The 288,358-nt window shown below is 42.3% G+C and overlaps 1 protein-coding gene across 3 annotated transcripts; it reads right to left on the bottom strand.

The window, feature by feature from the left end:
* Positions 1-78,791: 78,791 nt before the first annotated feature.
* On the bottom strand, positions 78,792-287,839 carry PHLPP1 (PH domain and leucine rich repeat protein phosphatase 1). 3 transcript variants are annotated; one of them, XM_059706271.1, is made up of 17 exons: positions 286,073-287,837; positions 192,849-193,045; positions 181,098-181,223; positions 157,980-158,146; positions 129,196-129,342; positions 128,350-128,580; positions 123,293-123,495; positions 121,508-121,568; positions 118,880-118,975; positions 114,918-115,073; positions 103,020-103,220; positions 100,138-100,300; positions 96,420-96,550; positions 89,504-89,608; positions 86,641-86,835; positions 83,698-83,926; positions 78,792-80,924 (listed from the first exon to the last, which is right to left on the bottom strand). In XM_059706271.1, exons 1-17 carry the CDS (start codon positions 287,577-287,579, stop codon positions 79,773-79,775), a joined length of 5,067 nt encoding a protein of 1,688 aa, XP_059562254.1. In that variant the 5' UTR covers positions 287,580-287,837; the 3' UTR covers positions 78,792-79,772. The 3 variants fall into 3 exon arrangements, with proteins under 3 accessions (XP_059562254.1, XP_059562256.1, XP_059562255.1); XM_059706273.1 differs by lacking the exon at positions 181,098-181,223 and having other exon boundaries at positions 286,073-287,839; XM_059706272.1 differs by lacking the exon at positions 118,880-118,975 and having other exon boundaries at positions 286,073-287,838.
* Positions 287,840-288,358: the final 519 nt, after the last annotated feature.

The following is a 288,358-nucleotide window of genomic DNA, read 5'->3' as shown; positions in this document are numbered from 1 at the left end:
CCCTGGCTGGCAGACTCCGGAAGCTGTCACCTGCTTGTGCTGATGTGGGCCTGGGTTTGTCCCAACTCAGAGAAGCTCCTGATTCTTCTCTCTCTTTTCCCTCAAAAGGATTTTTTCTCCAATTTCTATTTTAAAGGACCAGGACTTGTCTAATACAATGGGGGTCCTAAGGAATCCAAAAGGTGCATCTTGAACCAGGTTCTAGTCAAGACAGAGGTTTTCTGGTTTCTTTCTTGTGCTCAGCCCTCCACACCTGCACAACAGGACTTTGTCCCCTTCCCTTCTCTCCTGGCTCCACCTGACCACTAACCAAGGGCTTCTGAAATACTTTACTCAGCCCTCTCCAATCATGTTTAATTGTCCCCCTCTTCCTTGAATATTCACACACACATACACATGCACATACAGAAACATACATGCATGCACACACCTACATGCACACACACGGACGCACCTACAGAAACACACACACACACACAGTCTCCCATCATTCCAATCTGTGACACCGTCCTCCTTCCAACCTTTATCTAGGTGCAGACAACTTGGCACAGTCTAAGTAGGAATGCGGGTGAAAAAGGTAGGGATTTCTTTATCTATCTGTCAGCGCCTCTTCATTACGGACGAGCTCATTTAAAATGTGGAGACTTTGCCTCCCACCGGCCGTACCCCAGGAAGATCTTTATTCCCTGCAGATGCTCATGTACTTGCCCACATCACGGTGACAAGAGGCCGCCCCTCCCAGGTGGGCACAGATGGGAAGTGCCTGTCGGTGCCTGTGCACCAGGAGTGAGGATGAGAGGTGGAGAAGCAGAGGAGGCCGTGAGGAGCCAGAGCCCCGATAGGGAAAAGACACCGTGAGGATAAAGGAACCCAGACCCAGGAAGACGTGGGTTCTTTCCCTATCCCAGGTGAAGAGTGGGTTTCCAGGAACCCTTTCACAGGTTCACAGTGAACGCTCCCTTGTCAACACTCTCCCTTGACCGTTTTGTTCTCTTTAGTCTTGGCATCATGCACAGCAGGTAAACTGCTGACACTTATTTTCTCTGTCACAAAACACAGCTTCGAATTATTGGTGAGCAACTGGTGGTCCCACAGGAGGGGGAGAGGAAGCCAGAGGAGATCCACTGTGGCAGTTGTGGGGGTTAAGGCTTAGATATGGATGGCAGAGCGGGGGTTGGGGGGTGGGGAGGGGGTCAGCCTGGGGACCCACCATTCTTGACCACATCTGTTTAAATTCAGTGACGGTAAAACATGAGCCCATGGGAAGACGGTGACCTTCCCTCCCCCTCCCCCCAGCTCCAGGCCCAGCCCAGAACAGGAATCAGATCCATGGAGACAGGAGCCAGAACCAGGCAGTCAGGGTCTCTGGCTGGCTCCCCTGTGCCCCCTGGGTGAGAAGTGGGAGCAGTGTGAGTGCAATGTTTACTGCACCCCTGCATCCCCCCATGAGGCTTGATCCAAAGCACTGTGTGGCCACCACAGCCTTTATTCCCTTTGGAGTTTCAATACCCTTGGCTGTGCCACAGGACCGGTCTGAGCCCATTTTGTTAGAAACTTGGAGCTTCGCCGAGCCGCCTCCCCTTGATGTCCGGGGACAGGGAGATGACGATGGGCTCGGGCCCCAAAGTCCCCCTTGCCCTGCTGGCAGGGAGCCGGGCTGTAGGTCCCTCACACCTGAGCCCAGAGGAGCAAAGATCAAGGAACAAAGGGCCATCTGAGCTGGTCATTCCTCTCCAGACAGTCCTGGGGCAGCGCCAGCGGTACCCCAGGCAGGGACCCAGAGGAGGAGTGGCCTTGGTGGGAGGGCCGTGCCCGGCCGTCTGGCTCTCCTGGCCTCAGGGTCTGGCTGCATTGGAACACGGGCTGCAGCAGCATTGGGTCCAACAAGCCCGGGGCTGAAGTTTGTGCAAACTGCGGGTGGCACCTCCCATACTCCCCTCACCCGTCTTCCCTCTCCTGCTTTCTCTCCGGGTCTCACTCTTTTGTGGGTTGTTTGCCTCTCCTAGTCTTTGACTTCTTCCTTGAGCATTGGTGCCTATCATTGCAATCGCAGCTGTGGCTTATCCTCCCTTTGAGTTTTAAAAGCCCCCCTGCTGTGGATGGTCCATGGGACACGCAGTTCCTCCCCAGCAAGACTGAAGCACCAGAGGGCCCCCATCGCCCAAGAGTGCGCGGCTGAATTAGCTAATAACCAGGTAAAACCACGCACTTTCTCTGTCTTCGCTGCCTCCGTGAAGTCTTGCACCTGCTCAGACAGACGGCTGTGATGGGGATGCAGCAAATGAGCAGCCGTCGCCTGGGAGGCTGTGCAGATGGTGTGGGAGCACAGGGTGCTGGCCCAGTTCATCAAAGGGAAGGCGACTCGCTCTCCGCTCTGTGGCAGCATGAGGGCCCGACTGGCTGGCGAGCAGCTGGGTGTGAGCCTGGGGATGCAGCTGCCAACGAGAACGTCCTTCTTGGGCAAGCAGAAGGCTTCGTGATTCCGCTGGCCACGCCGCAGCACCGAAGTCACTGTTTGCCACACGGCTCAGCTTATCCGCTCCTCCCACGTGAGGCCTGAGATCTGGCCCCCGCGGGCACCCAGCCCTGGGCCACAGTGCACAGCAGCCCCGGGCACATCTTGAGGTGGGAAAAGGAGCAGGAGGCCGAGGCAAATACCAGGCCGGAGCTTGAAGGAGGGAAAGGAATATCTCCCTCCACTCTCCCCACCCCCCAAAACCCCACACCCAGCTAAGACCAACTTGAAAACTGAAAATAGGAGCAGAGGGGAGATGTGGAGAGAACAGCCCTGAAGGAAAGTCGTTTTTGACCAGAGGGGTGGGAAAAGGTCCTCTCTTCCCTCAGTTGGCAAAGTGGTTGATTGTGCAACCTGTGAGCCCAGTGCGGCACCTCTTATCTGCGCCTTCTCGTCCGTTAAACTGACAAAGGGGAACTGTCCCCACATGGAGCCCACAGTTAGCTCCAACTCACGCTGGGGCAGGTCTGGGGTCGGCCCCTTCCAGGTGCTGGCTCTTTGCTCACCAGGGACATCTTCCCGCCCAGCTCTGCTCCCTGAGAGACTGCACAACAGGAGGCCACATGTGTGGAGTGAGGGTGGCACTCAGTCTTGGCTTCCCAGAGAGAATCAAAGCCGGGTTAGTAAGTTAACCATTTACAGGCCACCTGGGACCCTTGAATGATAGGGAGAGCCTTACCCTGGTGAAAACATTGTTCGGGGTCAGAAGTCTCTGGGGAGATGTCTTTGAGTCCTGAGGTGGGAGCAGCCAGGCCCTCCGGGAAGGAGGCACCAGGGCAGGTCCCGAGCATGCACTGGGCCTTGGCGGGCTGTGGCCACACGCGCTGGGCACACCGGCCATGCAGGCTGGCCCTGGACCCTTTTCCTGGGTCTGGCTCCCTCTCAGCCCTGCCTCAAGCCCTGGTTCTTCCCTTACTTTGCCCAGTTTCCTGTGAGCATTGGAGAGATTGTGGTGTCTGCCATCATGCTCCAAATGATTCCAAACCATCAGTTTACAAATTTCGGAGTTCTAATATTCTCATCATTAATAGTAATGCTGCTTCTCCTCCTCATTCTTTTCTTCTTCAAGCATCAAATGATTTCAAAACATTTATTTTATTTGGTGTCTCGAGGATGGGCTTAACTTTAAGTCAGTTCCATTCTGGCTCTTGGCAAACAGTGTCCAGTTGGGACATGTGCCGCTCAGCCACGGGGACCCCATCCACCCACCAGGATGAATTCACCAGTCCAGTGACGCCCCTGGTCCTGGAACTGCAGCGATGGGCGCCCCTGGTCTCCTTAGATTGAACTTGAGCCAGGAACCGCCAGACCCAGGTACCATTCCAGGCTTCAAACTGACTACAGCATTGCCAAAGTCCTTTCCAACTACTGCAGTCTATGCCTTCGCCACGCAGCCCTTTCATGGTGGCACCTCCATCACCCCTGCCTCCTGCTTCGTTTTTATCTAGAAACCAGTAAGAGTAGAGAGTGAGAGAAGGCTGAGTAGCAATTCACTCGTGAAATCAGGGGTTCAGATCAAGTTGGGGGCAGGGTGAGCATGATGCCCAGACCTGACATGCTGACCGCTGGGTGAATTATTTTCACTTCTGAAAAAGGCCTCTCATGTTGCTTTGCCCAAAGCCTGCCGCATCTTAAAACCACCGGTGTCACGAGCTGTCTTATGGAAAGTGGAAATGGGCAGGATGTGGTTTGAACTGACAAAAAAAAAAAAAAAGAAACAAAAAGAAAAAAAGGAGGCAGCTCATTTCTCTTTAGGGAGTTCGAAATGATGGCAAGGGTCAGAACAGAGACTGACATGGAGCCAACAGGCCAGTCAGGTCTGGATCAGCCAAACCAGTTGCCGATCAAACAAAGGTGGTAAAGCAACAACAGAACACATATGCACACAACAACCAAAACACAAAAACAAATCAACTAAACATATTTCTGGTTTCCAGGAGTAAAACTTTGGAATTATATAGCAACTTGCACATGGCAAGAAACACTCGCCTACACCGATGCTCGAGACAGCCGGCAGAGAATGCAGAACTGGGCCGCTATTCCTGCTTCTGGAGAAGAGCACTGAAATAGGGTGTGGTTATGAGGAGGCGAGTTACAAAGAGGGTGCGGGGATCCAGGACTCCTGAGGCCCAATCCAGAGGTATGTTTGGTTCTCCTGAATCCATGTAAACAGAGACCCTTTTCAGAGGAAGAAGCAGGTCCCCAAGGTAGAGACCCCTTGAGTCACCATGCTGCCTTGGCCAGGGAGCCACGTCCCAGCCTGACCGTGCACCCTGGTGCCTGTCACCTTACCGGCCCATTGAGACACTCAGTAAAAAGTCTGTTAACAATTGATTATAAATAATGAAAGCACCCAGAGGCCACTAATTTCCAAAGGTTTATATTCAGAATTCTCTGAGCTACCAAATGATCTTGTGGTGAGTGTTCCATGCTGCCCTCCTGAATTGGGGAGACAAAGGAAAAGCCCTTCTTAGCTTTCCTGGGAAGGAGAAGAGTGGATATGAAAACAACAGGAGTGGATGAGTACCTAGAAACCGAAGGTGGCCCATGTTTCTCAGAAAGAGAGAATCACCTGGCTCCATCACTTTCTATCCCAGGTCCATTTCCATCAGACAAGTCCCACCTGCTGGACCTTTCTCCACGTGTCTGTTAACACATGTGTCTTTGATGTGGGGAACTGTGTGGAAGAAGGTAATTATCCCAGCACCTTTATTGATTGGCTGGTGTAGGTTGTTGTCCTTCTAAATGACTTTGGGGGAAGTGGCATGATGTCTCTGGGTGTTCGTTTCCTCATCTCTAAAATCTGGGTGATGATAACAGCACCCACATTGTGGGTGGTCATGAGGATGTAGTGATGTCATCTGTGGAAATGCTCAGAACAGTGCCAGGCATGGAGTGAGCGCCCAGGACATGGCAGGGACTGTCCCCCGCAGGGTGCTTGACACAGGGTAATCGTTTTTAAATTATAAAACCTCAGCCTGCATTTTTTTTTCCTGCACAGACATTATCCAGAGCAGCAGAGCTGTTTAATGTTGCCCTGGCTTCCTTCCCTCTGTTCTGGGGAGGAAGGGGGGAGGGCAGAGGGAAAAGGAAGGACACGCACGTGTGGCAAACACCATCCTGCACACACCTCTGAGACATTCATGCACTCATACACACCGAAATCACACTTTATTTTTAGCTCACAAAAGTGCTTAATACATGATAAAGGTTACACTTCACATCCGTGAGGAAAGAAAGGAGGGCTCAATAAACGAAGCTGGAACAATTACTCCTAATTATTTAGGAAAATGAGTCTATTTTTATTCTTTAACCACACACCAATTTTACAGATGGATCAGAAATTAATGCCCTCCCCAATCCAAAGTCAAATCGATGCATTTCAGAATGAAGGATGCCTTACTAAGCATAAAGGGGACAGAACAAGAGGAAAAAAGTACAGATGTGACCACATAAAACACCAAGCCTGTGGAAATCACAAAAGTAATAAAATCAAAGGGGAAATGTCACACCAGATGAAAATAGTTGTCATATATGTGAGAGCCCATTATTCCATTGGGTGACTTATATTTTTATTCACCTTTAAGAGCTCTTTGTTTATTAAGGAAGTCAGCACTTGTGTCTCATACGTGTCATGTGCCATTATCCACATGTTTGTGGTAGTGCCTGTCTCCTGAGAATATTTAACCCCTATGCTGTTAAATTTGTAATTCTAACAGAAATTAATTATAAGCTGACTTCATATATATATGTATGGCCACCTCTGATGCCACCTGAGATATGAATTGCCAAGAATAACAGAAGCTGAGCGATAGAACTGTTCGTTGTTAGAGCTTTAGTTGAGAGGGAATACACTGAATTTTAGATCTAGGCTCTTCTGCTGCCTTAAAAAAAAAATCCCTGGTAACTATTTTTGTTGGAATTTTGACATAAAGCTGCCATTCTTAAAGCCTTAGAGCCCTGTCTGTTTTCAATCCATGCCCTCATTTCTTTGTCTGAAACACCAGCCACGTCACCAACTTTCACTGAATGTTTTTAGAGGCAGAAGCCAGGAAAATTATCACACCCACGAGTGACTGGCTCTATGTTGAGTGGCAGGCACTGGACGTTCTATGATGTTATTCTTCATACCTTTCAAAGTCTCCTTGATCTGTGTAGGCTACATAACAATATGCCCAATTCCTTGACTGCATTCCATTTTATTTTCAAGCTGGGCATGTGGTATTTCCAAACAAGATCTAGAACAGGTAGGCATGAAATCCAACCCTCATGATTTCATTAGGTGTCTTTAAATCTCCATGAAGTTTTTATTAGTTCTGGTAACCAAGAAAGAAAGAAAAACAAAACAAAACAAAAACACAGCAAGTCATTTGTTAAAGTCATAAAGCTGAACTAAAAGGATAAGGTCCTCTAATTGACCTCGAGGAAGCTCAGGGACACTGTAGATCAGCTGTTAAATGACTTGTGATGTCTCGATTTAGAGTAGATGTCTGGCTCCCTAGCAGATTTGTCTGCCCATAAATTTCTTGATTAGGCTAAAGGCCTCTGCCAACATAGCCAGATCTTCAATTCAGTATGTCCTTCATTTGAGCTAATATCATGACTGAAAGCACATTCGCTCTGGGTGACACAATATTTAAATTTAAAATTGTGTTCACAGTTCATTTCCAAGACATCAATTTATTAGTGTAGGTGGGAGATGGAAACCACCAAGGTTGTAGCTATGATGCTCTAGGAGGTTTATTAATTGAAACTGCGGGCTAAAGCCAGAAGCTCTGTCTGACTTCATACTGCCTGCCAAAGATGCCTGGTTTTCAGTGCATTAGTGCCCCTTGTGGGAAATACTGTTCAACATTTATTTATTTTTTATGGTACGGTTCAGGCTCCACAAGACATCACTGAAATGTCCAAAGTAAATTCTTAGTATAAGTCACTGGCATTGAACATAAGCCAAGAGCTTCTTGCTATATCTCACTTGCCTGTTCAAAAGAGAACAACTGGTTAAAGAAGCTGCATGGAATTTTGGACTGATTTACCAACTTTTCTACTTGTCAACTATTGGAAGAAGAGATATATGGGCAACATATTCCATTTTAAATGGTTAAATTTTCTCTTTGTTGTCGTTGTTAGCTCCTAATACTCTTTCATATGAAGAAAAACAGGCTAATAATAGGAATGTGAAAATCCTGCTTAGGAATGCTAAAACAACAACAACAACAACAACAACAACAACAACAACACACACACACACACACACACACACACACACACACACACACACACCTTAATTTTGGTTTTCTGGAACTTTCTTTTCCCAAGCAAGCAGCCCATTTTCTTGTGGGTAGAAAGTTTCCTCCTAACACATATAAGTAAAGAGGTCTCTCAAGCAGGAAGAGTCAGGAAGGATAAAAAAAGAATAGGTAAAACTATGGATAATGCCAAACCAGATTGCGTTTGGATAAATTACTTCTTCCACCTTAACAACGGTAAAGCAAAGCCATTGACATTGGATTAAATATCCCAAGAATTAATTGAACATTAAAGAAATGAGGCTACTTGTGTTCTACTTTTGTTTTTAAGCAGGAAATGGAATATTCAGACTCTCTCTTCCAGCTTCCTGTGGAACAGAGCTACTCCCAGGGTGGGTGGTGGAAGTAGTGTTCCCAGGTAGCCTACAATTTGCACATCAGTTGATATTTTTATCTTCTTATCATCTTATTCATTTCCTTCCTATTCCTTGTCCTCCCATCAACTTTACAATTCCCTAAATACCAGAAACAAAGGAAAGGCTGGGGCCTCTAGCAGCCAACTCATAGAAGATCTAGAATTTCTTTTCTGTGGGGCAAGCACACCCTATTTCTGCATAGAAAGAGCCAGGACATAGTGGTTCATCTCTCAGGGGTTCTCCCCTGGTATAAATGGGGGAAATCCTTTAAAATCCCCTGAGGTATAGCGATTACTTGTGTAGTGTATATGACACTCATTCCACAAACTCAGATATGTCATAAATAACATATCTTTATTTTATTTAAATCAAATTAAATAAGATTCTAAACCTGCCTTCCACTGGGCTGGTAGAAGATTTAATTTCATTCTTGATTGGCAAGTGGAATTCCCCCTTTTCCTAGGACAGAAGAGTCCAGAGGTCCTTGCCTAGGAATGGAGGGGAACCAAGACTCCAGTTTATCATGGCCAACACTTCTGTCAGGTCCCAGAGCCAAGGTGATCTCCTGAAGGCAGGTAACCCTATTGCTTTGGGGCCAAGCTTGAGCAGGGATCTCTGACAAGTCTGGGAGCCCCATGGTCCAACACTGAGCCTCATCAGGTACCCCACAAGCCATCTCTTCAGACGTTCTTCCCCAGCACCAGGCACTGCCAGGGAGCAAGGATTGAGATCTACTTCTCTCTCTCTTGGAGGAGGTTGCCATATTGCCCACATAAGACACACTAAGCTTCCTTCCCTATTTTGGAGTTGGATCCCTCTCCCCACAACTCTCTCTGCATTTCCCATATGGTCTGTCTTTTCAGCATCTCTCCAATCATATCCATCTGGGGATACCTCATAGTCAGGTAGTATTACCTGCTTATGCTCTCCAAAGAAGCAGATCCCCAACCCCCTAAAAAACTGGTCTTTAACTCAGGCCCTTCTAGAAACTCTGGTTTCTCTGAACACTAAGGGTCTGAAGGCAACTTCTGCTTTCCCTTTACACTTGAAATCTCTTAGACAAGGCCTAGTCATTGTTGATGGTCTTTTGTTTCTTCTTTATATTTTAATGCACATTTATGTACTTAAACACATTAAGCACACCAATTTCACATTTGGTCTCTAATCATTGTATTACCTGCTGTCTTTGTGACTCTTATTCTGTGGTTGTGGTTTCTGTTGACTCTCACTTATGGTGACTTGTTTCCTAGTGTGTTTGCTGATTTCTGTTGGGACTTCATGTTCCCTGGAACTTTACCTGTGGTACATCTGGGTTTGAAGTGTGTTCCCTCAGAGTGGTTTCCTGTTTGCTCCTGCCTGCCACCTGGGACACTACCAGCCTGGAACCTTCTTACAAAATTATGGGCTTAGGATTTGGGGGGGCCTCTTGAGAACTATGAATCCTGGCCACAGACCACATGAGTGTAGACTTGTGGTTAGGAACTTTCATGGGAGACATTTTGGGGAGTCTTTTCATGGGAGACTTTGGTTTTTGTTTTTCACTATGCCCAGAGCCAAGATTTAGATAAACAAGTGTTCTTACTGCTCCTGTCTGGTGTTTTTTCTAGTTCTAAAGTGGCACTCATTAACAGGCTGCCTCTGGATAGGTAGCTGTGGTCTGACATCCCCGCCTGTGTGGCTGTAGGCTCTCTCCACTGCCCCCAGGGACATGGCTCCTTAGAGCCCAAGGTCTAGGCCACCAATGGAGAATGCCTGTGGGTTGAATGGTGGCTTTGGTCTTCTCTCTCATCATTTCAAGGCTTTAATGATTTCCCTTTCTTTCTCTTTACCTTAGCCAAACATTTGTAAAGTTATAGAAGGACTGTTTCTCCAAAGACCTAGGCTGCCATATTGTCCAACATAATTTCCTACCATAGTTTCTCTTTTTCTGTTCTTACGGTAGTTTCTCTCCCCACCCCACCCCTACCTCTTTCTCTTGTTCCTTTAGTCCTTTCAACACATCTATAACCAAATTCCTGTATTAAATGATCTCTGTTAGAAAAACTTAGTATGATTCCTGACTGGACCTCTGGTAGAGACACAATCCCTCAGTCTGATTCAGCTCCCAGCCCTGACCGTCAGGGACCATCCAGCCAAACCTTCTACTGAGCAGATCAGCCTGGCTGAAATGAAAGTCAAATGGGGGTGTGGCTAAAATTACAAAGCTAAAATGAACCTGAGTAACTCACACACATCAATTAATGCAATTACATAAATTTGTATATAGGGGAAAAAAGAGTTTGGGAATCAGTACAGGGTTCAATTTTTTTCTGTACCTGCAAGCAGTGTTACCTTTAGGCAAGAGACTTTGCTTATGTGTTATGGAATGCATTTTGTTCCCCTAAAGATATGCTGAAGTTGAAGATCTAACCCCCAGTACATCAGAATGTGACCTTATTTGGAAAAAGGGTCATTGAGATGTAATTAGTTATGTTGAGAAAAGGTCTTACTAGAATAGGGTGGGACCTTAATCCAATGTAACTGGTGTTCTTATAAACAAAGGAGAAGGTCAGACACCAAGACACAGAGAAGGGAGGATGCCATGGGAGGACAGAGGCAGAGATGGGACTGATGGAGCTGTAAACTAAAGGTCCCCAAGGGTGGACAGCCACCTGATGAGCAGGAAGAGGCAAGGAAGGATCCTTCCAGATTCTCAGGGGGATCATGGCTGCTGTCACGTTGAATTCAGAACACTCGCTTCCAGGACTGTGAGAGAATAAATTTCTGCTGTTTTAAGCCATTATGGCATCCCCTGCAAACGAATACATTAGCTGAGTCTCAGTTTCTTCATCTATAAAAGTAGGGTAGTAGCACTTGATAGAGTTGCTTTGAAGATTAAACTAAGGCACTGTAAGCAAACCATTTGGCTCTTAGAAGACAACCACGACATAGTAACTGTTATCATGATTTTGCAATAGTGAGCTAGCTGGCTGCCAGCATAGTGCCTTTCCTGTCAACAGGGCCTACCTACCCAAACACACACACACACACACACACACACACACACACACACACACACTGTTCTATGTGTAACCTAGTGCTGTTATATAGCCAAGTCTGATGTGCTTTTGCCCCTTTCAAAACTTCCAGGACTTTCATTTCAGCTAGGCTGATCTGTGTGGTAGAAGGTTTGGCTGGATGTGAAGAGATCCGAATCCAGCGATGGCCCTGGAGATAGGACAGCTGGAGAACATCATGTTCTCAGCTCGGCTCCTGCCCCACCTGGAAACATTGCTCCCTGTGACTTTCACATTTGTGGCCTGAACTTACAACCACAAAGAGCTGCCAGTTGTAAACAGCTGAACGGAAAGTGCTTTTGTTTTACATGTGCCAAGGTGTTTGCCCATGATTAATAAAAATGACCACAACTTCTGTTCTTTGGATGTGCCTTCTTTTTAAAAAAAAGTTGATTGCTGGTGACACCCCAAACTCAGATAGAGGGAGACAGCACAGGTTTGATTTGAATCTATGTGGGGGTCCTAGGAAGAGGGGAGCCTGCAGCACCCCATTCCTTCCCGGGTTCTCAAGGGAGCTGTCTATCATTCTTACTACTATGTAGGGACACTCAGAAACAACTTTTCCAAATAAACCGGTCTGAGAAAGACAAGTATCACATGATCTCACTCATATGTGGAATCTAACGAACAAAATAAACTGATGAACAAAATAGATCCAGAGACATAGAAGCGTGGAATGGACTGCAGAATCTTGAGGGAAGGCAGGGAGGGTGGGTGGATGGGAAGAGATCAACCAAAGAATTGTATGCATATATGCATAACCCATGGACACAGACAGTAGGATGATAAAGGCCTGGGGCGGGGGTGGGAAGTAGAGGGGCTGAGTGGGGAGGAGTCAGGGGTTGGCTAGAAGAGGTCTATGGGGGGGGGGGAGAAGGGGGACATATGTAATACTTTCAACAATCAAGATTTAAAAAATAATAATTTTCCAAGGCAGTAGGTAACTTTCCAAAACGTCCACAGTGTGAGTGAGAAACAGCCAGGCTGCAGCCTCCCACGCATGTGCAAGGAGAACCCAGCTGCAGAGAGAACACGGGTGTGCCTGCCTGGGACGTCCCCTTGCTTCTGGCTACCAGCTGCTCAGAGCTGAAATTGGAGCAGCCACAGACCAAAGTTGCTGCCTGCAAACATGTGCCCTTGACCACTGACAGTGCTGCCCCTCTCCAACTGCTGCACCAATCAGGACTCCAGAAACAAGCCGAACTCAGGACTAACCTGCTCCCTGTCTGAGTCCTCTCACCTTTGAGCCACAGCTGCACGGGGCGTCAGAGCCATTCCTGGTGCCCCTCTCCCAGGACACAGGACTGCCTGAGGAGAAACTGTCCCTGGGAACTCTAAATAGCAATTAGGCAAATCCTAAATTACAGAGTTCTCACTCCGCAGAGACATGCAAATGATAATTTTGCCTCCTCCAAAAGCCCACAGCCTGACTTTGCTCTCCATCTGCAAACTGCTGCCATCCTGCAAAGCAGGCCCCCAGCGGGGCTTTCCTGGACAAGCCACCAAAAGGGCTCACTCCAGGCTGGGTCAGCGCTCCTCCTGCTGAGATGCAGGAAAGGACGGGAGGGAGGGAGGGGGGAGAGAGAGAGAGAGAGAGAGAGAGAGAGAGAGAGAGAGAGAGAGAGAACCCCTTTGCATTGTTTTTACCAACCACAGATATGTGTTGGGCACTGACTCTGTGCTAAGTATTGTTGGGGATAAAACAAAGTATGAGATATAACCCTTATGGCTCAAGTAGTTTCCAATGTAGTCAGAAGTGGGGGAAAACCCACACAACAATTTCTTTAAGCACTTAATTCTATACCACAGGTAACTTACGGCTGTAGAAATTCAGAGAAGGGGGGTGGTGCTGGAAACTGGAGGAGAAAATGCTTCATGCGGGAGATGGAGCCTGGGGTAGACCCTGAAAGATCAGGAGGGACCGGAGAAGAACCAGCCCAGGGCGGGGCGACAGCAAAGTCCCACCTGTGGCCGCCCTCCTCCCTGGACCTGGAGCAGCCCTCCTCAATTCACCGTCATCTCCTGTGTTCCTGAGGATGGTTCGGTGGGCTCTCGCTGTGGGTGGCCACATCAGGAGCCAGAGACCTGTCAGCAGGGAAGCCGACCCTGCCTGTTCCTCTGTTCCTCCGAGGTGGGGAGGTTCCCTGCCGATTGGGTTGTCGGCCCCTGCCTCTTCAGTCCCATCGCAGCTGCTTCTGCAGAATTGGCTCCAGGACCAGTGAGCCCTCTACCGAGCAGGATCTGGGGTTTCCTTCCCCACTCTGCAGGATTTGGAGACACCCCTATGATGTGACTGTGGCTCCACAGAGCCCGGGGGTAACGGTGGGGCGCTGGCTCCTCCTCCAGGTCCCCCGCCCAGGGCCAAGGCCTCAGGGAGCCTGCTCTTCCCCTCAGGGCTCCCCTCACCTGTTCCTAATGTTCTGGGTCCCAGGACTCCCGGGCTGTGGCCTGTGTGGGCCTGCTGCTCTCCGCCCAGCCTCTGTCTGGGAGAGGGGCTCCCTGGGCAGCACATCTGAGCTGGGCCTGCTCTTGGGCAGGGAAGGAGGGCCAGGCAGGAGGGTATTGGGAGTTTTCTGGAATGTGTGCATGCAGGGCCTGCTGGGGGAGCGGCGGGTAGGGGTCAATGCGTGGAGCGCCTTGAGCACAGCGTTGAGGATTCTCCCTGTGGGAACAAGGGGCCTTTAATGTTTTCAGCAGAGAAGACACATGGTTAGGCCTGTGTTTGGGAAAGATAACCCCCAGCTTTGATATTTTTAGCTATAAAAGGTTGCCTGGGTTAATGAATCACTTTTTTACAGGTCTTGTCTCATATGGCCTCATCCATCAATACCCATCTCTAATTCATTATCCAGACACAACACCAGGCACTCAGATTTATGGGGATGTGGGAGATAGTGGAGTGAACAGTGGGAGTGGGGGGAGAATTCCGAGCAGGGGCCATGCAGTTCCCTCTGACCTGAATGAGCCATCACCCCACATCCCGGGTGAAGTCTAATTCCTCCGCAGGTCATTTGGATTTTTAAGGTCTCTCTGTTTCATAACACAGCAGAACTAGGATGCTATGGACTTGTTCCAACAGGAGAGGATGTGTGTAAGTCATTTGATTACGTTATTGCTGGGTAAATCTAGAGCATCCGCGTGGGTGAGAGCGTCTGGGGTCTGATGCTGGCGATTTGCAGCACTAATAACAATATCTGCACTTGGGCAGCGTCACAGAGCCAGGAGGCTTCCACCAGCTTCCGCTCGAGTCCTGTGACCACCAGGGCATGGGCTCCAGGGTCACACTGCCTGGATAGACCCCAGCCCTGCCATTTACATGCTGTGCAACCTCGGGTAAAACAGCCTCTCTGTGCTTCAGTGGCCTCATTTATAAAAGAGAAATGATAACAGAATCTGCATAATGGGGATGTTGGAAGGACTGGATGAATCAATACATGCAAAGCGTTTAGGTTAGTGTCAGGCACGGTGGGAGCAGATTCTAATAGAATGTTACCTATTCTCCTTCTTACTATCTCCCTGGCTACTGAGACATGGCCAGAATTGGACTTAAGCTTGTCACTTTCCCATGGTCTCACCATTCATCCTTGACCCTTCCATGTCCAAGAAAAGAGCCCCTATTGTGTTCCAGCATCTGTGAAGTTCCCAGAATGCTTGCTCCTTGAAGTGTATCAATCCCCAATCTAATTAGTAATTAACATATGTGTAGGGATTTAGGGTTGGGTACCTGGCAGTGAATTACTCTACATAATTGTCTGTTGTGAATTAAACCAGGGCATTTGTATTCCAAGTTTCCAGAATATTCTAGGCAATAATGTTTGGTAGGTGAATAAGTGCCATGAAGGGCAACAATAGAAGGAACCATCTGGGCCAATGTCGATTCATTATTCCATCGTGTACATCACACACTGAGTCAGCCCAGGGCTGTGAGTAGTTATAAAATGATCTCATTTAATTTACTAAGTGTGAGCCTTAAATCATAAAGCTGAACACCTCATGAAATCACATCAATTACTTCTGGTCAACTGACCGGATCCTTTGCTACTTGATAAACTTTAGAAAGCAGTGTTTATTGATTTAGATGAACCCTGATTTAAGAAAACAAAATGTACAGACTTACAATATTGGCAAATTAGAGATTATGGGACTTCCAAAAGCACTTTTCAACTTTATAGAAAAAGACCCTTTGGAAGAACCTATAAATTTCAAGATCCCCAGGGGTGTTAAAAATATAATTCTACTTACTGAAAATTTATTTTCTCAGGAATACAGTGAATGTACAAATAAATCCAGCTTTAGGATAGTGCTATTTAATTAAATCAAATGGTCCAAGAGCAGATGTTGGTGCTAATGAGTATATAGAACTTATAAAAAACTAAACTATAGAAATGTATGAAAGATGAAAAATAGGACAAAGAACCAAGGATGACTAGGAAAGGAAGGGAGGAAGGGGAAGAAGAATGTTAGGAAGGTCTAAAGCCCCAAAGAAATCAAGGCTTGTGGGATATCCCAAAGACAACAAAAAGACTTTGTTTCCCTCCCTCCTTTAGAAGAACAAAGAAAGGCTAAACCTTGCTGGGTGGAAGCACAGTAGTAGAGGTAACAGAGAGAAAGAAACAATCTTCTTAACTCTCCACTGTCAGGAACAGGACCACTGTCTACTCAGGCAGGACATTGATGCTAAAGGTGAAGCCAGATGCCACAGGACTTTGACTCAAGACCCAGCTGCCACCGCTCATGACATCAACTATCTGTCCTGACCTCAATGCTTGGGCTCTCCTGGATCTTAGCTGGTAAATTGGCTCAACCTTTGATTTTATCTTTGTCTCTCATTTACCTAATATTTTGGCAACTTCAAGATCTGGGGTGTCACATCTCTGAAGGCTCCCAGACAACACGCACCGTCTTTACTCTTCACCCCTTTGGCTCAGCTCTTAACTTGCTCTCCTCATTTCCTCCTTTGACAGGGCTAACCGATGGCAAGAACAGAAGCATGCTGTGGGCAGAGTGCATCTTGATCATAGTGGAGCCCTTGCTCGAACCTCTCATTTGAATCTCAGTAGAAACGACAGGAAGCTTGCAGGCTGCATGATAATAAAATGAAGCCAGCAGTGTTTCCCAAAAGCGTTTTATGGAATTCCACACTCAGACACACAGAACAGAGGCTTCCATGCTCTTCACGATTCACCTAGCACAATAACAGAGGCTCTGAGAACATTTTCTTTTAAAGTAAATCTTATCTATACTTAGAGAAACCATTCCTCTACCAGCCACATTCTAAAAAGCCCTGCTCTTGGGCTGATTCCCAGTGGGTTGAAGAACTGGACTTAAAGACCACTGTTCAGTGCCCATCTGTGTAGATATTTCTAGGCCAGATCAAAGCTGTGGGTCTGGTCCTGGTCAGCACTACTTTTTTTTTTAAAAATCAATGACTTGATGTAAAGATAAAATTCATACCCATCAATTGGTGGTGGGAAGACAGTTAATATAATGAAAGGCAGGGTCAAAAATCCAAATAATCTAAACAATGACTTTTCATTGTTCCTTTTTTACTTGAACTCTATCCCATCCGCATTTATGTGGAAAGAATCAAGGGCACAAGCGTCTCAGGGGAGAGTTGGCTCAGCAACCATTTACATGTGGCCACAGCACACGTAAATCTGACAACACAGTCATGCTGATACAATCCAAAGCCACATTACTAGAAGCTTATTGTCCAGAAGTTCCTGTCTGGAGTATGCATTCCATTCTAGGAGGGCCACTTGAGACTAAATAATGTGTGGAAGAGGTGGGATAGGGCAGACAAGTCCTTTATGCTCATGGCTCCAACTGTATCGTAGAATAAGAGGAAACTCTAAGAGGGTGGAACATTGATTTGTTTTCAACATAGAAAGGATTATCGCCTGTACGTTGTGTAAAACTTGCTCTGCGTGTCCAAAGTCTAGAAAGTGAACCAAAGGGTGGAAGTCGGATTTCACTTCAACATAAGACCTTTGTATATTTCATGATGGAATATGTTGTCCTTAAAGTAGTAAGTGTCCTGCCATGGGGAGTGTTCAAACAGGTGCTGAATGCCCAAGGGTCCAGGTTCAAAGAGGAGGGGTGACATCAAAGGACACTTTCATCTCAGATTCTCAGATTTTTCTGGTCAATTTAAATATTGAACTACCTCATTGAGGGGGTAACAATCGCTGGGATAACCTAGCCTGTCCTCTCCACATTTCATAGAATCCTGTCCAAGACCTCATCATCTATACAGTGGTTCTCAACCTTCTGGCCCTTTAAATACAGTTCCTCATGTTGTGACCCAACCATAAAATTATTTTCGTTGCTACTTCATAACTGTAATGTTGCTACTGTTATGAATCATAATGTAAATATCTGATATGCAGGATGGTCTTAGGCGACCCCTGTGAAAGGGTCGTCCCACCACCAAAGGGGTCGCGACCCACAGGTTGAGAACCGCTGCTCTATGACATTTCTGCCTTTCATTCTCAGTTCAGTCTGAAAATGAGAACACTAGGAGTTTAGCCACCGAGGCCCGGAGCTGCCCGGCACTGGCTCCTGGCCGTCCTAAGGCTTGTATCCAGCTCATCCTTTAATCCTGCAACGTGCCTCCATAGCTTTCCAACAAATTCCTCTCTTTTTTCAACCTGGCATGAGTTGATTTCTATTCCTGGAAAATTGAAGAACTTAAACTATGACCCCAGTCTAATACCTTTTACAACATTATCTCAACAGAGGATAGTTCAAGTCCATTTAAGTAAGAATTTTTGTCACAATTTGATAATATAGATATTCCCCACCCCTACACTTTGGGCATTGAACTCCATAAACATTAGAGCAATAGAACAGAGAATCCAATATGCGTCTCATAGTAATTCACCCTCAAGTGGATATGGAATTTCGAAGGACCCAAAGAAAGTGTCTGTGAACAGATTGATTGACATTTTAATTCTTAAAAACTTCATGTCCTGCAATGCACACGTTATTTGGAAAGCAGCTCTTCATTATGCATATACCAATCTCCCTCTGAAATGTCTCACTAATGGTGTAAGTTTTATACTTATCGTTTCTGGCCTGGAACCAAGAAAATGGCACGGCCACTAAAAGTTCACTTGTTACCCAGCTGGCCTGACAGTTAATTAATGGGCTTTATTAGGCTGGAGGGCGGGAGGCCTCCCTGAGCCAAGTTTAGGACCCAGCTGGGTCTCAAAGGTCGGCGAGCCTCGAGTGAAGCTCGAACGTCACGCTGTGAAGTCCCCGAGCTCTTGGCAGAGCACAGCTTTCTGTTCTGAAAGTAATGGCCTCATGTCTCTCGTGAACAAGTCCTGTTAGAGATCAAAGCAACCTTTCAGAACCTGGTTTTGATGAGTTAAGGGAAAATGAACCAGAAACATGAGGATTAAATGTCCCTTAAAACTCCCCTTGGGATGTAAATGCTGAGAAAAATGTGCTGGGCCATACCGGGCATGGGATTTGAGCAGACCCCAACCATGTGGGGAAACAGAGTGAGGCTTCTGACAAATTGACGCCCATCTGGCTCTGCCTCTACCTAATTGGTCTGTATTATGGTCCTTAAGGGGGTCTCGTAAAGGAAAGGGCACCTGTGCTCTCCTGGGGGCCTACTCCCACCTATGGGGCTTAATCTCTTCAAATGGACCAATAGTAACCATCCACAGTTTAGGTTGTTACTTTTGCTTTAAATCACTCACTACATGAAGTGATTCTGCACAGGTATAGGTGTCTTCTAGGGCAGTGGTGGCGAACCTATGACACGCGTGTCAGAGGTGACACGCGAACTCATTTTTTTGGTTGATTTTCCTTTGTTAAATGGCATTTAAATATATAAAATAAATATAAAAAATATGTCTTTGTTTTACTATGGTTGCAAATATAAAAAAATTTCTATATGTGACACGGTACCAGAGTTAAGTTAGGGTTTTTCAAAATGCTGACACGCCAAGCTCAAAAGGTTCGCCATCATTGTTCTAGGGTGTCAGATGTACAAGAGAAAATGGTTTTGTTAATTTCTCACTAAAAACATAGCTCTCTCAAAGGGGTTTCTATGACATCAAAGAGGAGTGCTAAGTCAATCTGTCTCTTAAGTGTGCAACGAATGAATGGAAGACTCTAGAAGGTTCCATTTGTTTGTTTTTATTGAGGTGACATTCACATAACAGAAAATTAACCATTTTAGTAAATAATTCATTGGCATTTAGTACATTCACAATGTTGTGCAACTAACTCTGTCTATTTGCACATTTTCATTACCCCAAAAGAAAACCCAAACCTATTAAGCAGTTGCTCCTTAATCCTTCCTCTCCTCTCCTCATGGCAACCACAAATCTGGTTTCTGTTTCTGTGTACTTACCTATTCTGGATATGTCATATCAATGGCATACAACAAATAACCTTTTGTGTCTAGCTTCTTTCACTTAGCATAATATGTTTGAGGTTCATCCACACTGCAACAGTATCAATACTTCATTTCTTTTTATAGCTGAACTAGACCTGGTGCACAAAATTCATGCTGGGGGCAGGGGGGGTCCCTCAGCCCGGCCTGCACCCTCTTCAGTCTGGGACCCCACAGGGATCGGGCCTAAACCGGCAGTCGGACATCCCTCTCACAATCTGGGACTACTGGCTCCTAACCCCTCACCTTCCTGCCTGCCTGATCACCCCTAACTGCCCTGCCCTGCCAGCCTGATCACCCCTAACTGCCCTCCCCTGCTGGCCTGATTGCTCCTAACTGCTTTCCCCTGCTGGCCTGATTGCCCCTAACTGCTCTCCCCTGTCAGCCTGATCGCCCCTAACTGCTCTCCCCTGCCCCTGCCACTGTGGCTTTGTCTGGAAGGATGTCTGGTCTAATTAGCATATTAATCTTTTATTAATATGTATAGATAATATTCCATTATATGTCCATACCTCATTTATTTACCCATTCACCCATTGATAGAAATTTGGGCTGTTTCCACATTTTGACTATTGTAAATAGTGTAGCTATGAATATGTGTGTACATATGTATGTGTATTTATGTGTGTGTGTTGTGTGTGTGTGTGTGTGTGTGTGTGTGTGTGTGTATTTATCTGAACACCTGTTTTCCATTCTTTGGGGCATAAACATAGGAGTGGAATTGTTAGGAGAGTCATTTGATGCTGGAAAGAGCATGTACATTTTCCCCAACACCATCACACACAGGAGTAACAATACTCATAGATTCTCTTGCTTTCCCACCAGTGAACTCATCACCAGTTGCCCTGACTGGAATTAAAACCGCTACTTGGCATTCCAATGTCCTGAGGCCATGAAGGGAATAAGAAAAAGGGAGATCACAGTGATGGCTGGAGGGTTGGTGCTGACTGTCAGGAGAGCTAGGAAACTACTAGTCCATGGGAGCCAGAACAGTGTCCGTGGAACCTGGGCTTTCCCTTGAGGGTGTCTGCTTATACCTCCTGCCCCATGGTCAAGGTTACAAAGGACTACATCAACTCCACATGGGCAGAATCACCAAGGATTCACACTCCTCGAGACTAAAAGTTTGGGTCACCTGATCAAGAAAAAACTCTCAACCAACTGAGACAAGAGAAATGTGGGGTAGTTTGGGTAGTTATTCAACCACCCTTAATCTCATGACCAGCTGCAGAAAACCAGACTGAGATCTCCACCAGTATTTCCCTGTATGTTGCTAGTGTATAACAATTTCCTCCCTTTTTAGTGTTTAAGTAGAAGCTACACCCCTCAGTACATGCTCCCCAAAATGAAAACATATGTCTATAAAACCCTATATGCTTATGTTCATAGCAGCATTGCTCATAATAGCCAAAAATGGAAACAGCCCAAGTATCCTCTACTGATAATTAGATAAATAAACTGTGGCTATCCATACACCAGAATATTATTCAGCAATCAAAATGAATGAAGTACATTAGCAATAGAAAAATATGCTGTATCCCAGATGCTATATAAATGAATAAAATCAATCATAAGGGAACTGCTGCATGATTTTATGTCAATAAATTTTGAAATATAGATGAAGTTTCGACTTTTATTGGAAAAATTATAACTTTCTGAAACGGACTGAAGAGGATATAGAAAAGCTGAATAAAACAATTTTAGCACAAAAAAAAATTGATTTGACAATCAAATGTCAACATCTCCCAGAAAAGACATTAGTCTTAGATGATTTTAGCAGTGAATTTTACCAAACCTTCAAAGGAAAGATCATCTCTATCTTCTATGAATTTGTAGATAATAGAAAAGAACAGTAGGCCTCTTACTTTGTAAAGCTACTACAGTCTTGATACAAACATGAAATAAGGACTGTATGAGAGAGAAAAAAAATATAGCATAATCTCACTTATAAATGAAGGATTTTTACTTAAATCAGATGAAGGATTTTTAGCAAAAACCTAGAGCAATCATATCACTTCCTTCTGGAATATTCCCATTAAAAGCAAAAACAAGGCAAGGAGGCAACTATTGTGGCCACAATTCAGCATTACACAGGAAATGCTAGCAAATGCATTTAAAAAAAGAAATGGAGAGAAAGAAAAAAATGTGTGAGGTTTGGAAAGAAAATGAAAAAATGATCTAGGCATAGAAAACGCAGCAATATCAATAGGATTCATCAAGGTTGCTGATTATAAACTCAACACATAAAATTCAATGTATCTGCTTATATGTCAAAAACAACAATTTAGGAAATAAAATTGAAAAAATTTAGCCAATTCACAATAGCAGCAAAATCTGTAAAGAACCTAAAAACATTTAAGAGCTTTATGGAAAAATTATAAAACCTTATTAAAGAACATAAAAGAAGATCTGACTAATAGGTAAGAAGACTCAAAAGCATACTAATGTCAATTCTGCTTAAATTATCTGTAAGTTTAACTAAATTCCAAACAAAATCCTTGCAGAATTTTTTTGGGTTTTAGATATTTGCAGGATCTATAACAAAGAATTTGGTAAATATATGTCTTATCAGAGAATTTATATTTAATGGAGAAAGAACATAAGTCAATCAATAAACAAATAAAAGAATGGATGCACCCTGATAGAAAAGTGGGGGAAAATGAAAATAGGTAATTTTCAAAAGTAGAAATTCAAATGAATACAGGGATGGGCAAAAGCAAGTTTATATTTGTGTGTGCTCAAAACAGAGCAGCATAGCAAGTAGACTATGGGAATGTGTAAAAAGTGAAGACGGCAATTTGAACACTTATGAAATTGTACTTAAGTGCAATTAATAAAGCTATTGTAATAATCATAAACTGCATGTCTTTTCCTATGCAAACTGCAAACCTACTTTGCCTACCCCTGTAGATATATATATGTGATATATATATGTGTGTGTATATATATATATATATATACATATATATATATATATATTTAATTACATAAATAGAATTATGGTATTCTTAGTCTATAAATTTTTTCACTCAAGGTGAATATTTATGAGCGTCCAATTGCCTCTTGAGTGCAAAAATTAATAGAATAATAACAGCATAATTATATTTTTATATAACATTTCTAAATAAGATAAATCAATACTATCTATAATAATAAAATCATACTATGTTAATTAGACCGGATGTCCTTCCAGACGTCCTTCCTTCTGGACAAAGCTGCAGCAGGCGGGGGCCGCGGCAGAGGCGGCAGAGGCCCCCAGCCACGGTGGTGCCAGGAGGGGGTGGGGCCAAGGACCTTGCACGAATTTCATGCATCGGACCTCTAGTGTTATTCATAAAGATATTAAAAATGAAAATGAAGAGCTAAAAAGCTGAAAACTTTCACAATAAGCTATGACAGTGATGTCCTTCAAGGTTAGAGAGAAAGGCAAAGAGTACCAAAGATTTAGTTGCATTGTAGAGTTGGCCCTGGCCAGGTGGCTCAGTTGGTTGGAGTGTTGTCCTGAACATAAAAAGTGGTGGGTTCAATTCCCAGTCAGGGTGCCTATGGGAGGTAACCAATTGAGATTTCTCTCTTCTCTCTCTCTCTCTCTCTCTCTCTCTCTCTCTTCCTCTTTCTCTAAAAATCAATAAAAACATATCCTCAGGGATCTGTGCATTTTTTAATTAAAAAATAAAAGATTAAAACCCTAGCTGGCTTGGCTCAGTGGATAGAGCGTCAGCCTGCGGACTGAAGGGACCCAGGTTCGGTTCCGGCCAAGGGCACATGCCTGGGTTGCGGGCTCGATCCCCAGTGTGGGGCATGCTGGAGGCAGCCAATCAATGATTCTCTCTCATTATTGATGTTTCTATCTCTTTCTCTCCTTCTCCCTTCCTCTCTGAAATCAATAAAGAAATATATTTTAGAAAAAAAGATTAAAGGTTGGCAGTTGTTAATGGTTTGTTATGGATTCTTCTACTCTATTTCCCACACTTCCATAAGAATTACAATTTTAAAATGTTCCCCTCATTTCTCTCTTTCTCTTTTATAAAATACTAGAGGCCCGGTGCACAAAAATTTGTGCACTCAGGGGGGAGGGGTGTCCCTCAGCCCGGACTGTGCCCTCTCGCAGTCTGGGACCCCTCAGGAGATAACGACCTGCTGGCTTAGGCCTGCTTCCGGGTGGCAGAGGGCAGGCACAATCCCTAGGTGCAGCCCCTGGTCGGGCTCAGAGCAGGGCCGATTGGGGAGTTGAGGCGCTGCCCCCTGTCATGCACAGAGCAGGGCAGATTGGGAGGTTGCGATGCCACCCTCAGTCATGCTCAGGGTAGGGCTGATTGGGAGGTTGGGGCACCGCCCCCTGTTACACTCAAGGCAGGGTCGATGGGGAGGTTGTGGCGCCACCCCCTGTCACGCACACAGCAGGGCCCATCAGGGGGGTTGGGGCTCCGTACCCTGTCATGCACAGAGCAGGGCCCATCAAGGGGTTGGGGAGCTCCCCCCTGTCATGCACAGAGCAGGGTAGATCAGCGGGTTGGGGAGCTCCCCCCTGTCACACACAGAGTAGGGCCGATAGGGGAGTTGGGGCACCGCCCCCTATCACACACAGAGCAGTGCGGATCAGCGGGTTGGGGCGCTGCCCTCTATCACCCACAGAGCAGGGCCAATCAGGGGGTTGGGGCGCCGCCACTCTCACACTCAGGGCAGGGCCAATGGGGAGGTTATGGCTCTACCCCGTCACACACAGAGCAGGGCCCATGGCGGGGGGGAAGGGGGGGTTGGGGTGCCGCACCCTGTCACACACAGAGCAGGGCCGATCAGGGGGTTTGGGTGCTGCCCCCTGTCAGGCTGATCTCAGTGCCGGGAGGCCTCGCGGCTCCGCTGATCCCGGTGCTGGGAGGCATATTACCCTTTTACTATATAGGATAGAGGCCTGGTGCACGGGTGGGGCCGGCTGGTTTGCCCTGAAGGGTGTCCTGGATCAGGGTGGGGGTCCCCACTGGGGTGCCTGGCCCGCCTGGGTGAGGAGCTGAGGGCTGTTTTCAGGCTGGGGGTGACTGAAGTTCCCAACCGCTCCTTTTTTTCTTTTTTAATTCTGGGCCAGCTTTACCTTGAGGCTTGGCTCCAGCTCTTAGGCCTCCGCTGCTGAAAGTAGGTTTCTGGCCTTTGCATATAACGTTGCGATTCTGCTGGCTGAAGTCCGGCAGTATTCGTTACAATGTTTCTTAAACTGCAGGCTCAGAGGCCTGCAGCCACAGGCAGGGAACGTTGGTTTCCTCCGTCACTGAGGCAAGCAAGCCTCATGTTAGTTTCAAGCTGCCTGGCTGCCGGCCGCCATCTTGGCTGACAGTTAATTTGCATATCTCGCTAATTAGCCAATGAAAAGGGTAGCAGTTGTAGGCCAATTAGCATGTTTCTCTTTTATTAGATAGGATGAGAAAGACAAAACTCACCATTTAATCTATACCTTATAGGATAGCATTGTGAGAGAAATAATGGCATTGTCTCTGTATAAAAATAGAGGGGAAACACCATATTGGGTCCCACAAAAATAACTTCCTGCAACTTTATGTTCAACTCAATTGTAAAGGCTACATACACTTCATTAAAAGGACCATGCAGATTCACTGATAATGATTTTAGGTCTTAAAAATATAACGAGTGGTTGCATTTTCTGCTCTCATTGCCACATTCTCCCAACGGTTCTGTGTCTCTGTGTCGCATTGACTCCCAGCACCCCCAGACCATAGTTGTGACACACACCTGTCATTCACAGGCCAAGCCACCGGATGCCACTATTGCATTTGTGCTATAACTGAGTTTACTTGAGCTGAGGTGAATGAAGAAAGAAAAAAAAAAACAACAGAAAATCTCTCTTCTATAAACAGAGGCATGACAAGTATTTAAGGTTTATCTTTAATAACCTTAAAACCTTATCTTTCAAGTTCTGACTACTTTTAAAAATCCCTTTAAATTGGATTCTAAACATCGTGTAATGAAGTTATCTGAGTCTTTAATTAATTACATTCCAGAATCAAACCAAAACAAATTATTTTAGAACAGTTAAAAAAATGTAAGCACCCACTAATGCTTAGAACAAAGCCCTCTGACAGTTAAATTCTCAAAAGTGGTTTTGATGCCAGACTCATGGGATCTGGAATGTATTATTGCTATAACTGACAAGTAATATATTCACCAGTATTTAAACCTATTTAAATTTTGTTTTTTAATGGGGCCAATGTAGTTTTGAAATCAAAGTGGTGGGTAAATCAAATTATGGTTTTCCTTTGACTTACCCAAAAATACTTTATTTGCATTTCTGATTGAATCACAACTGATAGTTACACTGGCTCTTTGAAAGTTCTTTCTGACCTTGTCACAGACTCAAGCAAGTAATTAAAGGTTTATAAATTAACAGTTACAGGTCCAGAGAAGCTGACTTGGAGGGAAGCATCCCTTATGTGTCATGAGTAAATAAAATGTACAGAAAGGTGTTCCTAAAGTAGAATATGTCCTATTTAAAAATGACTATAGTTATGAACATCTGGACTATGCATGTAGGAAATAAACTGTAGTCTCTCAAAGACACTGTGGTCGAATTAGGGACACATGACACATCCATGTAAAAGACCAATGCCATTAAGAATATGAAGTGTCAACATATTTTCAAGTGCCCAGTTCAGAAGGGAAGAGCCCCCGAGGACTGGAGCAGCTGTGAAAGGCTTTGGAGGAGGTGAGCCTGCAGGCACAATGTCACCCCCTAGAGAGTTTCACCTGCCCTCTACTTGACCCAGCCCGGCAAGTCCCTTTCCTTGCAGACTCAGTTAGTCCCTGTCTTCTGAAGAATTCCCTAACTCTTGGAACATGTGTTTAGTTATAACTCTCACATATTGCTCATTTACTTATTTGAACAAATACTAGGCACAAAGAATGCAACCAACATGGTCCCTATCCCTGGAACTTATGTTCTAATTGCATTGCAACTATTTGCTCGCTCATCTCTGTCTTCTATGGGACTGTGAGATATGCAGTGTCCCCAGCGTGGAGGACAAGATGAATACGTGTTGGCTGAATGAATGGCACACCAGGATGAGGTAGAAGCAGGAAGATCATAAGTGAGCACAGTTGTCCAGCGAAAGGGTGCTGGGAGCTCAGATCAGAGTAATAGCAAGCAGGGACAGTTAACTAAGAAGATGAAAGAGCAAAAGGATTTAGTGTTTCCACAAGCAATGAAGGAGGGGACAAAGCCAAAACCTATCCCAAGGATGGCTTTAGGAGGTAGGTTTGTTTGTCTGCTTGTTTTCTCCACTAACCCTTCACACTGGCCGCCCTCCCATGTAACTGAATTAACCATGGGCCAGCCCAGTTATTGTGAATGAAGCTGCCCTGTCCTGCAGTGACTTTCAATCCTACAATAAAGGGCAGACTCCTTGAAAGATCAGTGTGGAGTGTCCCAGGTCCATTCTCTTTGGAGGATTCAGCAAAATCACTCTGAGCATATGAGACTGAGCAGGTTCCTCTGGGCATATGAGTCATGGTGCATTTGTAACAACTCTTCACATGCACCCGAGCCACAGGTCTCAGTTAATTTAGAGTTAGAGGCAACTCTTAGGGGGTCAGCGTGACTCAGAGGAGTAGGATAAGAGCAAAGCGATGGGCTGAGTGGTTGTAAGGTAATAAATTTTTAAACTTAACTAAAATAGCCCAAGTCTGAATTCAGAATACTGGTTGCCTCAGCAACAGAGAGATTAAAGCAGCAATAAATTATGGCTGGTCTTATCAAATTTAGCCATTATCATTTTACATGGCACCAGTGCCCTTGATGTGATACTGCCACACACAATTCAGCATGCAAAAATTATCAGCAGGTCCATGTCAAAGGAAAACAGAAGACCACGACCAAAGTCAAGGTCCAAGCAGGCTTGTGTCCTCCTCTCAGACAGTTAATCATGTGACCTGTTCCGTGGCTCACCTTGCCTCTGGCGACCTCAGATCACCCTCCTAAAAGGAGAGATGTAAGGCTCCAGGAAACTGAAGTTCATAAAACACTCTAAAAACAGCCCAAGTCTGTAGGAAAATTCTCTGGGGGGGGAAAAAAGGTATCTCTTAAAAACTAAAAAAATAAAAAAGAAAGAGCAACAATAAAACTGTAGTATTTTAATAAGAAATACCTGTCAGCCAGCAATTAGATGTGTGAGGTTATCTGAACAAAAGACCTCGCATCTTTAACAACTGTAAAATATCATTTTATGTTAATGCTCATCCATGACCTTCAGAGAGCTGGTGTTCTAGGTTAGGTTAGATGTTTTTGGCCAGGTCCTAGGTGGAGACTCACAGTAACATAAGTCCATATAGGCTGCTCTGACTCCTTTTTCCTCAGAGGCATCGCAAGTCCCGAGTATGGAAGTGGGGATCTTATGTTTTTGCCTGCCCAATATATTTCTCCTTCTTCCAGCAACAGCACTTCAATTTCTTTTTGAGAAAGCACCCCTCCCCACCAGAATATGCAATTGACTGAGCTCATGACCTAAGTTGGAAGCCAATCTGAAGCAATAAAAGTCAGTGCCTGGGATTCCCCTCTGGGATTCTGTCTGCTGCGCTTTATCTTGCTCTGCTAGACTCCATACTTAGTGGGATCATCTTACACAGAGAGCATCTGACTAAGAATGAAGCCAGCTCAGTGGGCAATGGAGCCACAAGAGATCAAAAGAGACCAAGTCCGTCTGTGCAATTGGCCATGCCTGAAGCTAGCTCCACAATTATGTGAGCCATTAAGCTCTTGTCAGCCTATTTCAATTGGGTCCAACAACCTCTGCCCTTCCCAAACCAGGGGTATTCGTCTTCTTTCCCTCACAGCTTCTACTTGTGCTTCTCACTTCCAGCACAAACCCCTCAAGAAGAACACAAGCTGGGAAGGGGCTGCGTTGAAGGAATTGCCACTTTCCCAGCTGTCATGCTGGCTCCTTCTTGGAATAGGATGAAGAAAAGTCACAGTGATGATAAACACTAATTAATATCTCAGTATTTCAAACCACCTCATAGATCTCTCCTGCCTCCTTATTATTGATAAATTTTCTCTCTTTCCTTCCAGATGCATTTACTCCTCTTCCCCAACAGTCTTGTTTTTCAGCCAACTTAATGCACAAATCACGTATTCTGGGCCCAATACTGTTCAGAATCATAAAACATGGTCTCTTCCCTGGGAGGGCTCTTCTCAGGAAGAGAATTTGAAGGTAGAAGGGAGGAAGTGAGAGAGCCTAGATTCAGAGGACAATAGGCAAGAAAAGTCAACATTTTGAATTTGAAGAAATTGATAATGTTACTCAGGGAAGAGGAGGGTCAGGTCAACCCATAGGAGGGGTTTAGATGCTGGTGGGTCAATCAGAGGAGAGACCTTTAAGCATCATTCTGAAGGATGAGATTTAAGAGTCCACTAAATTATAGAATGTTTCATTAAATAGGGCCTGAAAGATGAACTGGGCTCCAGCATCCAAAACTTGCTTGGTACATAAGAGAAATAGAGAGCCATTCTGAGCATAATTGTTTCCTCCTGCTCTGATTTGAAGGCTTTCACCTTTAAAATAATAAAAGGATGCTTGATAGTTTTCAAATGGAAGTAGTCACAGCAGCCAGGGGCCATTATCAAACATCTCCAATGTTGGTCTTGACTCTGACCAGCCTTAACCTGTCTTCATCTTCTGAGACAGGGCCGGTCTCAGTTTAGACTGAGAAATCGCAAGACTGAGCAGCATATTTGTCCATAAAGACACAATTAGGATTCTAATTTCCAAGGCGGGCTCATTCACTCTGGCACCTAAAGTTGCTTAGCTGGTTTGTTAGCATTGCAGCATTAAATTCATGCCCAGGTATGAATCAAACCATCAAGCATTCTTTATCTGTACTGCCAGGACCAAAAGTGAGGACCCAGCCCAGGTGAGTTCCTTGGAATATAATCCATGCTACAAGGAAACCGCAGCCTGCTTTACCTCGTTCGCTGGATAGCATATTCTTTTAATTCCATATAAGATTCCTTTGCTGAGCCATTTGAAAGTAAGTTTTAGACATCATGACACTCACCCTAAGCACTGGGCAAGCATCTACCACCATCTGCCCCTCTGACTCAACCACAACACCATTATCACACTAAAGCAGTGGTTCTCAACCTTCCTAATGCCGCGACCCTTTAATACAGTTCCTCATGTTGTGGTGACCCCCAATTTCATTGTTACAAATTGAACATAATTAAAGCATAGTGATTAATCACAAAAACAATATGTAATTATATATGTGTTTTCTAATGGTCTTAGGCGACCCCTGTGAAAGGGTCGTTCGACCCCCAAAGGGGTCGCGACCCACAGGTTGAGAACCACTCACTAAAGCAAATTAGCATTAATAATATCTAATGTAGAGTTCATAACTCAAATTCCACAAGAGACTTTAAATGGCATTTGTAGTTTTAAAATTTTTCATCAGACACTGCCTATGGCTTCCTGTTTCTCTTATTAACTTAGAAGAGTCCCTGCCTTTTTCTAAGTCCACACCAAAGGTCTTGTCAACTCTCCCGCATCCTAGATTGTCTGGTGATTAGCTTCAGATTAACCTTTTGGGCAGAATGCTGTACAACTCATTACATCTTATCAGAAAGCAGGCAATGTTAGGCTGTCTTGATGCCAAGTGTGATCACTTTATTTTAAAAAATAAAGTTAATAACCTGCACAGTGAACAAACTACGTTTTCTAATTGCCTCTGTGTGCCATGCAAACCCACTGTGTCTTACAAAACAATCTTCGTGAGCAGCAGCTTTGTGATTTTTTAATTCCACCATAAGAGACAAGCCTTCTCTGTCACTGGGGTGTTTCAATACCTGTGCACTAATATTAGTTCCCTTTTATAGAATCTGGAATTCCTTCTATCAAGACCAAAACCAAACCAAACCCAACAATACCATGCAAGCAGGAAAGCCCAAGCTTCACAGGCTGTGAGTGTAAGCTGAATTCCAAACAGAAACAGGTTACTAAGGACAGGGAGCAGCAGATGTGGCCTCTGTCCCTTCCGGGATGGATGATCACTGGTCACCTGGCCCAGGCTGCGCAGATTTGGGAAGTCATAGTAACAAACGTCACTCCCCCAGCTGAGGAACAGGCAGCTCTGCCCCAAAGCCAGTGGTGGGCTGGCACAGAGTTTCACTTGCCTAGGCATTCCCGGAGCAGGGCAAATCACCTGGCACAGCCCCAGGTCTTGAGAAGAATTTCTTGTGACTCCTCAATCACCCCAACTTGACCCTTGTCCCTGGTGTGATTTCTGGGGTTGGAAATGGCTCTACAGATCTTTCCTGCCACTGAAATTGCAGAAAACTCTGATTTTGTGCTCCCTCTTCATTGAGAGCCCTGTGACAATGTGGGTGCCCCTGAAAAGCCTTTTACCTGATGCGCCAGGTTATCAGAGCAGCATGTGGGGGCCTTGAGTGGGACTTGGGACCATAAGTTTCACGTTGGGCACCCTTCTTGATAGCATCCCCCAGGCTGTTTTGTGGCCCTTGAGCCATCTTCAAGGGCAAGTTAAGCACCTACTCAATGCTAGGCACCTTGCTAACCCCAGCACCCTCAAATCTGCCAGCAGGAAAGACCGGCTGGGCAGGGTATCCTCAGCAGCACCTCTAGGTCCAGTGGCTAGGGACCAGGGCAGGAGCTGTGGAGGCCAGAGTGGTTGGCGTGCACACACTGGGCTGCAGGGCCAGCTGCAGGTGTCTGTGCACTGGCAGGGGCTGGTCCCAGACACACATGTGGCGGTGGGGGCCAGGGCCAGCTGTGGACACAATGGCAGCTGTGAGGGCCCTGTCTGTCAGCGTGCCCTCCTGTGGCTGCCACAGGTGTGTGCACAGCAGTGGAGGCTGGTGCTGGCAGCCAGGCCAGCGTGGTGCAGGTACACCGCTGGAAAGTCCAGCCATGCAGATCAGTGACAGAACACAGGTTTGAGCTGGCCCACCAACAGCTGCGGGGACACTGCCTGTTGGCATGTATGCCTGTGGCTGCAGGGTCTTCCCCACGGTGCATGATGGTGGATGCCAGTGACAGGGGTTGGACAAGGGGCATGCAAATGCACAGCTGGGGGGGGGGGGCTAGCTGCTGGTGAGTCAGTGGTGCAGGCCAGTGACAGGAGACAGGGACAGAGCTGGGCCCCCAAGAAGTTGTGGGGACTCGATGCCATCCTGTGGCTACAGGGTCTTCACACAGTATGTGCAGGGCAGTGGAGGCCAGTGATGGGGCGGCATGGTGCGGTGCAGTGCACAGCTAGAGGGTACACATTATGGTGGGGGCCACACTATGGTGGGGGCCAGCCGCTGGGTCGAGGCTGGTGTCTTGCACGCACGCAGCACAGAGGCCCGGGCTGGCTGCTGATGCTGATCCCAAGCTCAGGCAGGGCAAGGTGGGAAGGGGGCAGGGAGGGACTCAGGTATCTGCAAATGCAAATACCTGTGGGACCAAAAGGAGTGACATCTGCAGAGGGTCCTCCATAACTATGCACACATGGTTTCTTCGGTGACAAAATCTATGGGTCCCTCCCTTGATCCTTGTCGTCTCTGTAGTCAGCTCTGCTGGTTCCTGGATGGCAGAAACTGAAGCAGAACATATATGCAGTTCCTTGGATGGCGGGGGAGCCTGGTCCCTCACCCACTCCCCTGCCCCAGCGAGGGGACTCTTTCCAGTGGGGAGTTTCCTCTGGCTCAGAGCACTGGCGGCCCCCGGGGATGGATGACTCAGGCACCAGGAAGCGGTTCCCCCTCCCATCTTGTGTGGTTACTCGCTTGCTGAAGTTTCTGAAGTGGAGCCCTGAGCTCCCCCAGACTTGTCCTTGCCTTGTCCTTGGGGAGCTGTCCTATTGATTATTTTTGCGCAGGACAGAGGCTGAGGTCTCCTACCTCACCATCTTGGTCTTGCTGGGGTTTCATCTTTGTATTAGAAAGAATTGGGGGTGGGGGAGGAAAGGAGATTTCAAAAATATACTTTTAAATGACTAGCATCCTTTCCTTGCTGACATTTCAGACTTAAAACACACACAACGATTTTCAGGAAGAGCAGTAATTGTCTTATGATCTGGGGTTTGATCAGAGTTTATCATGATTGACTAGATAGAGGAGATGTTCTCTGTTTGGGCAGCCGTGCCCAGCCTCCCAGCATCTTTTCCTAAACGCAGACCAGTCATGCCACACGTCATGGATATTCCAGTCCTCACGGCTTCTGATCAACCCTTCTCATTTGGGGGACATGATCTGCTGATAGGAAATGGGCTGAACATTCCATCAATAATAGTTACATAGATATTCTCAGGTTGCATAAATAAAACTGCTCTTAAGTGACTATATTTCCAGCTTCTGGCAGCAGCAACTTCAGCAAAAGCTCTTTTGGGAAATGCCCTCAATAAATATATACTTGAAAAGAGTTTGGTGAACTCGGCCAAGAAGTCACAGAAGACAGACCTTATTTAAAACCTGCTTTCAGCTGTCACATCCCTTTTCAAGGTATTAAACTGTCCTAGTCCTCGAACTTGAGAATCATCCTTCAATGGTGAATCAAGTTGCAGAACCAAAGGACAGGATGGGAAAAGGGAAACGCTGAATGGTCATGTTGAAAGTCGGCCGTACTTGGTTCTGTCATTTGTGGGCAAAGGCGCTTCCCGTCCTTTGTAGAGAATACACAGGTCTCAGAGTCTCCGGATTGTGGCTAGAGAGGGGGACAGAGGAGACAGGAAGGAGGGGGGGAGGCTGATTATTTTTGAACTGTTTCCCATTTTCTTATACCACATGAGAAAGTGGTCTTCACATGACAGAATGAATTGAAGAGGCCCGAGTTTATCCCCCTCAGGACTGACGCAGGGAAACTGAATGGAGTGGAGAGAAGTAACTCTCCAATGGGAATCGCCATGCTTTGTTCTACCTCAGGAGTGGCTTGTTGAGTCGACTTCAGATTTACTGAGACAGATGGCAGCCCTGTGTGTAAATCACTTTCTAAACCGGGCAGTTTTCGGCCATTTCTTTAGGTCTCTAGGGTACAGTTGAATACACTAAAGCAATAATTTACTATTAAGTGGGACCCAGGGGGTGACGTGTTCCTGGGGAATGGTCTCCTCACTGGGAGATGCCTTCATGATGCGGTGATGAACAAGCTTCCTTATTTTCTGTCTGTTCTTGGCACTTTCTGTTCCAAGTCCAAAAGGGGATGTTCAGGCTCCAGGTTTGGGAGGCAGAGTCGGGACTTGTGTTTCTGGTATAAGGAGGCATTATCCATTCGAGGGACGCCATCTGACTGGACACGGGATCCTCAGGATTTGCCCCATGAAAGCATCCGGGCTTCATTTGTCAATTCCCCCAAGGGCCAGACTAGAACCTGAGCACTCAGGGTCATTATGACGTTGTGAACATCAAACATCATCTCTCGAAGGCCTTTGATTGGCATTTAGGGTGTGGCTGTATTTTAAATGTTTTAAATCTTATTTCTGATGTGCAAAAAGAATAATAACCGATTGGTCATTTAACCCTCAACTTCGAAAACAAAGAAATAGAACTGGGGAGGGTAACAGTCACATATTTATAAAGTTGCGCATTGGAATGAAGAAGACCCATTTAAGAGTTGGTGGCTTTCGTTTCCTTAAGATGGGATTACTTTCGGCCTTTGTGATTTTGTTCCTCTTTCTGGACCAAGACAAGAATTCCACAAACAATGCCAGTCAGTGGGACCTAGTATTCAGGAGGGGGCTGGATGGTTTAGGATGAAACTGAATCACATGCTCAGGAGACGGCATTGTAAGCCAGCTCTGGGCTGCAGGTCAGACTGTCCAGTTTCTAGCTTCCTTCTGCAGCACCGGTAGCCAGGGTGTCGTTGCCACTCTGATGACCGATCCCCTGAAAGCTCAGCCCTGTAATGCTTCCCCACCTACGTCTTTCTATTTCATTCTTAAATCAATGGGATTAAGACAACCTTGCCTTTCTCCTGTGCCCTTTTCTCTTCTCACGGCTCTACTATTTTACTTTGGAAATTTAATTTCTCCTTTTCTAACTCACATGCACATAGATATTCTATCTTAGGAAGAACTAAATGTAGTTTACCTTTAAAACGAAGCATGGAATAACTCTAGACCTATCACTCATGTGCCTGGAAATCTTTTAGATGAGACAGCGGTCCAGGCAGGAAGGCGCCTGCCAGCCCCAGAGCCCCGGTCTCCGGGTGCTGCGAAGAGCCACCGGCTGTTAAGGGCAGTGCAACCCCACTGGGCCCAGACGCAGACCTCCCATCTGACTTTCCTCCCCTCAGTTCTTGGGAAACATGAGAAGATGCTATGACAAAAGTTTGTCCAAAAGCCAGCGAAGCAATGAAAAAGCCCAACCTTGGTGGCTTCTCACAAACGCCGTTGCCTTTAGTATTGCTGTCCCCGGCTCACAGGCTGTAGCAACCACATGGATATGCCTGAAGCCCAAGATGACAATCTCACATGATGGAAATCCTGCCAGGGTTTAGGAAACACAGACGTGGAAGATCAGGAAGTTCCCGACAGCCCTCAGAAGGCCTTCAGCATCTGGGCGATGTGTGAAGGTCAAACCCCGCTGCTGGACTCTTCCCCGCAGAGGCACGCTCTTCATATAAGCCCTCATGGATATGCTTGGGGTGCTCCAAATAATCCCAGAAGCGAGTCGATTATATTTCCTTCTGGCTCCGCATGGGTGTGGAACCAGCACCAACAGGGCTTCCGCGGGCTGGACACGCCGGTGACATCATTCATCAGTGTCAGCAGAGACTTTAGCTGGAGTCTGCTGGTGTCGCTGCAAATAGAACAGGACTTTCCGACCCAGGGTGAACAGATCCGTGGAAGTCTGAATTGCTTTTAAAGCTTTGCAATAGTGATCGCAAGCCTGGGATTTTTCAAATGCCTAATAATACAGTAGTGCTTTACATAATTGCCTTCCCTAACATTCGTAGAAAACTATAAATAGTCCTCTTAATATGCACAGAAGTACTTCTATTCCAGATGTTCCCATGGTGAAGGCACCGAGCTGTAATTTCCACCTATTTCAGAAGCGCTGAGACACAGAAACTTGACAAGCAAGTTCTTTTTTTCTGCCGCCTACAGATTCCTCATGCCTCCCGCAGCCCCACCTTCAAGACAACCTGGTCGCCTTTGCTGACTCCTGGACAATTCCAGGGCCTTCTTACTGCCTCAGAAATAAACCTCAGGCAAAATCTTCCTGGGGGAAGTGCCCTAACCTTCCCTCTAGGAAAGATGTGTGTGTTGTGGGTCCTTTTTCCCTTGTTTCTGTTTTTAAAGATGGTTGGAGGGGGACTGAGCCAATGTTACTTCATTGGGGCTCACTTTTCTTGATTAATGAGTTTTCCTGTCTAGTTACAAAACCACTGACTGTGAATCAAGCAAAGAGATTTCCCCCACAATTTGAATTAGAACCTTGACCAGTAATTATTTTGATCTTTTTAAAGGCTGAACAAAATTTGCAGTACTATTTCAGTAGACGCATTGTCTTTTAGATCAGAAGCTACTTGAAATCATTTGGCTCCAACTTGCAGCCCTATTCTAGTCTGGTCTTCAAAGGCATCACAAACCTGATTGTTCCCAGCCCCAACCTGTGGTTGGAGAGGATGCAGGGCCAGAGCCTGGGCCTCATCCAGGAGCATAGTAGGGTGTCAGGAGCATAGTAGGATGATAGATAGGCCACTGTCTAACTTTCTGGATGATGTCAGGAACTCTGGTAGGCAGATAAGTATGGGAAAGACTCCCAAGAAAGTTAGGGGCCTGGGATGTACTTCTGTTCACCCAGGTCTTCCTACCATCCCTGGAAGTCTCTGCAGCACTAGACATTTCAGACCTCAGCAAACACAAATATATTCCCAGGTCCCTAACTTCCTCTGGAAGTTGGCTGGCACTGATCTGCCCGGGCACTGATCTGCCCTGGCACTCCTCGCCCTCTGTCATTTACAGAAGAAAAGCGAGCATCCAAGGGTGCCCCCGAATGTAAACTGGAGTGCCAAGCCAAGGGTAATCAGACACACTCGTATTTCATCAGGCATCCTACACTAGTTGTCTCCACGTATTTCTTTAAGGGGGAGCATAGCTTCAGAGCTGGGGTTGTTAGCCAAGTTCGCTGTTCAGACTATTTTAACCATCTCTCTCTCTTTTATTCTCTAACTGCTGACATGCCGGGAGCCGGTCCATCCTTGCTGTTTCAAGGGACCTGGCATATATGGCATACTGTTCTTAATATGTTTGCTCACCTTCTTGGCGCTGTGTTTTAACCAAGGTCACCTCTCTGAGAAAGGTTGAATCCCCAGGTAGGGATTTTCCCCTGAAGTTAGGGAGGGAATAAAACCCCTCAACTAAGTGCCAGGCGGGTAATTAATCCCTTTAACTACGAACAATCATGCTTAAACTACATAATCTTTTCTCCCTGGAATGGAGATAAGAAACGCCCTAACCTTTGTAATAGAGATTGATAGGATTAAATCAACTGGTATAAATACAGTTGTAACAAGACAGAAAGACACAGAACTCAGGAGACAGAATTCAGAAGACAGAACCTACACAGAGCCTAGAGACAGAAGAACTTCGCTGGCGAGAGCATGCCAGAGGATCCTGGACCGGGACTGGCCTCGGAGCCTAGAGACAGAGCCTAGCGGGAGAACATGGCAAGGGATCCTGGACTGAACCTGACTACAGAGATTGGCAGGAGAACCTGACTGGAACCTGGACACTGAACCTGACTGGAGAGCCTGGACAGAACCTGGCTGGAGAACCTAGCGAGGGAACATGGCTACAGAACCTCGCTGGAGATCCGAAGCAGAACCTCTCTGGAGATCCAGACCAGAACTTGGCTGGAGACCCTGACAAGCGAACCCGGCTATGATGATCAACTGAACGCTATCTCTGTATCGTTCCTTCTTCGCCGACTCCGTCTACACCTTTGGGGAACCCCTGGACCCGCTGGGGCAGGACCCCGGCACTGACAGAGCTCTGGCTTGAGGAGGGAACTTGGGCGGGGGCAGAGGGGGTGTTAGTGGGGGTAGGGTGGGAGGTGCAAAAACCTGGCGGCTTCTTCCCATTGCTCCCTGAGAAGTGAGATGTCCTCCTGGAGACACATCTCAACGTACTCATTTGAATTGAAAAAAGAAGACGGATTCTTTCTAACAGAAAGCCAATTGATTGGATGAATCTGAGGACTGATTTTGTCAGTTCATTTTCTATACATTAGATGTGCTAAATGGTTGCTATGATGTCTTGGATAAAATAGATTGAAAGCCCTTGATAAGGTGAATGCATTTTATCGAAAACATTCTATTAGGAAGGCATATTGAAATGAACAGTTATTAGAATTTCCTAAATCTTTCTGGCAATATAGGATGATATAAAATGCCAAAGGGATAGATTTTATGTACTTAATTACAATTTGCCAAATCTTAGAGTTCGTTTGGTTATATTTTCCCCCAAATTAAGAAACTAAATGATTCTGGTGACTGAATAACAAATCTTTTTGTAAAGCAGATGGTCCCCCCTCCCCCACCTTTTTGGCTTTTAATATAATTGAAGGAGGACCTAATTGTTAGTCAGCTGACAGATTAATAAAAATAATTTTTGAAGATGGATTAGTATGTGATTTTTGAAATATCCCTTGGAAGGAGTTCAAAGAACTGAGTGCCATTACTGTAACAAATGCCTGCTATTTATTTCTGGGACCAGAGCTTGTGGAGCTTACACACATGTGAATGAGAACTTGGAAGAGAATTGAAGCAGAACCCTGTGTTCCTCTAGCAGTCAGCACCGCTCACCTACGATGAATCCATCTCTTTAGGAGAGGCATTCCCAATGACATTTTACTTGCATGTGCAATCACTATATATCAACATTTGAAATATATGTATGTTGATTTGATCAGTTGCAAACAAGTAATAATTGTAGCAATAACTCAATCTGGATTAAAAAGGAATGCTTAGGGTCTTATGGTCACTGAAAATATAAACAGTTTAAAATTTGAATTTCTGTGAGAAACAAATTTCCATTGTTTATAAGCCAAAGTTTGTTTTTTTAATTTCTATGCACAAATATGTGGCAGGAGGCAGGGTGGTGATAGTTATTATTTTCGAGCATAAAGATATAGCATTAGAATACAATTCTGTGGGAAAAGCAGAATGGAAATGGGTGTTCAGGAAGAAAAAGGAATGATTTAAATGTTCTGAGAGTTCAACAAGAGTGGTTCCCATCTTTTAAGTGAATAATGGTCATTTCCAACTCTCGTGGTATTTAGACTTCATTATATATATTTCAAAGAATTCTGTAACTGTTTTTTAAATGCTAGTATTTACAGCACATTGGAACATATAACTTTTGTGACTATTGTGACTGACAATGAAAAATTTAAATGTTAACTAAAAAAATGTATGAGGGGGTATCCAGGTTTGTTTTCATTATTATATAAGTTACAACAATAATTTTGAAATCATTGCCCCAGCAAAATCAGGCTTCTGGATATCACACAGGACAGTTTTCCTCTCTCCTTCCCTGTGCTTCTGCGAATGAGCCACAGGGTTGATGAAACACCCCCTTTTCTGCTACCTGGGTGTGTGTAAGTTTGAGCTACTTGCAAACCCTTTAAAAGGGAAAATGTTGTGTGGATCCCCATTGCTGGCTTAAATTATTTCTATAGTAATTTTACTTCCAAATACAAAACTCCATATTTAAACCATATTTATGTTTATAGTCCTTATCATTGAATTATAAAAAACAAGTTGACAAATTAAAAATAAACCACAAAACCAACATAATTAAAATTTTAGCACAACTACTGGCATTGTTTGCTACAGCTAAATGGCTGCTGTTGTTTGGCAGGATTTGGGGCACACTGTTTTTGCTTTCATGTTGACATTCCCATGTTCTCAGGCCACAGAACAGCTCACTGACTGGGACAGTCAGCACGGGTGACGTCACTGGGTGCTGTCACAGTGCTTCACCTGGTGAGAACCCTTCTTTACCAGATTCCACTGTTCTTGTCTCAATAGCTCAGGATGATTATATGCTCCTCAGTGACAAAAAAAGATTGTAAATATGGACACGGCCACCTCACTCATGGAGTGGATTTAGTTTTAAAGTGCTTATTAGGTGACCCGGAATTCACTTCCATTAAGGTTTTTAAAAGTTAACAACAAATGAAAATAGGAAATTCTGAACATGTCTACTATAGAAAACCTACAGTGCCCCGGCGCATCTTCTGGCCCTTGGAGTTCATAGATTCCAGCTTGCGACCCCAACACCACAGTCTCAGCTACTACCTACAACTGGAATCGGCGCAGATCTTACCAGTGTGGACAAGTTCAAGAAGACACGTTGGAAAGAAATCACGGAAATTTCTTTCCCTTGAATCCACTATAAGAAACTCAGAGCCAAAGCATCTCTGAGTGGCTCGCTGTGCCTGGCACAGTGCCCGGCACTTGTGGTAAGCACGTGATCGTTTATTTAAGTGACTTGGATAAAGGATCCAAGTTTTTTTAAGTCACCCAGGGTGGGCCTCTGATGATGGCCTTTGTTTCTAAATACCCCGAGAACAGGCTACCTGGGCTTACGGTCTTTGTCGATTCCAACTGGATGCTCTACAAGCAGATTGCTGTGGTTCCCAGGTGCCTCCTAGGTATCTATATATGAAAATAAATATAAAATAATAGGAATAGTATATATGAGTTATACAGAACATATGTTACATATTATACAGTATATAAAGTTATATTAAATATAACTGTAAATATAAAATTAAAATATAGAGAAACATTGGGGAGGGGTGGGGCTCTGGTAAGCTCATTGTGAAGGCTCTAAGCTAGCAGGCACACTTAGATTGTGGTCTGGTTTTGTTTTTTTTAGATTGTGGGTTTCTGTAGTGTGGTTTCAAGGGAGCCAGTGGAGATTTGAGCCACCATTCCTAATCCTGGTGGGATTCTAAGTCTTTGGATGTTTTGCACATTATTCCTGCAAGTAACACAGCAGCCATGACCAGGTTTTCCATGGAGAAAGGTGAACCTCTCAGGCCCTTCTCCATCTTTACCCCAAGCCTTTGATTAATATACATTTTTCTTGTTAACTGAGGATTTTCTCTTAAAGATGTATGATGCCATCTAATTGAAGGTAAAATCTAATCAGCACCTTTTTAAGTAAAGTCATGTCTGCCCTACAATTTTTCAGCCCTTAGTAGATTTTAAACCATCAATATTCCAACGCCCTTAGTTATTCTTCCAGCTACATTATCAAACTCTAGGTCATGTGCATTAGCAACAAGCTTTCTTCTCTGCCACATGGTCTAAGGATAAACACACGGACCTTAGAACTACATTACCTGGGCTCAAATCTCACCCTTGCAACTTATTTACTCTCTGGTTTCCTTGGGAAGGTCACCTAACCTTTCTGAGCCTTAGCCTTCTCTTTTTAAAAATGGTTGTTCAAGGGATTGAGTAAGCTATTGTGTAAGATTTAGCACAATGCCTTGCATAAAAGCAGCACACAATGAATAAGAGTTATATTTTCTACTATAACATAAATTCACTCATGGCTTTGAATGGGATTTCCAAAGCCTTTATACGATGTAATCCCCTTTCTATAACTTCTTCCTGAGTGCTTCCAGAAGGCAGCATGGTATTACATACCCACGTGCATAGTCTCCTGAAAGCAGAGTAGCAGGCTCACCATGCTATATTAATTCACCAAGCAGTCACAGTGGCCATCAGTTCTGCTCTTAAAAAATAAGAGATGGACACATCACATAATAAGACAGAACATTGTGTTGGATTCAAGAGCTATCCTAGCTCATTAGGGCCTCAGGACTTTCTGATATGCAAAATCTTGAATTCTTTCATGCTTGATTAGTTCTTTTTTCACTTTTAAGTACAGACTTCTAAAAGACTCTGAATTGAAATCTCTGAACCCAGTAGGGACAATAGGGCTATCTTATAGGAAGGAGCAACAAACTCAGGAAACATAAGTGCCTGACTCAACACTGCACTGCCTGGCTATGTCACCATGGGCAGCCCACTGTCCCACTCTGGGCCTCAGTTTCCTCTTATATCAAGTGAGAAGAAGGATCTCATAAACTCCAAGGTTTTAAGTTCCCATTCATTCTAAAAGTAATAGGCAAAGTCTACTCATAACTCCCAGGATAAAGTAAGTTGTTAATACAGTTCTGCAGTTTACAAAGCTCCATTGGTTCCTATGACATTGTGATGAGGTATTATCACTAGTCCCATTTTACAAATGAGACTTTTGTAATATTGAGAAATAAAGTTAAAACCAAGGCTATGCAGTTACTGAGCTAAGAGACAATCCAGGAATCTTCTGTCTGGGATGTTGGATTTCTAAATTTTCTCTAAACTTGTTGCAATTTGATGAGAGGAGAAATTACTTTATACTTTAAATCCAAAAAAACAAAAATGCTCTTTGTCCTCATGACTACTTTTGTATTCACATGGCTGTGGATTCTACAGGTTATATTGTTCATCCATTCATTAACTCATCTAAGCAGGGTTGATTGCCCATATCAATACAGCATTATTTAACATGCTATGTGGGCTATAAGAACACATGAGTGTAGTAGTTCACTTATACTTTTCACTACACTGGCATGAACTCTCCAGGTTCCTTTATTCACTGCTACTGGTCCAAGACTTAGAACAGTGTGTGGAGCATGGCATGAAGCAGGGGGTCCCTCGGGGGTGAGGACGACGGAGCCCCAACGCGCTAGGGCATCTGCATGCACGACTCCGGAGACCAGGTTCGGTGACGCAGATCCATTTTATTGTGGAACTACAGGGGTATATATAGCATGAGGGGACCAATCAGAGGGAGACACATTGCTACAGGTGACCAATGGCTGAAAGGCTGGGGTACTGTGCACGTGGCTCTAGGAGTTCGTTCAGGCGGGCGTTGCTACTTCCTGGTGTGCCGAGGAAGCATGTCATGGTGGAGTGTGCTCACACCATTGCATCAGCTGCAGTGTTGAGACATACTTCCCGAGCTCTACGTACAATGGCAGATGAGTGAACAAATGAATGAAACAGGTGGGTTCAAGTCTGGCCTCCCATAAGTGTAACCAACCTCTTCCAGGAAGGTTTCCATCTGATATACCACTCAAGACTCAGAGCATCTTCTGCCTCACACCAGGCCTGTAGCATTTACCACAGTGTGCTTGTTTTCCTTTAGTTTTAATTTTTTATCAAAGTCATAGATACATAGAGTTAAAAATCAAATAGTGCCCAAAGGCTGGTAATAAATCAAGCAGTCCTTGCCCCCTCCCCTACACTCGAGTTTTAATACTTGGAGGTAATCACTTTGAACTCTGAGCTATTGCTTCTAGCAACGGCCTTCACATTGCTATGTGATGTGCTTATCTGGCCAGTTCCTGATTTATCTGTTTTCGATGGTATCTAGTATCTGTTATGATGGATCACTATTTTAAATTAAATCATGTAAGTATGACTATGTGAGTATGACTTATTTTGTTTCCAATGCTCCATCAGATCTGCCATGCATCTGTTTTTTATCTTGCCCTAGTGACCTGCCTTCTCTATTCTAGGTATTCCCCCTTTTTTCCAAAACCTTCTCTCACTGGGACCTCTGTCTTCCTGCTCCAGGTCAGCCCCAGGCTCTTCTGTCTCTCTGAAACATCTCTTCACCCATTTCTTGGAACATCACTCTCTCCAGGATCCCAAGTTCTCTCTCTTTCTTGGTTTATGCCTTCATCTTTCCAGAGCATAAACTCCACTCGCCTCCTCTGACAATGAATAGAAAGTAGAGATTCTGAGTCCTAGCATGTCTGAAATCGATTTTGCCTCACATTGGAGTGAGCTTATCAGAGAGCTAAGTTCTAGGTTGAATTCATTTTTCTCAGGATTTAGAAGACACTGCTTCCCCATCTTTTGCATCTAATGTTGAGCAGTTGTATGACAAACTTTTTTCCTCTCCTCTGAAAGCTTCTAGGGATAAATTCCATTATGTCTGTTGCCCACAGCAGTGTAGATAATTTCCTGTTGTTGTGCTGGCTATTTGGGTACACTGTTTCAATGTGGAGTCCTAGAAAAGGCTCAATGATTCTTTTCTGTCCATTTTCCCTTTTCTCATTTCTGAAACTCCTATTAGTCAGATGTTGGACCTTTAGGGCTAACTTTCCATGTCTCTTTTCTTTTCTTTCATATTTTACATCTTTTTGTCATTTGTATTAATTTATTCAACTTTACTAACCCCCATGTTAATTTTTTAAAAATTTTGGCTGTTGTGTATGTTTTAAATTATTCTTAATTCCTAATTCTTACCACTTTATAGCACTTTAAAGCTGCAAAGTTTTCTTGCTTTTATTATATTATTTGGGGTTATTTAAACAATTTCTCATCCCTGATTAGTTCCATTTCTTCCCGTTTCCTTTTTGCAGCTCTTTACTCGGGGCTTCTTCGTGTTAGAGGTTCTCCTCATGTGTCTGAGGATCCTTGGTTATTCAGTATGAAGAGCCCTGAAAAAGCTGGTTGGAACCTCTGTGTACAAGGATGGGATTTGTTGATGGTTCCTCAAAAGAAACAACCCTGCAAGGCCTTGACCTTGAATGCCTAGCCTCAAGAACTATGAGATAAGAATTTCTGTTGCTTTAAGCCACTCAGTTTGTGATACATTATAAAAACATCCCAAGGAAAATAATATAGTGACTATACATTTTAATTTTAAATATGAATATTCTATTATATAAAACTAGGGGCCCGGTGCACGAAATTCGTGCACTGGGTGTTGGGGGGGGGTGTCCCTTAGCCCAGCCTGCCCCTCTCACATACTGGGAGCCCTCAGGCGTTGACCCCCATCACCCTCCAATCGCAGGATCGGCCCTTTGCCCAGGCCTGACGCCTCCGCCAGAGGTGTCAGGCCTGAGCAGGGGACCCTCATTTCCCCCCATCACTGGCTCTGGCCCCCACCCAGGCCTGAGGCCTCTGGCCCAGGAATCATGCCTGGGCAGGGGGCCCCCATCTCCCTCTGATCGCTTGCTCCACCTCCCGCCCAAGCCTGACGCCTCTGACCCAGGCTTCAGGCCTGGGCAAGGGGACCATCATATCCCCCCAATCCCCGGCTCCGCCCCCCACTCAGGCCTGATGCCTTGGCCAGAGGAGTTGACCCTCATCACTCTCCGATCACCAATCACCGGATCTACCCCTTGACCAGGCCTGAGGCCTCCGGCAGAGGCGTCAGGCCTGGGCAGGGGACCCCCAGCTCCCCGCGGTTGCAGGCTCCGCCCCTGCCCAGGCCTAATGCCTCTGGCCTAGGCGTCCGGCCCGGGCAGCGGGGACCCGCAGCTGCAGCGGCCCCGCAATCGTGGGCTTCGCTTTAGGCCCAGGCAAGGGACCCCTAGCTCCCGGGACTGCCAGCTTCGACCGTGCCCAGCTCCCATCGCTGGCTCCACCCCTACTTCCTGCTATCACTGGCCAGGGCGGAAAAGGCACCTGATTCTCCGATCATGGCTGGGGGGCAGGGCAAAGGCGGCCCCAGGGCTGCCTTTGCCCTGCCCCCCAGCTCTTAGCTCCCCCCTGGGTTTCCAATCACTGTCAGTGGCAGGGGCCTTCTTCCTGCTTTCCCTTTCGCCTCCCTGCATTGTGCCTACATATGCAAATTAACCACCATCTTGTTGGCAGTTAACTGCCAATCTTAGTTGGCAGTTAATTTGCATATAGCCCTGATTAGCCAATGAAAAGGGTAGCTCGTACGCCAATTACCATTTTTCTCTTTTATTAGTGTTGATATTCAGAATAAGCAATCTAAGAATTAGGCTTATATCATAGTCCAGATCCTTTGAATGACCTCATAGCTGACCTTTCTGACCCTTCCCTAAACTCCTGTTTATTCACTCATTAATGAACACTTCCAGCAGCTTTCTTAAACAATTAATCACAGATATCTGTTGAGCACAAACTATGTGTCAGAAATTGCCTGGCCATGGGATTTAGCTGTGACCAAGAAAGATAGGTTCTTCTCTCTCATGGGCCTTGGAAAGAGTCACAAATGATTATGTCTAAAAGGCTTCAGTGACTAGATTGTTAAACACATAAAGACCATAACTCCGGGTGAAAACAGACTTATTCCCTAGGTGTGGTCAACCAGAGCAGCTCATTAAATGTATGATTTTGTGACTTTATTCAGAGATAACTGGCAATCATCAGGGACAAATCCATCTCTGAGTCGCTGTGCTACTAGTGCAAGATGGGCAGCATAGTGGAGCAGAAAGGTCATGAGCTCTGGAGTTCAAAGGACCCAGGGAGAATGGAGGGGCTGACCAATCCCTGGGCCGTGGTCTGTCGCCTAACTTATCTGGGACTCGGGGTGCTCACTGGTAAAAGGGTGGGAGCAACCCTACCTCCCAGAGAGCCAGGAGGCTCGTGAGGGGACACTTTCACATGCCATTTTTCTGGGCCACTATTCTTAAACCAGATATAAGATAAATCCCTGTTATTCAATATTCTATTAGATTTCCTTGATAAAGCTTATTGAAGTCTGAAACCTGTACTAAGGTTTTAAAAACACAGCCTTGAGAAATGATTTGTCTCATTCCCTTTTTCCATGGAAAACGGTTTCCCACTTACCCTGTGTGTAGCCAGGCCTTGATGACCAAGGTCTGTGCTGTAGTCCCATGAACAACCAGGAGGCTTCCACAAAACTGCTGTCAGTGGCTAGGGGCTTTGTGGTCTAGGCCATGGGTCTCTCACACAGATTATCTAGTACTTGGTATCTTAGAATCATGCATAACTTGCTTACCTTGGGTAAATGGCCTACTTGGATCTAGGTCAAGTTTTATGTTGAGGTGCCACTAATTAGAACTGAGCTGAAGATGGCATGAATGACACCCATTGCTTGTAATGTTGCAGTGAGGTCCGGACCTCTATCCAAGGTCTCCTCCTGCTCCCTCAGCCCTGACAAGCAGCAACAAGAGGAGAGGTGCCCAGGGTGGCAGTCACACCAGTGACTGTCATACTTTAGTAAAAAGCTTACACACTTTCTGGGATAGTCAGAACAACTTCCTTCCTTCCTTCCTTCCTTCCTTCCTTCCTTCCTTCCTTCCTTCCTTCCTTCCTTCCTTCCTTCCTTCCTTCCTTCTCTCTCTCTCTCTCTCTCTCTCTCTCTCTCTCTCTCTCTCTCTCTCTCTTTCTACTTGGTTCCAGGTATTTGGGGACAGGCTGTACATACTAATATTTGCCAGGTTGTACATATATGTGCATAAATATCTTTTCCCCTCCAAATGTGAGCTTAAATATTAAAGCTGACAACCCATATTATTGTTAGAAACTCTAAGTTTAAAAAAAAATCTCATTTTGTGTACTCAAGCAAAATGACTTAATCAGTTTCTCCTTGACTTACACAAAGGGAATTTGAAGTTAAAGTTCATGCTTTAGAAGGCATTACAGAGGAGACTTTTTTCTCCCATAGTGCACATCAAACTGACTTTTGATCCAACCATGGATGATATTGGGATAACGAAGATAAGCCTCTGAAACATTGCAGAAAGACAAACAGAAATTCCGCTTACATAGTTAAAAGAGAAGTTGTTATAGTGTTTATTGTCAATGAATGCATTATGCAATTGCATGTCATCATGTGGTAAATTATTGGTAGACATTATGCCTACATAGCACTTTTCACCCATTTCCCATAATATAGAGGAAATTGGCTTATCTAAACAGAACAAAACAAAAAAAAACAGACGACAGGGGAAAAAAAGGGAGCCTAATTGTGGGTGTTCTCTTTTAGAATTGATGTCCTTTTAGTTGCAACTTATAGTTGTTTTTATGGTTTTTTTTTTCCTGCTTCTTTAAGGATTATTTCAGGTTTTGACTTGGTTGAATATCAGCTTCACTATATCTGGGTGGCACGGGAAGGATCAGGGAGTTGGGGAGTGCGTGCTGAAAAAAAGATAGCTCAGAGGGCAGAACAGACTCTGTCTAAAAAGATGGTGACATCAGCGTGTGGGATGACAATGTCTTAAGGCCTTGGCTGCTCAAATTTGGACCAGCACATCTACAGCACTTAGGGGGTGCCACCCAGACATACTGAGTCAGAATCTTCATTTTTATGAAATCCCTGTTAATTTGTGAGAATCACTGCTTTATGGGATATTTGAGATCAGCTCATTTAAGCATTTCATGGGAGAACTTATCCAAAGTCACTGATTCGCAACATGACCACTCACTTGCTTACATCCTCTGGTTATCTGTTGAACCTCTGCAGCAGCTGTACTTAGAATTCCCTTTTAAGTTCCTATTGCTGTTCATTTGTGTTTCTTTTATTTATTTATTTTTTCCCTTATTTAATATTGCTAGATTTTTTTCCCCCAAAAGCAAAGCAAAACAAAACCAAACCTTTTGGCTTTATCAATCCTCTTTAATATTTATTTTCTGTTTCACTAATTTCTGCTTTTTCTTTGATTATTTTTCTTCTTTCTTTAGACTTATGCTGCTATTTGTTTTATATTTCTTAAGATGGCTCTTTAGCTTATGTATTTTTAGATTTAAACACCTAAATCTAAAATTGTTATCTAAGTACCCCTTTAGCTGACAAATTTTGCTACATAATTTTTAGTTACTATTTAGTTTTGAATATTTTCTCATTTTGATTGTGATTTTGTTTTAATATGTGAATAAATTTTAAATGTTTTATATATGTTTCCAAATGCATGGGGGTTTTTAGTTATCTTTTTTATTTCTAATTTAATTCAATTATGATTAAAGATTATGGTCTATATAATATCAATCTTTTGAAATAGTTACCAAAATAGGTACATTAAAATTTCTCAGGGATGTGGTGAATTTGGCAGTTTCTCCTGTAGAGGTGTCAATTTTCGTTTTATGTATGTTTGAGGTTCTATTATTAGTTGTATTCAAATTTAGAACCATTATATATTTCTGGAAAATTAGACCTTTTAAAATTCATTAAGTCATGACCTTTATCTTTAGTAATGCTTTTTATCTTAAAGTTTACTTAGGCTAATGTTAATATTCCTACTTGATTTCTCTTTTAGTTAGTATTTCCTTAGCATATAATTTTTTCATCCTTTGACTTTTAATCTTATTGTAATCTTATGTTTAAGAAGTATCTCTTTTATGCCCTAGACAGTTTGGTTCAGTGGATAGAGCATCAGCCTGTAGACTAAAGGGTCTTGGGTTCAATTCCGGTCAAGGGCACATGCCCGGGATGCAGGCTCAATCCCCAGTAGGGGCATGCAGGAAGCAGCCGATCAATGATTCTCTCTCATCATTGATGTTTCGATCTCTCTTTCCCTCTCCCTTCCTCTCTGAAATCAATAAAAATATCTTTTTTTTAAAAAAAAAAAGAAAGAAAGAAATGGCAATGATTCTTCAAAAAAAAAAAAAACAGTATCCCTTTTAAACAGCATATATTTGGGCCTTATTATATTTTATCCAGTCTGACAATCTTTGTCTTTTCATTGAAGTGTTTAGTCCTTTTACATTTATAATAATTACTGACATATTTGGATCATAATATATGCTTTTTATTTTTTCTACTATTTTCTTTTTTGTTGTTATTGTTCTTTCTCTCTTTAAAATCTTTTCTTTTCTTTTCTGTTTTTGGTAATTTCATTTCTCCCCCCTCCACTTATTTGGAAATTATGTGCAATACCCTCTTTTCTTTGTTCAGTAGTTTTTCTAGTGCTGGCATACTTGCTTAACAAAACTTAATCACTTTATGCTCCTGTGGAGAACCTTAGAAAGCTTCAACTCCAGTTATGCCCCTCCCTACTGTGTGCTACGATGTCTATTATTTAATCCTAATCTTTCCCCCACAAATTAGATGTTACTGTTACTATCAATCAAGTGGAATCATTTACCTATGGGTGGGTGGGGATGGGGAGGGGAGAGGGGCAAATGAAGAAACTTGATAGAAAATAGAGATGAAGACCAGTTGAGACTTAAGGGCTTTGGACTTTACCTTAAAATTAGGGAAGCCTGAAGGTTTGCCATTGTTCATGTGGTCACATTTGATTCCAAGAAAGCTTACTCTGGCTGGAATATGAAGAATTGAAAGTGAAGAACTGAAGAAAGTAAACTAAAGTGTCGCTGTCACCTCTGGGATGAGTTAGAGGTCATGGTGACATCTGGGTGGAGAGAAGTGACAGCTTCCAGAAACCCCTGGCTGACAAATGGGTTGGATTTGATGAGTGTCAGCCTCTGGTGGGTGAATGGAAGGGGAATGCAAGGATGGCACGAGATATCCTATTCAAGTGGAGTCATGAACTGTGGTGAGAAGATGAAGAGTTAACTGATAATCATCTAATACGTAGAAACTTGTGCTAAGCCCTTTAAAAAATAGTAGCTTCCTTCTGAAGGCCTGTACATTCAGAATCCTAAGCCTGAAAGCAAAGCTATGGCTCCTTGCTCAGAGATCCCTTTGCCTTCAAGGTGAGGATCAAGCAGAGCTGGACTCGGGGTTCTGTGTTTACTCCCAGCCGCAGCTTCTGCACACTCTGACCATTGCACGTTTTTCTGTGACTCAGGGCTTTTCCAGAGAAATCGAACACAGCTGGTGGGACTGTGCCTCCAGCTGTCTGCTCAGAGCACTGGGCAGCACTCCAGCCTTGGAGGTGGGAGCTGAGCTGGCCTGGACCAAGCAGCAGGGACAGCGTGCGTGGCCTTCCTGCCCCTCCTCAGCCCCCTACACAGTCCCTCCCACCGCACCCAGCTGCCACCCGCACCCTGGCCCTCAGAGCTGCCATGGCATAGTCTGCCAGTGCAATTTTTGTTCATCTTTCTTATGAAAACCCACATCCAGGAAGGAGATGAGACAGTAACAGAACTGAGTTTTATAGAAAAGGTTGCCCTTAGAAGTTTTTAAATACACTGGAAACTCCAAGTACCAGGATATTCATTGAATGGAATTGTCAACATGAAAAGCTTGAAGTAATTCTCAATATCAAACGATAGGGGAATGTGAGAAAGATACGGGCACTACAATGACATGATGAGTTGTTTTCAACTCTATTGTGCACAACACCACTGCTGTATAGTAATAAACATTTTGTACTAACCCCCTTTTCATCCCAAAGTTATATTTATAGATAATATATCTACTCAAGTGCATAATTTTTAAAATTGAGGCATAATTGACACATAACATTAAATTAGTTTCAGGTGTACAACATAATGACCTGATATTTGCATATATTGAGGATGATCACTACAATAAGCCTAGCTAACTATCACCACGCATAGTTACAAAAATTTTTTTCTTCTGATGAGAACTTTTAAGATCTACTCCCTTAGCAACTTTCAAATATGTGATACTATTCAGCCAATCATTGAATAAAGTACTTTCCTTCAATACCATTGTGCTATATCATTGATGAGATGCCATAGACACTTATCTCTTGTTTATATCAATTAGCTTGTGGGAAAACTGACCATTATACTTCGTTTCACCGAAGTTCCATGAACCTATAGATCAGGGGTCCTCAAACTTTTTAAAGAGGGGGCCAGTTCACTGTCCCTCAGACCGTTGGAGGGCCGGACTATAGTTTAAAAAAAAAAACTATGAACAAATTCCTATGCACACTGCACATATCTTATTTTGAAGTAAAAAAACAAAACGGGAACAAATATAATATTTGTATTTGCATGTGGCCCACGGGCCATAGTTTGAGGACCCCTGCTATAGATGATGTTAAGTGGGAACTTACTATATTATTAACTACTAGTGGCCCGGTGCACAAAATTCATGCACATTAAAAGGGAATTAGAGGAAATATTTTAATATTGCTATTTGCCCTTTCTCTATAATAGAAGTGTCAGAGATGAAAGAAAATTAGTAAAATGTATATGAAAATCTTCCTCCTGTCAGAGTCTGGGGCACACCGTGGGATCCAGAGTCAAGTCCCTACCCAGCCATGTGCACCTCGAAATCGTGTGAGACCCAGACCTGGCTGGCCCCACCCCCATTGGGCAAGATCCAGATCCAGTCAGCCCCACCCCCGTCAAGCCCTGCTGGGCGGCCTCAGGTCCCCCATCAAGCCCCACTGGGCGGGGGGCACAACCTCAGGTCCCCCAGTGCACCCTCAGGTCCCCCGCCCAGCACTGGGGCGGGGGGTGCGGCCTGAGGTCCTCCATCAAGTCCCGCCAGGTGGGGGGGGGCACGGCGTGAGGTCCCCCATCAAGCCCCACCGGGGGTGGGGGAGGCACAGCCTCAGGTCCCCTGCCCCGACCAGCGCCACGCAGCCTCAGGTCCCTGCTGATCGTTCATTATGGCTCATTATGGGAACCCCGCCTCTGCTGTGGACGCAGCCATCTTGTGTTACGGGAACCCTGCCTTCATTGTGGGTGCAGCCATCTTGTGATGGTGTGGTGGTGTGAGGGTAAATTTGCATATTACCTCTTTATTATATAGGATAGTCACTTTACTGTACATTACATTCCCATGACATATATTTTATAACCAGACATTTGTACCTTTTGACCCTCCAAATACATATTTTTTTAAAAGGATATAATGCCTTGACTATATAAACAAGTCCAATAGAACAAAATTCTAGCATTTTTTAAAATCCATTCCTTCCTAATCAGGAAAACAAACCACTCTAGGTGTTTCAAACAAAGGTAAGTTAATCTCAGGAATTGGTTAAAAAGGTCTGGGAAGGGCTGAATTAGTAAAAACAGGGAAGCAACAACCTCTAATGTCCAGGCTTCTGCCAATGCCTCCACTCACACCTCACACTGTACACACCTCGCACTGTGCACACTATGCACTGTGCACACCATGCACTGTGCACACCACACACTGTGCACACCTCACACTGTGCACACCAAGCACTGTGCACACCTCACACTGTGCACACCATGCACTGTGCACACCACACACTGTGCACACCTCACACTGTGCACACCTCACACTGCACACCTCACACTGTGCAAACCTTATACTGTGCACACGATGCACTGTGCACACCTCACACTGTGCACACCATGCACTGTGTACATCACACACGTGCACACCTCGCACTTTGCACACTATGCACTGTGCACACCTCGCACTGTGCACACCATGCACTGTGCACACCATACACTGTGCACACCACACACTGTGCACACCTCACACTGCACACCTCACACTGTGCATACCTTATACTGTGCACACGACGCACTGTGCACACCTCACTCTTTGCACCCTACACAACCCAAAGCCAGCAGGAAATGCTGTCTCCCTGACCTCTTCCAACCTCCCCAGGGCCTCCCATTGGCAAACCCTCGGGGAAGTCAAACGGGAAGAAATCTGGAAGCTGTAACTTGGAGGTTTCCAGCCCCAAAGGTGGTGAGCAGGGCTTAGAAGAGGTGTACATAGCTGAGAGATAAGTTTCAATTTGCATATTTGTAGGCACAACTACATTTGAGGAAATACTAAAGAAGCCAGATGCTTGAATCTACTTTTAAATAAATTTGGACTTAATACAAGTAAGACAGTGTTTCACTAAAGGTCTGTAGACACTTTCTGTCTCTGACATTTGGAAACAAACACGTTCCCACGTATGTGCTGTGAGCGCCAAGGCTCCGGCACAGACCATCCAGGTGGCTGGGAGCGGCTGTGCCGTGGCTGAGGAGATTTTCCAAATGGTTGAGCTGACAATTCATAGTCGAGAGTGTAAACAATACAAAACTCATTAGTTGCATTGTTATAAAACGCAGTGTACACTAGAACCATGCCAAAAAGCTTTGTGTTTATGTGTAAAGCCGAGTTGGGTTTTGGGCTAAAATCATTCTAAACAGGTTTTTTTCACTTCCATGAATATCCATCAGGACATTCAAAATCTGAGCTAGACTAAACATTGCAGAACACCTAACTTCCTGGTCCCTTGCCTTTAAATGTCACTTGCTCGCTCCCACCCAGCCTGCCCCACGCCCTGCACCTGACAACCAGAAGCACCTCCGACGACCTTCTGGCTCTCCTGAGCAGCAGCCCCGCTCCCTGAGGCCACTGGGGTGAATGTCCGTTTCTGACCTGGAAATGTTAGGAGATATTGGATGACAAGCAGGTGATAGAATGGCATTCAAGAATGACGGTCTTTCACTATTTAGAAAGTATTTACACACACATATGAGAGAAGGTTCAGTGGTCTATAAACCAAAGCAGTAACAGTGGCTACCTCTGATATTGAGTTTTGAGAAATAACTTTTTTGTTTTGTTTTATTTGTATTTTTAAACGTTTCCACTCAGGAAATTATATTTTAAGCTTTATTATTTCATTATAGTTTCAGGTGTAAGGACTGCAGATAGATATTCATATAGGTTACAAAGTGTTCCCTCCGATCCACTCAAGAAATGTTTAAAATGCAGTCAAGGAATTAGGAAACAAACAAACAATAGGTCAGCCAGGTAAGCACATAGCAAGGATCCTTCGTGGCTCAAATCAGTTATAGCAGCCCACCGCTCGGCACAAGAGCCCAACACAAGCATTTGCTCAAACTCTGGATGTACCAGAAATGCCACCTTCCTTCCTGCACACAGACCACTCAGTGGTGCTCACTGCTCCTTGGGGTGGTGGGCAGTGCTCTCTCATCCTTGGGTAGATGCCACTGGTCCAGATGGGTCATGCGGTACTTCCAACACAGCGTTTTCCCTAAGAATAGGAGCCCCCTCTGAGTTAAGCATTTGGTGATGTAGAAATAACACACCCTCATATCTGCACTATAAACCTCAGGTATAAATCCCCAAACTTGGAGACCCAGTCCCAGGTGTGGACAACCATTTCCACTCGAGTGCCAAGCCAAGTGGAGGCATCAGCGAGACGCAGTGACATGCTCGGCTGGATGCTCGAGGCAGGCCTGGCACGGGGGCCCTGCTGAGAAACCCAAGGAAGGACCATGGGAAGGGACACAGATGTGCCGCGGTTAGGATCTCACCCACACACTGTCTCCTCACCAGGCCACCAGCCCCGAGACCTCTGCCCCGCACAGGGCCTTGTGTGGGATGGCCAGGCGGGGTGTGGCTGTACCTGACGCACACACGTCTCCTGAGCCTGAACGCCTGGGCCAAGACCAGGGATCGTTTCCAGATGTGGGCCTCACATCTGGGCCAGCCATCGGGAGGCTGCTTATTTGAACAAAGACTGCAAGCACTCAAAGAGCCCCAAGGTCCAGAGAAGGCTGCCAAGACCTGGCGAGCAGATGAGTGCAAAACAGACGTAATTTATGCTTCCAGGAGAGGAAGAGAGCCCCGCTCTGTGGCCCACGTGATCGTGTGGAGGGAGGCACGTCACTCTCGCACGAGGCAACGGCTTCGTTCGCAGGACTAAGGTGAGGGCCTTCAACTTCAGGATAAGCAGAGTTCGGGACTGAGGTCTGGCTTCCGTTTCCGTCACCCCATCTCTTGACCCTCCCCCCTTTCCGCATCATCTCAAAACTTGTATTTCCTGGACATACTTTTGAAATACAGAATTTCACAGCTTTACAGCTCGGCGGGCCCTTTCAGCCAGTCAGCCCCAGCAGACACACACCATCTTTTGCACATGACCACGTGGCTACAGTTTTTCCCCACTTGGTAGGAGACGCTGACCTGAACAGGCCCATGGGCAGTCACCTTCACAAGAGGTCAAGGACATAGCTGTGAGTTGGAGGGAAAGCTTATACTCCCAGGTCTGAGGAGACACACGCTCCTCTGGCTGCGTTGCTGTGGGCTGAACTGTGTCCCGCCCGAATCTATATTTGAAATCCTAACCCCGGTACCTCAGAATAGGACGACATTTGGAAATGGGGTCTCTAAAGAGGCGGTCAAGTTAAAATGAGGCGATTGGGATGGGCCCTGATCTAATCTGACGAGGGTCCTCATAAGAAGAGATCAGGACACGGGCCAAGATGGAGAGCATGTGGGGCACAGAGAGAAGACACTGCTGCTGGCCAAGGAGAGGGGCCTTGGGATGGCACTGGCTGTGCTGGCGTCTTGACCCCCGACTTCCAGTCTCTAGGAACATAACAGTCACGTTCCATTTTTGAAGCCACCCAGTCTGCGATGATGTGTTAGGGCAGCTGAGCAAACCGAGTTTGGGGGTTTGGGGTGGGGGGCCTGGAGACTCGGAAGAACTGTTTGACATTTTTTCCCATCTTCCCTTTAAATCATATTTTCTCTTCACTAGGTTTAGGTTTGAGGCCTCTCTGTGTACTGGTTAGGAGCAGGTGTCCTGGGTTCAAATCCCCACTCTACCACTTACAAGGGGGTGGTCTCAGGCAAGTTTGTAAACTCTGTCTGTCTGCTTTCCAGCTGTGAGAAGGGGTGACAGCAGTGTCTACCTGGCGGGTGGTTGGGAGGTAAGTGAGGTGACACGTGGCAAGTGCTTGGAGCAGAGCCTGGAAACCAAGTGCTGGGGGTGGGCGTGCCCTTGTTCACACTCCAGGGCTGAGAGAGCTACCTGAGAGGGAGGCTCTACGCTAGCATTCAACCTTGCTGAACTCTTAGAACCCTTTTTGCATGTTAATTACAGCCCAGGACTCTTCTGGAAAGTTGCATCAGTGGCGGGGAAAACAGCAAAGATACATGGGAACCGAGCTGCCTGCAGGCCTTTCCTCAGACAGCAATGTCGGAGCATCTCAGCCTCTGCTGGACGTGCTTATAAATGCCGGGGGGCGGGGCGTCATCAGTGCAGTCTGAACACACGGGCAGAGTGCCCCTCTGGCCTCACACCTAATCTAAGCACATCTCTTGCTTAGTGGGGCCGCCCAAGGCACCCACCAGGGGAAACTGGGGGAGACATGCAGAGGCCTGCCTGAACCTCGTCCCCCTGACATAGCTCGCTTCTCATTCTGTGCCCTCTGCTCTCTCTAAACGGATCTGGGAGACACTGCTGGCGCTCCTGTGCCCATGAACTGAGGCTAAGGAAAAAGGGAGCCAGCCTGCCATAACCCAAGGAGCCGCCCCGCTCACCTGCGGCTGGGGGCAGGCCGCGGGGCCCACGGAATTGGGCTCCTCCAGGCCTAGGGTCTGCTCTCTCCTCAACAGTGTCCCTACTCCCACACTTTTGAGCCAATAACTCAAAATCCAGAGGCATAAAAGATGAGACGAGTATATTTTTAAAACCTTTTGCACGGGAAGGAAAAACAACCACCATATGCTAAGTTTTTAAAAGTGACAAATGGAAAAAAGTGGTTTTGCTATCCATATGACAAAATGGCCTAAATCTTTCTAATTATAAAGAGCTCCTAGAAAGAGAAAATAAAAGAGGGAGGGGGAGAAAAGGAGAGAGGGTAGCATTGTTATTTTACAGATGAAGCACCTAACTGAACCCCTTGCAAATCATGAGTGCTCGAGCTGTTAGAGACCTTTTAAAATGCCAGGCACCTAAAATAAAGTTGTAGACCATAGAAATGAACAAAAGAAGAGAAAGAATGAGGTCATTAAAGCCAGTCAGTGGGATGGGGCAGATCACCCACGCGGGGGCCGCCAAGGCTAAATTGCAGTGTGTTGTGCCCTGGCGTTCTCCCTGTCCCTCCAGAAAGCTTTTTATCCCACTTATTTAAGGAGTGGCACAGGGGTGCTTCCAACTCCTCTCTAGCTCTTTTTATAGTACTCAACCCTGGGCAAATACCAGTCCTGCACAAGTGCATCCTCTTCTGTATCAGAGCTCTGTCAGCGGTGAGGCATCCCGGGCGGAGGTCAGGCATCCTGGCGACCTGCTCCTTCGGCCGGTGTTCCCAGCACAGGCCTACCTGCCAGGCGATCTGCCAGCAAAGCCACCAGCAAAGCCAGTGGACGAACTGCACACTTGGGCGTGCTTAGGTTCTGTCACGTGATGACGGCGAAAGACTCTAGGCTGCCACAAACCCTCCCAATGTTTTCGAGAGAACTGGGAGCTGGAGGCCGGGTTCATTTCGAAAATGCCAGTGAGCCACAGGAAGTTCAAAGGGACCTTTGACCTCTGAGGAAGGCAGCCAGTCATGGTCCTGAGTTTGTTGGGGTCTTTTAATTTTCACTCCCCCACGCCCAAAAAAGTGCATTCTCCCAAAGGCATTGAACGAAGGTGTTACGGCAGGTGCTGACTGAGCCCTGCCCACACCCTTGTCTTCCCCCTCAGCTGACAGGCTCAGATGCCCACTGCCAGCACCTCATTCCAAGGACATTCTCTTGACCTGAAGCCCCTTTGCCATCTGGACAGCAGGCCAAGGTGCCAGGGGCTTGAGCACCTCCCGGCAATGGTGGGCAGGGTTGGTGTGCAAAGACCCCAGCTCCCCGGTCCCCTGGGCAGGACAACTCTGAGATGTGTCTTCTACACTCTGTTTTCCAGACAGAGCTAAACTTCGGCTTCCCACGGTGGTAGCTAGCTTGATACCACCCATGCCCCTGCCAGCATCTCCTACGATCATTTCCCAACTCAACTATGCTACCTGGATTCTTTGTCAGAGAGAACCCAAGCAAAGACCAACAGACGCTGTTGCAAGGGAACAGTTACTGGACACCTGGAAGCTTCCCTCACAAAATTGCAAAGTGTGGCCACCTCTTTTTGTTGTCATTGTTAATCCTCACCCAAAGATATTTTTTTCCATTGATTTTTAGAGACAGTAGAAAGGGATGAAGGGTTGGGGGCGGGGAGAGAGAGGAAAAGAGAGAGGGAGGAATATCGATGTGAAAGAAACATCTCGATTGGTTGCCTCCCCCATGCGCCCTGACCAGGACTGGGGATTGAGTCTGCAACCAAGGTACATGGCCTTGACCGGGAATGAAACCCACCACTCTTCAGTGCACTGGCTGACACTCTATCCACTGAACCACGATGGTAAGGTGTGGTTCAGTGGATAGAGTGTGGCCATTTCTATAGCCTAAGCTATGGTATACAGTTTGGGGCGCCCCTGATGAGCTTTGCGGGGGGGTCCCTCTGGCCACCATCTCCTGTTGCAGGAGTGGTAAGCTGATAGGGAAGCCCAGCCAGGGCATTCAGGACACCTGTGTGGGTGGACAGCGATTCATGCAATATCGGACCGTGTTGGAATGGAAGGACCCACTGTGTTCTCCCACCATCACTGTCTATGGGCGTCCTCCTCACTGGCCCCTCCTGGCTGTGAGGTGGGAGGTGAGAGGCAGCAGAGAGGGGACTCAGAATAGAGAAGATGGACAGGAAAGGCGGTCTCCCTGCACCCCACTCGTTCCCTTTAGGTTCAACTTCTTCCCCCCCTCTGATATATATGTTTAAATATTTCTTCCATGAAGGGTCGGCCAGGGGTAAGCTCTTCCTAGTCACTTGACTGAAGCTGCCTTTGCTTTGCCTCGTCCTTGAATGACAGTTTAGCTAGGTCTGAAGTCGACACTGGAAATCCTCCTCTGTCGGCATGAGCATTGTCTTCTGTTTTCTCTTGTTGAGACAGAGGCTTCTGTGGGTCAGCTGCTGTTGTTTTGCAGGTAACCTGTTTGCCTGTTGTTGTTTTAATCTCTGGTCTCTTCATCCAGGGGTGTTTAACCCCCCTCCCCTCTCTGGTGGCCTGCAGCCCTATTTTCTTCTGTCTTGGTGTGCTTCTATTTTTATTTATATTGCTCGGGATTCCCTGCACCTTGAATCTGAAGAATCATGTCTTCTATTAACTGGGGAAAAAAATCTCAACCGTTACCTCTTTGAAGACCATCACCCTCTTATTCTTTCTATTCTCACCTGAAAGCCATTTTTGGTTTGTGCTACACGTTTTCTTTTTTGACTCGAGCGTTTTGTGGTGGGGGAAACCGGAATTGCCATGGGTCTTAGTGGCTCCAAATAGCTGTCTTCCCCTGCCCCCTAGTGGCCTCATGGCAAATTGTCAGAATCCCATTTCTCCATTTTCCTCAGCTTCCACTCTTGCTGTTTTTATTATTATTCATCAAAAAAGATGTTCTTAAACTTGTCACAACCTCAAAGTTCCCCATACTAAAAATGATAAAGCATACTTTTACTAGAAAATATGTGTGCAGAGGCATCATCCTACACAGAGAGAAGCTAGAATTTAGGAAGTGATTGCCTCTCATTCTCCTATAGGCGCCATCGTGGTCATCCACCCTCTATGCAGACACTTCCTGGGACAGCCGTCCACCACCTGGGACCCCTTGCTTGACAGCTCCCTCTGACTCAACATGGGAAATGGCCACTGCCTCCCCCGCTGCATTCTGTCACCTGGAGCTTCTCAAATCAGACCAAGGTCTGCCTTCATGTGGCCTGGCCATCCAGTTCTCAGTCTCCTGGCCAGACCTGGAACAGCCCCTCCCTCCTATGCCACGGCTCCTAGCCCCCTCCTGAACCTGAGCTCTCGACACAACACAGGTGTGATGGACCCGAGAGAACTGGATCCTAGACTTGGACGTGGTGCTCACAGTGCGGTCTCACCAACACCAACCAGAGACTATGCAAGCCACGTCTCTATTTATGCCACTGAGTCTGCAGTCAGTTCCCTCATCAAACACACGGTCGGATTGGCTCCTGCCGAGTTTGCTGCCTCTGGGCACTCCCGGTCTCTTCACACCTGCAGTGGCTGAGCCAGGCCTCTCTCGTTCTGTCCTCACGACAGTGGTTTCTTTTCTCGTTAGTGTCATGGGCACTTTATTTCCATCCCTGCTTTTTGCCAGGAGACTGGATCACAATTTGACCGTAAAGATAAATTCCAACCTGAAGGGTTTTACCACAGAGGAGAGAACTTCCTGGCAGCAAAGAGTAAGGGGACGTCCCTGGGGCCAACCACCAACAGTCGTGACCTTCCCTGGTGCCAGGCTCCTCACCGTGCTGTGGAATTGAGGATTAAAGGAGGGGAAGGGCCCTCCAGGGGGGAGGAAGCCTCCTCTATAACCTTGTAACCTGAGTGGACAACTGAAGGATACGATTCAACTTTAGAAACTTCCTGGAAACCACGCTGACCTGCAGGCAGTCAGCTCTCCTGTCACTAGCTAATGGGCACTTCGGTTCACAAGTTCTGGTGTGTAAGGGACATTGCATGTGTTACTTTTGTTGTTGTTGTTGTTAATCCTCACCCGAGGATATTTTTCCATTAATTTTTAGGGAGAGTGGAAGAGAGAGAGAAAGACAGAGAAACATCGATCTGAGAGAAACACTTCAATTGGTTGCCTCCTGCACAAGCCCCGACCAGGGCCCAGGCCAAGAAGGAGCCTGCAACCAACGTGTGTGCCCTTGACCAGAATCGAACAGGGTACCCTTTGGTCTGCAGGCTGACGCTCTATCCACTGAGCCAAACCGGCCAGGGGCATGTGTTACTTTTAAAAGTCTTACTACTCCTGATCATTTTTCAGGAGAACTTTCACATAGTTCACCTCATTTATTTTCCTTCGTTTGTTTTTAAGGCTCACACTACAAGTTAGCTACAGGGGATCAACTGACATAAAACTTACCATTTTAACCATTTGTATCCAGCTCAGTGACATTAAGTACATTCTCATTGTTATGCACCCATCAGCATCATCCCCAGAACTTTTTGCATCTTCCCCAACTGAAATCCTGTCACCACTAAAAACTAACTTCCCATTCCCCTCCTCCAGGCCCTAGCGACCTGCATTCTACTTAAGGTTTAATTCTAAGATTTAAAACAAAGTGAATCTCAGTGAGTTAACTTTTTGGGTACCTATTCTTACGCACTAGCGTTCCGTTGCAGGAATATTCATCATTTTCTATGGGAATTCCAAGAGGGATAATCTGTGCTAATCCTGCTGTGGGTGGGTGGGTGGAGCGGGCACCCGTCCCAAAGGGGCATCGCTGCTCCTTCATTTCTGTGGCCAGACGATGGTGGTGTTCAGGGTGAGTGTCCAAGGGTATGACACAGCGGAGTGTGGAGATCTGAGATGAGGGAGTGAGTCGCTCTGCACTGATGAATGGCAAGTGGCAGGGCACAGTTGTGCCTGTAGCCGGGGCATTCATTCGTTGCCGTAATTTCCGTGGGACTGTTTCCCCAAGAGATATCTCTGCCCAGAGATCTCAAGTCCAGAATATACTGACCACAGACGTCTCTTCCATCAGTGATGCTCGGCTGGGTGAATGCTGGTTGGAGCTTTTTGTGGCTCTGTGCCCTTCCTCCCTGAAAAGATCCATGAGCAGCCACTGAGGACATCACCCTTGGTTAGAGCCCCTGGTGGGAGAGCCGTGCCCCTCAGCATGGTGGGACCACGTGGGTGTTCCCAGTCACTTCCAGAATGCATAGGCATGTGGCTTACCCACGCTCCAGAAGGATTAGCGCCCCAGTAAGCCTGGGAGTGGTATCCACGGAACCCACAGATGGACACCCCTCCCGCCAAGGAATTCCCCTGCTGTCCTGGCCAGGACGTGGACTAGGAATGTTTGGCTCCATTCCCAAATGAAGGAATTGGGCTGGAGCAGGGCTGGGTTCCTGCTCCCTGCTGTCATTCCTGACAAGATCTCTGCTGGGTGTGAGCCTTCCGAAACGACGGGACAGTATTGCTCATCCCAAGATGCTAAGTTCAAGACTATTAAAGAATCTGTAGGTTGCCAACATTGTTATTGTCCTACATGTATTTTTCAAAATATTTTATCTCCCCTCATAACATCTTTGGTACTAACTTCTAGGCAAACGACTCCGAAGGGCTACAGAGAGGGCTTCTCACACTCTCACGGGATGTGGAGCGATTGGGGATCTTGTTAAAATGCAGGTTCTGGTTTAGAGGGTGCAGAGCAGGGCCTGAGATTCTGCAGGCAGGACCAGCTACCAATTTACAAGGCTCCGTACAAAATGAAAATGCAAGGCCCCTTGTTTAAACATGATTAAGAATTCTGAGCTGACAAGAGTAGAGCATTGAGACGGTGGGTCATCTTCTAAGTACAGAGTCCTGAGCACAGGGACCCGTAGGACTGCTCAGGTCACAGGCCCTCAGAGCTGGTATGGCTCCCAGGTGACACTGGCGCTACCAAGGGGCAAGGCAAGGTGAGACGATAAGTGTGACAGGCCGTGGTAAACCTCAGGGCGCTGCATAAACGTTAGCACCTCTGTCAGGCATCCTGGACGTCCAACGTGGTGAGAGGGACTAGCGTGAATAAGCGCACCAGCGCCTTCCTGCTGTCGGTCTCTACATTCAGGCCGGCCCTGCCCTCGCAGAGAGCTGACGTTTAACTTAAGGGAACACAAAATCGTGCCTGAAGGGAAGAGTGCAGACAGAAAGGAACCGGCGGGCGAGGAGACCGTGATGAGGGGCCTCGGTGCTTCTTGGAGGCACTGGGGTGTAAAAGCCTTGGAGGGGACTAGTATCTTCCCACCCTGACGCTGAGAGGTGAATGTTTGCCCTGGAAGTAGGAGCCAGGCCTAGGACTGGGAGTGCTGGCAGGATGCTCCATCTTCTTACCTCTGAGCAAGAGATGAATAGGGGATCTCTCTTCGTGGGGGTCCATGGGGGTCAGCCCCGCACAGGGCAGAGCTTGGAGAAAGGCTCCTGTTAGACTGCTCACCCCATCCTCTGCCTTCACCTCTACGTCACCCCCAAAAGCCCACCCAAGGCATCTCTGTGATGTCTGCCAGGGCACCTCTGGACCCTGCCCTGGGGCCAATCTGTCCTCCTGCTGGTGACGTGGCTGGGCCACTCTGGGCTGCTATCCTTCCTGCCTGTGGCTCTGACAGACACTCTTGAGTCCAGCAACCTGGTCACCAGTGACGTAGCCTCGCCTCCAGGCCAGCGGGCTCAGTGGCGTGGCCGTGCCAGGACATCCTCTCTCCACAGGAGCTTCGGGAGGCGAGCCAACCTGCCGGAACTTGTTCAGTGAGTCCGAGTGCTCTGGTTTTCAGTTTCGTGTCAAACAGGGAGGGAACTTGGGCCCTTCCTCACCCAGAGACGGAAAAAGAATTCCCCGTTTTCTCCTCTTGGCCTTCAACAGCTAGGATTGTCTACCCCGGCTGCACAATAGACCCGCCTAATGTACGCCCACCAAATTCATATGCTCAAGTCCTCACCCTCAGTACTTCAGAATGTGAGCTTACATGGAAGCTGGGTCATTGCAGAGGCAAGTAATTAAGATGAGATCATAGTGAATTAGATGGGTCCTAAATCCAAAAGGGCAGGTGTCCTTATAAAAAGAGGGATATTTGGACTCACGGACACAGGCACACAGGGATCGTGCCCTGTGACAGCAGAGGCAGGGAGAGGAGTGATGTGGCTGCAAGGAATGCCACGACTTGCCAGGAGCCGCAGAAGCTAGAAGAGGCAGGAGGGATTCTCCCTTACAGTTTTCACAGAGAGTGTGGCCCTGCCCACATCTGATTTCAGACTTGTAGGCTCCAGAACTATGAGAGAACAAATTCTGTTTCAAGCCGGTTGGTGGTGCTTTGCTATGGCAGCCCTAGGAAAGTGTGAGTGTGAGAGACAGTTTAATACGCCTTTGGTTGAGTACTATGGACTTTTCCCCTCGAACAGTAATTCTTTCATTCTTTTTCTGATTTATTTCTTGAGCATTGTCACCAAGATCTGTCCAGGGAGGAAGGTAGCTGGAGTCAGAGCATTCCTCAATGTTATTTTACCACAGAGCCATAAAATGGCATATTCCCATAAGGGCAGACACCTGATTTCCCAGCCTTGCGCACGGGTGCCATTGGAGAGAGAACCACAGACTCTTGCTAGAGTTCCCCGCTGGGTACAAAAGGCTCAGACTCCTGGATGCTTAGCTCAAGTCCTATGGGCATGTGCTAAATGATGCCTTTGCAACCCAGGAGTGTGCTCTTTTGAACAGTTGCATGTCTATAGGAAATAATAAAGTGATTCATTGTTATGTTGAAAACTTCAATATTCGACAGACAGTCCATCAATATTGCCTTTGGTCCCCAGCTCCTGCCTCTAACGTTTAATTGTAATGTATTGTAGTCGCAACCAGTTGAATCAATTGAGATTGAAAAATGAAATGTTAAAAAAAAAAAGTGGAGAAACATATCCTTTGTGGTCAATATTAATCTTGCAAAGGAGTTTAGTTTCTTCTTTAAGGAAGCCTGCCAAGAGCAAAGAAGACAATGAGGATAGAAAGTGATTCACTGAATCAGCAGCTTCAGAAAGGTCAGAAGAGACAGACTGGCCCCTGTACTTGGCAATGAGAAGAGAGTCAAGAGGTTGGCTGGAGGCCCCTGGAAATGCATCCTGTGTGACCACAGGGTGGTCAGGAGGATGGGGTTGGGCGCCATGCTGCTTAGGGAGGAGGGGTGTGCCCAGCCCCCTCCTCCCACACCTTGGCTCCCAGCAGGGCGCCTTCCCTTTCCTGGAGTAGCTTCTTATCCCGGACATAACAGTCAAGGTTCCCTTTAAGCCAATAACCTCTCTGAGACCTGACTGTCCTTGACCTTCTATGCTTCTGCTGGGGTTGTCCCAAAGTGACCTCTGTCAGAGCCAGGAAGACGGTGTGGAGCCTCTTCAGCAAGAAGCCTGGATCTGTGGGATCACTCACCTGGGACCCCGGCACTCAGTTCCCCACACTGAGAAAGCTGAGTCTGGAAGATGCTGCCAAACCATCTCCACACACTTTCTCAGTCACATCCTGGAATTATCCCAAGTGACTCTAATTCTCTCCTGCCACTGCTCCTTGACCTTCCAAAACTCTCAGTAAAGGAGCAGGACGTCATTTATGTGTCATTTGACACTTGCTTTTGTCACATGCCTGCTGTAGGCCTGGTCCTGTTGGTCATATCAGGGACACTTCATGAAGACAGACAGGTTTCTACTCTGATAAAGCTGAAACCTAATGAGGGAATGGCGAACAGAGAAATCAGATCATTTCAGATACTGACAAAGGACATGAAGAAATTAAACTTCAGGGATGTAGTCCCTGGGACTTTGAAGGGCCACTTTAGCTTGGGTGGGCAAGAAGACCCTTCTGAGGAGGTGATGTCTGAGCAGAGACAGAACAGAAGGAGGCAGACAAGACATCGCCTAAGAAAGCGCATTAGGTGGGGCAACAGCTGCTGCAATGGGTCTAAATCAGGATGCACGGGGCTTGCTCTGTGGGAAGGAAGCCAGTGTGATGGGACTAGTGAGTCTCAATAGTGCTCCCTGGGGGATACTTGGCAATGTCTGGAGACACGTTTGTTGCCCAGGTGTGGGAGGGTGCTAGTGGCAGCTAGTGGGTATGGTTAGAGATGACTCTACACGTCCTACAATGTAGAGAACAGCTGCCCGTAAGAAAGAATTCTCTGGACCAAAATGTCACAGGTGCTGAGGTTGAGAAGTCTGAACTAGAGGGTGTGCGTGTGGGTGGGAGTGGAGAGGCTTTGGGTCAGACCAAACTGGGGAGGTACCCTAAGAAGCTCCCACGGGAGACTTCTCCCAGGAGCCTGGTGGGTCCTCTACATTTTGAAATAACGGTTTTGATGGGAAGCTGATGGGCGGTACCACAGTGGAACCTGTGGATAATGGTCACCTGGACAAGCAGGGGAGATGGACTAAGTGATGGTTGGGGCATGTGTTCAGGATGAAGGGGACAGAACAGTTGATGAACTGGTGTGTGGAGTGGTGAGGGGAAGAGGGATCAAGGATGACTCCTGGCATTTTGGCTGGAGCATTTGGAGGGTCTCTTGTGACATTTTGTCATGAGAAAGACTGAGAGATTAGGATTCATTCTGGTAGGAAACCAGAAGTTCTGCTGTGGATGGGATGAGTTTGTCACACATAACAAATACTTACAGATAGATACACAGCAGACAGCAGGCTGTCACAGTAGACATGGTACTTAAAGTAGATGAGAGACGCTAAAACCCACCAACGATGTGCCTCTTTATATCAGAGGACTCACACAGCAATACCAAATTCAACACCATTCTGTTTGCATAGAAAAGGCTGGTTACGCTGGGCTGGCGTGGCTCAGTGGTTGAGTGTGGACCTGTGAGCCAGGAGGTCATGGTTTGATTCCCAGTCAGGGCACATGCCCGGGTTGTGGGCTCGATCCCCAGTGTGGGGTGTGCAGGAGGCAGCCGATCAATGATTCTCGTCATTGTTGTTTCTATCTCTCTCTCCCTCTTTTCCTTCTTCTCTGAAACCTAAAAGCTGGTTATGCTCTAGTGACCCATGATTTCTAGAAGATTAATTTCAAAGAGGTAAGAGAACAATTAATCTAAGGAGATATGGACAAATAAAGAACGCTGCAGCAGAAACAGGGAGTACCAGAGCTCAGAGAACTTAAACTTCTTGCTGGTGCTCCAACATGACACAGGTGAAGCAATGGCTCTCCTGGCAGGGGGGCTGTTACCCCACTTTTCCATGGGCCGAGCATCCCCCAAGGACCACTGCAGAAAGCACCCCTCTGTGACGTCGCCTTTTCTCCTGACCTGGTGGCTGCCCTTTTCTGTGCATTCGAGACCCTTGAAGTTAAGCCCTTCTCACGAGCTAGTGCCTGACGTCACCAAATCCTCTTGTTGAATCTTATGACCGTGTACTGTGAACGCCCCTTTTCAAACCAAGTGACTAACGCTCTGGGCGATTAAATTGCCAAGGTCACCCCGCTGATCAGAGGCAGAGCCAGGATCTGAACTCAGGGCTGTCTGCACCGGAACTCCTGCTCCTATTCTTCTTCCAATGACTTTCTCCTCCACTAGCCTGTGAAGTGCTTGCGGGACAAGATATGCCAGGCTGGTGAGCGCCACGTGTCGCGGGTTTGTTTGCAAAGCACCACACATCTGGAACTAGTCTTGACATGTAAAATCTGACCAGGAACTCACAGGTGCTGGATTTCAGTCTCTAGGAATTCAAAACACATGCCGTTGAAATCTGCTGTCAACTGCTAGCCACTTAAAGGAATATTTTGCAGAGAGGAAAAATAAAATCTTCATTTCCTTTCTCAAAGTTGAGATGTTTAACTGTTTAAGAATCAGCCCAAAGTGCTATTAGAATGTTTTCTTTACTGAACTTCTTTTCTTTTTCCAGAAAGAAACAAAACAACAACTTAGCGTACTTTTCCCTGTTGTGGCTGAGGCTTTGGGCTTTGACCCTGCTACTCTCCCTCAGGTAACATGGCCCGCCAGCGACCCTTCACCACTGTTACCGGCTGCTTCCTTTTGTGTGAAATCAATATATATATTGATTTCACAGAGGAAAGAAGAGGGAAAGAGAGTTAGAAACATCAATGATGAGAGAGAATCATTGATCATCTGCCTCCTGCACACTTCCCACTAGGGATCGAGCCCACAACCCAGGCATGTGCCCTTGACTGAAATCAAACCCAGGACCCTTCAGTCCGCAGGTTGACGCTCTGTCCACTGAGCCAAACCAGCTAGGGCACCAGCTGCTTCTGCTCAACTTCTGGGAACCAAGGACACACCCTCCCCCATCGCTTAGCTCCCTACCTCTTGCTCCAACTGTTCATAAATTTTAATCAATGTATTGATTAAATTAATGTTTGCAATTATGTAATCAATGGTAGCAAAGAATTTCACTGCAGTGTTATTTGCAATAGCAAACAGCTAGAAACCATACCAATGGCAACCATTATTGATCTATTTTTATCACATTATGGTACATTCTCCTGACAGAATATTACCATCTTTTAAAAATGTTTACTAAGAATTTTTAGTAACCAGGGAAGATGCTCAAAACTTAATGGGGAAAATGATATTGAATATAGCATAATCCCAATTATGTATTAAAAAGGGTGCTTAGAAAAAAGACTGGAAGGGACTGTTAATGTGTCAATGAGATCATGGGTCATCTTTTTGCTTCATTAACGTTTCTTTGTTTTCCAACTTTTGAGTGCGCATTATTTTATAGTCAGAAAAACAATACTGAGTGTATTTGAGAATGTCGTGGCTTCCGGAGCAAGAGGAGGCTTTCTTCCAGGTCTCGCACCTTTGTGAAGATGGTCAGTCATGTCGAACGCTAAGTAAGAATGGGACCAATTAAAAAGCCAACAGGATCGTGGCGCTTACAAAGTTGGTGCATTCTATAATCGAAAAAATAGGTTGGAAGCTTATCATGTGCCAGGCTCAGGGCTAGACCCTGAGATGCAATATCACTGAGGCAAGGTCTCTGCTTCGAGGAGCTTACCGAATGAGAGGTGCCCATTTAAAATCTTGAAATAATTCCCTTTACTCCGCATCCTCACCAACACTTGTGGTTTGTTGATTTATTGATGATAGCCATTCTGACAGGTGAGAGGTAGTATCTCATTGCGGTTTTAATTTGCATTTCTCTGATGATTAGTGACATTAAGCATCTTTTCATATGTCTTTTGGCCACCATATGTCCTCTTTGGAGAATTGTCTATTCAGGTCTTTTGTCCTTTTTTTAAACTGGGTTGTTTGTTTGTTTGTTTGGTGTTGAGTTTTATAAGTTCTTTATAAATTTTGGATATTAACCCCTTATCTGATGGATCATTGGCAAATATGTTCTCACATTCAATAGGTTGTTTTTTTCATTTTGTTGATGATTTCCTTTGCTGTGCAAAAACTCTTTAGTTCAATGTAGTCCCGTTTGTTTATTTTTTATTTTGTTTTCCTTGCCTGAGGAAATATGTCAGAAAAAATACTGCTATGAGAAATGCCCGAGATTTTGCTGCCAATGTTTGCTTCTAGGATTTTTATGGTTTCCAGTCTAACATTTAAGACTTTAATCCATTTTGAGTTCATTGTTGTCTGCAGTATAAGAAGGTGGTCTTGTTTCATTTTTTTTGCACATGTCTGTCCAATTTTCCCAACACCATTTATTGAATAGACTATCTTTAGTCCATTGTATGTTTTGCTTCCTTTGTCAAATATTAATTTATTATAAAGGCATGGATTTATTTCTGGGCTCTCTATTCTGTTCCATCGATCTGTGTGGAATTTAATGAACAAACTGAACTACCAAGCAAAATAGGAACAGATTCATAGACAGAGAGCAGGCAGACAGCTCTGGTGGGGGTTGGGGTGGGGGGATTGAGTAAAAAAGAAAAAAAGAGAGAGAACTCATGGACATGGACAACAGTGTGTTGATTACAGGGGGGTGGAAGGTGGGTGGAGGTTGTATTAACATTTAATATTATAAGATATGACAAAGCTGTGTTATATAGAATAATTCAATCTTACTCTCATTAGTCCACTGTTAAAAAATAAATGTGAGGTCTACTTGTGGTTAAAAAATAAAAATTTAAAAACCTAAAAAATTTTTAAAAAATCAAAATCTTGAAATGAGAAAATAATGTGTAAACAAGGGTGGGCCCACACCCTTAAAGATGAATACTTCCCTCTTACCACCATTTTAAATCTTTCTCAGGAATAAACAATCAGCCGATTATAGAAGAGTAATAACCTAAGTGGGTCCCAACTTTTTGGCAAAGCTGTCCCCTACCTCGGAAGGTCTGGCTGCAATCCCCCGTTCCCTCCACGGAAGGTCAGGGGATATGCCCGGACTTTCCCCAAATGGCTTGTGCTGGAGCCTTGCCTCGGAGTTAGATTTAACTGCTGTAAAGAAAAGCAGCTCCCTAGCCACAGATTGCATGGTATCGGACAGGTCTTTTCTCTGCAGCCAGGAGGCCTCCGCAGGGCGCTGTAGTCTGCTTGTGACACCCAGGCTCCTCCCCAAGTACAGACGGACCCCTACACACTTGTGGTCCTGGGAGGCTCCCCGTCCCTGGACTTCACAGGGCCAGTGAGGCCACAGGCCTGTCACCAGCGCTAGATCCACAGATGCCAAAACAACAGCCACAAAATCCCAAATTGCATCTAGAATGAAAAGGTCCCAAACTCTCTGAGGTGCTGACTTAATCCCTGCAGCACCCTGTGCTGGTGACACAGGCACTTAGATGCCAACTCACCCTAAACTCAAGCTCTGTCTGAGTGGGGATTAGTCAGGGGGGTTATCTCCTACCACGGGGCTGTGCTGGAAGCATGAGAGCTGGAACCTACCCAGGGTTGCTAATTCCTAGGGCTCAAGGGACCCTCGGGGGGCAGGGGGCTGGCATTGACCTGCTCCTGTTCTCAGGGAGGGCTCTGTCCCAGGGTCTCAAACCTCTATCCTCAGTGGAAAACAAAGCTGGGATCTGCAGTGTGTGTGTGTGTGTGTGTGTGTGTGTGTGTGTGTGTGTTGCGTGAATTAATGCATTACACACGTGTTCCACATGTGAAGATTTAAAGATTGTCATCACAGAATGATTCATAAAGGGTGATAAGGGACCCGGAGCCACCCATCTGGGCTCAAATCCCTGCTCTGACACTCCTGGCAGTGACCTTGGGCTGATCATTGGAACCCTCTGAGCCTCAGCTTTTTCTTGTGTGAATCAGGATGATAAGTCCTCAGCTCCATGCTATTGTTAAGATTAAGGGACTCACTGCTAGAGGTGAGCATTCAGGGCCTCGTCTGAACTCTCACTCAAAGCAGTGCGCATATAAATGCTAACTCTTAGAACTTTCAGAATGCAGACAAAAGTAAAGGGAAGTCTGATGTTCTCCTTCCACGCCCTATGGCTCCTGTGGTGTGGCCTATGGGCTGAACACAGGACCCGGGAGACCACAGTGTTCTCCACTCCTCCCGGGCCAGCAGGGGCCAGCACGGGCCTTCACATGAGGCTCTGTGTGGTGGCGCCAGCTTTGTCCACTCACCTTCCCCTGGGGTCCTGCAGCAGGTCTTTGTGGAAATTCATTCCATCAGGACACGTCCATTTCATTTGCTGAGAAGAGTCCTCCTGGCAGAGAAAACCCCTGTAGGGTGCCTGTTCCAATTTGTCTTTGGCTCCGTGAAGAATGAGATGAAAGCAGCGAGCTCCCGGAGCCTGGCCACAACAGAGACAACGGCACAGATTCAGTCAAAGCATAACTCAGCTACTTATCTGGACCGCATTTTCCACTTGTTGGATATTTCTGGGGAGGATCAGAATGAGTCACCCTGCCGAAACCGGTTTGGCTCAGTGGATAGAGCGTCGGCCTGCAGATTGAAAGGTCCCAGGTTCGATTCCGGTCAAGGGCATGTACCTGGGTTGCGGTCACATCCCCAGTAGGAGATGTGCAGGAGGCAGCTGATCGATGTTTCTAACTCTCTATCTCTCTCCCTTCCTCTCTGTAAAAAATCAATAAAAAATATATTAAAAAAAAAAAAGAATGAGTCACCCAAGATGTACCCTGTGCTATGCAGATGATTTTGAGTTAAAGGCAACGGAGACCTCATGGGCTCAAAAGAAACCACCCACAACCCCCACACAACTACCTAGAAGAACTTGAATTAGGGGTCTTACCTATAATAAGAATCATCAGAGATAACCTTTTTGGACTTAACTCTATGGCAGGGCAAAGTTTTACTTACTAAACACCTGCTATCATCGTGTGTAACTGAATTTGGCTATAGTCTCTTGTCAATCAGTCTCCTGCAGATGTGATGATGAGACCAGCCAAAGGCACTTTGAAGGTAGAGAAAAGTCTCTTCCTCCCCCACATGTACTTGATACTCATTGATCATGGAGTCCATGAAATGATGGCCTGTCCTGGGGCCCATACTCAATTTTTAAAAAATATGTATTTTTATTGATTTCAGAGAAGAAGAGAGAGAGAACTATCAATGATGAGAAGAAATCATTGATCAGCTGCCTCCTGCACGCCTCACACTGAGGATCAAGACTGCATCCAGGCATATGCCCTGACTGGGAATCGAACTGTGACCTCCTAGTTCATAGGTCAATGCTCAACCACTGAGCCATGCCGGCTGGGCCTCATACACGATTTGAAAGAGGGATGCCTGAAGTGCCTAACCACAGTCAAAGTCATTCACAGTAATTAGCGTATCCTGGAGTACAAGGTGGGCTAGTTTAATAGGATATTTTCCACAGCTCCAAATAACTACCTTTATTAAGTTGAGGCAGAGGAAATTGTGAATATGCAACCAATTTTTAGTCTACCTAAACACCTGGAAATGACTCAGTCTCCTACCTGTTCCCATGTTGTATGGCGTTCAACAGCAGGACTCAAACAGCAAGGGAAGGTAATTTGCACACAGAGGGAAGGTCGTCTCTGCAGACATATGACACCAGAGTTCTCCATGCTGTCTTTCAGCCACTGCCAATAACTGAATTAAAACAAGTCCTATTAATCACTCCAGGGAGGAAAATGATATTTTGTTGAATATGAGACATTTGAAAACGAATAGCTCTGGTTATTACTCTGTCAGAGAGAACTGCACATCAGTTAGCACATGGCTGGCTTAAATTTCTTGTACTAATCTCGCTGGGAAAACCACTGCAAAATGGAAAGAGGGGAAGGAAATAAATAAATGAGTTCACATGTCAAAAGACTCCCTGAGGAAGCCTTGATTTCAGTCCTGTCTTCAAAACCTTTTTCCCTTGTCCAGGTCAGGAAGTGGAAGATGCACACACCTCATAGGATGAGCTGACAATGACTGACACAGGGCATGGCCAATCCATGGTTAGTCTCTTGGAAGGTGTCAATGATAATCTTACCCAGTAAGAACCACTTCCCACCCCTGCTGACAGTCCTTAGTCTTAGGAGCTTGGGGGAGAGTGACTACCTGAACATTAAACACAGGAGTCCATATGCTGCTCAAAAGTCACCTAGCCAGTCCTACCTCAGGCACAGACAATTCCTCCAATCTCTGTCACAGTCATAAACTCCGAATAAAAAAACCTGGACACCAAGTTTGACAAGTGTGAAAGGACTTACGGAGACAGGGTTTCCAAATATTTGAAATCGGGCTGGATTGGTGTTTGCATACATTGTTGGGTAGATATTTGTGGTGCATTTATTGTATGATTACAATCAGGCCCACCTCTCACCCCCCAAATGAATGAACAGGACACAGATGTCATGGTGAGAGCCACAGAGCTGTGTGTTCAGGGGCTAGGGGACTCAGAGGGGAGAGGAAACATGAAAAACCATTTAGTAAGCACCTGCCTTGCCCCAGCCTGTGCCAGCTGGCCTTGGTCTACATCTGTGGCATCATTTCACACCCTCTTGTCGGGGGTCACTGAGCTCTCACCACACAGACCTCTGTGAGCTGGCCAAGCTTGCAGCGGGAGGATGTCCTTCCAGCTGTGGACCCGCCCCTGGGAGAGAAAAGATACACTTGCATAGCCTTGCACCTCCCCTTTCTCTCGGAAACCCATTTTCAGCTGCACCTTCAGGGAGTGCTCTCTGCTCCAGAGCAAGGAGGTCTACCTCAGGCGCTTGCTGCAGGGCGAGTCTGGCTGATGATGGGGTTCAATAATGGGAAGCCCACTTACCATTCTCCCCTGTCAGCTTTAAGTTATAAAGGTGACTTTTCGGCCCCTGCTGCTAGTCTCTGTCTTATTTCCTCATTGGCTCAGAACCAGGGGCAAGAGGAGGGATGTCCCCCTCCCCCCTCCCCCGTATCCCCTCCCTTGGGGGGGCTGTGCGCTTGCAGGTCCTCTGCTTGAGATTCTCTTCCTCTAGGCAAACTTTTTGACTCGAGGGCCACAATGGGTTCTTAAACTGGACCGGAGGGCTGGAACAAAAGCATGGATGGAGTGTTTGTGTGAACTAATATAAATTCAAAGTAAACATCATTACATAAAAGGGTATGGTCTTTTTTTTTTTTTTTAGCTTTATTCATTTCAAATGGGCCAGATCCGGCCCGCGGGCCGTAGTTTGCCCACGGCTGCTCTAGGATCTGTCTTCTTAAATATCACTCTTGATCCCATAACCCTCCTTCTATTTTCTGAAGTAATCATGTTCATCTAAAAAAATGTCTATTCATTGTCTCTCTCCTCCATTAGGAAGGTTCAGGAAGCAGAACTGACAGGACTTGGTGACAGATGACAGGTTCTGCCAGCGTCAGGCTTGCAGGAGTCCTGGGAGGGAGGTGTCCAGGAGGCAGCGGGGAGTGGTCAACATGGGAGGGGGGAAGCCAGTCTTCATTGGAGGTGGGAAGCCGGTGTTGTCCCTCAGGAAGTCATAGACAAATTTGAAGGCCACTGGGTGACAGGAAGAACTTCACACAACACTGATTCTCAATGACCACACACAGGGCTGGGAGTTAGAGAATTCTGAACTTGGGGTTGGCCCATTGGCCATCTCAGGCTGGGTGCAAGTCTACATCCTGAGCCTTCCCCCAGCCCCCTGCATTCTTAGTTATATGTGTCTCCATGGTGGATTGTCACATGTTTTTTTATTCATCTCACTGCACTCTGCCCACCCCAGCACTTCTGCACAGAGTGGATACTCAACTTGTTCATGCAGGTGCTGGGCGGTTTATGAAGGAAGTTAAGGAGCCTCTATTTTTGGAGCTCCAGGAGGAAGAAACAAAAAACCACTCAGCAGAGCGATACAGCTTGGATTCCATCTAGAAGCAGGCACTCGGTAACCTCTCGAGGTCATTTCCACCCTCTGATGCTCAGCCTAGATTGAGGGGGCAGCAAAGGCAGAGTGCTCCGGTAACACTGGTAGGTTCACCGTTCCCGCCCGTTGCCCACCAGCTCATCCCTTCGAGTGATGGAGAAAGAATAGGACAAAACCCAATACAATGCAATTCAAGTAATATCCTAGAGTGTTTGAAGAGTGGAGTCGTCATAGAATGTTGATGTAAAAATTATATGCAAATGATATGCAGGCAGCATTGTAATGCATGCCTAATAAAGTTTCTAGGAAAAAACATCCTAATGGGTTTACCTGTGAGAGATGGTGGTTTCAGTGTCACTGCTCCTAAGGAAAAGGTATGGCTGGTTGTGCTTAGGGAGGCAGGAACGTGACACACATTCCAATGAGCTCTTTTTAACCCACTGACATGTTCTAGGAAAAGGAATATTCAAGTAGTTCTTAAAAAATATGTTATAGATCATAAAACAAAATTTTTCGTGTGCATGATCTATCCCTGGCTTGCAGGGCAATTTCTAGTGATTTAAGAACCTCCATATGCTAATTGTGGAAGTTTTCTTAAGACTCAGAAAAGCAAATGACCTCCAAGTGAGCGCAAGAAAAGTCAACATCTGGAGGTGCAACATTTGGAAAATTTACCTTAGTTGCTATTTCAATGCTTTCAATAGATAAGATTAGTAATTAGGGGAAAGTACAAGTCCATTAGACTAAGATCTAAGAAATCATAATGAGTAGAAAGTACTTGAATTTTCAGTTTGAAATGTTTTACTGCCACGTCTTTAGAGAAAGAGAGGTATGATAATGGAGGAGTTATAGTCATAAGCAGATGGGAGAAAATTCTCCAAGTGTTTTGCTGTTCCCCCTTTGAACAGGATAGAACATTGTGTTTCTAGTCTGGAATAAAAGGAAGGCACTAATGAACCGGAGCCCAACAAAAGCAGTGCTTGTTTTGGGCACTTCAATTCAGGGCAGGGAAACGGCATTATTTTTATGACACAGCCCCGAAGATGGAAGGCATTCTCGGGGATCCATTGCCCATCTCCTCCTGTCAAGGGTTCAACCTTAGTTTTCTAGAAGGCAGGGGATAATATGTAGGGTTCTTCCCCATCCCCCGTCACCCTCAGGACCTTTCATTTAGTGATCAGGACTTGGGCTTTCCAAATTAAGGCCTTGGTTGCAACTTTGGTATTTTGGTGGTGGGGAATAAAAAAACTTTAAAGTCATCTTTCAAATGAATGACAATAGTGAAAGAGAACAAAGTTTGCAGAGATCCATTTGCACAAAAGCTATGTTGGGGCTGAATTGAAAAATAAAACTCAATGGCAAGAAATGGGAAAAAGCTATTTTCTCTACTATTACTGTCTCTCTCTCTCTCTCTCTCATAAGAATTCAATAGCTATTTCTCTAAGAGTTTTTAATTTAAAAAGGTACTTTTGTTGTGTTCCCAGTTATTTTCTTTCTAGCCATCCTTAATGCTTCACTTACAACAATGACAAAAAGACTTCCACTTAAGTAAGGCTTTGTTATCCACAGATTACCTCCAAGGCATGACCTGGTTTATCACTGGGGAGGTAGGTAGGGTAGATACCACAACCCCCACACTTCACAAGAATTCTATCTCCTGGTGGTTGGGAATAATTCACAATGCCTATGAGTGTCTGCATGGGAGTCACATGACCAAACAGGAAATGTTCACTGGGCAGTGCCAGCACATTACGGATTTTTATGTATTTCTCACCCTGGGGCATGGGGAATTGGATGAATGTTGGGGATACTGACTCCCAGGTCAATGCTATGATGCTAGTTACACCTCTTTACATGTTTGCATGTCAATTTCCCATGGGGAAACAGTGGTCATCCATTGTTCCGCCTAACAAAGCAGACTTCCACAGGTGCAAAAACAATAGTTTAATTAGAATTTTCTACCTCCTTAATAGTGCTGGATTTGCTTTCATGTGTCTAGGAAAGTAAGTAACATAAATGTTCCTTCTGGAAGCCTGGAGGATGAAGAAGGAACAAGCATTAAGGCCATTTCCATCCACAGTCTAACTTCACCAGCAGGTGGTGCTGTGACAAAAGCAGTTGAGAGAAACCAGGGGATTGAAGACCAGACTATAGACTTCAGACAGGTTGGGAGTCCTGGCTCCCAGGCTGATCCTAGTGCCCTCTTCAAAGTTACAATTCTGTGGACACACATGGTTGATGTGACACCTAAGAACTTCTAGGTTCTTCAATTGGGGCTGAGTCTACTAGCAAAGCTGCAAACCTTCTCAGAGCTTCTAAAAGCTTCTGCTCCAACCTCTTCCTTCTCCTCCCAGCAGGCAGAGATGCCCTTCTGCCTCATATTCACTCTGGAGATTCCTTGGCTTTGGGGACCTTTAAGTAGTAAGTACTTCACAGTTTATATGTATTATCAGATGCCACCGTGATGAGAAGTGAAAAGAAACTCTTTGTCAGAAAATGCCTGGGAGGCTCCCAGGCAAGAGCAAGGAGACTATTAGTATGGCTCTGACTCTTTGGCCACTTAACAGGCTCCTGTTGTCTCTTCATCCACATGCCTATTTACTCCAAGCTCCAAAGGGCAAAGTTTTGTCCTTTACCTCCACAGTACATTACATGTAGTTGTGCTTACTGTGACTTAATGATACAATAAACAGAAGCAAGCACCGACTGAACTGGTGGGCTGTGGGAAAAACCAGCACAAGCTGTGCCCCGTCTTCCATGTCAGCCCAGAAAGTAGGAAATGAGGGGGGTCTCCACAGGACACCTGATGGTCCCATTTGCTGCTGCCTCAGTTGAGCACAATCAGGGCAGCAAATGCTGACCCCTCTGGAAGGGAGTTGCAGAGAAATCCACAGATGGTCTGGGTCACCTAAGGCAACAATGAACCTGGGCAAAGGGGGTTTCAGAACTGTGGATCTCAGACACCAGCCCAGGTCTTCACCGGTATGAAACTCAGCGCCTCCCAAGCCTGCTCCTATCCGCCTGGAGCAGGGCAAAGACCGAGGAAGGCAAGGTGCAGGTAACGGCCAGCCTAAGACGGTTTGGCTGACAGTCTAGAAGAGCAAAGAGCTCAGCCTGGGCCTGAACCGTTTACAGTCTAGTCCATTGGTCACTGTCCCTTACTGGGATGAAATTACCTTCTTTCATGGCCTTAGCAGTTTTCAAAGAGCATGACATGCACGTATCCTGACACGTAATAAAGTATGGACAGTACCAAGACACGGCCAGGTCACAGATCTGATCACCAAGCAAAGGGACAGACAGCCCACCACCAAGTCCACAAGTTGAGAAATACTAATTGTCCTGTTACTAAACTATCCAGGTTTCACTTAAGGGCAGAACTGAAGAAGGAACCTCTGGGAAGCTGGTTCACGTGAGACAGAGAAGACCAACACGTGGTCCACAAGGTGCAGGGGTGGGGGCTACAGTCTGTAAATGGGGCCAGTGGTCAGCTAGGAATACTGGATTTCCCACTGGACTCTACTTCACTCAGGTGATTTGTCCTAGTGCTAGAGAGTGAGCCCACCAGCTTCTGATTTTCACTATTCAAATAAAGGTATATTAACCTGTTCTTATGCTTAAGGGCCCCTGAAAGAATTGAAAATGGGTGTGGCTTTGTGGGAGGTTTTCCAGGGATATCCTCTATGCAACCTCGATCTACTTCTTTTATAACACCTAGCCTTCGTAATAACAAGAAATAGAAGGGCTGCAAGATCAACTATTTCTGTTGTTAGTCACAAGGTCCATGTCCCGTTGGGTGTTTTTCCCTTCCAAAAAACAAACAAAACCCCAAAGGCAGAAATATCTGGTAACTCCAAATCCAAGCTATTATGACTGTCTGCAAGACACATCTGGCTGCTGAGACAAAAGCAGATGAGTGCAATACTTGTAAATTTTGCATTTATTATAACAAAAATTATGACATGTTCATCTGTGCATTCGGCTTTAATGTAACTGCTGGTATGTCAATGGTCTAACTGGACTCTACAATCATGCTGACTGTGGCAGCAGAAAGGAACACAATTAGAAAGTGCCTGCAAAGTGAAGAGGCTGGGTAGGCAAGAGCGGACGGGAAAGGCTCAGAGGCCCCTGGGTGCAGGCTCCTTTCCAGTGGCCTAAGAGGCACCTTGTTTGAATGGAAATGCTCTTCGTTGCTCAGCCTCATCATCGAATGAACTAATGTGGATTAGGAGGTGAGTGTGGGCGGGAAGGCTCCTCAGAAGGGGAGGGAGGGAAAAGTCAGTTGTTTAGGCTGTGTCCTTATGCCAAAACTACAAAACATCTTGAAGCATCACTATACAACACGGAGCTATTTACAATAGAAATTTCTCAATCAACTGTTCTCTCAGAGAAAATTAGTGAATCCCAGTGACTAAGTCACCTGACAGAGTAAAGCAACTCCTAGGAGTTAGTCTCCATATTCTACAAATGTCTATCATTTTCAAGACAAAAAAAAAAAAAAAGCCTTTCCCCCCAGAATTACAATATTATTAAATCATTGAGCACTGGCAACCTGCCCTGCCTTCCAAACAAACAAAACAATAAAAAGCCATTTTAAAAAATATTACATTATCATTAACTGTTTCTCTGTAATATATTAAACCTTTTGTTCTTTGTCTTTACACATCTGATATGTTAGGAAAAGAAGTTAACAAATTTAAATCATATTGGTAAAGCATCACTAGAAGAAAAGTGGTAATTATTTTAAAAATCACCAACAGGAAGAACCTACAGACTAGCTGCAAAGACAGGTTGGGAGAGAGTCTGGGAGAAGGGCGTGGAGTAAACCCCTGGTTTAATGCGAGCCTGGGAGACTCTTGCAACTCCGTCTTTCTTGGTTAGTTTATTAAGCGGCGCCGGCGGGTCATAGCGGTGTGTCGCAGTAGTCCGGCAGCGGGTCGGCCAGGCACTGCCGCGGCGGCTGCAGGGGGAGCTGCGCGGGCGGCTGCTGCTGCTGGTGGTGCTTCATGATCTCCTTGACCTCCTCCTCCAGCTCGGGCGGTATGATGAACTGATCCTCGGGATCTGGCTGGGCCGGGGCCGCAAAGTAGCCTCCAGGCTTGCGGAGAGGCGCTTCCGTGGCCACTTCTATCACGTTGTGGCTCCTTTCCTGGGGCGCCACGGAGCCGTTAGCCCTCCGGCGCCCAATGGTCCCCATGCTGGCAAAGTCCGCCTTCCTGGGCAGCCCAGGCTCGTCCTCGTTGGCGCTGATGACGATGCCCTCGTCACTGGCCTCGGCTGGCACCTGCAGCAGGTGCTGCTGCTTGTCCCTGTCCTTGGCGCGACCGCAGTGGATGTCCACCTCCACCTCCACCCGGCTGCCGTTGCTGAAGACGCCCTCGATGGGCTCTTCGTCGTCGCTGTCCAGACCATTGTCAGAGAAGGCGCTGGAGAAGGTGGCGCTGGACAGTTGGCGCTGGAAGGCGCTGGACAGGCAGGCGGGGTGCAGCAGGCAGCGCTGCTCGCCGGGGTAGGCGGGGCCGCTCTCGCTCAAGGCCCCGGGCGGGGGCTCGTCCGAGGCTGTGGAGCCCACCTCGCTGCTCATCTCGGAGGTGGACAGCTCACTGCTGATCTCGGAGGCCATGCCGCTGCTGGACGATGGCACGCCCAGTCCGTCCGACGGCCGGTCCTTGATCACCATGCTGACCGAGGGCGGGAAGATGCCCGGGCTGGGCGGTGGGCCGGCTCCGCCCGCGCCCAGGTCGCAGCAGCAGAAGCTGTCCTCAGTGACGCTGAGCTGCACCACCACGGCGCTGAGGCTGTCGCGGCAGCCGTAGCTCTGGGCCAGGGTGCACAGCTTCTTGGCGGCAGCCAGGGCATCGGGCACGTTGCGCACGGCCCCCACGGCCTCCTCGATGGACAGGCTGTCCCATAGCCCCTTGCTGCCCAGGATGAAGAACTCGTCCTGGGGCGTCAGGGCCACGGACTGCACGTGGGGCCGCGGCACCACGCTGGGGTGGAGGAAGGTGTAGCCCAGGATGCGCGTGGACTCGGTCACTCCGTTCACCTTGCCGTCCTGGAAGAAGGGTTTCCAAGCAGACATTAACACGGAGCCCACGTGGCAACTTCCCTGGGTCTCCTGCCTGGAGACCCCAGAGAGAGCACTGTGTACCCAAGGGAAGGACTGCTCTCCCTATGATGAGTGGCCAGTATCCATCTCTCATCAGAAACCAGGGCAGTGGCCTGGGCAGGGCAGAAACAGGAGGGGCAAGAGGGACCACGTTCACACTGGGTTCTAGCAAACCGCGATCTAGCCTGTCACAGCACCTTGGGATGCTTCTGTAGCCACAGGAAAGGGCTTTCTGAAACAAGCCAGTCCTGAGCAGACACAGCAGGTCTGGTCAAAATAATGCCCCACGCCCTACATTCCTCTCCAGCAGTCCAGCAACCACAGGGCCCCAGGAGACACTGCTTTACACTTACGAAGGTAAAAAAACAACTGGGGGGAGAATCTCGGTGTGCCTCACTAGGTCGGAATGCCCACACCGGAGAGAGGCAGATGCCGAGGGAGAGGGGCCAGTTCCCATCACTTCCGAGAACTCACTCTGCTGAAGGCAAAGGGAGAAGACAGTCCCTCGGCGTCAGATCACCTGGGTTCATGCCATTTAAATCATGAGCCAAAGTGTCAGACCATTTGCCGGTTAAAGACCTTTACTCTGAAACTAGAGGGGAGGAAGGGGTGACCCCGGGGCACAACTTAGTTCTTTATTAACGTTGGAGGGTCTCAGGTCCACAGGGTGCCTCTCCATGACCCTATTTTTAACGTTGCCAGGGAAGCTTCATGATGACAAATACAACTTCAGCAGTGTGTGCGTCTAGGACCAGGGAGCAGAGATGGTCCCCGAAAGCTGCTGTTTCTTCCAAAGAACGGCCGTTTCCTTCCCAACCCTACCTCCTTCCTTTGTGTGGGATTTGTGAGGTGTTTGATTGGTGTTCTAGGGGTGCCTTCTGCGACTCCACACACAATCCCACCACGATACTCTCATGAGCAGGCAGAGTTCTTAGAAGGAAAATTACCAAAATGAGGCTTCAAGCACAATTTTCAGCTCCCTCGCCTCTATTGATATAATTCTTTGCTCCCTGAAGTGTGGAATTGGCCAGAAATCACCCTTGCTGTTCTGCCCAATCCTTTAGATCAGGGGTCCTCAAAATACGGCCCGCGGGCCACATGCAAATACAAATATTGTATTTGTTCCCGTTTTGTTTTTTTTTACTTCAAAATAAGATATGTGCCGTGTGCATAGGAATTTGTTCATAGTTTGTTTTTTTAAACTATAGTCCGGCCCTCCAACGGTCTGAGGGACAGTGAACTGGCCCCCTGTTTAAAAAGTTTGAGGACCCCTGCTTTAGATCTTGCCCCCATCAGGACCAATGGTCTTGTGTCTGTGTGCGCCTGTGTGTGCATGTGTGTGTTTGGTGAGTGTGCCTCAAGGTAGAGAAGTAACAAAATCAGCAATGCAGACAAAAGTGAGGAGGAAATAGGGTGGTGAAGACCTGGGGGATGCGGGGTGAGTAGGGGCTGGGAGGAGAAGGGTGGGAAAATGGGAGGCATCTGTAATACTATCAGCAATAAAAAAATATATGTATCTTTTTTAAAAAGTGAGAAGAGGCAGGGAAAATAAAAGTTCTGAAGCACAAACTACGGAGCATTTATGCAGCAGAAATTGTTAATCTTTGCATGGTGTAATGTAGAGTGTTTAATTCAATTACATCTGTCCCATCTTAGACTGTCTCTGCTGCCTGAGAGAGTGTCTATGAACTACTTTAATTCTCTCTGCTCCCAGACAGGCAGACAGGAAACTAAAACCAACCCACAGACTCATTTCTAGAGTCTAACAGTGGATCCCAAATCTTTTCTATCTTCCTCATGGTTCTTATCAGAGCCTGTCCGGACCCAACAGACTCATCTCTACTGAATTGTCTACCCGGTTAAACAAGGCCTGTGGGTTTTTCAACAATACAGACTGGACACCTCCTGTGGCAGATGGGTATCTGCAGGGTCACGTCTGTATCCCCGTCATATGTCAGGCCCACCAGGTGATAATACTGTTATGATGAGTGGGTGAGTGGAGCTGGGCTGCTAATGCCCATGTGGAAGTTGTGCGGTAACAAATCTTGCTATAATGCAGCCTGACTTATGTTAACCTTTCTCAACAGGGGTACTACTGACATGTTGGGCCAAGCAATTCTTTGTTGCAGTGCTGCCTTGTATACTGTAGAATGTTTAGCAGCATCCCTGCCTCTACTTGCCCAAAGCACTCTCTGACTCAGTTGTGACAACAAAAATGTGTCCAGGCATTGCGAAATGTCCCATTGGGGAAAAAAAGTCCCTGGCTGAAAAGCACTCACTGCCTTCCTCAGATGGAACAGGAGGTATGACCCAAAGTACCAGTGAGTTCATTTCCACAGATACAGTAGCCTACAGGACAGATATACTACTGTTCCCACTTTACAGATGAGGAAACCGAGGCTTTGATGAAGGTCTGAAGGTCACCGCCACCAGCCCCAAAGCGAGGACAGGGATACCAACAGTGTGATCTCAGGGGTGGAGCCCTCAACACCAAGCAAACCAGTATCTCCCATGAGGACCAGATGGGACAGCGCCACGGAGCACCTGGCACAGCCCGACACAGAGGCCAACAATAAACGGTTTATTATTCTATACAGGATAATGTCTTCACACCTATCCTACAAAAGAACTTGCTATGTGACACCAGGGTTTCGGGATTGGCTTCTGCAGACCCCGGCCCTGTCTTCCCACCACCCGAGGAAAGTGGCTCTCTCCTCACCTCCGTGATAATGGCCTTGTGCTGCTTAATTCTCCTCAGCTCTTCCTCACAGCTCATGACATATGACCTGGACAGAGGCAGCGGCTTCCCGTTCCGACAGAGGACCGTCTGGCACTTGCCCACATTGGCAGAGGTCAAGGTGAAGGATCCTCCTGGGTCCACAGGGTCATGCTTGATGTGACAAAGGACAGCAGCACCTCCAAGTTTCTGGCCAGCAGTTCCAAGTTTCCTGGAATCCAAAAAGAGGGCGTAAAAACCCAACACAGCCTGTCTGTGTCAATCTTGCTAATTCAACAGGGCAAGGAGGAAACAGAACCTGGGGGCTCAAGTCAGGCTCTCACCAAAGCAGGCACCGCCCAACTCCTCAGAGGAAAAGAGCCTGTGGAGTCGGCATACACACTCACATAGAGGGGTCTGCTCACAACTGGGGCAAAGCGTCCCTTTGCACTAAAGCCCCAAAGCTAATGTGCAAGTAAAGGGCCCTTGTGTGGCTGTGTCCAGTCTGCTACCCCCATGTCAGCACACTCCAGAGATAGCGGCCAATGACCACTGAAAACCCTCCCACCCCTCTCTAAACCCCCTCTGCTCACAGGAGGGGAACTCTGCAGGGACCACTTCAATAGGAGCAAGTGCAAACACCACACCCACTGACACAAAAACCTCAAAAGCACCTGACCACCTTCTCCCCCTGCAATACAGATGTTTACTTGGAGGAGCTCTGACATATTGGGCCGTCCATGTTCTTGCTCTAGATGGTGTAGACTTGCTGCCAATTCTAGAACATTCACAGAAAGTACTTTCTAGTAATTAGGCTCCACAGCACTTTTATTCTTGACCATCAATCCACTGACTTATGCAAAGCATCAAGTCCCAACAATCAAGGGGTCTTGAACTCCTGTTTCGAGCCCCATAGATGGCGGTGCCACCCAGGCCCCACTGATGCCTGTTTACAAGGGCAGATCCTCAGGTACCACCAGCTCCTTCTCCTCTGGGTTAGCAAGTGGCAACACTAGCCACGGAAGCCAGGGCTGCCTACAAGCACGCACTAGCTTGTTACACACAAAGAACAACAATTCTCCCAAGAACTGAAAAGGCCACACAGCCCAAATCCTATTAACAAACAGGGAAAATGAGAGGCCTACGAATGACCCTAAAGGTGGGCCAGTGGTTTGGGTCTCAAACCCCAAGTCCTGGATATCCACGGCAGATTTGGCACTAGGCCCTGCCAATGCAGCACTACTTTCATACTTTCAAAGGCACATGATTGATCTGAGCAAGGCCAGAAATAGGGTGGCATCTGTGGGAAGTACAGCTGGTAACCCAAGTTCAAGGTTCTTACATTTTTAATTCTTATTCAGTGGTGGAGGGTCTATAACAAGCAGACTCTTAGGGGTGTGCGAACAGTATGTGTGTGTGTGTGTGTGGGGGGGTGTTGGTGTGCATGTACGTCTATGTTATCTATTTGCTTTTTTGCAAGAACAAGCTGGGGTAAAAACAGAAAAGTAGATATATGTCCCTGGTAGTTAGAACATTCTCTAGAGTCTTACTGCCCAAGGTTGAATTCTGGCTGCACCCTCTACTAGCTTTTAGAGCAATGCACTTCACCTTTCTTCCCCTAAGTTCCAGCCAGTAAAATAAGAACAGTAATACTACCTATCCCACTGGGTACAATTTATGGCACTGAGGTATTTGGAATAACGACTAGTACAAAGAAAGACTCATTGGTATTAGTTATGAGCAGAATTTAACTGTACATGCCCAATGAAAAATCTGAGAGACAGAGGTGAGTGTAGCAGCAAAGAGCCTCCCTGGGCTGCCTCTGCTGAGTTCCTCAAGAGGAAACAATTATTCACGACTTAGGGAAACTCTACAGCCTTCTCCAACCCACTATTCCTCAGCAGATACTTTTTCTACCCCTATTACAAAGATGCTTCCTCTGGCAGATTACCAAGGGAGAGAAATAATAGTCATTGTTCCCATGACCTTTAGAGCACTCTTCACTTCCTGGTCCCACATAGGCAAGTGTTTGAGTACAATATTAATAGATAGGCAATGTCTTTACAATGTACAAAGCCAGTAAAGAATGAGCAATCCTCTGAATGAAGGAATTCTTATACCATTTAACCCTAAGAGTTACAATTATTCTAAAATTTCTATGGTGACCATAAGCTCCGGAGTAGGATTCTGCTAGTAACACTGACTTAAACATTTAATAAGGGGGAAAAACAACATATGAAGAATGATTTAACTTTTGGCCTAAATTTCGAACATCTCGTTTACAAAGGACTGCACCGTCTCGAACCAGTCATAGTATTTCATAAAGGTGAACAACCTGAGACAGGAACAGTCCCTTTCAAAGAGAAGTCCACACATCAAAAGGTCTAAGGAGCCTCTGGAGCTCACGTGACTTGGGGAAAGTGGGAAATGTGTCGTAAGCAAGTGTGAAAACCTGGAATCATGGCATGCCTGTGAGGTCATTCTAAGAGAAACTAAATTCCTGTCATTGATGTGACCTCTTACAAAGTTGTTGAAACATCCATATGTCTCAGGGGGAGCACAGTCCATTCCTGATGCTTGGGCAAAACCAAATTGCCTGAATGCATCTTTTTAAATATATAGTTTTATTGATTTCAAAGAGGAAGGGAGAGGGAGAGAGAGAAATATCAATGATGAGAGAGAATCATTGATTGGCTGCCTCTTGCACGCCCCTCACAGGGGATTGAGCCTGAAACCCAGGCATGTGCCCTGACTGGGAATCAAACCATGGCCTCCTGGTTTATAGGTCAATGATCAACCACTGAGAAACACTGGTCGGGCACCTGAATGCATCTTGTACTCCCATATTCAACATCAGTGCTTTGAGGTTACTGGACATGTTTTTTCTAACCTGAGGCTAAACACTCAAAGAACAAGAAAACATACAGTAGAGACTCTTAATTTTACCTTTGCATGACAACGAATGTATTGACCATGTACTCTTCTTCATTTTTTGTTTTCTGCAGCTCTTCCGCCAAAATGTCACTCATAGTACACTGGAGAAGGTAGGGCACCTCCACATTCCGGTCTCCATCAAATACACCATACAGAGCCTCCCGGTTGTCACAGAAGTTATTCACCGACAGGGCTGCCACACACAACCTGCAAGGCAAGAATGCTTTTGTGCTAAGTCCAATCTTTCCTTCTCCATGCCCAACCCGACTCTATAACAAGCAGACTTGTCTACCCCAGTCTCTTTCTTCATGACTCCATACAGATTAAGAATAGGTCAATGAACCCCAGCTAATTTTTATCAACTAATGTCTGTAAGCAAAGAAGAATGATTGATATATGCTCATGCTTCACACATGGCTTCCTGGACCCTTATCTCCTGATGAATTATTTTAAATGGTAGTGAAAAGAGAATAAGAGACATGAGAAATAACATGATTACAAATCCATATGATCATATTCATTCACATAAAGTTATTAAGAGAAATTCCACATCAGGCAAAAATGGAGTAACAACAAAACACTGAAGAAATATGAACATAGGAAAAGTACATAAAAATATATGAATGGTCTCAAATTCTGAGACCTTCACTAAGTAACTCAGGCCATCCTGACATCAACCCTATGAGCACAGGTAGTATTTTTAGTGCCATTTTACAGGTGAGGAAATTAAGCCAAAAAGAGGTTGAGTAACTGCCCAAAGTCATACAGCAAATAAGCACAGAGCCCCGATGCAGGGACTGTAGCCCAACTCTAATCTCAGCACTGTCCGACTCCTGCCTTCATTTATTCAGAAGAGTAAGTCATTCCAAGTAATATGGCAATTAGAGGCAAAGTAAAACTCAATAATATATTAAATCATCTTCTAATTCTGTCTTTCCTCTATAAGCTCTCCTTGCTAGTCAAAATGGGGGGGGGGGGCAATGAAAACGATGTTTTTAAAAAAGTACAGTAATTTTTCTTTTTTGAAGTTTCCCATTTGTTGTTTAGTTTGAGGAAGAACCTAACTTATCCAATTGAAGCTCCCAGCTTGGGTTTCCTGGAGGATCTGCAGTGACCCAGTAGGGAGAGACAACCACAGTTCTCACCTCCCCTCAAGATAGCAAGCAGCAAGCTCCTTGTTCACATAACCCTCTATCTACAAATCTAAAACAAAACACTCGAGAAGCTTCCACTGGCAAAACCAAAGGTAAAAAGGTGAAGGGACATAAGTGAGGGCCGGGCGACGCGGAACTTCTGAGGTGCTGGTGACCGTCCAGTTGTTGGTCGAGGTGGTCATTTGCAGGTGGTTCACTTTAGGATGATTCCTAGAGCTGTACACTTATCACTTTTGTACTTTTCTGTACCTACACTAGTTACACTTTAACATAAAAATTTTCAAAAAAGTAATTGTGGAAGGAGAGATTATGTAAAAAGGAGATTAACTGATCATTGCTTTATTAATATATATGAATGGATAATACATTTTAATATCTAGAGATGTTTAAAAACCAATCTTGGATTTCACATTGGTGTTTGTGAATTCAAAAGCAGTTTCACATATCTGTGTTTGCAAGCAAGATGTAAAGTCTTTTAATTTAAAAAGAAAGATCTCTAAGAAGGAACTTCAAGTGCTCCACAGAATGTATAATTTCTTCTCCTCTTCCCCAAACACAGTGACATAAGTGCAAAGCACACAGAAACAATGCACCAGAGCCCAGGCACCACTGTGGGCACATGGAACAGGGTGCTGAAGTCAGAACCCCTCTCCTTTTGCCAGCACAATGCCAAATCACATTCTTAAAGAGGAAAGGACCGTATGTCAGACCCAGAACTTGAGCTGATTCTGTTTTCCATTCCAAAGAAAAGCAGTCAGTAACAACCACAATTCCACCTTTTATTTTCCACAGAAGGTATTCCGCTATACAATGGTTATCAAACCTGGGTACACATTAGGATCACCTGGGAAATTTTCAAGCATTCTGATTTAATGGGCTGTTGGTTGGAGACTTTTTTTTAAAGTTTGTCATCTGATTGATTCGCATGTGCAGCCAGGGTTGACTATTAATGTTAGCTACTATTGGATCATCCTCCACTTCTGTTCTTCCAATACTCTCAATATGCTGTGTCCTTGTACCTCAGCTAATTAAATTGTGACTATTCTAATTTATAGGATTCTTTACTTTTCTAGTACTAGTTATTATATTAGCGCCTCTCAATAAAAAGCAAGCAAACCTGAAGAGCTAGATTACAATTCTCAGGAAAATCAACATTTACATACAAAACAGGGAAGCTTGGTGAGAATAAGGAAGAAAAAGAAATTCAGATGGACACGTCCTGATGGCAAGATAAGAAGTTGACATTATAGAAAACAGACATCAAACTCCTGCCAAGCTCATTTCAAAGGTAGAAATAGCTCAACAGAACCACTCACTGGTCAATAACATAAATGTTATCAAATGTGGACAATCAAGGGTACTTCTTTAACACGATCCATTGTGCTGGAAAAACAGGCTTCAGAGAAAGAGAAAGGGGCTTTTAAAATGCGCAAAGATGCATTTCAATACTTATGCCTTCTCTAAACACTGGAGTCTCACGTAGATATAATGTGTCAGTTACACTGTATCCCAGCAACATCTCTCACAAAGAGAAAGTATGTGATGCTGAGTAGGGCTTAGCTTAATGTTCAAATGTAAGTCAGGAGCTGCTCTCACGTTGGGGAAACATGTTCAGAGAAACCTCACGTGAGGCCAGTGTGTGATGGCACTGGATTTCTTTCTGCCGCATGAAAGAAGGAAGGGGAGCAGGAGGGTTTCATTCCTAAGCTTCACCCACTCACTTGTTTTTTACTCCTGAAGCTTCGGTGTAGCCATGGCTCCACACAGCTGGGGCTCCAGATGCATCTCCTGCCGAGGGCTGATCAATCTTGAAACAGCGGATATTACTAACAAGAGAAACAGAAGGGAAAGGAACCAGTAAAACCAAACATGTGCTTGTTGCTCCCTTTATGGGAGAAATGAAAAACACTTGCTAAGCACTCTGTACTTACCATTTCTTACTGTGTTTAGTGTCTGAAATATATTTTTAAATATTTTATTTATTGATTTTTTTTTTAGATAGAGTGAGAGAGCAAGAGTGAGAGATTGGTTGTTCCTCAAATCTGTATGCTTTCATTGGTTGACTCTTGTATGTGGCCTGAGTGGGGATCAAGTCCGCAATCTTGGCATATCGGAAAGGTGCTCTAAGCAACTGAGCTACCTGGCCAGGGCCTAAAGTGTCTCAAATATTTGTCAGCAACAAGAACCAGCTACTATTCATAATAAAAACAAAGGGTTAAATATCCAGAGCATGAAAATTAGTTTTTATCAGCATTTTATGTCAATTATCAGAGAATGTTGCATACACTGCATTAAGTGGCTGCTCCCTCCTGGGAATAAAAAGAACAGCTCTGAACCTTCGTGCGAGAAAAGGAAATTAAACTATCATATTAAACATGAACACCCAGATTTGAAAAGATGGAAACCCAAGTCACAATTATATTGTGTTTGGATGATGTGAGAGAATTCTGCAACATTCATCCTCAACACCAATTTCTGCTCACATCATGCCTTAAAATATTTCACAAAGATTATTGAGGACTTGCCATACCCTGAAACTTCCAATTCTTTCCTCACTAGCACAGCCATCCATACTAAGACTAATATAATAAAACGAGTGGCCCTGTACACGAAATCTGTACACATTAAAAGGGAATTAGAGGAAATATTTTAATATTGCTATTTGCCCTTTCTTTATAATAAAAGTGTCAGAGATGAAAGAAAATTAGTTAAATGTATATGAAAATCTCCCTCCTGTCAGAGTTTGGGGCACGCTGCAGGACTCAGAGTCAAGTCCCTGCCCACCACCCGCATGCACTTCAAAAACGCCGAAGACCCAGACCCGGCCAGCACAACCCCCATTGGGTGAGACCCAGACCTGGCCAACCCCATCTTGTCAAGCCCCTCTAGGCAGGGGGGTACAGCCTCAAGTCCCCTGGCCCAGCACCAGGTGGGGATGCAGCCTCAGGTCCCCTAGCCTGGCGGCAGGGTGGAGGGTACAGCCTGAGGTTCCCTGTCAAGCCCCGCCGGGCAGAGCCCACGGCCTAAGATCCCCTGTCAAGTTCCACCAGGCGAGGGGCACGGCCTGAGGTCTCTATCAAGCCCCACTGGGCGGGCTTGTGTGTGGCCTGAGATCCCCCGTCAAACCTTGCTGGGCGAGGGGCGCAGCCTGAGGACCTCCAGCCTGGCGCTGGGGCGGGGGTGCAGCCTGAGGTTCCTGTCAAGCCCTGCCAGGCATGGGGCATGGCATGAGGTCGCCTAACAAGCCCTGCTAGGCAGGGGGCACAGCCTGAGGTCCCTCGCCCTGCCAGGCGCCTTGCAGCCTCAGGTCCCTGCTGTTTGGTCGTGACTTTATGGCGTCCCAGCTAATTTGCATATTCCTCTATTGTTAGATTACAAAGTAAATGAGTATTTCAATAAATTAGATGTTAACTACATATACTTAAATGGGAGACAAGCTGTTCCCTCACCTCCACTCTAATAGGCCATAATTGGTTCAACAGGACTCACACAGAAATACTAAAAGGGTAAACTCTCAAGTGGGGTTTATTAATAACCAGCCTACTGAAAGCAGTCAGTGCCCCCAAACAGGAAGTCACACAGATGTGAAGCAGGTTTTTGAAAAGCTGGTTGCCACATGGCAAAATAAATCCTTCCTACTTGTAAATTACCCATCCCCCCTTACTTAAACAGTATGTATAATCTCTTAACTTAAATAGCACCTAAACACTTGACTCCAAAATTTTTAGTTATCTGTTGGCTCTCACTACACCTCTGCTACTTTTCTGAATTCTAGAGGAAAACTGAAGGCTCATTTCTAAAGACATTGTACTTTTTACAGATGGAATACAGAGCCTTCAAAGAAATAATTCCATTTCCTAGCCTGATTATTAAAGAATACATAATCCTTAAACTCCCCCATAATCCTTTCCCGGGGAGCAGTGATTTCTCATTCTCCACCTAGCTGAACACAGTGTGGCTGAGCAGCTGTATGAAGTGACCTGAATGTTGACTCTCGTAGATCTTTAAGTGAGTGTGAGACTACAGACTAGGAGCTGGAGTGCAGTCATACAGGAGAGTCACCAGAGGCACACCCTGGCTCATGTAGAACAAACACGCCAACCCACTAAAAGTACAAGTAATACATTAGTTATGGAGACTCTCCCAAGTTACTAAAAGGCCACCATCTTCTAGCTGTTAGAGAAGGTAACGTTTTTACATAAGAGTATTATGATTTCATTGTTATTTACTTAATACTAGTGGCCCTGTGCACGAAATTCGTGCGGGGGGGGGGGGGTGTGTTTCCCTCAGCCCAGCCTGCACCCTTTCCAATTAGGGACCCCTTAGGGAATGTCCGACTGCCAGTTTAGGGATCGGGCCTAAACCAGCAGTCGGATATCCCTCTTGCAATCTGGGACCGCTGGCTCCTAACCGCTCACCTGCCTGCCGGCCTGATCTTCCTAACTGCTCTCCCCTGCCAGCCTGATCATCCTAACTGCTCTCCCCTGCTGGCCTGATCACCCCTAACCACCTCTGCCTCAGCCCTGCCACCATGGCTTTGTCCGAAAGGACATCCGGAAAGTTGTCCGGAAGTTGTTCGGTCTAATTAGCATATTACCCTTTTATTAGTATAGATTTTTAAAAGATTATTATTTTGCTTTAACTTAGATGTTTAGAATATTTTAAAAATATATTTTTATTTATTTTGGAGAGGAAGGGAGAGGGATAAATAGAAACATCAATGATGAGAGAATCATTGATCTGTTGCCTCCTGCACACTCCCCACCAGGGATTGAGCACACAGCCCTGGCATGTGCCCTGACCGGGAATCGAACTGTGACCCACTGGTTCTTAGGTTGACGCTCAACCACTGAGCCATACAGGTCAGGCCCATATTTTATTATTTTTTTATTTTATTATTTTTAAATCTTAGAGCACACATGTGCTTCCCTACATGGCCCCTCCAGTGACATGCTCATTGTAGAGAACTTTAACAAGTAGGTTTTCTCTCATCCTAATATGTAAAAAGCCAGGGGCCGTCAACGACCGAAACAACTGGACGGACAACCAAACCACAGGCTGTGTGGGGTGAAAGGCTGGCTGGGGGTTAGTGAGGAACAACCAAATGACTGAACAGCAGGCTGTGTGGGACGACCAGGCCGGCAGGCGGGTTAGTGAGAGATGACTAAATGACTAAACAGCAGGCTGCATGGGGCGACCAGGCCGGCAGGATGGGTGTTGGGGGTGACCAGGCTGGTGGTGGTGGGGCAGTGAGGGGCGACCAGGCTGACAAGCAGGGGCAGTTGAGGATGACCAGGCCGGCCCAGGGGGGCATTTGGGGGCGACTAGACTGGCAAAGGGGGACAGTTGGGGGCAATCAGGCAGGTGAGCAGTTAGGAGCCAGTGGTCCAGGATTGTGAGAGGGATGTCCGACTGCCAATTTAGGCCTGATACCCCCACCCCCCAAACCAGCAGTCAGACATCCCCTAAGGGGTCCCGGATTGGAGAGGGTGCAGGCTGGGCTGAAGGGGACCCTCTGTCCCCCATGCACAAATTTCGTGCACTGAGCCGCTAGTCTATATATATATATATATATATATATATATATATATATATAAAAGCCTAAGTAACTGTTAGGACCAGACGACCGGCCAGTAGCTATGACGCACATTGACCACCAGGGGGCAGAAGCTCAATGCAGGAGCTGCCTCCTGGTGGTCAGTGCACTCCCATGGCCAACCTCCCGTGGTCCCTCCCCGCAGCCAGCCAGGTGGTCAGTGTGCTTCCACAGCCAACCTCCCGCAGCTGGCCAACCTCCTGTGGTCCCGCCCCCTGACCAGCGAGCTGGCCCCTATTGGCCCGATTGGGACTGGGCGAGATGCCCCAATCGACCCCAATCACCAGCCAGGCTGAGGGACCCCACCCGTGCACGAATTCGTACACCAGACCTCTAGTGTATATATAATAGCATGTCATCTGTCTGTCTACCTATCTACCTATCTACCTACCTACCTACATTCCTACCTATCTATAGCTTTGCATCTTTTTTTCTGATTAAATCATGGACATTTTTCATTATTTTACATTGATGATAAATATAATTAGAAATATCTTGATGACTATTCTGCACCCAAAAATAAACACATTTCTGATTATTTGTTAGAATAATTTTTTTCCAGATTAAAACCTTGGTCTCAGTATGGGAATATTTTGAGAAGCTTGATACACAGGGCCAGGAGATTTTAGGAAAAGTTATATCCATTTATAGTCACAATGAAGCACCAATTAGAGGGAGAAAATCATTATCCTTTAAATATTTAATATTTCCTTGATGTACTAGTAATGTTGAACATGATCTTTTCATGTAACTGTCTGTATTTCTTTTGTTAAACGTTTATGTCCTTCACTTATTTTTTTTAGTGCTTTTCTTACTGACTTATAAGAACATTTTCTATTAAATATTAATTCTTTGCCAATGTCCTTAGTTTGTCATTCCTTTTAGATTTAATCACGATAGCTTTTAGAATAGACATTTAAACCTTTTATGCATAGAAAGTATTATATATAAACTAGAGGACCAGTGTACGAAAATTCATGCACAGGGGTAGGGGGGATCCCTCAGCCCTCTCACAGTCCTGGAGTCCTCAGGGGATGTCCTACTGATGGCAGTCTGGCCTCCCTTTGCGGGAGGCGACCGGGCCTACCGATTAGGAGATGGCACTCCCCCCATCACCCTGCTGCTGTCGCCCAGCCTCCCTCTGCAGGACGCAACTGGACGGGCCAATCAGGGGATGGTACCAGACCCCCATTGCCCCTCCACTGCTGCTGCTGGTCGCTGCCACCCCACATCACCAATCCCTCCCTCTGCCAGCTGGCATGCGCCTTGGCTGGCCTGGCGCTGCCTGCTCACCGGCCCCGCCCCCTGCTGACTGGTTGTTCTGCTGTTTGGTTGATTTGCATATTATGCTTTTATTATATAGGATATACATAACATAAACATAAAATCCAATCTACATATATTATAGATTTCTCTTCCTGTGTTCCCCCTCTCCCCCCTTTTTGGCTAAAAAGTCCTTTTCTGGCTTGTGAATATATTCATATAATTTCTTCTTACTTCAAAAAATTATTTTATTTTATAGGTTTAATTTAGCTGGAATTTATTTTGGTATAAGAATTCAACTTTTATTTTTCTCCAAACAGCTAGTTGCAGTTATTAGCAAATTTTGATGCAATTATTTTTAATACAAAATATCATATTATATGGACTCTCATTCTGAGAAGTCCTTGGAGAGCGTGTCGGCCATCCTCCCCATCCTAGAGAGGAGAAAACCAAGGTCTGGACAGACTGAGGGATTTGGGCCAAGGCTTCCCATACTGTTTAATGAACGTAGAGAGAGTCTAGGTCTCTGCGGCTTCCTGAGGACACTACGTAGGCAGTACTCTTCAATTATATATTGAAATCAATGTGCTCATTCAGGTCTTAAAATATCAACAAACAGGCATTGATTAGGCCAATGCATCTAGGAATCACCTTAAATGCTTTTCAAATTTTAGTCTGCACTAAAGGTTAGGATAGATTAGTGGAACAAAATTCTACTTTCAAAATTCTACCCTTTTTTTTGTTTTTTCCTAAGATAACAGAGGATGACTTTCAGCAACAGATGTTACAACAGGGTTTAAGCATATAAGGCATACATAATGACTGATAGCTGTCACTGTCTAAGACTGTTATTTTAAGATACATAGCAAAAAAGTCCAAAAATTCAGAAAAGTTTAAAGAAGAAAATTAAGACCACCCATAATCCTATTATCCCAAGAATAACACTATTTTAACATTTTTTTCTACCCTTTGAGGCATTTTTCTAGGTGTGCCTGAGCACACACATGACCACCCAATGCACAGAGATTTATTTTTACAAAAAGAGGAATTATATTATACAAACTTCTTCTTTAACTTTCTTTTCCCTTAACATTATACTGTGGAGACCTCGCAAATTAGTAATATAACTGCACATAATTTTTAATGGCTGTATAATATTTAACTGTGGAGCATAATTCATTTAATTTATTGATATTTAGAGCTCTGCGATAACATTCCTATAAAGACATCTTTTCTAATGAGGTTACCTTTTTAGTATTTTACATAGCAAGCTTGAACCTATGATTCTCCATCAACTTCAAGAATGAGACAGTAGCTATGAACTCTTTCCCAAAACACGAATAGAACGTCACAGGATCTAATTATCCCACACTCCCAGTTTTGTTTAAATAATCTAAATTGTAATTTTCCCACATGATTCCTCTCTCAAAATCCTACAGAAACATCTGCACTACACGTCACCCATGTTGTCAGTAACCAAGATGGAAGTTCATGTCTTGGTCATTTGTTGTTCTCACCTTTGTCTTTATTTACCATTTTCTTCTTTGTATTCAGTGTTCTTGTTCCTTTTTGTTTGGGGTGGGATTTGTTTGTTTTTAAATTTCTGGAAGGACACTTGTGTGTCCAACTATTAGAATTTTTTGGCCCTCCATTTTGGTGAACTACAGACTTTCAAATGACTTCAAATGAGTGAAGATACCACTAGGATGTGAGTAGATGCTAGACTGATGTTCTTACTCGGGTATAAACCTGTTGTCAGTGCTTCATGAAACACTTACTTCAGCAGTTCTAGGGTTTTGTGATCGAGAGCCAGCCGGGGGTTTCCAGTCAGGTCTAGTTCTTGCAATTTTGGAGGCAGGTTTTCTGGTAAAGTGACTTCGCTTAGCTCGTTACAGCTCAGGTCCACACACTGAAGAAATAAGTGGGAACAAGGAGAGGGTCAGGTGGTTCGGAGCTCCTGTGCCTCCCAGCGGAATCAGCCTAACCATTTGCTACACTCGCTGCTCAAATGCAGAAAAGTTTGGTGGTCACTCTGCCACAGACATTGGAAACAGGTTTTGTTAAATGCAGTTTACATTTTTACTCTCTTTGAATAATGCAAAAAAAATCCATGCTCTTTCTTCTCCCCATCTTTATCCTTCAAAGTTTTCTGTACATTTAAAAATTAAGAGTTAACTGAAATATCCTCAGGATACTTTTTCTTATTGCGGTCAAAAATCTCTGCACCTGTTGTGAACATGAGGTAGTTACAACATCAAAATGGAACTTCTTAAAACAAACAAAAAACCATGCAAATGGGGGAAAAGCAGGGAACAAATACTCAGAATGATAAGATCTTCAAAAGAAGCATAGTAAGATATCAGTAAAAGACAGACTAGCACATGGGCCTGTCTACTATATGCAATAGAAAAGGGCAGGAATTAAATATGGATCCTGCCCTTCGGGCACTGAACACCTGGACCCTCCCAGCAACTCCCGCCTAATCTCATCAGAAAACAAGCAGAAGGATCAGCATATTGATTAGAGTAGAAATTCTGTGTTATCTGTGAATGGGAATAATGCCTCCTTTCTCATACAGTCAGTGGAAGGCTTAAATGAGGTGAGCCCTAACACCAGGGGCTGTGCTTCTGCTCCGGGAGCAGGGAACCAGGGCAGAAGGCTTTCATGCACAGGCCAGAATGAGAGTAACTGGTAAGTTTTCTGGATAAGAGAATGTGGACCCAAATTCAGCAGGATGAAGTGGAAAGCATTCAGTTATCTGGCTCGAGCTGGCACCTGACGATAATTTTATTTTTAAATCTTTATTTTAGAAAGTATTACATATGTACCCCATTTCCCCCCATTGACTCCTTCTAGCCGGCCCCCACCCCACGCCTTCCCCACACTATTGTTTTCCTGTGTCCATGGGTTATGCATATATAGTATATCCATACGAGTTCTTTGGTTGATCTCTTCCCAGCCACAACCCACACCTGCCTTTTCTCTGAGATTTGTAAGTCTGTCCCATGCTTCTATGTCTCTAGACCTATTTTGTTTATCAGTTTATTTTGTTCATTAGGTTACACATATAAGTGAAATCATGGTATTTGTCTTTCTCTGACAGGATTATTTTGCTTAGCATAATACTCTCCAGGTCCCTCCATGTTATCTTAAAGAGTAAGAGATCCTTCTTTTTCACTGCTGCATAATATTCCCTGGTGTAAATGTACCTCAGCCTATTAAAAAACCTTAAGATAGTTTGAAAGCAAATTGTATTCAAGAATTTCAGAATCCTCAAGAGTGGACAAAATCATCGTTATTTGGAAAAATTCTTAAAAGAACTTAAATCTATAATGGATTGGGGAGAGCTATAGGCTAGGTAAAATAAGAACCTATATTTTTGAAGAAATGTGTTTTTAACTGATAATACAATGTTTCACACAAATTGTTTCATACTCTTGCTCCCAAACTGCAGCAATGCTATAAAATTATATTATATTCTTAAGTAATTACTTTTTAATACAAGAGCTTTATGACCCCATTACAAAAGGTTGGACAAACAGAAAAGCTTAGAAAACTTGCCTGTACATTTACCACCTTAACATTACCAGTGTTAGCATTCTATTTTTTTTCTTATTGGCTTATTATTAATATAAAAAACTTTAAAATATCATAAATGTAGGTACAATTTCATTACATTTCAATTATTCCATATTTTCACTCCCAACACCTTTAACAGCCTTAATAATTTCAGTTAAGTACAATATTTCACATAATCAAAACATTCATAATAGAAAAATGGTCATCTCCTTTTTGTTTTATTTTCCAATTATAAATAATGGTTGCATGAATAGTCAACTGGACTTTAATGAAAAATTTATAATACTGGTTAATAATGGTTTATTCTGCCAGTAGAGTCGGAATACATCACAGATAAGACAACAAATGGTATAAATATAATCTGCTGGGTAATTCTGAAACCTGAGCTTAAGGGCTGGCAGGTGTGGGTAGCTCACAACATATGTGGTTGACAGAAATAAATTCAGAGGTCAGGGCATGGATTATGGGAAAAGATTCCCATAATCTAAAAAGGCATTTTAGAACATTACTAAACTTTATAAAATTGGTTAGCAATGTTTTATAATGTGATCTAAGGTTTTAAACTTTCAGAGTTCTGTCAATGTAAAATTGCTCATTCTTATATTACCAAATTATAAAATGAGTTCACTAGAGTATTTATTTACAAAGATAATAACTGGCTGTGGAAAGCAGACCTTCTTAGAGATGTTACTTATATAACCCTGCCCAGGCCCATTTGGTCACCAAGTCTTTAATTCACTGCAGCCAGTTCCCTTCTGAGTCCTTTATTATCCTGTCCATCACATTCCCCTGGAGGACTATGACCCTCCCTAGCTTTGCTTTCAGTTTCCCTTCCCTCTGACCCTCTCTCCCCACAATGCTGTCATAAGGGTGATACTCTGATGACATTTATTCCATCTGGTCACACTCCAGTTTCACATTCCTCCTGCCCTTCAATCTGCCACCAAACTCCTCAGGATGTCAAAGAAGGCACACGTCAACCAGGTAAATGTATAAAAACCACTGTCGTAAAAAAATTATGCATGTTATTTATAGTATCTTCAAATGTCTGTTATATCAAGTTCATATTGGGAAGTGCCTGAAAAGTGAGGAATGGCTAAGTAGGACAGCTTTTGTTCCTTATCAGGAGACTAGAATATGCTCCAAAGTCTATAACCACTGAGTTTTTATTAAGCATAAAACTGAGGATAAGCAGAAATTCTAAGATGCAAATGAAAAGCTACATTTTATATCTATAAGGAATTCCTACTTTTGCACCAACGCACATACAAACACACACACACACACAAATAAAAACCTGTTAGATGACTCATCCCAGTGAACAGATTTCACCCCATTAAGTCTACCTGACTCAGGAATCACACCAATTGCTGCCTTCATTTACATATATCAGTTCCTGTTTCAGCACCTCAGTTTCCTAACCTATCAAATGGGAATATCTGTTCTATCCCATTTCATTAAACTGAAATGAATATTTGGTGACCTATACAGGGAATGATTATGAGGTGGGTGCTGTGGTGGTGAATGCTACTTAATTAGGGGAGCTGCTGGGGAGGGGTACACTGGCACCATTAAGTTTCTCAGACTGCTATCACACCCCATTCAGTCTCTGAGCCTGGAAATAAGTAGGAAAATAGATTAGGCAGATGGGAAACCTTCAGTGGCTATGTGGCTAGCCTCATGCCATGCAGTTGGTAAGGGCTGGAATACAATTTCCCAATCCCAGTCCAGCGGTTTGGTTTCTGCTTATTTTTCCCTTCCGCTGGCTCAATAGTTTAGCTCAGTGGTTAGAAAGGATGGGGCAAAGACAACTGAGTCTCCATGCTGAGGAAGTCAATGGTGCAAATGCCCGAATGAGTGAATGAGAGACACAATTCTCTCTTTGGACACCACAGTAGATGGGCTGAAACCACACACCTTGATTTCTGGGAGCTGCATAACTTCGGGAAAGACCTCGATGCAGTTGGAGTGGGCGATCACGGTGTGCATGCGCCGGCAGTTTGTGATGGTTGTTGGGATGGCTTTCAGTTTGTTCCCACTGATATCAACTTCTTCAAGTTCCTCCAGTTTCGCCATTTTACTAAAACAAGAAAAAATATAAGTCATAATTATAGGGCAAGCTAAAAAGAAAATAATACATAATGAAAATCAAAGGTGGAATTTACTATGACTTTAAAGATTCACTTGTAATAGTCATTTTAACAAATAAGACTATCTTTTCACTATTGTTTTTTGAGTATCAAATTATTTTAACATCTCCTTTCCTACTATAAAACAAAACTACTAACTGAAACTCTTCAAATTAGCAACAAGAAGGAAAACAGATATTCTTTTCCTCTGAAAACTGTGTGTGAATTAAGTTATCCTGACAACAATCACCTTGCTATGCAGTTTAGTCTAAAAGCTAATGAAAATCCTGCTCAAATAGGTCAAAAGTTAGCATTAATCCCATATAAGTACTTTCAAAGAGCTTAGTTGGAGAGTCTGATTTCCTTTGTATCGGCACTGAAAATGCAAGGGGTGCAAGGAAAAAGAGGATTATAACTCCTATGAAAGTATGTTTTCTCCTAAAACCAAACTCCCCAATTCCCGACATCACCCTGAAGACAGGTGCTGGTGAGGTGTGGGTGGGGGGTGGGGGATGCTGAAAGATCATCTGCATCATCTCTCCACTTGCTGGCAGGACCCAAACTTAAACTGTGCCCCAAAGAAATTTTTCTCAACTCCTCCCAAGCACTCACAAAGAATGACTCTCTCTGATCTTACCTTAATAACGTGTCCTAATGTAATCTAACACTTTTGTTTAACTATATCTTTTATTGTTCAATCTTAATCTATAATTAATCTTAATAATACTAATAAATAATTACAGTAACCAAATAAAGAAAAATTTCTGAGTTAGTAGGTCCTGCAGTTTCTGTAAATGAGGAGGAAAAACCCCCCCACCTCCACAGTCTTATGATACACAGGCCACCTGACACTCAGCCATTCCTCCCCTTTTCTACCACTGGTGATACTGGTTTCCAAGAAGCTCAGGATTCCCAGTGAGTGGAACTCAGATCTGTAATGTGAATCATTTAGTTTACAGCTATTGGTATCTTCTCTGCTTGCTGTGGTTTTATTTGTCACAATAAACCTTTAAAAATTTTAGCAAGAAACCCATTATTACTTTTCTTTCTGTCATCTCTCACATATAAAAGTTATCTTATCTGCTAACCTTGAAAAAAAAAATACATGCCTAAGATACATAAGAACTAAGTTTTTGTCTACTGAAACCCAATCTTTCAATCTCATCAATACCCAACTGGATATGCTACAAACAACATTACAGATGCAGACTGAGAAGTAATCCCCTTACATTAGCCCGAATTTGGAAGACTATTATTTGGATATGCTATCATCATATTTTGAAAAGCAATGTGGAGAAATCAATGGGTAACGGGCATGAAAAATGACTCAAAAGTTAGCAATCGGGCCCGAGAAAGGAGAAGTTACAGAAGTTAACATGGAAAGAAGGTGGTCATGAACGCCTTGACCATGGAGTACGTTCTTTAATTCAGCATCCATCCGTGGAGTCTACCCTAGGCCAGACCTCGTGCGAGACAGGAGGCTCAAGGAGACGGGTAAGTCCCAGTCCTGTCTTGTAGAGCAGCTGCTGTGCCACATCACAAGCCCCAGGGAGACAGAAATGATGCCAAGGTGCATTTTGATGGAATGCATAAAAAATTCTCTGTACTCTGGCTGATTACAACTGACATGGCTCCCTGGGGAACACCCGCAGAATCTGAGTTTGCTAATCATTTCTCAGGCAGGGCTTGGATATTCACCAACTGAAATAGGACGATAAGCCCTTTCAGATGTATTATCTTATGTGATTACTATGTTTTCATCCCAAAATATCATCTCCTCATTCCACAGTAAAGTACAGAGAAGTTAAAAAAAAATTGAATCATTAATATCAAGTGAAGGGAAAAACTACAGAAATAAATATATACTACAAAAACAAAACACAGAGCAATACTTAAAGTCCATGCCTATTTGGGCCTTCCTCCTTCAGTAGGGTTTACACAAACAGGTAGTCCTGAGGGCAGCAGAGGGAAGTTGTGCCAGTATTTTGCTTTGGCACAGGCTCAGTGGCAGTTAGCAGAATACCAGAGAGGTTAATGTTTGCTCCTTTGATGTGTGGGTATGTGTTCTAAGTCTCAACTTGTGTGATGGATGGATGCCAATGAAGTGGACATGGATGGGGAATGAATCCCTCAGGGCAGGCTCAGCGTGTGGATTCCCACAGAGCTAGACACAATGCCATTGCTCATAAAACAGAAATCAACACCAAAATATTATTAGAAACGGAATCTTCTGAGGGCCAGACATCCTTCGTAATCTCCCACAGTTGCTATGGTTGCACAAGCCACCACGGCTACCTATACCATAAGCAAAAACACAAAAACTGGTAGCTAATTGATGTCCAAATTACCAACCACCATATTAGGTTAAGTTTTCCAAGATTTGGTTAAAAAGAAGCTAAAGAAAAAAATACATATGCTAAATAACATATCGTATTTCAAAACCGTAAGAATGTTCTAGTGATTGGGTCTGTGGATATATTCATGTTAGAAAAACCGACACATTTCTCTTTAGGAGAATGCTGATCGTGGCTTATATAAAAGACAACGGTGAAGATGAATCAGGGAGAAACAAGCTTTACGTCATCTGGGAAATGACTGCTTTCGCCTTTCCATCTGTGACTTGATTTTCAGAAACACAGTGAAAAGCATCCCTCGTTGGGCTTCTCTTACCTTGCTGGGAAGCTCTGAAGGCGGTTGTAGGCCATGTGCAGGATCTTCAGGTGGGGGTGTCCTGTTAACAAGGGCACACACTTGTCTGTGAGGTTGTTGTTTGTCAAATACAACTCCTGTAAGATGCTGCTCGTCTCTTCGGAAAACGTGGCTGCAGGAAGGGTTTCCAGTTTGTTGGCAGATGCATTCAGGAATCTCAGGCTATAAGGACAAAATGCAACAAAATCCCAATGATAAGCCAGAGTTCTAGTCTGGAATCCTCAAAAAGCCCAATTTTCTGATGGATACCTCGCATATTAGAAACTGGGTTTAGAAATGGGAATTTAAAGACAGGACCTGGAATTAGCAGGCATCTGGATACCTGACTCCCCTGTCTATGATGAACACAACATCTATCTATGTGTCTTAAATACAAAGAGAGAGAAATTGATTCTTATGGGAGCACAAAAGGTGACCGAAGTGACTAATTTTATAGCTGATTGGGGAGTGGGAGAGTGATAAATATTTTGTCTTTAGGAAGAGAAAAATAATTGCCTTTTTAAAAAAGAGTTCTTATAGTAATAAAACAATTGGATATTAGATCACAACCCAACTAAAGCACATAGTGACTAAGCCCTGTCAGTATGTTGTCAAAACCACATTTTACTGACAGATTCACAACTGCAGGAGCTGGTTTGCTCTGATGAAGGGACACTATAAAGCTGGAGAAATGGAGAACTACAACTTCATGATCAACAGGACAAATCTCGCAAAAGTAATGTGGAGTGAAAGAAGCCAGAGAACAGAGGATACACCGTGCGAGTCCCTAACAACAGGCAGGTATCAGAAGTCAGGGAAAAGGAAGCAGTGTCTAGGAGAAGACTGGTTTTTCCAACAGGATGACTTCTGGTTCTCGATCGGGGTGCTGGTTACAGGAGTGCACTCACTTTGATAAAATTCATCGTGTGGTACACTTATGATCTGTCCTCTTTTCTGTAATTATCTTATTATTCAAAAATTTTTACATTAAGAACAAATAAATAATATCTAAATATGCAACTGGTTATCCAAATAACAGAGTGAACAATGGTTAAAATATGAAGAATGTTTTTATACCTAAGATAACTAATATTGTCAAACAGTAACCCTAGAGTTATTGTGAGACATAGGTAAATGCAAAATGCCAAGCTGCAGAACTGAGACAGAATCCTTGCTGTGACAAGGTTCCAAACCATTTGGCAGGGAAGGACAGGACAGAGCAGGAACTATGTGCAGCTCACGAGTCAGACAAACCCTTGCTTCACTTCATAATGGAGCTCCATGATGCATGCTCCATGGTGAAGCTGCAGCCACCGGAACATGGAGCGTGTTCAGCCCACAGGACTCACCTGCTATAGTGCAAGGTCAAAGCTGCCCTGCCTCCACGTAGAACTACTGTGTTAGTGAACCTCCATTTTCTCATTTCAAAATCACTTGGGTCTGAAACAGTCAGCACTCAATTCAGGACTATTCTACCATATCTTTGGAAAAAAGAATAAAATCTTCCTTAAAATAAAAAGAAGAAAAGAAAAGAAAAATGGAATACCAGGTACAGTTATTTTTAATCTTGGATAAAAAGAAGGCTTTGCATTCAGGAGTCATCACCAGGATTGTCATTCCAAACTCTCAACCCACTAATTTAATACTCCCCAATTTTGCAACCCCACATGCTTACACACACACACACACACACATACACACACACCCAACTCCACTACTTATCTGAGGAAAAGCAGCTTCCCCAAAATAGAACATTTTCCATTAAAGAAACACGTATTCTGTTGACTTTTTTTTTTAAAGGGAAGTTAGAAAAGGGCTGTAGAGACCATAAATAGTCATGGGAAATTATAGTCATGTGTGCTGCAGAGAGGAAAATAAAGGTCATTCATGCCGCTTCTGAAATGGTTTTGAACTAGGAAGGAAATCAGTGTCAGCACCATAGTTCTTTAAAGCATCTATGAGTATCTCTTTTTTTATTTTATTTAGTTATTTTTTTAGTATCTCCTTAGGTCCCATTTGTATCACCTGACTTAAATGCCCTGTTAGTAATTTCTTCAGTGCAGAATTAGGAAAAATTAAAATGCACTGCTCTAAAATAACATGGACTGAGGTTGGCCAGGAAACTATCTGACAATCTCACTAAAACACAATTCTCCAGGAAATATGTAGTTATAGATGCAGGTAAAGAAAAGAGAGAAATTAATTCATAAAAATGTTCGCACACATTTAGACCAAAAGAAGAGGGAACATCGTTTGAAAGGAAAAAAATTGACAAGTGAATGCTCATTTAGAAAGCTGCACAGGGGACTTGGGAAACTGTTCGTGCCATCTGAAAGAAGGCGAGACAGTGATTTCCAAAAACGTGTTCTCTCATCTTCTGAAATCCGCCTGTACTGAAGGAGCTATATACTCTTTACGGGAAATTAAGAGGGGAGGGAATTAAATCCCACACCCTACCCCTCCAGGAAATAAAACTAAGTTGAAACTACACTGGCCGGTTCCAAAGAATTTCATTTGTGTGAATAAAGCCAGACTGAGTCACCTTGTTAGTCAATGGGCAGAGAGCAAACAATTGGATTAAAAAGACGTCTTATTATAATGGTCTCAGGAAATTAAATTCAGTACCCACCCTCTTAAATATAAAAAACTTGTCCTACAACCTCACAACGTTTTAGGATACAAATTAAATTGGTTTAATGTAGGTGTTGTATTTCCACCAGAATGAGCAACTACTTTAATTTTGCAAAATTTAACAGTTTTACTCAGTAAAGATGGTATATAACCCCACCCCCTGCTTTCTGCTAAATTCCTAAAGCACTGAGTTTGGCCTCAACCTCAATAGGATGGGACAACCTCATCAAGCTTCTTCCTTATAGATTTCTGCATAAAATATTGTTTAATGTGCCAACAGATGTTTCACCCATTCAACCTTCCTTACTATGCAACCCTCCTCTACTAATTAGAAAAAAAGCAGTAACATCACTGCTTTCTTTTCATTTGTAAGGTGCTTTGTAGAGACTACAGCTGGTTCCTATTTTCTATTTCATTCGATTCTCCCATCATCCTAGAGATGCCCCCCTCATATTTCACAGAAGACAGAAACTGAAGCTGAGAAAAGTCAAATTACTTGGCAATGGTTAAATAGTAATTAGTGGCAGAGCCAGAAATAAAACACAGATCTCGTCAATCTTAAGAGTCCACTATTCCCTAACAGATCTCTCTAAATTTCAAAACAAAAATAATAATAAAAAAACATTTTTCCTGAGGACATTTTCATAGGCCCTTCTCTCCAAAAAAAGCTGGAGGTCAAGCTGGGCACCTGCTGGACAGCAGGAAGACCACATGTACACAGCACTTTAAACTGAATGCTTAAAATAACTCAATAACTAGCACAGTACTCAAAAACTTTCCTTAGCAGAAATGCAAAAGTTGTAGGAAAAAGACACCATGTATGGCCCCTACCCTAAAGTATTTGGAAAGCTGCCCACAACAGCAGTGAAATGAGTCCACTTCCTGCTTCTTGAGCAATTGCTATGTTCTTCTTCTGCACATTCTGTCCATCTTTCTGGCTCATCTAATTTTTGCTTTGTTTTGTTTTAAATTGCTTTTCAGTATTTTCCAGCGTACCCTTAAACATTACAGCCAAGCTGTTCTTGAGATAAAGCACAGGATTTGGAATCACAACAGATTTACCTATTTGTAGGCATACCAGACAGTCTGCATTTAAATATTTTTCCTGGATATCAGTACTGGGACTTGTAGTCTATTAAAAATGCAAAAGGTTAAGACTCTAAGCCCAGCAAACGTCTCCTACTTTTAGACAACCCCCTGACTTTTGGCCCCAAAATGTTCCAAAAGTGTCAAACAAAACAATCTATATTCCTTGTCATCTTTACAACACAGTACTTTTGACTATTTCATACATCTTCATAAGGCTGGTAGCTCATAAAAGGCTTTCAAATTTTTTATGATGGTGACCAAGCGTACAAAATTTTACATGACCATCCAGCACAGTACACATGCAAAATACATATGTGTAACTGAAACAAAAGTTTCATGAAGCCATATTTAATCTTACTTTTACACTAGTATTTTCTATCCTATTTAATTTTTAAGTGCTGATAGAAATTCACTAAATCAATGCTATACCCCGCTAATCAGTTTGAAAAAAAACAACCGCACAATTATTAATTGCCTAGCAACATCACCTAATAGTGGGGATTGCAAGTGAAGGAAAAGTGCATACAAGTCCAATGGAATTCACACACTTATTTTGGAAGGTCTGAAAATCTGCCTGGCTTGGGTAATAAAGATCATAAGCCTATAAGATAAAGGAACAAAAGTTATATAGATATAAAAATTGTTAAATAAGAACTCGAAACGAATTTTAAAAATTAAATATAATTAATTACTTCACACTGATGCAATACTTTAAATTAATGTACAGACCTTATCCTAATTTCATTAATGATCCCACTGATGTGCTCTATCTGGACCGGGATCCAATCCAGAATCCCACTTGCATTTCATTATCATGCCCTCTTAGTCTCCTCCTCTAATCAATCTTATCTGTCTCAAATGACCTTAACATTTTTGAAAAGTATCAGACAATTATTTTGTAGAATATCTTTCCATTTAGGTTTTCTCTTCATTAGTATACAGGGATGCACTTTGGCAAAAGCACACAGAAGTTATATTGTGCCCTCCTATCAGAAGGTACATGATTCTCAACTTCAGCCCCCAGATATTCTTAAGTAGGTTAGAGGAAGGCCTCGAAATCTACAGAATTAAAAATTCTGATGAGTGGCCAGTTGAGTCCGGGGAACTGAGATAAGGGCCAGGAACCTGCATGTTTAATAAGTACTTAAGGGGACTCTAAAGACACACTTTGAGAAATACTGTTTTATTTCACTATGGCTCTTAAAACAGAACTTCACAAGACAGTTCTCCTCACTTAAAAAAATAAGTGTAGGCAACCTAGCTCTTCAAAATGCCAGAAGTATCAGTCTTTGCCAAAAGGCACCAGTTGTCATGGTCAATCGATAGGCCCCTTGATATTTACACATGTTCTGTCTGAGTCACTAAAACTTATGGTCTGTAATGTGACTAATACTCTGGAGATATTTATTAATTACCATGTTCTTCATTTGTACATACACTCCCCCCATTCCTACCCCCGAAAATGCCTTATACTGTTCTAACCAGGGATACAAACAGACCCTAATGTCCAACCACAACAGGAATCTATAACTTGCCTTTAAAGGGTCCATTGTGGCTTTGTTAATTTGAGTGATCTCATCAGGAGCAGCTCTCTGGCTATTAAATGAGTGTGCAGATTCAAGATGGACAGGAAGCCAGGCATGGCAAGATTTCAGGAAGAACAGAAGGATGGCAATACCTCATCCATCCACTCTAGTGACCTATGGGGAATATCAACCCCCACTTTTGCTCATCTGTTGATGAAAACTATTTGTAATTCTTTTGGGGGTTTCCATCAAGAAAATCCTCAACTCTAAGCAAAAAGAGGTAAGAAGAGAGCTTTAGGCCAGTAAAATCCAGATTAGAATATTTACCAGTTCACCCATAAAACTAAAGCCCGATCTATCCTAGAATCAAAATCACCATCAATTTTTTAAAAACATGGTCCATCATATTTCCAATCTATCTATAGTTTTTAAGCTGCCAGTGAAAAGCAAATAAAAATAAACAAAACTCAAAAATGAACATGGAGAGAAAACGTATAAGCTGAATTCCTGATTCAATTCATAGGAATTTAAATAAAATTGGTCTAAAGTTTTTGGAGGAGCTAGAGATGTGAGTAAATGTCATCTAATTTAGAGTAGAGTCCCCTTTCCTATTTGGTTACCAAACACCTTCCTGCTACCAGGTAAAGCGCATTAACATACTAGTGTACCATTCTAAACGTGTAGTATTCAACAAACATGCCATGGAATTAAACCAATATATTAGTGTTAGCAGCCAAGATTTGGAGTAAAGAAAAACTTCCAAGAGTCTTTTGCTGTGTCCAACAATGCATGTTTCTCTGACAGTTCTCTTGAGATTTCCAAACATAACTTCTACTTAGAACACAAACGAAGACTTGTATTTGGGTCCTTTCTTCAGTTACATAACCCAACAAAATTGGTAATGCTAATTTAGTACCACAAGAAATATATAAAAAAAGGTTGCCAATACATTTTAAAGATTAGTATTATGAAGCAAAAGGAATGGAAGAATGGAAGCAGTTGCATTACTGCCTGACGCTATTTACCAAGCACACAGCTATGTATGATACAAGAAAGTCTTCACACCAGGAGCCAAATTAAAACCACTTGTATCATTCCTTCTCTTTAACCCTCTCAAACCCATCTCGTATTATTGTTTATTGTGTAGTTATTTTAAACTCTGTATTAGATTGTAAGCTCCTAGAGGGTAATGCCTATGTTAGTCATTTCAACCCCTACGTCACTCAGCACAGTGACTTAAACATACTTGGTCAGTAAGATGCTGGCTGCCCTGAACTCTGTGAACAAAACAAATCATAGCTGAAACCACCTGCAAGAAACTGGCCACAGAGATTCTCTCCTGAAAAACCCTCTTCAATATTTTACACTTCATGGTTCTGGGTGGACCTGCTCCTACAACTGTCAGTACTAGTTTATTCCTTCCCCCAAATTCATCAAACCAAATATACAGCATCTCTACATTTTCCACAATGCAAATTATGTCTCTCCTTCTTTCTCTCACACTCCCCATATATATATATATATATATATATATATATATATATATATATATATATATATATATATAGAGAGAGAGAGAGAGAGAGAGAGAGAGAGAGAGAGAGAGAGAGAGAGAATATGCATATTGACCACAACTCCGCTATGCCCAAGCCATGCCCACCAGTCAATCAGAGCGACTAGATGCAAATTAGCCCAACCAAGATGGCGGTCGGCAGCCATGGAGCTGGAGCAAGCAGGAGGCTTGGTTGCCCCGGCTATGGAGGAAGCCAAGCTTCCCACCTGCCCTGGCTGGCTGTGGCCTCCGCTCAAGGCAACAAAGTTTCAATTACAGAAGATAAATAAATCTCAGATACCTGCTTCCAGCTGGCTTCCACTGGGAACTTGGGTGGCTGGGGGCTGTGGCCAGCCTGCAAACAGCCATCAGCCCCTCACCCAGGCTGGCCAGGCACCCCAGCAGGAGCCCCCTCCCTGTAGGGGCTGTGGCCAGCCTGCAAACAGCCATCAGCCACTCACCCAGGCTGGCCAGGCACTCCAGCGGGACCCCCACCCTGAAGGGGGTGTGGCCAATCTGAAAACGGCCCTCAGCCCCTCATCCAGGCTGGCCAGGCACCCCAGTGGGACCCCCACCCTGATCCAGGACACCCTTCAGGGCAAACCAGCCAGCCCCCACCCATGCACCAGGCCTCTATCCTATATAATAAAAGGGTAATATACAAATTGACCCTAACAGCAGAACGACTGGGAATGACTGGTCACTATGTCACACACTGACCACCAGGGGGCAGACACTCAATGCAGGAGCTGCCCCGGGTGGTCAGTGCACTCCCACAGGGGGAGCTCTGCTCAGCTACAAGCCAGGCGGACGGTTGCCAGTACAGTGGTGGTGGTGGGAGCCTCTCCCGCCTCCTAAGCAGCACTAAGGATGTCCGACTGCAGCTTAGGCCTGCTCCCCGCTGGCAAGTGGACATCCCCCGAGGGCTCCTGGGCTGCCAGAGGGATGTCTGACTGCCTGCTTAGGCCCAATCCCCTGGGGAGCGGGCCTAAGCCTGCAGGTGTCATCCCCCGAGGGGTCACAGACTGCAAGAGGTCACAGGCCGGGCTGAGGGACCCCCCTGGGTGCACAAATTTTTGTGCAGTGGGCCTCTAGTGTGTACACACACACACACACACACACACACACACACTAGAGGCCCGGTGCACGAAATTCATGAGGGGGGGGGGGTCCTCTCAGCCCAGCCTGCACCCTCTCCAATCCGGGACCCCTCGGGGGACATCCCTCTCACAATCCGGGACCACTGGCTCCTAACTGCTCACCTGCCTGCTTGCCTGATCACCCCTAACTGCCCCCACTGATGGCCTGGTCACCCCCAACTGCCCCCCCTGCTGGCCTGGTCGCCCCTCACTGCCCCCCCTTGCTGGACTGATCTCCCCTACCTGCCCCTCCTGCCGGCCTAGTCCCCCCACACAGCCTGCTGTTCAGTCGTTTGGTCGTCTCTCACTAACACCCCTGCTGGGCTGGTCGCCCCACACAACTCACTGCTCAGTCGTTTAGTCGTCCCTCACTAACCACCCTGCCGGGCTGTTCACCCCATGCAGCCCACTGCTCAGTCATTTGGTCATCCCTCACTAACCACCCTGCCGGGCTGTTCACCCCATGCAGCCCACTGCTCAGTCGTTTGGTCGTTCCTCACTAACCCCCCTGCCAGCCTGGTCGCCCCACGCAGCCTGCTGTTCAATCATTTGGTCACCCCTCACTGCCCCCCCCCCCCCCGCCGGCCTGGTTGCCCCAACTGCCCCCCTGCCAGCCTGGTTGCCCCACGTAGCCTGCTGCTCAGTCATTTGGTCGGCCCTCACTAACCTCCCTGCCGGCCTGGTCAACCCATGCAGCCTGTTCGGTCGTCTGTTCGGTTGCAATGGTTGCTTAGGCTTTTATATATATACTAGAGGCCCGGTGCACAAAAATTTGTGCGCTCAGGGGGAGGGGGGTCACTCAGCCCGGCCTGTGCCCTCTCGCAGTCTGGGACCCCTCGGGAGATAACGACCTGCTGGCTTAGGCCTGCTCCCGGGTGGCAGAGGGCAGGCCCAATCCCTAGGTGCAGCCCCTGGTCGGGCTCAGAGTAGGGCCGATTGGGGAGTTGGGGCGCCGCCCCATCATGCACAGAGCAGGGCGGATCCGGAGGTTGCGATGCCACCCTCAGTCACGCTCAGGGTAGGGCCGATTGGGGGGTTGGGGCACCGCCCCCTGTCACACTCAAGGCAGGGTCGATGGGGAGGTTGCGGCACCACCCCCTGTCACTCACAGAGCAGGGCCCATCAGGGGGATGGGGCTCCGTACCCTGTCACGCACAGAGCAGGGCTGATCAGGGGGTTGGGAAGCTGCCCCCTGTCATGCACAGAGCAGGGCCAATCAGGGGGTTGAGGAGCTCCCCCGTCACTCACAGAGTAGGGCCGATTGGGGGACTGGGGCACCGCCCACGTCACACTCAAGGCAGGGTCGATAGGGAGGTTGTGGCGCCACCCTCTGTCATGCACAGAGCAGGGCCAATCAGGGGGTTGTGGCCCCGCCCCCTGTCACACACAGAGCCGCAGGACGACCAAGGGGTTTGGGCGCTGCCCCCTGTACGCTGATCCCGGTGCCGGAAGGCCTCGCGGCTCCGCTGATCCCGGTGCTGGGAGGCATATTACCCTTTTACTATATAGGATAGAGGCCTGGTGCACGGGTGGGGGCCGGCTGGTTTGCCCTGAAGGGTGTCCTGGATCAGGGTGGGGGTCCCCACTGGGGTGCCTGGCCAGCCTGGGTGAGGGGATGATGGCTGTTTGCAGCTGGTCACACACCCTTCAGGGTGGGGGTCCCCACTGGGGTGCCTGGCCAGTCTGGGTGAGGGGCTGAGTGCTGTTTTCAGGCTGGCGGGTGACTGAAGCTCTCAACCGCTCCTTTTTTTCTTTTTTCTTTTTTATTCTGGGCCAGCTTTAGCTCTGAGGCTTGGCTCCAGCTCTTAGGCCTCCACTGCTGAAAGCAGGTATCTGGTTTGTTTGGGTTCTATAATCGAAACACTGTTTCAACTCCAGCTCTGAGATCCCAGCTGGCTGAAAGCAGGTTTCTGGGGTTTTGTTTAGCTTCTATATTTGTAACAATGTTTCAAACTGCAAGCTCAGAGGCCTGCAGCGGCAGGCGGGGAACGTTGGAGTCCTCCGTCACTGAAGCAAACAAGCCTCATGTTCGCTTCAAGCTGCCTGGCTGCCGGCCGCCATCTTGGCTGGCAGTTAATTTGCATATCGCCCTGATTAGCCAATGAGAAGGGTAGCGGAGGTACGGCTAATTACCATGTTTCTCTTTTATTAGAAAGGATATAGATATTTAGGTAGATAAAATCTCAGTTACTTAGGTTTTGAAAAGGGGATAAGTAGAAGAAGTATTAACCCTTTAAGAAGCCATGAACAGTTTGGTGAGAATCATTATAAGATGTTGTTTAAAAAAAGAGGTAATCAGTTTATCCCACCCTCTTCATACCCTATCTGCCTGTTAAGAGAAGCAACCTCTTTAACTTTTCTGAGTCCTGACTGATAAGATCAATTGCTACACTGGGATGGAGATGAGGCTATTATACTGGTTGGAAAATAAATGCACCTCAATGTCTCCTTGAAAAAGTTCCTATTTCAGCCTTTTTTGGGGGGGTTTGGGGGGGGGGAGGTGGGCGGGGAAGTCATTTGCTTTATTCTCATAAAATAAAAGCAGGAGGATGATTGCTTTCTCTAATTACAGACCCCTTACTCCAGACCTTCTGTACTAGAGAGGCACTTAGCACAGCCAGCCCTCTTCCCAAGACCAACAGAGGCCAGCTAGTTCCCCCACATTAGCACCTATTTCCAAAACACAGCTGGCTCTGCATAGGACTGACTATCTAGACTATGGGAATGTCTGCCTAAATACCTTTAGCTTACACTGCAGCTCAGCTCTTCAGCTCCCCATGACAGCAATGGTCCTCTTCCAGTGGCCAATTCAGGTCCTGGATTTTCTATGTTGCATTACTAGGACTACTCCAGTTCACACAACCCTCCCTTTGCCAACTTATAGATTCCATTTGGGAACTATGAAATAGGCAACGTGGGAAAACAGAGACTCAGAGTGGCCTGCACAGGGTCACAAGTCAGTTCACACAATGGTTTTAAGACCTGGGGAATCAAAATCACCTGTAGAACAATGTAAATTAGTGTTGCTCCACTCAATGCCTTGTTTAAACACATCAAACATGAAAACGGTCTCCTTGACTACACTAAGAGCCCTCAAGGTCGTGTTTTCAGACCCGCCCTGGCACTCAAGACTGCTTACTGACTGCTTCTATAGAATAAAAAATACATAGCTCTGTCCTTTTCCAAACAAATCCTCATAAATAAATAAGGGACGATTAATATTTATTGGAGAGTTTCAGTGCTGTGTACCTACTCTATTAGCCATGAACTTAGCAGACTTAGCCAGATTCAGAAATGATATTCTCTCACTCAAAGAAACCTAAAACTTGAATCCATTACCTACTTGCTTCTACAGATTGAGTGTATTTTCATTATTAAGCTGCACCCAAAGTTTGCTTAAGTTAAAGTTAAGAAAATACAAGGTGAGAACGTAATTTAGATTTCTGCACAGGGAAGACATCAAATCCTACAGTATTCATAACAACAAAAAGCTCATGTCTAGAGCTACCTGCACATTGTACTTGATATAAATGCAAAAGCAGGAACAATTCGCTAAATGATCTTGAAACACTGTTCTTTTTGTCAGAGGAATGATATACCACTGGTCAATTACCATATAAAAATCCCATTTTCTCACAATTCCATTATTTCTCTATAATTATTCCAGCAAAAATCATTATAACTTATTAAGTGCAGAGAATAAATGCTTTTAAAAGTGAGAAAGGGGAAGAAAAGGGAAAGGAGTATCAGAAATGTTCTCCATCCTGACCGGGATGGTGGTGACAGGGCATTTAGAATATATGTAAAAATTCATTCAGCAGTATGCTTAGGAGTTGTACACTCCCCCACTCCCCGAAAATGGTCTCAGATCATGAGACAAGAATGCTAAGGAGGGGGCATTTTACAACTCAGATGAATAACCGAAACAATCACGCCATGTTACCTGTCGGCCTTCATCAGCAGGTTGGGTGGCAGCTCCAGGAGCTGGTTGTGCTGCACATCTAAGACCTCCACTGAGGTTCTTTCTAGCCGTTCAGGTAGACTCGTCAGCCGGTTGTGTCCCACCAGCAGCTTCCGGAGACTGCTGTTACAGAATAAGCTGTGCAACAAGGGACAGAGACAGAAGGAAACTTACTTAGAGCTAACGTGGGATAAATACGAAAAAGTGAACAGGAGTGGGAGAATACTTAAAACGATCTCTCCAAAAAACAAATTCACTCAGAGCAACTGCAAATTCACTTTAACAGAAGCTCAAACTTGGAGCTGTTAATATTTCTTTATTTTCCATACTTTCAAAAAACGAGGGTGGCAAAAACTATAAAAAGGGATTTTAACAAAGAAGCTCTATTTAGTGAAAGAGAAAGACACATTTCATAGAAGATTCGGAAGAGAGCAGTCTAATCTTCCTAGGTTCATAAGGCAAGCTTTAAAAGGTGCAGGATTCTCAAGGTAGGGCTTGTGTCTTATACACACGGAACTCGGACTGTTTTACCCAGAACAGATTCTAAATAAATGCAGTCAAACAATTTTACCTATAGGATCAACATTCAATAAATGATCCGTCTATCCAATTAATCTTTTACAAATGCCAACTGGGAAAATGTTACATTTTTCCTCAGTTGCATTTCACAATCATAATTATTTCTCCCTTTCCTCACTTCCCTAAGTGTGTATATTTTTGTTTTCTCTTTGGTTTAACCCTAGACCAAAGTAGACACTCCCTCCTAAAGAAAACAGAATGCCTTAATCCATTATTTTCTGTTGTGCCCTAAAGAGCTCTTTGGAAACTTGGTTTTGTGTTTCTTCTGTGGATTATCAAAACTGCAATAAATGATGAATACTTAATCTAAAAAGTACACTCTATGCCAGACATCAACAGTTGTAGAGAATAAAACAAACCATGGGTTCCAATACAGAAATCTGGGGCCTGTGGGAAAGTAAGGCTATGATATGCATCAGGATCACTTCAGAGAGAGAATTCATTTACACTGCTGTCAAAGAATGAGGCTTCCTAACCCACAGACCATTTCCCACCATTGTGACCTCACTCACTGACATCCGCTGTTAAAACCACTCTATGTTACAGCCATAACTTTATTTACTTTAAATATTAAAACCAGATTCTTCGCTCACAAAGATACCAGAAACTGTTCCAATGCTGTGACAACACAGGTCAACATTAATGACATCTAACATGCCTCACTTGGCAGGTTTAGATATCAATGTGACAAGACAGATTATCTAGGACTGTCAGTCACAGTTAACACAGGGTCTCTGTCATGGTCACTCAACCCAATAATTCAGGATCTGCTTCACCAATTTTACTGCCTTGCAGCGGAATTTAGAATTGGGTTGTTTATTATTTACACACACACACACACACACACACACACTCTTTATCCTTAAATAGATGGATAATTTGGTGACAAAATCTTTATCCTGATTTTTCCAAATAAAAAAGTAGATCTGATAACTAAAATGAGTATTAAATGCTAATTACTGGATTTAGTTCAATTCTTTTGGATACTAAACACTAAAATACCTCCTTTTCTTTTTAGTACATTTCCACTTCTAAATATTAATTTCTGTTTTGTCAAACCCTTCATACACTTAGATAAACAGGACTTGAATAGTAAGTCAACTTCTAATGAATCACTATCTTGTCTAAAATGTTAGATCAATGATGGGCTAATCCAAAGTTTGCAACTAAATGTCACCATAAATGAGAAAACAATACATACATTGTTTGTCTCATGGGTTAAAAACAGAAACACACAAAAACAAACACTGTTTAAATTCCCTGACAATAGAGCATTTGGGATTTGCTTTGAATAAACATTTGTTTCATTCCCCCAAAAGGCCTGTACTAATGTAGAACAAATCAAAGGAAACTCTGGGGGATAATTTGATAAAATATCTGTTATCTTGAATTTATTTAATTGTTGTTTTATGTATATAATGTCTTTGTTGTAGCCGACAGTGAAACAAAGGCCTCAGACTCCAATATGCTATATCTGCTGGACTGGGGTGGTTGGAATGGGGAACAAAACAGAAAAAATAGAAAAGAAGATTAGAAAAGATTTTTTTAACAAATTTTTCCCCCCTATTTAGTAGTAGCCTGTTTTCATCTTTGCTGTTTGTCTTCTAAAAGCACCCCCTGCCCCTCACACACACTCACATACACAATGCTGTCCACAGGGCACATCACCAAACCTTCTCCTGATAATGGTGATGAGCTGCACTGAGTCACCTAAATGCTCAGTCAACATAAAACTCTAAGGCAGAAAGCATTTTCAAATGGATTGACTTTATGGGTATTATGTATGGATGAAAAAGTAAAATGAACTAAGTTTTCCGGGGATTGAAAATATAAACCATGATTTTCTTTATGAGAACTATATTCTAACACAGTGTTATCCAACAGAAACATAAGGCAAGCCACATACATAATTTAAAATTAAAGATGAAAAGATTTAGGTAAGTTAATTCTTATAGTACTTTTTATTTGACTCAACATATCCAAAATATTATTTTAACATGTAATTAATATACAACATTATTGATATATGTGTATATTTTCTAATTCAGCACTTCTCAATTAGGAATAGTCACATTTCAATTGCTCACCTGACCCTTGGCTAATGGTAGTGACTACATATTAAACAGCTGAACTCTTAATGCCTTTACTAGGCTTACCAAGCATGTATAGGTCATCATCTTTGTTCTTTATAAGAGACTATAGGAATACCAATCACATACCTTTAAAGATCATGCACCTAAAGTAAACTTAAATCCAAAATAGTGACATATTTTTAGAGTATTTTCATTGATATTTTTTGACTACACATAGTTAGAAACAACTGACTTCCTTTGTTCAGTGATTGACTGAGCATGGTGCAAATAGCTAGATCTGAGCTGTAGCAGCCACTAGTCACAAATGGCTATTTAAATTTAAATTAATTAAAATGAAATAAAATTTAAAATTCAGTTCCTCAGTCACTGTAACCACATTTCCAGTGCTCAACAGTCACATATGGTTAGTGGATAGTACACCTGATAGCACAGAGTAGACCACTTCAATCATCACAGAAAGTCCACAGGCCAGCACGAGGACAGATTGCTTGTCCAGTTATTGATTGCATGGCTAGTCACTAACAGCCCAAAAATACTTTGTACCACAATTAGTTAACTTGAAGATGTCTATTAGACATCATCACATGGCTGTTTTTGAAATCTTGGCATTAAAGTGAAAATTATGAAATAAAAAAGAATCTAGTTTGCTCTTTTTAGGTTTAATAATCTAGTAATCTTTTCTCACCCTAAGTTATGTTCAAGGAAAACCAAACATTGTTTGTGAGTAAGGTAGACATGTCAAGTTAATGGACCGAAGGGGAGGATTCTGAAAGAGTGAAGATGAAAGAGTCACTAATAGTACTGTTTGCCGCGTCTCTGAAAATTGCAGCTTATTTAAAAATCTCTACCAGGAACCACCCACTGCATTACTTTGAAAAGTCTGACGGAGAGTCAAAACCTCACTTCACTCTTCTCGAGGGAAGTTTATAACTTGAAGACACCACATGCGGTAAAGATACTAAATATTAGGTTTAAAAAATAAGGTTTAAAAAGCTCTTTTAGAGGAAGGTGCAGGAAGATATAGGGGAGATAAATGGTGATGGGAGGAGACTTCACTTGGGGTGGTGAACATACAATACAGTGGTATTGAAATCTGTATAATTTTCTTAACCAGGTCACCCCGATAAACTTTATAAAAAGGAAAAAATAAACACACATACAAAAAAAAAAAACTCTTTTAGGGGTTCCTAGTAACAAGTTAAGCACTGAATCAGAAATTTTTACAGCTGCTTATCTAATTTGAGATTCTCTAACTCAATCTGTCATACTTACCGTGCAGGAAGTTCACATATTTGATTATGGCCAATATCTAAAACTTCTAGCTTTCGGCTTTCACATACCCACTCAGGCACATTTTCCAAGCAGTTCCTAAATATAAGAATATACAATAGTTTTCTTTGATCGGAATGTGGCCTAAAATATAGTTTGAAACTCAAAATAATTACATAGACTAAATAAAACTTCAAATGAAATACCAAAGTACAGCGAGTATAAATCCAAAGGATATGAATACTCATCTTAATCTAGAAGCAAAATTGTGATAAGGAATAAGAAGAAAAAAAAATAGGAAAGGACATAGTTACATCATTTTTAAAGTCTTTTTTTTTTTTTTTTTTTACTTTGGCTCCCAGAATCACTTTTCTGAAAATTCTATAAACCCACTCAAGTTTAGGAAGAGGAGGTCTTAGATTGGAAACGAACAAGCATACACTTCTAGTTAAGTTGAACAGTCAAATGGCATAAAAGTTTTATTTTCCAATTTACATTTCACCCTTAACACTGAAATAGTTCTCAACTCCATTAGGCATCATGAAAGCACACCCACAGAGAAATGGAAAGATGGCAGCAGTGCAAGTGCCCTGGCCCTTAACGTTCAGAATTATCTGAAAACATTTACTTAGGCGTCAGGTGGTAATTATAACTACCAGAAACAAGTGAACTAAACTAATCATGACTTTAATTATTAAATGAATTGACCTGTTCCTACACAAATTTATTATATTTGAATGTCTCCCTAATTATAGGTGGTTAGTTAACTTTTCACTTAAAAAAAAAAATGCAAAATGACCAGGCACAAGGAATCTAAAATGGTATGGATCTTAAGACTATTATTATTTAAAAACAGATCCACAATTCCAGAAAAATAAAATGCCTGGGACAAGGATTATATTAGAGCAAAAGTGAAAATAGTTGTGATACTGGGGTGATGGCATTATGTGAGGCTTAAAAATCAAGTTCTTTATTTTTGCTATTATATCAACTTTTCAATTAATATACAAAAACATGCATTATTTTCTGCTTAGTGTCTATATGGGCACATCAGGTTCTGGCTTTGGAGCCCTAAAGACTGATATATTAATGACTTTATTTTGTAGTAATTTACCACATCTGAGTAAGACAGGAGAGTGGAAGTGCCTCTCAGTATAAGCAACCTCATCATAGCAATAAAACTCCTGCAAGTGTGGACTATGAACTTGAGGAGCTCTAAGGACCTAATAAACACCATTTTGGATGATGGCTCACTTCCTTCAGATAACATAAATACTCACACAAAGGGAGGAGACTGAAATACTCAGGGCTATCTGAGGGGAATCAGAGGTTTTCTAACACAAAGTCCCATGGTTTGGAAGGTGACTGAGGGAGAGCACACTACAGTGAAGATTCTGGACATGAGAGTTACAAAGAAGGGGAATAGCATTTAAGTGGGAGACTTAAGGAATAAGCATGATGTAAGAGTTTCCAATTCTGTCTCAGGGGCTTCAATGGGAACCAGTTGCTAATTACCTACTATAAATAAAGGGAAAGTAGATTCACTCCGTGGTCAATGCTCTTAAATAAAACTTTTCAAAATAAATCTTTTCTTGCAAACTCCACTACAGTGCTGTTCTTATTTAAAAGATGAAGATAACAACCAAAGCTAATAGGAAAAAAAAGAATAATAACCAGGTAATACTGAATTTCAAGTACTTTAAAACTATTGACATGAATTTAGTAGGAAATGCATAAAGAACTACTACTCATAAAGGATTTTATAAGTTTCTAAGAAAATTGTAATAGTAATAATTCTCACAATAGCTAAATTCAAACACATTCTTATGTAACTATGATTGAGCATATCATTAACATATCTGATTTACACACTGAAATGAGTTAACAGTAGCACTTTGAGAGGACCATATCCTCCCAAATACTGTGGCTGTTCAGAAAGTATGGGGTATTTTGTTTGGAATTATGTTAAAAGTTAGTTTTCAATTTTAGTGTGTTAAGATTATTAAAGTTTAATTTGTGTAAATACATACTTTATGTTTTCAGGAAAAAGTCTTGTATAATATTTTGGGGGACTGGAGTAGTGCATCAGTATGAAAGGTGAGATGGTGAGCTTATTCACAAATAAACTGAGAAAAATGAGTAGGCGGCATGGAAATACTACTTTGGAAGCTTTGTGGCTACTTTCTAAGGGTTCTTAGCAAGGAGATATATGTACAAATAACAAAGAGGAAGGGGAAGAAAATCAAAGAAATATAATACAATATTTTTTTAATAAAATCAACATCACTTTGGAGAAAGACATGAAGATGAGGTTAATATAATTAAAGAACTACTGGACCTTCTAACCACATGACCCAAACTCACTGATCTTCCAAACCCAAGCCTTGGTGTGCAAATTGCCATCCCCACCAACATAATACCTTGATTCTTCTGGCTTGAACTACATACACAAATGTAGTATTTTAATGGACAGATATTTATATACATTTTCAGAGGGTAAGTAAAAACTTTTGAATTTAATTTGTATTATTTACCTTGAAAACATAAAAAGTTTGTATGCATATGCTCAGACAGAATTCTCTAAGTGATTTTCAATCCAATTCTAGAGCATTCTAAGCCTTGTCTTCTTACCTTGAAACGTCCATGTAGAACAGATAATTCGGAACTGGGTAAACATCAAGCTGAACAAGTTCTAGGAGGGGGAAAGAAACACAAAAGCATTACCATTCAAGCGACACAGAGCCTCTTTGTGTGCAGAATATCATTACTGTGCTTTTTTCTCCATTGTTTGTTTAGGCTAGGAAGTACAATACGTCCATCTGTTCTACTTTGAAACTCCAGGAAAGGACAGAGAACTTCTAATTTAATCACAAGATCTTACTCAAGGTTTAAAATGAATCACTTGTTCTACTTTCCTACCTCAATCCCATCCACTTACTGTGGTTCTCCTATTGTTAGGCATGCTAAATTTTATCTGGAAGATGAACTGTATGAATACTGTGTTGTTGTTTTTAACATTCAGTGTTCCTTCCATAAAACCAAATGAATCTTGGCTTTTGCCTTTTTCACTTTACTGAAACAGCACTCCTGAGGACCACAAATAACATCCTGAGAACCACAAATGACGTGCTCAGATTGAGAACCCTTCCTCAAAATTATATCAAACGTGTCACCACTGTCCACGTAAGGCTTTGTTTTGGGGACACGGTAGTTTCTAATCACAGGGTCAGTTCTCACCTGATTTTCTATTCTGGCACCAGCTACGTGGAAGGGTTTGTAAGTCTACTTTTACCACCTTCTCTTTTCCAGTTACCTTACTTCCACGGTTTCAGGTACCACCTCTAAGTCTCAAATCAACATCTGTAGTCCTGACCGACAATTCCTATCAGCTCAGTGAAGACCACTACAATAACCTGAGCAGGAGAGGGTGGTTCCACTCTTCTCCCACAAATGCACTCTGCACACTACTTTCATGTTAACAGTCCTATAGTGTCACTTCCATCACATGCCTCTTCAAAGCTTCACCAGGACTCCAAGCCATGCATCCCATAATTATTTCTTACCACTCCAAAGAGTTCAGACCCCCCTGTCTTCTCCCATCTGCCAAGCACACCACATTCAGATTCTTTCTTCTTCGACACCTACTTTGTGCCTATGACTATCCAAATCCTGTAACCCTTCAGTGGCCTGGAGCTGCTTAAGATTTGGCTTATTTCTCCAATGCGATGACAGCAAACTCATTTTTAAAAATTCCTTATCCTTTAGAACTCATATACTACACTCTGCATAAAACAAGTGCTTTGTTAAACATTCTGCTTAACTTGTAGTAGTAAGCACTTGTTTTCATTCATGCTGGTAGGAACTAAAGTCTTCACATTAGCAAATATATGCCCCAATGACCATTTCTTGATCAGAATGGCCATGATTTCCAAATTCTAAAAAAGAGAGCTTGTTAAATAAGTAAGACTCTCGCTTTGTGGTGTGCTTGTGGGTATATAATTTAGGTTTTCTCTTAAGGTGACTTCGTCAGTGGAGCACGAAATCTGAGACCCTGAATAGAATTCACAATGGATTCCTTTGCTTTCACTCTCCAGGATTAAATCAAGGTTCCAGATTTACTGTCATTAACAAGGTAGCTCAAGAAATAGTCACCCTCTCCCCACTTCCTTTCAAGCAGAGGTGCCCAATCAAAAGTGGGAGCAACTTATCTAAATATCACAATATGACAAAAACAAATTAGGAATAAAATTTTGATTCCTTTAAATACCAAACCAGAGTTTTTCTTTTGTGATTTTTTATCTTAGCAAAATTTGACACTTATTTTACTAAAGAAATATCAAAGCAAGGCCGAGATGATGGCACTGAGAAAATTCTTGGAACCAGTTGAGAAACTTTGATGTGGTCTATGTTACATACCATTAGAAGAGGCATAGAGTGCTTTGAGGAAATAGCCACAGATGTTTAACGTCACCAGTTGATTCCTTTCACAGTGTAAAACTTCAATGTTGTTGAAAATCATGGCATCTAGATCACCAAGCTTATTGTCACGCAGATCAAGCTGAGTGACATGCTGGAGAAAGTCCACTTCATCTGCTATTAACTTCTTAATTATGTTCAGTCTTGAGAGGAAAAGGACACAAATAGAGACTATAATTAACAGCAACACTACAAATAAATAGCTACGCCCTAATACGGTGAGATAAGAAAAAGGGACTCCAGTCGCATTATATTCTAGTCCTTCAGGATTTCTTTAATCTCACCATCTAGCCTTCCTTAACAGGCCAGATTCTCTGGTTATCTTTAGCTGCAACTCCATGAGGTCTTAATCTTGGCAATATATTCTGAAACACAATTTAGACCCTTAAGGCTGGAGGAAATGCATGATTTTACCTTAATTCATTTCAAGAGGAAAGAAATTCATTTATTTCCAAAGAATTTGGTTGAAAGAATACAAGAAACAAAACCCAGAACAGCCCAATAAGCACATTACAGCTGCACTGACTATAGCAAGCAGGTAGATGAGCAGTCATATATGAAAGAATTAAAGGGTGGACTTGGAAAGAAAAATAATGAAAGAGAGCCACATATGCACCAGAGACTGGAATGCAAATATCTGGATTTGACAGGCTCAGAACCAAGAACTGATTACCAAAACTGTATCTTTAAAATCTTGCTTGAAAGAGCAGACAGCAGAAAATACTAAAATTGGCATCTAAGATTCATTGAGAAATTATAAAATGAAGGACAACAGTGGAGAGCAACAAGTCTAGAATGGAGCAGGGCACAGGGAAAAGCTGGCAGAATCTCAGCTATGAGAACCAGATAGCTAATGGGCTGAAGTGGCTGGGGATGAGCTGCCAAGAAGGTAAGTACACAGGAATGGAGACTAGAAACTGATATAACAAAGACACATTTAGCTTCAAAGGGGAGAAAAACAGATGAAAATCCCAATTCCCAGCTTGCTAGGCTATGCCCAACTTCTTTACAAACAAGAACCCCCTACTGCTCTTTGTAATGAGAACAAAATACTGAGACTGTGCACTTGGGTTAGAAGAGCATTAATATTAAGGCTGGAGCTTAGAAAAAAGCCCAGCGCTCTCTGATAGAATTTCTGACCTTTCAAAATGAAAATAAAATGATGGACTAAATTATTAATAGCAATAGCATAAAGCTACTGACACACAGGATTAGTGACAGCACAGAGTGAGGATTCGTCAACCCGCAAGTACAGCATATGGCCTCTTCAAATGTCCCCAAGAGGATGTTTTTGGCTCCTTCTCTTTTTCATTCCAGGTTGTAAGATTAAAAAACTGGCCTCATCCCAGCTTTTGACTATTTCCAAATGCTGGCTAGATTCCAGAATATGCATGCAGAATAAAAAGAAAGAAACAAATCTCATTTTGGATATAAAAGACTGCAAGAACTGAAATCTATATCCCATGATCTCCCTATTCTACACTTTATATTATCTTTGTAATGTGGCATTATCATGTTCACTTGAAATAGCTACCCCCACAATATCACTGTAGTAATACTAAAATAATTAAATGGTTGGTTTAATGAAGAGACAAAAAAGGAAGTTAACATTCCCACTGTTTGGTTTAAACTGCCAAGTCTTACCAGGATTCAAATATCAAAAGTTTTCAGGCTTACACAATAATACAACTATTTACAATAAACTTCTAAAGAGTCAAAATATGGTTAAAATTTCCTTCCAACAATCCCCTCAATTAACACAGTCATTTTATCTATTTCATAAATTCTCATTGAACATTACTTTGCAAACAGTGAAAGACTATGGTGATAATGATGACGATGACTTAAGGCTTTATGCTCATAAGAAATAAATAAAACAAGGTGTCTTTCAACAGCTTCTGAAATTTAGTAAGGAAAAATCATATATGCTTTCATATATAAAGTATAAGGACTACAAGTAAGTAGTAAGTGCCATAGATGATGTATAAAATTCACAGAATTGTCAAAAAAAGATGCATGGAAGAGGAAACATCGCATCTGAATCCCAAAGGTAGGCAGAATTGAAAAAATGTAAATGGGAGAAGAAAACGGTCCCAAGGAAGCAGCAGGATGGCTTCTGGACTGAAGAGAAGAGCATGGGGAGAACATCATACATGAATAGCGCAGAGTATGTGAGGCAAGTGAGAATATGGCTATGAAAGTGGACTAGTCAATTAATACTTATCAATTAACACTGATCTGCTAAGAGCTAACTCTGGTGGATCAAGAACCAATAAGAGCAGTGCTTCCCAGTTACTATGGTGAAAGATCTATTTTCTAAACTTCTGATGTCATAGAGTCTATGACATAGACTGATATGTAGTCACTGTGTACACGACCAGCATGCAATTCACACCACAAGCAGCTCACCATGCGAGTTCACCAACATGGAAACTAGTCTGTTCCCTGTACAATGAAATGAATATACTTTTAAGAGCTTACTTGGATATTGTGGCAATGCTGAATCACTGTATGTTTCTAAAATGTTGTCTCAATTTCTATACATACCTTGCTATGGAAAAGTAGCAAATAGTTGGATTGCCAGCACAGGTCAGAGGATCACACTTTGAGCAGCTCTGAGCTAGAACTTCCTCCGCAAGGGATTCACAGACTAGTAGGTAGAAACTAGATATAAGAGCTTGAATACTTTAAACTGGAGAATTGAAGGCTCTGAGCAAGACTGTGCTTGCTCAGCTAGGAAACAACAATAGCAATGAGAAGGAAAGGGAAAGGACTAGGGAGAAACTAGAATGAAAGAACTGATAGAACCTCGTGGTAAACTAAAAACAGAGTCAAAGCTCGGTCTGAGTAACCCATGAAGCGGTATTGCTATGAACAACAGGAATCCAGGGGAACGAAGTGGTTGAATAAAGAAAAGAAACTGAACTCTGTTTCACATGTATTTGGTTAAGTGTATCAGTAGGGGAAACCAAGGTGAAATTATCCAGTTGGCAGCTAAAGTGGAATTAGTTCCAAAAAGAAAAATAAGAGTTAGAGAAAGACAGGAATAATTAACAAGGAGATGAAAGGTGAATGACAAAGCCATGAGACTACAGGCAGAGAAGTAAGTTATCAAGGAGAGAGGCGTGGATAACATCCACACTTTGAACATAGAAGAAAAGATGGAGGAATTATTAATGATGCCATAGAAGAAATACCAAACTCAAAGAACAGCAATACAAGAAAAAGAATAAGATTAAAAGAAACGTGATCACTTTTAATCTGATGTAACACTTCCATCTGAAGGAATAAAAAATGAATCAATAAAATTAGCCCTTTGCTTACAGAAACTAAGTGAAACTCCTCCTAAATCATTCCACTAGCTTCAATTTAAAATATTAAGGCAGACTTATAAGCAAATTAGACCAGATTTTCCCCTCCTCAGATCAGTGGCCTTAGCGGGAAGCAGTTATCTACTCACGTTCATTCAACCTTGACAGAATGACCAAAGTCTTTTCTAAATATGAAGGTTTTTAAATCCAAGTGACTCAGAGGCAAGTAATGTTAACAATTTAGAAAGAAAGTTAAGACAAAGTGTTCAGTTCCCTCACTTGTCACATTCTCAAAGTCAATAAATTAGCCCATTTGCATTTCCTGAATTAAGAAATCTAGGTCTGCAAAACTGCTATCACTTTCCCAGGTGTGACAGGTTTGATTACTCCTTTAGTCAGCAATAAGTTGTGGGACAGGAATGAATGGGTTTCCTAGGCCAGACCACATGAATGCAGAAGAAAGAAGAATAAAAGATGATGTTACTTTATACTGACGCAACTCGACAGGTCTGAGTGAGGGCCTGGATCATCAATAGAAAGGAAAGTAGGTAGCAAGGCCAGGAAAGAACCACCTTTGACAAATGGAGAGGTATAAAGATGTCAAGAATGACATCTGAGCAGGTTCTGTGAGTAGAAAAGCATCCTCAGTGAGGTGATAATAATAATACAATCACATTTGCTGGGAGAGTGAGGTTTATACCTCAATTCCTTCCAGAACTCTATGAATTGGGTTCTATTAACTGTAATTTAGAAATGCTAACAGTTGCACAGAGACACCAAATATCTCACCCAAGATTGAACATGGGGAATATATGGTCATCAACCATTAGCTAGTGGGAGAGTTAGTTTGGTTGGAAAAGTGTCAAACTGGTCAAGTTAGTATGCAAGTCTAAGCCCCATATGTTGTTTCTGCAGTAATTCAATCCCACGACAGGCTCTTGTTTTTCCTTAAAATGGAGAGACTTAGAATAGCTTCCTCCTGGACTGGCTCTTTCTACATGAGAAGCGGAACTGAACCTTACGCACTGAGGGATGACTACTGAGCATTTCTGATGTAGCAAAGATTGTACTAGTGGTTTCCGGTTGAGTTTAGTGTGATTGGGATTCAAACTGCAGGTTCCCTGCTCTTGCAAGGGGTGAGAGTGGAGGTTCTAGCCAAACAAGAAATTGTGAGTTCTACATTTTTGTAAAGACCAGTAAACTAGGCAGAACCACCTGGCTGGAAAGATGGAAGAAAAACAAATTAAGAAAGGAGATATGCTCAATGATGTTAACTGTTTCAAGCCACAGAGAAGAAGGACTAAGAGAGTAAAATATCCATTTTGCTATTAGTGATATAGTTTTATTTCCCCATAAATAACTCTCCCTGGTTCAATGCCCCCTATCTATTCATGCCCTTATATATTCATGCAAATTAAAACTGGGTTCAAACCTACAAAACAAAGCAAGACCTTCAAAGCATCTGATCATTCCATTAATGAGAACATTTTAAAAGCAAGTATCAGGTATGAACAAGTCCTACCATTAATCATTATTCTTCCTTCTGGACAGAAATAGAAAAACGGGCTCTAATTATAACTATCCAGCCTGCAACCCTTGGCAGGAAAATGTTACCAAAGGGGTTATCACCTACCCCCCAAATATAAATCGGCCACTCAAATGGGGTCTTTTCTTAAAAATAGTTACCTTAGGTCCACATGTTTAATGTGTGGCATTTTTCGTAAGGCCTGCAGCCTAAGGGTCTCCATACAGTTTCCAGACATACAGAGTTTATCCACAGCAGTCAGTTTCTCCAATACCTCAGGAATGTCAGTGAATTCGTTGAAAGAAAGACCGAGATAACTAAGCTGATGCATGTTCTCCAACTCAGCAGGAAGGCTCTGCAGAAAGTTTCCATCCAACAAAAATGTCTGTAAGCTATTAAAGAAAACATAAGAATTATAAAGAGAATATGTAAATTTTACATCTTTATTATCAACATACAAGTCCCATATTTCTAGATCATATTACTAGGAAAAGAAAATGCACTTTCTTTGCAAAATATATGAAGGGAGGGCCTGAGGCAATAATACATCAGAGAAAAAAGATCAGATAAACATCTTAAACATTTATTGAAAACAAAAATTATGGTTAATTTCCCTATCCTGGATAGGCATAAATGGGAACAACGTGACTAATTGCAGTGTGAGGGCCATAGCTGAAATCAGCCCAAATACCCATCTTTCATTGTTACTTTAAAAAATAACTTCTAAGTCTTAGAATTCAGCAGAACCTAGAAAATGAGCAAGTAACCCCTCCTCCCATGTTTAGACACACTCATCTATAGGGATCTTCCTTTCTAAACAGAGATATTTTAATTTTTTACAAGGTACTAACAAGTATAAAAGCTAACAAATGAACTCCACATAAGAACCTAATTGGAGTCAAGACTTATATGACCAACAGAAGTTAACTAATATCATGTGCTATGGTCCTAATGTAGCCCCCTAAGGGGTTCGGAAGGACACTCCACAGGGGGTCTCAAGTACGTACTTGTGCATGACTCCCACGGCTGCTGGGACTGCTCGAAGGGCATTGCAGGACACATTCAGCTCCGTCAGGGTTGGAATATTGCAGACTGCTAATGGGAAGTCCCCTAAGTGATTATTGGAAAGGTTGAGACTCTTCAACTTGGTGAACCTATAAAACAAAACAGAAGGAAATAAAAGACAAATGTCATAGATGCACAACTTCACATAATTTTAGCACAGCGTTAGAGATAATCCAGCCCAACTCTAATTCAACTGAGGAGGAAACAGAGTCCGCAGAGGTTAAGCAAGCAGCAGAGCTGGAATGCACAGCTTCAGACTCAAAGACCAGTGTTTTATCTGAAATATAAACATCACATTAAAAGAACAAACATCACTCTACAGTTGGAGAGGTGACTTCTGCTGGAGTAAAATATTTCTTAGCTTTCCTTTAGCCAGCTTAATTCATACACATGTGAATGATAACAGAGAGGGAGGATAAGAACGTATTTCTGAATTTCTGGGTTATCCCACACAAGTCAAACACTTTTCTGCTTCACTTCTCTCAAATCCAAACCTGAAATAATAAAAAGCTATACTCTCTAAGGCAAGTAAGTTTGTAGTCCCAAATTTAAGCACCAATTATCATTCCTCAATCTCAATGCGGTCATTGGTATTGCTAATCAGACACCCTTGGAAAGGTCTTGTCACTTTAATGACACTTGACTCACCTAGCCTCTTCCTAGCTCTCTCCAAAACCTTTCTCCAATGTTTTTCTTCTTTATCTCCTCTTCCCCACCCCACAATTTGGTATTCCTTACAGATCTCTTGTCATTTCTTTTCTCTCCCTATGCTGTCTCCCTTGGAAATCATTTCACTGTTGTGTGAACAACTCTCTCTAACCCAGCACTTGTCATCTCTTCTCTCCTGTGCTCCCAGTCCACAACCAAACTTACCATCCTCATCCCAGACCAGCACTTTCTCCTGTTCTATTTTTTTAAATATATTTTTATTGATTTTAGAGAGAAAAGGAGAGGGAGAGAGGGAGAGAGGGAGAGAGGGAGAGAGGGAGAGAGAGAGAGAGAGAGAGAGAGAGAGAGAGAGAGAGAGAGAGAGAGAGAGAAACATCAATGATGAGAACTATTGATCAGCTGCCTCCCGCATGCCCCTTACTGGGGATCAAGCCCGCAACCCAGACGTGTACCTTTGACCAGAATCGAACCTGGGACCCTTCAGTCTGCAGGCCGATGCTCTATCCACTGAGCCAAACCAGCTAGGGCTCTCCTGTTCTAGTTTTGTTAACAGCTCTTTCATTTTCTCAGTTGTCTAATAAATATTAAGTTTTACTTCTCTGTGCACTCCTATATTTGGCCCATTGCCAACTTACACACTTTTTCTATTTGAGATGAGAATCAGATGAGTTATTATAGTATGCTAATTATTTTTAAAGCTGTCCAAGCCTAAATACTAGAAGTAAACATATTATATGCCCAGAACAGATATACACATATCTTAAAAATAAATCTAATTCAATCCAGTAAGCATTTTTAAAAAACTGTCATGAGAACTATTTGCTATTGTTTCTTTTTAATTGATTTGGGGGGAGCGGGGGGGAATGGAGGGAGAAGAGAGAAACATCAATTTGTTGTTCCACGTATTTATTCAATCATTGGTTATCTCTTGTATGTGTCCTGACTGGGGATCAAATCTGCAACCTTCGTGTATAGGGATGATGCGCTAACAACTGAGATAACTGGCCAGGGACAACCTATTTGTTGAGTTCTATAATAAAAAGCGTTTAGCTTTGTTGTAAGTAGTTACATATAGTTTATTCTAAACAGAAAGCTAACAATGTGCCTATTTTACAGGTTGAAAGAGTTACCTTGATTTTTTTATAATAGCTGTTTTCTTGGAAGGCGGAGTATAGACCTAATAGTATTTTAAAGATGGAAAAACTCCTTAAGAATGACTGCTAAACCTGAATAATCATTTTAAAATTTGTTTTCTATTTTACAATTTGATTCATTGGGCCTTCCTAAAACAGGAATGCTTATCGTCAATTCTGATTGTCTATCATCTACACAACATAAGCTAGAATGACATGGTCTGCTATTCCTAGTGGAGGGATTCTCAAAGTAATGCTGGGAGAACCCAGAAAAGGTTCCTAAGACCTTCACAGGAGATTCCCAAGTCCAAAATCATTTTCATAACAATGCTAAGATGTCATCTGCCTTGTCACTCATTTTCATCTCAATGTCCTGCAGAGATTTCCAGATGGAACCTGCCTTTGTGAGAGCACACCTGATTGGACTGGAGATTTCCAGACAGAACCTGCCTTTATGCCTGCACACCTGATTGGATGCCTGCTAGATTTGGTCGAACATTACATTAACTCACCCCTCGTGCCTTGGCAGGGCCAGACCAAATGATTTCTCGGGCTGGATGCTCCCCACCTCTGATCTAGGTTAACACACCTTTGAAATACCCATTTTTCAGACCCCTCGGAAGCATAGCCACGAGAGCACACAATCATAACTATCTTGTAATCCAATCCCCGCCTTGCTTTCTCCTACCTTCACAACCTCCTCCTTAATTCCAAATGCATAAAAGAAACTGCAACTGTCCTTCTTCAAAAAGTATCTGAGATTTTTGCTTCCTGGAACTGTCATCAATTTGGCTCAAATAAACTCTTATAAAAATTCTCCACAGGTCTGAGGTTTCTCATGTCTACAGGTACAAAGACTTTTCAGAAAGTGAAGAATGGAAGAATCACAATTCCAGTAATTACTCCAGATGGGAAATGGAAGCAATTCGATGACTTTTGGAAAAGTATCTGTCAACAACCGGGGAGGGGGCGGGGCGGTATTCATCTATGCAAACAAATTTACTAGGATCAAACCACTCCTGAGAACAAAGGAAAACAATAGTGAGTTTTATAAGCTTAAATGGAAGAGAGAGAGAGAAAAAGCAAACTCTTAACAATTACCCTCCATTAGTTTTATGTATGTAACTTTTGTATTTTAAAATGGCCACCAGCTCTAAATATAAAGAAATGCAATTATTCTTTGCATCAATTCAAGGACAAAAGCACTATCAGACCTTACTGTGAAGAGAGCTGCCCACAGTCCCAGGAGTAAGAGACCCCATGGAACAAGAGTCTGGTACCCTTCCCTAGTTCTGCTCTGTCCAATAGGACGTGATGGGCATTAGGTGGCTGCTGAATAAAAAAGACCTAGTACAAAAAGAATGTAAACTCATTAATAATTTCTTAGAACTGATAATTTTGATATATTAAATTAAACCACATAGATTATTAAAATTAGTGTCACCTCTTTTTTCTTACTTTTTCGAATGTGGCTACCAGAAAATTTAAACTTACATGGTTCCCATAACATTTCCATTGAAGAAGTGTTCTCTCCATTCTAACAGTAAACAGGACCCTGGAATTCCCTACCCAAATGATACCAAATCTGTTTTCAGGGCTTGTGTGGGCCTCTTCCTTGGCCCCATCCTCCCATAATAGATCCTAGGACTGGACAGAGCTTGGAAGTGTGGGCTGTGTGGCCACCACACCCCTAGAAGGTGAAGGATGGAGCTAGAGAAAAGAAGAGATCTGGACCATTGGGCCAGCTCTCTCCACGATGCCAAAGCCAGTATAGAATCCCAAGGGATCTGAGGATTTTAGATTAGAATCAATGCCTGCAGATATGGGGGTTGGGAACAAGTCACCCGAAGATGTGCCTCTGTAGTGTACAGATTTGTTCTGCCCCTCCCTTAACTGCCTAGAAGAACTTGAATTAGAGGCCTTGCCCATATTAACAGAATATCAGAGGTAACATCTTTTGACCTGTCTGTAGAGCAGGACAAACTTCTATTTACTAACCATCTTGCAATGACCCTCAAGGTACCTTACCTCATCCCTAGCTCAGCATGTCACATATACCTATTTTCTCTTTGTTTCTGAACCTCTCGTGCACACAGGCTTCTCATACATATTTGTGTATCGAACTGGGTTGTTTCTCTTGCTAACCTGTCATGTTCTGTTTGAGTAGACCAGCTGTCAGAACCTTGAGGATAGAGGAAAGTTTCCTCCTCCTCCACACAAGTCATCATACATATAGTTGTCAAGGTCGGAGGAGAGATTGTATTTTATTTAACAGCTTGTTAGCTTGGTTATAACTTAAATATTTAGATATATGGTATGGGGCCTCCATTTATACTCTTTCCCTACACCTGTATATTTTAAGGGTTAATTCTGATATATAAGTATCTTAAATTTCTCTTACTCCTTCTCACCACACTCCCCACCCCCTCCTCATATTCCTCCCTGTGCAGCCCCTCCCCCAAACTCTCCCCAGAAAAGAACACAGTGTTCAGCATACTTGTTTAGCTAACAAAGCACTGATTGTTTCTGAGAGCTCAAGTTCTTGATCAGAACACATTAAAGCTCATCTGTTTTGGAAACTCTAGCCCTTAGCCTTCTTAGAGTCCCACTTTTTCTTAATAGATATAGAAAGCAGTCAGATTACAGGCCTCTGCCAATTCAAAAACCCCTCCAGAGAAAGATAAGAGGGATAGTCTACCTAGAATCTACTTCCCCTTTGTCTTAGAATGGGTGAAAGAGATACCAGTAGGCAAAATTAAGAGAGAAATACGAGATGAAAAATGGGGAGTGGATGTCTTTTCCTCCTTTTACCTTCCTTTAAAAAGAATGCAGAGAGGAGAGCAAGGTGACAACACACCTATGGAACAAGACTAGAAATCTCTATGTCTCCTAAAAATAAAGACTTATAGCTCTGTCATGCTAACAGGTGAGACAGATATGTTATCAAATTTGCACAGATCCAGATTCTAAAATAAAACTGGACGGCTTTAACAGAAATATATATTTGGTGAAATACTTTAAATAATTTTATATTAAACTAATATCACAGTTTTTAAACCTTAAAAATAAATCCTTACAATGAAATTACATTATAGTACCTCAGGCTACAAGTATTTCCTCATAGCTGTTTAATGTAGGTAAGCAGAACAGAATCAGAGCATCACAAAATTTAAGGTCAATACAAATTATTTTAATGATGATTGTAATAACTATAGTGGTCGGTTTAGCAATGACAATGGATGAGTCTTTCTGATGCTTTAGAAAGTAAAAGGACAAGAAACTGTGGCTTGTTTTTTAAAAACATCTGTTACACATGTATACTCACACAGCCAGTACCAAGGCTAAATAAAGAGAGGTACTTGAAATGGATAGATCTTCCTTATTCCTCAAGGTTATCAGAAGTGAGAATAAAAGGGGCTTTTGAAATCATTTTCTTTCATGTCCCAAGCTCATAAATTGAAAAAGCAGGCTCAGAGAAACCATGTGACTAGCACATTCAACTTGAATCTACTGCCTTTCATCATCAGTACTGCTTCTCATCGCACCTGCTCTTCTTTTATTACATCTTTATTAAAGAGTTGAATGTAAACAGGTATCAATTACTAATAATTCTAAGTCACAGGTCAAAGAAGGGCCTCGGAGTAGTGTCTGGAAAGCATGCTTTTCCCTCTCTTTCTCCCTAGTGGGTGGCCTTCCCAGCAACAACGGATATGTGGAACACTAAGTACACGAATATTCAAACCCATACAGGTACAGCCCAGGGCTCCCCAAACCACCCAACACCTGAAAAGACTGACTTCACTTTCCACAGCAAGCAATATGCTTCAAGGAAACAGACAGAACTCATGTGCATTTGTTCTATAATAGAGCTCAAAGTAGGGAAAAGAAATCAAGTTAACATTTACCCAGAGTCTAATAAAGAATAATCTTAGTTAATTCCTAAAATGAAGTTACAAGGTTCAGTATTTCAGTATTACATTAGCAAATGGTAATGGGCACTGTGTGTACTTTCAGAACTCAGGTCTGACTTAAAGCAAAGTTCCAAGGCGCGTGTGTTTTTTAATACCAAGTGTCACAGAAAAGTACAATTGACCAAACATACTTGATAATTTACACTGACAGAAAAGTCTAATTGTGTGTGTTCACATAGAAACAATGAAGTCCCTTTCAAACTAAGTATCCTAAGGGGAACATACAAAATGCATGATTATTTACAAAGGGTGGGCCTTGAGATGATAGAAGGTCAAAGTGGAGATAGGGAAAGATGGCAGAATAGAGCTGATAGAATCACTGCTTTGGAGGAGAAACCAAGATGGCGGCATAGGTTAACGCCGGGGATTGCTGCCTCGAACAACCACTTTGAAAAACAACTAAAAGACGGAATGGACATCATCCAGAACCACAGGAAGGCTGGCTGAGTGGAAATTCTACAACTAGGAGGAAAGAGAATATCATACCCAGACTCAGAGGAGGCGCAGTGCTGAAGTGAAATACTCAGGTGCGGAGTGCGCGCGAGCGGGCTGGCGGCGGAGGGCGCGGTTGTTGTTTTCAATCGGGAGGGAGTTTCAGACTCTGAGCTCCAGATCCCGGTGAGTCTCTAAGGACCCAGACTCAAATGGGATTAGCGGGACTGTCCGGCTTCGGTCGGAACTCGAAGGCAGCTTTCTCTCCGAGGTTTGCAGCGGATGCTGGGACTCTGTGAGGCAAAGCCCCTAGGGACAGAACTGAGAGCAGCCATAACTGCTCGCTCTGGCCCGCCCTGTAGATCCCCGGGGACCCGACCCGCCCAAGCCCTGCGCAGAGCCATTTGCCGGATAGCCTCAGGCAAACGCTAGATTAGCACTGCCCTAGAGATCCAGCACAGAAGCTCTCCCACTGCAGACACAGCGGACTCTCATAGCCAGTTAGCCTGGAGGTCAAATCACCCCCGGTATTGCTGACAACAATCAAAGCTTAACTACAACAAGACTGCGCACAAAGACCACTATGGGGTGCACCAAGAAAGCATAAAAAATGCGGAGACAAAGAAACAGGACAAAACTGTCAATGGAGGATATTGAGTTCAGAACCACACTTTTAAGGTCTCTTAAGAACTGTCTAGAAGCCGCCGATAAATGTAGTGAGATCCTCAAGAAATCTAATGAGACCCTCGATGTTATGATAAAGAACCAACTAGAAATTAAGATTACACGGACTAAAATAACGAATACTATACAGACTCCCAACAGCAGACCAGAGGAGCGCAAGAATCAAGTCAAAGATTTGAAATGCGAAGAAGCAAAAAACACCCAACCAGAAAAGCAAAATGAAAAAAGAATCTGAAAATACGAAGATAGTGTAAGGAGCCTCTGGGACAGCTTCAAGCGTACCAACATCAGAATTATAGGGGTGCCAGAAGATGAGAGAGAGCAAGATATTGAAAACCTATTTGAAGAAATAATGACAGAAAACTTCCCCTACCTGGTGAAAGAAATAGACTTACAAGTCCAGGAAGCGCAGAGAACCCAAAACAAAAGGAATCCAAAGAGGACCACACCAAGACACATCATAATTAAAATGCCAAGAGCAAAAGACAAAGAGAGAATCTTAAAAGCAGCAAGAGAAAGAAACTCAGTTACCTACAAGGGAGTACCCATACGACTGTCAGCTGATTTCTCAACAGAAACTATGCAGGCCAGAAGGGAATGGCAAGAAATATTCAAAGTGATGAATACCAAGAACCTACAAGCAAGATTACTTTATCCAGCAAAGCTATCATTCAGAATTGAAGGTCAGATAAAGAGCTTCACAGATAAGGAAAAGCTAAAGGAGTTCATCACCACCAAACCAGTATTATATGAAATGCTGAAAGGTATCCTTTAAGAAGAGGAAGAAGAAGAAAAAGGTAAAGATACAAATTATGAACAACAAACATGCATCTATCAACAAGTGAATCTAAGAATCAAGTGAATAAATAATCTGGTGATCATAATAGAATCTGGGACATAGAAAGGGAATGGACTGACTATTCTTGGGGGGGAAAGGGGTGTGGGAGATGCGGGAAGAGACTGGACAAAAATTGTGCACCTATGGATGAGGACAGTGGGTGGGGAGTGAGGGCGGAGGGTGGGGCGGGAACTGGGAGAAGGGGAGTTATGGGGGGAAAAAAGAGGAACAAATGTAATAATCTGAACAATAAAGATTTAATTTTTTTAAAAAAAAGAATCACTGCTTTGCCAAACTGACGACGTTTCTTTCATTTGCATTTCTTACTGTCTTCATATTATAAAACAAAGTTATAATAACAATGATACTGAATCTAGACACAAACTGTGCTAAACTGTCCAGGGGTTTGATTTACTGATATTTGTATCTCTTCCTGTCTTTCTCCAATTTTACAGCCATAACTAATTAACGGCAAAGCAGGAATAGCACACACCTTAAAACTGCCATTGAGGAAACAGAGCAATCATTAGTTTTGTCCCTTAACTTCTTTTCATCTAGACAGCAGTACACCATGTTAATGTATTTTATAGTCTTCACTTAGCTTTAAATGGATTTTTTTCTTCATCGCTAAATTTCCAGGTATAATATTCCAAACTACTGTCTTGAGGAAATTATTTAATGCTACAAAAGGAAAGAGTGCTTAACTTCTTACATTAAACCGAAAGGTTAAAATGCATCACATCGATGCATCTGATTTTCTTGCCTTTCTTTATCAGGAAGATATATAGGTGTTTAAAACAGATCAACCACAGCTCTATAAGCTTATTTCATTCTGGTTTCAAAAAAACTACTTAGACAATGGAGAGGAGCCATGTTTTCCAAGGCAGCAAAGAAAAGGCAATGGTTCTATGATATCAAACTTAAGAAAAATAAACAAATGCACAAAGACCACCTATTCTCACACACCTCCTCCTCCTTAGCTCCTTCAGGATCCTAGAAGTGCTTCATCTTTTCTCCTTTCTCAGCATTTATCCACTCATCTACCCACACTCAAAAATTTAAGTACAAAATTCTTACTCCATCTGAGCTAAAGGGAATGGCTATATATACCTGTATATATCTAGGGCACAAAGCCAAGTAAATAGCAAATTGAGTATTTGGAAACATAATACTAATTGGTTTTTAGATCCAGCTAAATCTTTAGTAGTTTTCCTTTCAGGAACTAAGGATATACTAGTAAAATTTGACAGTAAAATATGGTAGAAGTAGTTCTATTTTAAAACATATTTCCAATCTGCTTAAAATGAGTGTTACATATTACACTCATGAAGAGGAAACCATACTTGTTTTATTCAATGAGTCAGAGGGGGAAAAAATCAATATTATTTTCTGGAGTTATTATTCACTACAAGTGGGTCAATTTAAAAAAAGATCCCCTGGGTGATTACATTTCCATTTCATAGCAACAGTCCATGTTTTTGTCCCTGTGGGGGGACATGCTAATACACTTTGGAAATTATTAGGCTTCAGTATTAAGTAATGAAGGACCTGTTGGAGCTGTAAGCCTAGCTCTGGGCTTAGTCTACTGCTTCCCATTAATTATGAAAAGCAGGCTCCCTAATAATGGTTCGGAGTGGCGGCACCTTAGTAGAGTGTGGCCAGGCAGTCAGTGCTTTGTAATACTCACTATATTAACTTTTAAGAGAAAGATTGTATTTGATTACCGAAATATTCCATGCTCATTCTAACAGTCAAACTATAGGAGCATATAAAGAAAACATTAACAGTCTCTCCGGCTTCCTTCCAAACCCCAAGGTCCCGAGAGAACCAGTGACAAGAGTGAGGTGTACATCATTCCCAAGCTTTTCCTCCTGAGAAAATACAAACATGAATAAATAGGAGATAACATCCCTCCCTAATTTTTTTAGTGGGATTATGCCACACACCTTTCTTCCGGAACTTGTTTTCTCATCTAATACAAACAGTTCTTCTTTCTGAGTCAGGACATAAAAATCTAACTCACTCTGACAGCTGCAGGATACACAGAGCACCAATGTTCACAATGTATTTCATCCTTCCACAGACTGACATTAGGAGCTCTCCAGTTTTATGCTATTAGAAAGAACTCAGCATCTCTATATTTGTGCAGCAATGATTTCACTTTGTAATATTTATGGGTGCCCAATGCCTTATCCATAATTCTGAAATCCAACGAGCTCTGGAAATTCAGAGATTTTTCATTGATTCATGTGGTGGCAAAAGCTGACTGGGACTGATGCAAATACTCATTTTCCCTCTTTAGAAATATGAACATGTTTGCTTATGGAGTGCCATCCCAAACCCTTATGGAGGTGTTATATAAAACATGCAGTGTAGGCACCATAGTAATAGCTTCAATAATCTGTAAATCTCTGAATTCTGAAACACAAATGGCCTCCTGAGTTTTGGATAAGGGATTGTGAACCTACATTTCCAACAGTATAGCTGACTGGTCCAAGAGCATGTGCAATTTAAATTTTAATGTGTGCTTCAAGATTACCAAAAAGTTACAGAAATGTAGAAGAGTTTCTTTCCATGCTACTACCTTCACTAACATTTCATGTTAACATCCTTTCTAGCATTGCTCATGTGAAGGCCAAAAGCTGGCAGGTCTTGGTCATCTCAATTTATATTTCTCAGTGAAGTTCATCTTCTTTGAAACTCACCTTCATACACTTTGCCCATTTTTCTGCTGGGCTGCTTGTCTTGTATTTACCTGTATGCAGAACTCCCTGAATGCCGTGTGCCACACTCAGGGTCCTATGGTGTACGTGTCATATGACACTCTCAGCTTACCATTTCCTTTTTCCCAGGATTAACGGTGATTTTTGCCACACATGAATTTTTATTTGCTCAAATTTGGCAATCTTTTTCTTTATGGACTCTATGTTTTTCACCTTGCTTGAGAAGGTCCTCTTATTCCACCTCAAAGTGGTACAAATGTTCTCATATATTTCCTTCTAATATTAATGTATTTTGTTTTTTACATTTAGATCTTTATTTTACCTGACATTTATTTTTACATAGAATGTTAGGTAGAGATCTAAATTTTTTTTCTGGTAACTAATTATGCAATACCATTTATTAAATAAAGCATCCTTTTCAAAATCCATTCAATTTAAATAAATGTCACACCCTAGCGGAAGAGAGAAGGAAAAGAAAAAGCTTGGTGTTGTTCAAATAAAATAGAAATATCTGGGTAAAAACAAGTTACATTTACTTTTTGTTTCTCTTTCTTTTTTTTCCAAGAGAATGTATAAAATCAAGTGCCTGTGTTTTTGTTCTTCCTAGGAGCAAGCCCATCTTGTGGTTTTGAGCCACTAAAATGCTTGAAATGAAATGATTAGTTTGACAGAGTAACGTTTTTTATCTTTAGAGAGACAATTGTTGGGACCGGCAAAAAAGTACATTGAAAAATGTGTATAGAACGCACTTACTCTCAAGAAGCCTATTGAAGTCAATGAATGAGAGAGACATCAGTCAATAATGTGCATGATTTATCTTCCACGCACTCCTCAAATCCTGATTCCTTCAGTGTGGAACTTCACTGGCTCGTGAACGTAGTCCCACAGCCATGTTTCAATAGTTTCGTTCCAATTCAGGTATAAGATCGAGCAACTTGTATGTGCTATCACAGTTACGCAAGAAAACAAAACAATTTGTGCAAGACTTAAAAGGCTCTCTCATGGATGCAGAATGAAGGAAAGAATGCCTTTTGCCCTATATTCCCCTTGGACCTGTCTGTGGCTGCGGTGGCATGAGAAACATCTTAATTGCTGGGTCTGCTTCAGAGTTGCTGGGAACACCTACGCCTCAGAAGGCATGACTCAACTCCGTTCAGCTCTCACACAGCTCTCCACACCCCCACTGCCCTGGGATTGAACTCTATTGCTGACATCTCCGTTTCTTGGTGCAGCATTTTTTCCTGATGTCCCTTTACAATGTCTGAAATGAATCCACATGAACTTATGTCTGCCATTCTGTTCCAAACAATTCAGCATCTCTATTTGTGCCGCAATGATTTCACTTTGCAATCCACCAGCCTCCTTTCCAGTGAGCACCTGCCAGGGTCTTCTGGGAGGTTCAATCGCACAAATGCTAATGGGGCACATGACCAGCTTCTCAACACTCAAGCCAAAACAAACAGAAACCATCTCATCTTAAGCCAGGCCATCAAAAATGACTTTCCATAAAGCAAAATAAGCATAAAACCTTCTCTTAGGACTAAGGAAACAAAAATAAACATTCATATTTTACTTGGATAAAAATGAAGATTTACAACCACAAAAAGATTTGAGCAAAATTTTCTTAATTGTTGCAGATGTTAAAAAACAGAATAAGTATACCAAAGCTACAACTGATAGACATAATTTTTCTGAAATAATAATCAAGGAAATCAAGAACACTCAGTGTTGGCAATAATTATAGTGGACATATTGTTGTAAAATTAAAGCATTCCCTAAAGAGAGAACATTTTATTTTAATCCCCCCTTTAAAATAATTCCAACAGGAGACACTTATTGGTTCCCTACTTTGTACCAGACCCTAGGCTAAATGAATCCTATATACATAACAGTCAATGCAGGAGAGGGGAGGGGCCGTGCAGGAGCAGGTTCCCATGAATCAAATACATTCTATACAGAAAGTCACTCCAAATCATGAGACAGCAATCATGTGGAAATAGCAGTCACTAGATGCAGAGTAACTCTGCACCATCTAATTAATGAAAACAATGTCATAGCAGCATAAATCTGTCATTTTCTGACTCTGATAAACTGGCAATATACTAATGATAAAAAAGACAAGAAATATGTTATCATGTTACAGTTAAACATCTCTCTTATGAAATGGATTCTTTACCAATTTATCCATGACTATATTTTTTTATTTTCTCACCAACAGATGTGCTACAGCTGGCCAATTTAGTTGCAATACTGTTCAAAGGGTGTTTCGTATTAACCACCACACTAGTAGCACAAATAACAAAAATATAAAAAGAAAACTTCTATAAAAGGAAGACAACAGATCACTATTTCCACTCCTCTTTTCAAAGTAAAGAAGATCCACATAGTATACTTGGATAAAATCCCAGCTGAGTCATACAGGGATATATAAAAATGAAAACCGGACATCTCTATCACGGATATTAGATTATCAAAGGAGAAAGTGAGTATAAGCTAAAGCCATGGATAAAAATCATGTCATGAAAATGTGCTTAGCTATGATAGCTTAAGCTCATATCGGGAATAGCCCAGGCATATCCGGTGATTAAACAGAAAAAAAAGTCTAATACCCAAAACTTTACTAGGTATACAGAAGTCTGATCCTAGGACTGAACCATTCATTCACCAAACATTTTCTGAGTTCTTATTGTGCACAAAGGTGTGTGAAGCATGCAAACATGGACTGGGCATGGTTTTTACCCTCCAAGAACTTGAAGCAGTTTGGGAGCAAAGATGCTATAACATAAAGCAGAAGATGAAACTTACTAGGGGAAAAAATCATGACTGTTTCCAGAAGAGAACACTCACTTTTATCTAAGGGATCTGAACAGAGTTCAATAGGCAGATGGAGACTGGAAGAGAGAGCATTCAAAGAGAATAGGGTGGTGTGACTGTTTCTCAAATTTAAGCACGCACTGTTAAAAATGCAGATCTTCAGACCCCCTCACCAGAGGTTCTGATTCAGCAGGTCTAGGATAAAAACCAGGTTCCTGTTTCCTAAACCCCCCAGGTAATTAGCATGCAAGCATCTCATGAATCATACTGTCAGAAACACTGATTTGGAGGGCAAAAACCTCCAGGATGTATTTGGGAAACAGTAAGCAAACTATTTTGTTAAGCAAAGAACTCTGTAGTTGTCAAGGACACTTAGAAACTAATCACAGAGCACCTTGAATTCTAGAGGAAGACACTGCAATTTACCTGTGAAAATTTTTGAGTAGCAGAGTGACATAATCTTTCCTACGATGCATGGATTTGTATATCACATAAATCAAATAACATCTCCTCTTCCCTGGCTGAACTTCCCACACACAGAGCCCACACACACATCACACACACACACACACACACACACACACACACACACACACATCACACACTCACATCACACACACACAGCCCACACACACACCCACACCCACACACATCACACACATCACACACACACAGCCCACACACACATCACACACACACACACACACACACACACACATCACACACATCACACACACACACACACTCACATCACACACACACACACACACACACACACACACACACACTCACACACACATCCCTCTCTCTCTGTAGGTAAAGAGTGCATTCTGACAGAAAAATGTAAGAACTATTTGGAAACTCAGACTTTCCCTAAGTCTCTCTCGTTAATTATCTGTCCCAAAAACATCACTAGGGAGGGATGGGTGTGCCCTGCTTTCGAGAGGTCAGTCAAATATCCTGCCATTTGGAGCATCGAAACCCTATCCACCCATGGGAAATGACCACAGGCATGTGACTCCTCCCATTCAAAACTCTATTACTATGGAGAGCATGGTGAGTGACATCAAAATTACCAGCATTCTTAGGGAAAACAGAAACTCGTGGGTCTTTAATTTTCAGAAGTTACACATGGGGGTGCAGAAGGAGCTGTGATGAGAAAGAGGAGAGAGGGAGAAAGAGGAGAAAGGGAGAAAGAGGAGCATTACTGCTTTCCATCAGTGTTCTCACTCTGGCAACCAAAGAGTTATTTCAGAAGTCATGAGTAATGATGTTAACCATGCTCCTAAGTTCCAAGCGATGATGACACTCCCCCAGCAACAACTGCACAATAAGCATCTGCTGGCCCTCTGACTGCATGCTTATCACTCTCCCCTAAGACCCACATGGAGGGAAAAGTTGGTTATCATGCGAATACCATGTTTAACATTAAACTCTTGCAGTCAAGTTAGAGCTGAGAGGGTCCAGACAGAGCTCAATTAAAACAAACAGAAGAATGGAACTGGCCAGAATACAATAACCTCACTGGAATTAAGCCAAGGCTTCTGAAGATCCCGCCCCACATTTTATTTAAGGGGAGAAAAAATGTTAAAGAACATCTTAAAGGATCCCCAAAAGCCAATAGTGCAATCTGTAATTTAGTACAGTCTGCCTGATAAATAAATCTTTTGTCTCTCTCTGAACTCTCCCTTCTAAATGCACTGTAGAGAGAGGAAGAAAACAGGCTATTATTGCCAGAAATGAGGTTAGGAGCCACCGAGGAGAGAACCCAAGGCTACACTATCTCAGCGCCTCAAGCACCAACTAAAGGCTTTCCTTTGATCAAAGGCTCAGGGAAGGAAAATGGAAATTGTGTGAAATGGAAAGCTTCCCAAGAGGATCAAAATTCCATCTAAAAGCAAAGCTGTATAAGAAAGGAACTTACAGTGGGGGGAGGGGTTAACTGAAAGAAGGGCATTCCATACAGTCCATGACATTCCTTAAACATGTGGCAAGCCCCCCTCCCACCCCTCAGCGGTGAAATTCCTTCCCAGGGATCTCTCTACCCCTAGCAGCACTTGGATTAAGTGTTTCTTCTTTAATACATCGGCTTGTGCTTGTGCTTCAGCAGTTGGCACCTCCTGTTTGCTTGCAATGTTTTTTATACGGCAGATCATCTGCAAAGAAGCTGACTTTGTTCTAAGTACTGCAGCTTTAAGTCTGGCAAATGAGCTGAAAAAACATTTCAGCATGCTAGTCCTGCTTCCCTATGCTAACGCAGCAGCCCGATCTCCATTTAAAGTGAGTTTTCAGAAATTAATGACAAAAACAAAAATTACAATCTCTTTCTATAAAAACCTGGGAATGTGAACTCTTGGTAAGGATAAGTAATTACAAGAGTAACTCCACATGCCAGATCCCCGAAAGAACAGAGTAGGAAATAAGGTCAGGTTTTCCACTCCATGGGGACTAAAAATGTAGAAAATCACGCTTTCTAAGAAGAAAGGAAAGTACTTAATAAACTCCAGGCATAATTGTGAGGTTCTCAGTGCTCATTTCTTCATAACCTTCATTCTACTACACCCACATACTTGGACATCCAACTCAATCTCACTCCTTCTTTCCCACTGTTCTCCCATCTGAAAACTCCACACCCCTCCCCATCTCCCTTATTCTTTTCAGCTAAAACAAATTTCACATCTAATTAGAGCTCAAGTCACTGCTTTCCTCCAAGTCTTTAATTAACTCTCTCCTTGACCCAAAGGTAATCTTTATCTTATTTTAGGTGAAACTATACTCATTTTATACCAGAGCCTATAAGGCACAATATCATGCACTTACTCCTAAATTCCTTGAAATTGATCTCTGGGAGCCATAAAATGTAATGCAATTGATCAACAATCATTCTGAATGTCTACTGTCCCCTTAAAATAGTAATCTCAAGCACTAAATACATGAAATGGTCCCACTGTTCAAAGCATTTTTGGATGCTCTCTTCTGAATGGGTCATATTCTTCTGATTATCATTAGTGGTGGGAAAACTAGCAACTCAATTCAATGAATATTTATTAAGGGGCCATATATAAAGCACATTGATTATGAAGAAAGCTAACAATTCAGTAAATAAATAGGTCACAAGGAACTGAAATAAACAAAAGCTTCAAGAAACAAAAATCATTACAAATATGCTCTGAAGGGTGGGGAGGATTCACCAGGTGCAGCCTGGGTTTTACACATATGAAGTCATGAGCATCCTCCTCCTTGCAGGGTGAACCTGAGATATGTTTAGAGAACGGTGAACAGACACAGATTTTTTTTAAAGCTACCATCTCCTTTTCCAACTTGAATCTTTTCCTCTGTAATGTTTTCTGCAACATCTCACTATGCAGGCTGCCTTCTCATCTCACCTTCATCCAAAGAGAAATATAAAAAGTGATAAATTACCAGTCTCACTTCCTTCCACAAGTTTCTACTAATACTTTTTGCAAAGAAGTGGGGTGTATGTAACACAGAGCTGGAAAACGCAATTACCACCACCATTCATACGCACATATGTCATTTGCCAAGACCTGGCCACAGGTCCTTCCTCTGAGGAAGAACTGACTTCTGCCCTCTAGGAATTCAAAGCCAGGCAAAGCAGACAATAATAAATACAGAAGACAGTGAAGAAACAAAGGGGACAGGCTGAAGTAAACTCTTTCTTTATGGTATCTACACTGTAAGTCACCCAGGCAAACATAAATGTAACCTCAAATATTTAAAAGTTGAGGCAACAGTGCTATTCCTAGGCATTATGTCCTTATTAAAAATGACAAGCAGAGAGGAACCAAGATGGCACCATAGGTAAACACCGGAAATTGCTGCCTCGCAACCACTTCAAAAATACAACTAAAAGACAAAACAGACATCATCCAGAACCACAGGAAGGCTGGCTGAGGGGAAATTCTACAATTAGAAGGAAAGAGAAAAGCACACCGAGACTCAGAGGAGGTGCGGAAGTAAAGTGCAGAGGTACGGAGGCGCACGTGGAAAGGGCTGGCAACTGAGGACACGGTTGTCTTTTTAAATCGGGAGGGAGTCTTAAGCTCCCAACTGCTCTAAACTCCAGTTCCGGGCAAGTCTCTGGGAACCCAGACTCATATGGGGAGAAACTGGACTGTCTGGCATCGGGCAGAACTCGAGGGCGGCTTTCTCTCAGAGGTGCTTGAAGCTATTACCGGGACACTGAGACCTGGGGCCTCTTAGGTCAGGGCTGAGGATCAACCATAGCTGCTTGCTCCGCCCTGTTGATTCCCTGAGACCCCACCCCACCCAAGTTGTGTGCAGAGGCTTTTGCATATGAAAGGCCTGACCCTTTGCAATCTGAAAATTACCTAACTAACTGCAGCTGGGTCAGAGAGACCCAGAACATCCAAAAGAAGGCCCAAGGCCCCACAGCAGCTTGCATTGCTTCACAGCTGGGCCTCATCTGGGCACCTCCAAACCCCAAACAAAGAAGAGGAATCTGCAGATCTCTCCATAGTTCCTGCTGGGTAGCCTCAGGCAGAGGCTAAATTAGCACCTCCTTAGAGATCCAAGAGCCAGTGTACCCAGTGGTCAGAGTGGGACCATCCAGATTACAACTCCTCAGATCCATAAGTGACACACTCAGGGGGCAGACTCAGTGAGCAACAAAGCCCCACTGAAGCAAGTCTTGCCCCAGAAGGGTGTCTCCAGCATAGAAGTTCTCCCACCATAGACACAGCTGATTCTCACAGCCAATTGGCCTGGAGGTCAATTCCTCCCAGTGATACCTACAACAATCAAGGCTTAACTACAACAAGACTGTGCACAAAGCCCACAAAGGGGTGCACCAAGAGTTTCCACCTCAGGTAATTGGGGAGGCTGAGACACTGGACCCTATAGGACACCTAGCACACAAAGCCACTCTACCAACACAGGGAAGCAGCCAAAATGCGGAGACAAAGAAACAGGTCACAAATGACAGAAATGGAGGAAAGCAAACTACTGGATATAGAGTTCAAACCACACTTATAAGGTTTTTCAAGAATTTTCTAGAAACTGCTGATAAATTTAGTCAGACCCTCAAGAAATCTAGTGAGACCCTTGAGGTTATGAAAAAGGACCAACTAGAAATTAAGCATACACGGACTGAAATAAAGAATACTATACAGACTCCCAACAGCAGACCAGAGGAGCGCAAGAATCAAGTCAAAGATTTGAAATGCGAAGAAGCAAAAAACACCCAACCAGAAAAACAAAAAGAAAAAAGAATCCAAAAATATGAAGATAGTGTAAGGGGCCTCTGGGACAACTACAAGCGTACCAACATCCGAATTATGGGGGTGCCAGAATAAGAGAGAGAGCAAGATATTGAAAATCTATTTGAAGAAATAGTGACAGAAAACTTCCCCTACCTGGTCAAAGAAATAGACTTACAAGTCCAGGAAGCGCAGAGAACCCCAAACAAAAGGAATCCAAAGAGGACCATACCAAGACACATCATAATTAAAATGCCAAGAGCAAAAGACAAAGAGAGAATTTTAAAAGCAGCAAGAGAAAAACAGTCAGTTACCTACAAGGGAGTACCCATACAACTGTCAGCTGATTTCTCAACAGAAACTATGCAGGCCAGAAGGGAGTGGCAAGAAATATTCAAAGTGATGAATAGCAAGAACCTACAACCAAGATTACTTTACCCAGCAAAGCTTTCAGAATTGAAGGTCAGATAAAGAGCTTCACAGATAAGAAAAAGCTAAAGGAGTTCATCACCACCAAACCAGTATTATATGAAATGCTGAAAGGTATCCTTTAAAAAGAGGAAGAAGAAAAAGGTAAAGATACAAATTATGAACAACAAATACACATCTATTAACAAGTGAATCTAAAAATCAAGTGAATAAATAATCTGATGAACAGAATAAACTGGTGAATATAATAGAATCAGGGGCATAGAAAGGGAGTGGACTGACTATTCTCGGGGGGAAAGGGGTGTTGGGGGTGCGGGAAGAGAATGGACAAAAAGTGTACACTTATGGATGAGGACAGTTGGGGGGGGGTGGTAAGGGCAGAGGGTGGGGTGGGAACCGGGTGGAGGGGAGCTATGGGGGGAAATAAGAGGAACAACTGTAATAATCTGAACAATAAAGATTTAATTTTAAATAAATAAATAAATAAATAAAAGACTGAAGAAAAAAAAACCCTGACTATTGCATAAAATATTGTGAAACTATAAGGCACAATAGTAACAAATAATAACAAAATTCAGTATCTAAACGAGAATGTTTTAATGCTGATGGTGGTACATCTTCCTATTTGTGTGTGTGCCTATTGAAGAATCACATATGGTAGATGCACATTAATAATTCTATAGCCATACAGACACACATGACTTATTAAGTAACTTGAAATATCAACTTCTACCTAAAAAGTTAGTAATCTTCCTATTAAAAAAAAATAAAACTGAATTCCTAGAACTTGCTGGGACCTCTAGCTGACGTACCTTTGTTTCTCTTATCAATTCACTTACAAAGAGCAAGAGCTGGAAGGCAGATCCACCTCCTATATTAATGGATGAATATGATAAACAACCACCAGCCATCAAACACAACTAAAACATAACCAATTTCTGATAGTAATGATTTTATAATTCCCAACACATAGAAGCAATTTAAGTGTGTGTATTTTAATTATTATCTGTCAAATACTTAAAATATAGGCTTATCTCTAAAAGCGGTAGGAAGAAGTGATGAGTAAACTAAAATTACCTAAAATGAAGACATTTAAGTTCAACTTAAGTGGCAAACTTGACAAATACCATGGATGAAGCTGCCAGGAATGCAGATATACAAATTATTACGATCAAACATCGCTTCTGAGTTTGCTCTCTGCACTGCTGTTTGCACACATTGTGCGGGAAGAGCTCTCTGATCTAGGAAGACTTACAAACCCTAGGACCTGCGATACAATGTTACCTCTCCTGACACTTTAATGAACGATCAATGTGAAAGAGCTAAATTTGTCAGCACAGCAAAATGTCTGAACACCAATATAATTTAGTATGAATTAGTTCACACTGCTCTGATACATTACTAAAAACAATAAGACATGGACAGGACTCTTAAGCCAGCAAAAAGTTTCTGTCTTCACTGACTTTACAAAGAAACTTTCACTAAAAATAATTCTCAATTGCAAATAATAATCTTTGTACTAATACCAGCTGGGTCATCTAAATGGAGATATAGTTAATATATAAAGTACTAATAAAAGAGAGGTAAATAATGCATTATAATTATTAGTGACATAATCGGGAAAGAACCCATTAAAACTACCAAAAATCACTGATTCTGCCTCTACTCTATTTTGAAAACTAACTTGAAGAGTTCCAATGCCAATAAAGGAAAAACAAACAGCGGTGGTTCCAAGAACAGCGTTTTCCCTCTGAAACCGCTGACCTGTGTGTGTACATCAGCATGCCATCTTTCCAGATTTAGAATGCTGCTGCAAATACCAGTTTAAATGTTCTGTGAAAATAGCTCATTCGTTTAAAGTGAGAATTTGCCATAGGAAGCAAAATTAAGGGGCTATGTAGTTAAGAGAAAAAGTCTCAGAATGCCTGCCTGTTATAAATGTATTGTACCTAAAAAGTTTCTCCCTGGACATTTGCCCTAACATTGTAATCTAAATATTCATTCCTTGAGACTTAGGTAAAACATGAAAATAAATTATCTTTTGGGAACTCTCTAACCTGTTCTCTGTGAAACGTACACTGGATTAGCACTAATTCCTTAAACATACAAACAAAAATAAGAAATTAGATAAATGGCATATTCTCAAAACTGCATACTAACTGCATGAACATAAAACTACAGGAATGCTCTTTGGAGTATAAATATGAGTTTTTAAAATTTAAGTCCCTAGCATTAAACATATGTGTGTGTATGTCTGTGCATATTCACATACATTTGCACACTTATTACTCTGAAACATAGCAAGAAACCTTTCTTGGATAATGCAGGTGGGGGCCAAAAATCTTATAGAAGTATGTGGTGGAAAAGAAATTGGTTTAAAGCATCGGTTTTCCAAAGGGCAGTGCTACAGCAGCTGTACCAGTTGCTCAGCCCCCACATACCAAGTTCCTCAGCATATCTCCCCCCACCATATTAATGTTTATTGCATGTAACATTATTATATTTAAGATCATTTTTCTTGAAATTAAAAAAAAGCAAAAAAAAAAACAAGCAACAGAAACCTTTGCAGTAATATTCTGTCAATACAGGTACTGGTAAAATTGATCTATTCTTTTTGTAAACCCAAATTGTACACTCATATTTGTGCCTTTTCTATGTTTTTTTGTTATACTTCTACAAAAAAAAAAAATTCAAAAGGTTACATAAGGAGGTGTCAGACCCCATATTCTTTCCCCAATTCCAGAAGGAAACAGTTTATTTCCCAGAAGAAAGTGAACCAGAGAGTTCTGGGCTCAAAGATATTAGGATCATAGAAAACACTGCTCTGCAAACAAGGAGATCAAATAAAAATCCACATGCTAAGTCTTGAGATTCCAGTTCTCTTTCCTGTTCAGCTTCCCGAATCTTGGCATGCACTGCCCAGGCAAAAGACCAAAGGATTCCTCTCCAGTAAAACTGGCATGCCCTAGGGAAAAGATCCACAGACACTGTCTTTGGAAGTTTCCCAATGAAATCACAGGCTTGCCCTGACAGCCCTCATAATGAAGCTGTATGGTGGAGAAGCCCCGCCCACTGTCCAAGGCACCAGATTCACTTTTCTGTGACTCACCATTAAATAGGAATAGAGAGCTAATGATCACCAAGCAGTTCATTCAAATTTCTAACAAAAAAGTCAGGCACCTATACAAACAGGGAAAAAAGAATCAAGACAGTGCAAGAAGGAAGTAAATAAGTAAATAAACTGTCCTCAGAAAGAGAAAAAAATGCACCCATGGAAAAAATAATAGAATGCTATTAAAATGAAAACAAATTAAAACAAGAATGATCTCTTAGAAAACAAAGACAGCAGAAATTCAGATAGGTTAAAACAAAATAGAGAAAACCTGTCAAGAAGTAGGAAAGGCATTAAGACAGAGATAGGAAAATTAGAGAATTAGAGGACAAACAACGAGGTCCTACGTAACTAAAAGGAATTCAAAGGAAGAAAGGAGAAAACCAAGGGGGAGGAAATCACCAAAAAACATAATGAGAAAGTTCCAGAACTGAAGGACATAATTTTTCAGATCAAGTGTTCATCATAGAGGCTGAAATAAGGAGTGTCATGAAAAGAAGATCCTAAAATCCTTTGGGGGTTGTTAATTTTAAAAAAGAGAACAAAAGATGGATCACTTACAACACTTTTTAACAGGATCTGTAGAAGCTAGAAAACAATGGCTTACTGGCTTCAACATTCTGAGGAAACATGTTTTCCTCTCTAGAAGTCAGCCAAATCATCAATCAAGGGTGAAAGAAAAACCATTTTCAGTTATACAGTGTCTAATAAATTTGCCCCCACATCCCCTTTCTCAGGAAGATCCTAGAAGACATTCTATTAAAAAGAGGGAGTAAACCAAGAAAAAAATCATAAGACATAGGAAAACTAGGGGTCCCACAAAGGAGAGACAGCAGGGAATTCCCAGGAAAATGGCAAAGGTATTCCCAGGACAACAGCTATGCAAGGACTGACTAGCTCCAGCTCGCAGAGGGAAGCCTGTCCCTGGAAGAGGTGCTAAGGAGAGGGGCATAATGCTGCCAGAAAGCTCAGGGCACTGGAGGAAAAGGAAAGCACACCAGTGAAAAAGAGAAGCAGCACACAACAAAGGAAATGGAATCACTGCATTTAAGTGCCTTAGCTGTGAATCATGGTTCCATGTTCAAAAGAATGTCAACCCTCCAACGCCAAGTCAACTAAAAATTAATACCTATACACAGCATGGGGAAGCAGCAGTTTCTGCATGGGGGTGCGGGGTGAGACATATGTAAGAGAGTTGAAGTCTCACCTTCCATTGTAATATGTCAGCACGTAATGTCCAATAATGAAAAAATTTTAAAGAGCAGTATATACATAATATTTCAGAAGATGGAGGAAAACAGCAAAAAGACTCAAAGGTGGTTGCCTGGGGAGCAGGACTTAGGTGAAAGGATAGGCTGGAGTTCTATGCACCTATTCTTACTATGGGTCTTATTGCTTGTTAGAAAAAATTTTTTTAATCTGTATAGGCTATTTGTTTGATGAGGAAAATGTTTAAATTTTTAAAAATTCAGAACAGTAGGTAAGAAAAGTAGAGAGAATGAACTGCAGTGGGAAAATGACAGCAAGATAACCAGTCTCCAGGCTCCTGCAGAACTCTAGGTGAGAGCAGGGAAGTGCTTCCTCTGACAGCTGGTGGACAGGGGCTTGCTGAGGGGTGGGGAGCACAGGAGACAGGGGGATGGGTTTGAAAAAATATTTATTTATTTGGGGGGAGGGGTTAGAAAGATATTTATAGGTGGAGAATCAAAGATAATGGGAGACAATCAGGAGACTGAAAGAACAGGCAAGGTGATGGCACAAATATCTTCTACCCTCTAGGTATTTACTTAGTCCACAAATGCTGGCTCCTTGGGAGCATCATATCTTTTCCCTCCTCCCCAAGAATATAGAAGCATTCTGATTTGCCTTTTGTTTAGGTTAAAATTTTTGGTAATTATGAAATATACAAATAGAAAAATACAGAAAATAGGAATGATCATCCAAGTGCCAACTTTTCAGCTTTTTCAAATATTAATATTTTGTCATATTTGCCGTTAATGTCTGTCATATTTACCACTAATTTTTTTTTAAAGAAAGAAACATTATGGACATAGCTGAAACTCTCTTCAAACCATTCCCTAATCCCATCACCAATCTGCCTCCCATAAGATGACCACTAACCTGAATTTGGCATTTAAAATCTCCATTTACCTCATGCCTAAAATAAGAGCACTGGTTTGCATGAATTCTAACCGTTCTCTATTCTGAGACACCAGGATTCAATAGTATGAGACAAAGTTCTTGATGTTCTGTAATGAAGTGCAAAAACCTATATATACTGCTGTAAAACACACAAAAATATTTCAAAATAATTTCCAAACTCAAAGTGAACCAAATCATAATGTGACCCTTTGGCAAAACAATCATAGTCACTTTATTATAGTAGTGTCAGTAAATATTATAATCAATGCATAGGGCATATGAAAACCTACATTCAGGATTTTGCTGTGCTTTCCTTTCATCATACCTATCTGCTCCAAGGAAGGATAAGGAAGTGCTGGAACATAATATTCTTACTGCAGTTCTGACTGCCTGTGTAATTAATTCAATGTAGCACCAAACTGTCCCAGCTGTCATTGACTTCTTCTCTAGCAGGTGATCACAGCAAAAAGATTTTTAAAAATTTGTAATGCCAGTGTTACTTAAAATTGTCCTTGATGCAAGGAAGTTATTTGTATTACATCTCAACCTGTGAGTCCATAACTTTATTTTCTGGGTGATAATATGGGAAGTACATACTTCTGTATACTAGAGCATGAAGGTCATCTCAAGGAGAACACTTGTACGATTATTCAAGCTGTGAGCCAAACAAGCCACTATGTTTATGGAATACCACTTTTACTTGAAAGAATAACTGACAAACTCATTATTTAGACTTGGGTATCTGGCAGACACTTCCTCTACAATGAAGGGAAAAGGTCAATTCAGGAAAAACAACTGACAGTATTTGCTGCCAAGGGACAGCTTTACACTTTCAATTGAAAATTAAAATTTTGAAAAACTTGTTTCCACCGTGAGCTTGACAACATTCCAACACAAATATTTTTCTGATGAGATGTGTGGTAATATTAACAACTGTGATTTCTTGAAACTGCAAAATGAAATGTGTTAACATTTGGAATATCTGTATTACCTAACAAACCAGTATTTTTCAAATGACCAATACATAATGCAGTAAATGATGCATGGGCAAAGACTCATTCAAAGTGCGAGAAAAACCAATAGAGCCTAATGTAAAACAATTTAAAAAGTTCACTAATAGGGTCTTAGATTGTACATTGGAACTAACATTTAAGAAATGATTGCTTGTCGAGTTTTGGGATAGTATTAAAAGAATATTCACAATTATAAAAAATGACCATTAAAATACTCTTCCCTTTTCCTACATATCTGCACAAACTTTGTAATAAGCATTTATTGAATTACTAGAGGCCTGGTGCATGAAATTCATGCACGGGGGGAGGGGGTCCCCTCAGCCCAGCCTGCACCCTCTCCAATCCAGGACATGTAGGGGGACATCCCTCTCACAATCCTGGACCGCTGGCTCCTAATCGCTCACCGGCCTGCCTGCCTGATCGCCCCTCACTGCCTCTGAGTGCTGGCCTGATTGCCTCCAACTGCCCCCCCGCCAGCCTGGTTGTCCCCAAATACCCCCCCATTGGTCTAGTCACTCCTCACTGCCCCCCCTACCAGCTTAATCGCCCCCAAATGCCCTGCCGCCAGTGTGGTCACCCCCAACTGCACCCCTCTGCTGGCCTGGTCACTCGTAACTGCCCCCTCACCCCACGTCGACCTGGTCACCTCTTACTGCCCCCACTGCCAGCCTGGTCGCCTTTAACACTAGAAAGACTGAAATTTAGTATATACCTATATTGCCCAAAAGCAGTCAAAATGACTGCATTGTGAAAGAATAATATCGGAGCACTCTTCACTTATGTTCCTTAGCTTTTCCAATAACTCACTTCTATTTGACATTTCTTTCATGAATTTAGGGCGCAAAAGAAATAAAATAAACAACTTATTAGAACAAGTATCACTGCATAAAGATTCGAATAACAAGTACTAGTTTAGCTTATTGAGCAACTGCAACTTATCAAGTATCGACAATTTATCATGTACTTGTATGTTATCATGTGACGGTAATCGAAAAAAAATGAAAACTGTTATTTCAATACAGAGCCGAACTGGTCATATAAGAAATTTACTCAATTCAATAATAAGAGTCATTTGATTATTTAAAATTTCCCAAGCAGTCAAAATGACTGCTTTTGGGCAATATAAGTATAACACACACACATATATATATACTAAAGGCCCGGTGCACAAAAATTTGTGCACTCGGGGGGGGAGGGGGGGTCCCTCAGCCTGGCCTGTGCCCTCTAGCAGTCTGGGACCCCTCGGGAGATAACGACCTGCTGACTTAGGCCTGCTCCAGGGTGGCAGAGGGCAGGCCCAATCCCTAGGTGCAGCCCCTGGTCGGGGTCAGAGCAGGGCTGATTGGGGAGTTGGGGCGCCGCCCCCTGTCACACTCAAGGCAGGGTCGATGGGGAGGTTGTGGAGCAACCCCCTGTCACACACAGAGCAGGGCCCATCAGGGGGGTTGGGGCTCTGTACCCTGTCACGCACAGAGCAGGGCCCATCAGGGGATTGGGGTGCTGCCCTCTATCACCCACAGAGCAGGGCGGATCAGGGGGTTGGGGCGCCGCCACTCTCACACTCAGGGCAGGGCCGAGGGGGAGGTTATGGCTCTACCCCGTCACACACAGAGCAGGGCCCGTGGGGGGGGGGAGCTCCCCCGTATCAGGCACAGAGCAGGGTGGATAGGGAGGTTGTGGCCCCGCCCCCTGTCACACACAGAGCCGCAGGGCGATCAGGGGGTTTGGGTGCTGCCCCCTGTCACGCTGATCCCGGTGCCGGGAGGCATATTACCCTTTTACTATATAGGGTAGAGGCCTGGTGCACGGGTGGGGCCGGCTGGTTTGCCCTGAAGGGTGTCCTGGATCAGGGTGGGGGTCCCCACTGGGGTGCCTGGCCAGTCTGGGTGAGGGGCTGAGGGCTGTTTTCAGGCTGGGGGTGACTGAAGCTCCCAACCGCTCCTTTTTTCCTTTTTTTTTTTTTTTTTTTTTTTTTTTTATTTCCGGGCCAGCTTTAGCTTGAGGCTTGGCTCCAGCTCTTAGGCCTAGGCTGAAAGTAGGTTTCTGGCCTTTGCTTACAATGTTGCGAATCTGCTGGCTGAAGTTGGGCGGTATTTGTTACAGAGTTTCTTAAACTGCCAGCTCAGAGGCAGCCGCAGGCGGGGAACGTTGGTTTCCTCCGTCACTGAGGCAACCAAGCCTCATGTTAGTTTCAAGCTGCCTGGCTGCCGGCCGCCATCTTGGCTGACAGTTAATTTGCATATCTCGCTGATTAGCCAATGAAAAGGGTATCGGTCGTACGCCAATTACCATGTTTCTCTTTTATTAGATAGGATACTGGAAATGAAGGAGGGGGGAGGTAACTACAATTATTAATAAACACATTTATATGTTGTACAAAAAGTCACAAAATTCTAAGACATTGTGTCCTTATATACATAATTGTTTTTCTAATTGAAATTAAAAAGCAGTCAAAATGACTTCCTTGGGCAATCTAGTGTTAACTGCCCCCCCCCCCCCCGGCCTGGTTGCCCCCAACTGCCTCCCCTGCTGGCCTGGTCGCCCACTCAGCCTGCTATTCAGTCATTTGGTCATCCCTCACTAAACCCCCTGCCAGCCTGGTCACCCCACACAGCCTGCTTATTCAGTCGTTTGGTCATCCCTCACTAACCCCGCTGCTGGCCTGGTCATAGGCAGCCATCTTGTGAGGGCATGAGAGTCAATTTCCATATTACCTCTTTATTATATAGGATTCTTCCTGGAATTAAAAATCATAAACACATAATCACAATGATTAATTATCATAGTTTAATCTCTGAGCACTATCGGTCATTTAAGAACAAGTAAACCATTCATTATTTAAGTTACATCCTTCTGCAATTATAGTCTCATGTATTTACAACAAATATATATGTATCAAAGACTTCATTTACTACAGAATCAAGACTGGTCATTACTCCAAAAAAGGAAAAGGAAATGAATATGGTAAATTCCTAAATCTATTTTAAATACATACAAATAAAGTGCTTTTTCTCTAGTAACAAAGGACCAGACCCTATTCATTTAACACTGACTCTTGACATCTACACACTACATCTAGGATGACTTAGATGGTATTAATGGATTTAAACCTTAGTTCTTAAATTCCTAAGGAAATATCTTCTCATGGAAAAACCCTGACCTTTCGTGAATTTCAAAAGAAATAATTCAATCTGATCAAACCCCTGTAGTTCAGCAGTAAAGTACCAAACAGCATTAACTTTTCACTGACCCATTTGTATATGGGTTAAGAAATAAAAGTGATTTAAAGAGAAATGTTCTTCTTATACAAATCTATCCTGTTAGTGAATATCATAAAGCATTCATTTCAAAGGCAAGAACCTTGAAACTAATTTCAGAATAAGAATTGCTAATGTCTTTACTAATAAAGTCCTATTACCCTGCCCTCTGAAAGTTAAACACCATAGCTTTTTAAGTCAGAATATTCAAGAAACAACCAGAAGCTGACACCCCTCCCCTTTTGAATGACCCATTTCTGCATGTTCACCTTTGCAGTTCACTGAGGCCCCTGGCAGTGGGTGGACTGGGATTTTGCCTTAGAAAGTTTTGTTTTAAGTTGAGATGAGTGAGGTCTTGGCTGTAAAAGAGGTTGGCAGGCAGGTGCTCCAGGCTACAACAGGAGAGGTCCACTGAGCTAATACGCTGTGATGCAACCTAGAAGAGACAGAAACACAATTCCATTATAACTCCATCCATTTATCAGATAACTGCTTTCTATGCATAGAAATAAGGTAAGTCCATTTGGGAACCCAGACATACTATGCAAGTAGCACTATTAGTCCAAATATAAATGGGGCCGGCGAGCAGGCAGTGCCAGGCCAGCCAGGACAGGTGCCTGCAGGGGCTCCCACCCCCCCTTCACCCCACCAGGTGCCCTACAGATCGGCCCTGATCACCGGCCAGGCCTAGGGACCCTACCTGTGCATGAATTTCATGCACTGGGCCCCTAGTATACTATAAAAGCAGAAAACAGTGTCCCTGCCTGGAAGGAACTTACAGTAACCTAGTATAGCAGACAGGTTACAAAGAGCACAGATTAACCTATCAAGTTTAGTGATATCAGTAACCACCTCCAACTGTTTTCAGGGGTTATGTTCCTGAAAACATCCATTGTGAGAGAATTCAGAGCTAAATAATATAAGACTTTAGAGTAAATACCAGGTTGGGAGATAGATCCAAAGATCTAGACTGAACCTATGAAAGTCCTTGTATATTTTGATTTAAAACAGTGTAAATAAAGAAAAGTACCATTAGTGGTCTTATACATATCTTCTATATATATATATAAAAAGCCAGCATAATGCCAGAACAACCGAACGACCAATCGCACACTGACCACCAGGGGGTAGACACTCAATGCAGGAGCTGCCGCCTGGTAGTCGGTCCACTCCCACAGCGGGAGAGCCACTCCCGCCTCTGGCAGGCGCAATCTCCAGCAAACAGACTGCAGTCCTAATGCCTGGGTGGTGGGGGTGTAGCCAGAATGACCACGGATCAGCCTTCACTGGCCCCTGGTCGCCCCACGTTCCCTTCAGACCCTGCAGCTGCACAACATCCCTTACCTATTGCCCTCTGGTTCTCCGGATTCAGGCTTGGGAAAAACCCACCGAGGGGCTTCACAAATGTACTCCCTGGGTCGGCCCCCATCTCAAGAGCAAGTGCTGGCGACATCCAGCCCAATGACCAACACCCAGGCATGTCCGTGGGTGAGCCCTTTGCAACTTCCATCTACCATCCGGCCCCAGCCCCATCTCCTGGAAAGGTCTGCTACCTGGCACCAAATACCTGCTCCTGGATCCCTGCAGAGCGCTGGTCAGCTCCGGTGGGTGGAGGGGCAGCAGCAGGTGCTGGACTGACTGGTTGTTTGGTTCAGGCAGCCCCACACTTGGGCCAGGAGTTGTGTGGAAAAATCACCCCCTATACTCTGCTGGTACAATCTACTGTGAACAAATACAGCATGGAATGTGTGTGTGACTGGGACAACCTTGATACTGATGCTGGCTCCCTGGTACTTCCCCTCAGGCATCAGGGCCATGTGGAACTGAAATATTAAGAACACGCCTTACCTAGGACCTCGATCCGTCTCTCCCTCCTTCCTTCCTACCACCCTCAGCTGCCATCGCACCCTTCCCGGGCCTGGCCTACATCCGGGCTCCCTTGTTCCCCTCATATCCCTGGTGGCTCCTGCCGATGGGAGCACTTGTGGATGGATACACCCCTCCCCTGCCCCCCGTGGTACCCACCCCAGGGATGCCCACAGTTCAGCCAGAACTTGCCGCACATACCCTATAAGCCTACAGGTACAATCTCCAGGGAACGAATGAAGCACGGACACTCAGAGTAACCAGAACGAGCCTGATATCACTGCCATGCTCCTGGAACTCTGCCTGGGGCGTAGAGATAAAATCTCATCCCTTACCTATTGCCCCAGAGCTACAGAGGAAGGCAGCAACATAAAAATGGCCACAAGGTGGCGACTGACAATCGGTGTAAAAGTCAGGGAGATGGATCTGAAGGGTGTGGATGTGGGAGAGATAGCACCCCCTCCCTCTAAGATCCCCAACTTTGTATTATTCACCCTCGAGCATCTCTTATCCGGCTCTGAGCAGTGGAAAGCATTCAGCATGGCCCAAGGTGTTCATTGGAGACCTCCCGGCTGGCAAGGCGCAACCCTGGCCGCAGAAGGGATGTTTGGAAATATTTTTTCAGGAAGCTGCAGGGAGGACATACTCCCCATGCGACTTCCCAGTGGCTCAGGGAACATGGAAACTCCCTGGGTGCAGGCTCCCGATTTCCTTTCAATGTGCACAAATCTGTGCACCAGGCCACTAGTCTTTAATAATAATGGCAGCATATAATCAGATTCCATTGCTTGCCTGCTGTAAACTTCTTGATTGCCTCTCCCACAGTTTCAGGGAGATGCTTAAAAATTCACAGTGCTTTGCTTCATTTAGGTATTCTAAGTAAAATTTATTTTGTCTAAATGTTTATCCACATACTCCAAGCCTTCCTGGTTAGATGACACCTCCCATGGCCAGAATCCCAGGGCTAAAGACCAAATGGCACACTGGAGACAGTGAAGCACTGGGCAACCTGTATTTCTCAAATGCTCTCTCAATATTCCAGGTAATGTGGTGCCAGCTCAGGCCACAGTGTGTGGCTTCAGCCCCTTGTACACACACCTGAGAGAAGCCATGGGAATAATGCTCAAAGATCTGGTTGATCCTCCCTCAAGCTCTTTATCTTCACCAAAGCTTTATATATGATCAAATCTGAGGTCCTTTTTCTATTACCAAACCCAGGATTTTTGTTTCTCAATTAGAGAAGGCAGAGAGCATGGTCTGAGGAGTGTGACTCTGGTCAATGTGTGGACCACATCCCAGCTTCCCACTTAGGAGTGGACAGGACTTGAGCAGATTACGGGGCTCTCCAAGCTCCAGTGTTCTCATCTGCACAACGGACATAAAGATGGCACCTGTATCCACATGCCTGGCACAGAAAAAGCGTTCAATAAATGGTGATTGCTATTATTACCACAACTACTTCCAAATAGAATGATTCGAATCTTACATACATTTAATCCAAATTCTCCCAATGCTAAGAAGGTACTGAGAATTAAATTTGCATAAAACATATTCAGCTGATGACATGTTTGAGGTTAGAAAGAAATTACTGTGCACACATGAAAGCTAAGGGGATCATAGGGTTTAATGGGCCTGGCAGGGTCCAACTCAAAAGATTTTACAACAGAAGTTAAAGTTTGCATTGTAACAATTTTATCTTCCCTTGAATTTTCACTATTAAATAAGAAAATCCCAAACAGAGCCAAATCATCCAAATAAACCAAAAGATGTAAAAAGAGCCAGAATTTAATGGGCCTTAAACGCAGGTATACTCATGCCACAGTCACACAGGGTTTCCTGGCAGGAACCTGTTCACAGGAAGCGAGGTTGAAAGTTACAATTGGTGAAATCTCATTCATTCAAAAATATGTGTTAAGCATGCAATGTTGCGCCACACCTTCTATTTCCTGAGGTACAGCAGTTCAAGATAGACACAGTCTCTGCTCCGAACGAGTACACCCCATGAGGAGAGGGGCAGTTTGATATGGTGCATGATAATGGCTGCCAGGAGCATGATCTAAGGAGTCAGGAAGGGGTCCCAGAAGATTTCATGTCAAAGCTCTAGTTTGAAACTTGAGTGGAAATATGTGTTTTTTCATTTGCCCCAAATGCTTTCTCCACTTCTTTTTTCTTGTAACAATCCTTCAAACGCATGTGATTATGGTGAGAGCTGCAAATAAAGTAAGATGACCCTCTGGCTATAGGCATAGGCATGTATTCCAGGCTTGAGCAATCAGAGTATCCCATCTGCTTAACCCACAGAGTGACCTAAGTTAAACTTATCAAAGGCCTTCTCTGGGATGTATATAGTCTGAAGTCAGGAGAGAGAGAGCTGCAGTTAAAATGAATAAGCTAGATTCATCGATTGATCTGACTGATAATAAAGCAAGTATACAGTTATACAGTATAATGCCATATGAAAACATTTTAACACAAGCACAAAAAACTCCACATGTTATGTATGAACTAGAGGCCTGATGCACGAAATTCATGCAAGAGTAGGCCTTCCTTCCCCCGGCTGCTGGCACCAGCTTCCCTCTGGCACCAGAGACCTGGGCTTCCCTCCAGTCGCTGGCAGACACCTGGGACCCGGCTTCCCTCACAGCCCCGGCTTTGTCTGGAAGGTTGTCCAGAAGGACGTCTGGTTTAGTTAGCATATTATGCATTTATTATTATAGATAGTTATATGGGCATAAAACTATAAACCATGTTGGTTGTATATCAAATTAATGATAATGATTGCCTCTAGATAGGCAGGAAGGGAAATGGAAACAGGAATGGGAAGATAGGAGAGCTGGAGTTTATCTCTAATGTTTATTTCCATATAAGAAAAATAGAAGATATGAAAGAACTATGTCAATGTATTGACAACCAGGAGGTGGTACATTGAAAGTGTAATATCCTGTGTGTTTGTGTATGTGTGTTTAATTAGGAAAAAACTAGAGGCCCAGTGTACGAAATTCATGCAGCGGGGGGTCCCTTAGCCCAGCCTGCACACTCTCCAATCTGGGACCCCTTGGGGGAGGTCCAACTGCTGGTTTAGGCCCGATCCCGGGAATCGGGCCTAAACTGGAAGTTGGACATCCCTCTCACAATCCTGGACCGCTGGCTCCTAACCGCTCGCGCCTGCCTTCCTGGTCACCCCTTACTGCCCCCCCCCCTGCTGGCCTGGTCACCCCCAACTGCTCCCCCGCCCCGCCGGCCTGGTCATCCCTCATGGTCCCCTTGCCAGCCTGGTTGCCCCACGCAGCCTGCTGTTCAGTCATTTGGTCGGCCCTCACTAACCCCCCTGCCGGCCTGGTCACTCCACGCAGCTTGCTGTTCAATCATTTGGTTGTCCCTCACTAACCTCCTGCCGACCTGGTCATAGGCAGCCAAATTGTGAGGGTGTGAGGGTTAACTTGCATATCACCTCTTTATTATATAGGATAATGTAATTGCAATAAAAATGTCAGTAAGAAAAAGGAAACTATATGACAAACAGCAATGGAAAGGTTAAGGTAGGGGCAGTGACCTGTAATGAGGTCAGAAAGGTAAGGCTGGGGTGAGCAGCAGATCCCACAGAGCCCTTTAGGTAATTGTAAAGACTGGCTTTTTGTGTGAGCAAATGAGAAGTCTGGGAAGGTTGTGAGAAGAGTCCCTGTCTCTAGATCAGAAGCTACACAGTGCAGGATTTCTGCCTATTTGTTCACTGAAATACCCTATATTCAGCACTTGGGACGACCCTCAGAAGTATTGGCTGGAAAGATGGCCGCTGCCCTACTTTATGATACCTCCCTTCTCACCAATGTGCACCCAACCCATCCTGTATGTTCTTTCAGCTGGAGATTACTTAGAAGAGGACAATTCTATTTCCACTGAAGCATCACACTAAATACTCCCTTTGGACAACTTTGGAAAGATAATGACTAAATGTCAAGTTGTATTTGATTCTCTTCCTCGTTCTGGACCACAAGCTGTTCCTGCTAGAAACCAGGGAGAAGAAACCACAGTAACAGAGCTATAAGGAAGAGCAGTCTGTGGGAGGCATGGCAGCACCAGGAACAACCACGGCGAGAACAGAATTAAATGGCCCTGATGGCAGTGGGGCAGTGAGCTGCCAAGGTGACCACAAAAGTGACCTCTGCCCAGTCCTGTCCCTGCAACAAGGGGAGGCTGAAGTGTTTCTGTACAGACCCGCCTGGGCACACAGGGCTCCACCACAAAGAAGACTGGCTTGTCCTAGTGGAAACACTACCAGCCAGGTGACCTACAAACCACCTATTAAAACTAAGATCCTTCCCCAAATAAGAAAGACCTACACAAGTAATAAAAATATATCAGAAAGCTACTTTATACACTTCACAGCAAGTAGCAGTAATAACAGCAATACAGGCTAACTTCTAGTGGATGCTGCAGTTGTGATAGGCACACTTCTAAGTGCCTTAGACATATTCAGTTTAATCTCACAATGACTCAGTGAAGTAAGGACTTCTCATTTCAAAAATGCAGGTTGAACTGGAGTCACACAGGATTCCCAACATCATATAAAACCAGCAGCAGAACTCAAATGTGAACCAGAGCCTGTGCTGTTAATGCCATGTCCAGTCAGGGCCTGGACACAGTTCAGATCTCACCCAAAGGGAGGCTCCTCTAACTTCCACGATAAAATAAGAACATAACCCTTCCGACCAGAGCAAAGACAATGAGATGGTAACCTTTAGGATTAGCTGCAGCCTCAGGTATGAAGATGGGGAGTAAATACGGCAATGATGCTCCTAGGCGAAGCAGAGACCATCTGCTGACCACATATAGACGTCAGGCAATGAATGGGTGCGGTCCCTTGGGTGGGAAGGGGGGAGGGGCACCATTCCTTGACATTATAGGCTGGACCCACTCCTACCTCACACAACTTGTCCACCCGGGCAGTGATGATGCTACCTGGTAGCACCTAATTAAATTTTAAAAGGTTACAGGAAAATTTTAAAAGGAGGCTACAGAAATTTGGCAAGAAAATTAAAGAAACGGGCACAGGTAGGAATCCCCTCAAATATTGGTTATGGAAAGGAACTTCTAAAGGAACTCAAAATAGAATATAAAGTCCTTATGGCAAAAGCTACTATACTTCTATTACACCCCCAAACAGCAAAAGAATGGAAGACAAAGTTGAGGCCCAAGCAGCTGGATATACAGGAGAACGGGCACAGGTATAACAAAACGCAGGGCATGTAGAGTTGATTCTACCTCTTCTTAGCCATGTGGCCCTGGATAAGTCCCTTCACCTATCTGTCTTCCAGTGTTTCCTTCTCTAAAGTGGGACAGACAGTACCTGCCCTGACCAGCTATACAAGCTGCTGTAAATAAAATGTTCTCATTTAGAAATTCAGAAGAGTCCCTGCAGACCAAGGATCCCTAGATCAACGCCCATAGCTGCAGGCCACAGACATCCACAAGACAAGAAAAGACCACAGCACAGGCCACTGCTCCTGCCACTGACCAGTCACACAGATAAAGCTCACTCGGACCAAGGCAGAACTACACTACACACTACATGCAGCCCCACAGACGATAAGTGAGCTACACACGAAGGAATTAATTCCAAAGTAACTGTAGCTTGGGGAAAGAAATCAGTGCTAGTCTGTATTAACAACAAAACATTTTTTAAGGCTGGTAATTTTGAGTTAGTAAATTAAATGGAATTTTATTTATTTATTTATTTTTGTCCCCATGATCCTACCTACATTGGGAGATACATTAAAATGAACATAAATCCCAACCATCTGCTCAGGCTGTCTTCTTTTCCAAATGACTTGTAAACATGTATGAAAAAAGCTCATTGGGCCCTCAAAATATTTCCCCCAAGGAACATCTGAGGGTAAAAATAGAAATGATAATATGAACAATGAACTTTTCAGGTTACCTATGGGGCATCCATACATTTCTAACATGCTCCTCAGCGCAGCACTTTTCCTCAGTGGTTTCTTTGCCAATCTTTAGGACATTTACGTTAAAAAATATCTGTTATGACTCTAGCTGAGTTGCATTTCTAACCCAGTATATCTATCCTATCCCTAACTATCCCCACTAAGCGTTCAAAATTAACGCCCCCTCCTCCCCCACCCCCACCCCATGCAACAGGACTGTACCTGCATCACTCCCATCATTCTTCATGTTCAGCGAGCGGACACTCATCTTTCACAGGCAAGGAAGAGTTCAGAATAATATTCATGTGATTTTCTGTCCCCACTATACTTTAGTAAAGTGGTATTTATCCTTGTTATGTGTATGGCATGTTCAAATTAAGCAAAATGACTCTGAAAGGCTTGGTCAAAGCAGCCGAAATAGCACAAATAATTCTGCTTGTATAAAGTAAAGGACTGTTGTAAACTGGCATTATGAGTCATTAATTGCTCTGGCCTGGCCTTCCGTGGCTTGGGAAATTATGCCCTGGCTACAGGGGTAGTCTCTGGGGAGTTTACTAGACTTCTGTAAAAAATTATTGACCTCAACCGACCTAGTTTGCATCCTCACCTCCCCACCCAAATGCTTTGGGAAAGCAAGGGGTAGGCAAATATAAATTTAGAATATTTATTAATATTCTAAACTAGAGGCCCGGTGCAAGATATTCGTGCACGGGTAGGGTCCCTAGGCCTGGCCGGCGATCAGGGCCGATCAGAGCCTTCTGGTTGCTGGCTGGGGCCTTAATTCCGGCTGCCGGCCAGGGCCTTCCTTCCCCCAGCTGCCAGCCAGGCCTTCCTTCCACCAGCTGCCAGCTGCCGGCAGGGGCCTTTCTTTGTTCTGTGCCACCCCGTGGTGGTCAGCACACGTCATAGCGAGTGGTTGAACTCCCAGTCGGTCGAACTCCCGAGAGGACAATTTGCATATTAGCCTTTTATTATATAGGAGAATAGCAAGTTTATTAATCTCTATTAGCTAAGAATTCTAACAACTTTATTTTCCATTTCACCCTCCAGAAAGTTTTATATCAAACAAAAATTTCTAATTTTAATAAAATTTAAATTCTGACTGCTCCATAACATGCAATAATTTATTTTAAAAAAATTCTACAAATGTAAGAAATGCTTAACTTGACCCCCAGACCTTTCCATAATGACATCTCATTTCTTGATCCTTTACTAATTAGCTTTTTAGAAAATCTGTTTAACAACAAATACAGAAAACATTCCTATAAAATTATATACATTAATAATGTCCTAACAGGAACATATCAAGCAGCCAATTTTGGACTCAGTAAATCCTAGTTGAAATTCTAGCATCTTTCCATTTCTTTGCCTTAAATTATATGGAGAAAAAAAAAACATCAAGAAATAAGGTATACAAATTTACACTATTCCAAACCACTAGGGGTAATGAAATGGCAAACTGATGAAAGACAACGGGAAGATCTGAAGAGGCTATCACTAGCAGGCAGAAATGAGAGGTGGGAGTTGAGGAGGGCAAAGGCATCCGGGTAGGAAAGGGACTATGATTAAGATTAGAAGGGACCCAAGAATACTAGTAAAAGCGTATGGAGAGAGCAACAGGCTAGAGAAGAAAACAAACACACAAACCCCCGGCTCACTGTTAAAGCACCAGCCAAAACAATATGGACAAACCAATACTGAGAGCCCCTCCTAGGCGTCCCGCCATCTCTTTGCCAGGGAGGTGGAAGGGATGGGATGAGTGACTCTCTCGACATATATTTAGCATTTGCCTTTATGAACCAGGCACTGTACTTGGTACTAGAGAGATACACTCCTTGTCTTCAAACTCTTGGTCTCCTGAGGACACAGACACTCAACAACTGTAATGTAAGAGCCTGTGTGCAGTAGTTCAACAAGAGCACACAGAGCAGAAAACAAACCTCAGAGCTCCCAGTGACAATTTCAGCCCTGACAGTCACCTTGATTGACAAGATGGGCAGGCATTCCCAGGCACTGGTACAGGGGCCAGCTCGTCACCCCTAGAGCAGGCAGTGCTGTAGTATTTGTCCAGTGAGCTCGCTGCACAGCCTAAACTGGAAATACAGGCCTGGCACTCACTCCCTCTGAGTCAGAGCAACTGTAAAAGGCTCTGAGAAGATGGCACCAACAGCCTTGCAGAATCATTAACTGTGTCACCCTGACAGTTATCTCCCCTCCACATACACAAACCCTATTGTGTTTCTCAGTAACAACAGAAAAATAGATCTCGCCTTGGGTGGAGATCAAATCTGAACTCAGAGTTCCTTCCTCATTTCCTTATTGGCAAAATGTGTATAAACAACCTCTTTAGAAAGTGGCCACCTGAGAGTGTCTCTGAGGTCCATCATGCAGCATTCCCCAAAGGTGCACCTTGACAAAGGAGAGGGGGAAAGATAACTAACCACGAAAAACCTATATTCTAACTTTTGATTAAAAGAAATAAGGAGCACCAAAGCCCCATTGAAGCAAGTCTAGCCCCAGAGGGGTGTCTCCAGCACAAACGTTCTCCCACTGTAGACACAGCTGATTCTCACAGCCAATTGGCCTGGAGGTCAATTCCTCACAGTGATAACTACAACAATCAAGGCTTAATTACAACAAGACTGTGCACAAAGCCCACAAAGGGGTGCACCAAGAGTGTCCACCTCAGGTAATTGGGACACTTAACACAGAAAGGAACTCTATCGACACAGGGAAGCATAAAAAATGCCAAGACAAAGAAACAGGACACAAACGACAGAATTGGAGGAAAGCAAACTGCTGGATATAGAGTACAAAACCACACTTTTAAGGTCTTTAAAGAACTGTCTAGAAGCCACCGATAAACTTAATAAGGCCCTCGAAAAAACCGGTGAGACCGCCGATAAATGTAGTGAGATCCTCAAGAAATCTAATGAGACCCTCAATGTTGTGGTAAAGGACGAACTAGAAATTAAGCATACACTGACTGAAATAAAGAACATTATACAGGCTCCCAACAACAGACCAGAGGATCGCAAGAATCAAGTCAAAGATTTGAAATACGAAGAAACAGAAAACACCCAACCGGAAAATCAAAATGAAAAAAGAATCCAAAAATACGAAGATAGTGTAAGGAGCCTCTGGGACAGCTTCAAGCGTACCAACATCAGAATTATAGGGGTGTCAGAATAAGAGAGAGAGCAAGATATTGAAAATCTATTTGAAGAAATAATGACAGAAAACTTCCCCCACCTGGTGAAAGAAATAGACTTACAAGTCCAGGAAGCGCAGAGAACCCGAAACAAAAGGAATCCAAAGAGGACCACACCAAGACACATCATAATTAAAATGCCAAGAGCAAAAGACAAAGAGAGAATCTTAAAAGCAGCAAGAGAAAGAAACTCAGTTACCTACAAGGGAATACCCATACGACTGTCAGCTGATTTCTCAACAGAAACTTTGCAGGCCAGAAGGGAGTGGCAAGAAATATTCAAAGTGATGAATACCAAGAACCTACAACCAAGATTACTTTATCCAGCAAAGCTATCATTCAGAATTGAAGGTCAGATAAAGAGCTTCACAGATAAGGAAAAGCTAAAGGAGTTCATCACCACCAAACCAGTATTATATGAAATGCTGAAAGGTATCCTTTAAGAAGAGGAAGAAGAAGAAAAAGGTAAAGATACAAATTATGAACAACAAATACACATCTATTAACAAGTGAATCTAAAAATCAAGGGAATAAATAATCTGATGAACAGTATGAACTGGCGATTGTAATAGAATCAGGGACATAGAAAGGGAATGGATTATTCTTGGGGGGGGGGGGGTGAGGGAAGAGATTGGACAATAATCGTACACCTATGGATGAGGACAGTGGGTGGGGAGTGAGGGCAGAGGGTGGGGTGGGAACTGGGTGGAGGGGAGTTATGGTGGGAAAAAAGAGTAACTAATGTAATAATCTGAACAATAAAGATTTAATTAAAAAAATGAAAAAAAAGAAATAATATAAATACATACTTAAATTATTCCATCATTAGAAATAGGCCACTTATTTTGTATCTAAAATACAAAAACCTCAGTGCTAAAGTTCCAAGTCTAACATACAAGATCAGCAAGTTTATCATAGAGACCTCATTGATAAAATTTCAATTACTCCATCACTCCATTCTTTATAAAATTATAAGTAAGATAAGTGCATGGAAGAATTTAACTCGAGTAGTTGTAGAAAATTTCGTACTTTGGGTTACAAATATAGGGATGTTCCAAGATAAGTAAATACTGTATATCATGAAAACTAAACCCTTAAGGAAGATAAAACATAACCAGGTATAAACATCTGGTTAGTGACATATGCTAAGTTCCTGATATAGAATACCTCACCAGTTTTATTTATTTATTTATTTACTTACTTATTTTAATTGATTTTTAGAGAGAGTGGAAGGGAGAGGGAGAGGGAGAGGCTGAGGGAGAGGGAGAGGGAGAGAGAGAGGCTGAGGGAGAGGGAGAGGGAGAGGGAGAGGCTGAGGGAGAGGCTGAGGGAGAGGCTGAGGGAGACATTGATTTTAAGGTTAAACTAAAAACAGCAAAATATTGATTGGCTGCCTAATGCATGCCCCCTACCAGGGATTGAGCCCACAACCCAGGCATGTGTCCTGACCAGGAATCGAACTGGCAGCCTTTCAGTGTACGGGACAATGCCCAACCAACTGAGCCACACCTGCCAGGGCTTGACCAGTTTTTAAAGAATTAGACACAGTAATCCCCTCAACACTGAAACTAATCTAATCTGCCTTGGATGCCTCAGAAGGCATCTCAATTTCTTAAATACTTCTTGGTCATCATTTAACACTAGATTGCCCAAGGAAGTCATTTTGACTGCTTTTTAATTTCAATTAGAAAAACAATTATGTATATAAGGACACAATGTCTTAGAATTTTGTGACTTTTTGTACAACATATAAATGCGTTTATAATAATTGTAGTTACCTCCCGCTCCTTCGTTTCGGGAATATATATATGTGTTATACCTATATTGCCCAAAAGCAGTCATTTTGACTGCTTGGGGAAATTTTAACTCTTATTATTGAATTGAGTAAATTTCTTATATGACCAGTTCGGCTCTGTATTGAAATAACAGTTTTCATTTTTTTTCGATTACCGTCACATGATAACATACAAGTACATGATAAATTGTCGATACTTGATAAGTTGCAGTTGCTCAATAAGCTAAACTAGTACTTGTTATTCGAATCTTTATGCAGTGATACTTGTTCTAATAAGTTGTTTATTTTATTTCTTTTGCGCCCTAAATTCATGAAAGAAATGTCGAATAGAAGTGAGTTATTGGAAATGCTAAGGAACATAAGTGAAGAGTGCTCCGATATTATTCTTTCACAATGCAGTCATTTTGACTGCTTTTGGGCAATATAGGTATATACTAAATTTCAGTCTTTCTAGTGTTAAGATCAGTGGTCAATGCACAGTGGCCATGCTCAAATGTCCTTAGCAGCATACACCATTCAACAGATTGCCTGAATAAAACCACCTTTCATCCTGAGCTGCCTGGATTCTGCTGATAACTGCATATATAAGTACTTCCCTGGCATTTTCAGTAAATCTCAGTTGTTTTTTTGAATACTGGGGTTTTTTGCCCCTTCAGGCCACTATAAACATTAGAAGTACAAGTAAAAAAAAAAAAAAAAAAGAGCAAGGCAGTAGAACTCTCTGTATAGAGAAGTGCTGGATACTTTATACCTTAGTTTCCTCATCTGCAAAGTGGAGATTATACTATCTCCTCACGAGTTATCTTTAATTGTAAAAACCAGACCAGAGTTGTTATGAGGATCTACTTCACTGGTACCATCAAGAACAGTGCATAGAAAAAGTAACTAAAATGTTAGGTATTACTATTTGCACTTTTGCTGTTCCTAATGGATCAATTCTGCAGGTGAAATGACTTTTATCATTAATAAAATATATCAACTAGTTAAGGGGGGAAGAAACAAAACAAAAAGTATTTTTATTTTGATGTTTACCTCATGGATGAGTAACCTGTTCTTTAGAACTGAATAAGGAAAGATTTTGTAACATGAATTTTTATCTAACAGATCTATTAATATATTGGAAAGTTATAATATTTGGTAACTTATAGTCAAATTTCCACAAGAAAATGAAACAGAACTAGCAGGAAATAGTCTAGAATGGCCAGCACTTTTTTTACTTTACCTAGCTCAGTGATGGCGAACCTTTTGACCTCGGCGTGTCAGCATTTTGAAATACCCTAACTTGACTCTGGTGCTGTGTCACATATAGAAATTTTTTTATATTTGCAACCATAGTAAAACAAAGACTTATATTTTTGATATTTATTTTATACTAGAGGCCCGGTGCACAAAAATTTGTGCACTCGGGAGTGGGGGGTCCCTCAGCCCAGCCTGTGCCCTCTCACAGTCTGGGATCCCTCAGGGGATGACCACCTGCTGGCTTAGGCCTGCTCTCCGGGGGATTGGGCCTAAAATGGCAATCAGACATCCCTCTGGCAGCCCGGCAGCCCTCGGGGGATGTCCACTTGCCAGCGGGGAGCAGGCCTAAGCTGCAGTCAGACATCCTTAGTGTTGCTGAGGAGGCAGGAGAGGCTCCCACCACCACCGCTTTACTGGCAGCCGTCTGCCTGGCCTGTGGCTGAGCAGAGCTCCCCCATGTGGGAGCGCACTGACCACCAGAGGACAGCTCCTGCATTGATCATCTGCCCCCTGGTGGTCAGTGTGTGTCATAGTGACCAGTCATTCCCAGTCTTTCTGCTGTTAGGGTCAGTTTGCATATTACCCTTTTACTATATAGGATAGAGGCCTGGTGCACAGGTGGGGCCAGCTGGTTTGCCCTGAAGGGTGTCCCAGATCAGGGTGGGGGTCCCGCTGGGGTGCCTGGCCAGTCTGGGTAAGGGGCTGAGGGCTGTTTTCAGGCTGGCCAGTGACTGAAGCTCCCAGCCTCTCCTTTTCTTCTTTTTTTTTTATTCTGGGATTTATTTACCTTCTATAATTGAAACATCGTTGCTGTCACTGGTGCTCCTAGCTCTGAGGCCAGGGCTGGCTGAAAGCAAGTATCTGGGGTTTGTTTAGCTTCTATAATTGAACCATTGTTGCTTTCGGGCTCAGAGCCAGGCCGCGGCAGGCGGGGAACCTTGGCTTCCTACATCACTGATCACTGGAGCAAGCAAGCCTCATGTTCGCTTCAGCTGCGTGGCTGCCGGCCGCCATCTTTGTTGGCAGTTAATTTGCATGTCGCCCTGATTAGCCAATGGGAAGCGTAGCGGAGGTACAGTTAATTGCCCTTTTTGTCTTTTATTAGATAGGATATTTAAATGCCATTTAACAAAGAAAAATCAACCAAAAAAATGAGTTCACGTGTCACCTCTGACACGCACGTCATAGGTACGCCATCACTGACCTAGCTTCTAGTTTTTTGTTTTCCACACTTCTCAGACATCTGTGATAATACATTTTTACATCTTACATAGCAATGCCTTTGTATACACTTGACCGCTCCTTGAAACATCCTTTCCCCGCTTGTCTTACAGGTGAATCCTATTCAGCCTTTAAGGCTCAGCTTGACCTTTACTTCCTTAAAGTCCTCCTGTACCCAAATATCTCATATACTGAATTTTCTCACAGGTTCACTACAGAATTGGTGCAAGGGCAATTTTCTCAGGATGAGGTGACATATTCACAGTTTTCAGGGTTAGGGCATGCACATCAGTTGTGAAACATTATACTGCTTACCACAGACTAACTTAAAAAAATAAGAACTTGAGAAATATGTTATAATAACTAATTTAAAATAAAATACAATTTTCTTTATTCCTGACAACTTCCCCTCAGTTTAAATACTTAGAGCACGAAGTGCAATTATATTTATTTTGAGGTGATTATTTTTAAACTGAAAAATTAATAATAAATTTTTCAAATACAAATAAGTCAACAAATTTATCACAAAACATTTTAAAAACTAAAATCCATTTCACTCAGACCTTCAGTGCTATCTCATATTCTACCAGAGACTTGCTAGATTGTTCTTGGTCAAATGGCCCTTGATTCTTTATCAAAAAAATGGGTATGAAATGTGAAGTGAGGATTTTCCCCCAAAAGGCCAGTGACAAAAAGCAGCACACTCCCTAGATTACACTTCAGATTAAGAGGTAAAACATGTGTAAAAGATGACTAATCTCAAAGGGTTCCTTGCAACTACAGTTAATGGCACAAATCTACATGTTAAAAACCTCAATCCTATTACATCAGAATGATCTGACTAAAGGGGTTAGTGTAGTATTCTTGAGTAAAATCTGAACAATAAAATGCTTATTTTTAAGCACATGGAACCAAAAGTTCAATTGTGATTCACCATATATCTTATTTAAAGGGTGATGTTTACTCATCATTTCAGGTGGTCTCTAATTCAGCATGAAATGTGACCCTGATTTGCCTACATTATGTGTTTTAAGAATTAACCCAATATATCATGGCGTCCGAAAGTCCACTGCAGTGACTTTAAAAAAAAGGCCTACGCTGAAACCGGTTTGGCTCAGTGGATAGAGCGTCGGTCTGTGGACTGAAAGGTACCAGGTTCGATTCCGGTCAAGGGCATGTACCTGAGTTGCGGGCACATCCCCAGTAGGAGATGTGCAGGAGGAAGCTGATCGATGTTTCTCTCTCATCGATGTTTCTAACTCTCTATCTCTCTCCCTTCCTCTCTGTAAAAAATCAGTAAAATATATTTTTTAAAAAAAAGGCCTAAAGTTAAAATACTATGGTTAATACTGAAAGACCTCAGGAAGATAACTACTGTGATAACCACAGTCACCAGCAACTGCCAGCATGTCAGCCACCAATCAAGGAGACACACGGACAAGGTAAGTGGCCTTATGAAGCATGCATTTGTAACATTGGGCCATAAAACTTATATATGGCTACCATCCTCAGCCTCCTCATACATCATTGCCCCTCCAACCACTTTGAAAACATGCTGGATACTTGTATCCATGTTGTGCAAACAGAGTTATTTTTGACACTGCATTTAATAGGATGTTTACTGAATTTTTAAAGCATGCCGTGCATAAATATTTTAGGGATGATTTTATAATCAATATTGTAATCCTCCCAAAGGAGCTATTCCCACAATATCTACCACTAACACCCAGCCAAAATAAAAACTCTAAAGGAATTGCCTTAGGTATTATTTTGGCAAGCTAAGATTAAGTTTAAAAAATAAGTACACAAGAACCCATTTTGATAGAAAATATCTCATTAATTATCTTTTAAAAAGCTTCCCAAAACCAAATGAAACAAATTAGACCAAAGATGAACACTTCTCTTGTAGCTAAGATCCAGAAGCATAAACTGAAAATAATTAAGTTTCCTTTTAAATTAATACTAGTGACCAGGTGCACGAAATTCGTGCACATTATAAGGGGAGTAATTAGAGGAAATATTTTAATATTGCTATTTGCCCTTTCTCTATAATAGAAGTGTCAGAGATGAAAGAAAATCAGTAAAATGTATATGAAAATCTTCCTCCTGTCAGAGTCTGAGGTGCACCACGGGACCCAGAGTCAAGTCCCCACCCACCCACCCACCCACGTGTGCCTCAAAATCACGCAAAACCCAGACCCAGCCAGCCCCCCCTCATGGGGTTAGATCTAGATATGACCGGTCCCACCCTTGTCAAGCCCCGCCGAACAGGGGGCATGGCCTGAGGTCCCCGGCCCAGCACCAGGGAAGGGGGTGCACCTTGAGGTCCCCCATCAAGTCCCACTGGGTGGGAGGCATGGCCTCAGGTCCCCTGGTCTGGCACTGGGGTGGGGGGCACAGCCTCAGGTCCCCTGGCCCGGTGCCGGGGCGGGGGGCATGGCCTGAGGTCCCCTGTCAAGCCCTGCTGGGTGGGGAGCACAGTCTGAGGTCCCCCAACCTGGCGATAGGGCAGGGGCATGGCCTGAGGTCCCCCGTTAAGCTGTGCTGGTGGGAGTCATGGCCGGAGGTCCCCTGTCAAGCCCCACGGGGGTGGGGGCGCAGCCTCAGGTCCCTGCTGATTGCTCCTTAAGGCTCGTTATGGGAACTCGGCCTCAGCTGTGGGTGCAGCCATCTTTGTGGCGGAGTGATGGTGAATTTGCATATTCCCTCTTTATTATATAGGACTAGAGGCCTGGTGCATGAAATTCGTGCATGGGGGCGTAGAAGGGAAAGGGTTCCTTAGCCCGGCCTGCACCCTCTTGCGATCTGGGACCCCTCGGGGGATGTCTGACTGCTGGTTTAGGCCCGATCCCGACTGGGCCTAAACCGGCAGTCAGACATATCCTCTTGCAATCCAAGACCTCTGGCTCCTAGCCGCTTGCCTGCCTGCCTACCTGATCGCCTCTAACCACTCGCCTGCCTGCCTGATTGCCCCTAACCACTCTGCCTGCCTGCCTGATCACCCTTAACCCCTCTGCCTGCCTGCCTGATCACCTCTAACGACTCTGCCTGCCTGCCTGATGCCCCTAACTGCTAGCCTGCCTGCCTGATCACCCTTAACCCCTCTGCCTGCCTGCCTGATCACCTCTAACGACTCTGCCTGCCTGCCTGATGCCCCTAACTGCTCGCCTGCCTGCCTGATCGCCCCTAACCACTCTGCCTGCATGCCTGATCACCCCTAACTGCTTGCCTTCCTGGCTGATCACCCATAACCTCCTCTGCCTTGGCCCCCACAGCTTCATCTGGAAAGGCATCTGTAATGACATCCAGAAGGTCATTTGGCTATCTGGTCTAATTAGCATATTACGTTTTTATTATTATAGATTCTAACTCATTTTAATTTTAAAAACACTGGACTGACTGGGGTGGGGATGGTCATTAAAAATCAGAAACCCAGATATTTCTGTTGTTGGGTTTGTTATCCTTTTAGATCCTTATCAAAATGAATGACTCTTCATTTAAATATCAGGATGTAAAGACAATCCATTCTGTGCAGTTTCATTTCTCAATCAGAAGAAAAAGAAACAATTTCCATAGTAACTCCCGAGTGTGACTAAACTTGATACCCCCATATGAGGAAGAACAGAGGACAATGGAAAGGGGAAGTTGGAAGAAGAAGTGGCTTAGACAAGTCAGGCCTTGCCATCCCAAATTTCCCATCAGCACATACTCCCAGATGGAGCGAGGTTCTCATCATTTTTCCAGCAGCCCCAATCTACTCTCCCAGGATGCTGGATTAAAGAAAAAGATACTCTCTTAAGACTACCAACAAAATACAAAGTTTAAAGGAGCATGTGACCATATTTTATGTAGGATTCATATCCAAATAGGGCATTCTCACTTATTTCCTCAATAATACCTAACCTCTTTAATCAACCCTTTGACTCATTTCCCCTTTAATTCACTAACCATAACAACTTATAAAATTTTTGTGTACCTGGTTTCTAAGATTGGAGAAAGGGAAGATCCTGTATCTAACATCTGCTAATTACTAAAATGTTCTGTCCTTAGTCCTCCATCCTGACTTTTCAGGAAGAAATCTTTCTTTCCAATGTCTGCCATTCTTAATGACTTATAAGTATGAAGTGTAAGCTGTAATCTTGTGTATGTCTACGTGTGTGAATTGTCTTTTGCAAATAGCTATATTACATTTCAGCACATACATATCAAACCCTTCTAATGGCAATAATCAGTGAAATGGGAAAATCACACCAACATTCCTCTCCCCTTTCTTACCACAGTCATGTTCTCCGGCCTCACAGTTCCCCCCCATCATCTACCTTCCTATTGAGAGGTTTGGATAATCACAGAGTGAGAGCCTTATTACAGACTAAAGGCCTGGTGCACAAAAATCGGCACTGTAGGGAGGGGGTTCCTGAGCTCAGCCTGGGCCCTCTCGCAATCCGGGACCTCTCAGGAGATGTCCGCCTGCTGGCTTAGGCCCGTCACCCCTGGGGATAGGGCCTAAGCAAGCAGTCAGACATCCCTTTCGCAGTCTGGGGCTCTTGCAGTCCAGGAGCCTTTGCTCCTTACCACCCAATACAGTGGAGGAAGGACAGGTTCCTGCCACTACGCTCACCAGCCGTGAGCCCAGCTTCTGGCTGAGCAGTGCTCCCCCTGTTGGAGCGTCTGTCCCCTGGTGGCCATTTCGTGTCATAGCGATCCATCGTTCTGCCATTCGGTCGATTTGCATATTAGGTTTTTATTATATAGGATGCACTATCCTATTAGACCAGTGATCGGCAAACTGCGGCTCATGAGCCACATGCGGCTCTTTGGCCCCTTGAGTGTGGCTCTTCCACAAAATATCACATGCAGGAACGCATGTACACTGCAACTGAAACTACATGGCCCATGTGCAGAAGTCGGTATTCTGTGGAAGAGCCACACTCAAGGGGCCAAAGAGCCCCATGTGGCTCACGAGTCGAAGTTTGCCGACCACTGTATTAGACCATGGAGATGGCATTTTGGCCAACCAGCAAAAGAAACAAGCATTAACTCAGATTGTAAATAAGACATTTACAATCACCAGCAACAATTTAGAAATCAACATTTTCCACATCCTTTTAAGAGATATTTCATATCCTACCTCTTGTGCTTCACCTCTCTGCTGACTCTCCAGAAAGCCCTCTGAAGTTAAGAACTGCATTTTGCTACAGTATTAAAGGTGCAAATATAAAAAGTCTGATTATGCTATGATTTTTGCCTGATGCTACAATTTATCCAGTAACTCAAAGATCCCAGAAACCACTCTTTATTTCTCCATTTTCCTCACGCTCTTATGTAATTCATCAGTAATCCTGTCACAGTTTCCAAAACAAATCTATTGAAGTCTCTCCATTTCTACCCTCGCCTCCTGCCTCGTATACACCAAAAGAGCCTTTCATTGGTCAGGCCTCCCTGCTTCCATCCTTGCCCCCCACACATCTCTTTTGCACACAATAGCCAAAGTCAGGTCAGTAACTTTCTGAAAGAAAATTCTTTAATGACCTGCCATTATGCCAATAATAAAATTCAGCCTCTTTACCCTGGTCTATAATATAAGACTCCTGGCCTTTCAGTCCCTCCTTCCAGTTTTAGAGCTTTCAACAGGATCTTCTCCCAAAGCTCCTTCCACCAGATCTTCAATAATCAGATTCTTTTTTTCATGGAAGTTTCCATTTAAAGTCCCCTCCTCAGAAGAGCTATTCCTCCTTTTTTCATTCTTTGTCATATGACCTTGTAGTACAAAACTTCGATGATTTGATATTTTTTCTTTTGTCTGTTTACTTATTTATTGCCTGTCTCCCAATGTAAGCCCATCTAAGAGAGGGGAATTTTATTTGTTCTTTGCTGTATCCCAATGCATAAAACACATACCTGACATATAGAATAAATACTTGCTGGCTTCTGAACAGTGACTTATCATTTGTGTGGATGTTTAATATACAACACTATTAAACTCAATACCTATTAACCTTTTTGTTATTATTGTTTAAATCAAAACAATCTGTCTTTCATAAGGTTGATAATTTACACATACTTTTATTTACATCCTTATTCATGTTTAAGAAATTATGCCTCTGATTTGTTCCAAAAAGAATGTGAAGCAGCTGCCTATTACACTGCATTTAGTGTGAAAGATCAAAATACCTCTATGTAGGACATTCTATAAAATACCTGACCAGTACTCCTCAAAACCATCAAAGTCATGAAAACACAAAGACTGAAAAACTGTCCCAGACCAGGGAGACAAAGGAGACATGACAACCAAATGCCATGTGGCACCCCGGGTTAGATGCTGGGACAAGAGAAGAATGGAAAAACTAGTGAAATCTAAATACATTCCAGAGTTTAGTTAAGAGAAATGGACTCATGTTGCTTTCTCAGATTTGATAAATGCACTGTATGTTTGGGAAACTGGGTGAAAGGTATGTGGAAACTCTCTGTACTATCTTTGAGGCTTTTCTGTAAACAGAAATTTATTCCAAAATAAAAAGTTTATATTAAAAAATTGACAACTCCACGTACAAAAAAATATACTGTACTTTGACCATAATTTTGCATAGTCAAAACTATGGTCAAGCTGAAACCGGTTTGGCTCAGTGGATAGAGCGTCGGCCTGCGGACTGAAGGGTCCCGGGTTCGATTCTGGTCAAGGGCATGTACCTGGGTTGCGGGCACATCCCCAGTGGGAGATGTGCAGGAGGCAGCTGATCGATGTTTCTCTCTCGTCGATGTTTCTGGCTCTCTATCTCTCTCCCTTCCTCTCTGTGAAAAATCAATAAAATATATTAAAAAAAAAAAAAAAAAAAACTATGGTCAAAAGCAGAGTGTGGGCCATTGACTTACTGCCTATACAAGCACTTAAATATAAAAGCACAATATTATTTAACTCTTATTCACATTTGCCACCACAAGAGTAATTTCAAAACAATCAGACAGATGTGCTTTTTGCCTCTAATATCACCTTAGTTCTACATGCAGATCGGAAGAAGACATGCCATCCTTCCCCTCTTCTCTAATGTGGGTGCTACCCTGTCATTTAGAACTTCCATCTGCCTACCAGGTTGTCAGACTCTTCCAAGTCCTATCAACCTAAACTCTGCCCACTGCTTCTTCTCTAAAAGGAGCAGAAACCACTATTTCTAAGGGTATCACATCATCAGAGAATGTCTTAAATTGATCATTCAAATGCAACTAGTATTTCAAAAAGACTTCCTAAACATTATTCTCTAATTTTCTGTTAAGCATTTTACAAAGTTATTCCCTAATTCATTCACTTGACAAATAATTACCATCAAACTGCAGTCTGAATCATACTGAACTTGGATAACAAATTAGATTATAAATTCAAAACTATGAAAGCAAATTCCACGGTCATGCTTTTGTACCCTAGAGAGGTTTCATCATTTCATAAATACACCCAAAACCAAGAGCCAAAGCACTATAATTCATCCATTTTACACATAATTCGATAAATGTGACATAAAAACATCCTCACACACAGTACCTTATAATCCTAGCATTTATTTACCTTATTTATCATGCTATTCTGGTTTCCATTTCACACACACAAGTATATTGTTTCATGGGTCATGGTAATCTTTTTTTAGGGGACTACCAGTATATAAAATCGTCAAAATAATTAATGAGAAAAAAATTAAACCATTCAAAAGGCAGAAGTTGAAAAAGGGAGATGACATAAGATTAGACTCTTACAAGAAAAAACAGTCAGAGGATGAGGGGAAATTTGTGACAATTTTCTGCGTATTTTGTGGTTTTGCAGCTGTCTTCCCTGGGCCAGTCTTTTAAATAGTCTCAACCTCAAGTTTCTCATCTATGACATTAATATAGTGATGCCAACCTACCCACTAAATTCTTTTTAAAAGTATAAACAAAACCTGGCAAACAGAACACACTTTTTAAAAGCTACTTTTCAGCCCAAATGAGCTTTTAAAAAATGAAAAATTGCCAATTACTAGAAGTATATGGAAAAAAAAATTAATGTATTTTGGAGCTGGGTAAAGCTGAAAGAAAGCAACTGTTTCATCAAAGAGAAGCTGAACAGAAGAATTCTTGGGTAAGTGCTTACCTTAGAGACTTGTCGAAGCCACCTTAAATACTCTGTGAATGTATCAAAACAAATGTAGTAAGTCTGGCTTTGGGGTCCAGAGGAGCTAAATGCTAAGCAGTGCTGGTGCTTTTTCACTTCTTCTACCTATAAAAACAAAGGGACAAAAACAAGTAAGAAAGCAGGATCATCTACATTTCTTTAACTATGCCTTAATAAGCGAGCCTGCACAAATTTGTATCTTCCCCTCTCTATATATATATTTCTCCTATTATTTTAACCTGTGTCTGATAAACCAATTTGAGTAACAAGTAAACCAAAAAAGGGGACTTTTATCTCCATTAGATTTCCCCACAATAGTGACATTCTTTTTCCTGTTTAAAACTGGAATAGACTCCCTCTTTCTTATCTTTCTATATTCTCACAATAGGATGTTGGGGTTCTTAGTTCCTCTTGGAAGGATTCTTACTTAAGAATTTTTACTTTGGGTGATTTTTATTTAAAGAACTTTTATATTACTCGGAATTACAACCTTTTTACTCTGAATTACAACCTTTTGTATTACCCTGAATTATAACTTTTCAGGCATGTTAAGTTTTTTTTTTTATTTAATGTGAAAGTCACCTAAAATAAAACCTTACCGTGACAACTTTCAAATTCCTAATAATGCAGTGATATAGTCAAATCAAATTTCCAAGCAAGTTTCTGAAAAATTTTTAGAAAAATATGTTTTACCACCACTAAATTATGCATATTTTTTAAATTATTTTTTTATTTAAGTACAGTTTATATGCAATCTTACATTAGTTACATTCATTTCAGATGTACGATATAGTGATTGGAATTTTTATACCTTACAATGTTATCACCCCACTAATGCTAGTAACAATCTGTCACCATGTAAACTTAAAATTTTTTAAACCTCTCAAAATACCAGGTTTTATGGTTGAGTTCTACCAAAGTTATAAGAAACAGATCATTCCCAACTTGTGCAAACTCATCCACAAAACAAAAAATGAAGAAACCCCAACCTATTCTAATAAGGCCATTATAACAAAAAACAGATCAGGACATAAAACAAGGGAAAATTGCAAGTCAATCTCAGTCATGAACACTTATCTCGAACAAAATATTGCATCAGAATTCAGTAATAAAGAAAAAAAATCAAGAACAAGTTAGAATTAGCTCAGGAAAGGAAAGATGTTTCAGCATTATTATTGGAACTATAGAATTATTAATCACATGAATAGATTAAAGAAGAACATCCTATGATTATGCCCACAGTTGCAGAAAAAAAAAGCATGTGATAACATTCACTAACCAGTCATCATTCATAATAAAAACTTTTAGCAAACTAAGAACACAAATAATTCCCTTGAGCTGACAAAAGGTATTTATTTAAGTCCTATTAACCTAAACTCTGTCCTAAACATCTATGGCAAACTTCAATGTAAATATCAATCTCTTTAAAATCATTGATTAAACAAGTATCTACTGCTTCTTTTCAATACCACACTAGAGTTTTGGCCATTACAATAAGACAAAGAAATGTATTAAGGAAGAAATAAAATTGTCATTATTTAGATATGCCATTACTAGCTACATAGTAAACTCCAAAGAATCTATAAACATCATATTAGAACAAATAAGAAAATGTAGCAAGGTGGCTGGATATAAGACAACACTAAAAAACAAACTATATTTCTAAACACTACAGAAAAAAAAATTTTTTTTATAACATTTAAACTAATCCTTATTGACAGAAATCAGGCCAGTGGTTCTTAGGGATGGGGAGAAGTGAGAGGAAAAAGGTAGAAGGGAAGGGGTGCAAAGGAACACAAGAAAACTTGTGGAGGTGATATGATCACTATCTTGAGTGTGGTGACGGTTGTACATAGCTATCAAATTGCAATCATGGGAATATACAATTATAAAATGGTTATCAAAATGTGCACTTATTGTATGTTAATTATACCTCAGTGAAGTTTGGTGAAGCTATAGAGAAACGAGAACACTTGTACAATGATGTGAGTGTAAAATGGCACAATAACTATGAAAAATAATTTGCCATCACTTTGTAAAAGTAAATATACATATGCTCTATATCCCAATAACTGCACTAAGTATGTGTCCAAGAGCAATATTTCTCAAGAAAGGAGGCCAAAATTCCAAAAGTAACCAGTTTATTTTTTAGTTTTGTCTTACATCCAGTCACTTTGCTAAATTATAGTAACCTACAGGAATTATGGATTGAGCAGTTCTTCATTGTACATTGTGAAGGACTAATACTTTGCCTGACATTTTACTCTCTAAGTCTCTGCCCTGAATGTGCCAACAGAGTACCCTTATAGCTAAGATATTGATATTAACCATATACTCATCTATTTCTCCATTTCCCAGACCCTTTGCAATTAAGGTGGAGTCATGTGACTAGTTCTGGCAAATGAGATGTGGACAGAAGTGGCATGTGTCACTTTTGCAGCCAAATACACATGAGCTGGTTAATGACCCTTCAGTTACCCCTTTCCCTGCCTAAGCAACAAAGGAAGGCCTCATGTTCTAAATGTTATAAGAGAGCAGAGCCTCCATCAGGCTGGGTCCCTATACAATTATGTAAAAAAAGAGAAATCCCCACCAATCCACAATGGACATATGGTGTGAGTGAGAAATAACTGCTATGATAAGTCCCTGAGATGTGGGGGGTTTTGTTACCAGCACATAGCTTAGCTTACATCCTTGATAAGGCTGGCTGTTTAATCATTTGACAATTAAAACACATGCACATATTACCAAATGTCCCCTTCAAGCACAGTAATCTACTTGGGAACTACTGCCCTAGAAACACTACTTGCATACTAGGAGGCATATAAACATAAGACTATTTTAGCAGCATTATTTATAATAATGAAAAACTAGAAGCAACCCAAATGTCCATCAACAGAAAAATTTATTCAGAAATTATGGTAATTTAGAACATTTACAGAGTGGAATATTATACCAAAATAAAAACCACATATAGCAAGCAACATAGACTCTCATTATAAAACTTAATACTGAGTGAAAAAACTTCACTCACAGAAGACCACACACAGTACAATGCCATTCTTATTCAGAGCAAAAACTAGCACAACATAGTTACATGATAAAACTTATTTAAGAAAATGATGAATACATAGTCTAGGACAGTGGATACCTGTTGTGGAGACAATGGAACAGATGTAAAGAGAAACAAGTAGATGGGACTAGCCAAAGAATATATATGCATAACCCATATAAACAGACAACACAACAATGTGGTAATGGCCAGAGGAAAATGGGGGGAGGGGTAGAGGGACTGGGTGGAGGTAGGCAAAAGGGGGGAAAATGGGGACATCTTTAATAGTATCCTATCTAATAATAGACAAACATGGTAATTGACTGCACCTTCGCTATGCCTCCCAATGGCTAATCAGCATGATATGCAAATTAACCACCAGAAAATGGCGGATAATTTGCATATTGCAGGCAGGACGGGACAATGCAAGCCACCAGCGCGAGTCGCCATCCAGGCCCCTGTGTGCAACCCCAGAAGCCACCTGCCTGCTGCCCGTGATCGGATCCGATCCCAGGCCGCAGGCTGGCCCTGGAAGCCCCAGAAGCCGCCTGCCTGCCACCAGTGATCGGATCCAATCCTGGGCCGCAGGCCGGCCCCAGAAGCCCAGAAGCCACCTGATATGGCAGTAACTCTGTCAGTAAGCACTCTGAAAGTCGGTGGCATAAATGCACCAATTAAAAGATAGATTATGAGGGTGAATCAAAAACAAAACCCACTTTAAATATAAAGACATGTAGATTAAAAGTAAATGAATTAAGCTGCAGCCTGTTTTGCTCAGAGGATAGAGCATTAGCCCGTGGACTGAAGGGTCCCAGGTTCGATTCCAGTCAAGGGCATATACCTCAGTTGCTGGCTTGATCCCCAGTCCCTATCAGTGCATGTGCAGAAGGCAACCAATCAATGTGTCTCTCCCTTTCCCTTCACTCTCTCTAAAATTCAATGGAAAAATATCCTTGGGTGAAGATTAACAAAAACAAAGTAAATGGATTAAGTAACATTAAAGAGATAAGAAAAATATATTCCAAATTTTGTTAGTTGTATAATGGTTATGTTTAAATTATTAACACCTAAGAAATCGGGTAAAGGGTATATATAATATGCTGTAGTATTTTATAGATTTTTTTACATGTATGAGATTATTTCAAATTAAAATATTAAAAAATTAAAAAGTAATAAATTAATTGAAATGTAGCTGCATTGCATGAAAAATCTAATTGCTTCTAGCATCATTTATTAAATTGTGCTAAAATTTACAAGGGTTCAATTAAAAAATATCTTAATTCTAAATGATATCATAGAAAATATATAATAGTGCAGTTATAAGCACTTATCTGAAAACAAAAATTTAAAGAAGTGAATTTAAAGAAGGGATTAGCCAAAGAAAATATATGCACAACCCACGGACACAGACAACAGTATGGTGATGACCAGAGAGAAGTGGGGGGGGGGGGGCAAGAGCTGGGTAGAGGGGGCAAAAGGGGGGAAATACGGACATCCTATATAATAATAATAAAAGGCTAATATGCAAATTGACTTAACAGCAGAATGACCGGTTGCTATGATGCGCACTGGCCACTAGGGGGCAGACGCTCAATGCAGGAGCTGCCCCCTGGTGGTCAGTGCACTTCCACATGGGGAGTGCCACTCAGCCAGAAGCTGGCTCATGGCGGGCCAACGCAGAGGTGGTGGCAGAAGCCTCTCCCACCTCCAGAGCAGCACTAAGAATGTCCAACTAATGGTTTAGACCAGATCCCTTGGGGGCCTAAGCTTTTAGTCGGACATCCCCCGAGGGCTCCCTGGCACCCAGAAGGATATCTGACTGCAAGCTTAGGCCTGATCCCCCGGGGAGTGGGCCTAAGTCGACAGGTGGATATCCTCCAAGGGCTCCTAGACTACAAATGGGCGCAGGCCGGGCTGAGGGACCCACCCCAAGTGCACAAATTTTTGTGTACTGGGCCTCTAGTAAACAATAAAATAAAATCTAGCGGTGCCCAGTGTTGTTCAGTGGTAAGAAGGATCGTGGATTTGATTCCCTGTCAAGGGCACATACCTCGATTGCATGCTTCACCCTTAGCCCATGTCAGGGTGCGTGTGGGAGGCAACCAATCGATGTTTCTATCTATCTCTCTCTCTCTCTCTCTCTCCCTCCCTCCCTTCCTCCCTCCCTTCTCCCTCCCTCCTCCCTCCCTCCCACTCTCTCTAAAAATCAATGGAAGAATATCCTTGGGTGAGGGTAAATAAATAAATAAATAATAAATTAAAAAAAAACGAGAACACAAGTAGAAACATTGGTATTGATTCTGCTACTTTTCGTGAGTAGTAAGTTAACAAGTATTCAATTTATTATCCATAATTTAGCAAATATTAAATAAAATGCATATAAAAATATATCAAATTCCTAAGAACAAATTAAATACAACATAGTTGTTCAAGGAATAAAAACTTCTCTACTACACAAATACCCTTTTTCGTCAATTAAATTCAGAGAGCTTCATTTTACTTCACATTTGGAATTCTAATTTAAAATGCAAACAATCATGCTCAAGTGTATGCTAAATTTGATTATTACAACAATTATGTCTAGGTTATGAACAATGTATGTAACACTCATTACAAGCTATCCTATCTAATAAAAGAGAAACATGGTAATTAGCCATACGTCCGCTACCCTTCCCATTGGCTAATCAGGGCGATATGCAAATTTACTGCCAGCTAAGATGGCAGCCGGCAACCAGGCAGCTTGAAGCGAACATGAGGCTTGCTTGCTTCAGTGACGGAGGACTCCAACGTACCCCACCTGCCGCTGCCAGCCTCTGAGCTTGCAGTTTGAAACACTGTTACAAATATAGAATCTAAACAAACCCCAGAAACCTGCTATCAGCCAGCCGGGATCTCAGAGCTGGAGTTGAAACAGTGTTTCGATTATAGAACCCAAACAAACCAGATACCTGCTTTCAGCAACCAAAGCCTCAGAGCTGGAGCCAAGCCTCAGAGCTAAAGCTGGCCCAAAATAAAAAAAAATAAAAAAAAAAAAAAAGAAAGGAGCGGTTGGGAGCTTCAGTCACCCACCAGCCTGAAAACGGCCCTCAGCCCCTCACCCAGACTGGCCAGGCACCCCAGTGGGGACCCCCACCCTGAAGTGGGTGTGACCAGCTGCAAACAGCCATCAGCCCCTCACCCAGGCTGGCCAGGCACCCAAGCGGGACCCCCACCCTGATCCAGGACACCCTTCAGGGCAAATCAGCCAGCCCCACCCGTGCACCAGGCCTCTACCCTATATGGTAAAAGGGTAATATGCCTCCCAGCACTGGGATCAGTGGAGCCGCGAGGCCTCCTGGCACCGGGATCAGCGTGATAGGGGGCAGCGCCCAAACCCCGATTGCCCTGCGGCTCTGTGTGTAACAGGGGGCGGGGCCACAACCTCCCTATCCGCCCTGCTCTGTTTGTGACAGGGGAAGGCACCCCAACCCCTGATCAGCCCTGCTCTGTGCCTGATAGGGGGGAGCTCCCCAACCCCCTGATCGCCCTGCGGCTCTGTGTGTGACAGGGGGCGGCACCCCAACCGCCCCCCCCCACGGGCCCTGCTCTGTGTGTGACGGGGTAGAGCCATAACCTCCCCATCGGCCCTGCCCTGAGTGTGACAATGGCAGCGCCTCAACCCCCTGATCGGCCCTGCTCTGTGGGTGATAGAGGGCGGCGCCCCAACCCCCCCCCCCGCCACGGGCCCTGCTCTGTGTGTGATGGGGTAGAGCCATAACCTCCCCATCGGCCCTGCCCTGAGTGTGACAGGGTGCGGCGCCCCAACCCCCTGATCCACCCTGCTCTGTGTGTTACAGGGGGCGGTGCCCCAACTCCCCTATTGGCCCTACTCTGTGACAGCAGGGAGCTCCTCAACCCCTTGATGGGCCCTACTCTGTGAGTGACAGGGGGGTGCTCCCCAACCCCCTGATCAACCCTGCTCTGTGCGTGACAGGGTACGGAGCCCCAAACCCCCTGATGGGCCCTGCTCTGTGAGTGACAAGTGGGAGTGACCCAACACCCTGATGGGCCCTGCTCTTTGCGTTACAGGGGGTGGCGCCGCAACCTCCCCATCGACCCTGCCTTGAGTGTGACAGGGGGCAGGGCCCCAAACCCCCAATCGGCCCTACCCTGAGCGTGACTGAGGGTGGCATCGCAACCTCCCGATCCGCCCTGCTCTGTGCATGACAGGGGACGGTGCCCCAGCTCCCCAATTGGCCCTGCTCTGAGCCCGACCAGGGGCTGCACCTAGGGATTGGGCCTGCCCTCTGCTACCCGGGAGCAGGCCTAAGCCAGCAGGGCGTTATCTCCCGAGGGGTCCCAGACTGTGAGAGGGCACAGGCCGGGCTGAGGGACCCCCCTCCCCCGTCGAGTGCACAAATTTTTGTGCACCGGGCCTCTAGTCCTACTTAATAAACCCTAATATGCAAATCAATCGGACAGAGCTATGAACGGCAGAATGACCAGTTACTATAATGCACACTTACCACCAGGGGGCAGATGCTCACCACAGTTGCTGCTACTGAGTTGAGTGTCTGCCCTCCCCCGCCCCCCAAGAGGGAGGCAACCAATGGCGGCAATTAGAGGGAGGACAGCCAGCCAGGGGGCCAGCAGGGGCCCTCTGATCACCCCACCCACCTGTCGCCCCACAGATTGGTCCTGATTGCTGGCCAGGCTTAGGGACCCTACCCTATATATTGGGAACAGTCTCTTAGATTTAAAAATTAAAACCTGACAAGGCTACTCTAACACTGAAAATACAGGATGATGCAGCGATGACATGCATGGACTCTGGCTTGTAAATTTTATGGTCAGCCCTGATTCTGACACTTATAACTGTGTGACAAAGCCAATACTTCTCTTTGCTTCAGTTTTCCACCCATAAGATGGGAGAAATGGTACTACTGCCTCAGAAGGATCATGTTATATACTACTTTTTATAATCAGGGCAAGAAAATGTAGCTGCCCATACAATAGCAAGATGCCTTTCACCTGTATGAAAAGTATTGTCACTGGTGCATGCAGTGGCAGTCGGACATCCCCCAAGGGTGCAGGACAGCTGAAGGACCCTCCCCCACGATGCACGAATTTCATGCACTGGATCTCTAGTCTTTATATAAATTTTAAAAATTAAATTAAAAAACCTTTCCACTTACTGTTTGTTTTTCCTTTAAGAACACAACTGAATAAAAAAAGGAAGAGGGTATTATTTTTCATAACTTGGTCATCGGGTTTTAAAAGCCTTTTTTTCAACATACTCAATTATTTTTAAAGGCATAGTGCAAAACAGGTTTTACAAGGTTTGTCTGTGAGAAAAAAAAAGCTATTAACTTTCAATTCACTCAATGGTAGAAGTACATCCAATAACAGGTCTGGGAAACAGGACAAGAGTCTAGCTCTGAATGAAAATGCTAATTATAATTGAATCTTCTGACCTTATCTGAACATTCCACTGCTTTCCTGACTCTGCTTCTCTGAGCGCAATAATCTTTATGACCATCTCCTTCATATGTCAATAGATTTTTTTACTCTTCATAATGGCTACCTTTACTATCATAATGGCTACCTCCTTCACCACAAAATTCCGATTCCCCACACAAAATGCAGTATTCCTACCACTAATCTTCCACACTACTTTTTCACCTCTCCTAGAGCAGATATTGTTATGTCATCCTCATCTCTGGGGAGTAAACTATAAGCTATTCAAAGCAGGGATGGTGACTTATACATCTTGGTATTTCTGGGACACCAATCAAAGTGGCTTCCCTACAGAGTATCTACACTAATAAAAGAGAAACATGCAAATTGGTCATCACTCCACTACGCCCACCAGTCAATCAGGATGAGTATGCAAATTAACCCAACAAAGATGGTGATGCCCATAGCAGCCAGGCGGTGCTTGGGGCTGCTGGGGGGCGGATGGGAGACACAAACACACAGGGAGGCCAGCATCCAGCAGCCCCAAGGCCTGCTGCCATGGTGATTGGGCTGCTAGGGGCCAGATTAGAGACACAAACTTGCAGGGGAGCCCGGCACCCAGCAGCCCCAAGCCCTGCCATCGCAGTGCTGGGGCTGCTGGGGGGATCAGAGACACAAACCTGCAGGGCTGGCACCCAGTAGCCCCGGCACCCAGCAGACCCAAGGCCAGCCACTGTGGGACTGGGGCTGCTGGGGGCCTGATCAGACACACAAATCCGCAAGGGGGCCCTGCACCCAGCAGCACCAAGCCCTGCCACCTCGGTGCTGGGGCTGCTGGGGGCAGGATCAGAGACACAAACCCACAGACCCGACACCCAGCAGCCCCAAGGCCAGCCACCATGATGCTGGGGCTGCTGGGGGGATCAGAAATACAAACCCGCAGGACTGGCACCCAGCAGCCCCAAGCCCCTCTGCTGCAGTGCTGGGGCTGCTGGGGCCAGATCAGACACACAAACCCACAGGGGCGCCCTGCCATCTTGGTGCTGGGGCTGCTGGGGGCCAGATCAGAGACACAAACCCACAGGGGGGGCCCCGCCACCTCGGTGCTAGGGTTGCTGGGGGCCGAATCAGAGACACAAACCCACAGGGGCCAGTCAGAGGTGGTTAGAGGCAATCAGGCCAGCAGGGGAGAGCAGTTAGGGGGATCAGGCCAGCAGGCAGGTGAGCGGTTAGGAGCCAGAGGTCCTGAGAGGTCCCAGATTGGAGAGGGTTCAGGCCAAGCTGAGTGGACCCCCTTCCCATGCACGAATTTCGTGTACCAGGCCTCTAGTCCTATCTAATAAAGAGGGAATATGCTAACTGACCCTCACACTGTCACAAAGATGGCAGCACCCACAGCCAATAAGGAGGGAATATGCTAGTTGACTGCCACACCCTCAAAGATGGCGGCACCCACAGCCACAAGATGGCGGCGCCCAGTCCCCTCAGCCTCACCAGGGCAGCAGCCCCACTCTGTGCACCTGCCTCTGGAGTCCCCCAGTTCCTTCAGCCCCCCAGCCACACAGGGCCAGGCCAAGGCGCAGGCAAGCCTCGGATGGTGGCTGCCAAGCCGCCCAGGGCCACCCAAAGCTTAGGTAACCAGGTCCGGCCAAGGCTTGTGCTGCTGGCAGTGGCAGCAGCAGAGGTGTGATGGGGCATTGCCTTCCCCTGATCGCCAGGCCGCCTCCCACCCCTAAGGGCTCCTGGACTGTGAGAGGGGGCAGGCAGGGCTGAGAGACACCCCCCCTCCAGTGCATGAATTTTCATGCACCGGGCCTCTAGTATTTAATAAATAATTACATTAAATTTGCCTATACAAATCCTTAACATCATACAGAAGAGACTGTTGACCTAACGGGGTATCAAGCATTAAATATGCATTTTTAATGATGACCTATGGGAGTAATAACATTGACTAAAATTTCAGTAATTCATCCAAAGGACAAAATCTTCAGCAATAAAATATCACTAATTCTTCAATGTTTGGACAAAAGTTAAGACGCAAAGGTTTCAAAATAGATGACTGAAATATACCTTGCAGCCTGGCCAAATTTTATTTTTTTAAATGATCAAGTACTATTCGTCTTCTTAGGACTAGAATGTATAATAGCAGAGGGGGATAAAAACTGACATGGGCTATATACTCATAAAGAAAAACTAGTATAAACTTATTAATGAAAAATTAACTTGCTACATAGCAGGGGAACAGCAAACCATTTATTACTGCACACATCCAGTTTTACCTGCTTCATTTCTAATCCCTGGAACTAGCAGATCAAATCTGCCAAACAAAAAAAGTTCACTTTGACAAAAGTTGGTTTCTTATTTTTCCTCTATATTCTCCACACATCACCTTCTTTCCCATGCCCATTTGGGGGGGGGGGGGGGGATGGTAAAGAAAATATTTCTTTAATATGCCCCCAATTTCCAAAAATCCATTTCTTCATCCAAATTTGCCTTCCCATCTACTAACAGATTATCATATCATTTAAAAATCAGGAAATACATAGAATTTGGTAACGATAGCCCTACCAACACTTGTAGTTTATAAATAAATCTGGCAAAAAAAAGAATGTAACATTTCCCCAAGCAATCTAGTTATTTTTATTTTACAAAACATATGAATAAAATAGTTAACATACCCAAAGAAAAGCAGCCCGTAAGTGTTAGAAATATCTATCAGCTGTATTACAGGTTTTCTCCAAAATGATTAACATTTCAAGTTCAGAAATACGGCTAGCTATGGTGATAAACTAAAAATGTTAATCCCACTGGTCTCTAAACACGAAAGGGTATGGCACAGTGGGATTAAAGATTCCACCTGGAGTCTAACCTTCATTAAGCATGGACATAAAGGGTCACTACAAAACACATGCTCAAGATATCAAAAGCTGTTTCCTTATAAGTAATAACTTATCATCTACACCCTACTATAGCACTGAAATTCCAGTTTCTCTATTTTCTGTCCTGTAGGTAAGATGCATTACTACTGAAGCGAGGACCCACAGCCTCATTTGAGGTAATGGCTTCGTTATTTTCCGCAACTCCACCGGCCAACAATGCCCACTGATGGAGCACAACAGGAACTGAATAAGACCTTAGATGAGTCAAAAACCATCCACCCATTATTACAGAAATGGCTTAAAGTAAGCTCCTTCATGTCGCTGGGAAACCTGCTAGTTTTCTGTTTGTTTTAAACTTACTTTCCCACCAATCAGTGGTAGAACATGCATCTTTCCAGTCAAGCTGTCTTTCACAGATGATACTATTAGGCAGGTCCCACACAGGATGACTTGGCGTCTGGTCCATCGGTTCACTGGCAATTGCATTTTGCCTTTCCGGACATTATACATTCCTGAGAGCTGAATCCGTTCAGAGCTACAGGTGCTGTGAGGTTTTCCTGGAACAAGTGCAAACAAACAGTTTAGTCTTAAAAAAAAATAAGCCTTCTTCTATTCATAAATTACTTGGACAACATAGAATAATTATAGGGGGAAAATCTAATTTGTAAGTGAGAGAATCTGAAACCTGAAGTTAGGCAATTATGGTAAGAACTACCACATCTCCTCAACATGTACATGTCAATATTAGGTGAAGAAGAGCTCTTTCCTTAAAAGCCTAGGGAAAGACTCCTCTGTTGTAACCCAAGTTTTATTTTCTTCTATATTCTTCACAGTTTAATTTTACATTAAAAAAGGAGGTGACTTCATATTTTTATGAATGGCTAGAGTTAAAATATTACAGGCTGAAGATAGGAAAATAACATTCAACATCTAGCATTAAATGAACTAACTAGTTTTAATGAAATTAACTTCTGATATTCTTCCTTCTACAATTAATGTATACAGGGTGGGGCCAAAGTAGGTTTACAGTTGTTCCTGTGGAAAATAATAAATAATAATCTATAATAATAAAAGGATAAGATGCTAATTAGACCGAATGACCTTCAGGACAAAGCCAGGGCCGTGAGGGAAACCCGGATCCTGGGTGCCAGAGGGAAGCCGGTGCCAGCAGCCGGGAGAAGGAAGGCCTACTCTTGCATGAATTTCATGCATTGGGCCTCTAGTGAATATATAATATCTAAGAGTATTGAAACGCATGCTAAGAAATAAACAAGGGACAAGTGTCCACAATCAGGACCCAAGCCAGAAATGTTATATTTATTTGGAGGTTTGCCTAGTTGCCAAGGGCTAGCAGAAGACACAAATTCAGGAGAAATTATATTCTTATGAATATTAAAATTAACATAAATACCAAGCATTTTTGATAGATGTCTAATAGCTACTGGAGAAGGAAGCAGGAAGAGCAGCAGCATCAAAAATAGTTATTGAGGTGGTCCAAAAGAGTAAACCCTCCCAACACATACCTCTGGGCAGAAATGTTATTAGCAAATAAAACCAGCAGGTCTGAGTTTCACTTTTACTTTCTCCCAGTATATCAGAATGTCTTATAAAATGAGTATTGCTCACTATATAATTTTGCTGGAGCTGAGCCAGAGTGAAGTGTAACAGTGGTCCACCTACTTGCACCTGGTGCCCAGCAACAACCACACAACTAGCACTCTGGTGGACCTGAGAGTTCCTGGGAGTTGTTAGTCCACCAAATGCTAATGCTCCCATAAAGCGGCAGGAAGCCCAGGAGACTTCAAAATAGGTGTTAACTGCCAAAGGCTGCCAGTGAAGGATCAGACCACAGCCACTTGTCCCACTTACACCCAGAGAGGAAGATGCCCAGGTTCCTATCTAAGGACTCCTCCCTAAGTGACAGATGCTCTTCCCGTGGGGAAGAGGGGGAGAGAAGAGATTGGGAGGAAAAGTGAAAGGTAAGTGCAAGACTCAGCACAATGGACAATGGGCAACTGGATTTCCAAATTCCAATTTCCATGATTAACATTCTCTAACCAAGGGATCTGATCTAAATTACACACATACACACACACACACACATGCAAAACAGCCAGCCATTTTTATTTAGCCACATCAAAGAGCAGCTTGTTAAATTGTCACATTGTGAGTAATTAGAGACTAAAGCAAAAGACGAAAGAAATGCGTAAGGAACAGCCCTTCAGTTCTCCAACTCCACAAAAATCCTAGAGAAAGCCCCAAAACAAAACCCCAGATAGAGTGAACTGAGGCTGGAAGGGATATATAAGAGGAAAGTAGAGAGACACCAACAGAGACAGGCTTTTTATTCCCCACTTAGAAAAATTCCCAAGAGGCCTGAATAGTCCTGAAGCCTAACGGTAGGATCAGTCTGTCCTTGGAAAGCCCTAAACATCCCGGTCTGAATCAAATCACTCTGGTTTGCTCTGACTGAATTTCAATATCCTTGTTGTCTGTTGACACCCTGGGTGTTCCAGACAGACACACTCTCAGAACTCTGAGGCTCAGTGTGTAGCAACTGGGCTCTGGGGAACATGGAAATGAATGAGCAATATTTACCTGTGCAGTCACCCAGGTGCACCCTTCTTTGGGTCAGACTTCCTTACTCTATGACATAGGAATTACTTAAGCTCTTTCTGCCAATTCTCAAAGTTCTCAATTCAAAACAATTCCAATTGTCCTATGCTCTCATAAATACTGACGACACCAAAGTGACCAGTGCTTGTCAATGTGAAGTTGGATCAGTTGTTGCAACTTGTATTTTAGAAATGTTAACTCTAATTCCCCACAAATTTAAGGCATTTCTTACATGATCAAGGAGCAAAGACAGACAACAAAGGCAAGTATGTCAAACTGAGATAGAGACCTGACCACAACAGAAGGTGATTTAAAACATATACATTCTCTTTTTTACTCAGTTGGCACATGGTAATTTGATTAGACTGGACATAGATACCCATAAAACCATTGCCAATAGTTTCCTTGTGCCCATTATGACTTCTCCCTCCCCCTCCATCCCCACTGAGAGCCTCCCATGCTCAGGCAACCACTGATCTGCTTTCTGCTATTTTTGTCCACATTGTTCAGTATACCAGGAGTTCCTTCTTTTTATGTTTATGTTTTGCTGAATAGCATTCCATTATATGAATATACAATTTTGTTTAACTATTCAGCTGCTGATGGACATTTGGAGTGTTTCCTCTTTTTTGGCCATTTTTGACAGAACATTGGTGTACAAGTTCTTGTGTGGGCATATGCTTTTATTTCTCTTGGGTAAACACGAAGGATGCGGATGGCTGGGTTGTACCATTTTACATCCCCATCACTGGGGCAGGAGAGTTCCAGTTGCTTTGACTCCTTGTCAACACTTATAGAGCAACACTTATAGAGTGGTGGTATCTCATTATAGATTTAACTTGCCTTTCCCTAATCACTAATGATGCTGATCATCTTCTCAAAAGCTTATCTGAGACCTATATGCCTTCTTTGCTGAAGTGACTAATTCAAATCTTTTGTCCAGTTTTAATTGGATTGAGTCCCTCATATATTCTGAATACAAGTCCTCTGTCAGATATTTTTCCCAGTCTGGCTTGCTTTTTCATTTTTTTAACAGTACTTTGAGAAAGCAAAATTTCAATGTAATGAAGTCCATTGACTTACCTTTTACAATTAATGCTTTTTGTGTTGTATTTAAGAACTCTTTAAAAAACTCAAGGTCACTAAGACTTTCTCCTGTGTTTTCTTCTAGAATTTTATAGTTTTAATTCTTATAGTTAGGTCTATGCTTAATTTTATGTTATTTTTATACATAGCACGAAATAAGTATACTAGAAGGTTCAATTGTCTTTTGTTTGTTTTTTGACAAGAGGCTATCTAAATTTGTTGAAAAAAATCGTGATTCCTATTGAAGTGCTTCGGCACCTGTATCAAAACTGTACTGACCACAGTTGGTTGGGTCAAGGTCTTGATTATTTCTGTTCCACTCATCTATTTGTCTCTCTTCACCTAATATTACAGTAACTTGATTACTGCATCTTTATAGTCTTGAAATCAGGTGGCATGAGTCCTCCTCTGTGAAGAACGGCTGTTTTACTTCTTCCATTGCAATCTGTGTGTCTTTTATTTCTTTTCTTGCTTCGCTGCACTAGCTAGAACATTCCTTCCATACAATATTGAACAAAAGTAGTGAAAGCAGACATCCTTTCCTTTTTCTAATTGTAATGGGGTAGCGTTCAGTTTTTCACCACTAAAAATACTATTACCTGTATGTTTTCCATAGGTGCCTTTTATCAAACTGAGGAAGTCCCTTCTATTCCTAATTTGATAAATTATTTTCTTTCTTAATCAGAAAGGGTTGCTGAAATTATTCAAGTGCTACTTCTGCCATCTATTGAAGTGATAGTGATCAACTTAATTGCCTCTTAAATGTTGAATAAGTCTTGCTTTTCTGGGATAAAATGCATTTAGCCATGACATATTATCATTTTTACATATGTTGGATTCAATTTCCTAAAACTTTAACAATTATTACATTTATGTTCATGATAGATTTCAGATTACACTTTTTTCATGTATTTTTCTGGCTTTGGTGTCAGAGTTAAGTATTCTTTTCTCTTTACTTTTCTGAAAGAGTTTGAATAAAATTAATATTATTTCTTCCTTAAACATAAAGATACATCAATAAGGCCCTTTGGACCTGGAGTTTTTTGTTTGTTTGTTTTTTAAAATATATTTCTTTATTGATTTCAGAGAGGAAGGGAGAAGGAGAGAGAGATAGAAACATCAATGATTAGAGGGAATCATTGATTGGCTGCCTCCCGCACACCCCCTACTGGGGAACGAGCCCGCAACCCAGGCATGTGCCCTCAGCCGGAATCGAACCTGGGACCCTTCAGTCCACAGGCTGACGCTCTATCCACTGAGCCAAGCTAGCTAGGGCTGGACCTGGAGTTTTGTTATTGGGAGAGAGAGAGAGAGAGAGGGAGGGAGGGAGGGAGGAAGGGAGGGAGGGAGGGAGGGAGGGAGGGGGAGGGAGGGAGGGAGGGAGGGAGGTTTTAACTATAATTTCCATTTCTTTACTAGAGTTAGGGCTATTCCATTATCTATTTCTTCTTGAGAAAGCTTTGGTAGTTTGACTTTCAAGAAGTTTATCTACTTCACTTAAGATGCCACATAGTTGGCATGAAGTTGTTTACAATATTTCCTTATTATCCTTTTCATATCTATAGAATCTATAGTGATGTCACCTCTATCACTCCTGATATTGGTAACCCGATTCTTCAATCTTTTCTTGGTCAGTCTGGTTAGAGCAGCGGTTCTCAACCTGTGGGTCGCGACCCCTTTGGCGGTCGAACAACCCTTCACAGGGGTCGCCTAAGACCATGCTGCATATCAGATTTTCACATTATGATTCATAACAGTAGCAACATTACAGTTATGAAGTAGCAACAAAAATAATTTTATGGTTGGGTCACAACATGAGGAACTGTATTTAAAGGGCCAGAAGGTTGAGAACCACTGGGTTAGAGGATTACCAATTTTATTAAGCTTCTCAAAAAAAACAATTTTTGGTTGCATTCTCTATTATTTCTCTGTTCATAGTTTCATTTATTTCTGTTCTTATCCTTATTGCTTCTTTTACCAATTTGGGGATTTACGTGTATTTTTTCTAGTTTCTTAAGGTGTAAACTAAGGTCATCAATTTGAGGCTTTCCTTTTTTGCTAATATAGGCATTTAAGGGCTATATAAACTTCCTTCTAAGCACTGCTTTAGCTGTATTCCAAAAATTCTGATAAATTGTGGTTTCAGGTTCACTAAACCTTTATTTTGCAGTGTGGAATCTACTGTTAATTCCACCCAGTGTACTTTTCATCTCCACAAGTTCAATTGGGATCTATGTGTGTCATACACATACACTTATATACATACAACAAAACATGATTATAATAGTTATTTACATGTCCTTTGTCAACTAATTCTATCATTGGTATCATTTCTGTGTCAGTTTCATTTCATTGAGTTTTGTCCTCATTATAGGTCCTATTTTCCTGATTCTTTGCACACCTGGTAACTTTTCTTAGATGCCTTTTATCTCGTTTAGTGCTGGCTATTTTTATATTTCTATAAATATTATGGAGTTTTGTTCTGGGACACAGTTAAGTTAGTTGGAAATAATTCAGTTCTTACAAGGTTTGCTTTCTAAGACTGGTCATGTAAGACCAGAGCAACCTTAATTCTAGAGCTAACAGTCATATTAGCAAGTCCCCTGACACCCTGTAAATCAGGAGTCACCAACTGGTGGTCCGCGCACCACTAGTGGTCCGTGATGTCCGAAAGGTTGGCGACCGCTGGTTTAAGAAAACCTTTGGAGCAGCAGTCGCCAATTGGTGGTCCATGGACTGCTGCTGTAAATGATAACACTTCCTTCTGCGGTTGGTGGGAACATGAACTATTCCAGGCCCTGAGCTTCAAGGTTTGTCTGCTCTGCTCATTTTCAGTGGTTTTCTTCCTCCCCCAACCTTGGGAAGTTGCCACCTTGGACAGTTCACACACACACACACACACACACACACACACACACACACTGATCATGACTCAGCTGGAGGCTCACTGAGGACCCCTTACCCACTCCAGGACCCTGTCTCTGAGCAGGTCTTTCCTCCCTAACACACTAGTCTGTAAACTCAAGCTGCTTAGCCTCCATGGACTCCAGGCTCTGTCTGCATTCTCTCATCTGTTAGTTGGTGCTGCCTGATGCCCACAGTCCAAAAGCTATTACACATGTTTCATCTGATTTTAATAGTTTCGGGTGAAAGAGTATATGCAGTTCCTGTTACACCATCTTGGATGGCATAAGATGCTATTATTTTTAATTTAACTCAGTTTCTAATACCTACTGTTCATTTATTTTTTTCTTTCAAAGTGCTGGATACCAATACATTATTATATTCAAAAATTCAGAGAAGCTCCATAGGGCCAGTGGACTGGAAGAACTATTAGCCATTGTCCAGAAATGGCTCTAAACTATAGCATTCACATAGTTCTTCTTTTCCAATTATTGACTCTAGTGAGTATATAAGCAACTTCTAATCTGCTGCCTTACTTTACATTCAATCCTGAAATTAGCTCTCTACCCTTTTTCAAAGTAAAGACAGAACTTTGTGGTAAGTCTTTCTCTCTACTCAGAGGTCCTTCTTGACTTCCATATTACAATCTAAATAGTAAAGGCTTCTGAACAAGTCACTTCTGATCAAGTGTCACTGTACCACCTTTCAAAAAAAAAATGTAAATAGAACAATAGTTCTGAGTTCATATATCTCTCTACCCTGCCACAAATAGGAGAACTTCATCCTGAATAGACTTAACTAAGATAACTGGATTGGGCTACTCTGATGGAAAAATCCTGACTGACAATTCTAAATAAAATAGCCTTCTTTGTCAACTCAAGTGGGAGCAGGGCAGATTATTATAATAATTGCTTCTGACACGGTGGTTCTAAAAGTGTGGTCCTAGGACCACTAGGACCAGACTTGCCTAGAAACTTATTAGAAATGGAAATTCTCAGGCCCCCACCCCAGAACTATTGACTCTGCCTCTCTGGAGGTGCAGCCAGCAATCTGTTTTAACAAGCCCTATATAAACAGGGGTCTGGATCAAAGAACAGAGAGTTCATTGTGAGGCTTAGACAAATTCCTCCATCTTTTAAAATAAGAGCCTGGGTTTTGTTCTTTTCTTTTTTCTTCTCTTCACCTTTCTTCTCTTCTGTGGCTTAAAGTCCTACATTTAACTATCATTCCACAAGATTAGAGAATTTTAACTTCTGAGGGGGGAAAAAAAATAGTCAAGAAAACCACTAATTTGGATATCACTAACTTAGAATTTTGAACAGAAGCTTTTGGGTTTTGTTTTGTTTTGTTTTTTTGTTTGTCTTAATATATCTTATTGATTCTTTTACAGAGAGGAAGGGAGAGGGATAGAGAGTTAGAAATATCGATGAGAGAGAAACATCGATCAGCTGCCTCCTGCACACCTCACACTGGGGATGTGCCCACAACCAAGGTACATGCCCTTGACCAGAATCAAACCTGGGTCCCTTCAGTGTGCAGGCCATACTCTATCCACTGAGCCAAACCGGCTAGGGCGACCAGAAGCTTTTGAAACTGAAGTCTACTTCTGTCTTATCTATCAGCAGGAAATATTACTAAATAAATTAATAAATATGACTAGAAGAAATGTTTATTTATGTAAGGGAAACTACAATGTGTTTCATTAACACCAATTAGCTCATATATGATATACACAGAAGATGATATCAGTATCATATGTCTATGTGTTGGTTCACAAGTATTGACTGAGGCAAGGGAAGCCAGAATAATGGAAACAGAATGGTAACTTTCAAAAACAAAGGAAATATCACACAATAAATGCACTGTCTCAGTGCCCTAAAGCCAGCATTTCCACTCCTCTTTTATTGGACACTTTTAATATTCCCTAAGGCAACTCAACTTCCAGCCACACTGCCTGCCTAGGCTGTCTAAGTGATCTCCTGAGGTGCCCTATTATTTTTGTTAGTATTCTGGTTATACAGATGCATGGAGTTAGAATCCGGCCCTTCCCCAACTCCATTTTCTCATAAACCTTGTTCAGAATTTTCAGCAACATACATACATTAGCAGAAACACCTGTTTTAACTAAAGGACCATTGAAAAAACAAATAAGTACTAATTTAGTTGCTACCAATTGCATGTCTTTGCTAAATATATCCTAGTGCAGTGACGGCGAACCTATGACACGCGTGTCAGAGGTGACATGCGAACTCATTTTTTTGGTTGATTTTTCTTTGTTATATGGCATTTAAATATATAAAATAAATATCAAAAATATAAGTCTTTGTTTTACTATGGTTGCAAATATCAAAAAATTTCTATATGTGACACGGCACCAGAGTTAAGTTAGGGTTTTTCAAAATGCTGACATGCCGAGCTCAGAAGGTTCGCCATCACTGGCCTAGTGTCTACTATTGGAGCAGTTTAAAAACAGGTCCACAAGTTTCTTTAAATTCTTCCCTTCAGAAGGTGGACCCTAATGTGACTCCCTGGCCTGTGGACTGTAGTGAGGGACTTGCTTCTAACAAGCACAATGTGGCAGACTGGAAGGCTGCCTGGGACTTTGGAGGCCAGGTAGGAAAGGGCACATATACAGCTTCCTCTTTGCTCTCTCTAGGACCACTCCCTCTGGGGAAGCCAGCTTCCATGTGATCAGGACATTCTGGGAACCCTAAGAAAAGGCCAACAAGGTAAGGAACTAAACCTGAAAACAGCCAGCAAGGAACTGAGCCCTCTTTTAGCAGCCACGTGAGCAAGCCATACTAGTATACGATGTAGATCCTCCAACCCTTGCCAAGCCCAGAGAGCGTGGCTCCCAGGACTTCATGACAGTCTCCAGCCAGAACTACCCAGCTAAGCCTACCTGAATTCCCGACTTAGAGAAACTATAAGATAATAAATGTGTGGTGTTTTAAGCCACAAAGGTTTGAAGCAATAACTAATACAACTTTACTATATTGATTTCACTCAGTTCTACTTATCTGAACATATTAAAATAATATGTCCCTAAAATAATCTGTAAAAGTATTTACAAGGCTTTATATAAACTGGTGAAGGTCTACTATAATACAAAATAGTCAAAAATATAAACAGCACATTAAGCAATCATACTTTCCAAAACTTTAAAGAATGAAAATATTCATGATATGGCACCAAAAACTAAGAAAGCTCGATCACTACATAAACATTAATGAAAGAATTTACCAGATCCCTGGAGCTGAAAATTGTCAGGAATGAGTGAAAATACTCAACTCTCACCTCACCTTACCAGCTTAGGCTGATAAAACTCTAAAGCATGTTTCTTATTGCATATAAATCCTTAAATCCTTCTTGACTACCTCCAGTGACAGACTGAATTAAATGACTTGCCGAGGGTCATTTGAAGAGCTGGCAGAAGGATTTAAATGGCCCCATAACAAGGTCTACAGACCTGAGCACTGAACTGGCACCTGGGAATCTTGTCTGGGAGCTGAAAGGCTGAATGAGCTCAGCAAGGCGTGCTGGCAGGAGCTTTGAAACAGATTTCAGACTAGTCACTTTTAGCTAATGGAAATGACAGCCAGCTGCTAAATAGATTTGGAGAGGGTTAATTTATGCGTCAGATCAAAAAATATATAGTCAACTGCCCAGTAAATCTTGCTTCTTATTGACAGCTACTCAATTTGATCAGGTTTATTTATATCTCCCAAATTACTGTACGCCTGAGAAATGTCATGCCCTGAACCTTTCTCTAATCTCTAAATTCTTGAATACATACCACTAGAGCTTATAATGTTAATTAAAACAGTACCTGGAAAATGTGAGCTATCCCTTCATGCTCTTACAGATTCTGTAAACACAGGCCAAAGTAATTTAAAAGGGGGGAAAAAATCAACCAAAGCAATATACTATCACTAATAGTTTTAGCAAGAAAACTATTACTAATATAACTAATATAAACTACAGTAAATTAGCCATGAACTCAACAAATCTGAAAAATCACAGTAGTGAAGATGATTACCATGGCTGGACATTGTGTGTTACTACGTAGCAAACCATAATAGATTAAAATGCTTAAGGGAAATGCAGAATGAAGATAAGTTATAGCAGATGGCCTCAAACTTTAGCATGCACCAAAATCACCTGGAAGGCTTGCTAAAGACACACTGCAAGCTCCACTCCCGACTCCCCCCGAAGTTTCTGATTCAGTAATTCTGGGAAGGGGCCTGAGATTTTGCTGATGCTGCAGGTCTGAGGAGCATTTGATACCCACTCAGTTACAGTATTAGATTAACATGTCTTTTTGACCTGATGGACTAGCAGCATTTGGTTTATTAACCTTGACTAAAGAAGCAAGTGAATCAAGTTGGGGAGAAGATGAGAGAGACAACTGGGAATGAACTTGAGAGCAAGCAGGTGCTACCTTTTTTTTTCCTTCCTTCCCTTATCCCCTGTCCTCACAAGGAACTAGATTCACTTCTCAGACATCTTTAAAGATCCACCCCCCCCACACACACACACACACACACACTCCATCATCAAAGTAAGTTTTTAGTTGTCTATCTGGTGCTCACATCTCTTCTTGGGATGTGTATTTAGAGAAGCTATTTTTTTCGAATGTGGGTTTCATTATAATTTTGCATTCATGGACACCGTAACCTCTCTGCTTTATGAGATCCTTCAGGTCAGTTCTAGGAGCAATATATAGTTAGCTGGTGTGGCCTCCCCTTCTTAACTTCATATTTGGTAACAAAAACACACTTGAAAAATTTCATCAAGTCCTTCACTGGTCAATTCACTGTTTTCATCATCTGTGCTATCCCAGAAATGATATTCTTGTTTCTCCTGTGCATAACTTCAGACCATACTTTAAGAGTAATTTCGACACGGCCAGTTGGCCTGGAGGTCAAATCCCCCCAGTATTAACTACAACAATCAAGGCTTAACTACAACAAGACTGCACACAAAGACCACTAGGGGGTGCACCAAGAAAGCATAAAAAAAATGCGGAGACAAAGAAACAAGACAAAATTGTCAATGGAAGATATAGAGTTCAGAACCACACTTTTAAGGTCTCTCAAGAACTGTCTAGAAGCCGCCGATAAACTTAATGAGATCTACAAGAAATCTAATGAGACCCTCGATGTTATGATAAAGAACCAACTAGAAATTAAGCATACACTGACTGTATAAGAATACTATACAGACTCCCAACAGCAGACCAGAGGAGCGCAAGAATCAAGGCAAAGATTTGAAATGCGAAGAAGCAAAAAACACCCAACCAGAAAAGCAAAATGAAAAAAGGATCCGAAAATACAAAGATAGTGTAAGGAGCCTCTGGGACAGCTTCAAGCGTACCAACATCAGAATTATAGGGGTGTCAGAATAAGAGAGAGAGCAAGATATTGAAAACCTATTTGAAGAAATAATGACAGAAAACTTCCCCCACCTGGTGAAAGAAATAGACTTACAGGTCCAGGAAGCGCAGAGAACCCCAAACAAAAGGAATCCAAAGAGGACCACACCAAGACACATCATAATTAAAATGCCAAGAGCAAAAGACAAAGAGAGAATCTTAAAAGCAGCAAGAGAAAGAAACTCAGTTACCTACAAGGGAATACCCATACGACTGTCAGCTGATTTCTCAACAGAAACTTTGCAGGCCAGAAGGGAGTGGCAAGAAATATTCAAAGTGATGAATGCCAAGAACCTACAAGCAAGATTACTTTATCCAGCAAAGCTATCATTCAGAATTGAAGGTCAGATAAAGAGCTTCACAGATAAGGAAAAGCTAAAGGAGTTCATCACCACCAAACCAGTATTATATGAAATGCTGAAAGGTATCCTTTAAGAAGATGAAGAAGAAGAAAAAGGTAAAGATACAAATTATGAACAACAAACATGCATCTATCAACAAGTGAATCTAAGAATCAAGTGAATAAATAATCTGATGAACAGAATGAACTGTTGATTATAATAGAATCAGGGACATAGAAAGGGAATGGACTGACTATTCTTGGGGGGGAAAGGAGTGTGGGAGATGCGGGAAGAGACTAGACAAAAATCGTGCACCTATGGATGAGGACAGTGGGTGGGGAGTGAAGGCGGGGTGGGGTGGGAACTGGAAGGAGGGGAGTTATGGGGGGGAAAAAAAGAGGAACCAATGTAATAATCTGAACAATAAAGATTTAATTTAAAAAAATAAAAATAAAATGTCATCTGAAAAAAATAAAAAAGAACATTTAAAAAAAAAAAAAAAGAGTAATTTCACCATCCTCTTGAATTTTCTTTCTCATTTGATGAGCAAATATTTCCTTGGCTAGAAAAATCACTGAAAGAGTTTCACTAATTTTTTGTTGTCATTTCTGTTATAATGGATGGTAGACTTCTTCAGATCCATATGTTTGTTAAACTTCTGCCTTATTCAACATTCTTAAATTACCTACAACTTCTATTTTCTGGCTAAAAACCATCACTTTGGTGGACTTCAAAATTTTCAACACCTGCTTGCCCAGGTGGCTTTATTTTGTGGCACTTCTCCACAAAGAATACTGTTAAAGGCACAAGCATTAAAGCGCACAACACCAGGAATGAGGGGTAATAGCTGAACTTTGCTGAAATAATGACACTGGGCCGCAGGCCTCAGGAATGACAAAATCTTAAATCTGAGAATGCCTAAGGTCCAGTGTACCCCTATTTACTCTGACTGCTCTCAAAATAACATAAGCACTACCTCCTATAGATGAAAACTGTGACTTGTGTCAGAGGTGATGCATACCGCTGTGGGTGTGGAAATCAGGATGAAGAAACTAGACAGCTTCAGAGCTCCAGCTGGGTCACGTTTTCACTGTGAGATGCTTTCATTAGGAGTATTGTGATTTCCCGCCAGGTACACACACCATCATAAATAGCAAAATTAAAATTCTAAAGTCAAGCAGAATGAATTTTGGATAATTCACAACATTATCTCTCTATCCTAAGACATAGTAAAACAAACAAATAAAAACAAAACAACAGACAACTACATTTCATTTTCCTTTGCTGTGAAGAACACTTCAGCCAAGATGACTTGGAAAAGTGACAATGTCCACACAATTACACAGGACACAATCTGATTCAAACTTCTTTTCCACTGTAGTTCTCCCTTTAAGACAGGGCTAGAGTTTACTTACCCCTTTAGAATACATACCGATAATGTTTAAGTTTGACTTTTACAAAACAAGAACAAAGATTTCAAGAGCAAAACAATTTCCTAAAAACATTATTTTCCTCTTGTCTCTACTGCATTAGATAATATTCCATTGACAACCCTGCTCTCTATGAGGCTGATTCCATTAAGAAGGGTTGAGTCGAGATTCAAAATTCTAGAACTGACCTAAAGAACTATCTTGTACAACCATCACCTCAGAAACGTCTACAATTCACCCATTCCAAACAGATGCTATCTCTCAATTTATTAGGAATCTCTAAAACATTACAGAATCTCCCATTATTAACACATTCTTATGATGTACCTATAGGAAACTTCAGGATCTTCATTTCAAACCTTCTCAGAAGCACACACAAAATCCTTAAATTATTTTCAATTATTTTAAATAATAATTATTATTCAAAGATTAAAGGGAAAGGGAATAAACAACAAAATAACCATAAACCCGCTTTTTTGGTAGTATTATACACATTTCGGTGAATTTTTTCAATTTATAAATAATTTACATGTTGTAATCATAACACGCACACCATTTTATATCCTGCTTTATCCTCTCCAAATTACATCATACACATTTTTCCAAGCTGTCAGTCTTTTAAGCTTAAAGATTTGGAAAATACTACATAAGTTATCATTTGTTTATCCATTTCCTCACTATTGACAATTATTTCTGAATTCTCATTCTATAAATTGCTAAACCAAAGTGCATGACTTTTTTTTTAACAACTCCTAATCCCTTTAATATCATCAATTCTTTCTAGTAGTTCTAAATCAGCTATAAATTAAAATAAGCCAAAATAAGCATGTTTCTACTACTGAATATTTTCCCCAGAATAAAAGAGTAACATTTCCAGACATCCTAAGAACATATGTGTGCAGAGTGGCTACAGTGTTTGGACAGGTTCAAGCCTCCGACTAGTGAGAGGGCACAGTCCTCTCATTGCCAGGTTCAAGTCCCAGCTTAGAGGGCAGAGCCCTCCCAGCACAATTATAGTCAACAGTTATAGTTGTAAGCATGAACCTATGGTCAGAACATGGCCCCACATGTCTGAGTGATGTGGGTTTGATCGAGTTCAGGTACATGTAATTGAGTAGAATCGAAACCCACGAGAATGTTGTAAACATCTTGACCACGCCCTTACTTTGCCTCGTGGAATCTGGCTATAAAATAAAGACACGGCTTGTAGTCCATGGTGCTGTCTCTCCATCAGAGAGGGCAGCGTCCCACTCAGCCTCAGCTTTATTCTCTTGTCTGTCTTTTCTAATCCTTCACCGCCCCCACTCAGGTTCACCTTTGGCTGTGCTGGTACAACACACATATGAAAGAAGAAAATAGCACAATAAGCTATATTAGTAATAAAAATTAACCCACATCCTCAACCCATGATGAAAACAGGTTTCATATTGTTGATACCAGTATGTGTTTGAATAAGATGTGTGAAATCACTACTTTTTAAAGACTGATTAAAAGAAAATAGACTAAAAAAGTAAAAGAGGAAAAAAAAACTATAATTTTTCTGGTGAAAACCTTTGTATTAGTGCATAGATTACTACACATTCTAATTTTATCCAGTATTCTATAGTTTTTCCTCTCTGCTCCCCCTCAGAAAAAAAAAAGGATCATTAGTCCCTGATTGTAACTATAAGGAGTAGCAAAACACTTAGCAATGGATTTTTTAAAAAAATTTTAGAACCCGCCCTAACTGGTTTAGCTCAGTGGAGAGAGCGTCGGCCTGCGGACTCAAGAGTCCCAGGTTTGATTCCGGTCAAGGGCATGTACCTTGGTTGCGGGCACATCCCCAGTGGGGAGTGTGCAGGAGGCAGCTGATCGATGTTTCTCTCTCATCTATGTTTCTGACTCTCTCTATCCCTCTCCCTTTCTCTCTGTAAAAAAATCAATAAAATATATTAAAATATTAAAAAAAAAACCACTCCAGAACCCCCTTCCATGCACAATTTTCGTGCACCAGGCCTCTAGTAAAAACATACTTAATTGGTCCTTGGTGACCTGATGCTAGAGCATTTCTAACAGATACCACACTGGCAGCCAGTTCTCAAGAAGACTGATTCTGAGCAGGAGCTGGAAAAGCAGAGTGGCTCTGAGAGTAGCATATGATCCATCTTTTACTGAAAATTAGTCTTAGAATCCTAAACTATCTGTGTTAGATGCCTATGTCTGCCAAACTACCCCAAATTGGATAGCTTAACGCAACAGAAATTTATTTGCTCACAGTTCTGGAGTGTAGAAGTCTGAAATCAAGATGTCAGTAAGCTGGTTCCTTCTGGAGGTTCTGAGGAGAGGCACACTGTCCCAGGCCTCTCCCCTAGCTTTTGGTGGTTGTAGGCAATCCTTCATACTCCCTGGCTTGTGGCAGCATGCTGACAATCTTTGCCTGTCTTCACTTTGCCTTCTTCTCTATGTGTATCTCTTCGTATCTTATAAGGATCTGATCTTAACTAATTACATCTGCAAAGACCCTAAGTTCACATTCTGAGGTTCTAGGTGGACAAGAATTTTGGGACGACAACCTACCACACTATTAATCTCTGATCTAAACAAATCTAACTTTATTTAATAATTAAATATTTACAGTACTACCTTTCTTTAGTATTGTCATAATGTATGTTAAATAAAATGCAGTGAGTGTATTAAGTTTACAATAAAAGTTACTAGTACTTAATCATGAAATATCACCATAACAAGATCAAGCAATTATTGCTAGCACAGCTCTACAAAGATTGCTAGGTACAATACGACATTTTGACTTTTAAATGTTAAAGGCCAATGCCCTGGCAGACAAAAGTATCATGTCTCCAAGCACTATATCTGAAAATTCAAACTACTAAAGATACATGAAGCATTCTGTGATTTTTGTTGGTAGTAGGGTGATGACTTGGCTCAAATCCCATGATTGGAATATTAGTAGACTAACCCAGTATTAGCACTTCACTTCTAGGTTAAACAAACCTCAGTGTTTACTTAACAGTCTTCAAGAGAAGCTCTTAACACTTGACGAGGACTGAAAAACTATGAAAATTAACCCTGCAGACTATCACAGTATTACATCTTTTTCTAGACAATTTTACATATTTTTCCTACCTACTCACAACTCCAAATAAAGCCAGCATCCATCTTTTAAATAAACCAGTGGATGAAGAATCAAAATGCCAACACATGTACAAACAATTTTAATAATATTTGTAAAACACTAAATAGAACATACTTATTTAGCATACAGATTCACTAGTATTAACCTTTCCGTCTTTTGTTAGTTCAAAAATCATGCCATTCTTCTTCAGATTCTCAGAGGATCTAGAGACCAATGACAAACACACAGCAGGCATTCAATAAAGTCTAAACAAATTAACTGAAATAACTGGAGATAAGAAAATATAAACTACTTGCAGGGATGAGAAAATTTCAATTTATATGTGGCATTTTCTAATAATAAGCTGGATATTTTTAAAACGTCCTCAATAACCTAAGATAAAAAGGCAATATAACCTGAAGAAGAACAGTTTAGCTAATAGACTTTTTAGAAATAAGTATGGATGTACAATCAAATCTATACAATAACTTGTCATCATACACATAAAATATTAAATTTAAAACTTTTTGTATTTTTAGTAGCACAGAAAAACTAGTTATGAATTCAAATTATATACTACAGTGATCAAAGACAAGCATAAAACTTTCTAAGAGACTACAAATACACAAAATCCATCCATTTCTCTTTTTTTCCCATCACTTTCTTATGATACCATAAACCTTTCATTCTCTACATTTTTCACTATTAATGATGACTAACTCCTTTAGGAAGGCATTCTTAACTTTTTCATTCACTCAGCTCCTGTTTATCAGCCTCTGCTTATCTGCATCTGGGCTTGCAGGTTAAACTGGAGAGGAGACTTCTCCAGCACTGACCAGAGGACAAAATGTTGCTCACCTCTGAAAGTGAATGCCCGCTGGAGCCGTCCTAGAGCATTACCTCACACATGGGACTCTCTCTTCCTCCCACAGAGCAGAAATAGAATTCTGGAATACACTGCTGAATCAATGATTTCTAAGTGCTCACCTCAGAATAATCCACAGATACAAATGTCTTAATCCTATTTTAGTTTATAAACTATGTGGTACAACCATGGCATCTTCTTGTTTATGCTTCTACCCCAGAAATCACAAGCCTTACAACAAAAGCTTAATACATACAACTGATATTGACTTAAAATTTTAACCTTATCCCTTAATTTTATGTCCTCGAGTTTTAGAATAAATAGAATAATCAGTGGGAAATATAATTTCCTAGACAAACTAAGATTGATTATAATTAATAAGGACATTCCTTGACCATCACTATCTCTTATATTTTGCCAATTACTGTTACAAAGATTTCCTTTTCATATGATAGAAAAGAAAATAATTTTTTGGTTGCATACTATAATAATTCCGAAAGATTATTAACTTGAAGAATACCTGATTAATATACTCATCTTGCACTAAACCAGAAGATTTCATTATGAAAGAAAGGACAATTTTATTATGAAAAAAGGACTTTAAACTAAAAGCTAATAACTTTTGGGTAAATAGCAATTCCTGATGAAATGAGTGTTCATGTCAAGGTTTTTATTACTTGGAGTTTCCTCATAGAGCTTCTATCTTTGTCTTATCTCCTGTAGACAACACTTCAGCTCACATAATCCCAAACAAATTTATAGGGAAAATAAAACTATACTTAAGAGCTTTAGAGTTAAAGAACATAATCTCATACTAAGATCTGAAGGCAAAGCTCTGTTTAGATAAATAAGAAATTATAAATTTCAAAACAGATGTTAAGCTAATCCTCATAGATATCATTTCAACATTACAAACAACATTTAGATAGTCCAAGTACAGACAGAAGTAGTAAATACACAATACACTGACAAATACTTATCTTTTTAATGCCCTACAAAATATCTGCCTTGGAAATATCTATCTTTTGGAAGAAAGGCGTTTTCTCAAAATTATACGACCAATACAAATGACCCCTTCCCCCAAAGAATCAACTAACCAAATTAAGAGGCTATTCTGAAAGTATAATATATTTTCACCAGTCCCACTGCTAAAACCAGTCCCACTGCTAAAACCATTTTTATACCTTACAAGAGGCCCGGCGATCAGGGCTGATCTGTGGCGTGACTAGCGGGGCGATCAGGGGGGTTCTCCTGCTGGCACCCATCTTGGCCAGCCTGGCACCGCCTGCTTGCCGGCCCCGCCCCCCACCACCGCTGCAGGTCTCCTCCCTTGGTCGCTTTCCTCTGTGAGGCGACCAGAGGGGCATTTGGGGGGCCCCAGCTGGCACCCATCTTGACTGGCCTGGGACCTGCAGGTGGCGGGCAGCTCCTGCATTGAGCGTCTACCCCCTGGTGGTCAGTGCACATCATAGCGATTGGCCGTTCAGTCGATTTGCATAGTAGGCTTTTATTATATAGGACTAGAGGCCCGGTGCACAAAAACTTGTGCACTCGGGGGAGAAGGGGAGGGTCCCTCAGCCTGGCCTGTGCCCTCTCCCAGTCTGGGAACCCTCAGGAGATAACGCCCTGCTGGCTTAGGCCTGCTCCTGGGTGACAGAGGGCAGGCCCAATCCCTAGGTGCAGCCCCTGGTCGGGCTCAGAGCAGAGCCGATTGGGGAGTTAGGGTGCCGCCCCCTGTCATGCACAGAGCAGGGCGGATCAGGAGGTTGCGATGCCACCCTCATTCACACTCAGGGTAGGGCCGATTGGGGGGTTGGGCACTGCCCCCTGTCACACTCAAGGCAGGGTCGATGGGGAGGTTGCGGCGCCACCCCCTGTCACGCACAGAGCAGGGCCAATCAGGGGGTTGGGGCTCCTTACCCTGTCACGTACAGAGCAGGGTCGATCAGGGGGTTGGGGAGTTCCCCCTGTCATGCACAGAGCAGGGCCCACCAGGGGGGTTGGGGAGCTCCCCCCTGTCACGCACAGAGCAGGGTTGATCAGGAGGTTGGGGAGCTCCCCCCTGTCACGCACAGAGCAGGGCTCATCCGGAGGTTGGGGAGCTCCCCCCTGTCACTCACAGAGCAGGGCCCATCAGGGGGTTGAGGAGCTCCCCCTGTCACTAACAGAGCAGGGCCGACAGGGGAGTTGGGGCACCGCCCCCTGTCACACACAGAGCAGGGCGGATCAGGGGGTTGGGGCGCCGCCCTCTATCACTCACAGAGCAGGGCCGATCAGGGGGTTGGGGCGCCGCCACTCTCACACTCAGGGCAGGGCCGATGGGGAGGTTATGGCTCTACCCCATCACACACAGAGCAGGGCCCATGGATGTGGTGGGGGGGGGTTGGGGCGCCGCCCTCTATCACCCACAGAGCAGGGCCAATCAGGGGGTGAGGGCGCCGCCACTCTCACACACAGAGCCGCAGGGCGATCAGGGGGTTGGGGAGCTCCCCCGTATCAGGCATAGAGCAGGGCTGATCAGGAGGTTGGGGTGCCTTCCCCTGTCACAAACAGAGCAGGGCGGATAGGGAGGTTGTGGCCCCACCCCCTGTCACACACAGAACCGCAGGGCGATCAGGGGGTTTGGGTGGTGTCCCCTGTCACTCTGATCTTGGTGCCGGGAGGCCTCTGGGCTCCGCTGATCCCGGTGCTGGGAGGCCTCGCAGCTCCAGTGATCCCGGTGCTGGGAGGCATATTACCCTTTTACTATATAGGATAGAGGCCTGGTGCATAGGTGGGGCTGGCTGGTTTGCCCTGAAGGGTGTCCTGGATCAGGGTGGGGGTCCCCACTGGGGTGCCTGGCCAGCCTGGATGAGGGGATGATGGCTGTTTGCAGCTGGTCACACACCCTTCAGGGTGGGGGTCCCCACTGGGGTGCCTGGCCAGTCTGGGTGAGGGGCTGAGGGCTGTTTTCAGGCTGGCGGGTGACTGAAGCTCCCAACTGCTCCTTTTTTTCTTTTTCTTTTTTAATTCTGGGCCAGCTTTAGCTCTGGCTCCAGCTCTGAGGCCTCTGCTGCTGAAAGCAGGTATCTGGTTTGTTTGGGTTCTATAATTGAAACAATGTATAACTCCAGCTCTGAGATCCTGGGTCGCTGAAAGCAGGTTTCTGGGGTTTTGTTTAGCTTCTATATTTGTAACTATGTTTCAAACTGCAGGCTCAGCGGCCGGCAAGGCAGGCGGGGAATGTTGGTTTCCTCCGTCACTGAAGCAAGCAAGCCTGAAGTTAGTTTCAAGCTGCCTGGCTGCCGGCCGCCTTCTTGGCTGGCAGTTAATTTGCATATCGCCCTGATTAGCCAATGGGAAGGGTAGCGGTCGTACGCTAATTACCATGTTTCTCTTTTATTAGACAGGATGCCTAAAAATGGGGAAAGCAGGAAAAATGAAAAAAAGTATCTATAGCAATAAAAGGGTAACATGCTAATTAGACCGGATGTCATTGTGGATGTCCTTCCTGACGAATTCTGGATGTCCTTCCCAAGGGAAGCCAGCCCGGATCTTGGATGCCTGCGGGCAGCCCGAGGGAAGCCAGCATGGGTCCCAGGTGCCTGCCGGCAGCCGGAGGAAGGAAACAACCTGGGTCCTGGGTGCCGGAGGGAAGCCAGAGCCAGCAGCCAGGGGGAAGGAAAGGCTACTCTTGCATGAATTTTCATGCATCAGGCCTCCAGTAAATAATAACACTAGAAAGAAATAACACAAAAGGAATAACTTTCTGAGTCTATCAATAAATCTTGTTTGGAATCACTATGAGAAACCAGTCTAAAAGGAAGAAATAGGAAGGAGTCAGGTAATAGAAATTACTGCTTTTGCTGATAGACTTAAGTAAATTTTATCTACCAATTCTCCATTCTTCCAAGCATGGATAATCAGACTCAAGGATGACCTCAAAGGTTGAGGATATTTCTTGTGTTTAACAAAAAGACATGACTACTGAGGGAAAAGACACTATGTGAAACTCCTGAGCTTAAGTTTGTGTATTGTTTTCTCTACAGATGCATGAAAAGAACAGGATGGGCAAGCAGAAAAACCAGTTTGTTGGCAACTTAGGATACTATAAACTAGCAGAAATAGAACAATCATTATTCTATTAAGAAAGACTTTAAAGTCATTATTTGCAGGAGAGACTGAAGTAGATAAAACTTTTTTTAAAAAGCAATTCTGGCTATACATATGAATGGAGGAGGGCGAAGGAATGTTAACCTCTACCTCGCACCATAAGTAGACATTAACATTGGAGAATATCTCTATGACCTTAACACAGGCAAAGATTTCTTACATAGGACAAAAAGGAGTCATCATAAGAAAAAGGTGGACATATTAAAATGCATCCAAACTCAGAATGTCTGCCATCAAAAGACACCATTAAGAAAGTGAAAAAAGCACCCCTGGCCAGTGTGGTTGTGATTAGAGTGTCAGCCCATGCACCAATGGTTCGAGAGTTCGATTCCAGATCAAGGGAATACACCTGGGTTGCAGGTTCTATCCCCAGCCTCATTCTGGACAAATGAGGGAGGCACCAATAGATGTGTTGCTCTCATGCTGATGTTTCTTTCTTTCTCCCTCCTTTCCCCTCACTCCCTTCCACTCTCTCCAGAAATCAATAGGAAATATATCCTCTGGTGAGGATTAACAAAACAAAAAAACAAAAACCAAAAAAGAAAAAAAAGAAGAGAGAAAGAAAAGCAAAACACAGAATAAAAAAAAAAACAACAACACTGTAACATATCTAACTAACTAAGGGCTTATATTCAGAATACATAAAAGGGACTTCTATAAATTACTAAAATATTTTTTTAAAAGACAACCAAATAAATAAAATGACACACCCCCACCTTCCTCTCTCATACACACAAATATCTTCTGAGCCAATCAACATTTGAAAAGTGCTCAATCTTAGTTCTTGGGAAATACAAATTAAAATCACAATGAGATCACACAGTGATGGCGAACCTATGACACACGTGTCAGAGGTGACACGCAAACTCATTTTTTTGGTTGATTTTTCTTTGTTATATGGCATTTAAATATATAAAATAAATAACAAAAATATAAGTCTTTGTTTTACTATGGTTGCAAATATCAAAAAATTTCTATATGTGACATGGCACCAGAGTTAAGTTAGGGTTTTTCAAAATGCTGACATGCCGAGCTCAAAAGGTTCGCCATCACTGCCCTATACACTAACCAGAATGGCTGAACTTAAGACCAATAACAAGTGTTGGCAAAGAAGTGGAACAACACAAACTCTTTTATATTGCTAGTAGAAATATAAACTGGAACAGCCTCTATGAAACTGTTGGCAAGATCTACTATAGTTGAAATATGAATACACCAGGACTCACCCATTCCATTCCTTGAGATTTACCCAATAAAAATATACATGGAAATGCACTAAAAGATGCACAAAAATGTTCATAGCGGCATTAACTGTAATTAGAAGAAAATGGAAACAACACAACTTGATTTAGAAAACTAATGATGAGCAAATTTTTAAATGAAAATTTCTAGTATACAAAGTGTTAACAGCAATATGAATCCTTAGTATATCCAGAGAGCATAATCTTCCAGATGGAAACATTCTGATAATATTTTAAAATCATTTTAGAGAGTTTTAAAGCATAAAACAAATCAATAAAATATTATAAGTGTTTAAGGCACAGGCAGTATGCATTCTCCGTTCTCCAGCCTATTCTGCAAATTCATCTTCTGCCACTCACCTTGTATCCAATCCTCACTGCGCTTCTCCACACTTAGATCCTTTCCACGTTTGCCCTACCTTCAATCCCTGCCTGAAATGGCTTTTCAGAATTCCTATTACAATCCAGTTTTTCACTTGGATTCTACAGAACTAGACTCTCCCTGACCCAAAAGGCATAATTAGTAGATTTCCGCATAGTTCATACTCTTTAAACAACTTTAGAAGTTCTCATTTGTCTGCCTAAGTTCCCCCTACAGAGGGCATTGTCTCAGATATTCATTTATACATTCCCATGCAATGGCACACACTAGCAAGGTGGGTGAAAACATTCACATGTGCATCTTTTTTAAAGTTATAGAACGAGACCAAATTACTTTCAATTAAACCAGCATTTCAGTACTAATTTTATCCAAGATATTGAACCCTAATTAGAACATTAAAAATAGTTACTTGAATTCAGCTGCATTTTATAATCCATGTTTTTGCTACTCTCGCCACCTATTTAAGTCAGCTGTATGATGTTCTAGAGCAGTGGTTCTCAACCTTGGCTGCACATTAGAATCACCTGGGAATCTTTTTAAAATCCTGATTTCTGGGCCTCATCCTCCAGAAATTCTGTTTCTTTGTTATGGGGTGGGGCCACAACATTAGTAACAAAGAAACAGAATTTCCAGAGGATGAGGCCCAGAAATCAGGATTTTTAAAAGATTCCCAGGTGATTCTAATGTGCAGCCAAGGTTGAGAACCACTGTCTAGAGCCATAAATATTGTAACTGCAATGCTAAGAACAGTTTCAATCACACAAATTAGTAAAGGCCAATCCTATTTGGGAGCCAGTTAATTCCCACTTGCTCAGGCTCCACTCTTACCTTCTATGTGATTTAACCCCCAATGTGCCCGTCCAAGGGGACTTGGGGTCTGCTTTCATTTGCTTTCTGGGTGAGCTCAGCTGCAATCCAGCTGCTGAGATTCAGCTCCACAGTCCAGCAGACCCACCACTCTCAGTCTCTGGGCACGAAGTCCACCCCCCCCTCCTCCCCTAGCCAGTAGTGAGTTTGCTATACTTTTCTCTGGGCCTCTCTTCTCATCAACAACTGGAGGAACAGGTAGCCCACATCCTTGCCTCCTGCTCAATCCCCCAGCCCTTCCTTGCCTCTAAATGCTAGCCCCCACTCCGGCAAGGAAGGAAGGGGAATGAGGGAAAGGGAAGGTGAAAAGGAAAAGAAGGGAAGGAGGGAGTAAGAGGAAATAAAAATATAAAGAGCACAAACATAAAGCAAAACAACGCACAAAATAGTGTTCCTGGGGACTAGGAATGATAGCCTCAGTATACATGAATGTGAGTGTGAAAGGTAAACAGAAAAGATGGAATATGGGAAAAGTCAAGAAATAGGTGTTAAAATGCTGAAAGAGGGGAAATGCCTAAAACTTGGTAAGAAAGAATGGAAAATATAGACATAAAAATGAAGAGAATAACCCCATAGCTTAGTGGTGAAGAGTGTGGGCTATGGGGTCAAGACTGTCCAAATCTCGGCTCTGTCCTTAGGAACTGTGCAACTCTGAGCAGGTTCCTCCACAAGTCTCTACCAATAGAATTTTTATTGTTCTGCTTTGTTTTAATGTTTTTTTGTCAATTATGTATTCATGGCACCTAAACCAATGGCTGGCACATACTATTAACTCAAAACTGCATAAAATGAATGCAGTTTATTTACCTCTCTGGGACTCAATTTCCTTAACTATAAAAGGAAGATTACATCAAACCAGATTGTAGTGAGGATGAAATGGAACACATGTAAAGCATTTAGAACAATGTCGGGCATCCCAGAAAACATTTGATAAAGTGAGCTTTTTATTAGCAAACTACAGTCAAACCTTGTTTCTCAAACAGCTCCCATTTCGAACAATTCGGTTCTCAACCAAGTTGTTCACAGACAAAAATGTCTCCGTTGTCAACCAAAACTTCAGTTTTTGACCTGACAACCCTTTCATGCTGAGGTATCAAAAAGCTTCTCGCAGGCAACAAGCAAAAAAGAGAATGCTTTTGTTGCTCGTGATTAGCACAATTTTTAAACATAAAGAGGTCATTAAGAGTGCTAATGTTGCAAAGGGTGTGAAAGTGCTCACAAAACAGCAATCACAGACAACTGAATAGGTAGAGAAACTGTTGATGATTGGATAAAGGTAAAGGAATTAGCCAGTGATAGCACATCAAAGGCAGTGATATATGAAAAATTCCTTCAAGGTTAGTAGGGGGTGGTTCGATAAATTCAAGAAAATAAGTATTTATTTATAAATTAAACAGTACATTAGACATGTACAGTATATAAGAAAGGTTGAAATCATTTGGGGATCTGGGATGGATTAATTCAATTTACATTATATCTAATGGGAAAAAATGATTCAGTTTTCAAACAAATTGCTTCTCTAACAGTCTTCTGGAATGAATTAAGTTCCAGAAATGAGGTTCCCCAAAATTTTTAAGTAATTTATTTATAAGGTATAGTGCTATCAATTTTTAAAATCAGGATATAAGATTTACATAACTATTTTGATCACCATTGATACAAACAGTAGAACTTCATTTCACTATTAAAAAAAAATAAGAACTTAGGCTCATTCAGCAGTTTTACAACAGTCTGCACAAGTCAGCTGACTCCAGAGACCTGGGATCCCATTTTTACAATAAACATTGGCACACTCACCCAAGTAGCTGATCCCAAATACTAACTTATCCAAGTACTATATAATTACTTTTTGACACATCTGTCTCACTTGTCCAAATGAGTAATTTTGGTAGTGAAACTATATGCTATATAAAAACAGTCTTTGTTCGATGCATCTCTTTGGCTCCAAACCAAACCAACCATGTAAAACATGTCACAATGGCAAACCTACAGCTAAGATTAATTGCTCCGGATAATTATATTAGAAATCAGCTTTAATTCAACTCTCTTTAATTCAGCTTACTGTGCACAAATACCAAGAAGGGAAATTTCTGGTTAAGTAAGAATAGACAATAAAAATACTTTACAAAATAAACACCCACTGAATTTCTTCTCTCTGTTATACATCTACTACCACCAGCGACGAATGTTATTAGTGTTTACAAAGACTCACTACTAAGTTAGGCAAAGAACGCAGCTAGAGAAAACAGCTCAGTACCCAATACCTTCAAGATACTCTAGAAAATAAGGCCCTATATCTCAATACATTATTATTAGGATCATAAGGAAATAAGACAAATTCTCTAAACAATAAAACAAATAACTGGAAGAAAGACAAATATCAAAAAAGAGAGAGGGTCTTTCCCAACAGAGATCTTTCCCTCTTTTTATAGGCTTCTCTGAAGGAATGCCTCATTCTTCAGTCACCCTCACTTCACTTCCCCCATGAGAATAATTTTAACTGCATGTAATGAAAGATGATATAATGAAAGATGTGAGAATCTGCATGCACTACATGTGATCAGACTAGAGGCAAAACATCAAGGCCACTACTGTACAGTTATCTAATATTTATACCTTTAGAGCGAGTTCTGAAACATGGAAACTGTACTTGCTAAAAATAATCAAAGCACAAAAACTATAGAGTTGGCCCAAATAAATTATATTTATGCAACACAAACTCTAAAGCCTTAATTTATCTGCTCTGATTGTGGTGGCAGAGAGTGGGTAGAAGAGGATACTTCAAAATTCTACCATGCATGCTAAATAAGCTATCACAGACTATAACTGGGGAAGTCAGATGGGGATGCAGATTAATAATGGTCTATCTACAAGATGGAGAGTGGTAATAAAAGAATAAGAGGTGACAAGCATTACAGTTAATTAGCCACTTGGTTTCTTTCCTCCATTCCCTCAGGTCTTTGCTCAAATCTGGAAGGAGGCCTGCCCAGACCACCCTATTGTAATACCACTACCTGTCTTCTCCCGATGTGTTGCCACCCCTCATCTTATCCTACTTTTTCTTTTTTTTTCCACAGCACCTATTGCTTATTATAGTATACTAGAGGCCCGGTGCACAAAGTTCATACAAGGGGCTCAGCCCCCACTGACACGGTGGCTGCCTCTAACTCGGCAGCCGCCTCTGCCTCGGCCCTCATAGCCCCAGCTCATCCAGAAGGTTGTCTGGAAGGATGTCTGGTCTAATTAGCATATTACGCTTTTATTATATAGGATGTAATACTTCTGTATTGGGCTTATTATCTCTCCACCCACAGGAATATAAACTTTATGGGAACACAGACCTTTGTTTTGTCCTTGGCTGTATCTTGAGCACCTACAATACTGTCTGCTGCAGAGAAATTCAATGCCTGACACATGGTGCCCTCAAGAAAAAACTCATACAATGAATGGCTAGGTAAACTTGAAGATAGGTTTTATTATAATGAAAGTGTTTCAATTACACAAAAATAATCTATTAACCAAACAGGTTGGAATTTAAGAATTGCATTTATTAGCTTTCTTTACTTTGTGTTGCAGGATTTGACTGAAACAAATGGGTGAAGATCAAAGTTAACTACTGTTCAATATGACCTGTATGCCACTTGGTCAACATTCACAGGTCACCTGCCTATATAAAGAATTCTAAGGCCCTGACCGGTTTGGCTCAGTGGATAGAGCGTCGGCCTAAGGACTGAAGGGTCCCAGGTTCGATTCCAGTCAAGGGCATGTACCTGGGTTGCGGGCACATCCCCAGTGGGAGGTGTGCAGAAGGCAGCTGATCGATGTTTCTCTCTCATTGATGTTTCTGACTCTCTGTCCCTCTCTCTTCCTCTCTGTAAAAAATCAATAAAATATTTTAAAAAAAAAAGAATTCTAAGAAATAGCTATTTGAGTTTGGATTAGAAAAGAATCTGAAAACAGAATTTTTCTTCCCGAGCAAATAACAATCTAGATGACAATGTGCAATCCATAAACAAACAATAATCAACAGTTTTCTGTCAATTCTTAACAAGTTCATTTCTATCTTCCAGCAGATGGCTGACCAAAACAGGGCTTTGTTGTTGTTTTAAACAAATTTTCACAATGACTAATCATGTTCAAATGCTTTCTCTTCTCCTTGCTTATGATAGAGTCCCTTGGCACATTCTACCCAAAGGCACCCGACTGTGCTCCAAAAAAAAGAGCTGTACTTTTTCTGTTCTGATAACCTTCAACTCTTCCCTACTTCAAACATTCAAAAACTTCCATCTATAAAGTTCAGCCAAGTTCACAAACTATCTGGCAAAACATCAAAATTCAAAGAGACCTGGGACCTTGCCAGGGGAAGGAATGAAGGTTAAAGTTATGTTTGAATGATTCCTTCCTTTTCTCTACTAGATTCAAAGTCTTGCTTTTAACTGTTATTCAGTGTGGAAGCAATATAGCACAATGGTTCAAAAACATGCGTTCTGGAGCCAGGCAGCCCAGGTTTAAACCCTCACTGCCACTCACTTTCTCTACTGACATCTGTCTTAGTGTCCTCCCTGTAAAATGGTGAAAACAGTGTGTTATGAGGGCAAGGAGGCTGATATATTTGTAAAGCACAGTGATTGACACTTTGCATTTACCATTACTATCAGGGTCTCTGAGTATTTTACAAACTTCAAGTGTACTTTTAACAATGTACTTTAATAAAATCCATTATGACCAAGAATTTTAGATTTGTCACAAAAGTAATTACAAGCTATATTCTGCTTTATAAACTGTGGGTGGGATACTGGGGCAGGGAACCAAGTTGATAAATGAGAGTCTCCCCTTCCCTTCAGAGTCATATACTGGCCCCCATTATTCCAAAACAGGCTCACTCTTGAACCACTCTCCCAGCTCCACCCAACCCCATTCCAATTTTCTGTAACATTCCTCTGGTTTTCTTCTACTTCGCCAGACTCTTTTCATTCTTCTTTATGAAATGCCTTCTTGTGGAAGCCCCCATCATCAAGTTCTGTAAAAACGGCAGGGGGCCGGGGGCTCCAGGTCTGGCTTCTCAGGCTCCTCTGTTATCTCAGCTACTCAATTCCGTGAATTCACTTGTAGCTTCCATAACTCAAGATCAACCCAGATATCTCCTGAACCATAAACAAGTACCCAACAGGCCTCTGAATCTCTCTACTGCAAAGACACACTGGGAAGACACACAAGCACATGAAATCCAAATTAAACTCACCATCTTCTCACCTCCTAAAAGTTGCTGCTCCTCATATGTTTTCTCTCTGGCTTCCACATTTGTTACGCAGATCTAAAGCTGATAGTTACCTGAACACTTTGGTTTTTCCATATCAAATTAACCACCTGCTAAACGTATATTCTCAATCTCTCTAATCCATCTTTTTCTCCCTCTACTCCCCCTGCAACTGCTTTAGTGAATCCCTCAATTTGTCTTACCTAAATGACTACTGCAGTAATGTGCTTGTCCATCCCACTTAATCCAGTATGTCTCATCCCTCCACCCAGCTTGCTAGAAAATTTTCTAAAATGCTAATGTCATCCATTATTCTCCTTGTCTAATACCTTTTAATGACTGCCCCACAGCCTTCAGAGCAGTAATAATTACATCACCACCAACAATAATAGGAACTAACATTTATTGGGCACTCACTCTCAGGTGTTGATCTAATTTAATCATTATAACATTCCTATGAGGTAGGTACAATTATTAGCTATGATTTATTGATGAGGTAACAGAGAGTCATCCCAGGCACAGAGCAAGTCAGGAGCACAGACAAAGCCAGGATCCAACCCGGAGCCATGCTCTCAACCATGGGCCAAAACTGCCTTGCCTAAACTCCTAGCACAGCATAGGAAGTTCTTCAGGACCCTATCCCTGCTGACCTCTACAGTCTCATCTTTCTGCATATTCTATTTTATCTTTCCACCCCTCTAGTCACACTGGACCCATTTGCAGGACTCCAAACATACCAATATGCTCTCATGTCTCACTGATGTCCGCTGTTTGGAATGTTCTTCCTTACCTCCTTCCCCAGGTTAACTATTGTTCTCATTAGCCGGGGCATATGCTTGAGATGCTCTCTAGGGCAGAAATACTGCCTCATTTCTGCATCCACTGTACTTAGTAAACAAATGTGATTTACTATCAATGCTGTACCGTAGGCAGATGCTAAAATCTCCATGTTACAGAGGAAAAACTTTAAAGTGTATCTAGTTCATTGCATGTACTAATTACTGTTAGTAAGTCCCTTCAAAGTATCTGAAAGCATAATTCTTAGTATGCAAAATCTCATCCAATTAGTTTCTCATTAAATAGCTTTTCAGAACCTATTTTTCTATACAAAAATCTACCTTTCAGGTCATGGTAGTACCCCTTGCAATCTACAGCTTTTCTAATGGAACTATGCTCTCATCTAAGTTAGAAGTGAGACTAGAGCAAAAGCAAGTCACTTAGAAAAGGGTAGCAAACTGGAATTTAGTTTCCCCAAGGAAAAAAAAAAGTGATGTGATCTGAAAAAATCATGAAAAATCACTTATACTAAAAGAACATCAGCAATAAAATCAACTGTTTCACATCAGTGTCCATGGAGCACAAATGCAATAGTAAATTACAGTTTTACTCTAGAAAATAATCATTAAAGATGCAGCAAGTTACGCCTGAGAAAATACTTCTTTTCTAAACTGCCTTCAGGCTCCAGCACTTTGAAAGATGGGAAACTCTCCAATTCTAGAAAGAAAGCTTAGCCAGGACTGTACACTCCCCTTGAGTTTAGTTTCCTGTTTCTGCAGCATTCACTGGAAACAAGGTTGCAGCATAGAAAGACGGGTCTGATTTAATCACTCTGATTACAAAAACGTATGCTTAAGTTAATAATAACAAAATCTTCCCCTTGACTATAGGAATCCAAACTGATTATATCCAGACTGGCAGAGGGGGGGGGGAGTTATTTTTATAATTTCTTTACCTAGACAGAAAATGTCTCACTCCGGGTGCTCATTAATTAGCAGGGTAGTAATTTCTTTTTCACTGTTGACAGTATTACAGATGCCCCCCATTTCAAGTCACCTAAGGTTTGACTTCCCTTACAACCACCAATTTAACCATTTGGACTCTTAAACTTTAAATGACAGCATCTGCAATTATTCATTAGCCCTTTCAATAAAAAGCACCATTTTCTATAAAAACAGAAGTCCTAACCTGTCACTTCAGACATTCCTTTTTACCCTATTGCAAATCCAGCCATGAAACTGTTCCATTAATATGAGCTGTACTATCTTGCTTTCCTAAGATCATTTCATAATGCCCTGATAATTTAGATTTGACTAAAGATCATGAAAATAGCAGCAAGAACATTCAATGATGTACCAAAAGAGCTGTCATATTGCTGGCAGGAAATGAGATTTCCCTTTGCAGCTCCAAGTCAGGAGCAAAGCATACCTACACAGAACCAAGAAGAGCCGAGCAAAAACGCAAGACATACACAGTAGGAACCTCTTCATTTTGGATTTTTGGCAAGCATTAATAGTTTTAAAAACTATATTAAAATAAACATCATGGAGTAGAATAGAGATTTTACATGCATTTCAAGAGAAAACATGAGATTTTACAGTGATGTCAGGCTAGCATGCCTGCCTCGGCTTCTGTTCCCCCTCTCCAAGTGCATAAATAAGCAGGTCTAATTACTGACGTTTTACTTTTAAGTAAGAACTATGTATCTGTACAAAGTCTAGGAAATTCCAGTAAAAATTCAGTCTTTTATAAAATCTGAGATGTACTTATGTGTTTGTGTCTTCAAAAACAAAGGCACTGTGTTTGCTTTCACTCAAAAACAACTAATTTATTATTTGATCAATAGAGAGACAGACAGATACACACATACACACACCCATGTCAGCCTTTTCAAGCAATGATTCTCTTAGGACAGCAAGGCTACCTACTAATATAGAACTGTTCACTGCTGTCTGTTTCTGTAAAAACAAATAACGAAGAGTCTTACATATGTTCACTAATGCTCAAGGAAAATTATATAGCATAGCTCAGACTCCTAACGTATTTTAGTTACTCTTCCTCTCCCACAGGACCACGTGCGCTCATCTGACACACATCCCAGAAGCCCTCCTGGCTGGTTTATGACCGTGACACAGCCTTGATGTGGCCTTGTTTAATTTAGCTTTATGGGCTTCCCTGCTACAACATCAACCTTTCAGTGATGGGAAATAAAGCCAGCCACCTCCAAGCAAATTAAAGTGGGTTCTGTGCTCTCTCCCTAATTGCTACCACCAAGATGGAAGGGCCTGGAAGAACTGGTTCCCTCCGCACAATACAGAAAAAGACATAAAAATACAGGAAGAAAAAAGTAAGGTAAGATATAAAAAGTTTCTGCATACAATCAATCAAACATGCTAACAGAAGGAAAGAATGGTATGTAAAACTTCGGACAGTCCAAGAAAATTACTTTTTAATGCACTGTGATTTTTCTGAAGCTCCAGCCAAATTTAATATTAGTTTGCACTTTATGAACATACATAATATCTAATGACTACAAGAGGAAAGAGTGTGTGGGAGGAGAGGAGGGCTGCCCAAAATATTCTGGAAGTTTCTACTTGCCTAATATTCTATATAAAGATAACTGGAATTAACTATATTCAAAAATTAAGAGCAACTTGCTAAGCAAAAACAAAAACAGATCCAGAATGAAAGAGAAAGGAGAGGAAGAAAAGGGGGGAGGAGAGGGGAGGAGAGGGGAAGTGAGGGCAGGAAAGGAGGCATCTTGAGTAAACCATCTTTTCTCTGGAATCCAGATTACTCTTTTCGCATAAATATTTTAGGTTTATGCATCTTGTATCAAAAACAGAAGCTATGCCTTATCAAAGCTTGGCATGGTAATTTTAAACTCAAGACTGATTTTTTAAACACATAAGATGTAACATAAGTTTTAATTACAATTTATGGGGACATACCACAGTTGACTGAGCAAGAGCGGCCCCTAGGTTAAAAAAAAATAAAAAACAAAACCACCTCTTACTACTACCCATCTATTTTTGAAGACTCACTGGAATCACATAAAATTATGCTCTGTTATAAATAGCATGCAAAAGGAAAAAGCTTTTACCTTTTGCCAGGAGGCACAATTCCAATATAAAGTGAGAAGGGGTGGGTTGGTTTCGTGTTAGGCTGGCTGAGGTAATTACAGTGGGATTACACACCCGCTGCGGGTCCTGTCTAGTCCTGGCTGTCTCTGTCAACAGCCATCTCTCCCTCTTTCCACTTTTCCTGTTCCTGCTTTACCACCTCGGCTTCCTGCACTCCCAGTAAGTATCCAGCTCACCCAGAAAAATACAAGTATGCCAACTACACAGCACGGACCAGTGAAAGACAATCCATCTCCCAGGGATGCAGCCCAGAGTTTTTGGTAACAGCCCATTCAAATGAAGGAATTTAAAAGAAAACATGAAAGGGCCTCTCAGCTGACCTCAGGAGAAAATGCTACTAGCATAACTTCTTCATTGACAAATTACTGAAAAATATTAAATAACATAAAACAGAACAAATGTTTGTCACAGGAGGTGCTGAATGAATACTAAACCACTGAGGTTTAATAAAATCAGAAACAGTCTCCCAAAGGCAGGAGATTTGATAAAGAATGAACAAAGAAAATGCTCTTTACCAACTTTCAATTAACTAAGCCACCAAATTAACCACATATCTCGATTCCTTCAGTAAAATACACCAGTGACACCCAGGGCACTGTGAGGTCTCCCACCAGTATCATAGTACATCTCTCACTCCACCTGCTGAGAGCTGGGTTCAAATCATAATTAAACATTACAACAGTAACGCCAACTCTACTTGTTGAAATTATATTACCTTTTATATAGACAAGGAAATCTGAACGCAAAAAGTTACTCCTGTGAAAATGAAACTGAGTACTCAAGAAGTGAACAAAGTAAATATTAAAACAGGTTTGTGTAAAAACTTTAAACGGGGAGAGGAACACGGATAAAAATCTAGTAACCTGGTTCTGAGACAAGTACTACAGTAACTGCTGTTTGTGATTTAATCGGCCTCGGAATATTACACTAGAAACTGCTGCCCTTTGCTCCTCTCAGATCCTTTCTTTGAAATGATGGTTTCCTAGTACCCTCCCTCCCTCCCTCTATGCAAAGTCCAAAATGAGGGAAGCATTAAAAATTACCTTAAAACATTGTATGCTTTGTTTTAACAAACTCTTTCAATTAACTGACCAAATGCTAGTTCCCATTCTGTAAAATAAGAGGTTTTATAATAAGTAACCTTAACACAAACCATCCATCGGCACAAAGACAAATGTATTACTGGTTTGACACAGTCGGCAGCTGTGGAAATTTCAGAGGAAGCTGTTCAGAGGGAAAAAGTCAGTGTAGACTGTAAATGGAAAGGCCACCAGCATCATTTTTCCAAATTATTTCTTCCCAATGTGGCTACTATTAAGGGCAACAACAGTTTCAGACATTCTTTAAGTGTGGATGTGGGAGAAGTCAACACGTTATTCCTCGGCCTTGTAATAACATTCTTAAATTACAAAGTACTTTTTTTTCTTAAAATTGATAAAGAAAATAATAGGTCTAAATGAAAAGTTTGAGGCAAAAAAAGAAGACAGTAAAGCTTATGGAAACAGTTACTCTTTTTAATTGCGGAAAAATAACCAAATTTACCATGTTGGCCATTTTTAAGTGTACTGCTCTGCGGCATTGAGCAACCATCTCCACCACTCATCTGCAAACTTTATTCATTCCAAACTAAAAACTCTGTACCCGTTAAATACTAACTCCCCATTCTCTCCTCCTCCAGCCCCCTAGAATCACCATTCTACTTTCTGTTTTTATGAGTTTGACTACTCTGGGTACTTCATACAAATGGAATCATACAGCATCTGTCCTTTCATAACTGGCTTATTTCATTAAGCATAATGTCCTTAAGGTTCATCCATATTGTAGCATGTGCCAGAATTTCCTTCTTTTTTAAGGCTGAATAATATTCTGTTGTATATATGTATGACATTTTGTTTATCCATTCATCTTTTGACAGACATTGCTTCTACCTTTTGGCTATTATGAATAATGCTGCTATGAACATGGGTATACAAGTATCTCTTTGAGACCCTGCTTTGAATTTTTTGAGGTACATACCCAGAAGTGAAATGCTAGGTCATATAGTAATTTTATTTAAAATTTTTTGAGTAACTGCCATTTTGCATTCCTACGAACATTGCACATGGGTTTCAATTTTTCCCACATCCTTGTTAATAGTTTTTAGAATAGCCATCCTAATGACTGTGAGGTAGTATCTTATTGTGTCTTGATTTTCATTTCCCTAGTGATTAGTGATACTACACATCTTTATGTGTTTATTGGCCATTTGTGTATCTTCTTTGGATAAATGTATATTCAAGTCCTTTGCGCATTTTTAATTGAGTTTATTTTTATTTGTTTAATAACTCTGAATGTTAAGCTTCCAAGCATTTCCCTCTTCTTTTTCCAAAAAAGAGACAGCTTCACCTGTAGCAGGTGCTTGTTCTTCTCCTCATGGCACATACCTGGATGTTTACCAGGCAAGCCAGTACACCCACTCCACAATGCACAGCCCCAGCACAGACAGCACCTGTGACCAGAACCCCAAAGGACTGTGCAGTATACAGTGGGCATGTCACCTGTATGCAATGGCCCTGCTTTCTCCATTCCTGGCTTAAATTGTAAATCCATGCTTTTGGATTTACTATCCCCCTGGTAGTGGGGGCTCACCACTACCACGCACTCAGTGGACACAAATGCTAACTTCTCTTCATCTTATCTCTCAGTGTATCAATAACTTCCTTTTTTTAACATCTGCTCCTTCAAAAAAAAAAATCAAGTTGGTAGACTAAAACAGATCATTCTACACTTCTTTGGAATTTTTCTATAACTAAGACTCAGTTATGGAGTTACAGAGATGAGGAGTAACAGCCCTTGTCATTAGAATTCCTAAGTGCCACAGGTACAGAATAACATAAAAAAGAGGCCTGCTCTGGAATCCTCCAGACTTGGGATGAAATCCCAGCTCTGCTATTTACTACATATAAATGGAGTAACATCTGGGAACCTTAGTTTCCTCACCCATATAATGTGGGTACTACTATTTAAATTACAACATGAAGAGTAAGTATGAGCCCATTGTGCTTTAGATTTTGTTCTGCTATATTGGTATTCAGTTTCTTTCTCTCTGTGTCTCTGTTTCTCCTGGTCTCTGTCTCTCCCTCTCAAATTGATGATCTGAGCTAAGGTGGAGGCAGAAAGCCAGAGAAAAGAGGGTGATAAAAGAGAGACCTAGGAAGTAGAAGTCTCCCTATACAAGTATTTATCCATTATTATGTATAAACTAGAAGCCCAGCGTGCGAAATTGTGCGGCGCTGCCCACCCACCTGCCGCCCTGCCTTGACCCCGAACCTGTCCAGGCAGAGCTCCAGCGCGCCCGGCCCAGCCTCCAAACCCTCTGGCCTTCTCTGGCCGCTTCAAGCCCCGCCCTCAGCCCTTAGTCACCTCGGGCTGGTACCCCCTTCTCCCGGCACCTTCCCACTTGCCCCCGTCTCCCGAGCAACACGGAGGCTCCGCCCCGTCATGGCGCAGGAGGAGAGTGTGGAAGTCTCCCGCCTGCTGCGCTGCGCTCCTTCCCCTGGCAGGTGGGCCACGGGTCACTCGGAGTGTGAGGGGTGGGTGGCAAAAGACTGGTGAGGGAGGCGCTATGGGTTCTCACCCCTGCCCTCCCCGGCACGGGATGGCCCCGCCTCCTCCAGATGCCTCCCTGCTTCCACGTCTCTGAAGCACTGCCCCAGCTAATATGCTAATGATCCGGTAGTTACCCATGACGGCTTCCTGACTATTAGCATATTAGCTCTTTATTAGTATAGATTATTATAATTACTGAGCTAAGCACTTACAGATCAGGCCCTAAACTATGGACTGAAAATATGAAGATAAAATTCAAGGATTAACTTCCCCAGTTCTCCACTCATTTCACTCACTACCCTTTCCTCTACACTGCCTGCTCCTGCTATGCCAAATGACAGCATGGTTTCCTCCTCTCTAAAACGTAAGTGTTAGACAGCACACTCCCTTCTAACGTAAGCTCCAAATCCAGCACAAGTGGTAAAAAACCAGGAAAAAGACATGCCAAAGTCTTGGCAAAACAGCACAGTGCACAGCTGATGGAGGCCTTTGGCATTTGGAAAATTAGTTCTAAGTTAGGTTCTTCCTTCCTGTAAGAGGTCTTTTTCTTTTTCACACAATAAGTCTATTGTCATTCTCCTCTGCCCAAAGAGATGTTACTTATCTATAAACCGTATTAAAATTTACAGTCTAGGTAGGTCAATCCTGCCCAATACCACCATCTCTAATGGCCACATTACCAAGTTAAAAACCAACACTGTTCTCTCTATCTCGTTCCCAAAGTACTGCTTTGAGTTTCTGCTTCTGCTTAAACAAACAGGGCTTTGCTCCCTATAAACAGTACTCGTTCTTTTCCTGGATAATGCTAAATATAAAAGTAAATAAATGTTGAGATTATTATTTAAGCAACAAAACAGAGGAACATCATAAGAATCTTAATACTGCTTCAGATTTTGTACAAATTCTCTCTGTCCTTCTAATGGTAGTTATAAAGAGTCTTAGATGGCTCTTTATCTGCTGAGTGTGACATCACCGTTGGCAACTGCTACACTGTAATTGTTTCAGGGAGAAGCATTGCACATCTCTAAGCTGTTATCACATGCATTCTCTACTCCCTCCCTATCATTCCAAACACTGTATTTAGTGAGCGATATAAACAATGCATCAATTAGAGTCCTTTAAAATTGAGAGTCAAATGGGAAAACACACCAATTATATGGTTTTCTATGTTTCACAACAACACAATTTTGGAACTATGATTAATTTGCCTGAAGTTATAAATAATGAGTTTTCAAATTATTCTCCCCTCCTCTAGTGCTTATGTCATATTAATCTTTTTCCACAAATATCTATATATTTTCTGACTTCATGATTCATTTTGCCCTGAACAAGCCATGCTTTAATTTCTTGATTAGGGCAACTACGTCAAAAAAGAAACCACAATTACTAAATTCTAAAAAAAGATCCCTATAATCTTCTGTTGATTTAAATGTCAGTGAAAGTAGATCTGTGCTCTGTTCCAGCTCACCCTGAGAAAGTCAAATTAAGACTGCATGAAAGACAGTCAAGTGTAGGTCCAATAACGTGCCACATACCGAATCAGGCTATATACCATTTTGTAAACCAAATGGGGTTATTTGGTGACAATTCCCTCATTTTTTGAGCACACAGACAAATTTGTGGCTTTAGTTGTCTCTGAATCTGCATCACTCACTTAAATGCAAGATGACCTGAACTGGAACTAACTTAGCCCATAAATTTCACTTCTTTCTAAAGGACTTGTGTTTGAGGCCACAAAACCTATGTCATGACTTACCATAGTATGCCAGTTTCTATTACACTCATTCTAAGGCAGGAGCTAAAACTGGAATTCTGTGCCTGCTTTCTTTCCTAGAACTATCTTTCAGGGTGAGCATATCACTGTAGAAGCCTTCCTCACTGGGAAATAATGCTTTAGCAGTAGGTTTCTCAGCCATGAAACTACAGTATTGACATTCTGGGCCAGAAAATTCTTTATGGAGATGCAGTTCTGTGTACAGTAGGATGTTTTGCTATCCACTGACAATAGATGCCAGGAGCAATCCCTCTGGTGTGACAACCAAAAATGTCTCCAGATGTTACCATATGTCCCCTGGAAGGCAACACTGCCCCAAATGAGAACCACTGCGTTAGAGATATCCCACTGTTGTCTGCTTCTATATAAAGTCTAGGATAAGGAAATACAAACAAAGAATGGGAATAACTTCAAGATTCTTCTCAAAATCTCACATTTTAAAACTTAAAAATACTGAAAACCATGAACCTGGCCCTGGAGTACACCCATTGCTCAGGCTAACTAGCAGGCAGACGGGAGGCCCCTCCTCACTGTGGCCATCTTTCTTATTCTCAGGACCTTGAATGAGAGGTCACACCTAAATTTTGAGAAGTATGAGTTTCCTAAAAGACAAATATAAATACTCGCTTTTTCTTTCCAGGCCTATAGTCACTCATTTCACCCTATGTGAAAGACAATTTACGATTTAATTAGGTTAAGACAACCTATTAGACTGTATTCTAAAACACAAATTGGTAGCTGCTCTAAGAGAAAAAAAAAATGCATCAAGAAGAAAGGACTAAAGAGAAGCTTTTCAAGGCTTCAAGTGTCCCCTTGATAATGGTAGTATTCGTGGATTAGAAAAGATATTATTCATTTCATGAGTGCAGCATAATAGCTTCTTGTTGCAATAACCATTACAATATAGCACTTACCTAAAGGCTTATATGGAGTAGTATCAAAATATAGTAACTAGATGACTCACCTTACCTTTATTTTATATTTCAACTCTTAAAACAAATATTCTAACTCATCAAGTTTTAGCATGAATCATTGATAGGTACTATTGCCATACCATTTCCAACCTCTGGCAAGAATAATGTTTTATTGGTCCCTAAACTATTTAAGAGATTCTCATAAACTTTCACCAAAGGTACTATATATGAAAGCTAAAACCACCCAAACCATGTAAGTGTTCAATATGTTATAAAAGCAAATAAATTCATGTTTCTCCAGTACAGATGTCAAAAAGCATACCACTGGAAGTCAAAAAACAAATAGCACTTTGCTCCCAAAACATCTGATTTTCATCTCTCAAAAATCCACTACCTTCCTCTTTGCTATACCATCTTTAACATCACAAAGTCTTTATCCCCGTTACTTCTACTCTCAATTGCATCTTAGACAAGGATCGATATTAAAGTCAGTGAATAACAGGAAATATATCACATATTATGCAAGTTGTCCTTGTAAATTCTTTCATTTGTAAATTCTTTGGCATATGCAACATTTATAGTGTATACAAAAGATAGAGAGCACAGAGCTGAGTCCATGTAAATTAAATTGCATATATGTCTGTACTATAACAAAAGTTTTAAGCAACAATATGTAAATGGCAGAGAGAGCTCCATTATGTATTATTCAATCCTTCATGCTAAGTCATATTGTTTAGGCAATAATATTGTGTGCCCACCCTGAATTATTCTACCAGTATTTAAATATCCTAAGTCAATCAAGTAAAACAACTACATCTCGCTCCTTACATCTATCATATGGTTTTCATGATTCCGTGAATACATGGTAGAATATCTCTGGTTCTCTGTGAGTCTCACTTGGACCAGTGCATGAGATTGTCACATGCTTGCAAATGCAAGCAAAAATCATGCTTAGGAGACAACTGCTCAGTCAGACTCATATGTATTGCTGAGACAATCCTCGCCACCCACATGCACAACTGACCCACAGGAGAATCGGTACATTGAAAAGGAAATAGGAAGCAAAGTGTTTGTATAAACATGTAACAAAGACAAACCTCTTCTGTTTCTGAAAAGCATGAAACCATAAATATGGCTGAAAATACGTCTTTACAATAGGCCCCAGGACAACAGAGAAGTCATAGTCATATCCAGAAAACGGATGTAAAACAACAATGAAAAGTCATTGAATCCACCAACACTGACACCAGGCATAATCTGTGATGGGAGCAACTGGCACTTTCTCACAAAACACTTGTCAGTAGCCAAAACAGTTTCTTAGAGGATCTCCACTTAATGGCAAAATTCATAGTTGAAAATTTCCCAAATGTATTCCAGACTAATTAAAATCTGATGAATGTAGGTACTTTTTAAGAGGATACAAAGTAAATCAAAGTTATTTTCATTGGGCTATGTGTCTAATAAACATCCAGTATGAAAAGTAGAGCTTAAAGGGCACACGAAAAGTTTCTTCTTTAAATTTAATAAAATTAAAATCACACACATTTGAAAAGCATTTAAAGATTAGAATCGTTAATATTGTGACCAAAAAAATCATCCTATTCCAGCTGGGAGATGGGGCTACATGCCTCTAAATACATTGGTTTTCATGTGGAGCCAGAAAAAGGAGCATAAATCACCCCAGAATATAGTGAGAATTAGAGTCAGAGAAACAGGCTGCAACAGGTTCAAGCAGGAAGGACCTGCTACAGGCACCAGAAGCCAGAGCTAAGTGCCCAGGGATACAGAGCCAGGTTAGACAGGGACAAGACAGCATTTCCAAACAAAAGAAGTGGGATCTGTGTATACACAGCAGACAACTAACTGCTTACTGCCCATGGCTAGGCTGCTGCACATAGATTTGACCGACATGACCTTTTACAAAACCACTAGCTACTGAGTACCTACGAAGTACTTTAGGTACCTAACCTAATTTGATTAGGTCCTCACAATAGTCCTATGAGGCAGATATTATTCATCCCATTTTAGAAATAAGGAAACTAAGATTCAGAAAAATTATAAAATTTCCCCCAACTCAAAATAGCCAATAAGTGGTGGAGCTAACCTCTGAGCCAAAATCTTACTAATTCTAAAGCCGGTGTTGTCAAACTGACAAGAATAAATTGCCCATCACCTCTAAATGCATGATTTTCCCATTTAAACAAAATCCAAAAGGTTAAGCTATTGTCAGCATGCTGTGGCTAAGGGTTCCAGCGGAATTTAACTACTATGCTTCACACATACCGGGAGGCTGGAAAGGATTTAAGATGTATGTAATACCAGGAAACCCAATGATCACACGGTAAAGAGCAGGAAGGGCCTGGCACTGCTGAGATGCATCACATTACAATAAGGAGGGTTCTAGAATGCTCTGGATCAAGATGTTACCAGCAAGTACAAATAAAGAACTTGACAAACTACAGCAATGGTTCCCAAAGTGGGGGTCTCAGACCAGCAGCAGCAGCATCACCTGGGAACTTGTTAGAAATGCAAGTTCTCAGGCCCAATCCCAGACCTGCTGAATCAGAAACTTGAGATGGGGCAGCAATCTGCGTTTTAACACATCCTAGAAGCAATTTTGATGCCCATGCTAAAGTTTGAGGTGCAGTGAAGTACAGATACAGAGTGGGTGAGATATACTGTATTCTACGGTATTTCGCAAAACCGATGTGTCTCTAATGTCAATGAAGACTTAAATGAACTCTAGGTACAACTGATATGCTAAGTAAAACACATGAAGCCAAGTCAATTACAAAATTCTTAAATGATTTTCAAATAAGAGAAAGACTGGGATCCCTGAAACAGTGATAAGGCCAAAATTAGTATCCTGTGATAAACCTTTATTATCCACTTAAATAATACCGTCAATTTAAAAATCAATGCCTCCAATGTACAATATCTTACAACAACCAATACCAAAAAACAATCCAAGTGAAACAAATCAGACCACTTCTGAATCTTTCAGATGTTTTAATGTACCACTAAATTAAACAAATTTGACTTTCTATTCTTGCAAAAACTTGATACCTAGACAACTATAGTGTATCACATACCCACCAATACTACCTATAAAAACTCCCAGAAGTGAAAAAATGGCTGGTTCATGCCTGGGATTACATAATTATACACTGTTAAAAGAGGATAGTCATTTAAGATCATTTCATTCAACCTTACTATTTTATAAGTTAGGGAACTGAGGGCCAAAAGACTAATGTGGATAGCTGGCTACTGGCAGAAACTAAAACCAGAGCCTGGCCTCCTGACCTCAAGTCCAGAATGCTCTCAGTCTACCACCCTGCCTAAGCCATGTAATAAAAAAACAGAACACATGATCTAATGACATTTTAGCAATTTCCAAAAAGCCTCTAAAATATAAATTTAAAAATAGGAAACTATTATTCAGCTATCTCTCTGAAAGAACTGAAAAAAAAAAAAAACCCATGACCTGACAAATTAAATAAAAGATAGGATCTTGTATCTGCATACCAGCCACAGCCACAAGAGACAGTATCTGTTTCTACCATAATTGAATTCTGTACTATGTAATGAAAAGATCAATTACTGAGTAAACAATCATAGGAATTAGTACCTGTTTAGTCACATGTTGTTTTTTACTTATCACTTTATTTTGGTGAGGATGATTATAAGGATTACATTTATCCCTCTGAACACTTACAAAGCACCTGCTACCTGTCTCTATGCACAGGGTTACAGCAGCCAATGAACCAAACAGCTAAACCAGGCTCTCCTGAGGATTACTGACCAATTAGAGGGAAGGTGACGAGTATTACGAAGACAATAATAATAGTGGAATCCAATATGGTGACTGGGGAGGAGGAGACAAGTAAAGACCTCTCTGAGGGATGACATTTGATCTGAGACCTGAAAAAGGCATTTGAAAGTCCAAAGGAAGTCGATTACAGACAGAGGTGACTCTGAGTACAAAGGCCAGAGGAGGAAATGAACCTGCATGTGCAGAGGGCATAGCACTGAAGTCAGTCTAATGAGGTGAAGAGGGATAGAAGATAAGGCTGGATGGCAAGCAGGAGCCTGTGGGCCTGGTAGGGTGTTTGGATCTCATTCTGGAGTGCAATGGGAAACTCCTGGAAGGTTTTTAATAGGAGCACAACAGGATCTGATTACTCATAAATAGAACAGAACCATTACAAATTCTAAACACGCCTTTGAGTTTAACACCCCCAGCAACTCTCATTCTCTGAACTAAAAATGTATAAACCCACAACTACCTCATGGGACTATAAGAGTCAGAAGGTTTCATTTAAAATACAGTGCAACCTTGGTTCTCGAACTTAATTCCAGAAGGCTGTTCGAAAACTGAATCATTATTTCCCATTAGAAATAATGTAAATTCTAATAATGTAATTAGAATTAATCAGTTCCAGATCCCCAAATGATTCCATTTTAACCTTTCTTATATACAGTACATGTCTAATGTACTGTTTAATCTATACGTAACACTTTAAAAACAAAAGGACTTGAAAATTTAATAAAAGCAAATAAAATATACAGTAAAAATATGAAAATTCATTAATAATAAGCAACAACAAAAGAAAAAAACATGAAAATATTCACAGCACACTTTCTTGGGATATTAACAATGCGATGCTTAGTGGTAAACTGACTCATACTCTCGAATTCTCTCCTTTGTTCGTCTCCCGAAAGACCAAAGACTGATCACACAGATATCAGAATGAAAGGGTTGATGGGTTGGAAGGCAAATTATTCGATATGGGAGACGTTCCAGAACCGAGGTTTGACTGTATTTCCAAGACAGTTTGAACAAACTTGCTGAGAAGTGACTCAAAATCTATACCATATCATAAAGCTCTAAACATTAAGTCGATACACTAACACATAGTTATTCCGCATGGGCAAATTATTCTATCGCATGGATACTTAGCCAGTGTATATCTAGAATAGCAGTCATAAAATAATTTTATGAGATGCCTTTTAGGACTCTAATGCTACCTCCATTAAAAAAAAATCCTCCCAAGGACAACTCAATTTGAACATATGCTTCTATATCTCTAAAAATATGTAATCTTGCTGTTTAGAAATCTATTTCTAAAACCAAAACAGTAAGGCCCTAATAGAATAGCCATGGTATAAAATATGTCAAAGAAAATGAAGAATGATACTCATCATTCTCTTCTCTTCAACACATCTTCACTGCCAATTCAATAAAAGTTACTGCCCAATTAAACTGAAGGCTATATTTAGTCTTCCAGATTATTCTCTTTAAATTAGGGCCTCTAAATGTAAAACTACAAGATTTTTTAAAAATAATATAGCATCCAAACATTCCTGGCTGCCTATACTTCTCTTCCATCACTGTTTTTTCTAATTATATCCTTAAAAAAAAAAAAAAAGGTATGAAAATCTTTCATGTCACATTAGTCTATGTTAAGTGTTAGGGAGAACATCAAAGGCAATGTATTAAAAAGTTTAGTCTAATAAAAAAATGATAACAGAATGTGATAAATTAGTAAGAAAAGCCATGCCTACATCCTCCACGTCCAAACTCCTTTACATAGAAAGATGACTGATTCGCCATATTCTCTAACATGGAACATCAGATGACATCAGCTAGACTTATTCTGGGGAAATGGATAGTTCTTGAGGATTTTCAGCAGAAAGGAACATGAACAGATTGAGATTTAGAGTAATAACTTGTGGCATTATATAACTGGATTGGATAAGAAAGATACCATATATAGGACATCAATAAGAAGGAAAATTTAAAGTGAAGGTCAAAGACAAGGAAGGCTTAAACACAGACAAAAGAATTTTAAAAAGAAAGAGTCCTTCCTCCAAGGGGGAGGAGAAATACTGAAGCAGAGATTTACAACACACGATATCTAATTATGAAGAGTTTAAGATCATAAGAACAAAAACTGAGGTTTCCCAGAGAAGGAATTCTGCCTAAAGACTGCAATACAGAAATCCTGCCTGAATTTCCAGCCTGCCTGCAGATTTTAGACTCAAGACTATAATATCAACTCCTGAATTTCCAGCCTGCCCTACAGACTGCAAACTCAAGACTGCAACGTCAACTCTACTGTGACGTTGTTTCCAGCCTGCCAGCCTGCCCTAAAAATTTTGGACTTGACAGCCAATCTTACCTAATAATAGACAAACATGTAAATTGACCATACCTTTGCTGTGCTAACCAGCCAATCAGGAGAGTATGCAAATTAACCCAACAAACATGGCAGTTAATTTGCATACGTAGGCTCCAAGTGGCAGAGTGAAGCCTGACGGCCCCGGGGCTGGAGCAGCGAAGCCTGATGGCTCCGGGGCCAGCTCCGTCCGGAGCCGGGCCAGAGTGAAGGCCTGGGTCCCGGGCCAGAGGCAAACCGGTGCCAGCAGCCAAGGGAAGGGAAGGCCTATTGCACGAATCTGTTCGTGCAACAGGCCTCTAGTTCTTTAAAATAAATATCTTTATATAGCTATAGATATATATAGCACTAGTTCTCTTTCTCTGGAGAACCCTGAATGATACAGCTCATGAATCCATTTATAGAAAAATACAGAAAATGCAAACCAATCTATAGTGACTGAAAGTAGCCTACTGGTTCCCTAGGGCCAAGGATAGAGGGGAAGGATGAATTGACTGCCAAGTGCTGTGGGAAAACTTTTCAGGGTGATAGAAATGTTTTGGATCTTGCCTATGGTGATGGTTTCATAGGTGTTTATATGTGACGATAGATTATATACTTTAAATGGGTATAGTTTACTTAAATCATACCTCAATAAAGTATATCTCAACTGGGCAACTGGGTGAATGTAAGTGCCATTAGCTGAGATCAAGACTATAAGAAGTACATGCTAAAGTGGATTTAGCTATAATCATGTTAAGCTATGGTTCTGCTGGGATGTTCTGTGGTCATGCAAAGAAAAAAAAACAGCCAATGAATATGAGTTTAGGCTTCTCAAGATAAATCTGAGCTGAATACAGTTGTGGGAATTACCTGCACAAAAGCAATAAGAATGACTACGGAAAGACTGACTAGGGACAGACTGGAGAACAAGATAGCAGTGAAGAAAAAGAATGCCTCATGGTGTCCAGTCAAATATGCTACTGGGTGTTTTCTGACCTTAGTTTAGGGAGAACAATTCCAATAGAGTAGTAGAGAGAAAGTTGAATTAATCAGTTTTGGAAAGGAAAGGAAAAATGTTTAAGTGACACTAGTACTATGAGTTATTTTATCAAGAAGCTACCTCTAAAAATAAAAAAAAATTAAATTAAAAAAAGAAGCTACCTCTATTTTTTTTTAAAGAGGTTGATAAATAGGTTTAATTTTTTTGAGGAGGTATTTTTACTTTGTTTGAATTTTCCTTTTGCTACTCCTTTGAACTGACATATTACTTTGTTTTGCTTGTACACAGAAAAACAACTTGAATGCTTTTATAGTCTGAATTAGCCCACAATGTACGCAGATTGGTGACACAAACGAGAAAGGCAAGGTTTCTAAATGAGAGATCAACAAAGGGGAAATGTTACCTTAAATAATCATCTTAAGGGGGACCACACATTCTCAAGACAACTTTCAAATTTACTGCAATTTTAAGTAAGTAAGTGTGTGTGTGTGTGTGTGTGTGTGTGTGTGTGTTGCCTCTTAAAAGAAGTGATAGGGATCATTATGACATGAGCTCAGTCAAGCTAAAGGAAGAGAGAATTTATTAAGTGATCTTTATGTCAAAGGCTTTCAGATCTATTGGCATGTAAATATCACAACTTTGCAATCCATTTATAGATGAATGAAAGACTCAGAGGAGTCAACTGACTTACCCAAGGTAAAATAATCTAGTTGGCAGCAGGGTAAGGTTCAAAATGAAGTTGCTCTGACTCCAATCCCCTTCCATTTCCCCATGTCATGCTATGTGCCTAATAATGTGGAAGTATCATAGGAGCAAGACCTATTGATTCAGCTGCAGTGAATATGTAGGAAGAGATCAAGAATATAAGAAGTATGCTGAAGAGGGAAAAGATTGCTGGAACCACACCTTATAAGACCTGGAACCTAGCCAACCTAATCAGATTTTGGACAATAGGCAGAATCAGCCAATGAATTAACACAGATTTTACAAGAAGACTATGACATTTTCTACCAAATTCACAGCAGCCTCAGTAAGACTTTTCATTAATTTGAGCTTCCTTAAAGTTAAAATACTCTAAATTTTGGTTAAGAACAAGCAAATAGAAGATCCACATCCTCCTCAAATATGGCAATTTGTAGTGATAAAAGAGTATAAATAAAGAGGACACACAAACTAACAAAAAGGAAACTTTACATATAGCCAAATTCTTACCAACACTGGTCTCTGAAATTTACTTTACCATAGAAAGACAATAAAGGCAAATTAAATCAAGGCAGATGGGAAACACACACACACACACACACACACACACACACAAACACACACACACACACCACCACCACCACCACCACCACCACCACAAAAAACCAATTTGCTGATGTACAAAGCTCCAGGTCTGAAAGGGCTCTGACAATGTCCCACCTTGCACCTAACTCTGAGGCTTGGACTAAGCTAACACATATGTTCCATTGTATTTCCTGAAGTTTCCCAGCAGTTCAAACCTCTGACACATAGACAAAAGTGGGATGGGGTATCTTAAGAGTAAATCCCATTCAGCAAACAGTACCACAGAAACTAAAACTGAAAAGGTACTCTCAAAACCCAAGTGCCCAAATCCAGGCCTTTCTAGCTCGTGTACTTTCCAGCATCCATCCCTTCTTTTCTACTTCCATAAAACATCGCACACTTACCATCTCCATTGGCCCTTGGCATACCATCAGGGTACACTGTACCCAATTTTAGTTTTTAAGTTTCTTTTTCAAGCAGTTCTAACTATATGTAAGGACTATATTTCTGATTTATTCTTTCTAAGAGGTATTCTGAAGAACAAAGAAAAACTCTACTTATTATAATAATAATTATTAGTATAAATCCTCACCCTAGGATATGCTCCATTGATTTTAGAGAGAAGAAAGGGGAGAGAGGGAGAGAGAGTGGGAGACATCGATGTGCAAGAGAATCATCGATCAGCTGCCTCCCATACACACACTGAGCAGGGATGAAACTACCAACCTCGAATTAAACACGCAGCCTTTTTGGTGCATGGGTCAATGCTCAACCACTGAACCACACCAGCCAGCCTTATTATTTTTAAAAACAGAATAAAATTCCTTGTATCTTTCAATTACAAAATGGGTCCAATGGACCATTTTGTAAATCTGAGGTACGTTACGGGATCTTAATGATATTACTTTTCCTGTATCTTGAAACACATTGCTATTTGTAAGGTTTTTCACACTTACAAATCACCCTAAGATTATTTTATTAATAGTAATAAGTTATTCCCAACTGTGCTTTTAAAAAATACTAAAATAAGAAAGGAGAAGAATGGTGGCATCACCTAGAGCAGCAGTTTTCAACCTGTGGGTCGCGACCCCTTTGGCGGTCTAACGACCCTTTCACAGGGGTCGCCTAAGACCATCCTGCATATCAGATATTTACATCACGATTCATAACAGTAGCAACATTACAGTTATGAAGTAGCAACGAAAATAATTTTATGGTTGGGTCACAACATGAGGAGCTGTATTTAAAGGGCCAGAAGGTTGAGAACCACTGACCTAGAGAAAGGTGAAACAATAATTAAATAAATTGTTACTATTGTATCATCCTTCAGTTTTCTCATTGCATTGCCTAAGTATTACATCATCTTTCCAGAAAGTTTTAGACTGAAGACACCAACTTTGCCTACTTTTAGCACTTATAGAACACAGTTGAGAATTCAGAATTTTTCAATTTCTGCCCACAATGGCAAAGAGAAGAAAGCTGACAAATGAAGATATGTCACTTTACATAAATCAGATGAATGCAAAGAAACAGATGACAGCACTCTAGACTCTAGTGATGATGAAATTAATTGTATAAGCAAAATCTCAGGCTATGAGTCTTCAAATTAAGAAAGCCTAGATGGATTTTTCTCAAATTCAAGAATTGATGCATAAACAATACATTGCTAAGTACAATAAGTATGTTATTCTCACCCAATAAGCCATTCAACAGGAAGGACTACATCATGCAATATTATCTGGCAAAAATGTGCACCACACCATTATACTAAAAGAGCCTGTGACAGTATTCGTTCATCTATTATGATGTGTGTCAAAATACACTTCATATGATTCATTAGTAGACTGCAAACTGACATGTTGAAGACAGGGTAATGAAAGGATATACATGATACGGAAATGAAAAATATTAATTAGAGTGACCATGCTATCACACACAAACCCAGAAATAAAAATGTCTTGTAATTATGGGGCAAAGATGATGGCCTTCTTCTCTTCAATGGAACTATGAACTGTCCAAGATTTTAAAAATTCTTCGAGCATGACATGTGATGATGCCAGGGCAAGAAGAGTAATGATAAGTTATTAGATATATATTTGAAACCTGGATATTTCCAGACTCATGCCTATCAGGTGATGAGCAATATACTCAGAGAATATTGCCCCTTTGGGATGTACATACCTTAAAAACGTACAACACATGGAATAAGAATTTGGATCTACTATTTTAAATTCTTCTTAAAAAGTCCTAATAAAGCTATTTCTCACTAACCCTTTATTGTTCTGCAAATTATTTGTAAGCTGACTTAAAAGCACACAAAAAAATGTTTAAGGAGCCATTGAACCCAGATAGTAAAAGATAAATGGATTAAACATTTCTATGAAAGTTTAGAAGATGCTTTTTGGAAAGACAGAATACATACTTTTGAATCCTGGCATGATTAAACAAGAGTTTGTTAGTTTAAAACTATGGTTGTTGATCCTCTCTCCCCACAGCAATCAGATAATTATTCTGCTCATTTTATAATCAGAAATCATTTTTTTCAACGCATTAATAATTTTTACCTTTAACATGATGGGTTTTTAAATAAAAATAAAACAGCCTGGCAGGGACCAGGGATTAGCTGAAATCCTGGTTAAGCCCTTCCTACCGTTACACTTCTGATGCCAAAATACTAAAAATTGTAGTCAAGATTTACATCCAACAATCCATTAAAATGTATTTCTAATCTACAACTTCAAATCACACTTGACTACTTTGTTTCTTTCAGTTAAATAATCATCTCTGTATATAGAACACTAAGTGAATGAGCAGTTCTTAATTTTCTACACATCAAAGTTATCCTTTTAAGGACTCAGTCTTTATCATTATCCTATTAGCAATCGTTTTATCCATGATGCATTAAATTTTCAAAAGTTTTTCTCCTATTCAGCCCTGATGATGAATGACTGTATCAAACATCACTGACAGTCATTCTCCCCCGACAACCCAACTAGAAAAGCCAGAATATAAACCGTTGTCTTGATGTCTATAAAAAAACTTAATTGTAATTCTAATCCCTAAAGGCTTATTAGATATAAATTGTTTGCTTTTATCCTAACTAGAACACAGCTGGGATTTTAAATCCTTGATTCACTTTCTATAATTTTTACTTTTTCATCTCCTTTTTCATTGTTAATCATATAATTTTTTATCTCCACCCACATACTTGCTTGATACTGTCACTGTGATTGCCTATAGCAACCTCCTTCCCAACTGCATATTTCTAATATAACCACATAACCAAGCCTAGCAGAATCGTATTTCAATACAATGAAACCTGAGCCAGGAACGGTTTAATGACATCAATTTGGGATATTCAGAAAATTTTTCTGCCTATTTTCTTATTTTTCCCTGTATTCCAGATAGAAGAGGATGTTACAGAGCCTTTAGTTGTTGTGCTGTCTCTGTTGTTTACAGAGCAATGTAATTATTAAACTCATATTCCAAAGAGTTGTAAAATAACCTCCTCCATCCCCAGTCAATGATACCATTGTTGAGCTTGTTTTCAACAGAGGCTTTGGCCGTACTTCCTGCCTTACAGGTGAGTCTGGCTCAGCTTTCAGACTTTACCATTGTATTCCATCTCTTTGGTTCTCAAGGTGCCTACTCAGAGATTTGAGGCGTAAGGCACAGGAGAAAATGTTTTGTTTGTTTTTGTAATATCCTTTCATTTTTGCTTTTCTTGAATCACGGAAGCTGAATTTTTTTCATTCAAGTTGTGGTTTCTTTACTACTATAATGTAAATTTTTACTTCTGTAGATAATTTATTTCTAAAATAGAAATTAAATAAACCTACAAAACAGGGCTTCCCAGCAACACTCCTTTTCCCAGATACAGAGGTACTGATGAGTTCTCCTCCCTCTCCTGGACCCCTAAGATGACTTGGGCTTCACATCACCTCTCTTTCTACTTTCTATGTGGTTAACTAGTGCTAATCAAATATGCACCTTAGCATCTTTCCTTCTAAACCACGTTGTGAGAGGGCAGATTAAATGGATCACTCCCTGAACTGATTAGTTTTTTGCTACTGTATTTCATTAAACCAGATTGGGGGAGGGGGCTCAATTTGTCTAACATAAAAGCAGTACACTCTATCTTCTCTTCCATACCCACAAACATGTGCTACCACAAGATTCAAGCAGCTGTTACCTACTTAACTACTTAGAAATGCAATTAAATATAAACATTTGCAGAGAATGAAGTTTCTAAGTTCTAAAACTCAGTGGCAGCAGCAAATCTCATGAGTCATTATTTAGGATTTCATGCCTATGCCACAGGTATGACTCACCTGTGCTCCAAACCATTAAATCACTTCAATTAAAACTCTCAAAAACTGAATTGGTTTTTGCCATGTATGGGCTATATTTTTCATATATGGAGGAAAGGATCAAACCCAACAAAAACCTGCAAATAATTGTTTCTAGTTTTATATAGTATAAAGGATGTATACTCCCAAATTCTAGGACTTTCTCGATTGAGAGTAGAAACTGGTTTTGCTCTCATAATCCAACGCAAGCACATTTCCCACAGTTCATTAACTTTAGGGCCAAATAGCATGATGGTAACTTTAGGGCCAAATACCATGATGGTAATGTTGAAAAGCTGAGGCTAGTGCCGTCCTTTTAAATTAACTCTCCCCATTCCTATTGGAAAATTAAATCTCTTGTTCTGGTATTTCCTCATTCCCATACACTTGATATCACAATATTATCATTTAGAGCCTGATACCCAGGTTACATTCAAAGTGAGATCTTTTTCATTTGCTATTTTGACTCCCTGCCTTCTCACCCCCCCCCCCCGCTCCCGCCCCCCCTGCCCACCCCCACTTCCCAGGAAATCCAAGGATTTGGCAGGGAGTGGCTGGCAGGGGCTAGGGTTTAATCTCTGGATGGCAGTTAATTATAAAAGTAACAGGTTCCAGCTTATTTCTACTTTTCACTCCCAAGAATATTTATAAAACTATACATTTATAGACAGTTTATTTTTCAAATACTTCATGCTATATATTTTATCCTCATATAACAACACTCAAAGTTAGTGATTAGTAACTTGATTTCAGAGATGGAGATTTTGGTGTTGAGGTGGAAAAGATTCAGTACATCCCTATTCCCACCCCTCAGCTTTAGAACCAGTGAGAGACACACAGGGAAACCAGACAGATGGAAATAAAATATCAGCTTTATTACTAATAAAGCGTAAGTTAGAAAAGAGATCTTAAGTCAGTTAGCCAAGTGGTCTTGCTAACACAGGTACAGCTCCAACAGCCACAGGCCTTCCAGCAGAGGCTGACCTATGAAACTTACAGGGTGAATGGGCAGGGCAGAATGCAGGCTCTCCACAGGAAATAGTGAACGGAACTAGACATGCCCAATTCCTTTTTCCAAACTCCAGAATGATGAGTCATTTCTCCTGCCCTAGGAAAGAGTAAATGAAGGTTCCTAGAGACGAGGAGAACCTTAATAAATACCCATACATATAAGCAAACTTGAAACCAGAAGAAAGGAGATGCTCACCCAACATGCAGTACCAAAGGGACCTCAAGCTGCCTCCAAACCCAGAGGATATTCCCAAATTCTCACACATTGTTCTAACACCTTTCCTCTTCCCTATCTAAATCCTATTCATCTTGCATTATGAATACTGTCTTCAATCTCCTTTTGTGCAGGAACCTTTATAAGTCATTTATCCGTTTTGAGAACATTTTGCTTATTAAAAACTAAGTAGCATGCTCTATAAATTCCCCTCAGCAGATACATGTAAACTGTGATAGATCACAATATGCTGAAAAGCAACAAGCAATGAAGGGGCTGTTAACCCATCTTGCATTCTTTCCCTGGGATATTTCAAGGTATATGGTCAAATGATTTCTAGATCAAGGATGGTATCAATGCATACCTCAAATATCAGTAAAGCTTAATTTAAGCATAAATACGAGTTTTCATATTTTCTCCCCACATCCAAATGTATCTAAAGGCATACTCTCTATGATACAAGCACCCCTCTTTGGAGACCAGCACTTCAAGCCAGGGGCGTTATCACCACTTCACGCCAGAGCTGAGCTTTAAGAACAGTAACTCTTGGGAAAAGTTGAAAGACCCAAGACCTAAAATAGGACATGATAATAAACATGACAAGACTATGCATGCAATGACAGAAGTGCAACAATCAACAGGATTTGGGGGAAAGTTAGATTTGGGGACAGTCTGTAGAAAGGACGTGAAGGAGAAAACAAAATTTTAGAAGAATCCTATATAATAAAAGGCTAATATGCAACTCGACCTAACAGCGGAACGACCGGTTGCTATAACGTGCACTGACCACCAGAGGGCAGACGCTGAATGCAGGTGCTGTCCCCTGGTGGTCAGTGCACTCCCATAGGGGGAGCGCAGCTCAGCCAGAAACCAGGCTCATGGCTGGCGAGCGCAGCAGCGGTGGCAGGAGCCTCTCCCACCTCCACAGCAGCGCTAAGGATGTCCAACTGACAGTTTAGGTGCGCTCCCCCTGAGCAGGCCTAAGCTGTCAGTCGGACATCCCCCGAGGGCTCCCGGACTGCAAGGGAGTGCAGGCTGGGCTGAGGGACCCTGCCCCCCTGAGTGCACAAATTTCATGCACCGGACCTCTAATTTCAAAATAAAAATACTGAAAGACTCAAAGAATGTAAGAGCATTAACAAAAAAACAAAAACAAAACACTAACAGCAATTTGAGGGAAGGACACTTAAATGATTGAGAGATCCTTGAGAAATAGTTATTTTTTAAAAATTTATTTCTTTATTAATTTCAGAGAGGAAGGGAGAGTGAGAGAGAATGATGATGAGAATCACTGATCGGCTGCCTCCTGCATGCCCCTGACTAGGGATCAAGCCCACAACCTGGGCATGTGCCCTTGACCGGAATCAAACTCGGGACCCTTCAGTCGGCAGCCCGATGTTCTATCCACTGAGCCAAACCAGCTAGGGAGAAAAATATTTACATTTAAAGGACAAATAGAATAGCAACTAATGAAGGAGCAAAAATGATCAATGCCACTGGAAAGGAACAAGGACAGCAGTGTGTCATAGCAGCCAAGGGAAGGGAGAAGCTTTTTAAATGGATGAGATGATCTGTGTCAAACACTGTCACTAGTTAAAGAAGACCAGGGACAAAGACAGAAGTAGATGTGGCAAATAATAGTAATGAAAGCTAACACCTCCTGAGTGCTTACCAAGTGCCAGGCACATCGCTCCAAGAGCTTTACAAGTGTTCACTCATTTCATCCCTCCCATCTTATAAGGTAAGTATTATTACCGTCTCATTTTGTTGATCATTAAGAAATTACTTCCATAATAAGGTATAGGCAAAACTCAGATTGGATGGGGTTGAGAACAAATGAGTTAAGAAAGAAAAGTTAAAAAAAAAAAAAAGATTTGCTTGTAAAAGGACACTGGGATAAAGACAGAACAGTAGGTAGGTGTGAAAGTATTTTTGTTTGGGGCTTTTTTAAAAAAAAAAAAACCCACCGATTTCTTTTTTTGCTTATTTATACATTCATTGGTTGATTTTTATATGTTCCCTGACTGGGAATCAAACCCACAACTTTGGTATATTGGGATGATGCTCTAACCAACATAGCTACCCAGCCAGGGCTGCTTGGGGCTTTTTTAAAATTTATAAGATGGAAGCTATTTGAACCTTTAAATGTTTATCAACTGAAGAGAGAGAAGCTAGGTCTGCCCAATGGGAAAAATATCCTAGTGCCACTGGGAAAATCACAGTAGAGAGGACAGTGGCATGCTACCAAGAGTCCATGTGGCAGGTAGGAAAGGACAGAGTAGAGAATGCACAGCACTACCAAACAACAGTGCCGCAGTGCCATTGACTGGCTGACTCTGCAAACAGAGAAACCAAAAAGAAAAGACTGAGAAACAATAAGATCTGAGAGGGGATGGGACAGAAATGGCAGTTATGTGGTAGGTAGTCTGTCTTCCATGTGATGTGTATACCCAACCACAGGACAGAAACCGGGCTGAGGACAGTAGTTTGTGTCCAGGAAGGGCCCTACTTATAACCTACATGGAAATCACTCTTGATCTTCCTCCTCTCTTTGATAGCACCTGCTTCCTCCTGAACTCCAGGGAAGATCAGAGAGCATGGTTACAGGCTATAAAACCCTAAGTGACCAGTCAACCATTTGACCGGTCGACCGTTTGACAGGTTGCTATATGCGCACTGACCACCGGGGGCAGACGCTCAATGCAGGAGTTGCCCCCTTTTGGTCAGTGCACTGCCACAGCGGGAGCGCTGCTCAGTGAGCTTACCGAGCAGCTGCGGTGGCAGGCTCAGTGGGGCCGGGATAAGCAAGAGCAGCACAGTGCCCGGCCTGGGCTTAGGCTCCTCCCTGGCCACCTGCCGCTTTGCATACTACTACATCCCCCAAGGGGTTCCGGATTGTGAGAGGATGCAGGCCAAGCTGAGGGACCCCACCAGTGCACAAATCTGTGCATTGGGCCTCTAGTACACTATAATTATTTAAGAAGCAAGAGTTACAGAGAGAAAAGAACACTCAGAGCACAGAGGGTGGCAAACAAGTTACTGCAACCACTTGAGTAAAACAGTTTGGCTACACCATCCAGCACTTCCATAAGTAGCTGGGAGCTGATGCAAATCCTGGAGGCGGGGATTATACTCATTACACACAGGAGCAATCTGGAGCTTAGGGAGGTGATGAAAAACTGGTCCAAAGACACCCAGCTAAGTAAATGGTAAAAGTTGGATTCAAAGCCTGGCTCCCAAAATCATTTTTTTTTTCACCAGTTCACAAGCCACAGTAAGCACAGAATAAGCAGCAATCAAGGTAGAAAACTCAATGCCATAAAATGGGGATGCATCTATAGTTAAAATTCTTCTGGAGTGGGACCACAAGCTGAAAATGCCTGGAATTCAATGGAATTGGGGAATAGGAGACTATGTGCATCATTTCAAGAAAGTTACTTCAGCCCACCTGGCATGGCTCAGTGGTTGAGTGTCAACCTATGAACCAGGAGGTCATGGTTTGATTCCTGGTCAGGGCACATGCCCGGGTTGGGGGATTGATCCCCTGTGTGGGGCGTGCAGGAAGCAGCCAATCAATGATTCTCTCTCATCACTGATGTTTCTGTTTTTCTCTCCCTCTCCCTTCCTCTCTGAAATCAATAAAAATATATATATTTTTAAAAGTTACTTCATGCACAGGTGTTGCCAGACTTTCTGCTTCTTTCTGAGACAGTGGAAATAATCTCATTTAAAAAAAAATACTGACAACTAATTTTTAAAAATTAAATACTATACTGCTCAAACAATATAAATCTGTGGACCACTAGCATCCAGCCCCTGGAACTGCCAGATTGCAACTACTATCTGGAGGTGTTACTATCGTTTCTAATAGAAGTAAAAATAGTCTATATGGAACCCAAAGGGCAAAGAGGCACAGGTCTCAGAACAGCTGCAAGACTATAATGTTAGTTGGATTACTGCATCTGTTTAATCTAAGCTGAAATGTATTAGCAATATGTTCCATTCTCAATATTTTGGCTTTCAATTTCCGACCGTTAAAGAGAGCAAAAAAAAGGGGGGGGGGGGGAGAACAGACAAACTATTCAGTAATGATTTTAATGCCCAGGCAAAACCTACTCTTAAATGAGTCCATTAAGCCACCTGCTTTGACACTCAATAATATCACCAATTCTGACTCAGTTAACATTAATTTCAGTAGCAATTGGCCATCCCAGACTCAATACTGTCTTCTCAATAAGTTTCTAATATGTTTCAGAATTACACTGACATTCCTGAAAAAATACATACAAATATATACACAATATATCTGAAGCTCCAACAAAGATGGTAAAGGAAGATAAAGATGAAATATCCAGCCCTGACTGGTTTGGCTCAGTGGATGGAGCGTCAGCCTGCGGACTGAAGGATCCCGGGTTCGATTCCAGTCAAGGGCATGTACCTTGGTTGCAGGCACATCCCCAGTAGGGGGAGTGCAGGAGGCGGCAGATATATATGTCTCTCTCATCGATGTTTCTAACTCTCTATACCCCTCCCTTCCTCTCTGTAAAAAAATCAATAAAAATATATATTTTAAAAAAAGATGAAATATCCAATATGGGGAAATTTTTATTTTATAATTTACATTTAGATATTGGGGAGGCTAAAATACTGATAGCCTAAATAAACTAGAAAGATAGAAACATTAAAAGGGTAGAGAAAATTTTAACAATTAAATTTATGTATTTCCCAATTATTTCACTAGTTTGAAGGCTGTTCACTTTGAACACATGTATCTGAAGTGGTTCACTTTTTAAAACCATAATGGGAAAAATCACTAGACTCAACCCATCCTTCCTGTAGACCCCATACGGACACGTGTAGCTAAAATTCACTCCGGGGTTTATAACAAATTAAGAGAGCAAAAGACTCCATAACCAAACCAACAATTACAGTGGGGTCTACACATAAGGATAAAAGAAACTCATCTCCAAAACCAGTACACTACAGTATATTATGGCTTTGCCAACCAAGTGCAGTATTAGTCATTTTTGACCAGATCTTGATCTTAGCTGACCAAGCCTAGCCAAGGCAAGTAAGCACATCAGTGTGTTACATTTCAAGCAAGATCTTGATATTAAAACAGAGCTTTTCATATGCTCAAGAGATTTTAACAAATATTAAGACCAGGGGTCCTCAAACAACGACCCGCGGGCCACATGCAAATACAAATATTGTATTTGTTCCCATTTTGTTTTTTTACTTCAAAATAAGATATGTGCAGTGTGCATAGGAATTTGTTCATAGTTTTTTTTTTAAACTATAGTCCAGCCCTCCAATGGTCTGAGGGATAGTGAACTGGCCCCCTGTTTAAAAAGTTTGAGGACCCCTGATTAAGAAAAAGATAAAAATGAGAATATACCCAGTATAGCTAACTCTTCTTCCCATCTCTCCATGTATTCTCAGTCTATTGCATCTTCAAATAAATATGTTTGTGAATAAATTAAAAACATTCTAGTAGCAAACACAACAGAATCTCAGAAAGTAGGAAGTGGCTTAAGAGTGAAAAGTGTTTTCATTTTGACAGGTGAATGGCAATTTTTTTAAGCTTTCAAAGAAAACATTTTTTCAGACTATTTGTGGTCTCAAGTCAATTCTTTTTACCTGTGCTTCTATGGCAATCCTCTCTCATTGAACCACATGGCCACCTGGCATACTCCACACCATCACAAGCACTCAGACTCTTGATGTGGGTAGGCCCTACCACATTTACTAAATCACTTTCAACTATATCATTTTCTAACCTATTTATGTGATTATTTTTAAAAGTAGCTCTAAGTTATTTTAAGGACTGTTCTCTCCCCTATTTCCCCCAAAGTAGACTCACAAATTTAATCAGTAAGCATTTCCATATAAATCCTGTTTTTAATTCACAAACATCATAGTTCTATAAACACTACATAGGTATCAAACACAAAATTTCCTCTTTTTCTTGGGTTAGAAAAATTTGGATTCAATGAGAGCCTCCATTCTGTATCAGGACTTCACCTTACAATCCTCCCATCACTGAAAGCACCATGTGAAAAGACATTCATTTACATGTGGTTTCATGTAAAACTAGTAAGTTCTCTTTATCCTTAATAGGCAAGGATTTTCAGAGATGGAGAGATCTTATTTTTAAGAAACTCTTAAGAATTAGTCACTGGGCTTTTACATGAAAAATGCAAGTGTGGTCATTAACCTTAATTTTATTTTCTGCATTGGGTTTACTGAGAAAAATAATAAACTTAGCAAGATGTTTCATGTCTGTCTAATACCAAGTCACTAAATAATACCTGGAAAGTCAAGATGGCAAAGGCTCCTTACCTTAGCAAAAAGAAACTAGGTGTTTTTTCTTTGTTTGGTAATTATGGATTTCTATAAATACCCCAAAATACACTGTGGCATAAAGGTTTTGCTTTTATTTTATCTTTTTTCAACAAGTTCTAATGGTCAGTCACTAGCCTAAAAGAATAAAAATGTGGAATATATAATTCTGACCTTCCTTTCACTTTTTAAAACAAGTTATAAACTAGATCAAAAGAACAAAAACAACAACAATAAAAGAAAAGGTAAAGGAAAAGATGGGGAAAACAATGTCTACAGCAGGGTTGTGCACAGAGGTGCATAACCTTGATCGAGTTACATCACCTCCCTGTGCCCATTTCCTCACCTTTCAGATCTCAGTTTACTGGCCCTAAATAAGGCCTTCCATTTTGTCTTTTTTTTTTTTTTTAAGCTATGTTATTAATTCCCAGATGTCAAGAGTATGATTTACTTTGGTAAACATTCCCTAATAGGTATAAAACAAACAAAAGTTCACCACTATAATCAAGTAATTTTACCATCGATAGCATAATACATTTTCTTTGAATAAAGGGGAAAGGTTTCTAATTTTCTGATAATAACAACAGACTTTTACCTACATTTGTAGAATATTTTTCAAGCACTTGAAGAAAAAGGTATTTTACACATATGGAAACCATCTCAGCGGGTTGAAATGTGAGCTGTCTCTACCATTCTGTAATCTATGAGGTTTTATTTAGAAGTGTCCATAACCTGAAACTTTCACAGATGAAAATTAATTGAACAAATTTCTTTCACACCCTAAACACACAAATGAAAAAGGCCTTGCTCATGAAAACAAATACCTTAGAGCCAAATAGGCAAGATGAAAAGGTTTCTGCAGGAAGTACTCAGGCTGATCTGCTCCTACAGGTCTGTAAGCAGGTGAAAGAGCAAGCCAGTGAGGAAGGCTGAAAGCTAACAGGCAATGCTGGGGCCCAGGGCAAGGGCTAAGGCAATAGGTATTCTCTGCCAGGAGTCCTGCTAAAGAATTAGAAAGAAAAACAAAAAAGGTAAAGCTATAGGCCAGCTAGTGTGGCTCAGTGGTCGACCTATGAACCAGGAGGTCACTTGCCCCAGTGAGGGGGTGCAGGAGGCAGCTGAGTGATGATTCTCTCTCATCATTGATGTTTCTATCTCTCCCGCTTCCTTCCTCTCTGAAATAAGTTTAAAACATTTTTTTAAAAAGGGGTAAAGCTATAAAGAGAGAAAGTATATCTCAATCAGCACACTGCCAGTTCTAGGGATTAGTACCTTTCCCGGGTACCTCTGGATAGAAGATGAAGCTCAGCTCTGTGATAACTGAAGTGAAAATGGGCCACTCCGTACAAATGGATAGACATATCACCAGTCTAGCCTGCACCAGACAGATAAGGAGAAAGTGGAGCATACCTTTCTAAAAACCTCAGAGACACACCAAGCTGGATTTGAAGCACATCACTACAACATTACTAATGCATCTGTAATAGCAAGAAATGAAATAAAACTAAATTCACACCAGATTTTTTTTTTCTCATCCAAGCAAAAACTGAACTGTTTCAGAGATACTAGAAGCAATAGCCTATTTCTATTGCTTCAGCTAGGTTTCTGTTTGTTTAGGTAGGAGTCCTATAAACTGATGACAGATGACACATTCAGGCCTGGCCTCTCCTCTAAAGCAGTAGAACCTGGCATCTATGGCAGTGCTGTGTGCACAATGTTGACTTTCGTAATCACAATCATATTCTCTATCTGCTGAACTATCTGAAAAAGAGGTTTTAAAGTTAGGGTTACCCCTTGTCCATTCAAGTCTCCTTTTTATATAACATCTTACACCATAAGAAATGAATCTCATCACCGCCAGAGACAAAAGCTTGGCCATATGTGTACATGCTGCAAAGTGTGTGGCAGACGCTTGCAGGAGGCTCATCCTACATTCACACTTTTAATTTTTTTAAAGATTTTTTTAATTAATTTTTTTTCAGAGAGGAAAGAGAGAGGAGAGAGAAACATCGATGCAAGAGGGAAACACCGCACGCCACCCCTACCAGGGATCGAGTCCCCAACCCAGACATCTGCCCTGACCTGGAATCAAACTGGCAACCCTTTAGTGCAGCGGTTGCCAACCTTTCAGACCTCACAGACACCAGTGGTCCATGGACCACCGGTTGGTGACTGGTGCTTTAGTGCACAGGACGATGCCCAACCAACTGAGGCACTCCATCCAGGGCCCCTGTCTTAATTTTAAGTACCCACCTTTCCTGCCTACAGCCATGTGCTTCAAGGGGAGGTCGACCCTGCTCCTCGCTCCAACAAGCAAACTGTGGTCTCTAAACCAATAGTGGTGACTGATTTAGAATAGACATGTGACAATTCTTCCCAAGAAATCTATTGGGGGCTTCTGAAAAAGATTTCCTAAGAAAAAGTACCAGTTTCTTCTTGTGACCTTTTGTTCTACAGAACTTCCATCACTTCTGGAAGTGCTACCTGGACCTGCTAAAGTACCTTTTAAGAGGAGAGGCTGCTCGATGCTTCTCTGCCTCTGTATCTATCTTTTTGTTCATTAGGTTATAATGTTCTTTATTATCCATAAATAAGTGAGATCATGTGGTATTTTTCTTTCACTGTCTGGCTTATTTCACTTCGCATAGAACAGACGGTCAAATTACAGCGGGAAGATTGGGGAGTGGGGGGGGGGGTGTAAGAGATCAATCGAAGGACTTATATGCATGCATATAAGCATAACCAATGGACACAAGGCACGGGGGGGGGGGGTAAGGGCATGTGCCAAGGGGTAGGGGAGGCCAGGGGGAAGGTTAATGGGGAACAAAAAGGAGACATATGTACTACTATTTGTAATACTTTAAACAAGAAAATAAAATTTTTAAACAAAAGAGGAGAGGCTGCATGAAAGCAAAACTCCCGGTAAAGGAGGGCAGAGCTGATAGAAAGGGCTCCCTTGTGGTCGGGTGGGTTCACGTCACTTCAACCATGTGAGCTAAAGCCCTCTCAATCACTCTCTATCCCTTTGACATGGCAACTAGCAACGTTCCAGTCAGTGTTTGCTCCATCAGCCTTGATCTCTCAGTAATAACGGTGTTCGGATCACCCCACATTTTATTTAAAAATAAACAAAAACAAATGAGAAAAAAAAAACTATGAGTTTCTAGTTAGCACAAATCAAAGGAAAAAATATTCTCAAAAATCATATTTCTGTTTGTCCTATTCAGATGTAAATAAATGGGGGAGGGGAGAATTTGCTAAGGAAAAATAAGAGAAAATTGTACCACAAGAGAGAATACCTTCTGTGAAACCCCAGCAGTAAATGCCCAGTTCAAGCAAACGAAAGTAGCTACAAACTATCTTACTAGCACAATGCAAAGCAATTTTCTATCTAAATGTTTCCCTCTTCATCCCCATAGGAGTCATTAGAGGGAAAGGAGTTATTTATGAAGAACACTGGCACTGTAGGAACACAAAGGAAAAGAATGAGCCCATGGGCTGACAGATTACTGTTTTGGATTTTGGACGTTCTGGCTAGTGAAGAAGTGAAATGCTTTTCAAATTTTTCATCTCCATAAGGAATCAAAGGGTTACAATGATGATTCTCTATCTAGAGGGCAACAAAAAACTGTCTAAACATCTCCTGCAGCCTGCAAAATATGATGACTAGCTCACTTGACTCCATCAGCTATTCCTCAATGCTGCTACGGTACATTGCATATGTCATTAAGTTATCCTTACAACAAATTAGTGGGGAAATGGCAACTTCCCTTACCCTTTGACACAATAGTGGAGCAGCCCTGCCTTCCGACATTTGTCAGGAGGGCCTACTTTTGACACTGTCCATCCTAACCAAGTTAGACAAAGGTTTCTCAGACACCTTTTAGTCCATTCCACCATTACCCTCCTGAAGCACCATACCTCTCTCTCAACATAACTATAAAACTCAAATCAACTCATCCCTCTTCCCAGAAATTCTTCTTTGACAGCCATTGTATTATACTGACTCCTTGGCATAAAAACAGTTCTGGAAAGAACAGTATGGAGGCAGCAGCCTCCATACTTCTAGGAGTGGCCAAACTTGCAGACAGGACCGTGCATATAGGACCATGCACAGACACACCCCTGTTGCTACCACAACATCTAGACCCAATGACAACCACCGGGCCCTGGCCCAAGCACGGTCTGCCAGAGCGATGGAGAATGCCTGTTGCACAGGGATGAAAGGAATTCCACAGCAGAGCAGGAACAGCTGAGCAAGCAAGTTGTGCACAACTGAGAGGCCGTATCCAAGGCACAGCACAATGGACACACTCTCCCCTGGAGAAGGTAAAAAGAGCAGCTGCAGAGGTCAGGGCAGGAGGGGTGGAACCCACAGACCGAAGGGCTAGTTATATGACTAACAAAAAGCTTCTACCACACATCCCTCACTGGGAATCAGGAATAGGTTAGAGCTCACAGAAATTCGCCCAACTCCAAAAGAGCTGACTTCAAGAAAAAGAAAAAGCCTCAATCCCACAGGATCAAAAATCACCATGGTATCTCTTACTTTGGGCCATTTTTACAAAACAGTCAATTTCTCTATGCAGAGTTGCAGAGAGAGAAAAGTAAGCCAAACTTTTAAAGCCATTATATTGAGGAAACTCCTCTTTTATTTATCTAACTAGGGGCCTAGTGCACGAATCCATGCACCTTGAAAGGAACTGTGGGCCACGCGCTGCAGTAGGGACAGGAGCACGTCTTGGCCCATCCTCCGTGCCCCCACCCAGCCCCTCCCACCACGGCCCAGTCCCCTGTCTGCCGACAGTCCCGCTCCCACTGCCGCAGCTCCCATGCACTGATGGCACCAGCCCCGCTCACACCCACTGACGGCATGGAGCGACTGGGACTGGCGCCAGCAGCGGGTGGGAGTGGGGCTAGGGATAGTCAGTGGGTGTGAGCGGCAGCTGCTGCCCCAATTGCCCCTTAGGAGCAGGGAGAAGTGGAGAAGCCCTCAGGGGCGATCAGGGCCGGCAGCTGCTGCTCGCACTTGCTGATGGCGCCGAGTGATTGGGACCAGAGCTGGGCACCGGCAGCGGGTTCGAGTGGTGGCTCCGGCGCTGGCTGTGGGTGCAAGCACCGGGCAGGACCACGGAGCAAGGGAGCAAAGAATTTTCAGTAACCACCAGAGGCTCGCCCTGATGAGAGCGACCAGCGCGCCTTGGTCTGGCGCCCCCACTCAACTGCTCCACCATCTCACCATGGCCAACACCTGCCATGGTCCACACACGCCCCCTGGTGGTCAGCACATGTCATAGCGGCCGGTTGTTCGGTTGTTCCGCCGTCCGGTCTATTTGCATATTAGCCTTTTATTATATAGGATTGTTTGGAAGGTATATAAACAACTGGCACATCATGTCATATCCTGAGAAAAGTGGTGTTCACTCAGAGGCTATAACATGGGTATGACAGATATGACAGATCCCATTTCAATTTTTAAAAATGCTGCAATCAATAACCTCACAGGGCACTTGAGTGAAGTTACACACATTTCCTGATATAGAACCAATCCAATTGTTAGTGGCAGTGAACAGAGAACTCAGACATCTGTCAGGGAACAGGACCAGACACAAACAATGCATGCCAAGTGCCTATGCAGCCTATAGGACACTGCATGGGTTCAATAAGCGATAGTTATTATAATTACTATTATTTGAACAAGTCCTCTGTTATTTTCCTCTAATCAAATGCTCCATAAATACCATATTGTAAAAATCTTCTTCAATGACTTATGTAGACTTAGTTGATTAATAATTGGGGGGAAAAGTCTATTAAAATAATAAAACATTTAGAATAATGTGAACAAAAATACCTTAAACAATTGCATTTTAGCATAAAACATAAATGTGTATTCATTTATCAATCTTTTGATGCAGAGCCAAGTATGAACTCATGGTTCTTGCATAAACCACACTTAAAATGCATTCTCTAAAACATCCAGTTTCTGTTTCTTTAAAATGGGAGCTGTTCATTTGTTCAACAAATGTTGAGTGCCCACTACAAGCCAAGCACTGTTCTAGGAATTAGTAAGCACTCCGGCTTTTACTCAGAGGCAGATACCACTGAAGGGGTTTGGAAGAGTGACATGATCTGACTTTAATTCTATCAGGATCCTTCTGATTGGGAGAGTGGAAGGAGGGGGAGAGGACGTTAAGAGACTATTATAATAATAAACCCAGGAGAGAGATGATGTGACTTGAACTGAGGAGGTGGCAATGGAGATAAGCCAACTCCTGGACATATAGGGTGTCCCAAAATTCACGCAAGAAGTAATTTTGATAGAAAACACAGATTTATAATTAAAAATTGTAAATTTGTTATTGATTCATAAAGTATACAGTATAGGGTTATGTATGGAATAGCACATCGGGTAAATGGCTTCCACGGCTTTGCTGGCACATATGCAAAGCCGTGGTCTTCATTGGTCTTCATTGTCCCTGCTCCTGGGCCATAACTGGTACTTGGTAATGCTTATCAAATTGAAGGGATTGAAATCAAAGGGCAACAGGTATTAGAATCTGATTCAATAAACCAAGTAAAATTAGGCTTTTATTTTTTGTTGTTGTTGTTGTTAATGCTCGTGCAAAATTCAAATCTTGCGTGAATTTTGGGACACCCTATATTTTGAAGATGAAGCCAATATAATATGCAACTCAACTGGTAGGGGAGGACAGTACAGGCATACCAGAAAACAGCCTCCCCACCTCGAGTATTCTCCAGGACCAGTTAAAATGATAGAATACTCTCAAGGACCAGTTAAAATGATAAAATAGTAGTCAAGTCCCTAACTATGTATTTTCTCTTCTTTTGGAAGAGAGCAACTCCAAATATACTACTGTGGTCAACAAGCTCAACATATCCAAAACGGAGCTCATTGACTCCTAAGATCTCAGTTTCTTCAAAATAAGTATACCCATCTGAACATGATATTGTAAAGGATTAAAGTGCATTTCACTGTAATTTTATTGAAAGCACCTATACCTCTTCTGTTTCAGGCATAAGGAGGCAGCATTGTGGAACACTAACTCTAGACTTTACCTCCTCACCCATGTGACTGGCGCCCCTGCAGTTGAGCAGTGCACTGCCCATCAGGACATACTCAGCAGCACCTTTTGAGAAAAGACCAGTGTTGCATGTCTACCCTGCCGCGAACCTACCTGCATGATGTTAAATAAGATTCTTGACCTTTCTGGCCTTCAGCTGTAAGTGGAAACAGGTATCTTAAACTAGGCACTCCCCTCATCTTCCCATCCCCCTTCCCCCTGCCACACACACACACGAAAAAAAACACTGCTTCTTTTATATTCTTCATTTCCACAGGAACTAGAATCCAATTTCAATTTTTTTTGTCTTTTCTCTTAAGTTCTCATCCTATCATCACCAACACTTGTAAGTTCTTTCTCTAAGCAGCTGTGAACTTAGTCACCTTTATCTCCTTTTTCTATCCCCAATGCCTCCTCTCTCCAATGAACTTCAACAGCTAGCCTTCTAACGGGTTGGTCCCCTTGCTTCTGTCCTAAAGTAATCTTTTGCTGCCCTAAAGTAATCTTTCATAAATAAATACCCACCTACAAGGTTTCCCCATGCCTACAAAATAAAGTCCACACTCTCCATAACATGGCAGACAGGGTCCTTCATATCCTACTTTTACCAAACCGACTCTAACCTCATGCCATTTCCTCCAGTACAATCTTCATTCCAGTTGCACGAAACTTAAGCACCTTTCCCAAAATCTACATACTCTTTCAATGCCTCAGAACCACTGTACGAGTTTTCTCCTCCACCCAAAATGATGCTGATATCCACATCCCCCTCATCTGGCAAAATCCCACTATTTTCAAGACATCCTCTTGAAGTTTAATTCTGCATCTTTCACTTAGTTTAATTTCATCCCAGACTGGGTAATTCAGCCCTCTCTGTGCTCCCACAGCATCTGGTACATAGGTCTATAACAGCACCTGCATGATGCACTGCCAGTGGGAGATTCTGAGCAAGATGTCTGTATCTGCTCCGCAGTGCCTGACAATGCCTGGAACATCATGGAAAGTACATACATGTATGAGTAATGAAGAAAAACAGTCTCCAACTCTGCAGGTTGTTTAGCTTAATATAAGTGCCTCACATGGCACTATTTAAAAAAAAATGTTTCAAGTCTTGGGAATCTCGGTGTTCTTCTCATAAGAGTCTCTTCCTTTAAAATTCTTAGCAGGCAGGTATATTCTATGGGATTAAATCAAAGACCTTCATTTTCACTATTTTGGCCTTTTCTAGATCAGGGCTTTTGAACTTCAGCACTATTGATATAGTAGAGCCAGATAATTCCTTGTTGTGCGGGCTGTCCGGTGCATTATGGGATGTTTGGCAGCATGCCCAGCCTCTACATCTAGATGCCAGTAGCCACCACCACCACCACCCCACCTCCACCCACCAAGCAGTGGCAACCAATCCATCTCCAGACATTGCCAAATGTCCCCTGGGAGTCCAACTATACTCAGATTGAGGGCCACTGTTCAAATGTTTTACATTTGAAATTGAATAATTTAATTCATTGTGATGAAAGTTACAACTTCAATGACACTTTTTATTTTTAAATCCTGGCATTAATATATAAACATTCCCCTCAAAATGATAGAAGCCGTTTTCTTTCTCACTTCTATTTCTCCAAGTGCCTAGTTCACAGGTGCTTAATAATTTAAACTGAATTATATAGATATCTTTAAAAGCAACGGTTTCATGAAAAATCTTTTAGCAAGACAACTTCAGTTTAAAGATTAAAAAAATTTTTACTTATTGCCCAGCCGGCATAGTTCAGTGGTTGAGCATTGACCTATGAACCAGGAGGTCAGGGCACATGCCCAGGTTGCGGGCTCAATCCCCAGTGTAGGGCGTGCAGGAGGCAGCCAATCAATAATTCTCTCTCATCACTGATGTTTCTATTTCTCTCTCCCTCTCCCTTCCTCTCTGAAATCAATAAAAATATATTTAAATTTTTTAAAAAAAATTTAAATTATTACCATTAAGTCTTAGTTTAATTTCACTAAATTTAAAACAAAGGGTGAGTGAAAATGAGTATAAGAACATCATCACCATTCCTTTGTATGGAGTGCCCATGCCAGGCATTGAGGATACAAGAGTGGAAAGTAAGGCAGAGTTTCTGGCCCATGGCCCTTCCATCTCATCAGACTGAAAATTCAACAGAAAGTGTTAGTAGTCCAGTGCCCACTCTAGATTAGTATCAGGAAAACCATACTTTATGAGGGTGCAATCTGAAACATAAGCACTGTCTTTCATACCAGCACATATCCTACAAGAAAAACATCACGCCATGAAGAGCTATAAAGGATATATATATTACTGAGACCTAGTTTCTCCTTAATCATAACATTTATTTGCAAATATAACTAATGATAAAGAAAAAGAACATTCAAATAGTGGGAAACTAACTTAAATATTTTGGTTTTATCTCAGAAGTTATTTTCCCAAGGCATGAAAACAAAAATGCTTGGGAATATGAACATATGACCTGTTTCTCTTTCACAAATTGTTTTAATACTGATTCACTAATATGCTGGACAATACCTGGAAAAACATTTATTTCACATTTAACTAGAAATATTTTTGTTATCAACTTCCCATAGTGGAAAGGACTTTACCTAATATATGCTTAAATGTAATCAGAAGTTACAGCCCTACAAGTGTGGCTCAGTGGCTGAGCATCAACCCATGAACCAGGAGGTCATGGTTCAACTCTTGGTCTGGGCACATGCCAGATTGCAATTGCAGATTTGATCCCCAGGTGGCAGCCAACTGATGTTACCCTCACACATAGCTTCCTCTCTCTCTAAAATCAATAATAAAAACATTTTTTAAAAAATAAAAGGTTACAACACATTATCATTCCTACCTCATCAAAACCAAAACCAAAATTCTGCTTATTTCTCTCCATGAAAACTATTGAACATTCAGTTGTCTTCATCCCATTGTATTACTTGGTTTCCTATGCATCCAGTCAAGGACTCTACATTTGCCAATGACAGAAATTCTTCCTGTCATATTCCTTAAGTAGCTAGTTTTTTCTGTAATTATAATTTTTGAAAATTTATTTCACAGTACAACTACACTTTCCTTTAGTTTTTATCCAATTATTCATTCCATTCATTTTCTACTGAAAATTTTACTGAGATGAGGGGTTGTCTGATTTTATCTGTTTTTTGTAACTGCATGGCCAGCTTCAAAAATTGACTGAGGCCGAAACCGGTTTGACTCAGTGGATAGAGCGTCGGCCTGCGGACTGAAAGGTTCCAGGTTCGATTCCGGTCAAGGGCATGTACCTGGGTTGTGGGCACATCCCCAGTAGGGGGTGTGTAGGAGGCAACTGATCGATGTTTCTCTCTCATCGATGTTTCTAACTCTCTATCTCTCTCCCTTCCTCTCTGTAAAAAATCAATAAAATATATTTTTAAAAAAATTGACTGAGGCAATAAGAAATCAGAAAATTAAGATACCACATTCCCCAAAGTCCTGAAAGAAACACTAAATATATTACATGAATTGACTCGAACCTTGACCACCCCCTGATAACTTCTCCATTTCACGCACCAAGATTTCTAGGCAAGCAAAATTCAACAAGATCAAACTTCCCTGGGGTTACAGACCTATCATTAACCAGAACAAAATCCTGGCAATTCAAAACTGGTGCACTATTTATTTATTTTCCTGAGTCCACCTATATTCATCATTCCCTTTTTTTTTTTTTTTTTTTTTTTTTTTTTACCACAAGCCTCTTAAAACAAAACAAAACTCAGACCATTCTTCTTCCCTTCTTTATGGGCATACCTATAAAAAAAGTTGGAAACATAAGCAACAATTCATCTACTGGTAAAAAAAAGTCACACATTCGAAATCTGACCTAAAATAATAAAAAATCTGTGAAAGGAGAAGATAAGCATTCCTTCATGCCCTCTCTATACTCCCCATTTAGATTTTAAGATGTTCACTTGAACTCCTGCTTCTCTGTGTCAACTCCCAACCTGACTGCTACTGCACACCTGGAAGGACTATTCTTAACCTCCCCCACAACCCCCAAATGAGTCCTTTAAAATACATTCTGTTAAAAGAAAAAAAGGAACTCTTGCCTTTTGCAACAGCATGGATGGAACTGGAGAGCATTATGCTAAGTGAAATAAGCCAGTCAGAGAAAGATAAATAACACATGATCTCACTCATTTGCGGATTATAGAGAACAACATAGACTGATGAAAAGGGACAGGCCCAAAGACTGAGAAACAGCGATCAGGCTATCAATCCCCAGAAGGAAAGTAGGGGAGGGAGGGGGTAAGGGGAAGAGATCAACCGAAGGACTTGTATACATGTATATAAGCCAAACCAATGGACATGGACAACAGGGGGATGGGAGCATGAGTGTGCGGGGCAGGGGCGGGGGGGGGGGGAGGTTGGGGGTTAATGGGGGGGACGAGGACACATTTGTAATACCTTAACTAATAATAATTTTAAAAAATTTTTTAAAAAAACGAAATAAGTCCTTCGGCACACATTACCATCTATTCTTGCAATGCCTCCTATCCTCATCTGACCTGAACTGCTCTTTCTATGTGTTTTAGTACTATTTGAAATTAGATACCAGAGGCAGACACAACTCTTCTGTGATTTTCCAGGAGTTAGCAATCCACTGAGTCACTTGAGAATTTCCTTTATAGTTATCTTCTTGAGTTTGCATTTTGTTTGGGGTTTTGTCTTTAAGAAGCAGCAGGAAACGGGCTGGGGGTGGGGGGTGTCGCATAGTCCTTCTCCCCGCCCCACCCCAGCTTTCCCCTCCCCGCTTCACCCACCCCTAAATGAATGTGAGAACTTCCTGCAGGGAGAACGCCATGAATAGGGCCTGGCATCTAGACAGGAAAGATAGCACAGGACTGTGAATGTTCTGAATAAAGCTTCTATGCAGCCACTAAATTAAAGGAATTCAGGAGCTACACAAAGGGCCTGGCTACTTAATATATTCAGTCTTTTATTTGACAGTATAATTAGGCAGCACACAAATGAAAGCCTTTCCCAAGGAGCTGGACTGCACTAACAAGGCCAGACGACTCTCCCCTGCAGGCTCCCCATTTCTCCTTCTGCTTGTGTTGATGTTGTTCTTACTCTTAGAAAAACATTTCAGAAGGAAGTTGGCTAGATATAATAATTTAATCCATCCTTCTTAAGAAGTACAAATTATTTCTACGTAGAGGTCAAATTCTGAGGGACCTTCAAATTGTATTCCTTGATAGATTTCCATTGAAATGTGCTGAATAAATCTTACGATAGAGATATAAAGCACAGGAACATCAGCTGGCACTCTGACCTTTATATGAATAAACATCAATTGTTAGACAGTAAAACAGCCCAAACACCAGCTTGGAGCAAAACATGTAGCAAAAAATGAGAAGTAAACTATCATGCATAAAATTTAAGTGACTCCACACAGATAAAAGTAATTTTTGTTGCTCTAAGTCAGGGCTCAAAAATCCACCATCCCTTTGGGACCAGCAAAAAACCCACATGAGTGAAGCGTTGGGGTAACTTGAAGAGGATAGGCACTGCTCATCAGGTAAGCCTGCGGGCATCAGCACAGAAACCCAGTATGCCCAGATCTTGTGGTTTAAAAAAAAGAAAAAGGAACAGAAATCTTGATTTTTATAGGAAACTTTACAATATTTAACTGATGGCAATTAATTTTAAAACATGTGGTCTGTGAGCCACGTGTGGCACCTGGGCACTAGTTTTAGACCTCTGTTCTAAGTCCTCCAAAAGATGGTCCAATTTAACTCTCTTGCTTGATCAAGATAGTGAAAGTTAAACAAAACTCCAAAGAGAAAGAAATTCCAAAAGTATATACCCAAACTTTGAATGTACTGTTAACTCCACAGGGATATAGTCACAAAAAATCCAGACTGTGGGAAACCCTACAGAACAAAATAATCTGTTTTAGTCAACAAATAAACTGCCAGGGAAAGAGAGGGAAGGGTGAGAGTGGAAGTGAAAAGGGGAGGGAAAGAGGGGAAGAGAAGGGGAAACCTAAAACTAAAAGAAATTTAAAAGACAGAAAAACCAATCACAAGGTTAGACCACATCTGCATCACAATTCAAACTAAAAATTTAAGACAATTGGAAATTTGAACACTGACTAGATATTTGTTGAAAAATATGAATTAGTGGGGGGTTTTTAACAAAATAATAATGTCATGATGGTTTTTTTTTTTAAAAAAGAATGCTTATGTTTTAGAGATACTTAAGTTTAGAGAAATTTATAGATGAAATGATATGTTGTCTAGGGTGTGCTTCAAAATAATCTAGGGAGAAGTGGCTCGAGATAAAACAAGCTGGGCCATGAGCAGATAATTGTTGATGCAGGGCAATGAGTACACATAAGTTCATGATACTATTTTGTGTACTTTTTAAAATGTTTTTGAATTTTCCATTTTAAAAAACCTAAAACAAAAACTCTTTTTATCTCTTTCCTATTTACTATCACTTGATCTCATCAAAAGTACAAAAATGATTCAAAAATAAAGATCAAGAAGGGGAGAAGGGAGAATAGAGAGTGATCACCTCAATAATAACTATAAAGAAACTAATTAAATTGCCCTTAATTGAAAAATTGACTTTGTGTACATATAACCCTGAGACTGCTCTTGTTTATGGATAAAAAGTGTACAAAAGAAGAAATCCTAAGCAGGTATAATCTCATTGAATGCCTCCCTAACAGGGCATAAAATTGTGATGCTGCATTCCAACTTCATTAAAATGGAAATCGGTTGCTGAAGTGCCAAGAGAACACACTGAATTGGTATTTTTTTAATTTCTTCAATCTAACATGCTTGATGTTCAACACTGCTTATTATTGCTGGGGTGAGATAGGGAGAGCTGGGGTGTCCAACAGAGAATGTTTATACACTCATTTAACAAGAGGTACTATTTTTTCTTTTCTAAGAAAGGAAACATGAGTGGACTGGGATGGGGCAGAAGAGAGTAAAATGAAGCTTTCTGCAGAAATTAATGTGAGGCCCTTTAAAAGGCTGTGCCTTTGTTATCCAGCCATGGCCCGTGTAATTTGGGAGCGTTTTGTGTTCTCAGTGCAGAGTGGATGTGGCTGGGTAAGGATCTAGGTGGCTAGGAAAAGCTAGAAAGATGAAGAAGGCACCCACAGGGCGTGTATACAGGAAGGACAGAAAAGTGGCTGTTCTTACTGTGTCTAGAATAGAAAGCTTAGCAAATATAGAAAAGACAAGTTACTTTTATCCCTCTGTATCCCTCCTACTGATAAGATGGAAGGAAGTTACAAAACGACAGTCATGGCACCTGGCCTTGAAAGAGACAAATCTAAAAGACAATTCATCACAGACAACAGGGGGGTGAGGGCATGAGTGGGGGGACTGGGGGGGGGGGTAATAAGGTGATAAGGGCACACATGTAATACCTTAATCAATAAAGAAATTATAAAAAAACTCAATGGAATGGTTTCCTATTATTCTTTTTTTTGGTTTCCTATTATTCTTTTTTTTTTTTTTTGGTTTCCTATTATTCTTAAAATCATTTTAAGAATGCCAAGACCCTAGCAGTGGCATATAAGGCCCTTGCAGCCAGACATAACCTAAAGTGCATATCCACCCATTTTGCATGTAATTTAAGGGAGGGGAAAAAACAATGATGACCAAAGCACTCTGAACATACTAGAACGTGGCCTAAGACCATGCACACCCACGACTATTTCTCCAACCTAGCCTCATGATGCTCTCAGTTTCATTCACTACACTGTACTCACAGTGGTGCCCTCCCTTAGGTCCATAAACTTGCTGGGCTCACCTCAGGATCTATGCACATACTACCTCTGCAACTCAAACACTCACTTACTCTACACCCCAAGCTCTCCAAACTCACTATTCATCCCTCAGGTCTGTTTAAAGTACAAGAATTCAGTTACTAACATATAGATAGAGGTATAGAACATTTTTCTTAAGGGCACACATCACAATTACAATTAAGTGATTAGTTATATGTGTTTAACAAGTCTTCTCTTTCCTGCTGTGAAGTCATAAGGGACCGCATCTGTCTTGTTAAAGACTGGCACATAGTAGGTACAAGGTGTAAGAACTCTGAGAAAAAGCAGGGAGAACTCTACCTGTACTATTTGCTCTGCTCTGTTCTCTGATCATCTGTGTCTTTCTGCAATTTGGCTTAAGGTTCTGAAAAGGCAGAAGATCTGTCTGACTCATCTTTTCCCCTAACCTTCAAAGCACCTTACATCTTGGGCCGCATGCACTCCACAACTGTTTGAACTGATTGAGTAGATGAGGGGATAAAAAAGACAGTAATCCTATATAAAAACAGTTTCTGTTACAATAATCAGTGACTTTTGAACATAAACAAAATTTTGTGCCAACAACTACGAGCCCAATAAATATGAAGTTCCTAAGGAAGTAAAGCAACAACAAAAACATAAAAACTCTACTGCCATCCCACCAGTCTCCAAATCAAAAGCAACAGTCCTTCCCCTCCCACCCTCCACATATTACTGCTGTTTGGTAACTCACCACATTTGATACTAAGAGTTACTAATTATGGCTCTTCCTCAAGAGTTTCTACCCTATTCCCCAAAGCATCTCTATTAAAAATTTACAGAAACAACTTTGCAACTGGAACATAAAATAACAAGGTAATCTAGATACCTCAGTAAATATTTGGGTAACTATATTCTTAAGAACAACCTAACTGCTAGTTTTTCATTTGTTTCCATGACCACAATTTAGACCACTCAGCATTTTCATTTGTTTCCATGACCACTCAGCATCTCTAACCCAGGATTGAGCACAAAACAGAAATTCAATGCTTACTACAATTAACAAAAGAAAGAATGACAGGTTCAACATGGTTTCTTAACAGTATTTATTATTTAACAATAAATTGTCCCCTATACAATCTGGTTTATATCTATCTAAACTTATAATGTATCATGCCTTTACACTCACTTTAAAAACAGATTCAAGCGACAAGTCACTTTGTCTATCTAGGAATGAAAATCTATTCTTCAGAACTAGCTTTTATCTCTACAAGTATAATCAATAGGTCATGAGAAAAAAAATCAAACTATCTCAGAAGTTTTATTATCCCATAAGTGATTTTATAAACAGACAAGAAACAGAATATAATGGAAGGTAAAATCCCAGCTTTGCCATTTACTAGTTGCAACTTTTCCAAAGTTTTCCCCACCTACTGCCCCTCCCAACCCCCCCCCCCCAAAAAAAAAACCCAGGCACTTAGAGATTGGGAGGAGGGAACCCAAATCGTGCTATCAAAACTATGCAAAGCATGCCCTGCCAGAGTGGCTCAGTTGGTTGAGTGTCCTGTGCACCAAAAGGTTGTCAGTTCAATTCCTAGTCAAGGCACATACCTAGGTTGCGGGTTTGATCCCCGGTTGGGATACATACAGAAGCAACCCATCCATGTTACTCTCTCACATCAGTGTTTCTCTCTCTATCTACCTATCTTTCTTTCTTTCTTTCTTTCTTTCTTTCTTTCTTTCTTTCTTTCTTTCTTTCTTTCTCAACACGTCCTTGGGTGAGGGTTTAAAAAAAAAAGCCTGTGAGAAACAAACCTGCCCAATGCAAGCGTTAACAAACCTGTAAAACAGAGTTTGGCAATCATTTCTCCACCTCCAGTTTGCTATCTACCCTTCTCTTCCCGTGCAGTAAGGGTTTTAAAATAGTCCAAGAAAGGATCACCTTACAGAAAATTCAGGATAGGCTGAAATCACAGTCATAAATTCCCCAAAGAGGCTATAACCTAGGATTAGTTAGTTGGTTCACTCAAGAAAATGCACATTACAATCAATATTGAGACTTGGCTTTTCCTTATCTCCTAATTCACTAAGAAAATTAAGACTCGACTTCATGAACTGTCACTTAAATGAATCTTTATCTTTATCCATCCTTCCTAACAGCCTCAAAGAAATAGATGACCCTCTTCCCATCCACAGAACACTCCTTCATGGGTGTTCATGATTTCATCTTCTCTTACTTCTTCCAGAACTTTCCCTTGTTAAGTTTTCCCTCTCCGTTCATCCGTCATCCTTAACCTCTGTCTTTCCCTTCAGGACAGAAACAATGTTTAAAGTTCTTTAGGGCCACTTCCCTTGTCTCTACAGAGGTATAACTTACAACTAGTAAAACACACAAACCATAAGGGTACATGCAAAGTTTTCATATACTAGTATATATATACCCAAGAAACTGAGACCCAGAAAAATACAAAGAACATTATCAATAACAGATGGCTCAAGCCCCTCCTCATCTTCTGAAAGGTAACAACTATTATGATCACCAAAAGTTAGTTTTGCCTCTTAACTGACCTTCATGTGAATGTAGACTCTTTTATATCTGACTTATATCTGACTTCTTTCAATCATCATAATCTACCGATTACCACTTTCTAAATAGAGGCATTCCTCAGAGCCCTCTCTTTACCCTACCCACTCTAGCAATTTCATTTCTTCGAAAGACCTCAACTACTACCTAAACCCAGATGATTCCCAAGCTCTTTAGACATACCTGGTGTCCTTCAGGCACCTTCAATTTAACACAGTCACCATCTCTCCCCTCCACTCCTAAATCCAGTTCCTGCTACTATATTCTGCCTGTTGGTTAATGGGTTAACAGTCAACCAAACTAGAAACCTCCAAGTCATCCTGACATACAAAATCCTGTCAGTCTTGTTCACACTACATCTAACATGGAATATAGCAACACACTTTCTGATGGGGAAGACATACTCAAATTAGCTCAGGAATGAAAAATAAACCCCGAACTACTCCTTCTCTCCCAACATGTCATCATCAACACTAATAAAAGAGAAAAATGGTAATTGGCGTACGACGATACCCTTTTCATTGGCTAATCAGGGCTATATGCAAATTAACTGCCAAGATTGGCAGCTAGCTGCCAACTAAGATTGGCAGCTAACTGCCAACTAAGATTGGCAGTTAACTGCCAACAAGATGGCGGTTAATTTGCATATGTAGGCACAATGCAGGGAGGCAAAAGGGAAAGCAGGAAGAAGCCCCCTGCCACTGACAGTGATCGGAAACCCAGGGGGGAGCTAAGAGCTGGGGGGCAGGGCAAAGGTGGCCCTGGGGCCGCCTTTGCCCTGCCCCCCCAGCCATGATCGGAGAATCAGGTGCTTTTTCCGCCCTGGCCAGTGATAGCAGGAAGTAGGGGTGGAGCCAGCGATGGGAGCTGGGCACGGTCGAAGCTGGCAGTCCCGGGAGCTAGGGGCCCCTTGCCTGGGTCTAAAGCGAAGCCCACGATCGCGGGGCCGCTGCAGCTGTGGGTCCCCGCTGCCCGGGCCGGACGCCTAGGCCAGAGGCGTCCGGCCTGGGCAATGGGCTGATGATCCTGTGATTGGAGGGTGATGGGGGTCAACGCCTGAGGGCTCCCAGTATGTGAGAGGGGGCAGGCTGGGCTGAGGGACACTCCCCCCCCCCCCACCCAGTGCACGAATTTCGTGCACCGGGCCCCTAGTTATTCAATAAGACCCAGGCACTTTACATTCTAAACAACTCCCATTTGTCCCCAGTTCTTCATCTGCACTGATCTAGATCTTCCTCATCTAATCCCTAGGGGTACCCTTGGTCCCCCTGCCAAGAATGCCCTAAACCACCTACTCCTACTCCTGGTCTACTCTTTCAAATAATCAAAACCATCTCCCATCTACCCCAAGTGGAGCAGAGTTAATTAAATCCCTATTTGGTACAACAAGCACAATGTACAAACCTCAAAAGTAGTGTACTCTGTATTGCAATTATTTTTATTTCTGCTACTAGGCTGAAATTGGTGGAGGCAAGGCCATTCTTTCTTTGGAAGTCCAGCTCCTAACACAGTGCTATAAATATTTACTAAAGGCCCTGCTAGGGCAGTCTCCAAATCTCTAGTAGCTTCCTCCCTCTCCAATCCATCCTCCAGCTGGCTGCCAAAAATCTAACATGTCACTCCCCACTTTAAAATGCTCAGTAGCTCCCACTGCTTATCAAATCAAGTCCCTATCATGTAAGGTCTTTCATCAGCTGGACCCAACTTCCTTTTTAGTCTCATCTCCTGACACTTCACCACTACAGCTACTCACCATCCCCTACATACACCATGCCCTTTCATTCATGCTTTAGTTCCTGACTTGCCCATTCATGCAACACTAGCCCCCAATTCACATAGGGAATCCTTCCCAGGAAGCCTTTCCAAAGCATTCCACTTCCAGGGAAAGTCAGTTTGTTGGGCTTCTGGGTTCCCTTGTCACTCTGTAAATGCCTTCATTAAGGCACTGCAAGTTTTATCATAATTGTTAATGTAAATTTCCCCCACACACATACCAGATAGGAAAGCCTTGACATTCAGAAGGCATTCATCCTGAGAGCTTCGTAAATTTAATATAAACATTCTTTTCAGACCTCTTCACTTCTGTCCATGGCCACAGCCAGCATTAGCATTTATTCTGAGTGTGGGGGAAAAAGGCTCTTATAAGAAAACCAAGTAAATAAATAATGTTTAGATCACCTTCCTGAGAGTAACCGCACATATGGTGAGTAGTAGAAAGCAAAAAGGCCCACTGAGGTCTGGAAGCAGGATGGTAAACCAGTCCATTTACCAGTTAATGAATAGCTACACTCAGCTTAACATGCATCACCATTTCAAATTCATCCTCAGTAAAACCATCCTCTGCTGCTAAATAACTGTAAATATCAAGAGCGGGAGTCATGCCTTCACTGATTCTAGTATCATCAACTCTTAATACAGTGCCTGTTCCTCAAGCTTTACTGAATTGATATCCCCTGTATAACCTCTTGCTTCCTACTTTCATGAATTCTCTCATCTCTCAAACTGTAAATTTGCCATCTTTGAGCTTCTATAGCCAAAACAGCCAATTAGCTACTGAGTCCTAGAATAATGTCTAATCTCTCCTTTCCTCCCTCCACTGCTCTAGTTCAGACCCTCTGTAATTCACTGAACCACATAAGCTCCTAATTTAAGTTTCCCTCCACCAATTCCAACTGCCCTGACTCCTGATTGTCCACTGCTAGCACTTCTTAAACTATACTGTGTAGATTAATCACCTGGGGATTTTGTTGAAATGCTGATTATTCAGTAAGTCTGAGTGGGGCCTGAGAGTCTGCATTTCTAACATATTCCCAGGAGATGCTGATGATGCTGGTCCACAGATCCACTACAGTCAACAAGCAGAGGTCAGGTGACAGTCAATCCGGAATATAGAAGCACGGACTTCTATGCTAGGTAAGAAACTGTACTAAATGCCCTCTGGTCCCCTCCTTTGTTCAGATTCTATGCCCTTCCTGAGATATCCATGACCTGCTCACCCATTTTTCACTGGATGTCTGACAAAGCTACAACCTAACAAGTATTACTCCAATTATTACATTTAGCAGTTTCCCACAGACAAGTTTCATTTAGTCTACACTCCACTATTACAACTGTTTTTTTAAAAGATACTGTACAAGGGGACAAGGATAGTTGTCCTTATGACAGTCTATAATAATAAAAGCGTAATATGCTAATTAGACCGGATGTCCTTCCAGATGACCTGCGGGACAAAGCCAAGGCGGTGGGGGCTGAGCCCTTTGCACAAATTCCGTGCATCAGGCCTCTAGTGTTAAGATAAATGAACACCACTACCTCCCTTTATCCATCTGTATTATCTGGAGGTTAAGGTCACATGGGTCAATCAGTTTCTTAGAACTAAAATAGGTGTTAACTGTTGTGTTCTGTTGTTTAATTGGGGGTGGGGATGGGGAATCTCATGCATGTCTACAGAAGCAGGAAGCAATGAATTCCATCCCAAATGTACTGTTAGATGTTTTCTACTCTCAGAAAAGGACTTTTGTGTGTTGTAGTTTCAGAATGACATTATCTTCTAAGCAACTCCAAGATTTATGTTTTCAGAACTTTTGTTAACATGTATTTATGTATCAATGAGACATTACCATTCAAATTTTGGTTAAAAAAAACCAAGTCCCTCATAACCAATGGACATAGACACCAGGGGGGTGAGGGGATAAGTGAGGGGGGAGAGGATAAAGACAAATATGTAATACCTGAATCAATAAAGAAAAAAAAAGCATGTAAAAGAAAAAAATATCTGTACCTTTTATCTCAAGTTACAGTATTACTCTGACATTGTATATTTCAAAAGTAAAGTTAAACTGGGTTACAAGTCTATAAACATGTAACTATTATAAATATTCTACTATATCAAATAATAAATGTTCTAATATTATAAACAGTTAAAAGAATAGAAATATTACAAAATAATCTACATATTATAAAATGTTTGCCTTCTGAAAATCAAATTGGAAAAAAATCTGAATAAAAAATTGGATGAGCATACCAGTTTAAAAAAAAAACACAAAAAAACCAAAAAAAAACCAAGTCCCTCTTATGAGCTGGTTATAGAGCAATGGATTTTGACTATCTATTTTATAATCCCAAGGGCCAGTAACTATTGTCCTTATTATTAGATTGATGCTAACTTTTTTGTTAATATACCCCATGAAAATCATCTTCTCTGGTGTAGATATTGCTCTAGTGAGTCAACTGAGGTCTCTGTAAAATTTGTTACAGAGGGTAAAAAGGTGCTAATTAATGACTGGAAAATCCACATTGGCAGGTAATTAACCTGAATGTTGGTTAGTTTAAATTAGAAGTATTTTCATTTGAATTAAAAGCATGACTGTAATCAGTCAGGATCTGAATAACTTTTTTTTTTACCATGGTGCTTGTCATAACTTAAAAACTAACATAGAAAGCAAAATGAAGATCTTTTTCCAGTGTTGCCAATCATATTACTAAATGAGACAATATTTCAGAGATACTTGCCTTCCACTTAAAACAAACAAACAAAAAATAATCATAGGCCATTACTAAATACTCAACTTACCATAGGTGTAGTACAGACTTTACAGCCATAGATAAGAGAGTTCTTTCTGCTTATACGAACACAAGAATTATGTTTCCTCCTGATCCATACAAGATGTTTAAAAATGTCCTTCTCCAACAAAGAGCCAGACAGTAAATGGGCAAAGTTAAAAATAATACTCCCTGATTGTTATCAATTGATCAACTTCCAAATTTTACATTAATGTGGTTTACATATGACACTAAACTAAAAGAAAGTACCTGCCTCCAGAAGATAAACACAGCCTTTTCCTTAAATCTCCTTTATCCAAGGAAATCAAAACTCTCACAGGTCTTAAAAAATGACATAAGAGAATGTCTTTCAATTGGACTATAGGCCCCCCTGCCAGGATCCAGGGCAACCTGGCGCAGATGAACACTTGCATTTTCTTTTCAAAGAAGCAAAATTATAATCTGCTTACCTAGAACTTAGACCCCCACAAACCACACCACCAAATGGAGCCCAAAGACTCAAGGGGATAAAAAGGCCTAGATGCCTAGACAGAAGGTACCTATTGAATCTAAAAGCATTAAACTGGAATTAGTAATCCTAAACTCAGTCTCACTAGATTTTGAACTACTAATTTAGGGTTGCTCCTCAAACAATTCAGCTGCCAGAATTACGGCAACAGCCTACTCCTTCTGATTACCCCTTCTGGTTCTTCAAGACTTAGTTCAAGGGCCTCCTGGAGATTCACACAGTGGAGTCAGACCCCTCTGCTTTACAGAAATCTGTGAACAGTGTACCTCTATTAGGACACTTTCCACCTTTGTATTGTAAATACAAAGCTGTCTTGCTTGTTGGTTCCCACAAACTTGCCCTCAAATCTGTAAGTATTTCAAGGGATCCTAGAAAATTCAAGTTAGTCACCTTTAAACCAAAAGCTATTCACAGTAATTACTGGATAAAGGAATCATGAATGAATGAGTGAAAGTGGACCGTCTGCCAGTATATCCCATCTTCCCTAATGAGCCCTAATGAGCTCCAATTAACATTTGTGGCAATTTACTGTTGCTAAAAATAATAAAACCACACTACATTTGCTTAACATCTGACAGTTTACAAAGCACTTCCACATATATCACCAAATCTGAACCTCACAAAGTTCTTTGAGACAGTTAATTTTTATCACCTTTCCCGCTCCCTTTCTCTCTAACAAATGAGCCTTCAGAAGGTTAAGGACTCACATCAAGTACAGGTATACCTTGGAGGGAATGCGGGTTCGGTTCTAACCCACTACGATAAGCAGGCATCTCAATAAAGTGAGTGGGGTCTGTGTAAGGAAGAGAACAAGTCTGCTCCAATTACAGTTGTTATTCTCCCCACAAGGAGAGATCCTTATTATATAAAACTGAATGCCAGCTGCCCTCAGCCACACCCCCTCTCTAAGAGAAATCAAGAGAAATGTCTCCTCTGTCTCAGCATCTGGAGTACATATTCTATATGCCAGATGCAATGTAATTTTACCCTTTGTACTTTTGCATTTAAAAACGTTCCCTTCCTCATATTAAAAATAAACAGTTGTCTCATGAAAAGATGCTCAACATCACTAATTATAAGGGAAACGCAAATCAAAACCACAATGAAATACCACCTCACATCAATCAGAATGGCTATCATCAAAAGTGCAAAACATAACACGTTGGTGAGGCTGTGGAGGAAAGGGAACCCTTGCATGCTGTTGGTGTGAATGCAAATTAGCATGGCCACTATGGAAAACGGGATGGAGATGCCTCAAAAAATCTAAAAATAGATCTACCATACAACCCAGCAATTCCACTTCTGGATATTTATCCCATGAAAAACAAAAACACTAATACAAAAAGACATATGCACCCCCATATTCATTGCAGCATTATTTACAATAGCCACGATATGGAAGCAACTTAGGTTTCCATCAACAGATGGATAAAAAAGATGTGAGATATATTTGAAATCTTAACATCTGTAACAATATGGCTGGACCTAATGAGTATTACTACGCTAAGTGAAATAAGTCAGACAGAAAAATACAAATACCATATGGTTTAACTTACATGTGGAATCTAAAAAAAAAAAAAAAGACATACACAAAAGAACAAATAAAAACAGACTCATAGAAACAGAGAAACAGACTCATAGAAACCTTTAAAGGTAGCTCAGTTGGTTAGAATGTTGTCTTGATATACCAAGGATGCGGGTTCAATCCCCAGTCAGGGCACATACAAGAATCAACCAATGAATGTATAAATAGGTGGAACAAATCAATTTCTCTCCTCCCTCTTTCTCCCTCTTCCTCTCTCTCTCTCTAAAATAAATTAATTTAAAAAAAAAAACAGATCAAACTGATGGTTACCAGAGGGGAGCAGGGTAGGGGGATGGGTGAAAAAGGTCAAGGGAAATATAGTCAATAATACTGTGATAAGTTTAAGTTTGTATGGTGACAGATGACTACAAGACTTACTGTTGAATCACTACACTGTACACCTGAACATTGTATACCAAGTATACTTAAATTTAAAAAATGAATAATCTTTGAAGAATTGGCTCAGTAGATAAGGGAAGCTAAAATTTCATTTAAGGTAAATGATTCAATTAAACTAAAACTTAATATAAAAGAGAATCTCTTTCACCCCTAAAAAATATTCACATATTGTGTTTTTGCTAACAGGAGCAGGATATTTCTTTCTCCCTCTCTCTCTCTTTTCAGAGAGAGGACAGACATTCAAAGCAATAGCAGATTTCATGGTAAAGACTTCCAAAACCAGCAAACAAAAGCTCAAAGATTACTAAACTGAGTTGTTCTGATTTTTTACATCATACAAAAGTAGAACTGTGTATGTGTAACTGAATATGTACATTTAAATTCTTTTCCTTAAATAAAAATTGAAATAAAGAATATGATGAATACTGAATCTTTTCAATGAACATATGTCTGAATGGGAATTTTTTTCAAAATCTATTCTTAAATATTTCTCCCAAATATTTTTTAAAATGCAATTGTTTTTTCCCAACATTTCCATACTTTTAAAATATCCAATTGTTCCATTAGAAGCCCTCCTTTATAATCTGTCAAAGTGATATATAACCTCTCAAAGTATTGATTAGAATGAAAAAAACAATTAGAAACACTTTGACTAGAGAAACCACAAATGTGTGAAACACACTCCATTTTTTTAAACTTTAAACTTTCATTCTGAATACTAAAATATACGGAGGATCCAAGATAGTAAGTATAGAGGTTCAAGTGTGTGTGGGGAGGAGGGGGGGGCGGGGCAGCAACAATGGATTGATAATCCAAATCCTGGCTGTTATCTTAATTCTAAGACTGACTTCATCTTGAACCCAACACTTATTCTATGGGTTTGCTTTCTTCATCTATAAAAACAACAGATGTTAGAATCTCTATCGATCCTAAATTTTGTGATCTAATCAAAATAACAATATAAAAATGCCATTTTCTTCAAGTTCTTTTTCTCCTACTGACTCTAGGCCCAGTAGACAAGCAGACAGCTCACTATGAATAAAAAGAAAGTTAAACTAGTAAGTTTGCACATTTGGATCCCTCAAATAGTTATTATAGTAAATTTTATAAACTGGATTATGAAAGTATCTTGCTTTATAAGTCAACATAAGGAAAGTTTCTTACTTTAACTTTTAAAAGAATGCATTTCTTGAAGTTCACCTCTACCATGCAGAAGTCTACTTTTAAGAGTAAGGGTTGGCAGGGAGAGGGTGAATCAAACATTATCTATTCTGTCAGTCTAATCCACACCAAAAAGGTGGTCTGCTTTGGTTGACAACCTTTCTCCTGAGAAAAGGCAAGTTGGACTCTCTTAAACCCATGGACAGATATTACAAAACTTCAGAAACTACAACTTTTAGTCCTTCTTATTCAGAGATTTTCAACCAGTATGCTGTATGTAAGAATTTTTAAAACATGCAATACCTGACTATTTAGTCAGGGGCACTGACCTCTTTTCCCTTAGATTGTCAAATAAAATAAAAAAATATGACAACAGCCAACACAACAAGAGCTGCCCAGTGTGATGAATCAAATTATACCTTTTTTAATTTTTGTCATATAGGCAACAAATATATTTTTGGTGTGTTGTCGAATTTTAATTATTAGTTTACATGTGCCATGAGATGAAAAAGGTTGAAAATCGCTGCTCTAATTTGAAGAGTAGGCTATCTAATGGAGCCCCAGAACATTTCGAGTTGCAGAGGTCTTAGATTCCTTCTACTTCATACTCAACATTTTACTGAGGAGAAAAGCAATGCCAGGAGAAGTTAAAATAAATGCCCAAAGTCATACCACGTTTCCCAACTCTCAGACTAGTTTTTTAAATGACAGACCATTTTCTCTCAGTCAGTGTGAGATAAAACGGTACAAATTCTTCCCCAAAGTTGTTTTGGAAAAAAACAGGTTACTTTCACCTGACCCTGGGAAACAGCAGCCAAACTCAAGAACCATAATGTAGCACTTATTCAAGCACTAAGATACAGCCAGACAAGCTCTCAAAATACATGGATGGAAACAAAGACAGAATTCCTTAGGAATATATTTATCATAATAGACAATAAAGGTAAAAAACTGGTTCTGTATATAAAATTTTGTTCTTTGAAACATGTCTTAGAAGTGCACTGATTGTAAAATCCAGATCATTATTAAATAGCCGATGGGAATGACTACAGATCGTATTTTCTTTTGCTGTATTTAAAAACATGCCTCACATTTGAAAAGAGAGCCCAAACATTCTAACATATTATTATGAGAGGCAGATATAGGAAAATACTCATTCTCTAACTGCTCTTCATCAGTTGTATGAGTCAGTAGAAATAGCAACAAATACAAAATTCTTCCTTCTTAAAAAGAATGGAGAGAAAAGAAAGAAAAATCAACTAACTAAAAACTTAAAATTTCTAATTAGATTTTTCACTCATTATTAAAATGGTCCAAAACCAAATTACAATTTACCCTTGAATGACACAGGGTTTTTTTTCCCAATAAATTCCGTATGTAAAATTTTATTCAGTCTTCAACTGAATGTTTTCATGTAACTAGAAATAAGACTAATTTACTTTTATAAACTTCATTTGGAAAAGCATATGACACAAAATCTGGACTTTTGTTTGATTTTGGTAAAGTATTAACATTTACAAAAAATAAAATAAAATATGTACATCCTACAAATAGAGTATATGGATCCACTTGCAATAGTACTCTAGGTTCCAAATTCAAAGGCGACTGGACTTGTAATTCAACAACACACTTCATCATTAAATGCATTTTATAATGTATCAAGGCAATCTCAAATGTAAAAATACAACAGGAAAACAATTATTTCAGCATGAATGTGGCATTCTGGGATAATTGTGCTTTGTTTCATTTAACACACTACAAGATATACCAGGCATATATATTACACAGGATGGGGCAAAGTAGGTTTACAGTTGTTTGTATGAAATTAATATAATAATTAACAAACAATAATACAAGAATAAACTCTGTTTGGCATACTCACAACTGTAAATCTACTTTTGCCCCAGCCTGTATGTAGACATAATATGTAAGAAAACCATCCCATCTCTAAATCAAAGTGTAATAACACTTGAGTAATCCAGTAACTATCACTATGCTTAATTCCGAAGTACAGTATCACACTACTTGAAAGAGCTGCTATTTCATAGTTAACCAAATATCCGAATGTTTCTTAATAGAAACATTAAAGTCTATTCATCTCAGATTCGTGAGTTTCAATTTATCAAAACCTTCCAAAGCCTAGAGTTGAAGCTTCATACAAACCCAAACACAAGCAGTCACACAGTCTTAGGTTATAAACACCTTATGTCTAAAGAATCCGCATGGTCAATTTTTTGGTTTTGTTTTAATTATACTATCTTTAGAAAACCAAAGGTAAGTATAGAAAAGGGTTTGCCTTAGAAGCATAGGAACATGAGGCTAGATTCAAAACCCCTCATTACCAGTGTTGTACCAGATGCCTGGGATTAAAGGGGTGGAGTAGCTTTCAGAGGTGGGATTTTTTTTTTCTAAAGGCTTCATTTTCCCAGACTGTTTGGGACATTTTGATAACATCTCTTTCTCTTTTTCAAAATGTCAGGCGTCTGTAAAGGAAAAGCGTTTCTATTGAGTGCTTCAGGATCTCTCGACTTTCACAGTACAATTAAACCCTTCTCTCGTCCAAAGAGACTGAACTGTGCTCAACCCTGGCACACAACAAAATCATTAAATCTAAGATGCCTCATTTGACAGATGCCTCATTAAATTCATCTCAAAGTTGAAGTAAGATATGCCTTTGAAAAGAGGGTGGAAGGCTGGAACACCTGTTAACCCTAAGAAAGCTTTGAGAACTGCTGTCTCAAAGTCCACATAGAGCTTCACTCACGTGAAATAGAAGATATTAATAGTATGTGGCACATCTAAAATCTCCTGCCACTAGAGAAATGCCTGTGTGTATGTGTGTTTAACACTTCCCTGGTGACCCAAACAGCATGGAAGGCTGAAGAATCAGGGCACGCACCACCAGCTGCTGAACAAAATTCCACAAATTCAACTCAACAAATGTTTAAACTAAAATGCCAAGTATTATGCTAGGCTTGGATCACATACGATGTCAATGAATGTTATGTTACCGATAAATCAAATTCAGGGTTCTAAAGAGAAAGAGAATAAAAAACAACAAAAACACCTTACACTTTAAAAATAATAATCTTTGAATAACCAATCACTTAAGGAGGTTGATTTAACAATCTTATAGCAACAAAAAGATACAAATTTCAACCCAGAAACTTTACAAACTCATTTACACCCATCTCCCCTCCCTACAATTATTTCAATGAGCACAAATACCCCATTTTAGGAATAACTATGAAATTCGGGGACAACAGCTAACTCTCTACCACTATATAACATATAAACTATAAAAACTGTACAACAACACAGTAATACCAATAAAGCAGTACTGATCACTAAAGTACAAATAACTCTGTTTTAAAATAGAAAACCTTTCATGATAGGTGTTTTTTTCCAAAACTTTTTAAGTACAGCTATGATTTAAAGGAACTGTATTGTCACACCCCTAGCCTCAAGTTACCCACTTTTGAGATGAAGTGTTAATTCTCTATAGCCAATGAAGATCTATAGTCTAAAAAATGAGGCATGCATGAATAAGAAAATAGAGAATTGCTAGGTAAACTTTATTTCGTATCACCTTAAATGCAAGTATGACTACTTGAAACCAGGATATTTATTTTAGAACATTTCAGTCTCTTTCTATCCTGTCTACTTATTTGCCAGTCTTGGTTCTTTATGTTTTTAAAGGCAGCATGACAAAAATAGAACCCTCCACATTTCACAACGAACACCACTTTGGACTAGAGGACAATATCACCTCATTACCAACAAAAATAGCATATTTTCTGAATGCTTTTAACCAAGTGAAAATTCAAGTGCAAATGAAATTCAGCATCGATTCATGGAAAGTGATATGAATTGCAAAACAGAATATCCAAGCTAATCTATTCTCAGCTCTGCCAAAGACTGAAAAACCACAAGCAAGAGTGGAACCTCTCTGTGCTTCAGTCTCTCCATCTGAAAAGAGGATTGACACAGACTCCTCCTTGATAATGTCTTTGCAAGGACAAATGAGATAATTTATGTGAAAGCCCTTTAAGATTTTTGAAGAAAATAAAACCCAACATGTTAATACACGTCAACAGACCAGCTACAAAAGAAAAGATATCATGCACTTTACATAAAAATGACAAATATAAAAAACAAAGTTAAACCTTTTGTTCTTAAAATTAAAAGGACTGTTCAGACACACACTGGTGTCACATGTTCATACCACGTTACTCAATACTGCTGTAATTATAGTAATAAGAGACTGCTTGTCAATATTACAGCTTAATGCTGAACCACCCCTTCTTGGTTTGCATGTAGGAAACCATGTAAGGTTTGATCATTCCCAGAAGAGAAAAAGAGAAGATATATGAGAGGGGTAAGGAGATCATTCTCAGCAATCCTAAGAAGTCACACATAAAAATATCTTGTCCAAGATTCACTAGGCACAGTGGATGTGTTCTCCATTCCGTCAACTCCTTTCCTACCATTAAAATTTGAACTGAAATAGCTAGACTACTAAAGTATAAAAGGTGGTAGAAAGTAAAAACTATAAAAATATATAGTTTAATACTGCACCTCATCAATGACTCAGACTCCAAAACACAAGCTCGTGAGTTTTTTGAAGTCCATAAGTTATGTTGAGAAACCTAAATTCTTGAATTTTTTTAACCTAAAATTACTCTAAGGCAAAATTTAAGATAGCTGATTTTGAATGGAAATTAAATGTTAACATACTTCCCATACTTAAGGCAAGTAACTTCAGAGAAAGCCATTTAAATGTTTTCATATTTTAAATCAACAACAAAAAAAGATTGCTTGGTAGGAGCAATAACAATTTTCAAAATAAATTTTCATTAACAACCTCGTAATGAGTATTTTTTGTCCAATACCTTCTAGTTCCTTAAGGACTGTCATTTCACTTTACCCAAATAAATATTTAAATATTCAAAGCAACCACAAATGGCTTTCAAAGCCTTTTAAAAATAACTTGAGTGGGATAATAAATACTAAAATTTAATTGAAAGGTGACCCTCAAGAGAATGAAAGTTCTCGGCCAAACTAGAACTTCTCAAAAAAAACAGCTGATTAAATAAACTAGATAGACAGCACATAACATGCTCAATTTAAACATAGGAAGATATTCTAAAAGTTCAAAGATAACTTCCTACTCTATCCTTAATTCCAAGTACAAGTATAAACAAAAAGATATTCAGCAATAAATTCAAGAGTAAGTTACATGTTAAATTATAAATGCAAATGTGGCGTACAACACCCTCTTAGAGGGTGTCATCTAAAACAAACACTAATTCTCTTCTTCCTAAGGAAAAGAATTACTACCAAAATGTAACACTTTCCAGTTGTGTGTCCTACATTCCATTGCAACACAGGAGTAATTTCTAGGAATCTCCTCCAGCGGGGTGCAAACTTTTGCTGCATGTGAAGTCCTGACAATGTTCCCACACATAATAAGTGAGACCACCTAATAACAAGGCTCTTCTGTTTATCAACTTCCTTGCAAAAGTTCAAGTGGACTCATTTTTGCTCAATTTTGTTCTTTAGCAACTGATGTTTGGAATATTAATATAGGTTTAAAATAAGGTAAACTTTGTATATTAAAAAGGCAATTAGACATCTTTATAACAACCAGGCATCTTCCTTCTAGACACCTGTACACTGGCTTCATATTCTAGAACAGGTTGGATACTGTGTGTGGCTCCCTATTAGTTATTTTTATGAGCGTATACAGAGAAGTATATATGTATTTATGGTGTGTATACAGAAATACAGTAAATAAGTTCAGAATGAAGTGACAATTACTGCTTTTCATGAACAAAACAAAAAGACCACAAAAATTCACCAGAAATATAACTTGTCACTTTTATACTTAGATGTTAAAAAAAATATTGTGTATCATTCACTTAAGAGTATTTTAGACACACCTGAAGAGACAATCTAGAGGAAATCCAAGATTAAAATTTCGTGACCATGACACCCAAAAACTTCCCATTAACATTTATCATGACCAACATATCTACTAGTAATCATGAGGAAAACAAGAGAGCAGAGCTCTTCCCATATAAAATATGTTCAATAATGTTTAATATATTCCATATATATTAGTTTGTTTATATGGGTATTTATCATTCTCAAGTTAATAAAATATTCTCATGATAAGTGTGAGTACCATTTAATGCTTTTGTAATTTTGCATAGTAGATGAGCTATAGGAGAAAAGGATATAACTGTCACTCCTACATAACAAATAAAGCCACCTATTTTCCAGGCCCCATAAACTTTAAAGGTACGTCATCCAGTTGGGATCTTATCTTCAGAAACAGCAAATACTATTATATTGTGACATGGTTTTCTTTATAAGGCAAAAATCTATCAGAAATCCACTTAAATTACAGAAAAACTTCAATGAAACTCAGAGGAACATAACAGGAATGTTACCGGTTGTGCATATTTCAATGTGGGATAAAGATTTCTTTCTTCATTCAAACTGACTGAACTGACACAAGTTGGACCAGAAATAATTAAATAGCACAAATGGCTACTGATTAGTTACCAGTATGATTATTTTTCCACAACCTAGAATAACAAAGTTGGGGAAGATTTAACTTTCCTGATTTAATATTGTTATGCTAACTTTTTAAAATTCCTTATCACTAAGAACATAATTAATTCTTCAAACCAGAAGGAGAAAAGGATGCGAACAACTTATAAAGCTCAAATATAACAACCAGGATCTATGGCTCCCTAATTTATTACTGGTCAAGTCTAACCAAAGGAGAAATATTAGTCACCCTTAGTCAAGAATTTGATATGTCAATTATATCTCAATAAAGCTGGAATAAGTAAAGAGTAGAATATTTTTAAAACATTTAACCTAGAACTGAAAAAAGAACGAGGAGGATTTGAGAGATATTAACCACTTAAAGTCTTACTCTAATCTCAATTGCAAATCACACTGCAATGGTCAGTTCTGGCTATAAAGTTTGTAAGAAAGAAATGAAGGAAATAGGAAATAAATAGATAAAACTGTTTCTGATGCAAGAATCAAACTTGCAGAGGAAACTAATAAAGCATAAAAGCACTGGGGGGGAGTATCACTAAAAGGATCCCATCTGTGAAGTTTCTAAGGAGGACTAAGTGGGCACAGAAACACGGCAGAGAGCTGAACGTGCACCAGTTGACAAGTAAGGAGCTCCTGGGGGGTCTATGACGCCTAACATGGCCAACAGCGGACAGTCGATGTAGAGAAGAGTGTATTCGAGCATTTCTGTTGGCCATTTTCCTCTATCGGTATTAAATGCACGTGACAGTTTACCTGAAATCCCAAACTGCCACAAAACCCAACAGGTTCACTGTTACATGTACTACCGCCCCTGTCAGGAGTCTCTGCTTGCAGCACTTCCTGGTGGCCCTGCCACCTCCTCCACAGGGCTTCCCAACCTCTGAGCCCTCAGATTGGCCAAACCCGCGCACTGAACAATTGCTCAACTGAGTATTACACAGATTACCACCGTGAACGCTGTAAAGAAATAACAAAGAGCGCCGAGGACCAGCGTGTACTGGCCAACAGACACCGACTTGACTCCTTTTTCGGGACCTGAAAGTGTTGCCACCCCACACGTCCAAGTGCAGGTGGTTTCCTTACCTGCATAGAAGCGAATGAGGCAGCCAATCTCCGAGTCCATGCCTTCCTCCTGCACCCTCCACAACTCCCCAAATCCCAGTTGAAAGAGGTAGTCATTTTGGATCTGCAATGGCTTCTCGTCCGCCTCCAGGCGCCGGGTGGTCTCTCCGTGGAACTGCACGTAAAGGGTGGGCAGTGCAGGCGCCTTCTCAGCGATCGCCCCGGTCCCACCCTCGATCGCCTGGGGGAGGCCAGAGGCCACGGCTGCTGCCGCCTTTTCCTCCCTAGGAGGATCGAAGGTGGCCCCGTCAAGGCAGTCGACGGCTCTCGGGGCTTTTGGCTGCAGCAGAGGCGGGGAGGCCATCGGGGAAGGCGGCGGGGCATCCGCTCCGGGCCGGGTGGGTGCAGAGTGGTCCGGCGGGCAGGACTGACCCGGAGCGTCCGCTGGGGTTGGAGCCGGGTCGGCCTCGAGCTCCTCGGACGACGACGAGGAGCCGCCGCCGCTGCTGTAGGGGTCCAGCCGGTCGGACACGCTCTCGGCGCTGGGGCTCAGGCTGAAGCTCTCCGTGTCGGAGACCCGGCCCGCGGCCGCGCCGTCCAAGGGCCGCGGGGTGCTGGGCTCGCCGGGGCTGGAATCCGAGAGCGCGGGGCTGACACCGGAGGTGCAGTGCGTCCACCCCCTCGGACCGCGGGGCAGCGGCAGGTCGGCAGGAGGCGCGCGCGGCGGGGCCCCGACGGCAGCCGGCCCGCTCTTCCCCGGGGGTGGCCCCAGGTCCCGCGGCTCGGCGGGCTCGTTCCGGGGGCCGACGTCGGGGGCTCCCTTGCCCAGCACCTTGACCACGCCGCCGCCTTTGTGGCCCACCTGCAGCAGGCGGGCGGCCACCTCGCCAGCCGTGGTGTCCAGCGTGCAGAGCACGGGGCGCAGGTAGGTCGAGGCCGAGTGGCGGTCGAAGACGTGCACGCAGCCCCGCTGCAGCTGCTGCCGCACCCAGTCCCGGTCCGATGGCTGCAGCTGCAGCATCTGCCGGTGCTTCAGGAGCAGCGTCTTCCTGTCCAGGCTCCGGGTGCACAGCGACGCCGAGGCCGAGCAGGAGGCGGAGAGGCCGGCGGCGCCGGGGGAGTGCGAGGCGGCGGCGGCCGAGGACGACAGCGATGAGGACGAGGACGACGAGGCGGCGGCGGTCGCGGACAGATTTCTCTTTAGCCGCCCTCTCCTTAGCAGGAGGGAGTTGGCGCCGCTGCCGGCCCCGGACCCCGGGGCAGCCCCGCCAGCGTTGGGCTGGGGCGCGCCGCGCCGCCTCCGGCGACCCGTGCCTCCCGCTCTGCCCGGCAACGGCCCGGGCTGCGCCTCGCCGGGGGCCTCCTCCCGCGCCCCGCCGCTCGGGGCCGCCCGGGTCGGAGCGGGCTCCGGGCTCCGGCCGCCCCCGGCCGCCGCCAGAGCTGCCGCTGCCGCCGCCGCAGCCGGAGCCCGGTCCTCTCTGCTGGTCTCTGGCAGTCGCTGCGCCGTAGCCGCGGCGGCGGGCTCCATTGCAGTGGGGCTTCGCGCTTCCCCCCCAGCCCGGGAGGCAGCGGGCGGAGAGGGAGGCGGGGAGGCCAAGGTGGGAGACGGCGGCGCGGGGAGAAGGGAGAAGCCAATGGCGATCGGCGCGGCCGTTCCAGGGGATTATGTGGCAATTCGGAGCATTCCGTCGGTGTCTCGGTGTTCCATCCCGCGCGCCCGCCTCGCCGCCACCGCCCCCCCACACACGCCCTCCCCACCCGGCTCCCGGGCTCCCGCGCGCAGGACCCGCCTTCTCCCCACCTCCCGCCGGCTAACCAGCCGCGAAGCCAGGCTCATTGAATATTAATCACGCGCCAGGAGCGGGAAGGCGGGAGTTGGGCCGGGCGGGCGCTCCACGTGAGCCTCATGAATATGCATCACTAGCATGACGGCATTCCCGGGAGGAGTGGGGAGAGTTGGGGAACGCAGGCGAGGCGGGGCTTCAGAGTAAACAAACCTGACGCGTGCGTACGCGGGCGGGGCAGGGGCAGTTTCCCGGGCGGTCCCAGTGCCGAGGGAGGGGCCGAGGAGAGGCGTGCGTTGCATCCTGGGATTTGTAGTGCCAGTGAAGGGACGGAGGTGCCCTGCGGAAACGGACGGACTACAAGTCCCAGAGATCCTTACACTTTGCCCCTCCTTGCCGCCCGCTGCTGGCCATTGACAGTGGGTAGTGTGCCCTCTGCTGTTGAACTCTGTGCCCGGGAATGTTCTTGTTCATTAATTTGTACACAACCCTCCCGCTCCTGTTCCCGCTCCCCAGAAGACTT

Source organism: Myotis daubentonii, chromosome 8 (assembly GCF_963259705.1).
Source record: "Myotis daubentonii chromosome 8, mMyoDau2.1, whole genome shotgun sequence".
Lineage (NCBI taxonomy): Eukaryota > Metazoa > Chordata > Mammalia > Chiroptera > Vespertilionidae > Myotis > Myotis daubentonii.
Note: the sequence above shows the minus strand (reverse complement) of the source record. Positions and strands in the feature narration are given on the sequence as shown.

Coding starts and splice junctions, on each gene's coding strand:
- PHLPP1 (XM_059706271.1), bottom strand. CDS start 287,579: ATGGAGCCCGCCGCCGCGGCTACGGCGCAGCGACTGCCAGAGACCAGC. Junction 128,581..129,195: donor GCCGTGGGAGTCATGCACAA/GTACGTACTTGA, acceptor TTTCTTTAATAG/CTTACAGACATTTTTGTTGG. Junction 121,569..123,292: donor ACTCTATGCCTCTTCTAATG/GTATGTAACATA, acceptor TCCCCCTCCTAG/AACTTGTTCAGCTTGATGTT.